The sequence below is a fragment of the Lepisma saccharinum genome, chromosome 8 (assembly GCF_977018435.1).
Source record: "Lepisma saccharinum chromosome 8, izLepSacc3.1, whole genome shotgun sequence".
NCBI classification, from domain to species: domain Eukaryota; kingdom Metazoa; phylum Arthropoda; class Insecta; order Zygentoma; family Lepismatidae; genus Lepisma; species Lepisma saccharinum.
In genome coordinates this window covers 15070823-15359180 of record NC_139236.1, presented here as the reverse complement: position 1 = coordinate 15359180, position 288358 = coordinate 15070823, and the positions used below count along the sequence as shown (strand labels likewise).

At 38.0% G+C, this 288358-nt stretch overlaps 1 protein-coding gene across 1 annotated transcript; it reads left to right on the top strand.

Moving 5' to 3' along the window:
• Positions 1-29115: 29115 nt before the first annotated feature.
• LOC145991674 (uncharacterized) lies at positions 29116-34212 on the top strand. The gene has a single exon (XM_083127737.1). It carries the CDS (start codon positions 29116-29118, stop codon positions 34210-34212), a length of 5097 nt encoding a protein of 1698 aa, XP_082983863.1.
• The last annotated feature ends 254146 nt before the right edge of the window (positions 34213-288358 follow it).

Below are 288358 nucleotides of genomic sequence, written 5' to 3'. Positions count from 1 at the left end.
TATCTGAATTCGTTTCCTCATAAAAAGTGGTGCCATGAGGAAATTATAGATATGATATTATGTGTAAATTGGTTTCTTCAAACTGGTAGCAAATTTTAACATGATCTACCTTGGAGAAGAGGTAGCGTGCTTGATTCTTATGAGGGTGGTCGTAGTTTCGATTCTCCACCTAGGCAGGATTTTTTCCAGGAGTATATCGTTGGGTGTAAAGTTTATCCACCGTGCTAAGAAGTTAACATTGGTCTCTGTATTTCACGAGGTGAAAGGAAATAGTAAGAGAAAGTTGTTTCGATGATAGGAGGAAGCCACGTGGAATGCGCAGAATTAAGTTAGGTAGAGATAATTCTGTAATGGTGGTATCGAATATTGCAAAGTTAGTGGGGAAAGTTTGTTATATCTGATACTCGTACTTTCTGTTCAAAGAAGCCAAACATTTTAGATACAAAGCAGTGAGGAATTAACGATCATTATGAGGTTTTGAATTTTTTTGTTTGTCACTCACTATATAAATACTTATTAGTAGTTTCTTATCGAATCTGCCTTCGTCGCAATAACAATTTATTTATGTTAATTAGCGATTTACTATTAGTTTTAGACGCATGCTAAGATGGTGGTGAGGGAATTGACAACAGTCATTAGGAAGGAACGGACATAAAATTACCAATCTTAGCAATTTGAACTTATTAAACGCTCTCCTTTGTTACAGTACTGCACTACATCACTACTTGACATAACTGTATATCTTTTTTTAGTATATCGAAATCAAATAATCAATATTTTAGGTGCCAGTGAAGAACATATAATACATAACTTAAATAACATTACATTTTGCATCTTGAATACACATATGTGATTTGTGAATTAATCATGATGTGTGTGTTAACACAACATATGAACAATAACTAAAAAGAAAAGTTTTAACTTTAAATCCTGGAAATCCCCAACTTCTAAGGGGAAATATGCGCAGAAGGGACGCCCCTCAAGTGTGTATCGCATTCATTTTTTAAATATTCTAATATCAACAGTATCTGTTGAGCAAACAAAAAAAAAGAAAAAAAGAAAGAGGAGACGTTGGGATTTGAACCTGCGACCTTTCAAGCTTGATTAAAAATAAGGATAACAGCGCCTAACCAACTGCTCTACGTTAACTTAATGACGTTATACCCTTAAAAACATATTGACGTTAAGAAGACTTCCACCTCCCTGTGTTTCAAGCACATTTTTTCGACAAGTCGTGTAAAATATATGTTTTTGAGAACTGTTCGTTATTATGCAAGGTATTGTAAATAAAATGTCGCATAAACTCCTCACAAATTTGCTTCTTTCTGCACAAACTTGATGGCAATTGCCTCCAGGTGGAGTAAAACTCTATTCAGTGTTTCAAACCCCCCAAATTTCAAGTCGAGTAAGCAGAACCGTAAATATCCTTCAAGGTTCTTTTTCCAATTTATTATTTCTGTTTGATTATGTATTATAATAGCGGTTTATAGTTTCTTAGTTCATGGAAAGTGTTAAATTGAAAACCTATCACCGCAGCGTTTATCGTCTAGTGGAAGGACCTACTCAAAGTTGGCTACTCTCACCTGGAGCTGAAGTGCGATGTTGCTAAGTTTACGATTTCGGGACTTAGAATTCTTTCGGGACGGTCAAATAAGTTGTTGCGAAGTGTATGTGTATTTCTCGAAAAATCAAGTATTCATCCTATATTCCAAATGTCATAATTAAAAAGCATTTCAGGCTATGAAAGGCATAATAATTCAACCTTTTAATGAAAATCATCTCTGGCTTGGTCTGTAGAGAAAATAAGTTTCAAACGAAAATTAGCTTTTAACGCGAATTTCTCGAAAAAACAAGATATAAACCTATAGGCGAAATGTAATAATTAAAACACTTTTCAGGCTCTGAAAGGCATAATAATTCAAGATATTAAAGAAAATCAACTCTGGCTTGGTCTGTATAGAAAATGAGTCTAAATTTAGTATTAGCATTAAACGCGAATTTCTCGAAAAATCAAGTTTTGATCCTATAGTCAAAATGTCACTCTTTTCAGGCTCTGAAAAGCATAATAATTCAACATTTTAAAGAAAATTATCTATGGTTTGGTCTGTATAGAAAATGAGTCTCTTCTGAGTATTAGCATTAAACGCGTATTTATCGAAAAGTCAAGTATTCATCCTATAGTCCAAATGTCAAAATTAAAACGCTTCTCAGACTCTGAGAGGCATAATAATTTTACATTTTAAAGAAAATTATCTCTGGCTTGGTCTGTATAGAAAATGAGACTAAAGCGAGTGTTAGCATTGAACGCAAATTTCTCGAAAAATCAACTTTTGATCCTATAGTCGAAATGTTACAATTAAAACGCTTTCCAGGCTCAGAGCCTAATAATTCAACATTTTAATATAAATCATCTCTGGCTTGGTCTGTAGAGAAAATGAGTTTCAAACGAGTACTAGCATTGAACGTGAATTTTTCGAAAAATCAAGTTATTATCCTAGAGTCGAAATGTGAGAATTAAAGAGCTTTTCAGGCTCTGAAAACTTAATAATTTAACATTTTAATGTAAATCATTTCTGGCTTGGTCTGTATGAAAAATGTGTCTCAAGCGAGTGTTAGAATTGAAAGCGAATTTCTCGAAAAATCAAGTTATCATCCTATAGTCGAAATGTCAGTATTAAGACGCTTTTCAGTCTCTAAGAAGCTTATTAATTTAACATTTTATTGTAAATCATCTCTGGCTTGGTCTGTATAGAAATTAAGACTCAAATGAGTATTAGCATTGAAAGCGAATTTCTCAAAAAATCATGTTTTGAACCTATAGTTAAAATGTCAGAATTAAAACACTTTTCAGGCTCTGAGAAACATAATAATTCAACATTTCATAGTAAATCATCTTTGGGTTGGTCTGTAGAGAAAATGTGATTCAAACGAGTTCTTGCATTGAACGTGAATTTCTCGAAAAATCAAGATATATTCCTATAGTCGAAAAGTCAGAATTAAAACGCTTTTCACGCTCTAAGAACTTAATAATTCGTCATTTTAAAGAAAATCAATACTGGCTAGGTCTGTAGAGAAAATGAGTTTCAAACGAAAATTAGCATTTAACGCGAATTTTTCGAAAAATCAAGTTTTGAGACTATAGGAAAAATGTAACAATTAATACGCTTTTCAATCTCTGAAAAGCATCATAATTCAACATTTTAAATAAAATCGTCTCTGGCTTGGTCTATATAGAAAAAGAGTCCCAAGTGACTATTAGCACTGAACGCGAAGTGCTAGAAAAATTAAGTTTTGATCCTATAGTGGAAATGTCAGAACTAAAACGTTTTTCAGGCTCTGGAAGGCTTAATAATTCAACATTTTAATGTAAATCATCTCTGGCTAGGTCTGTAGAGAAAATGAGTCTCAAGTGAGTGTTAGCATTGAACGCAAATTTCTCGAATAATTAACTTTCCTATAGTCGAAATGTTACAATTAAAACGATTTCCAGGATCTGAAAAGCTTAATAATTCAACATTTTAATATATATCATCTCTGGCTTGGTCTGTATAAAAATTGAGTCTCAAACATCTACTAGCTATATACGTGTATTTCTCGAAAAATCAAGTATTCATTCTATAGTCCAAATGTCATAATTAAAAAGCTTTTCAGGCTCTGAAAGGCATAATAATTTAACGTTTTAATGAAAATCCTCTCTGGCTTGGTCTGTAGATAAAATAAGTTTCAACGAAAATTAGCATTATACGCGAATTTCTCGAAAACACAAGATATAAACCTATAGGGGAAATGTAATAATTAAAACGCTTTTCAGGCTCTGAAAAGCTTAATAATTTAACATTTTAAAGACAATCATCTCTCGCTTGGTCTGTATAAAAAATGTGTCTCAAGTGAGTGTTAGCATTGAACGCGAATTTCTCGAAAAATCAAGTTATGATCCTATAGTCGAACTGTCAGAATTAAAACGCTTTTCAGGCTCTGAAAGGCTTAATAATTTAACATTTTAAAGTAAATCATCTCTGGCTTCGTCTGTAGAGAAAATGAGTTTCAAACTAGTACTAGCATTGAACGCGTACTTCTCGAAAAATCAAGTATTCATAATATAGTCGAAATGTGATAATTAAAATTTTTTTTAGGCTCTGAAAAGCATAATAATTCTACATTTTAAAGAAAATCATCTCTAGCTTGGTCTGTATAAAAAATGAGTCTCAAGTGAGTGTTAGCATTGAACGGAAATTTCTCGAAAAATCAAGTTTCGATCCTATAGTCGAAATGTCACAATTAAAGCGCTTTTCAGGCTCTGCAAAGCTTAATAATTTAACATTTTAATGTAAATCATTTCTGGCTTGGTCTGTATAGAAAATGAGTCTCAAACAACTACTAGTTATGTACACTTCGCAACATTTATTTGACCGCCCTGAAAGATTTCAAAGTCCGGAATTCGTAAATTTGGCAGCATAGCGCTTCAGAGCCAACTAAGAGTAGCCAACTTTGCAACATTTCTTCTAGCTGAATGAAAACGCTCGTGATTTTTTGTTTCATTCTTTCACATTCCATAAAGTAAAGACACCATAAAGCAGCAATAAAATATATGAGTAGACAAAAAAATGTTAAGTAGAAATACGAATGTTGAAAATATTTCAAGATTCTTAGTTCTGAATTTGAAATTAGGAAAATGTATGTACATTGTGAAACACTGAACAGGTTCTCATCCACCTAGATGACAACGTTTTCGTTTTTTTACTGTTTTCGTAGGTTCAAATCCCACCCTTTCCTTATTATTTTTTTTCCTTTTTATTTACCGAGTACGAAGTGCTGTAATAACGTAATATAAGATTATATGATATTACTGTAAATACTTATGCGATGCATACTCAGTGGCGACAATTGGGTTTTAAAACTGATGGGGTAATGTGCCAAAACTAGGGGGGGGGGGGCAAGGACAATTTACTTTCCCTTGGAAGATAAGGTTTAGCATAGTGCGGGGGCAACTGCCCCTCCACACTCCATAATCGTCGCCATTGTACATGACTCAAGTAATGCTTCTACTAATGTTTTTAATCTTTCAGTGATTGGTAGGATTTTAGGAAATACTTTTCATTTCATTCAGCTGTTATAAGTTGACACATAATAAGAACTTACATGTCAACTTTCTGCATCCGGAAATTCTTGACATAAATTGCATAAATATCAACGGAAATATACAAGAAACGTAGATAAGCAACTCGTCCAATGCCGTTTACTTCCCGAAAAAGATTTTGCAAAGAAGTAGGTTTGAACCCATGACCTTCCATTCCATAAGCAAACGCTCCCCCTACACCACACGGTTCACGTTATTTTATGCACTCGGTTCGGATTTCACTGTAAACTGTAGGTCCAGTCCCGATTAGCCTTACTGTGCATAAAGTTGACTTAAAACACCAAATCAACCAATTCATATCCTTTCAGAGTGGGCCTTCTATGATACTGTAGTCGGCCAGCATCCGAAAATACAGTTCTGCTTCGCGTTTACCAGAGTGAAATTGCATTTAATATTGTGACTAATTTTACTTGAAAACTACAGATTAAAGAGATAATAGTGTCCAGAAAAAGAACCTCAAAGTAAATCTTCACACAAAGTATTTTAATCCATTGCCAAACATTTCAGTTAAGAATAATATTATGCTTTTCCATTGACCGTATTTTCGATTCATGGTGAATTTACTAAAAGGACCATGTCAAGAAATCTAAATATGTAAGTTTTACTAGTAAATGCATTTAAAATGCACGAAAAACAGGGGAGGAGAAAAATGAACCTCAAAAATAAGTAAAAATGCACCAAAAACTGTTAAAAATAAACTAAAAGCCAAAAAAGGCCTAAAAATGCAACAAAAAAATGTAAAGTAGAAAGTGTTTTCCGGCTCTAACTGAAGGGAAACGGACATGATATCAGGTTTAGCATTGTTTTTAAGGATCAAAAAAAAAGTTGATTTTTCATCAACTTCCGGACCCTAATTAGTAATTATGAACATTGAAAAAGTTGGAGGTAGCTTACTTAAAATTTTCTTGCTGAGGGATCGTATCGTCCCATATCTCCACTTGATAATAAAGAAAAACATCAAGTTCATATTTCGAAAATGACTTGGAGATTTCCACCACAAAAATATGTTTTTCATAGTTTGAAGTTCGTTAGTATTATCTTTCAAGGTTTCCATTGTTTCAATTTCACACATATTTTATATTTCATACGTTCCTCTCTCTTTTCATACAGTCTTTGGAAAAAAGCTGAAGTTTCTTGTCAAACGGGGTCTGGTTCAAATTACTATTTTTCGCTCTCCTGTTCTTTCTTTAAACAAACAACAAAATACTTCGTAACTAAACGATTGCTTGTTCAAAACACACAATTTACAAAACATGACAAAATGCCAATAGAAATGTTCATCGTTTTCCCCTTTCAGCGTTTCTCGATTTTATTTGAATTCGTTTCCTCATGTGTGAATTGGTTTCTTCAAACTGGTAGCAAATTTTAACATGAGCTACCTGGAGAAGAGGTAGCGTGCTTGATTCTTACGAGGGTGGTCGTAGGTTCGATTCTCCACCTAGGCAGGATTTTTTCCAGGAGTATATCGTTGGGTGTAAAGTTTATCCACCGTGCTAAGAAGTTAACATTGGTCTCTGTATTTCACGAGGTGAAAGGAAATAGTAAGAGAAAGTTGTTTCGATGATAGGAGGAAGTCACATGCCACGTGGAATGCGCAGAATTAAGTTAGGTAGAGCTAACTAAGTCTGTAATGGTGGTATCGAATATTGCAAAGTTAGTGGGGAAAGTATGTTATATCTGATACCCGTAATTTCTGTTCAAAGAAGCCAAACATTTTAGATACAAAGCAGTGAGGAATTAACGATCATTATGAGGTTTTGAATTTTTTTGTAGTTTCTTATCGAATCTGCCTTCGTCGGAATAACAATTTATTTATGTTAATTAGCGATTTACTATTAGTTTTAGACGCATTCTAAGATGGTGGTGAGGGAATTGACAACAGTCATTAGGAAGGAACGGACATAAAATTACCAATCTTAGCAATTTGAACTTATTAAACGCTCTCCTTTGTTACAGTACTGCACTACATCACTACTTGACATAACTGTATATCTTTTTTTAGTATATCGAAATCAAATAATCAATATTTTAGTTGTCTGTGAAGAAGAAACAATCCATAACTTAAATAACATTACATTTTGCATCCTGAATACATATATGTGATTTGTGAATTAATCATTATGTGTGTGTTAACACAACATATGAACAATAACTAAAAAGAAAAGTTTTAACTTTAAATCCTGGAAATCTCCAACTTCTAAGGGGAAATATACGCAGAAGGGACGTCCCTCAAGTGTGCATAGGATTCATTTTTTAAATATTCTAATATCAACGGTATCTGTTCAGCAAACAAAAAAAGAAGAAAAAAAGAAAGAGGAGAGGTTGGGATTTGAAGAGTTGGAAAAAGAGTGAAATTGCATTTAATATTGTGACTAATTTTACTTGAAAACTACAGGTTAAAGAGATAATAGTGTCCAGAAAGAGAACCTCAAAGTAAGTCTTCACACAAAGTATTTTAATCCATTGCCAAACATTTCAGTTAAGAATAATATTATGGTTTTCATTGACCGTATTTTCGATTCATGGTGAATTTACTAAAAGGACCATGTCAAGAAATCTAAATATGTAAGTTTTACTAGTAAATGCATTTAAAATGCACGAAGAACAGGGGAGGAGAAAAATAAACTTCAAAAATAAGTAAAAATGCACCAAAAACTGTTAAAAATACTGACAAATAAACTAAAAGCCAAAAAGGCCTAAAAATGCAAAAAAAAATGTAAAATGGAAAGTGTTTTCCGGCTCTAACTGAAGGGAAACGGACATCATATCAGGTTTAGCATTGTTTTTAAGGATCAGAAAACAAGTTGATTTTTCATCAACTTCCGGACCCTAATTAGTATTTATGACCATTGAAAAAGTTGGAGGTATCTTACTTAAAATTTTCTTGCTGATGGATCGTATCGTCCCATATCCCCACTTCATAATAAAAAAAAACATCAAGTTCATATTTCGAAAATGACTTGGAGTTTTCCACCACGAAAATATGTTTTTCATAGTTTGAAGTTCGTTAGTATTATCTTTCAACGTTTCCATTGTTTTAATTTCACACATATTTTATATTTCATCTCTCTTTTCATACAGTCTTTGGAAAAAAGCTGAAGTTTCTTGTCAAACGGAGTCTGGTTCAAATTACTACTTTACGCTCTCCTGTTCTTTCTTTAAACAAACAACAAAATACTTCGTAACTAAACGATTGCTTGTTCAAAACACGGAATTTTTACACAATTTACAAAACATGACAAAATGCCAATAGACATGTTCATCGTTTTTCCCTCTCAGCGTTGCTCGATTTTATCTGAATTCGTTTCCTCATAAAAAGTGGTGCCATGAGGAAATTATAGATATGATATTATGTGTAAATTGGTTTCTTCAAACTGGTAGCAAATTTTAACATGATCTACCTTGGAGAAGAGGTAGCGTGCTTGATTCTTATGAGGGTGGTCGTAGTTTCGATTCTCCACCTAGGCAGGATTTTTTCCAGGAGTATATCGTTGGGTGTAAAGTTTATCCACCGTGCTAAGAAGTTAACATTGGTCTCTGTATTTCACGAGGTGAAAGGAAATAGTAAGAGAAAGTTGTTTCGATGATAGGAGGAAGCCACGTGGAATGCGCAGAATTAAGTTAGGTAGAGATAATTCTGTAATGGTGGTATCGAATATTGCAAAGTTAGTGGGGAAAGTTTGTTATATCTGATACTCGTACTTTCTGTTCAAAGAAGCCAAACATTTTAGATACAAAGCAGTGAGGAATTAACGATCATTATGAGGTTTTGAATTTTTTTGTTTGTCACTCACTATATAAATACTTATTAGTAGTTTCTTATCGAATCTGCCTTCGTCGCAATAACAATTTATTTATGTTAATTAGCGATTTACTATTAGTTTTAGACGCATGCTAAGATGGTGGTGAGGGAATTGACAACAGTCATTAGGAAGGAACGGACATAAAATTACCAATCTTAGCAATTTGAACTTATTAAACGCTCTCCTTTGTTACAGTACTGCACTACATCACTACTTGACATAACTGTATATCTTTTTTTAGTATATCGAAATCAAATAATCAATATTTTAGGTGCCAGTGAAGAACATATAATACATAACTTAAATAACATTACATTTTGCATCTTGAATACACATATGTGATTTGTGAATTAATCATGATGTGTGTGTTAACACAACATATGAACAATAACTAAAAAGAAAAGTTTTAACTTTAAATCCTGGAAATCCCCAACTTCTAAGGGGAAATATGCGCAGAAGGGACGCCCCTCAAGTGTGTATCGCATTCATTTTTTAAATATTCTAATATCAACAGTATCTGTTGAGCAAACAAAAAAAAAGAAAAAAAGAAAGAGGAGACGTTGGGATTTGAACCTGCGACCTTTCAAGCTTGATTAAAAATAAGGATAACAGCGCCTAACCAACTGCTCTACGTTAACTTAATGACGTTATACCCTTAAAAACATATTGACGTTAAGAAGACTTCCACCTCCCTGTGTTTCAAGCACATTTTTTCGACAAGTCGTGTAAAATATATGTTTTTGAGAACTGTTCGTTATTATGCAAGGTATTGTAAATAAAATGTCGCATAAACTCCTCACAAATTTGCTTCTTTCTGCACAAACTTGATGGCAATTGCCTCCAGGTGGAGTAAAACTCTATTCAGTGTTTCAAACCCCCCAAATTTCAAGTCGAGTAAGCAGAACCGTAAATATCCTTCAAGGTTCTTTTTCCAATTTATTATTTCTGTTTGATTATGTATTATAATAGCGGTTTATAGTTTCTTAGTTCATGGAAAGTGTTAAATTGAAAACCTATCACCGCAGCGTTTATCGTCTAGTGGAAGGACCTACTCAAAGTTGGCTACTCTCACCTGGAGCTGAAGTGCGATGTTGCTAAGTTTACGATTTCGGGACTTAGAATTCTTTCGGGACGGTCAAATAAGTTGTTGCGAAGTGTATGTGTATTTCTCGAAAAATCAAGTATTCATCCTATATTCCAAATGTCATAATTAAAAAGCATTTCAGGCTATGAAAGGCATAATAATTCAACCTTTTAATGAAAATCATCTCTGGCTTGGTCTGTAGAGAAAATAAGTTTCAAACGAAAATTAGCTTTTAACGCGAATTTCTCGAAAAAACAAGATATAAACCTATAGGCGAAATGTAATAATTAAAACACTTTTCAGGCTCTGAAAGGCATAATAATTCAAGATATTAAAGAAAATCAACTCTGGCTTGGTCTGTATAGAAAATGAGTCTAAATTTAGTATTAGCATTAAACGCGAATTTCTCGAAAAATCAAGTTTTGATCCTATAGTCAAAATGTCACTCTTTTCAGACTCTGAAAGGCATAATAATTCAAGATTTTAAAGAAAATCACCTCTGGCATGGTCTGTAAAGAAAATTAGTTTCAAGTGAGTATTAGCATTGAACACTAATTTCTCGGAAAACCAAGATTGGATCCTATAGTCTAAATATAATTAAATTAATAATAATTTATTATAAAAATAAAATATATTATTAAAATATAATTATTAATAATTATATAATTAAAACGGTCTTCAAGCTCTGAAAAGCATAATAATACAACATTTTAATGGTAATCATATTGATCTTGATCTGTATAGAAAATAAGTGTCTAGCGAGTATTAACATTTAATGCGAATTTCTCGAAAAATAAAGTATTCATCCTATAGCTGAAATGTCAGAATTAAGACGCTTTTCAGGCTCTGAAAAGCATAATAATTCAACATTTTAAAGAAAATTATCTATGGTTTGGTCTGTATAGAAAATGAGTCTCTTCTGAGTATTAGCATTAAACGCGTATTTATCGAAAAGTCAAGTATTCATCCTATAGTCCAAATGTCAAAATTAAAACGCTTCTCAGACTCTGAGAGGCATAATAATTTTACATTTTAAAGAAAATTATCTCTGGCTTGGTCTGTATAGAAAATGAGACTAAAGCGAGTGTTAGCATTGAACGCAAATTTCTCGAAAAATCAACTTTTGATCCTATAGTCGAAATGTTACAATTAAAACGCTTTCCAGGCTCAGAGCCTAATAATTCAACATTTTAATATAAATCATCTCTGGCTTGGTCTGTAGAGAAAATGAGTTTCAAACGAGTACTAGCATTGAACGTGAATTTTTCGAAAAATCAAGTTATTATCCTAGAGTCGAAATGTGAGAATTAAAGAACTTTTCAGGCTCTGAAAACTTAATAATTTAACATTTTAATGTAAATCATTTCTGGCTTGGTCTGTAAAGAATATGAGTTTCAAACGAAAATTAGCACTGAACGCGAATTTTTCGAAAAATCAAGTTATTATCCTAGAGTCGAAATGTGAGAATTAAAGAGCTTTTCAGGCTCTGTAAACTTAATAATTTAACATTTTAATGTAAATCATTTCTGGCTTGGTCTGTATGAAAAATGTGTCTCAAGCGAGTGTTAGAATTGAAAGCGAATTTCTCGAAAAATCAAGTTATCATCCTATAGTCGAAATGTCAGTATTAAGACGCTTTTCAGTCTCTAAGAAGCTTATTAATTTAACATTTTATTGTAAATCATCTCTGGCTTGGTCTGTATAGAAATTAAGACTCAAATGAGTATTAGCATTGAAAGCGAATTTCTCAAAAAATCATGTTTTGAACCTATAGTTAAAATGTCAGAATTAAAACACTTTTCAGGCTCTGAGAAACATAATAATTCAACATTTCATAGTAAATCATCTTTGGGTTGGTCTGTAGAGAAAATGTGATTCAAACGAGTTCTTGCATTGAACGTGAATTTCTCGAAAAATCAAGATATATTCCTATAGTCGAAAAGTCAGAATTAAAACGCTTTTCACGCTCTAAGAACTTAATAATTCGTCATTTTAAAGAAAATCAATACTGGCTAGGTCTGTAGAGAAAATGAGTTTCAAACGAAAATTAGCATTTAACGCGAATTTTTCGAAAAATCAAGTTTTGAGACTATAGGAAAAATGTAACAATTAATACGCTTTTCAATCTCTGAAAAGCATCATAATTCAACATTTTAAATAAAATCGTCTCTGGCTTGGTCTATATAGAAAAAGAGTCCCAAGTGACTATTAGCACTGAACGCGAAGTGCTAGAAAAATTAAGTTTTGATCCTATAGTGGAAATGTCAGAACTAAAACGTTTTTCAGGCTCTGGAAGGCTTAATAATTCAACATTTTAATGTAAATCATCTCTGGCTAGGTCTGTAGAGAAAATGAGTCTCAAGTGAGTGTTAGCATTGAACGCAAATTTCTCGAATAATTAACTTTCCTATAGTCGAAATGTTACAATTAAAACGATTTCCAGGATCTGAAAAGCTTAATAATTCAACATTTTAATATATATCATCTCTGGCTTGGTCTGTATAAAAATTGAGTCTCAAACATCTACTAGCTATATACGTGTATTTCTCGAAAAATCAAGTATTCATTCTATAGTCCAAATGTCATAATTAAAAAGCTTTTCAGGCTCTGAAAGGCATAATAATTTAACGTTTTAATGAAAATCCTCTCTGGCTTGGTCTGTAGATAAAATAAGTTTCAACGAAAATTAGCATTATACGCGAATTTCTCGAAAACACAAGATATAAACCTATAGGGGAAATGTAATAATTAAAACGCTTTTCAGGCTCTGAAAAGCTTAATAATTTAACATTTTAAAGACAATCATCTCTCGCTTGGTCTGTATAAAAAATGTGTCTCAAGTGAGTGTTAGCATTGAACGCGAATTTCTCGAAAAATCAAGTTATGATCCTATAGTCGAACTGTCAGAATTAAAACGCTTTTCAGGCTCTGAAAGGCTTAATAATTTAACATTTTAAAGTAAATCATCTCTGGCTTCGTCTGTAGAGAAAATGAGTTTCAAACTAGTACTAGCATTGAACGCGTACTTCTCGAAAAATCAAGTATTCATAATATAGTCGAAATGTGATAATTAAAATTTTTTTTAGGCTCTGAAAAGCATAATAATTCTACATTTTAAAGAAAATCATCTCTAGCTTGGTCTGTATAAAAAATGAGTCTCAAATGAGTGTGAGCATTTAACGCGAATTTCTCGAAAAATCAAGTTTTGATCCTATAGTCAAAATGTCACAATTGAAGCACTTTTCAGGCTGTAATAACGTAATATAAGATTATATGATATTACTGTAAAAACTTATGCGATGCATATTCAGAGGCGACAATTGGGTTTTGAAACTGATGGGGTAAAGTGCCAAAACTAAGGGCCGGGGGGGGGGGGGCAAGGACAGTTTACTTTCCCTTGGAAGATAAGGTTTAGCATAGTGCGGGGGCAACTGCCCCTCCACACTCCATAATCGTTGTCACTGTACACGCCGCAACTAATGCTTCTACTAATGTCTTTAATCTTTCAGTGATTGGTAGGATGTTAAGAAATACTTTTCATTTCATTCAGCTGTTATAAGTTAACACATAATAAGAACTTACATGTCAACTTTCTGCATTCGGAAATGCTTGACATAAATTGCATAAATATCAACGGAAATATCCATTCTCGTCCAAAGCCGTTTACTTCCCGAAAAAGATTTTGCAAAGAAGTAGGTTTGAACCCATGACCTTCCATTTCATATGCAAACGCTCCCCCTACAGCACACGGTTCACGTTATTTTATGCACTCGGTTCGGATTTCACTTTAAACTGTAGGTCCAGTCCCGATTAGCCTTAGTGTGCATAAAGTTGACTTAAAACACCAAATCAACCAATTCATATCCTTTCAGAGTGGGCCTTCTATGATACTGTAGTCGGCCAGCATCCGAAAATACAGTTCTTCTTCGCGTATACCAGAGTGAAATTGCATTTAATATTGTGACTAATTTTACTTGAAAACTACAGATTAAAGAGATAATAGTGTCCAGAAAAAGAACCTCAAATTAAATCTTCACACAAAGTATTTTAATCCATTGCCAAACATTTCAGTTAAGAATAATATTATGCTTTTCATTGACCGTATTTTCGATTCATGGTGAATTTACTAAAAGGACCATGTCAAGAAATCTAAATATGTAAGTTTTACTAGTAAATGCATTTAAAATGCACGAAGAACAGGGGAGGAGAAAAATAAACTTCAAAAATAAGTAAAAATGCACCAAAAACTGTTAAAAATACTGACAAATAAACTAAAAGCCAAAAAGGCCTAAAAATGCAAAAAAAAATGTAAAATAGAAAGTGTTTTCCGGCTCTAACTGAAGGGAAACGGACATCATATCAGGTTTAGCATTGTTTTTAAGGATCAGAAAACAAGTTGATTTTTCATCAACTTCCGGACCCTAATTAGTATTTATGACCATTGAAAAAGTTGGAGGTATCTTACTTAAAGTTTTCTTGCTGATGGATCGTATCGTCCCATATCCCCACTTCATAATAAAAAAAAAACATCAAGTTCATATTTCGAAAATGACTTGGAGTTTTCCACCACGAAAATATGTTTTTCATAGTTTGAAGTTCGTTAGTATTATCTTTCAACGTTTCCATTGTTTTAATTTCACACATATTTTATATTTCATCTCTCTTTTCATACAGTCTTTGGAAAAAAGCTGAAGTTTCTTGTCAAACGGGGTCTGGTTCAAATTACTACTTTACGCTCTCCTGTTCTTTCTTTAAACAAACAACAAAATACTTCGTAACTAAACGATTGCTTGTTCAAAACACGGAATTTTTACACAATTTACAAAACATGACAAAATGCCAATAGACATGTTCATCGTTTTTCCCTCTCAGCGTTGCTCGATTTTATCTGAATTCGTTTCCTCATAAAAAGTGCCATGAGGAAATTATAGATATGATATTATGTGTGAATTGGTTTCTTCAAACTGGTAGCAAATTTTAACATGATCTACCTTGGAGAAGAGGTAGCGTGCTTGATTCTTATGAGGGTGGTCGTAGTTTCGATTCTCCACCTAGGCAGGATTTTTTCCAGGAGTATATCGTTGGGTGTAAAGTTTATCCACCGTGCTAAGAAGTTAACATTGGTCTCTGTATTTCACGAGGTGAAAGGAAATAGTAAGAGAAAGTTGTTTCGATGATAGGAGGAAGCCACGTGGAATGCGCAGAATTAAGTTAGGTAGAGATAATTCTGTAATGGTGGTATCGAATATTGCAAAGTTAGTGGGAAAGTTTGTTATATCTGATACTCGTACTTTCTGTTCAAAGAAGCCAAACATTTTAGATACAAAGCAGTGAGGAATTAACGATCATTATGAGGTTTTGAATTTTTTTGTTTGTCACTCACTATATAAATACTTATTAGTAGTTTCTTATCGAATCTGCCTTCGTCGCAATAACAATTTATTTATGTTAATTAGCGATTTACTATTTGTTTTAGACGCATGCTAAGATGGTGGTGAGGGAATTGACAACAGTCATTAGGAAGGAACGGACATAAAATTACCAATCTTAGCAATTTGAACTTATTAAACGCTCTCCTTTGTTACAGTACTGCACTACATCACTACTTGACATAACTGTATATCTTTTTTTAGTATATCGAAATCAAATAATCAATATTTTAGGTGCCAGTGAAGAACATATAATACATAACTTAAATAACATTACATTTTGCATCTTGAATACACATATGTGATTTGTGAATTAATCATGATGTGTGTGTTAACACAACATATGAACAATAACTAAAAAGAAAAGTTTTAACTTTAAATCCTGGAAATCCCCAACTCCTAAGGGGAAATATGCGCAGAAGGGACGCCCCTCAAGTGTGTATCGGATTCATTTTTTAAATATTCTAATATCAACAGTATCTGTTGAGTAAACAAAAAAAAAGAAAAAAAGAAAGAGGAGACGTTGGGATTTGAACCCGCGACCTTTCAATCTTGATGAAAAATAAGGATAACAGCGCCTAACCAACTGCTCTACCTTAACTTAATGACTTGATATCCTTGAAAACATATTGACGTTTATGAAGACTTCCACCTTCCTGTATTTCAAGCACATTTTCTCGACAAGTCGTGTAAAATATATGTTTTTGAGAACTGTTCGATATTATGTAAGGTATTGTAAATAAAACCCGGCTAGGAGTTGCTGATCTCCAACCGGGCGCCTCCCCAGGTGGCGGATAGGGGAATGCTATATAGATATATACTGTATAGTACTGGTATAGCCAGGGCGGACCAAAATCAGCACTGCTGCCTTGCAGTAGCCAGGGGACTGGCAAAGGCTAGGGGAAGAACACCCCAACAGAAAATTACCTGGTCCTCCAGGTTGGGGGTTGGGCGCAGGACCCGGCCCCATAAAACAAAAAATGGTTCAGAAACCAAACACTATGCCTCGGAAAGGAAGATATAAAGGAAATGAACCTGGCAAACTTTTAAAGGACTACGAGATAAGGATTGGAACATGGAATACTCAAACTATGCTACAAGCAGGAAACATGATGGAAATGGCACAAGAAATGATGAAATAGATGTAATGGCATTACAGGAGATAAGGTGGCAGGGAAGTGGAATTATAAGAAAACCAGTGTTTACCATGATATATAGTGGAACCAGAGAAAGAACTGGATTATTTGGAACTGGTTTTATGATTCAGAAAGAAACCAGCAAGAAAATATTGGAGATAGAAACAATAAATGAGAGAATCTGTAGATTGAGAATAAAAGGGAAGTTTAGAAATCTAACTCTGCTGTCAATACATGCACCAACTGAAGAAATCGAAGATAGAGAAAAAGAGATATTTTATGAATTATTAGAAAGTACATATGAGAAAATATCCAAAAATGACCAGATCTTAATTATTAATGATTTTAATGCTAAAATTGGGAAGGAGGAAGCCACATATAAGGCTAGCGGAGAACATACTCTCCACAACATAAGCAATGAAAACGGAGCATATCTAATACAATTTGCTTTAAGAAACAATTTGATAATAAGTAGCACCACTTTCCCTCATAAAAACATTCATTTAGGAACTTGGAAGATTCCAGGAACCCAAGAAGTAAACCAAATTGATCATGTTATCACCAATAAAAGATATAGGTCATCGATAATCGATGTCAGGAGCCTGAGAGGACCTAACATCGATTCGGATCACTACATGGTGATAACATTAAAAATTGTTAAAGTGGACAGAAGAAAAAAAAGAATGTTAGGAAAAAGATGGGACACAGAGAAATTTAAAGATAGAGAGGTGCGTGAAACCTTTAGAGCCACCATTAATGAAAAAATTACTGAGCAAACAGAAGAGATAGAAGAGAGGAATAGTAATGAAGAATGGAAAAATATAAAATCAATAATATTAAAAACAGCTGAAGAGAAAATAGGAGAAAAGAAAAGAGAATATGGAAAACCATGGTTTGATGAAGAATGCGAAGAGGTCATCCAGAAGAAGAATGAAGCAAGAAATAAGAAGTTACAGAGAGAAACTAGAAGCAACTGTGCAAGATACACAGAATTAAGAAGAGCCGCTAGAAGAATATGTACCCAAAAGGAAAGACAATATTTAAAACAAAGATTAGTGGAAGTAGAGGAACTAGATAAAAAAATGAGAGAAGAAAATTCTATCAAGCCATGTTCAGTCTTACAAAAGAATATAAACCAGAAATTGAAGGATGTAAAGATAAAAATGGAGAAATGCTGTATGAAGAAAGTCAGATCAGAAAACCTTGGGCAGAAAGTTTCAAAGAAAAACTGTCAAGAAGAGAAAATGGAATAGAAGCCGGAAATACAGAACGGGAAACAGAAGAAGAGGAAGAAGAAACAATAGAACCACCAACGTTAGATGAAGTAACAAAAGCAATCAGGAAATTAAAAAACAATAAAGCACCAGGAAGTGATAATATGGTAGCCGAAATGATTAAACATGGAGGCGCACAACTATACCAGAAAATACACGAGCTGATTAGTAAAATATGGAGAAAGGAGGAACTACCGGACGAATGGAGACAAGGAACTATATGTGCCATTTATAAGAAAGGAGATAAATATAATTGTAGCAATTATAGAGGAATAACATTGTTAAATGTTGGATATAAAATATTCTCGAGCATATTAAATAAAAGGATACAGGAAATAATTGAACCCATCCTTGGAGAGTATCAAGCAGGATTCCGGGAAAATAAGAGCACTATAGACCAAATATTTGTAATTAGAAAAATATTAGAGAAGCATTATGAACATGGGAGCGAACTACATATGCTATTTGTAGATTTCAAACAGGCCTTTGATAGTTTACAAAGAGAAGAACTAATTAAAGCAATGGAAAGAATTGGTATACCCAAAAAATTAAGACAACTTGTACAGATGACTCTGATGGACACCTCAGCAAGAGTAAAAGTAAAAGGACAACTCAGTGAAGAGTTTACATTTGACAAAGGTGTAAAACAAGGGGACGGATTGTCGACTACACTATTTAATATAGCATTGAATGATGCTATAAAACAGATTGACCAAAGAGGTACCATCTTTAATAAAAGCTCACAAATCTGCGCTTATGCAGATGATATAGCAATCATTGCAAGATCTATGAATAAGTTAATACAAGTATTTAACGACATGGAGAACTATTCTAAGGAAATGGGCCTATAAGTAAATATAAATAAAACAAAATATATGAAAATAGCACGAAATCCAAAAAGAAGAAAAGAAATAGAGATAGGTAATAAGAAGTTCGAGGTAGTACATGAATTCAAATACTTGGGAAATCAAATAAATGAAATAAATAACATAGGAAGATGCGTAGAAGGAAGGATCAGAGCAGGAAATAGAGCATATTATGCAAATAGAAATCTGCTGAAAAGTAAGATAATAACAAGAAAAACAAAAATGAAAATCTACAATACATTAATCAGGCCAGTAGTAACATATGGAGCCGAAACTTGGACGTTGACCAAAGATACAGAAAGAAGGTTAATGGTATTTGAAAGAGCAATATTAAGAAAAATATTTGGACCAACTAGAGAAGAAACAGGATTGAGAATAAAATACAACCACGAACTAGAGGAACTAATAAAACATAAAAATATAGTTCGCTTCATTAAAGCCAGGAGAATCAGCTGGATAAGACATGTATATCGCCTACCAAAAGATGCCAAGACGAGAACAATAATAGAGAGTAAGCTACATTCAACTAAAAGGAAAGGAAGACCTAGAAGCAGATGGAAGGAAGAAGTATGCACGGACCTAAACAAGATAGGAGTAACAAGATGGAAACAGAAATGCCAGGACAGACAGAAATGGAGGGACATAGTGGAGGAGGATATGGCCCGACAGGAGCTGTAGCGCCGGATGGTAAGGTAAGGTATTGTAAATAAAATGTCGCATAAACTCCTTGCAAATTTGCTTCTTTCTTCACAAACTTGATGGCAATTTCCTCCAGGTGTAAAAATACTCTATTCAGTGTTTCAAACCCCAAAAATTTCAAGACGAGTAAGCAGAACCGTAAATATCCTTCAAGGTTATTTTTCCAATATATTGTTTCTGTTTGATTATGTATTATAATAGCGGTTTATAGTTTCTAAGTTCATGGAAAGTGTTAAATTGAAAACCTATCACCGCAGCGTTTCTCGTCTAGTGGAAGGACCTACTCAAAGTTGGCTACTCTCACCTGGAGCTGAAGTGCAATGTTGCTAAGTTTACGAATTCGGGACTTAGAAATCTTTCGGGGCGGTCAAATAAGATGTTGCGAAGTGTTCGTGTATTTCTCGAAAAATCAAGTATTCATCCTATAGTGGAAATGTCAAAATTAAAACGCTTTTCAGACTCTGAAAGGCATAATAATTCAAGATTTTAAAGAAAATCACCTCTGGCATGGTCTGTACAGAAAATAAGTTTCAAACGAAAATTAGCATTTAACTCAAATTTCTTGAAAAATTAAGATATAATCCTATAGTCGAAATGTAAAAATTAAAACGCTTTTCAGGCTCTGAAAAGCATAATAATTCAAAATTTTAAAGAAAATTATCTCTATCTTGGTCTGTATAGAATATGAGTCTCTTCTGAGTATTAGCATTAAACGCGTATTTATCGAAAAGTCAAGTATTCATCCTATAGTCCAAATGTCAAAAATAAAACGCTTTTCAGACTCTCGGAGGCATAATAATTCTACATTTTAAAGAAAATTATCTCTGGCTTGGTCTGTATAGAAAATGAGACTCAAATGAGTATTAGCATTGAACGCGAATTTCTCAAAAAATCATGTTTTGATTCTATAGTTGAAATGTTATAATTAAAACGTTTTTCAGGCTCTGAGAAATATAATAATTCACCATTTTATAGAAAATCATCTCTGGGTTGGTCTGTAGAGAAAATAAGACTCAAGTGAGTATTAGCATTGAACGCGAATTTCTCAAAAAATCATGTTTTGATCCTATAGTTGAAATGTAATAATTAAAACGCTTTTAAGGCTCTGAGAAACATAATAATTCAACATTTTAAAGAAAATCATCTCTGGGTTGCTCTGTAGAGAAAGTGAGTCTGAAACAAGTACTAGCATTAAACGCGTATTTCTCCAAAAATCAAGTTTTGATCCTATATTCGAAAGGTAATAATTAATACTCTTTTCAGTCTGTATTAAAAATGAGTCATAAACATCTACTAGCTATGTACGTGTATTTCTCGAAAAATCAAGTATTCAATCTGTAGTACAAATGTCAATTAAAAAGCTTTTCAGGCTATGAAAGGCATAATAATTCAACGTTTTAATGAAAATCATCTCTGGCTTGGTCTATGGAAAAAAGGTGTTTCAAACGAATATTACCATTGAAAAGAAAATTCTAAAAAAATCAAGTTTCCATACTATACTCCAAATGTCAGAATCAAGACGCTTTTAAGGCTCTGAAAAACATCATAATTCAACATTTTAATGAAAATGATCTCTGGCATGCTATGTAGAGAAAATGAGTTTCAACTGAGTATTAGCTATGACCGTAAATTTCTCGAAAAATCAAGATTTGATCCTATAGTCCAAATGTCATACTCTTCAGGCTCTGAAAAGTATAATAAATCAACATTTTAAAGAAAATCATCTCTGGGCTGGTCTGTACAGAAAAAGAGTCTCAAACGAGTACTAGCTATGACCGTAAATTTCTCGAAAAATCAAGATTTGATCCTATATTCAAAATGTCATACTCTTCAGGCTCTGAAAAGTGTAATAAATCAAAATTTTAAAGAAAATTATCTCTGGCTTGGTATGTAGAGAAAATAAGTTTCAAACGAAAATTAGCTTTTAACGCGAATTTCTCGAAAAATGAAAATGTAATCCTATATTCGAAATATAATAATTAAAACGATATTCAGGCTCTGAAAAGCATAATAATTCAACATTTTAAAGAAAATCATCTTTGGGTTGGTCTGTAGAGAAAATGTGATTCAAACGAGTTCTTGCATTGAACGTGAATTTCTCGAAAAATCAAGATATATTCCTATAGTCGAAAAGTCAGAATTAAAACGCTTTTCACGCTCTAAGAACTTAATAATTCGTCATTTTAAAGAAAATCAATACTGGCTAGGTCTGTAGAGAAAATGAGTTTCAAACGAAAATTAGCATTTAACGCGAATTTTTCGAAAAATCAAGTTTTGAGACTATAGGAAAAATGTAACAATTAATACGCTTTTCAATCTCTGAAAAGCATCATAATTCAACATTTTAAATAAAATCGTCTCTGGCTTGTTCTATATAGAAAAAGAGTCCCAAGTGACTATTAGCACTGAACGCGAAGTGCTAGAAAAATTAAGTTTTGATCCTATAGTGGAAATGTCAGAACTAAAACGTTTTTCAGGCTCTGGAAGGCTTAATAATTTAACATTTTAATGTAAATCATCTCTGGCTAGGTCTGTAGAGAAAATGAGTCTCAAGTGAGTGTTAGCATTGAACGCAAATTTCTCGAATAAATAACTTTTGATCCTATAGTCGAAATGTTACAATTAAAACGCTTTCCAGGATCTGAAAAGCTTAATAATTCAACATTTTAATATATATCATCTCTGGCTTGGTCTGCATAAAAATTGAGTCTCAAACATCTACTAGCTATATACGTGTATTTCTCGAAAAATCAAGTATTCATTCTATAGTCCAAATGTCATAATTAAAAAGCTTTTCAGGCTCTGAAAGGCATAATAATTCAACGTTTTAATGAAAATCCTCTCTGGCTTGGTCTGTAGATAAAATAAGTTTCAACGAAAATTAGCATTATACGCGAATTTCTCGAAAAATCAAGTTTTGAGACTATAGGAAAAATGTAACAATTAATACGCTTTTCAATCTCTGAAAAGCATCATAATTCAACATTTTAAATAAAATCGTCTCTGGCTTGTTCTATATAGAAAAAGAGTCCCAAGTGACTATTAGCACTGAACGCAAAGTGCTAGAAAAATTAAGTTTTGATCCTATAGTGGAAATGTCAGAACTAAAACGTTTTTCAGGCTCTGGAAGGCTTAATAATTCAACATTTTAAAGACAATCATCTCTCGCTTGGTCTGTATAAAAAATGTGTCTCAAGTGAGTGTTAGCATTGAACGCGAATTTCTCGAAAAATCAAGTTATGATCCTATAGTCGAACTGTCAGAATTAAAACGCTTTTCAGGCTCTGAAAGGCTTAATAATTTAACATTTTAAAGTAAATCATCTCTGGCTTCGTCTGTAGAGAAAATGAGTTTCAAACTAGTACTAGCATTGAACGCGTACTTCTCGAAAAATCAAGTATTCATAATATAGTCGAAATGTGATAATTAAAATTTTTTTTAGGCTCTGAAAAGCATAATAATTCTACATTTTAAAGAAAATCATCTCTAGCTTGGTCTGTATAAAAAATGAGTCTCAAATGAGTGTGAGCATTTAACGCGAATTTCTCGAAAAATCAAGTTTTGATCCTATAGTCAAAATGTCACAATTGAAGCACTTTTCAGGCTGTAATAACGTAATATAAGATTATATGATATTACTGTAAAAACTTATGCGATGCATATTCAGAAGTGACAATTGGGTTTTGAAACTGATGGGGTAAAGTGCCAAAACTAAGGGCCGGGGGGGGGGGGGCAAGGACAGTTTACTTTCCCTTGGAAGATAAGGTTTAGCATAGTGCGGGGGCAACTGCCCCTCCACACTCCATAATCGTTGTCACTGTACATGCCGCAACTAATGCTTCTACTAATGTCTTTAATCTTTCAGTGATTGGTAGGATTTTAAGAAATACTTTTCATTTCATTCAGCTGTTATAAGTTAACACATAATAAGAACTTACATGTCAACTTTCTGCATTCTGAAATGCTTGACATAAATTGCATAAATATCAACGGAAATATCCAAGAAACGTAGATAAGCATTCTCGTCCAAAGCCGTTTACTTCCCGAAAAAGATTTTGCAAAGAAGTAGGTTTGAACCCATGACCTTCCATTTCATATGCAAACGCTCCCCCTACAGCACACGGTTCACGTTATTTTATGCACTCGGTTCGGATTTCACTTTAAACTGTAGGTCCAGTCCCGATTAGCCTTAGTGTGCATAAAGTTGACTTAAAACACCAAATCAACCAATTCATATCCTTTCAGAGTGGGCCTTCTATGATACTGTAGTCGGCCAGCATCCGAAAATACAGTTCTTCTTCGCGTATACCAGAGTGAAATTGCATTTAATATTGTGACTAATTTTACTTGAAAACTACAGATTAAAGAGATAATAGTGTCCAGAAAAAGAACCTCAAATTAAATCTTCACACAAAGTATTTTAATCCATTGCCAAACATTTCAGTTAAGAATAATATTATGCTTTTCATTGACCGTATTTTCGATTCATGGTGAATTTACTAAAAGGACCATGTCAAGAAAACTAAATATGTAAGTTTTACTAGTAAATGCATTTAAAATGCACGAAGAACAGGGGAGGAGAAAAATAAACTTCAAAAATAAGTAAAAATGCACCAAAAACTGTTAAAAATACTGACAAATAAACTAAAAGCCAAAAAGGCCTAAAAATGCAAAAAAAAATGTAAAATAGAAAGTGTTTTCCGGCTCTAACTGAAGGGAAACGGACATCATATCAGGTTTAGCATTGTTTTTAAGGATCAGAAAACAAGTTGATTTTTCATCAACTTCCGGACCCTAATTAGTATTTATGACCATTGAAAAAGTTGGAGGTATCTTACTTAAAATTTTCTTGCTGATGGATCGTATCGTCCCATATCCCCACTTCATAATAAAAAAAAAACATCAAGTTCATATTTCGAAAATGACTTGGAGTTTTCCACCACGAAAATATGTTTTTCATAGTTTGAAGTTCGTTAGTATTATCTTTCAACGTTTCCATTGTTTTAATTTCACACATATTTTATATTTCATCTCTCTTTTCATACAGTCTTTGGAAAAAAGCTGAAGTTTCTTGTCAAACGGGGTCTGGTTCAAATTACTACTTTACGCTCTCCTGTTCTTTCTTTAAACAAACAACAAAATACTTCGTAACTAAACGATTGCTTGTTCAAAACACGGAATTTTTACACAATTTACAAAACATGACAAAATGCCAATAGACATGTTCATCGTTTTTCCCTCTCAGCGTTGCTCGATTTTATCTGAATTCGTTTCCTCATAAAAAGTGCCATGTGGAAATTATAGATATGATATTATGTGTGAATTGGTTTCTTCAAACTGGTAGCAAATTTTAACATGATCTACCTTGGAGAAGAGGTAGCGTGCTTGATTCTTATGAGGGTGGTCGTAGTTTCGATTCTCCACCTAGGCAGGATTTTTTCCAGGAGTATATCGTTGGGTGTAAAGTTTATCCACCGTGCTAAGAAGTTAACATTGGTCTCTGTATTTCACGAGGTGAAAGGAAATAGTAAGAGAAAGTTGTTTCGATGATAGGAGGAAGCCACGTGGAATGCGCAGAATTAAGTTAGGTAGAGATAATTCTGTAATGGTGGTATCGAATATTGAAAAGTTAGTGGGAAAGTTTGTTATATCTGATACTCGTACTTTCTGTTCAAAGAAGCCAAACATTTTAGATACAAAGCAGTGAGGAATTAACGATCATTATGAGGTTTTGAATTTTTTTGTTTGTCACTCACTATATAAATACTTATTAGTAGTTTCTTATCGAATCTGCCTTCGTCGCAATAACAATTTATTTATGTTAATTAGCGATTTACTATTTGTTTTAGACGCATGCTAAGATGGTGGTGAGGGAATTGACAACAGTCATTAGGAAGGAACGGACATAAAATTACCAATCTTAGCAATTTGAACTTATTAAACGCTCTCCTTTGTTACAGTACTGCACTACATCACTACTTGACATAACTGTATATCTTTTTTTAGTATATCGAAATCAAATAATCAATATTTTAGGTGCCAGTGAAGAACATATAATACATAACTTAAATAACATTACATTTTGCATCTTGAATACACATATGTGATTTGTGAATTAATCATGATGTGTGTGTTAACATAACATATGAACAATAACTAAAAAGAAAAGTTTTAACTTTAAATCCTGGAAATCCCCAACTCCTAAGGGGAAATATGCGCAGAAGGGACGCCCCTCAAGTGTGTATCGGATTCATTTTTTAAATATTCTAATATCAACAGTATCTGTTGAGTAAACAAAAAAAAAGAAAAAAAGAAAGAGGAGACGTTGGGATTTGAACCCGCGACCTTTCAATCTTGATGAAAAATAAGGATAACAGCGCCTAACCAACTGCTCTACCTTAACTTAATGACTTGATATCCTTGAAAACATATTGACGTTTATGAAGACTTCCACCTTCCTGTATTTCAAGCACATTTTCTCGACAAGTCGTGTAAAATATATGTTTTTGAGAACTGTTCGATATTATGTAAGGTATTGTAAATAAAACCCGGCTAGGAGTTGCTGATCTCCAACCGGGCGCCTCCCCAGGTGGCGGATAGGGGAATGCTATATAGATATATACTGTATAGTACTGGTATAGCCAGGGCGGACCAAAATCAGCACTGCTGCCTTGCAGTAGCCAGGGGACTGGCAAAGGCTAGGGGAAGAACACCCCAACAGAAAATTACCTGGTCCTCCAGGTTGGGGGTTGGGCGCAGGACCCGGCCCCATAAAACAAAAAATGGTTCAGAAACCAAACACTATGCCTCGGAAAGGAAGATATAAAGGAAATGAACCTGGCAAACTTTTAAAGGACTACGAGATAAGGATTGGAACATGGAATACTCAAACTATGCTACAAGCAGGAAACATGATGGAAATGGCACAAGAAATGATGAAATAGATGTAATGGCATTACAGGAGATAAGGTGGCAGGGAAGTGGAATTATAAGAAAACCAGTGTTTACCATGATATATAGTGGAACCAGAGAAAGAACTGGATTATTTGGAACTGGTTTTATGATTCAGAAAGAAACCAGCAAGAAAATATTGGAGATAGAAACAATAAATGAGAGAATCTGTAGATTGAGAATAAAAGGGAAGTTTAGAAATCTAACTCTGCTGTCAATACATGCACCAACTGAAGAAATCGAAGATAGAGAAAAAGAGATATTTTATGAATTATTAGAAAGTACATATGAGAAAATATCCAAAAATGACCAGATCTTAATTATTGGTGATTTTAATGCTAAAATTGGGAAGGAGGAAGCCACATATAAGGCTAGCGGAGAACATACTCTCCACAACATAAGCAATGAAAACGGAGCATATCTAATACAATTTGCTTTAAGAAACAATTTGATAATAAGTAGCACCACTTTCCCTCATAAAAACATTCATTTAGGAACTTGGAAGATTCCAGGAACCCAAGAAGTAAACCAAATTGATCATGTTATCACCAATAAAAGATATAGGTCATCGATAATCGATGTCAGGAGCCTGAGAGGACCTAACATCGATTCGGATCACTACATGGTGATAACATTAAAAATTGTTAAAGTGGACAGAAGAAAAAAAAAGAATGTTAGGAAAAAGATGGGACACAGAGAAATTTAAAGATAGAGAGGTGCGTGAAACCTTTAGAGCCACCATTAATGAAAAAATTACTGAGCAAACAGAAGAGATAGAAGAGAGGAATAGTAATGAAGAATGGAAAAATATAAAATCAATAATATTAAAAACAGCTGAAGAGAAAATAGGAGAAAAGAAAAGAGAATATGGAAAACCATGGTTTGATGAAGAATGCGAAGAGGTCATCCAGAAGAAGAATGAAGCAAGAAATAAGAAGTTACAGAGAGAAACTAGAAGCAACTGTGCAAGATACACAGAATTAAGAAGAGCCGCTAAAAGAATATGTACCCAAAAGGAAAGACAATATTTAAAACAAAGATTAGTGGAAGTAGAGGAACTAGATAAAAAAATGAGAGAAGAAAATTCTATCAAGCCATGTTCAGTCTTACAAAAGAATATAAACCAGAAATTGAAGGATGTAAAGATAAAAATGGAGAAATGCTGTATGAAGAAAGTCAGATCAGAAAACCTTGGGCAGAAAGTTTCAAAGAAAAACTGTCAAGAAGAGAAAATGGAATAGAAGCCGGAAATACAGAACGGGAAACAGAAGAAGAGGAAGAAGAAACAATAGAACCACCAACGTTAGATGAAGTAACAAAAGCAATCAGGAAATTAAAAAACAATAAAGCACCAGGAAGTGATAATATGGTAGCCGAAATGATTAAACATGGAGGCGCACAACTATACCAGAAAATACACGAGCTGATTAGTAAAATATGGAGAAAGGAGGAACTACCGGACGAATGGAGACAAGGAACTATATGTGCCATTTATAAGAAAGGAGATAAATATAATTGTAGCAATTATAGAGGAATAACATTGTTAAATGTTGGATATAAAATATTCTCGAGCATATTAAATAAAAGGATACAGGAAATAATTGAACCCATCCTTGGAGAGTATCAAGCAGGATTCCGGGAAAATAAGAGCACTATAGACCAAATATTTGTAATTAGAAAAATATTAGAGAAGCATTATGAACATGGGAGCGAACTACATATGCTATTTGTAGATTTCAAACAGGCCTTTGATAGTTTACAAAGAGAAGAACTAATTAAAGCAATGGAAAGAATTGGTATACCCAAAAAATTAAGACAACTTGTACAGATGACTCTGATGGACACCTCAGCAAGAGTAAAAGTAAAAGGACAACTCAGTGAAGAGTTTACATTTGACAAAGGTGTAAAACAAGGGGACGGATTGTCGACTACACTATTTAATATAGCATTGAATGATGCTATAAAACAGATTGACCAAAGAGGTACCATCTTTAATAAAAGCTCACAAATCTGCGCTTATGCAGATGATATAGCAATCATTGCAAGATCTATGAATAAGTTAATACAAGTATTTAACGACATGGAGAACTATTCTAAGGAAATGGGCCTATAAGTAAATATAAATAAAACAAAATATATGAAAATAGCACGAAATCCAAAAAGAAGAAAAGAAATAGAGATAGGTAATAAGAAGTTCGAGGTAGTACATGAATTCAAATACTTGTGTTCCGTACCTTGTGCTTTTGGAGCCAAGATGGCCGCCACGTTATTCTCTGAACACTAGTGCTTACTGAAAGTGAGAGTGTGAATAGTCTGTGAAGTGAGAAGCGACGCTGTACCAGAGATGTATTGCAGGTTGGCTGCAATTAATGTAGATTTTGCAACGAATACATCAGTTTGATGTAATGGAGTGTTTCATTTATGTGTATTGGTCTACCTACAGCACCAGTACCTTCCTGGAAATGCTACAACAAGCGGCCGAAACAAGGAAAGAGTCTTCTTGTTGGATGACGGGCGCGAACATGGTCCTCCTTGTGCCGGATGTTGCCTGCGATCAGCATTCGTTGTGTTGTGTTGAACTTTTGTGCTAGCGTGCATTCGTGAACTGTGAATAAATACATTGACATACTGTTTGCTACGTGTAACCAATTTCAGTGCACCTTTTGTAGTGCCAGGAAGTGTTTCGTGCGTGCATTGTAGTTTGGACAACAACAATCCGTGCGCGACTCAATAAACATGGAAGCCATATCGGCAGCAAAGACTGTGCTCAAGCGAGAAGTTACTCGCCTTGAGAATAAAGTGAACGCGGGTTTACTGGACGATGTGACAATCGCGTTATCGGTAAACAAAGCCAAACAATTAACGGACGATTGTAAACAGTTATTATTAGACCTGGCTAGTGCGTGTGATGATGCAACTTTTGAGAGTTATGACTGTGAAATCGGTTGTATTCAAGACCGTTTGGATGCAACCATGTGCAGGCTTTGTTCGTTGCAGCAGCAACAGACTCAAGCTACGGTGACGTCATCGACAGAAGCACGAACAAGTGAAGTGCGTCTCCCGAAGCTCACGCTGCCTGTGTTCACGGGACAATTACAAGAGTGGCTTTCTTTCCGTGATTTGTTTATCTCGTCGGTGGACAAAAACAAACAGTTATCCTGTGCGCAAAAGCTACAATATTTGAAAGCTTCGTTAAAGGGGCAACCTGCATTGCTTATCCAGTCCATGTCGGTGACTGATGATAACTATGCAGAGGCGTGGAACATTCTAAATTCGCGTTATCAAAACAAACGGGAAATTGTTATGGACACAATCAAGCGTTTAGTCGCGCAACCCAAAGTGCAACGTGAAAATGCAGCAGCCTTACGTAGCCTGCTAGACACAACTACTGAGTGTGTTCGCGTGTTGAAAGTGATGGACATTCCCATAGAACATTGGGATCCTATCCTAGTATTTCATGTGACAGAAAAAATGGACAGTGATACTAGACAACAATGGGAACTTTCATTAAAGACAACCGAGTTGCCTACGTTTCAGGAGTTGAGTGACTTTCTTGATCAGCGTTCTCGTGCATTATCAGCTTCAAATCTCAGTGCTCAGAGATTGAAGCAGTCTACTCACAATAGCTCCCAGTTCAAGGGTGTGTATCATGCAGTGTCGGATGATACCTGTGAAAAATGTAAACTGCATCATGCGCTATACAAGTGCAAAGACTTCAAAAGCCTTTCAGTGATGGACAGAATGAGATTTGTTAGAGAAAAGGGTTTGTGTTATAATTGCATTCAAAGTCATCATAGGGCATCGGTATGTGACTCAGGGGCGTGCCGCGTTTGCAATAAAAAGCATCATACATTGTTACACTACTATAAGCAGAGTGACTCTAGTGAAACAACAACTTCCCCCCAAGAAGTTTCTTCTCATGTGGCTGGAGAAGGAGACAAGGGACTAAAGCCAGTGTTGCTATCCACCGCAGTTGTTTATGTGCAGGGAAGAGATGGTGTTTTTCAACCAGTTCGTGCGCTCCTAGACTGTGCCTCCGAGACTTCTTTTGTGACCTCACGCTGTGTGCAAACGTTAGGTTTACATCAGCATAAGGCAGACATCACTGTGAATGGAATTACAGCAACAGGCGTAGGTGTAGGCAGTGCAGTAGTGGATCTACAATTCCAACCCAGTAGCAGAAGGAAAACATTCACCACAAGGGCAATCGTACTTCCTAAAATAACAGGAAACATTCCCAGGGAACCTTTACCAGACTTCAGGAAGTGGACACATATTCAAGGACTGAAGTTGGCAGATCCAAGGTTTTATGTGATGGAACCGGTGGACATTTTACTTGGAGCAGATTTGTTTCCTTTTCTTATGCAAAGTGGCAAACGTGTTGGGCCAAAGGGAACACCTACTGCACTACGTACTGTTCTTGGTTGGATTCTTTGTGGCAGTGTGGACTTTCCCAAGGTAAGGGCAGTAGCATCATTTCATGCATCTTGTAGTCTTGATAGTGCACTTCGCCAGTTCTGGGAGGTAGAGGAGGTCCCAAGGCAAATGCATCTGACATTAGAGGAGATACAATGTGAAGAGCACTTTTCGGTGACTCATGTTCGAGAAAACAATAAGTTCTGTGTGAGCCTTCCATTCAAGGAAGACAGTCCTCCCTTAGGATACTCTCGTGAAACAGCTGTGGCGAGATTACAGCAAATGGAACGGAAGTTTGCAAGGTCTCCTGTTTTTCATCAGAAGTACTCAGAATTCATGCATGAATATTTAGACTTGGGACATATGGAGCCTGTTCCTGCAAGTGAAGTGAAAAAGAAGCCATGTGATAGTTTCTATTTACCGCATCATGCTGTAATCAATCCAAATTCCACCAGTACACCTCTTCGTGTAGTTTTTGATGCCAGTTCAGTGACTTCAACAGGGATTAGTCTCAACGATAAGCTTCAAGTTGGGCCAAAATTGCAAGGTGATATCTTTCCATTGTTACTCAGGTTCAGGAAACATCAAATTCCTTTGTGTGCAGACATTTCCAAAATGTATAGACAAATATTGATCCATCCATCAGATACAGACTTTCAGCGAATAGTGTGGCGCGACAATCCTAAAGAATTGATCAGGGACTATAGGCTACTCACGGTGACGTATGGGACATCCAGTGCACCTTATCTTGCAACAAAGTGTCTTCAGCAGTTAGCTATTGATGAAATGAATGCATTTCCATTAGCAGCCCCAGTGTTATTAAATGATTTTTATGTTGACGATTTGGTATCTGGTGCCAGCAATGTGGAAGCAGCTATCGAATTGCAGTCACAATTGATACAGTTACTAGCAAAGGGTGGTTTTGAGTTACGTAAATGGTCCTCTAGTGAGCCACAAGTGTTGACAGCAGTACCTGTAGAGTTGAGAGAAACTAATGTGCCTTTAGATATTCATTGCAGTGAACTTGTGAAAACGTTAGGTCTAAGGTGGCATCCTGGTGCTGACCACTTCACTTTCCTTGTGACTTTACCACCAAAACGTCACACATTGACGAAAAGACTATTGTTATCTGACATTGCAAAATTGTTTGATCCTCTTGGTTTCTTATCCCCAACAGTCATACAAGCAAAAATACTTATTCAAGAATTGTGGAAAGAAAAGTTGGGCTGGGATGAGGCATTATCCGTGGAAACATGCGAACTGTGGCTACATTTTTGTAGTGAACTTCCTGTACTGCAACAATTACAAGTCAAACGTGCTATTGTATCTGCATATGCTATTGCTTGTCAATTAGTGGGTTTCTGTGATGCATCACAACAAGCATACTGTGCGGTAGTGTACCTTCGCTCAGTTTATGTCGATGGTCATGTTGAAGTGAGGTTGGTAGGAGCAAAGACTAAGGTGGCTCCAATCAAGCAAATGTCTCTACCAAGGCTAGAACTATCAGCGGCAGTTTTATTGACACGATTGCTCGTAGTAATCTCCAATGCACTATCCTACAAATTGGAAGATGCATGTGTGTGGACTGATTCTACCATTGTGCTTGCTTGGTTATCCTCAACACCAAGCAGGTGGAAAACATTTGTAGCAAATCGAGTGGCAGAAGTGCAGGAGAGTCTTCGTCGTGAACAATGGTCTCACATCATGGGAAAATCAAATCCTGCAGATATTGCTACAAGAGGTATCACTGCTTCAGCCTTAGCTCAGTGTGAGTTATGGTGGGCGGGACCAGAGTTCTTACGAGCAACTTCATTGGCAACGTTTGATCATCATGAGACAAGCAACAAAATTTTGGAAGAAGTTACAAAAGAAGAGAAGAAGTTTGCCATTACAGTTATGTACATTACAGTAGAAGAAGATCTGATCAGCAGATATTCAAGCTTTTCTAAAATGCAGAGAATAATGGCATGGATCCAACGATTTGTGTTCAATGCTCGTCAGTCAGTGAATCAGAGAAGGCAAGGAGCATTGACAACTAAAGAGCTTGTGACAGCAACGACCTCTCTTGTAAAACAAGCTCAGAGAAGTGAATTCTCAGCAGAATTACATTGTTTACAAGCTAAAATTCCTCTGCCAACAAAAAGCAGGTTATTGTGTTTGGCTCCCTTTCTTGATCAGGCAGGTGTCATTCGTGTTGGAGGGAGGCTACACAAAGCAAGAATAACAGTGGACCATAAACATCCAATGTTGCTACCTGCAAAGCACAAATTGACTCACTTATTAATTAAAAATGAACATTTACTTAATCTTCATGCTGGTCCCCAGTTAGTGTTGTCCTCATTGCAACGAACATTCTGGATACTGAGAGGCCGAGATACAGTGCGTAACATTGTGAAGAAATGTGTAACTTGTCATCGCTTTTGTACACAAGCTGGGGAACAATTAATGGGTAGCTTACCAGAATCTAGAATCAATCCTTCTCGTCCATTTATAAACTGTGGTGTGGATTATGCAGGGCCCATACTGTTGAAGGAAATGGTTGGACGCTCTCGTAAGCAGTATAAGGGTTATATTGCCTTATTTGTTTGTTTCGCAACGAAAGCAGTTCATTTAGAAATCGTGAGCAGTGGTACTACAGAGACGTTTTTGGCTGCACTTCGGAGATTTGTATCTCGTCGTGGAAAACCCAGTAATATTTACAGTGATTGTGGAACAACGTTTGTTGGTGCTAATAGAGAGTTAAAGCAATTCATGAGATTGGCAAAACAACCAAAGCACAATGAAACTATTTCAAGTGCTCTAAGCAGCTTAGGCATCCAGTGGCATTTTAATGTTCCTCGTAATCCTCATGCAGGAGGCTTGTGGGAGAGTGGTGTCAAATCAGTTAAATACCACCTCAAAAGAGTTGTGGGGAATGCCCTACTTACCTTTGAGGAATTGTATACAGTTTTAACACAAATAGAAGCATGTTTGAATTCCAGACCGTTAACTGCTCTATCCAGTGATCCCAATGACATGCAGGCACTTACTCCAGGCCATTTCTTAATAGGAAATGCATTGATAGCTACTCCAGATAGGGACTTTGCTACAATAAAAATGAACAGACTGTCGAAGTGGCAGCTCGTGCAAAGGCTGACACAGCATTTCTGGCGCAGATGGTGTAGGGATTATCTTTCTCAGTTACAACAACGTCCTAAGTGGAGAAGGGAGCAACGGAATCTACAGGTCGATGACTTGGTTGTGGTCAGAGATGATCAACTTGCACCTCAACAGTGGAAACTTGGCAGAGTAATCAACGTTCATCCAGGTGAAGATGGATTGGTTAGAGCAGCAACAGTGAGAACCAGTGAAGGAACCTACAAGAGGCCAGCAGTGAAGCTGTCTCTTTTACCAGTGAGTGAAGTTGAACACCAATAAGAAAGAACTTAAACTTTCAAATTTATGCATAAAAGGCAATCATTAGTTTGTTCAATTTCTTTTTAATTTTGTGTTGTCATTTTCAGTAGGAAATTTTGGGAAAATTGTATTCAATTTACATTTGTTCATCAAAACTGTGTTCTATGTATGTACTTTGTAAAGTGTTGAAATTAATAATTTCAAGGTGGGCGGTATGTTCCGTACCTTGTGCTTTTGGAGCCAAGATGGCCGCCACGTTATTCTCTGAACACTAGTGCTTACTGAAAGTGAGAGTGTGAATAGTCTGTGAAGTGAGAAGCGACGCTGTACCAGAGATGTATTGCAGGTTGGCTGCAATTAATGTAGATTTTGCAACGAATACATCAGTTTGATGTAATGGAGTGTTTCATTTATGTGTATTGGTCTACCTACAGCACCAGTACCTTCCTGGAAATGCTACAACAAGCGGCCGAAACAAGGAAAGAGTCTTCTTGTTGGATGACGGGCGCGAACAACTTGGGAAATCAAATAAATGAAATAAATAACATAGGAAGATGCGTAGAAGGAAGGATCAGAGCAGGAAACAGAGCATATTATGCAAATAGAAATCTGCTGAAAAGTAAGATAATAACAAGAAAAACAAAAATGAAAATCTACAATACATTAATCAGGCCAGTAGTAACATATGGAGCCGAAACTTGGACGTTGACCAAAGATACAGAAAGAAGGTTAATGGTATTTGAAAGAGCAATATTAAGAAAAATATTTGGACCAACTAGAGAAGAAACAGGATTGAGAATAAAATACAACCACGAACTAGAGGAACTAATAAAACATAAAAATATAGTTCGCTTCATTAAAGCCAGGAGAATCAGCTGGATAAGACATGTATATCTTCTACCAAAAGATGCCAAGACGAGAACAATAATAGAGAGTAAGCTACATTCAACTAAAAGGAAAGGAAGACCTAGAAGCAGATGGAAGGAAGAAGTATGCACGGACCTAAACAAGATAGGAGTAACAAGATGGAAACAGAAATGCCAGGACAGACAGAAATGGAGGGACATAGTGGAGGAGGATATGGCCCGACAGGAGCTGTAGCGCCGGATGGTAAGGTAAGGTATTGTAAATAAAATGTCGCATAAACTCCTTGCAAATTTGCTTCTTTCTTCACAAACTTGATGGCAATTTCCTCCAGGTGTAAAAATACTCTATTCAGTGTTTCAAACCCCAAAAATTTCAAGACGAGTAAGCAGAACCGTAAATATCCTTCAAGGTTATTTTTCCAATATATTGTTTCTGTTTGATTATGTATTATAATAGCGGTTTATAGTTTCTAAGTTCATGGAAAGTGTTAAATTGAAAACCTATCACCGCAGCGTTTCTCGTCTAGTGGAAGGACCTACTCAAAGTTGGCTACTCTCACCTGGAGCTGAAGTGCAATGTTGCTAAGTTTACGAATTCGGGACTTAGAAATCTTTCGGGGCGGTCAAATAAGATGTTGCGAAGTGTTCGTGTATTTCTCGAAAAATCAAGTATTCATCCTATAGTGGAAATGTCAAAATTAAAACGCTTTTCAGACTCTGAAAGGCATAATAATTCAAGATTTTAAAGAAAATCACCTCTGGCATGGTCTGTACAGAAAATAAGTTTCAAACGAAAATTAGCATTTAACTCAAATTTCTTGAAAAATTAAGATATAATCCTATAGTCGAAATGTAAAAATTAAAACGCTTTTCAGGCTCTGAAAAGCATAATAATTCAAAATTTTAAAGAAAATTATCTCTATCTTGGTCTGTATAGAATATGAGTCTCTTCTGAGTATTAGCATTAAACGCGTATTTATCGAAAAGTCAAGTATTCATCCTATAGTCCAAATGTCAAAAATAAAACGCTTTTCAGACTCTCGGAGGCATAATAATTCTACATTTTAAAGAAAATTATCTCTGGCTTGGTCTGTATAGAAAATGAGACTCAAATGAGTATTAGCATTGAAAGCGAATTTCTCAAAAAATCATGTTTTGATTCTATAGTTGAAATGTTATAATTAAAACGTTTTTCAGGCTCTGAGAAATATAATAATTCACCATTTTATAGAAAATCATCTCTGGGTTGGTCTGTAGAGAAAATAAGACTCAAGTGAGTATTAGCATTGAACGCGAATTTCTCAAAAAATCATGTTTTGATCCTATAGTTGAAATGTAATAATTAAAACGCTTTTAAGGCTCTGAGAAACATAATAATTCAACATTTTAAAGAAAATCATCTCTGGGTTGCTCTGTAGAGAAAGTGAGTCTGAAACAAGTACTAGCATTAAACGCGTATTTCTCCAAAAATCAAGTTTTGATCCTATATTCGAAAGGTAATAATTAATACTCTTTTCAGTCTGTATTAAAAATGAGTCATAAACATCTACTAGCTATGTACGTGTATTTCTCGAAAAATCAAGTATTCAATCTGTAGTACAAATGTCAATTAAAAAGCTTTTCAGGCTATGAAAGGCATAATAATTCAACGTTTTAATGAAAATCATCTCTGGCTTGGTCTATGGAAAAAAGGTGTTTCAAACGAATATTACCATTGAAAAGAAAATTCTAAAAAAATCAAGTTTCCATACTATACTCCAAATGTCAGAATCAAGACGCTTTTAAGGCTCTGAAAAACATCATAATTCAACATTTTAATGAAAATGATCTCTGGCATGCTATGTAGAGAAAATGAGTTTCAACTGAGTATTAGCTATGACCGTAAATTTTTCGAAAAATCAAGATTTGATCCTATAGTCCAAATGTCATACTCTTCAGGCTCTGAAAAGTATAATAAATCAACATTTTAAAGAAAATCATCTCTGGGCTGGTCTGTACAGAAAAAGACTCTCAAACGAGTACTAGCTATGACCGTAAATTTCTCGAAAAATCAAGATTTGATCCTATAGTCCAAATGTCATACTCTTCAGTCTCTGAAAAGTGTAATAAATCAAAATTTTAAAGAAAATTATCTCTGGCTTGGTATGTAGAGAAAATAAGTTTCAAACGAAAATTAGCTTTTAACGCGAATTTCTCGAAAAATGAAGATGTAATCCTATATTCGAAATATAATAATTAAAACGATATTCAGGCTCTGAAAAGCATAATAATTCAACATTTTAAAGAAAATCATCTCTGGCTGGGTCTGTATAGAAAATGAGTGTAAATTGAGTATAAGCATTAAACGCGAATTTCTCGAAAAATCAAGTTATTATCCTATAGTCGAAATGTCAGAATTAATGAGCTTTTCAGACTCTCAAAAGCATAATAATTCAACACTTTAAAGGAAATCATCTCTAGTTTGGTCTGTATAAAAAATGTGTCTCAAATTGAACGCGAATTTCTCAAAAATTCAAGTTATTATCCTATAGTCGAAATGTCAGTATTAAAACGCTTTTAGAATCTAAGAAGCTTATTAATTTAACATTTTATTGTAAATCATCTCTGGCTTGGTCTGTAGAGAAAGTGAGTTTCAAACGAGTACTGGCATTGAACGTGAATTTCTCGAAAAATAAAGTATTGATCATATAGTTGAAATGTCAGAATTAAAACGTTTTTAGACTCTGAAAGGCATAATAATTCAAGATTTTAAAGAAAATCACCTATGGCTTGGTCTGTACAGAGAATAAGTTTCAAACGAAAATTAGCATTTAACTCGAATTTCTCGAACAATCAAGATATAATCCTATAGTCGAAATGTAAAAATTAAAACGTTTTTCAGGCACTGAAAAGCATAATAATTCAACATTTTAAAGAAAATCATCTCTGGCTTGGTCTGTATAGAAAATGAGTGTCTTCAGAGTATTAGCATTAAACGCGTATTTATCGAAAAGTCAAGTATTCATCCTATAGTCCAAAGGTCAAAATTAAAACGCTTTTCCGACTCTGGGAGGCATAATAATTCTTCATTTTAAAGAAAATGATCTCTGGCTTGGTCTGTATAGAAAATGAGACTCAAATGAGTATTAGCATTAAACGCGAATTTCTCAAAAAATCATGTATTGAACCTATAGTTAAAATGTCAGAATTTTCAGGCTCTGAGAAACATAATAATTCAAAATTTCATAGTAAATCATCTTTGGGTTGGTCTGTAGAGAAAATGTGATTCAAACGTGAATTTCTCGAGAAATCGATATAATCCTATAGTCGAAAGGTCAGAATTGAAAAGCTTTTCAGGCTCTAAAAAGCTTAATAATTCGTAATTTTAATGAAAATTCATACTGGCTAGGTCTGTAGAGAAAAAGGGTTTCAAGCGAAAATTAGCATTTAACGCGAATTATTCGAAAAATCAAGTTTTGAGACTATAACCGAAATGTAATAATTAATACGCTTTTCAATCTCTGAAAAGCATCATAATTCAACATTTTAAATAAAATCGTCTCTGGCTTGGTCTGTATAGAAGAAGAGTCGCAAATGAGTATTAGCGCTGAACGCGAAGTGCTCGAAAAATTAAGTTTTGATCCTATAGTCGAAATGTCAGAATTTTAACGTTTTTACGGCTCTGGAAGGTTTCATAATTCAACATTTTAATGTAAATCATCTGTGGCTAAGCTGTTGAGAAAATGAGTCTCAAGTGAGTGTTAGCATTGAACGCAAATTTCTCGAAAAATCAAATTTGATCCTATAGTCGAAATTTCACAATTAAAACGCTTTCCAGGCTCTGAAAAGCTTAACAATTCAACATTTTAATGTAAATCATCTCTGGCTTGGTCTGTATAAAAATTGAGTCTCAAACATCTACTAGCTATGTGCGTGTATTACTCGAAAAATCAAGTTTTAATTCTATAGTCCAAATGTCATAATTAAAAAGCTTTTCAGGCTCTGAAAGGCATAATAATTCAACGTTTTAATGAAAATCATCTCTGGCTTGGTCTGTAGAGAAAATAAGTTTCAAACGAAAATTAGCATTTAACGCAAATTTCTCGAAAAAACAAGATATAAACTTATAGAAGAAATGTAATAATTAAAACGCTTTTCAGGCTCTGAAATGCTTAATAATTTAACATTTTAAAGAAAATGATCTCTGGCTTGGTCTGTATAGAAAATGAGTGTAAATTGAGTATAAGCATTTAAAGCGTATTTCTCGAAAAATCGAGGTTTGATACTATAGCCAAAATGTCAGAATTAAAACGGTTTTCAGGCTCTGAAACATTAATAATTTAACATTTTAATGTAAATAATCTCTGGCTTGGTCTGTAAAGAAAATGAGTTACAAATGAGTATTAGCATTGAACGCGAATTTCTCAAAAATCATGTTTTGATCCTATACATAAAATGTCAGATTTAAAACGATTTTCAGGCATAACAAGCTTAATAATTCAACATTTTAATGAAAATCATCTATGTTTGTAGAGAAAAAGAGTCTCAAACGAATACTAGCATTGAACGCGTATTTCTCGAAAAATCAAGTATTCATCCTATTGTCGAAATGTGATAATTAAAAGGCTTCTTAGGTTCTGAAAAGCATAAGAATTGAACATTTTAATGAAAATCATTTCTGGCTTGGGCTGTATAAAAAATGAGTTTCAAACGTAAATTAGCATTGATCGCGAATTTCTCGAAAAATCAAGTTTTGATCCTATAGTCGAAATGTCATAATTAAAGCGCTTTTCAGGCTCTGAAAAGATTAATAATTCAACATTTTAATGTAAATCATCTCTGGCATGGTCTGTATAAAAAATGAGTCTCAAACAACTACTAGTTATGTACACTTCGCAACATTTATTTGACCGCCCTGAAAAATTTGAAAGTCCGGAATTCGTAAATTTGGCAGCATAGCGCTTCAGAGCCAAATAACAACAACCAACTTTGCAACAATCCTTCTTCCTGAATGAAAACGCTCGTGATTTTTTGTTTCATTCTTTCACATTCCATAAAGTAAAGATACCCTAAAGCAGCTATAAAATATATGAGTAGACAAAAAAATGTTAAGTAGAAATACGAATGTTGAAAATATTTCAAGATTCTTAGTTTTGAATTTGAAAATAGGAATATGTATGTACATTGTGAAACACTGAACAGGTTCTCATCCACCTGGAAAGAATTGCGGTCACATTTGAATGCAAGAAGGCAAATTTATGATGATTTTATGCGAAATGTTTAGTAAAGATACCTTGCACAACACCAAACGATTCTTCGAAGTGTGTCTTTTCCATTGTTTCTTGACGAAAAATGGTTCGAAACTCCGGCACAATGTTGCTTCAACTGAGATTAACGTGTTTTACTGAGCTTTCTGCAAACAAAACACCTACAGTAGTTGGTTAGATGACAACATTTTCGTTCTTTTACTGTTTTCTTAGGTTCAAATCCCATCCTTTCGTTATTATTTTTTCCTTTTTATTTACCGAGTACGAAGTGCTGTAATAACGTAATATAAGATTATATGATATTACTGTTAATACTTATGCGATGCATACTCAGTGGCGACAATTGGGTTTCAAAACTGATGGGGTAAGGTGACAGAACTAGGGGGGGGGGGCAACGACAGTTTACTTTCCTTGGAAGATTAGGTTTAGCATAGTGCTCCACACTCCATAATCGTCGCAACTGTACATGCCTCAAGTAATGCTTCTACTAACGTTTTTAATGTTTCAGTGATTGGTAGGATTTTAGGAAATACTTTTCATTTCATTCAGCTGTTATAAGTTAACACATAATAAGAACTTACATGTCAACTTTCTGCATCCGGAAATGCTTGACATAAATTGCATAAATATCAACGGAAATATCCAAGAAACGTAGATAAGCATTCTCGTCCAAAGCCGTTTACTTCCCGAAAAAGGTTTTGCAAAGATGTAGGTTTGAACCCATGACCTTCCATTCCATAAGCAAAAGCTACACCACACGGTTCACGTTATTTTATGCACTCGGTTCGGAGTTCACTTTAAACTGTAAGTCCAGTCCCGATTAGCCTTACAGTGCATAAAGTTGACTTAAAACACCAAATCAACCAATTCATATCCTTTCAGAGTGGGATTCTATGATACTGTAGTCGGCCAGCATCCGGAAATACGGTTCTGCTTCGCGTATACCAGAGTGAAATTGCATTTAATATTGTGACTAATTATACTTGAAAACTACAGATTAAAGAGATAATAGTGTCCAGAAAAAGAACCTCAAAGTAAATCTTCACTCAAAGTATTTTAATCCATTGCCAAACATTTCAGTTGAGAATAATATTATGCTTTTCCATTGACCGTATTTTCGATTCATGGTGAATTTACTAAAAGGACCATGTCAAGAAATCTAAATATGTAAGTTTTACTAGTAAACGCATTTAAAATGCACGAAAAACAGGGGAGGAGCAAAATAAAACTCAAAAATAAGTAAAAATGCACCAAAAACTATTAAAAATTAACTAAAAAGCCAAAAAAAGGCCTAAAAATGAAAAAAATGTAAAATAGAAAGTGTTTTCCGGCTCTAACTGAAGGGAAGCGGACATGATATCAGTTTGAATTTCTCTTGGACCGAGGTGTTACAAAACTTTTTTCGAGGTGTACAAAACTGTACAAAACCTGTACATTATTTTAAGCCCATTTTAAGAACAGATCGCTCATTGTTGCACTCCGAGTTGACGCTGGAGTGCAACTTTTGAAGTTTGAGTTTGTCTTTTACCGAGGCGTTACAAATCTTTTTAGGGGGAGTATAAAACTGTACATAACTTGTAGAAAACTTTGGTATTGTGAAATTGAATTTTCGTGATTGTTGCACTCTAAGTTGACGGAGCTTGACTTTACAACATGTTCTCTTCCGCTTTTACACTTGACACTTTGTTAGTAGGAGGGATATTGACGGTTGGAATCAATATCCTTCTTCCTCAGTTATTCTTGTGGCTACCGGAATGTAGTGTCAGTTCCTTACATTGTTACGTGTATGATAATGCTGTTGTGTGGCGAAATACATAGTGCAAGTGACTGTGGAAACAACTTTAGGTGATGTTATATTATTAAGAATAATTTTAAATCGTATGTGTTGATGTTACAAATATTGTAAATGTTGCTAATACAGAACAACATACAGTTAGTGGAAATGAAGTCTACCATGGTAATATAACTGTTAATAATGATGATAATAGTAATAATAATAATTAATAATAATAATAATAATGATAATATCAGCAGGGTCCGAAACAAAGGATAGACTAGGGAGACAAATTTTATTCCCCTCCTGTAGAAACTTTAAAAAGATGGTAAGACTTTTTACCTTAAACCATCTTGACTTGTTCTTGTTATTTGTTAGTTTTCAGTGTAAAATGGCCTTATAAGTGCTGTATCTGAAACTTTGAATAAATAAATAAATAGTCTTGTTTTCATATTAAAACAATACAAGAGCTGACCAAGGCAGTTTTATTGTAAACTACAACCTTAGTGACAATGAAGTTCGACCAGTCACAAATATAGGAGTGCGTTGTGAAAGAAGGAGAACACATGCATATGCTGAACATATTTTATTCAGCAGGCTACATGGAACAAAGGAAAACATAAATTTCCGCTGCAACGCAGCAACGTATGGTGTCCACACAAAATAAAACATTTTCGTCCATCTACACGTGACATTGAAGTTCGACCACTGTTAGAGGGGATCCTGTTTACCATGGTGTGACGCCGCCCCGTCGGCGAATAACTGTGGCAATGCGTCGGGGCATGCTGCGGACGAGTTGTTCAAGGTATTCCACATCGATGCGGTGCCATTCCTCCTGCAGGCAGGCGATAAGAGCAGCCACTGTCGTGGGTCCCCTCTGTTGCACACGTCGCTTAAGAACACGCCACACATTCTCAATGGGGGAGAGGTCGGGACTCGATGGTGGCCATGGCAGAGTTCGCACGTGATAGCGAGTCAACCATTCTCTTGTCAGCCGCGCTGTATGAGGCCTGGCATTGTCGTGTTGAAAGATGAGACGCCGCCTGTGGAACAGGTGCCTTCGCACTGTGGGAAGATGCCGCTCCAGTATGCGTGTATAGGCGTGTGCATTCACAATGCCCTCACAGACGTGTAGTGGGCCAACCCCAGATGCCGTCATGCATCCCCATACCATCAGTGACGAAGGTTGCTGTACCCGACGTGCATAAGATTTTGCTTCATTCTGTTCCTCCTTCCGACAAATGACTGTTTTCCGTATTTTCCCGTACACAACATTGAAAATGGATTCGTCCGTCCACAAAACCCTGTTCCACTGCCGAAATGTCCATCCCCGGTACATTCGTGCCCACCGTAGTCGATTGCCTTTGTTCAACATGGAAAGGAAGGGTTTACGTTTCGCCTTGTACACTCGGTAACCGCATCGCTGTAGGTAACGGCGAATGGTTCTGGTTGACACTTCAATGTGAAAGCGTCCTCGAGTCCACAGTCGTAATTCGGCCACAGAAACATGATTGTTGGTCTGGATATAGCGCCTAAATATCCATAGGTCACGCACGCTCAGCAGGCGTTTTCGACCGGGGGCCTTACCTGGCTCTGTAGTACCCGTATTTTGGTGGTGTTTGATGATGCAGTGGACGGTTGACTTGGGTACGTTCAGTTGGCGCCCTATTTCCCGTTCACTGAGTCCATCCCGTTGCAACTCCACCACTCTTCTCCTCACGGTGTTGTCAATAGGTTTGCCCCTGGCCATGGTGATGATGCACTGCGGTTCCTCGGTGCACAGCACGCGCTTATATACGGCGGACTCCCTTATCGTGTCCGTGACGTCATGCTTCCGTCGAATGCGCCACTATCTGGAATTTCCCGTATGGGTCTTGTGCCTGGTCGAAGTTCAATGTCAATGTTCCCCGTTTTCGTTCTTTACGTGACCTTGGGTGCAACATGCTGGGATCACGATTCTTGCCTGCTCACACGCTTCCTCTTACACACATGCGTCACTTCTGCGGGTCACTCATTCCACCGCCTATGTCTCTGTGCATTTAATCACGTATTCCTTTCTGGTCGAACTTCATTGTCACCAAGGTTGTAAGAACACTTTACACATTAGGTCTTTACGTTTATGTGGATCTTCTTCAGACGGAGAACAAAAATACTCTGTGAAAGAACTACTTCGTTTAGTGTACGTGGAGCTTGGTCAACACTGCAGTGTTTTTTTATAAAGAAAATATTTCGTGAAGTCATCAAATAACAGATAATGGAACGTGTCCAAAATAATGGATTGTTTGAATTGTTGCTTTAAGTCCACTTTATGCGCAGAAGGGTCAATCGGAATTGGACACAGTTTAAAGCGAGATCAGAACCACTGTGTGCCTCGGTATTGGTTGCAAGGCGACGAAGTTACCACTACACCATCGGGGAGGTCTGACTAAAAGGAAGGTTCCACAAAGAAGAGAGCAGCTATGCTGCAAGTATTAACAGGAAATACTGTTATAAGAGATAAATGAAGACTAAAATTGGTAAACGCTGTAAGTGCCACAAGAATTGAAACACCGTTTTCCACGTTAAACTGTGAAATGTGCCATACTTTATAATGTGGTAAACGTGAAATGTGGCTGGTAGCCCTCTAATAGTTCAAAGGTACTCTCAGCAACATACAAAATACAAAATCAAGAGATCTCATGTTCTTTTTTAACATTCTACTTGCCGGTGGCCGCGGTGGCTCAGTTGGTAACGCGTCTGACTACCATGCTCAAGGTCCCGGGTCCGATCCCGGGAACTTTTCTAACGTTGAAAGCGGCTCCGGCGCCCACCCAGTTACATGGGTAACTGTGGGGTAAAGGCGGTCAGGGGCGTGATGCTGATCATGATCACGAAGATGATTTATCTTCCGAATTTCCTGATCAAGTTCTATGTGCTTAAATCTGAAATCAAGTGCTTTAGGAAAGTTTCTTCTCCTTGATAGCTCTACACTAGCTTCCAGTGTTCTCTGTATCCTGTACCGCCTTCTGTTTTGGGGAAGGAATAAGTAAGTATTTGTATTTTCTTCTTTTGAATACATAAATGTCAAAGAAAGATATGTTGTAATATGTGAAAATTCAGAGTTAGAGCATCGATTTGTATAGTTATTACTGTAAGTGTAGCCACAACGAGCCATTCTAAGTAATTGCGTAAATTTCCTGGAAGAAGCTGACTGTACTTGAGGGACCCAAGTTTATTTCTTTCGGACGCGTACTTTACGATTTTGTTACGCCATTGCTTCAAATATTTAATATTACAAGAACATTAAGACGTAACAACAAAATGAGATTCACAGTTATTATTATCATCTAAGTCCTAAAATTCAAAGTTAACTGGTACAATTTATGTGCAACAAAGTCAAAATTGCTAATTAAAAAAAGTCAAAATTGCTAATTTTAAAAAAAGTCAAATTAGCTGTATCAGTTGATTTCACCAAACATTTCACATTTATTGTGCAAATGACTATCGTTTTAAGATTTGCTGATGTTGAAACCGATTGTGTAGAAGAGCTTGTAGGTAGATACATTGAGCCCCTAGACAGGATTGTGGTTTAGCGCACTCCCTTCCCCCCGCTCTATCAAGCACTGACATTGTATGTGCGTCCTTCCACATTTTCTACTTAAGCCATGGTTTGTGACATTTACATCCTACAAACTTCGAAATGAGGAAACAAAGAACGACTCATTAAATAATATATAGGTTATATTTCAAGATTCTTACTTTATATTTCTGATTTTTTAAAAAAAGTTTAGCACATTTAAGGATATTTCAGTTATCTTACTTCCTAAAGAACATCTTAAAAACGTACTATTACTACTACTTTGGTTAATGAAAATTCCAGCAGCGTGTTAATGTAGCTCTGCCAAGTGTAAATTTCTCTGTCGCGTACTATTAAATATAATTTTCGTCAGAAATTAATTATTATTGTAGGCTATTATATAAATATGATAATTTGATGACGTTTCCTTGATGACTGTGTATCGATTTACATTGATATTTCAAACTTAAAGAACGATGGGGCCTTGCATTCAAATCTCGCCCAGGACCTCGCGATATGTTGCTAAGCCACTGCACCTAAGATTTTGTAACTTCTCAAATTAGTGTCATTATTATGTCAAACCAACTACCGTATTTTCTAAATTTGTTTCGATGGTCTTGAAATAGGTTTGTGTGTCTTGTTCATTTTATGTCACCTTTCTGGTCTTGAAATCGTAAATCTTCTCTCGGTTTCATTTTTACGTTGCTTGTTTGTTGAAATGTGTAAATAGCATTGCCTGTTATTTGCACCCGTGTGAAAATACAAGCTAACAATTATATTTTGTATCGTATTACTATCAATGCGGTCTGAGAACAAGATAACTAGCAACAACATGAGCGAACGACGATTTGTTGAAAGAGATGACAATATTCAAAAACCTTTTATAATGCAAATTCTGATTTCATGTTCCATTTTATGGACCATCGAGCCTTAGTGTTCAGGAAGGGGGGGTCTTGAGCAACTAATTCGGATATTGAATTGGCAAAATTACACTAGAGAGAAAATCTGTTTGTTTGATTGATTCATTTATTTAGTCAATTTATGTCCAATAAGGCTAATTGGGACTGGAGCTATAGTTTAAAGTAGGATCCGAACCATCATGTGCTTCCATCGGGTATCGAACCTGGTACCCTTTGATAACAAGGCGACGACACTACTACTGCGCCATAGGGGAGCACCCCCAAAAAAGTATAATGTAGAACAACCACCAGTCACAAAGTATTTACGATGGCACTTTTTGCGAAACTTGGTTCGTACTCCTGTACAGGTGTCAGCAGTGGCAGCAATTAGGGGCGGGGCCGAGGGAGTGCAGTTGCCCCCCCCTTTTTGCTACTTTTGCACCACGCTAACCTCATGTACCAAGGGAAATTAAATTATCCTTGCCCCCCCCCGTACATTTGCACTTTGGCCCTCTAGTTTTGGAACCCAATCGCCGCCACTGGGTGTGAGCGATACAAATGTTTTCTAACAAGGAATAAATGTCTGCAATTTCAAATTGATAAAAGTTATGAACATTTTAAGTGCTCCTAGGATGGTTTAGAATCTAAAAGTTGGCAACGGTGACTGCGTGACTCATGTATCTGGAGACGGTGCAAAACCGGAATGAGGGTTCGCTGAAGATAAGCAAGCTTCGTCTTGCAAGGCCTTCCAGTTACCTGTGGGCTTTCGATGCTTGACGGGTCAAAACCCAGGTATATAGTTTTACTCGCCCGCCCGACCAGCCAGGCGGGCCTAGTAAGCGATTCTGGCCGTTGTGCAGCCCTCTGCAAGCGACGCATAGCTTCAGGGATTTGGCCTTGACCGCGCAGTCCCAGACATCCTTTGTTGTCTGGTTCAATCCCTCCCCTGCCCTACGGCGTTGCATACCTTGCTCCTATTCTTGCGTTCTAGTTGACCTTGGAAAAACCGGTTCTGATTCGTCAATCTTGTTCTTTCTTTGTTCTGGCGTTCTGACGTCATTTAACCTTGGCTGCACATACCTGCGCGCAGTTCACAGTCTGGCATCAGACTCAGCTCACACGTTATACATAGTTCGTCTCCGCTCAGTATCTTACATGCTATTTATTATTATTCTTTAGTGCACTATAATTATTACCTTTACATATTGTGGGTTCGAGTACCGGGACCATCCTAAATCATAATTGGACCTTTACTATTACGCAACAGTGTTGAATAAACCGTAAATTCTTATTTTCAATACTATAAACATTAATTATTAACATTTTATACATTACATACTTTACAATAGTTAACACAAATACCATACGCATAGCGTTTATTTCCGCTCATTACCGTCTATATACATATTTTTCTTAAAATAAATAATTATATATTCATAAAAGTTATAAATATGCAGATGCATAAATGTAAAGTATTCTAATGATATGTAAATTTATTCAAATTAGTTCTTAATTATATGCAAATGATTAACACCCGTGCACTAATTGTCCTTAGCGTAGATTACAACTACTCTCAAATACCAACACATAACAGACGATTGAAGGCACACATGGTGATTTGGCAGGCAAAAGTTAGCAGTGTTGCCAGATTAGAAGAAAAGCGGATTTCAGTGATGTATACAAAATGAATGTATTCGCTATGAATATACAAAATGGCTGTTCCCTAGTGTAATACGACCTAAATGTTCTACTTTCCTAAAACGTTTGTGTATTAGCACAACATCATTTGATCTACAGGAAAACCAACGGGTTCGATAGAAAAAGTTCTACATCAACTAATCTTTATAATGATAATCATTTTCTCAATACTTGCGGAATCCTTCGTACAATAAGAAATATAGCAAAGTACTAATCTAATTTGACATATTTAAAATAGTAATTTTGACTTTGTTACATATTAATTGTACCAGTTCATTTTGAATTTATTCACTTAGATAGTAATTGTGAATCTCATTTTGTTGTATTCGTTTGAAATGTTCTTGTAGTAATAAAAAATTGATGTATTGATTCAAACGGTCAAATTGTAACGTTTAACTAGAATTTAAGGCCACAAAAATATGATTTATTATTTTTCCTACAAAAATGAACCTATTATTTCGTTGTGAGGGCGATGCAACGCGAGGCCCTGGTAAGTGTGTTGGCTCGAGGAAGGCAAGAGGAAGGAAAGGGGGTGCCTTACTCAGCATTAGAAATAAATCTTGCCGGAAGATAATTAAGTGGTTTGTAAGCTTTGTAGCTTCTCGTGCTGGGAATCAAAGTTTCAAAATGGTCGATTTTCATTCCAGGATAGCCGCGGATTGCGACTCCAAGGTGCTTCTGAACTTCAAGATCTACAGCGACGAGCTGTCATACCACCTGATCACCACTGCCGCCAATGTGCTGGGTAACTTCCGTTTTCTGTAGAGGGTGTTCAGAAAATAAGTAAAAATTTTCGTGTTTCAGCCAACTTAGGAATTTCATTATTTTTTATTATATATATTGATGCGTTCACTGGTTTCAGTTACTAAACCTACGGGGATCGTTACTGTGAACGCTTTAGGGGTCAGATGGTAGAGCTAGGTTACGTTTATGGTCCCCATACAATCTCACTGACAGGCTTCTGGCAGGGAGTGGAATGATGTCAAGGGATGTAGACGACGTACATCTTACCTCTCGGCCAAGCGGTTGAGTGTGGACGTCAGGCGACAGAGCACGGAGTCCTGAGTTCGACGGCCCACGGTCTTCTTGCCCGTGGCTGGCGACGAAGCACACGTTGGTCTTGGAGTATCGGCCCTAGGAAAGGCGCCGGGACGATGGTCTGTCCGACGGCTACAAGTTGTAAGCCGTGGTGCTGAAGATAGTCAACTCGCGTAATGTACTGCCGTTGCCTTAGGCGAAAGCTTCGTCTCGGTTTCCCGAGCCGGCCTGAGACCTGGAAGGTGTCGAGGTCTTTGCCTGGGTTTCTTCTGAAGGTCTGAGACTTGACTGAGCCGACTGAGCCTCACTGAGCCCTCTGAGAGTCGAATTCAGGTGCTTAGGTCTTTTAAGCTGCTGGCAAATACTTCCTAGCTGCTTGGACAGCACTTCCGTATTTGCCAGCCGATGGCGGGCTTGAACCCGGTAGTATCGAAGAATGCCGTGTCTCCTGACGTCATGTGTTTTCGCTATTTGTGGAATGCTATGTTGTGTTGTAAATTGTCGCTTGACCGAGCACTGATGTCTGGCGAGAGATTTTACCTTTTTTACAGAGTCTCCCTTGAATCGTTCCACAATATATATATTGCCGGATGAATACCAGACCCAATGTTAAGCATTGATGTTGCCGTTGTAAAATGACGTGTACAGGGTGTTGCATACGATGAGCTACGACGACGGTTTCAGGGAGAATTTTGGAAGACTCGACATACAAAAAATCCACATGCGGACGGTTGAATAAGTTCCATGTTCACTTACACGAAATGATGCTTCATCGCTGAATAGCACTTTGCTGATTAAATCATACAGTAAGTCTCCACAGAATACAACAAATCAGTACACAACGGCCTGGTAAGTCCTCTTGGTGTAACATCTGCAAATGATACGCACGCATCTTCAAGGTAAATTTCAGCACTTTGAACACTGTTGATTTTGGAATGCCCAATTGGCGCAGAAGAGAACCTACAGATTTAGGACTCCGTTGAACTTGATTCGCGTACAGCTTCAACGTCAGCCTCGCTCGTGGAAGGCCGACCTTGTCGAGACTCGACTGCAACTGTACTTGTTCGTTACAACTTATTCAACGGTCCCCATATGGATGTATTTGTAGTCTTCCGAAAATTCTGCTGAAACCATCCCACCGCATTATACGATAACCCTGTAGACGCCTTATTACACCGGCAACACGTTCAGCAATCGTCAACATTGTGACTGGTAATCACTCAGCAAAGATAGAAGAAACAATGAAAGTCCCAAGTTGACTGAAACAGGAAATTAGTAACGTTTTGTACACCGTGTAGATTGCTAATTCTATGTTTTCTTCCTTCTACAAAGTGTTTAAAACTCTATTACCAGACTCGGATTTCTCCGCTTTCCACTTCACGACATACGCCAATGTGGATTTGTGTTGCTCATTCTCAGTTTTTGTCTTTCCCATAGAACACTATTAAATTGTATATAATTCTTCCATTAGCTTATTTTTTAAAAAATACATCCATTTACAAAATTTGAATATCTCAATTTTAACGTAGTCATCGGGATATAAATAAGAAGTGCTAGTTCCGAAGACACTCGGTCCCCTAGACCGTGTTACTGATGTTGCTTAACTCTAGGACCATGACCGCTTGCTGTTGAAGTTTGCGTATTGCTATGGATTTACATAACACACATAACGCAATGTAAGGAACAGCTTTTCTCAGGACGTACGAATTTCATTTCATTGAGTATGACTGTATCATTTTCTCCTTCTATCTCTATGTCGGAATGTGTCTCCCACATATGGCGATTTATGTTTCCAGCAAACACACACACAGATTATGACGAAAAGTTGACATAATATCCACTGTGAAAAGCAAATTGTGATGACAAAAATAATCGTATGGATTCTGTAATATTGTTTATTATTACGAGTTGGAGGATACGTTCATTTCGTTTGCCTGGTCGTTAACAGATGCCCTCAGCGTGTAGTCTCCGAACTAAAAGAGCACAGTGGTTCCCGTGATCAATAGATGTCTCGAGTTGGAAACAGATTATGCTGCAGGCAAAGTGGACGAAACTGGTTTGGTGTTGGTAGTTGTGAAATGGACGCTTGAAGTTGCAAGCGATGTGTGCCCGCCAGGTTTCGAGGCTTTGTGTGGGTTTTGGTATCGTTTGGTCGACGATAAGTGATTTTGATCAGACGGATATCTTTGCGGGATGTATCTACAGCGGTGTGTCCATCATGAAGGTCCGATTCACCAAGTTTTGGGACATTATGTTGTGCCAAGGATTCCGATCGCCATGATACCCTGCAGTAAAAAGGCAGTGAGAGCTCGCCTGTGTGTTCACTGAAACCTGGATTCGCATTTGCAAGGTCGACTGAAGCGATCCGGGAATGGTCACAGTAGGTTGTACACTGTCAATAGTGAAATAATTCAGATTTTAACGTGAATTTTTGTGCAGTTTGGCCGAAGTCAACACACAAAGATTCCGATAAAGCATGCGTTTTTTTTTTTTTTTCAAAATGGGCGACTCCGCCATCTTCGAAAAATGAGTATTTGATGTGATATATTCTAGTTAAATAGACTTTCGAGTGTCATAAGGTGCACGTAATCGAGATTAAGAAGCAAGATATATCCAGATTAGTTCCAAGGAGATATAATTAGGTATTCAGAGAAGAAATAATTAAAACACTTATTGTAAAGAATAATACATGTACATCGGGTAACGTCAGGTGACGCTATTCCATTAGCATAGTTAATTGCTATCTGCTACATGTACACGAATTTGACGTCTGGATATTTGTTGTCAAAGATTTGACATCCAACCAAATCATTATTTTTGCCATTAATGCAAAACTGATTATTAAATGTATAATTCCCTACAACTAATCAATCACTGTCACGATTCTTGATGTGACAAAATATGTGTAAATAGCTTTGTTCATGGTGTATCAGTTGGGTTGGAATAATTTGACAAGCTTATGTTGTGGTACGCTACAGTGCAAAACTGTTTGAATGAAATGTAACTTGAATTATATGACACTAAATTTTGATCATAGAGTCAATACGGTGCACCGTTAAGTCCTTGATTTTATTTGCAAAGAGCAATTGCATTCTACGCAAACTACTTGTCATAACCTTAATTGTGACCTCATGTGACAATTATCAGTATATCATACACTCAGTTGCCAAATAACTTGAGTACATGTCAAGATGTTCACACATGTTAGTATTTGCTGTGTTTAAAATTTGACTTTCATGCTCCAGTAGAATTTCACTTATTTAGGGGTTTATAATAAAACGTAATTTGTATACCTGAGTACATAACTTCAATAATTTAACCTTTCATCACCCAGGTGTTTGCATCTATTGTTGGTTGTGTACTAATTTGTGAATTCTCTTCCACCGGGGGGGTTCTCATGCGTGTTATGAGGGTTAATAGCCATTGGTGAATATAAACGTGGATGTATCACCGTTTGCATAACCTTAAAGGGGCAAGGGGGTGAAATTTCTAGTTCAAACCGTTTTGGGAATTTTCTCTGTATAATTCTTAAGTTTTATAAAGGTGTTTTTTGACATAAGGGAGAAAAATGAGATTGAAATTTGTCCTGCATCAGCAATGGACTGAACTGCAGCGTCCCTATGATGAGACATTCCATTGGTGCACTAAAGGATATATATACTTACTGTTCAGGGACAGATGTTATTCCACTTGATAATTGGCTTCATTTTGTGTTGTTATTGCTAATGTATACGTTACTGTTTCCACATTTTATTTATTTATTAAGAAAATTTCAGATACAGCACAGGTGGCCATTTTACACTGAAATTGTCAACAATGAGAAAGCAATAGTTATAATAAGCATAAGAATAAAAAAAATTTAAAAAAAATAAAAAAAATAAAAAATAATTAAGAGTAACAAAACAACATAAAAGTGAATAGCAAATGAACAAAAAATAAGTAAAAGATGGCACTATGTGATATTAATTACAGGCATTTCTTCTGATGGAAGACCGAAAGGCAAACTCGGAGGAAAATATATCAATATTTGAGGGGAGATCATTATATTGTGCTGCAAGTCTGTAAAAGAGAGATCTTTTTTGAATTTCTAGTCTAGGTTTTTTTGTATAAAATAATCTTGTGTTGCGTGTTGTGCGCATAGGTACTCGAAAGTGGAATTCCTCAAGAAGTGTGTTGCAGCGCATTTTGCCATTCACAATTTTATATAAATAACTGAAATCATTCTGCAAACGTCGCTGATAAGCAGTTTCTAAGTTTAGAAAAGACAGGAGATGCAGAGATGAAAAATTTCGTAATGAGGGAACCCTGTGACGGACTATAGCTAGGAAGAAGTGAAAGACTGAATCGATTCTGGAGAGGTGAGTGGGACATGCCATGGACCAGACGGGAGAGCAGTATTCTATTATTGGGGAGATGAATGATTTGAAGTACAAGGTGAGGGCTGAGATGTCACTAATTTCAGTGAAACGGTAGAGTAAACCTAAGAGACGCATGGTCTTTTTTGTGGTGAATAAAATATGTTCCTCAAATGTGAGCTTTTGGTCGAAAACAATGCCTAGGTCTTTGTGAGAGGATACTGCTTTGATGTTATTGCCAGAGATGGAGTAAGATGACTTTAACAGATTCTTCTTGAGTGAGATAGTGAGAGTAGTACACTTGTCAGGATGTAATGTAAGGTCCCATGTCAGGCACCAGGAAGTAAATGTTGCTATGTCATTCTGAAGAAGATGAGTATCGTCGGAACTGGAGATTTCTCTGAAAATTTTACAGTCATCTGCGAATAGAAGGTAATTGCTAGAGGGAACTGTGAGATGGTCGGCAAGGTCATCGACGAATAATATGAACAAGAGAGGTCCTAGAACACTACCCTGTGGAACTCCAGAGAGGACAGGAAGAAAGTTAGAAACAGTTCCTGGAAGAACGACACGTTGTTGGCGATCGCTAAGGTAATCTGTGAGAAGGGTTAGAAATTTGCCATGAATGTTGAATCTATTGCATAATTTGTGAATCCGAAGACGATGACTAACAGTATCAAAGGCTTTGGCCAGATCAAAGTATATTACATTTAATTGTGAATTATTTGAAATGCATTTCATAGCATGTGAGAGTAAAACAGACAGGTTTGTAAGACAGGAGCTACCAGGAAGAAAACCATGTTGCTTAGAGCTTAAGTACGGAGAAACAAATTTGTACAGCCTGTCTTTGATTACTTTTTCACAGATGATGGACAGAGGAGAGAGTAAGGAGATTGGTCTGTAAGATGAAACAAAATTTTTGTTACCACGTTTGTGAATCGGTGTGATGTTAGCTTGTTTCCAAGCGTGAGGAAAGATGCCTTCCGAAAAACATCTGTTCAAGAGAATGGAAAGGGGATAGCACAGGGATTGCACAGTTTTCCTGAGGAACATGCTGTTGATATTGTCCGGTCTTAGGGCACAGTGAGCTGAAAGAGACGACAATAGATTCTTCACCTCATCGGGTGTAGTGACAAGAATTGTTAGAGAGGAGGAACAGACTGGTCTTACGTTTGGCAACATGCACGGGAAGACGGAGGGCAGAAGTTACCATGAAAATAAGCGTTGAAGAGTTCTGCCCTTCGGTCGCCTATCGCACTTTCACTATCATGTGTAATTTCAGCTGGAATCCTACTGTTATTTTTCCTCGAGTTTATTAGATTAAAAAAGTTTTTTGGGGTTTTCCGGGATTGTTGCAGTGATATTGTTTATATGTTCCTTATATTTTTTTCGAAGGAGATACTTTGAGTGTCGTCGCAGAGCAGCAAAGGTATTGTGAATGTGTTCACTCGGGAAGCTCTTCCAAAGTTGCCATGCTCGTGTCTTGTTGGCCAGTACATCCCGCACTTCGGAGTGGAACCAACACGGAAATCTACGAGAAAATATTTTCCCTGTAGGCACGTGGTCCGTCACTGCTGCTTGAATGACACCTGTAAATAGGTCAGCTGCCTCGTAAACGGTCCCGTCTTCCAAAAAGCCCCAGGGGAAGGAGTCGAGGGAAAGTCTTATCTCCTCCCACGGCGCTCGGTTCCACAGGAAGTGTTTGTTCTGGATGGAGGAGCGATGACCTCTTCTAAGGGGTGGGGGGGATGAGAATAGAAACATCCAAACTGTCTTGGTCGGAGGTCAGGAGGTTCTTACCTGGCGTGATACCAATATCGTTTAGGGTGGACAGAACATAATCCAGGTTGCTGTCCTTCCTGGTGTTGAACAAATTATGTTGTTTCAGGTTTAAACCACAAATGAAAGTTTCAATAAAGCATGCGTCGTTCGTACATTTTGCTGTTCCATTCACAAGGTCTTGCCAGTCAATATAAAGATTGAAGTCGCCGAAAAGCGTAACGTCTCCCAGGGCAACTGCCGCAAGTAAAGAATCTCGACATTCTTCGAGGAGGAACAAAGGACTGTTTTTATGTGGCCTATAGTAAGAACCAAGGAGAAGATTCTTGGCACCGGTCACTGCAGCTTCCACCCACAGTATTTCACAGTTCCTTTTTAAGTCATGGCGTACTTTGCTTGGCCATTTTGAGTTAACACAGATCATAACGCCCCCACCACTAGTCGCACGATTGTTCCGATATATGGTGAAATGGCTTGCGAATGGCAGCTCACTGTCACAAACTTTTTTTGTCAACCACGTTTCAGTAAAAATTAGGCAGTCATATGCCATGAGTTCACACGCAAAAGTTGCACAGTTGCCAAGCTTATTCTTAATGCTCTGTGTATTTTGGTAATACACAGAGAAATTTGCCACCGTTTTCACAGGCCCCGGATTCACATGTATGTCCCCGCAGATCAAGGCCATGCACAGGAGGTGAAAGTACCGGACCGGGGTCCCCTTACCTGCCGAGCGTTGTTCCCTGCTGCTGGGCAAAGCCATGGCGGAGACACTCACACGTGTCGCCGCGAGTGCCGAAAAAAAAAATCTCCTCTGAGCACATCTCCACCGCAATAGTTCATCAGAATCCTTTGACACAGCGGAAGGGATGCTACTCTAAAGCCACGAGTACACTATGATTAAACACAGGCCGAGAAAAACCACTGAAAACTCTTGTCTTGTCCCCCGCGTTGCAACTTTCGAATAAATTAAGCGACAGAAAAGTATTTGGAATAATAATTATAGTCTAAGTCATAAGCGTTAAAATGATATAAGATTTAATGTATTTAATCAAAGAATCGCCATAAGATGTGTCTACAAATAGAGGAATTCGTACCCACGATCTTGATCAGTGTCCAACGGGTAAGTTCCTAATGATTGACGAATTGTTACACTTTTTGATAAAAGCAAGAGACTTGTTAGTATAATTGTTATGCCATTTAAGGTAGTTTCAGTCGAGGAGCCAATTGCTATGTTCGATCTAATACCTCCAATATTCAAAAGAGTCCGCCGTTTTAAGATACTTTTGGTTTTTATATATCACGGGAACGGTGACACCTATCAATGTCTAGTTTTCTCATAGGTGCTCCACATTGTATAAACATTCATACAAAATCAATAAATCTATTTTTTAAAAATAAACGAATCATTTTTATGGAATTTTGTGAGAATGACTGCGTGTTGAAAGTTATGTTGATGGTTATCTTCTTACATTTTCAGTCATATAAAGTAGAGCTCATTCCAGAATCTCGAAATGAGGTCTCAAGCAATAACATTTTATATAATTGTCATTTGCCCAGTAACTTTATAAATATAAAAATAGTATTTTAAGTATTCAGTTCATCTAAATTTTAAATTGAAACTTCTAACAAACATTACCCATGTTACAATGGTATATAATACTATCGATTGGTTCTAGAATATGTTTAAGATTGCTAACAAGTAGCGGCGATTGGGTGCCGAACCTTGGGGGTTGGGGAGAAACAGCAGTTCATTTTCTTATTAGACAAAACTTTGCATTAAGAGGGCATAGTGCGATGCAAAAAAGTGGCAAAAGTTGGGGGTAATTGCTCCAAGTCCCCCTCATTGCGGCCGTTGCTTCTAAATCAAAGTTATTCTCATAAAATATTATAAGTAATGATTTTTTTCTCAAACATTCCCGACATTCGTCGTTTTTCCACCTTCATTTTTTGGCTACCACAGGGGTTTTCACAACACGCTCACATCTCGTTCCCACGAACGTGGCTAAAAATATGGAAACAGTAACGTATAAATTAGCAATAACAGCACAAAGTGAAGCCAATTATCAAGTTGAATATCATCTGTCCCTGAACAGTAAGTATATATATCCTTTAGCGCAACACAAATGAAAAGTCTCATCATAGGGAAGCTGCAGTTCAGTTCATTGCTGATGTAGGACACATTTCAATCTCATTTTTGTCCCTTATATAAAAAAAATCGATAAAACTTTCTTAGTACGAAGATGAAGGATGGTAGCTAAAAATACTCAAAGATGAGAAAAATCGATTTGGGGGGTTTGAGCTGTTCAAACTTGAAATTTGAACATTTGATTACAATCTTGTGGAATGCCATGCGAACTTCTCTCCCTAGACGTCATTTTGATCTCGATGCGTTACCGATGCGCTAAACAAATTTTAAACTTTTCATTCAATATTTGCGGAGGTATCCTTGCACTGAACTCGAGTGGGAAATGTGTTAAAATTAGTATATCCTGAATTACCACAAATATAAATAGCACTTTACACTGCTATTACAAATGTTACAATGCTAATACAAGGAAAGCAATTCAAAATTAAAGTAAAAGTTCAACTACATGAATATCCAACGACATTTACAATATTGGAGTGATTGAATATATAAAAATTGTTGTTTGAACGAAAGGTAAAGGCGTGGGGTGGTGGTTAGTGTTCTCGACTGGACATCTAAAGGTCCCAGGTTCGAGTCTCCTTACGAGGTGTTCTTTTTTTTAATTCTCCTTTTATTAAACAAGAGCAGAACAATGTAGCCACTTTACACTGCTATTACAAATAATGTTACAGAAAGTAAGTTCCGTTTGGTAATAAAATTAAATTGTGTACAGATACAGAAAAGTTATTTATTGCACAAAATTCTACAACTCTTAAACTACTTTTCCACATAACTGCCGAAATTTTGCAGGCATTTGTCATAGCGTGGCACAAGTTTTTGTATACCTTCTTCATAGAAATTTGCCGCCTGTGTCTTCAACCAGTTGGAAACAGTTTCTTTCAGCTCATCGTCATTGTTGAAGTGTTGACCGCCAAGGAAAGACTTGAGATGTAAGAACAGATGAAAGTCGCTAGGAGCGAGGTCAGGGCTGTACGGAGGATGGTCAAACACGTCCCAGCCAAATCCCTGTAGGAGGTTTTTCGTCACATTTGCAGTGTGTGGTCGTGCGTTGTCGTGAAGAAAAACAACACCTTTTGACAGCAATCCTCGGCGCTTATTCTGTATTGCGCGGCGCAATTTCCGAAGTGTCTCGCAATAAGCATCTGCTGTGATTGTTTGACCACGCGGTAAGAAATCAATGAGTAAGATGCCTTTCCAGTCCCAGAACACTGTGCACATAATTTTTCGAGGTGTCAAGATTTGCTTCGGCTTAACCTTTGCTGGGGATGAAGTGTGCCTCCATTCCACTCATTGCATTTGGTCCGTAAACATCGCAAATTTGCCGATAAATTTCACTTGGTTTCACTTTCCTCGCATTCAGAAAACGAATCACAGATCTGATTTCACAAGCGGCGGGATTTTCAATCAACACCGACATTGTAAAGAAGCACAACAAAGCGTACGTGACTGACAGCGATCTCCAAATGGCTCACGTTTCTTCTCCTTGATACAGAGCGTCTACCGCGCATGTGCGGAACTGCGATCACAGCGCTGCAGCGGAGATAAATTGAAACGGAACTTATTTTCTGGACGTGCCTTGTATTAGCATTGTAACATTATTTGTAATAGCAGTGTAAAGTGGCTACATTGTTCTGCATCTGGAATTTACTAAAAATAAATTAAACAAATAAATGAATTGACACATGTTCAAAGGGATATGTTCACGTATAAGATCCTGAATTATGATACTCTAACGATAATTGTGTACTGCTTCAAAGACATTGACCAATATTAATGAATTAACTATTTATATTTGTGGTAATTCAGGATATACTAATTTTAACACATTTCCCACTCGAGTTCAGTGCAAGGATACCTCCGAAAATATCGAATTAAAAGTTTTCATCATGTGCAATTCTCCATTAAATATTTGCGCCAATTCCTACTACCTTTGTTTTCTTTGTTACAAACAAGTAATCTTTGCACATTACATGGAGGAGAGTTGCATCTACATTTCACATTGGTCACCTCCTCCTAGCTACTTCCAAGTAGGAAATATGGTAGGGTAGTGGTTACCGTTTACGATTGTCGACCTGTTGGTCGTAGGTTCAAACCCCTCCGGTGGCAGAATGTTTTCGTAAGTTTTAGAAACATCCCATTGTGTTCATTGTCCACGCAGTGTGAAACGGAATGATTCTGTTTGGAATTAACGAGGGGGGAGGAAAAATGTTAAATAACAAAACATTCATTTCAACGAACTGAGAAGTGGAGAAAAATCGGATAATTCTTATAAATATGATAATTACATTCATGTTTTTAGTGGTATAATCGCAGGTAAAATCAAAGATCTTACGTGAAAGATTTTATCTTGCTCTGAACTCAGCCAAAAGGTATTTCGCACCGCAATACATTTAAAAATATTATTGAATATCGACAATTTGATCAATGCATCAATTCTTGACGCCGAGACGATATTTTCTAAAAATACCTCTTCTCTCCTCTCCGTCTCCTTCTTGCCTCCCCTTATTCTGATCTTCTTATACGTCGTATAGCTTTCCCTCCTGTTCTCGCCTCTTGTCTCAATCCCAATCTTCTCCACTCCTCTTATCTCAACTCCCCTCTTCTCGTCTCATCCTCTCCTCTCAAACCTCCTCTTCTCCTCTCCTCTCATCTCCTTTCCCTCCTCTCTTCTCCTCTTTGCTCCATTTTCCTCATCTCCCTTCGCATCTTTTCGCTTTCTCCTCATTACTTCTCCTATCCAGATCTGTTTTATCTTTTCTTCCCTCCTTTACTTTTCCTCTTCCCCTTTCGCTCTCTCCTTTCTCCTCTCATTTTTGTCCCTTTTCGTTTCCTCTCTCCTCTTTTCCTTTGTGTAGACTCATCAGCGATGAAATACTAGAAAATCGATTTTCTTTCTTTCAGAAAGTATTTCTTATTTGCGACAAATGTAATACGGATATTTATTTAGAGTTTTATACAATAATACTTTATTTTATTCCTTTCGCGTATTTCATAAATATCTATTGTGCATATGGCAACCCTCAAATTGAGCCTAACTCTACACGCAACCTACTAACGCGTTGCGTAAATTGGGTTGCCTAGTTTAAAATGTCGTTGTCCTAAAACTTTTGAGAGACACTGTACAAGAATTCAGTCATACCTTTTTGCTGGTTAAAGATACATAAAAAAAAACCTTCACCATTGCATTTCTTGGAAATTCTATCCTGATTTGATATATCATATCACCCACTTCTCATTTTAAATTCAGAAGCTGAATTCAAGATGGCGGACATCAAGATGGCCGCCGACCGTGCAGGTGGCGTCAATGTGGTTCCCCCTTGGCCTGGCAACAATTGTTCATCACCATTTCCACATTCCGAGGGTGTTAAGTGACTTTTTGAGCCACCCTGTATATATATATTTATTTTCCTTAAAGCTTCAGATAAACTGCTCGCCATTAAAAATGCAACACCCAGAAGGAATAATGGGAATCGGACGAAATGTGGACAGTGTGTAGAGGAGAGGTGCAGAAGGAAATGATTAGGTGATCAAGGCCGTCATGCGTCATGTGCGCCTGCCACGCCATCTGGTAAGTGGTACCTGTAGCAGGTCAGATAGGTGCAGAAGAGCAGTGAAAGTGCATGGTCGTGAGTGTAGTGTGTTAAAATCGGTCAGCAATGCCACGTCGTCGAATACGGCAGCGATTCCAGCAGGTTTCCCAGTTCGATCTCGGCCGAATTGTTGCATACCGTGAATGCGGATTATCCTACCGTGAGATCGGTGCCCTTGTAGGACGGAATGCATCCACAGTGATCCGTGTATGGAACCAGTGGGTCCAGGAAGGCACTGTAGAGCGACGTAGAGGTTCACAACGTCCGCGTCGGATGACGGAACGAGAGGACAGACGTCTGATACGCATGGCCCTTACAGAGAGAACGGACACGTAAACGAGGATTGCACATGAAGTACGGGATGTTTTACAACGTCCAGTGTCCCCACGAACCGTGCTTCGTCGTTTGGCGAACCGGGAAATTTTTTTTCCCGGCACCCACTGTTGCGGATTCCTCTGACGCTAGAGCATAGGCGTTTGCGTCTGAGATGGTACCAAGACCGTCGTGCATGGATGGCGGAGTGGAATGCTGTAGTGTTCTCTGATGAATCCCGCTTCTGTATACAACATCATGATGGACGTACACGCGTGTGGCGGCACCGTGGCACTAGGCTTCATGACGCCTGCATCATCACACAGGACCTTCATTGGGTATCATGGTATGTGGTGCCATCGCCATAGGTGTTCGTTCGCGTCTCGTACGCATTCAAGGGACTTTGAACAGCCAACGGTACATCACACAGGTTCTCACCCCTGTTGCTGTCCCATTGATCCATGCACTACATAATGCCACTTTTCAACAGGATAACGCCCGCCCCCATGTTGCAAGGAATATCCTCGCATTTATGGAAGCTAACCACGTGCCCCTGCTTCCTTGGCCAGCACGTTCGCCGGATATGTCGCCAATTGAACATGTCTGGTCTATGGTGGGTCGCCGGCTGGCCCAACTCAGGTTTCCGGAACGTAATTTTGAAGACCTCTGGCACCGTGTGGAAGCCGTTTGGGACGCCATACCGCAAGCAGAAATCGATAGACTCCTTCTGTCCATGCCTCGCCGTGTTGCAGCAGTTATTGCCGCCCGTGGAGGCTGTACACGCTACTAGCTTCTTTGGGTTATGCAACCATGTTCTACGTGTCACATGTCACACCACCGAGCTCTAACAGTAATCATTTTCTTATCTTATTATGAATTACATATTTGCCAAGTTTCGTGTTTCTATCTCATTTCCTTCTGGGTGTTGCAATTTTAATGGCGAGCAGTGTACAGTGGTGGAAAAAAGTTCTTCCCCATAAGACTTTAATGGCAGTAAATAATGCCTGAAGGGTAGGCAACACACATTGTACCATTAGGTGATCGGGTGATTCTGTCTGTCTCAAGAGCAACTCGTCTTTCATGCAAAAGCCAACAGGCACAGGAAATGTAGGAAAGTCACGTGACTTGTCAGGTGGAATGTTGTTCGTCAGAAAATCGCCTTTTCTCAAGCCAGGTCGCAGAACCGACAAGAGCTACACGTTATATCTCCGAAAATGATTCCCCTAAAAACGTTGAACGAAACGCTAAAATAATTCTTGCCTTAATTACTGTATGTGCTGCAGTAGCACAGTCGTTAGGGCGTTTTATTACCATGCGAGAGATCTGGGTTCGATCCCCCACGGGGGATAATCGGGATTTTGTCCACCTGTTCAAGCTGCTTCGGTGGCAACCCAGAGTCGTATAAAGTGGGTACCTGGAGGAAACTCTGGGGAAAGGGGGGGGGGGGTAAGGCGGCCAGGGGCGTGGTGCTGATCACATCATTCCCACCTTCGGCCTGATGAAGAAAGCGTGGGGCCCCAACTCCACACCCCCTATACGCCTTCATGGCTTGGTGCAAAGCACAAGGTAGCACTTTGCTTTTTAATTTACTATACATCCCGTTTTTGTCGGAACAGAACTTCCCAATCCCTACGTGGGCTTTCTTCCAAGTTCCGTAGGGATGTGAATAGGCTCCAATATTTCTTGACACAATTCATACATGTTTTATTTCCTTATAAGAACAACAGCCGATATATTTTGTGTGCGTGTGTGTAAGGGGGGGTATAATCCAAACATGTGAGGTGATCCTTTTCCCACTACTCACTCCATTCTCGGAAATAAATCTCAATTCCACACACTGAAAATGCAGCACTTTCTACATCTTAGCATGCAAATATCTACATAGTAGCAAAGTAATGTGTGGAAAGAGAAAAATTAACAATTTGTAACGGCACTCTGGAAATGTTTTAGTTTATTTTTTTTTTTTCAATTTGAACTGACATTCATAACATTCATTAACAATCCCAATATTGACAAAAGAATAGCTTAGTCGTTCTGCTACTTTCAATTCTTCATTATCGTAGTCACCGTAACTCTCTCTCTCTCTCTTCCTTCCCGATGGCGCTGTAGTAGAGGAGTCGCCTTGTAATCAAGGAGTCCCCGGTTCGATACCCGGTGGAGACACAGTGGTTAGGATCCCACTTTAAACTGTAGATGCAGTCTCGATTAGCCTTTGTGTGCATAAAGTGGACTTAAAATACCAAATGTAAATAAAAATCAAAATCACCGTAACTCTCTACAAAGCCAGAGGATCCATTTTTGAAACCTGTTGAGGCTTAGATGTAGCATTGCATTCGTATCATTACCCATCATCTTCATCGTCGCGATTATCGCAAGAGGTAAAAATGCGACACAAAATAACCAAACAGAAGCTTGGAATCAATCTGAATATTGGTTACCTTGGATACGTGGTAGAATTGTTTTAAATATCACTTCCTGTGATGTAATAGGGTTTTTGATTAGAGACCATTTGTATAATACATATCGTTGTTGCGAACAATAAGTAGTTTCACGTTCACCACACTCTTCGGTTGTTTAGAAATCGTAAGGAAGAAGGATCTCTAAATTTCCGCTTTCACATGTCAATGAAACTTTAAAATACGTTCAGCGTAGGTCACAAAAGAGATTTACATATTGTTTTGATATCTTTTAAACACCACGAAATCTAATTCCAATAGAATATGATACTACTCCTTACGTTCCTGTAAATGTTCACCATTAGTCTGGCGAAAAAAAGTAACGAAGAATTCCGTGTTTCCTTGAGGAAAGATAAGGCGTCTGCTTGTAGGAAGCAAGCACCAACTGCTTCGATCATTGACCTTCACTGCCAGAGTGACTCACAGCTGGCCTGCGCTCGTTCCAGTGTGCGTATAAAATAGGTATTTTATTTCGTTCGTTCTAATCCACAGTTATATCAAGCTAACATTCTAATATTTTCGTAAAATATGTAGTAAACAAGTTGTATACATTATGGTCTTCCAGAGTGTTGTTGCCTTCCGCTATTTACACGCGGGAGATGGAGGTGTTGTAAACATTTCTGAACCCAAAGGTCGAGCACGAAGGAAAAGTTGTGTAAGCATTGGAGGTAATAACAAGGTAATAGAAGTTGAAGGAAATGCTGGAATAAATTACATCAGAAAGAGTACAAACAGTTCTCATCACACATAGGGCTATCAGATCACTCGCCAGCGGAAAGTAGGACAAAATGTCTCAAAATGTTGAACACGATCGTATTTGCAGTAAATATAATAGGTTACTAGGACATCTTAGCATATAACGAGAATATGACACATCTTCAGCTGAAAAATTAATGTTGAAGTGAACGGTTGAGTTCAAAATTCCTCAACTGCTAATTAATAGCACGGCTGTATGTGATTTCAACTTGTGTATGTAAGACAGAACGTTCTTCGTCGAGTGGGGCCAGGAAGAGAAAACAATCCACGAATTCGGGAAGGAAAAAATTCACAATTTCGTAAACAAAGTCTGGAAGTTCTTGTTTATTAATATGTAAAAAACTACTATACACTGAAAAAAAAAACAGAATTGTGTGCCTTATTTCTCCAATAAGTAGAATAATTACTTGTTACTTCGAACAAATTACCGACACTTATATCGATAGAACTTCACAAAGTAAGCATTTTTATACATATATGCGGACTTTTCCGGATCTAGAAAATCGTGAAGTAATTTCTGAGCTTTTCCGAACATCCAGTAGCAACCATGCACACTCTTTGATTTAAGCATACTTCTCCAAGGAACCACGTTATCTTAGACTCCCCTCAGTTTTTCTGTTTCTCCATCTAATTTGAAGTTACGTGATGCCCAAAATACGTATAAGACATTTTAGATTTCTTTCAAATTCCTTCCGGAGGCCAGACACAACTATAAAATGTAGGACACGTCCGGAAATAAGAATCATTCTTATAAATCTTTTTATTTTCTTATTTAGCGTCGTTTTTCTTTCACCTCTTGCTAATCGCGACGACGAGGATGAGTGATATGATGAAATTGATGAAGGGGCACTCACAAAGAACACCCATACGCACGACGGGATTCGAACCCAGGACATCAGACATCGTAGCACACTGTGCTAACCACTCTGTCACGGACGGAATTCTTATAGCCCTAATCGGTCCTCAAGCATTTTTCCTATCTTTAACTACACACGAAACATAAAGAACAATCTAAATAAACAGGTGCCAGTTCACACTCTAACCGTAAAAAAACATATGCATGTGAAAATGCAAAATAATATTTATTTTTAGGTAGTTGTGATTTATTATTGTATATTAAAGAAATATATTAGTGATAAAATGACGGAAGTAGAGGAACATCTCGAATGAAACACTCATGCCTCATGGATATTTGTATTTCTTGCCGAACAAGGTTCCGAGTTCGAGTTCCGACCAAAATGGGTTCATTGTGTATGTTCATTCTTGTCTTTAATGTAATCATAAATCGTCGTCATGAATAATTTAACGTCAGAGGAAGAAAACTGAGGTAATTACTAATAAAAACAATAACAAAACAAATTTGATCTTAAAGCCCTGGCTTTGAGCTACATCTTCCATCACGTGGATCATAGGCGTGAGCCCAGGGGGCCAGGGGGAGGGCAAATGCCCCCCTAATCATGGACGTCTGAAGATTTTTTCCACGAAGAGACAAGCAAGGTATTTTTCCATGTGGCATATTACCCCGATAATAGTGTTGCATTATTGCATTAATGCATCCTCATTATAATAATTAATGTAACTTATTATGACTGAAATCAAATTATACATGTGAAAACGTACTTTTTGGTTGACATTCGTTTTCTAAGGGAAAGATGTGGCAATACTTGCCCCCCTTCCAGACATCTATGCCCCTATATTATTATATTTTCACCTAGAAATTTAGGATAGATGAATCCTATTGCCGTTATTAAACTATATTATACTCTTAAAGAAAATTAAGTATTTTCAAGCTGACGAAAGTTCAAAGCAACTACTGGGGAAGGGGGTGCAGTGGCGAGACCACAGCCCCCCACAACCTTGAACGGAAATCAATTTTAGGGGCAAACATGGAAATAAAGGAAAGCAAGAGTAGCAGAATCTAAGAGTAGCAGGACAACAGGATACTCACGATGGATTTTGTTTTCACGTCTTTCTTGCATTATTTCTTCCAGACTGCCAAGAACACCTCCGGGGGGGGGGGGGGAGGGACAGAGCTGCAATTGCCCTCTTGATTTCAAATTTTATACAAATATAAATACCTTTTGTAAAATGTTCTTGCTCGCTTCGCTCGCAATGTCTGCTTTTCTTGCAGTCTAGTCAAGTTCAGAGCCGTAGCTAGGAGTCGACGGGAGTTAACCCTGGACGCCAAACGATCTAAATGAAAAAAATTGTAAAAGATAATAATATGGCGCTCCATGATTTTTTTCCCCAGATTAAATCGACATTGTTTTCATTTTGCAAAAATTTGGATCTGAAAATTTATTGGTCGCTTCGCTCGCAATTTGTTTTCTGTAATGCATTTTAAATTACCGAGGAGAGAAGTTCTGATGCTAAAAGATTTTCTCTTAAGTGCATGAACAATTGTTTGGAGGAAAAGGAACGCGCAGATTTGAGAGACAGTTTATATGATTTTTACTGTTGGTATATAAGTATATGTTGTGTGTGTGTGTGTGTGTGTGTTGTATATATATATATATATATATATATATATATATATATATATATTTATATGTGTGTGTGTGGGGCAATAAAATTTAAGCAAGTGAGATGAAATTACGTTATTCTTTTCCGGCCTGAACTATCATAAAGGCTATCCCCCCCTCCCTTAATCAGAGGGTCTGAGCACGCCTATGACGGGGACTGACACTTTACGTAGGTGTAGACACGCTTCGTACAATTTGATGATATCGCGATTACGTAATGGATGTGCAGCCACTTAACTGAACCCCCCAAAATTCGATTTCGATTTTTTTTCGATTTAGTTTATTTTACTTCGCGTTTTGTGCCTCTTGGCTAATTTGCGAAGATGGGGATGAGTGATGAAATGATGAAATTGATGAATGGACATTCACAAACAACCAAGCCCGACCGGGATTCGAACCCGGGACCCTTGGCGTCGCAGCGCGATGTGCTATAACCACTCGGCCACAGGGTCGGGCCCCCCAAAATTCACTTTTTATTACTAAATTCTAAATTAGCATAATATCACATAGTTTACCTATTCATAATATGCGCCGCTTTGGTGCACTTTGTGGATTGTGCATTAATCAACATCAGGTTAATCGCGGCAGGCAAAGTGGAGGGAAAATGACAATGAAACACAACGAGGGGGCCCTTGGTTCCCAATTAATGAAACTTTGTCTACATGCAACTGAGTCGCTGCGTGAAATCGCTGAAAATGTCGTTTATTAATTTCTTAATTTTGCTTATTTTATATTGCTTTTCTAGCACTTGGCGTCAACAAAGGCGATGAGGATGATTAATGAAGTTATGAAATGGATGATAGGACATGATGATCCATGTCTTACACAAAATTCTAAGTTGGGACTAATGAATATCGATTCGTCTTATCATTTGTCAAGTAGTTGTTTTTAACTCCAATCTTTTTCAAGGACTTCTGGGTTGACAGAATGTGTGTTGCGCGATGATGATTCGACGAAAAACACCATTTCAGTGAACTTTCTTGACAATGACTCTAATATCAGTAAAGAGAACATTTTCTTACGAATAGCTGTTGTTAAGAAACCAATTCCTGAAACTTTTTCTGCTGGTCTCACGGCACCCAGCTGTTGTTTGTTATGGCTGGGCCTGGGGGTATGACTCACGCTGCTGTCAATACTCAATCATTCCCGAGAATCCAGGTCCGCCAGGCACACCCAAGCGACAATTTTGTTATTTGGGTTGCATAGACAACAGGCTTTAAGATGTTACGATATCGTAGGTCTCGTGGCCCAAGAACTACTTTCCATGACTGTACAATACTGAATGACCATTTTACACAGAAACAGTAACGGCAGGAAAATAAAAATAAGAACAAAATAGAGTACAAGATGTCACTGAAAACAAATCAAAATTATACATACATCGTTAACAATTGTCTAAAACTTTGTTCTGGCAAGAATATGTCCACATTTGCAAACCAAAACTAACCAACTCTCTAGCCTTCTTAAACCCGAAGGTTCATGGCTGCAGCAACACAGGCCTTCCATCTGTCCCTATGCTGAGCAAGATCTATATACTCTTTTCCATCCCTACTGATTTCCTTTAGGTCCATCTCAACGTTATCCCTTCCTACAGGTCTCTTACCATCAGGTTTCCCAACAAGAATCCTGTAAACTCTTCTTTCCTCTCCTATTCGTGGCGCACCTAAAGCTTCTTGATTAAATCATTCTAATAATATCTGGACATGAATACAAATTATGTAGTTCTAAATTATGTAACCATATATACTCCCCTATCTCTGTAACCCTTTTAGGTCCAAATATTTTCCTAAGGATCTTATTTTCAAATACTCTTAATTTATGTTCCTCTTTCAATGTATGGGACCAGGTGTTGCATCCATATAATAATAAAGGCAAAATTACTGTTTTGTATATTTTAACTTTTAGTTTCATAGATATTAAACGAGAAGACAAAAGTTTATGAAGAGAAAAGTAACATGCATTTCCCAAATTAAGCCTACTTTTTATTTCCTCTTTAATATCATTTTCATTTGTAAGTATTATCCCCTAAGTACTTGATTTTGGAAACTGGTTCAAACGAGTTGTTATCAATAATTAGATTTTGATTATTAGCTAACATATCTTTTCGGCCTGTAAGCATATATTTAGTTTTCTCTTTGCTAACTTCCAAACCTATCTCTTTAGCTGCTTTGAAAAATATTTTAGCATTATTCTTAACTGAATTTATATAATCCCCTAATAAGTCTACATCATCTGCATATGCTAACAACTGAGTCACACCTTATAATTTTAGTCCTTCGTTAGTTTATTTTACCTTCCTAACAGCATATTCTAAGGCAAACATTAAGAGCAATGGTGATAATGCATCTCCTTGTTTTAACCCATCATGAATTGTAAATTTCACAGACACATTAATACCCACACGAATTTTACTTTCTGTTTCACTGGAGCATACTTTTATCATATTGACAAGCTTCTTAGGTATTCCAAACTCGACTAATATATTATATAATGTATCTCGTTTGACTGAATCATATGCTTTCTTGAAATCAATGAATAGCTGATGGACAATTTGATTGTATTCCAACTTTTTCTCAAGTTTCTGTGTGATGTGAAAAATTTGATCTGTAGTTGATCTGTTACGTTTAAATCCACATTGATAATCACCTACAAATTCATTAGCATATGGGGTTAGTCTTGTTAAATGAATGTTAGATAATATTTTATATGTTGTTGAGAGTAGAAAAATTCCATGGTAATTATTGCAGTTCATTTTATCATCTTTTTTAAACACAGGAACAATTATGGATTAATTCCACTGTTGAGGGATTTCTTCTTTATTCCATATTAAACAAACTAATTTATGAATTTGACATATTAACGAATTTCCACCTTATTTAATTAACTGAGCTGGTATTAAATCAATGCCAGGTGCTTTGTTATTCTTTAGCCTTTTAATAGCATCAGTCAAGTTAGGTTCTGGAACTAAAGGTTCTGCTGTGTGAACTTCATTTACTTCTGATTTATCTCCTACATGAACATTTAAAAGGTCATTAAAGTAGTTCTTCCATCTATTTAAAATATCACTTGGATCAGCCAAAAAATCACCGTCTTTATCTTTTATGAAGTTTACTTTATGTTGCCACCTCTTTCTAAATACATATACACCTTTATATAAATCTTTGATATTTTTGTTTTTGCTGTTTGTTTCAATTTCAGAAATTTTGCTTTTTAAGTAATCTCTTCTCTTACTTCTAAACGTACCATTAACTTCTCGTTTTATTCTATTATAATTGCTTAGATATGTATCATCAGAGTAATTTAACCACCTAAATCTAGCCTGATTTCTTATTTCTATTAGATTATGACATTCGTTACCAAAGCATGGCTTACTTTTTCTTGGCTTATGGTATCCTATACTTTCTTTAGCTGCTGATTCTATTGCATTATGTATGTGCTCCCAATTTTTATTTACGTCTGTTTCATTTATATTTTCGTCATCATTTAAATCCTGCAAAACATCAAATCTATTTGACAGTTTAATTTGGTAATCTTTCTTAATTCTTTCATCAGCATTTTTTTCTGTATTAAATTTTAGAACTTTTAGATTTTGTTGCTTATGATTTATCACTGCGTGTCTTTCTCTTACTTTAGCAATTACTAAATAATGGTCACTGGCACAGTCAGCACCTCTATGTGTACGAACATCAATTATACTAGTATGCCTTCTCTTATCAATGAGAATATGATCTGTCTGGTTATGAGTTTTACCATCTGGTGAAGACCAGGTACTTTTCACAATTAACTTTTTTGAGGTTGGAAATGTAATTAATCTTATACCATTATCATTACTTAATTCATGAAGACTTTCTTTACCAATAGTGGGTTTAAATGTCTCTTCGTTTAAATGTCTCTTCCTTACCAATCTATGCATTACAGTCACCTAACAGAATTTTCATATCATACTGGGAAAATGTGTCAAAGACCTGTTCTAACTCTGCATAAAGATCATATTTGGTATTATCATATTTATCTTCCGTTGGTGCATGTATGTTTATTAAAAGAATTCTACACCAAATACCCTGTAAAACTGTATACGAAATCCTATCATTAATAAATTCTACTGTTTTAAGAGCAGATATAATTCTATTATTTATGAAGAAGTCTGTTCCAAAATTATGATTTTCAGTACCACCATAGAAAAAAGTATAATCTTTAGTTTTACAATTCCCTTATCCTGGCTACCTAACTTCCTGGACAGCTACTACATCCAATTTATACTTAACTATCTCATTAGCTGTGCACTGGAATGCCCCAGGTCGGTAAGGGCTCAGAACATTCCAGGTGCCTAATTTAATATCCTTATTTTTTATTTTTTTATTTGAGAAATCCTGAATACAGAGAGAATCCATTTTATATCAGGATATCAACAGAGAGAAAAATAGAAGTTAACAAATGAGAAGCACGCACACGTATGTAACAAGAATAATAAATAATAATATTAATAATAATAAAAAAACATTAACTAGGGTATAACAAATATTAATTTCTCTTCAGCTGCTTGATACACGCATTCCTGAAAAAGCCTGCTTAGATAGATGGAAGCCTGGAGAATCATTAGTGTATTGTACCTTGTTTGTGGCCTATACAGAAATGACCTTTTACAGGGATAACTTTGAGGCTTTTGTGTAAAATAAGTTGTTGCATTTGCTGTTGGTACGTGGGATCCGGATGTGAAGATGTGGCAAGAGTTCATTAGTGAAAAGTTGTCCATTCATGATTTTGAAAAGAAATGTTAGATCTGAAACTTGACGGCGATGGGAAGGATCGTGAATTTGAAGAGTTCATAGAATTTCATGTTTGGAAAAGTTCACAAGGGCTGGACATCTATGTTTGACTATTCTGATAAAGAAATTTACTACTTTGTTTGTTCTCTTTATATTGCTATCACAGGCCATTGACCAAATACAAGAGCCATATTCAAGAATAGGTACGACGCACGTTGTAAAGTAGGTTGGTTTTGAGGGCAGAAACATGTGTGATATCTGTAAATCTATAAATTAGCCCAAGGGTTTTCATGGCTCTCGAAGTTATGTAATCTATATGGTAGCTGAAAGTGAGTTTGCTGTCAAAAAAGACTCCAAGAACTTTGTGCTGTTGTACGAACGGGATGATTTTGTTGCATAATCTATTGGATGGTGCTGTAAAATTGGATTTGAGGGTAAACCTCATAAAAACTGATTTTTCGGGATTTATTTTCAGATTCCAGTCTTGACACCAGCGTTCAATGTGTGCGAGATTGTCTTGCATGGAACATGTGTCTTCAACTGAAGCGATGTTTGTAAATAACTTACAGTCATCAGCATACAATAAAATTGAGCATTCTGGAGAAATATATTCATGTATATCGTCCATGAAAAGAGTGAAACACAGGGACCCTAGAGAACTTCCTTGAGGCACACCGGAAACTACAGGGAGCCATGACGAAGAGCAACCAGAGTTAATAACCTTTTGCTTTCTATTGTGCAAGTAAGATGAGAGTAATTCAAGAAGAGGTCCGTGAATGTTGAATATGATTGAAAGTTTATGGATGAGTTGTATATGAGGGACAGAGTCAAAGGCTTTAGAAATATCTAAGTAAACGACATCAATGTCTTGATTGGCACTCAGGCAGTTAACCGCGTTGGTGAGCAAACAAGCAAGGTTTGTGTCACATGAAGCATGAGGAAGAAAATCGTGTAGAGTGGGAGAGAGGAACGGAGTAACATGCGCAAGGATACGATTGGAAATGATTTTTTCGGCTAGTAGTGCAAGTGCAGGAAGTAAGGAAATTGGACGATAAGAAGAAACGTGAGTTTTGTTTCCGTGTTTCAGTATAGGGACTATATTTGCTTGTTTCCATGCAAGATGAAATACACCCGCGGAAAAACATTTGTTAAAGATTATGCTGATTGGTTTGGATAGAATACGGGCTAATCGTTGCAGAAATATGCCAGGGATATCATTAGGAGCGTTAGCTTTAGAACATGAAAGAGATTTTTAATAATTCGTGGACTTCATTGCAGTTAGTTGAGATTTGAGAGAGTGTGTAAGGAGTGATGGGCTTGACTTGAGGCAATGCAGTAGCTGTATTATTTGTAAAGTTGCTGTGAAAATACGATTTAAAAAGTGATGTGGGCTCCTTCTTTGTAGCAGACTTACCGTCCCAGGAGACTTCAACGGGAATACGGTCGTGTTGTCGGCGTCAGTTAATTAGCGTCCAGAACATTTTGGGTGTTTTAGCAGCACTTTCCGTCACAGTTTGAATGTAATTACGAGGGGCGATCAGGTTGCTCTGACCCTAACATAGAAAGAGCTGCAATAGGGTTTCATTTTATTTTTATTTTTCAACATACTCCCCTGCAACTCCAATGCACTTCTCCCATCGGTGCTCCAACGAGTGGATACCTTGCAAAAAAAAATCTTCCGACTGGTCCTCCAACCATGAGTCTACAACCCTTATCAGCTCAGAATCATCAGAAAATTTTTGCCCACGAATGTCATTCTTCAAATGTTTGAACAAATGGAAATCACTGGGGGCCAAATCTGGGGAATAGGGTGGGTGGGGCAGCAATTCGAACGATGCATCTGCGATAGCGGCACTCGCAATGCGTGAGGTGTGGACAGGTGCATTTTCCTGGTGAAGGAGCACACCACGGATCAACATCCTACGCCACTTTTTCTTGATGGAATCGCGTAATTTCTTGATTAGGTTACTGTAGTATGTGCCAGTGATGGTTTGGCCTCTTTGTAGGTAGTCCACAAGAAGGACACCCTTGCAGTCCCAGAACACTGAGGCACCACCTTCTTGGCTAACGTTTGCACCTTGAACTTCTTCGTTGGTGGAGAATGTGTGTGTTTCCACTCCATGCTTTGTGATTTTGTTTCTGGGTCGAAGTGATGGACCCATGTTTCATCCATAGTTACAAATCGGGCAAGGAAATCGTCTATATCAGCACGAAACTTGTCAAGAAGTTCTTGACTGATGAGCACTCGGGTACGCTTCTGATCTGGGGTGAGGTTTCGAGGGACCCATCTTGCAGCATTTTTTTTTTCATTTGCAATTCCTGGGTAATTATGTTTTGCACAGTGCCATATGACAGGCCACACATCTCAGCAACATGACGGATAGTGACTCGACGATCCTTCAGCACGACATCGTGGACTTTGTTAATGTTTTCGGTCGTCATGACAGTTTTTGGTGCTCCACCTGCATGTTCATCCTCACACGACTCTCTCCCACAATTAAACTCACGACACCATCTCTTCACCATACTGTATGAAGGAGCAGTGTCCCCTAATGTATCCACCAAGTCCTCATGAATTTTGGATACCGTCCACTTCTTCTTCACAAAATATTTGATCACCGCTCTCACCTCAGTTTTCTCCATTCTGGCACATTGACACAACTTCACTCAGTTAAACCCCCGTAAAAAGAAAACTGTACGTTACTTAGACTTGCAATTCAGATTGAAAGCATATAAACAATAACAAAATAAAAAATCAATCGTGACGTCATTCCTTCTATGTTAGGGTCGGAGCAACCTGATCGCCCCTCGTATTACAGTCTCTTTGCATTAAGTTTTTGCTATGTTTTCTTAATTGAGTAAAAGTGTTCCGTGTATGAAAGTTTGGGACTTGTATCCACAGGATCCACGCATTCTTGTTGTTCTTCAGCATAAGTTTCGTCTCTTTACTATACCACGATGGGAATCGGGATGTTTTTGTATTCCTTAGGGACACGTGATCTTTAATTATGGCTTGCACACAGTCCACGAGGAAATCCACTGCTTCTTCCGCTAAAAGGGGGTCCATCATTGTCCACGGTACAAGGCTGGTGACAAGAGAAAGCTGCTACCAGTTGACTCTTTTCCAGTTGTTGACTGGTCTGGAGGAGGGGGAGGGCCTGGGAGCTTTTCCACAGACTTGGATTTTGGCATGGACGGGGGTGTGGTCCGAGGCGATGAATTGCTCACCAGACTTGGCCTTGACCTTTGTGTATGAAGACAGCAACAGGTCGAGAGTTTCTGTGCGTCTTGTGGGGAAGTCTACAAATTGATGAAGTCCAATCGCTTTGATATAATGATAAAAAACCACCTGTCATCATTGTCTGTGCAGAGGCCAGAGTTCGACGATGACCATTTTATGTGAAGGTTGAAATCGCCCTTAAGAATAATATCAGTTTCCTTCATAGCATTCAGCACAGAATCTAATAATGCTGACAAGGTTGCAGTGCCAGATTTTGGGGGTCTATAAAAGCAGCCGATTTTAGCCAAGCAATTCGTTACTCGAATTTTTACCTTCCCTGCATCAACACTTGCTAATAGTTTTTGTGAGCCTATATTTACCTGAGTCCATATTAATTCACATGACGTCTCCAGATTCAGACGTCTGATGCAGGGTCATTTGTTGTTTAGTAGTAACATTACTTCTTCTCCATGTGAACCTCTATCGTTGCGGAATACCTGAAAGTCCTTCAGAGGTATTTCACTATCGCCGATCGTTTCATTAAACCACACTTCACTGAAACCAATCACGTCGTATTCGTGAAATTCACTACAGAACATTTCCAGAGTCGATAGCTTTTTGGTTAGACTTTGCACTTTTTGGTAGTATATACGGAAACCACATTCTTTACGGGAAACCACCTGGGGACCGGGGATGACATGAATGTCCCCTGCCAGCAGGAGGGAAAAGGCTACAACCAAGAGACAGTGCTGGGTCGAGCCACGCGGCTGGCGGGAAGCGTTGTTCTTGCGGCTTCCAGAAGCTGTCGACACGAGACTTCGATCCGAGCTCATGGCCGAGAAAGAAAATTGCCTGTAACTAAGCGACCAGTCCTCCACACACTTGCAGTTATCCAGCATTTCTCCTCTTGCAATACTTCGAGTCCACATCACAAGTAAGACAAGCACAACAGCACTCAAGCAAACGGAAAACAGTTGAAATTTCGGAGCACTAAATGCGCGTTCTAAGTAATGTAGATCTTATCCTTAGTCCTGGGACCTCCCAAAGTAGTCCCCACCCGGAGATGCGAACGTGGGACTATTTTACCTCCGGAATATTTTACCTTGGGAACATCCATGGCCTCATACTGATGTTTCGTGACATGTCTTTTTCCAGTGTAGAGTTTTCAGCTCTACGCCTAACCCCTCAATATGAATGGAGGACCGCACCTGTCGTGGATCTAGCGGGAAGATCACATAGTAGTCCACCAACCGTACCCCACTTCTAACAATTGTGGGACGCTCATAGAGCCATGACAATGTCCACATTTGGAGGCAAGTTATTATATGTGCAAGAAAGGCTGTAGAAAAGAGACTGCTGTAGAAGGGAGAGTCTCGTGGTGGTATTGTGAAATAGCTTAACGTTGCTGGTTGGTCGTGTGGGGACGCGTAGATAAAATTTGTTGAGCAGAAATTCGCATTTAATTTTACCATTCATGATTTTGTGCAAAAATTTAATGTCTGCTAATTCTCGACGAGTGTGTGGTGGTTGGATATTGAAGACAGACATACTATCTAATTTGTGGAGGTGCCTCAGAGAAGGTATTCTGTGGGTAGACAGAATCAATAAGGGAAAGATTTTTTTTTGGAAGCCATGGTCCAGATAGGAGAGCAGTATTCAAGAATGGAGAGATAAGGAATTTGTAAAATATGCTGATGGATGATTTGTTTTGGATTTCAGTGAATCTGTACAGAAGAATGAGAAGACCCATTGCTCTTTTAGTAGTGTTCGTAATGTGCTCATTAAAGTTTAGTTTATCGTCGATGATAACCCCGAGATATTTTTGAGAGGAATTGTTTTCAAGATAATAAGCAGAATCGAGTTTGTTCCTCTTTAGGGAAATGGTGAGGCAGGACCATTTCTTAGGATTCAATTGAAGTTTCCACTGGCGACACCACACAAGTAGTTCTGTAAGCGCTTGCTGTAAGATTAAAGTATCGTTTTCTGATGAGATTTCTGTGAAGAGTTTACAGTCATCGGCAAACAGAAGTATATTTATAGGGGGAGAGGACAGTCTGTCAGGGAGATCATCCATGTAAAGAAGAAACAAAAGTGGGCGTAAGACACTCCCTTGGGAAACTCCAGACAAAACAGGAAGAAAGCTGGGAGAGGTGCTAGGAAGAATAACACGCTGTTCACGTGCACTCAGATAGTCTTGTAGTAAGGATAGAAATTTCCCATGGATGTTAAATCTGGATTGTAATTTATGAAGGAGATTATGATTTATTTTATCGAAGGCTTTTGAAATGTCCAAATATATAACGTCATGCTGGGAATTATTTGAGATAAACTGAGTAACACGTAAAAGTAATACCGATAGATTGGTCAAGCAAGAGCTGCCTGGAATGAAACCATGCTGAGCATAAGGGATGTAAAGTTTAGCAACCTGTCTTTAATTATTTTCTCACAGACAATGGAGAGAGGTGACAAAAAAGAAATTCTCTACGAATTTGTGGAATTTTTGTCTCCAGATTTGTAGATAGGTACAATATTGGCACGTTTGAACAAGTCGGGAAATACACCTGTAGAAAAACACTTATTAAGTAAGAGGCACAGAGGGTGAGCCAAGGAGTCGGCAGTTTTACGAAGAAAAATTGTCGGGATTCCATCTGGGGCTAAGGAGCGGCGCAAAGGCAAAGAGGAGAGGAGAGATTTTACTTCTTCAGGGGAGGTTTTAATCGAATAGAGAGTGTGTGAACTGACAGACTTTACTATAGGAAGAGGTTCAGAAATTGTCTCTGAGGAGAAATTTTCATGAAAAAACTCATTAAAAAGTTGCGCTCTCTCATCTCCTACAGCGGTAGTAGAATTATGCACAATTTCCATCGGCGCACACGGGTTCTGCTTTCTTGAATTAACTAACGAAAATAACTTCTTTGCATCAGTCATACACTCTGACGGTAAGTTATTTACATAATCAATATACTTATTTTTGAGTAGGTTTTTTGAGTGCCTCCGCTTTTCACAAAATGTTTTGTAAGTGTGTTCATTGGGTTACTGTTTCCACAAGCTCCGAGCCTGTTTCTTGTTTTTCAAAATAACAATTATTTCACTATCAAACCAAACCGGGTATTTCGCAGAGCCCGCTTTCTTGGTGGGAACAAAGTCATTTATTGCAGCATGCAGAACTTCCACAAACACCTCCAAGGCGTCATTGATGTCTTCCTGTTCCAGCAGAAACCAGGAGTAGACAACCAGTGCTCTGCAAATTTCTTTCCAGGGGGATTTTTGCCACAGGCGGCGCAGTCCGTTCTGGGGTTGGCGATTTTTTACCTTATCAGTTGACGGGAGGTGCACAGCGACATCGAGAGAGGCATGATCTGAGGGTAGCAAGTTCCTTTGTAGAGTTATCTCAATTTCACATAGTGTTGCCAGCACATAGTCCAAATTTCTTTCGCCTCGTGTTTTGTGCGTGTTATGTTGCTTCTACCCAATGCCGTGTATGAAAGTGTCGATAAACCATTTGTCATTTGAGCAATTAGCACTTCCGGTGGTTGGATTTTCCCAGTCAATTGAAAGATTAAAGTCACCACCGAACAGGACATTTCACAATTCATGGCTGCCAACACCGAATCCTTGCAAGCTTCAAGGATATGCAAGGCAGAGTTTTTGTGCGGGCGGTAGTAAGCACCAAGAAGAATTTTTTTGCCTTTCTGAATATTAAGTTCCACCCAAATTATTTCACAGGCTCGACTCAGATCACTTCGTAGTTTACAGTTCCATTTCGTGTTTAAACTTATTGGCCGCGGTGGCTCAGTCGGTAACGCGTCTGACTACCATGCTCAAGGTCCCGGGTTCGATCCCCGGTCGGTTCAAATCCGGGAACTTTTCTAACGGTGGAAGCGGCCCCGGCGCCCACCCAGCGTCGAATAACATGGGTACCTGGGGGAAACCCTGGGGGGTAAAGGCGGTTAGGGGCGTGATGCTGATCACATCACCCCCACTCACGACCGGATCAAGAAAGTGTGGGGCGTTACCCCCACACCCCCTATACGCCTTCATGGCGTGGTGCTATGCACAGGGGAACACTTTACCTTTTTTTTTTACTTATAACACCATTAAGCCTTGTTTCCATGATTATGAAAAACTAAATATGCTGACCAAGGCAAGGCAAGGCAAGGAAGTTTGAAGACCTGAAAGAAAACGGATATGAGGAGATTTGTGGAACAGGAGAAGAACAAACTATAAAAGAAAGTGTCATAAAAGACTGTAGGGGGAGAAGATTCAAGAAATGCATAAAGGAGACAGGAAGACTACCATTTTGAAAGGCTTTCCAAAGATTCACAAAGAGGAGATAAAGTTAAGACCAGTATTGAACTGCAGTAACAATATTTTGGAACCCTTGGAAAAGAAATTAAAGAAAGTTATTGAAGTGTTAGTAACACAGCAAGAAAGCAGAGCAGTTAAGAACAGTGAACAAGTAGTAGACCTCATAAAAGGACTTAAGTTGAATGAGATGAAGACGACAATGTTTAGCTAAGACGTGAAAAGTATGTTCCCGAGCATCAAGAGGGGACACGATTTAGACATAATTAAAAAGAGAATGGGACAAGAAATTATAGGAGAATGGGATAGTGAAAGGGTAGTGAAGGCGCTGGAAACCATTTGGAATAACGGTTACAGTATAATGGGAGATAAACTAATGTTAATGAGTGAAGGACTAAATATAGGTTCTAGCCTAAGCCCAGCATTGGCTGAATTGGTTATGAATGAATAGGAAAAGAAAGTGATAGAAAAAGGAGGTGACAAAATAATTCTGTCTTGCACATATATGGACGATTGTTTTGGCATATGGAAGGGAACGAAGAGGCAGCTCGACATTTTTGCCAAAGAAAGACAAGATGAAGAAAGAGGGATATTATTGGAACTTGAAATAGAAGAAGAAGACAAGTTAAGGTACCTAGATATATTGATGAAAAGGAAGAGAGGACAAGAAATTGAAACCGCTTGGCATCAGAAGAAGTGTGCAGCAGGGGTATTCTGCCACAAAAGAAGTGATGTAAGTGAGGTGACAAAAATAAATTTTATAAAGAATATGGAGGACAGAATAGAGAAAATATGCATGAAAGAATGTGAAAAAGAAGGCACAATAAATATCCTATGGAAACAGCTGGAAAAGAATGGCTATGAGAAGCAGGATAGACTGGACATAAACAGAAGAAGGAAGAAAACGGGCAGGGGAGCATTGGAAGAGAAAGAAAAAGAGGAAGAGAAAGAAAAAGAGAGATGGTTTGGAATAAGGAGTATGGGGAAGACCACAGAAAAGATATGCAAAGTGCTTAGGAAAGTGGGAATTAAAACTTACAGGAAGGGAGGGAGAAGCATCTTAGGAATAGCGAAGAATGCAAGCAAGAAAGAGGAAAATAGAGAAGAGGAAGGGATTATCTAAGAAGTGAAATGTAAAGAATATCATAGTGTGTACATAGGAGAAACGAAAAAAGGCTGAAATACAGGTTGAAACAACATAGGGATGATGTATGACTTAAGAGAGAGAGAAATGCAATATTTAAACACACGAGAGAAACAGGACATGACATAGAGTGAGATGAGGCTAAGCAAATAGGAAGGGAGAAGAGAATGCTAGTTAGAAAATGGAAGGAAGCCAAGGAAATCGAGAAGAAAGGTGAAGAAGACACAATGAACTGGAATGGGGGACTAAAGTTAAACAAAGAATGGAAGAAGGTGTTAGAAAGAGTGGAAAGGACAAGAGAGAAAGAGGACTGGAGAAGGGAGAAATATGAAGGAAAAAGAGCGTGAGATAAAAAGTCCAACCACATTCTATGTGGAAGTAATTATGTTTAGCCTTTTAGGTGAAAGTACAGTTGGCAAGTGAAAGCCACCTGCTAGAAACTTCCAAACAACTTTCTAATAGTCTGGAGGGAGTAATGTTTGTGTATATGTAATGCCCTGTGTTTGTATCTTGTTACTTTTGTACTTGATACATAGTCTGAAGAAGACCTTGCTAGAAGGTTGAAACGTTACGTTTAGTTTATGTTTTTAATAAAATAAATTAGTTAATTAGTTAGTTAGTTAGTTAATAAAATAAATTACTGCCTAGGTCAGCATATTTAGTTTTTCGTGTTTAAACAAATCATGACACCACCCCCACGTTGATTTAGACGGCCATTTTTAAAAATATTAAAGTGCTTGGCGAAAGAAAGTTCAGCGTCACTCACAGTATCTTTCAGCCAGGTCTCGGTAAAAACTAAATAGTAATATAGTATTAAATCTCTGAGGTTTGTTTCTATGCTTTGTATATTCTGATAATATACAGAGAAGGTTTCATTTTGATTTGAGGGTCCAGGGTTCAGGTGGATGTCGCCGCACATGAGCGCCAGGCAGAGCAGGTGAAAGTGTCGGGCGGCGGTTTTCTTAACTCGTGGTTGCTCCCCTTGGGTCTGTGACCGCGACAAGGCTGAGGAGAGTCCAGGTACACATCGAGCTGCAGGAAATAAAAAGCTCCTATTTGCTAGGTCCCATCCATCAAACTTACAGTCAATACTCATCACTGCACACTAGGAAGCTGTTCTCCACAAATACGACGTTGAAGCACACAAATGTAACAAAACACCAGAAGAACAATGACACCGTTTGCGGAGAGGAAAAACATGCTCCGAGTACCATCCCCCATCTTGCCTGTTAGGTAAATAAATATAAATGGTAAATATATATATATATATATATAACGGTGGAAGCGGCCCCGGCGCCAACCCAGCGTCGAATAACATGGGTACCTGGGGGAAACCCTGGGGGGTAAAGGCGGTCAGGGGCGTGATGCTGATCACATCACCCCCACTCACGACCGGATCAAGAAAGTGTGGGGCGTTACCCCCACACCCCCTATACGCCTTCATGGCGTGGTGCTAAGCACAGGGGAACACTTTACTTTAAATATATATATATATATATATATATATATATATATATATATATATATATATATATATATATATATATATATAGTTCACTGTTCTCTCTCTCTATATATATACTTTCGACTTCCCTTTTCTTTCTATTTCTCGTTTCACAAATGAAGAATGCATATCTACTAACCTGTAACGAAGTTAAACAATTATCTCTGCAGGCGTGCCCCTGGACGCAGCCCTCGAGCTGTTCGGCGAGTATTTCCTCACCTATACAAGCAACCATGGCTACTGTGAGATGCTGGAGGGGCTGGGGGACTCCTTTCTTAGCTTCATAGAGAACATCGACTACCTCCACTGGTACGTATTCTTCCGACTCACAAATAATAAACGCAACAGAGATGTGAAGGAGCTTATACAAAATTCAAATTTAATTCCAGGAAAGCTGAAGAATGTCGATATGTGGGTTGACAGATTTGCAAAGAACCAATTGTTGCACTTATGGTGTAAGAGCTCGGTTTAATTGAAACCAACTTGATATTAACTATGAGAAAGAACTATTGACAACACTTAACCTCTGATTAACAAAGCAACGGTTCTAACATTTGCCACTATGAAGGTCTGCTAAGTGTTAATTTAACCCGCTCAAAATGAACTGGATTGATCAAGTACACCAAACAAAGTTTTAATGTGTTGTTATATTAGAAATCATTCAAGCTAAAAATATCAAATATCCCTGAAAGACAGCTGCGATGTTGAACATGGAGTATCTAGTCAACAAATTTAGCAAATTTCACACATACACGTACTTGTATTACAAGACAAGAAATGTAATTTTCGTGGGAACCCTTTACCGTACCATTATTAAATTCTGCATACAAATTGTTAATTGATGTCTGCAAGACATACAATTATTTTTTTAACTAATAACGGGTGATTTTGAGATTTTCAAAAAGCTTTTCTTGAGTTTCTGAAAAATTAAAAATTTCAAGTAACTCAGTCATGTTGCATTTCAAATTAAAGCTCATAAGAAACAGAAGAGAATAACACCAATTTGAGCTCTCTAGGCCAAATAGTTTATAAACAGCCGTTTAAAGATTTGAAAATGATTTTAAATTTGTGATTTTTGCTTTCTTGAAAGTCGTTTACTCAAAACCTATGAGCTCAAATAATCTGAAATTTGTATTTTTTGTCAACTTTATTGGTACTACCACTGAACTAAAGATTATCAATTTCTGAGATGTCAAGGTTCAGACCATTGGTTGAACCCATACGTTATTTTCGGCCAGGTTTTGGGTTCCTCAATGCCTTTAATTTCTTTCAAAATGTCGGCATGTATTATTGGAGGAAGGGAAACAAATGAGTAATTACGCAAAATTGAAAAGTTTAGAAGCTAATGTTAGATGTGTACATGTTCTAATATTATACAAATACTCAAAATATTATTTTATATCTCTTTAATAAGAAACTGGGTAAGTACTGTTAGTCTTAAGATAGTTAGATATTTTACATAAATTTATTCAATAGCGACACAATTTTGTATCTATTTTTATAAATAAATGAGAACTAATTATTTTCAGTCTTTCTCCAACAATTTCCTTCTTGCCTCTGTAAAAAATTATTTCCCATATATTTTGAAAAAATTAATTCAAGTCTCACTCACTCACCATAGTTTTCAGGACTAAAATAATATTTTTGTAAGTTCCCTAGTAACATCCGTCCCATTTCCATGATTAACAACAAACATTGCAAACACGACAGTGTTACATCTCTAAACAGTTATTAAAACATCCATGGATGAATGGCGCTTTTTTTGTATTTTGAGTACTTAGTTGCATATACGTAACTGTTTATGCAGTCTTCGCACTGAATCGTCTTGTGCAGATGTCACTACCTACCTAATAGGGTGTGGGATCACCTTTAGCTGAGCGAAGTGCAGCAACTCAATGTACCAAGGACACTACCAGTCGGCGGAAAATATCCTGAACAGATATTCACGCAGTTTCGATAGCCGCCCATAATTGAGTGGTTGTTGCACATTCTTGTGCACTAATGAATGTTTCGATCAAATTCCAATTGTGTTCCACGGGGTTCATATATTGCGATCTAGGTGGTCAAATCAATCGTTACATTTTCCAGAATACTACTGAAAATAATCGCGAACAATCGTGTACCTGTCACATGGCGCATTGTCATCCTCGAAATTTTATTGTTGTTAGAGTTGATTAAGTTCATGAAGGCTTCAGATGGTCACCAAGCAGCTGAACATAGGATTCGCCGTCAAAGACTCATTAAATTTGACCAGAGGATCGAAAATATTGCATCTAAACACGCCCCACATCATTATGAAGGCACCAACTTGCACAGTTCCTTGATGCCAACTTGGGTTCATGGATTAATGGGGTCTGCGCCACACCTGAACCCAACCATCAGCTCGTACCAACTGCAATCACGACCAAGCTAAGTTTTTCCAGTCATCTAGAGTAACAATGTGTGCATGAGCTCAATTGAGGCGCTGCTTCCGATGGCGCAATGTTATAGATATTTTCAGTTCTTACGTCGGGCGCTCTAGAAGCCGGCAAGGGAAGTGGGGAGCGAGGAATTCGCAGCAGACCAACCAGACTACAGCAGTGGCGTCGAGAGATACGATGTAGCGAAATATGTACTACATGCACCTCGCTCTACACCTCGTTTCTTACTGCGCTGGATTGATCGCTTCCCGCTCCCCACTTCCCTTGCCAGCTTCTACAGCGCCCGCCGTAAGAACTGGAAATACCTATAGTAAATACAATCTAGTCTGTCTTCTACTGTCAATCCCGTGAACGCAAACTTTCGCTGAACTTAATCCACAGACAGGTCTCTCCTAGCTATCTCATTGACTTTTGACGTGATCTCACTCAGTGTCGCTTGTCTGCTAGCAAAGGAAAGTTGATCGAGGAATTTTGAATGCACGAACAACTTCAAAAATGGAATGTCCTATATCCAACTATCATTCCGCTTACAAGCCCTGATAATTCTCGCCGTGTAGCTATAAACACGTTAGAAGACATATCACAAGACTCACAGACCTACATCTACAAATTCGGATAACTCTCTGCCTATTTATACACCTGTTACGCGATATACGGCACGTGAATATTTGCATACTGATATCCCGTGACTTTTGGCACTTGAGTGTCTATTGGATAGGCTAACCGGGATCGGACTTAGATAGAGTTTAGAGTATCATCAAAAGCAATGTTTAATGTGTTACTCTTCTGGTCAGCGGCGTATTTCGAACAACATTCTTGCAAATAAATATTGATGCTAAAAGCCTAATCCATTACATACAGAACGAACAATAGGCTAGCAAATTTTAGTGGACAATTTGTATGATATGTGAATTTGCAGCAATGACATTAGTCTGTACTAATAAGGTATTGTTATTTCAAATTTCATTAATATGATTACTATTATTATTAACTGTATTACCAATAAAAACACATTAGAAAACATAAGTTGCATTTTATAAATATCAGGATTGAGAGCTTTCCTATTACAAGTTCTACCACATGAGCGCCAACAATATAGATTCACAAATATTTACATGCAGTATATTTCACTATACGTGGCATCATAAATTCAGAAATACCAAACCCACATACAACTCTGTTTTTACGACGCAAATAGCAGTTTAACTTGTTACATACCCAGAGGCTGGCAGGGTCTAGGTTCTGGCGACTGCTTGTATCGGTTAAAAAAAAGGGTCTTTACAGGTGTTAAGCATTACAATGTTTATGTTTCAGTTGTTGAGAACATTACAGTTGATATTTTCAGTAAATTGGGTGATTGGGTGTTAAGACTCGAGGGGGCAAGAAATCAAAACCGAGGGGCGGGGCAAAACAATTTTCTCTCACTTGGTAGACAAGTTCAGCATTAAGTGAGGAGTAAAAAGTCTGGACAGCTTCCCCTACACCCCCCCCAAAAAAATTGCCGCCACTAATTTGAGTTTATGAACAAAATTTACTAACAAATACTGCTTTTGTAAATATCAGAAATTCCTAGCCAGAGTAGCTCTAAGCTAATTTTCCTTATTAAGTGATGTTCTGAATGCTGATTGGTGAATGGTAACAGGTACCTGACGTCGACGGCCTACCCTGGAGTGATGAACCCCTTCTTCTCCTGCACGTACGACGAGAACAAGCAGCCGCTCCTCAACTACTTCTCGCACCGCCCGGGACTCCATCCAGTGGCCACGGGTGAGTACCTTTTAAAGCTTCAGGGCAATTACGATAAGATAGGATAATTGGGATTGGAAGCCCAGCTTAAAATAGTATTCGGACCAATGAAATATGTTCTCACTTGGAATTTGCCCTGATATAGTCAAGGTTACATGGAAACAAATTGTCCTTCGCTATTTCCAGTGCCGGATCTACAAATCTTGACCCCCCCCCCCGCAAAATATTACCGAAGGCCTCCCTCTACCCACTTACCTCACACACACATATAGTGTGTGTGTGTGTAATTCTTGACTTCATGTTGACAAAGTCACATACAAGGGCCTACAGGGTGATTCAAAATTCCTTTAACACCCTGTACAAAACGTAAAGGTGTTAGGCTGGGTACAAGTGATCATGATAGAAACACGTTAGGCTTAGGAGAACCACATTCGTGTGTTCCAAGCGGACATCCCTTATATTGGTGGCAGCCATATTGAATTCAACTTAATTTCTTTAAATGAGAAGGGGGTGATGTGTAGGCCCAGATATCTTCAGAGTTGGAAGGCGGGGGGCAAAGCTCAGTAAATGGGGCAAGTTGGGACCTAATGCACTTGAGTTAACATTTGAATGATTGATTGATTGATTGAGTTGGTGTTTTAAGTCCACTTTATACACAGTAAAGCTAATTGGGACTGGACCTACAGTTTAAATTTGGAATCGAACCACTATGTGCCTCAAATGGGTATCGAACCCGGGACCCTTTGATTACTAGTATAAGGCGACGACGCTACCACTGCGCCACCTGGGAGGCTAGTTAACATTTGAAAAATTGTAATTCAAATTACTATCTTTGACAACAAAACATATATATCAGGGTACATCCAACTTTATTAGTTGGACAAAAAATTCACTGTACTACTGTGATTATGTAATTATACAACATAATACTTTACATGTAACATTTGAGTGAGAATTTCATTATCATATTCGCTGTATAATAATTATTCCTTCAATCCTTTATAGGAGTTTATCTTCACACATATTTACATAAAAAAGGAAGGCCCAAGATGAAATTTTCATCCAGGCGACGTCGAGTTTTGACACCCCCCGCCTCAACTTTCTACCCTGATCCCACTAGTTTCCACCTTCGGTCAATAAAAACATGACCGTGTTGTATATTTACGGTTTTAACGACGATTAAAAATAGCCTTGTTATTTCAATGCCTTAATGTCAAAGAACGCGTATATTGTAGATTGATATATAAAAAACAGTAGTCTCTTAGTTTAAATTGCTACCTGATTTTGCAATATACATTTGTCATTGAGAAGTAACTTCAATTAATTTTTTCTCAATACAAATCCAACTCTTTATAATATAAATATCGACATTTATGTAATCAGAAATAAGGATTTGGCCCTACTAAATCGACTAATTGGTGGCATCGAGGCCGGTGTCCTGGCAATCGCTTGGGTCGCTTGACCCTTAAGCAGCCTACACACACACACACACACACACACATACACACACACACGTATAGTTTTTATCGTTGGTTAAGTATTGGTATAAATATGTAACAGTGCAGCTTTCAGTCACATCAATACACTATGAACCAGTGTTTAGAAGTAACTAGTTACATGGAACAGTTACTTTTTTTGAGAAAATGTAACTGTAACTAGTTTATCTGTGACTGTAACTGAGTTGCTTTTTACGATAGAAGTAACGTTTTAACAGTTAATTTTAAAGTAACTTTTACAGTTACTTTGTGACACTTAAATTCCTATGAAAGTGTCGTAAATTATTGACGATTTAGGACTTAAAGTGAGCCGGAATTCAGTTTCTGCTGCGATAAAAAAGCCCATTCTCTCATATATTAATTTTTGCAAACAATACAATAGATGAAGAGCAAAAGAGACAGTTGTGCTAAATTTGTGCCCTGTCGGTTGGAAGTTGCCAGAAATTTCAAGGCGACACGTTTATCGATGTTTCATCTTTCGTTTGGTAGACCTGAATTCCAAAACGATATACATATCTCGGAAGAGGGGTGGATTTCCCAGAAGCGTGAAAATAAGCTTCTAGGAGGAGAATTCCTTCCTATTACTGAGTTTGCCAGTGTCAGTTGTGTGTTGTGAAGTGTCTCTTGTTTCTGTAGTTTGTTCCTCTGTCACCTTATAACTTTCCCCTTTTGTAAGCAGCACTTGATAGTTTTTTCTTTGCTATAATATCGGATTAAAATGAAAAGGGACGTACTGAAATATTTCAGTGTTTTTACGAAAGAATTCAACGGTACTGGTATTATCAATGAAACTGAAAAGACGAGAGCTAGCAAGTGCGCATATGAATGGAAAACAATTGTTTCGAGGTGATTTCATTTATCCAGGGGTATATGCTTATATGCAGGGCCGGTTTTCTTTGTTATTAGCGATAAACGCCAAATTTAACGGATGGAGATGCAGCAAGTAGTATATCCATGATTTATCACAAATGTGACTAATTTTTGGCTGTAATTCTGTCGCGAATTTTCGCGAAAATTGACCGTTTCTGCGAACATTTTCATTTTTACGATCAGATCGAAAAAATGGCATTGTTTTACAAATTTATTTTTAAGAAATATATTCCATTTGAAGATGTTGGCTGCAACAGATATGAGAAGAGGTATGAAGGAGCAACTGTTGTCACTTGTTGAATATTGATGTTTCATGAATGAAAATAAATGAGAGACAGATTATTTTGTACACTCTACTTTTTCTAAAATAGAATTATATCTGAGTAAGGCTGATTTTCAGAAGGTGAAATTTATTATTTACTATTTTTAAGATTATTTTCTCATAACTGTTGCAAATATTTTGCCTTGTACGTATATTTACGTACGTACATTGATTTAGTAACATTATGTATAAGTGCATGGCATTAAAAATTGACACGAAATTTTCACGAAATTACTGCCATATTTTTAACTATAAACACGATATTTTATATATGTTTCACGAAAGTTTTGAAAAATTAACACCAAAGAAATCCGGCCCTGCTTTTATGCCAGGGCTTCCGAGTTCTACTTCGGTTCGGACATGGATGTTTGTATTAGTCCCAATGAGAATGAAGAAAACCGAGAATATTGAAATATGTGAATATTAGAAAAATGTTAATATCGGGAGATACTAGCGCATAGGGGTATTCCTTAAAAAAAGTCGTTATGGTTCCTGACTACCATGCGAGAGACCCAAGTTCGATCCTCGGTGGGTGAGAACCTAGATTATTTTCTACCTTTTGAATCGGCTCCGGCGCCCACCCATCGTCATATAAAGTGGGTGGGTACCTGGAAGAAAATCTGGGGGGGGGGGGGGCAAAGGTGGCCAGCGACGTGGTGCTGATCACATCGCCCCCAACATCGGCCTTGATCAAGAAAGTGTTGGGCCCTAACTCCACACCCACATACGCCTTCATGGCGTTCCGCAAGGCACAGGAGCGCACTTTATTCAGATAAAGTGTAATAAGATAAGATCATTATTAATTATAATAATTAAAATAAGTGTAGTAATACATATAAATACACGAAGACATATTATGTACCAGTAACATGCGTAAACTGCATGAAAGTCTTGAAAAAATATTTTATTACAATTAATGGTCGATTCGTGTAATTTGGTTGCAAGAAAATATTAAGTAGAAAGTATCTGTAAAAATAAGTTACAGTTACTTTTGAAGTACAGGTAACTGAGTTACTTTTGCGAATGAGTAACTGTAACTGTTGCTTTTTAAGCAAGTAACTGTAATTGTAACTAGTTACCTTTTTAAAAGTAACTTACCGAACACTGCTATGACCTAGCACACACATGTTTACAGGTACGTACATGTAAAAAATATTAATCCTGATTATACAATATATATATATATATATATATATATATATATATATTGAAAACAGAATATTTTCAACTTTTCCTTGACTTTTCCGAAGGGAATCAAAGATGCATATTTTGCAATGGACTGGCTCATTCAAGAGAATGAAGACTACAGTATTCCCATGCTTCTTCCACTATTCTCGAACATATTCATTCATAATATATCATACGTTTTCCATAATTCATTGTCGGTTTGAAAAAGGAAATAGTGAAATAGTAAACGTAACATTTTTGATTCTACCCATTTCAGAGCAGAATCTTACGTAATTTCCCACCTGTTGTGTGCGAAGTTTCTGTGAACAAAAGTTTTGAAAGTTTTATAATATGTTGAAAGTTATACATTGGGCCCCCTATAGGGGTGGCCAAACGAGAAGTGAAAGGGCTAGGGCCCCCCTGGCCTCCCGGTATCGGCGTCCGTGGTGATGTGATATACTGTATGTACGAGATGACATTAATTTCTCACACCTGGGAAATGATACATTTGTTACAATCATGCAGTCATAACTCTTTCCTGATTAAAGATAATTTGAAGATGTGTTCACCACTGCATATCGTGTGAAATGCTAGCCTGATTTGATCTAAGGTTGGAATTTTTCCGACTTTATATCGCATATAGCGGCTCCATGGCCTGCCCAACCTCAAATCATATGGTACCCGGTGCGGTTGGGGGGGGGGGGGTGAAGGCGGCCGGAGAGTGGTGCTGATCACATCACCTCCAAGATGTCGGACATCGGAAATATGTTGGGCCCTACCCCCGCATACACTAAATGTGCCTTATTGGCACGGTGCTATATGAACAGGGAACTTTAACTTTACCTGCATATATTGTATTCGTTTCTGTACCCCTGAGTAACTACGTTTATTTTTTACATATGCGAAACCTCTACTATGTCAATGGCTGAGGGTCCCCCTCCACTGCAGGGTTTTTCGGTTTGTAGATCCGGTACTGGCTGTTTCCCTTTACTTACATTTTACTTCCTATGCATTACACTGCGTGGTATCGTACATGTGGCATTAAAGAAGGTAGCCTCAGTCTCTTTGGATGTTTGGTTTCAACTTTACGGAGTTTAACCACGTAAAACAAAGAGAACATCAAATTTGAGAACATGTGAAACTGCCTCCATGTCGAGCTACGAAGACAGATATTCCACATTCGAACCCTTGCCAGGGATGGCTGAATCATTGTGTTATTCCCATGACAAATTTATCATTCATCTTTATCGTTGCGATTAATCCAAGAGGTAGAATAAACGACGTAAAAACAAAAACAAATAATAGAGAATTTTTGAAGTTAACTGTACCTCTTGGCTACAATACTTCTAAACAATAAAGGAACCCTGAAAAACAATTATTTCACAATGACAAATATTACATAAAAACTGTTCAGATTCCTAATAAAGAGAATAATTGCTACAAAACACAATGACGGTACCACGAAAATCTCCTTCCACGTTCGAAGTAGAACATGTTCCTGCTGTGCGTTTGTAAACAGCAACTAATCGGTGTATTAAATTGTGTATATGCTGTTCTGTTGTTCTCACGATTGATAAATTCACGCCTTTATTTTGAACCTTAATTACGTCATGTGTACAAAATAGCAAATTATTCACTTCATCTCCTTATTATGCTTGAAGCGGCCTTCTTTCAACCAGAGGCGCAATCACGAATTTTTGTCTGGGGAGGGGGGGCAAGTACCAGGATAAACATACTAATAATATTAATAATAATAATAATGACACTATTATTATTGCTAGGGATTGTAGTAGTAGTAGTAGTAGTAGTATTAGCATCAAAAACGTCATTATCCTCATAAATTACTGAAAGATGTGGTAGACGTTGGTGCTAAACATTAATTGTGCACGTATTCAAAGTTTATTCAATACATTTAAAAAACACATACTATTTAAAACCATCACATTATAAAAAAGAATGATACTGCGAGCGAAATGAGCAAGAAAATTTTTAGATCTAATTTTTGCAATTGAAAACAATATTGATTTAATAGGACGCAAATAATTTCACTGGACGCCATGGCATTTTTTGTTTTACAACTTTTTTCATTTAGATCACTCTGTTCAAATGTTCAAATTTCAAGTTTGAACAGCTCAAAACACCCGAAATCAATTTTTCTCATTTTTGGATATTTTTAACTACCATCCTTTCTCTTCATACTGAGAAAGTTTTATCGGGGTGATTTTTGATATAAGGGAGAAAAATGAAGTTGAAATTTGTCCTGCACCAGCAATGAACTCAGCTGCAGCGTCCCTATGATTAGACTTTTCATTTCTGTAGCATTAAAGGATATATATATATATATACACTTACTGTTCAGGAACAGATTACATTCCACTTGATAATTGCCTTCATTTTGTGCTGTTATTGCTAATTTATACGTTACAGTTTCCATATTTTTAGCCGCGTTCGTGGATACGAGATGTGAGCGTGTTGTGAAAACTTCTGTTTTAACCTAAGAAATGAGGGGGGAAAAAACAACGAATGTCGGGAAAAATTCCGTAAAAGATGGATTTTGGTAAGTTGATAGACCACTACTAGAAGTACAAAATCTCAAAAGTTTCCGCCCTTTTCCCCTGTGCTTCCCCTTAAGGATCGGATTCACAGACTCTTAGCTACATTTATTTATTTATGCTGGTATTATCCTGCTGAAAAACCGCTGACGAGCCTTAGTACAGCAGTACCTATACATGTATTGTAATATTTATAAAAGTTACAAATTCATAGCACAAAATTGGATAATAAAAATGTAAATTTAAAAGAGAAATACTAAATACATTAAAAGGTACAATGAATACATTAAAATACGATTGATCTTTATTATCCATGAAAATCATTATAATTACTCACTGTAGAATTTAGAAAATCGTTATATTTATAATCTTTACATGTTTTCAATAACAAACCTTTTGTTCGCACTAGATATGGCATAGCTCGTATAGATATTTTGGATAAAAGCGTTGGGACATAGTAGTAACCTTCTAAGTTTTTTAACAAATTTTTGATTATTTCTGTTTCTTCTTGATGAAAGGTATATTCAAGTTGTCAGAACTATAAAATAATTGAAACAATTTAAATCTAAAATATAAATAGGAAAGACATTTCTTTTTTATGTTCTCAATCATGTAATTTTTTCCAACACCACAGGAAAAATTACATGTCACAAAACTGATTCTAGAATGGGTCTGACGAATGCCATGTACAGAAATAAAAGAAGGTGGAAGTTGTTCAGACCTTGCCATTTGTTTATGACGAAACCTGTCAATTTTCTACTTGTTGACACCATATGATTAAGATACACCTTAAAGCTAAGTTTATTGTCAAAAATAACTCCAAGATCCTTAACAACTTCTACAAGACTTAGATTCACATTATCTATGTTATAATTGTAGCAGGAATATTGTCTCTTGCGTGAGGATGTCATAGCGACTGACTTGGACAAGTTACTAGAGACTTGATTACCATCTAACCACTTCTTAATTGAATTTATATCCGTTTGAAGTTTATAATGGTCGTTTACATCATTAATCTCTGCATACAGCTTGAAGTCATCAGCATAAAAAAGACATTTCGAATACTTTACAACATCGTCTATATAATTTAGAAATAAAATAAACAAAAGGGGGCCCAGTGGAGACCCTTGAGGTACACCTTTGTCAATAAAACCAGGTTTAGTAAAAGCATTTTGAAACCTGACTTTAAATAATCTGTGCCTGGGTTATTGTTCTATATCTAAGAAGTTATTTTCTATTAAACGTTTGATCCTCATTAGATGAACTGAAGAAAAGTTAATGTATCGTTGTTCAATAATGTGAATGGTTTCCACGTTATGTAAGAAATCAACTTTTTAAAAAAGGCAATTCTTCCTGTACTTTTAGAAGTTTCTCCATTGTAACTTTCGAATAAATTCAGCGATAGAAAATTGTTTGGAATAAAATTTATAGCCTAATTTATAAGCGTTAAACTAATATAAGTTTAATGTATTTAACCAAAGAAACGCCATAAGATGTGTCTCCAAATAGAGGACTTCGTACCCACCATCTTGATCACTGTCCATCGGCTAAGTCCCTAATGATTGACGAATTGTTATACTTTTTGATAAAAGCAAGACACTTGGTAGTTTAATTGTTATGCCATTTAAGGGATTTTCAGTCGAGGAACCAATCGCTATGTGCGTGCTAATGCCTCCCATGTTGAAAAAGTCCGCCGTATTAGAGATACTTTGGTTTGATATATCTCTGGAACGGTGAGACCTATCAATGCCTGGTTTTACCAGAAGTGCTCCAAATACTATAGACTTTCACACTAAATCAATAAATCTATTTGTTTTAAAAATAAACGATTTTTTTGTGAAAAAACAATTTTTTAAAGCATTTTATGAGAATAACTACGAGCTAGAAGTTATGTTGATGGTTATCTTCTTACATTTTCAGTCATATAAATTAGAGCTCATTCCAACATCTCGAAATGAGGTCTCAAGCAATAAAATTTTATTTAACTTTATAAATATAAAAATAGTATTTTAAGTATTCAGTTCATCTAAAATTTAAATTAAAACTTCTAACAAACATTCCTCAATATTACAATATATATAATACTATTGCTTGATTCGGGAATATTTTTAAGATTGCTAACTAGTAGCGGCGATTGGGTGCCGAACCTTGCGGGATGGGGGAAAGGGCAATTAATTTTCTTATTAGAAAGATTTTGCATTAACACACCATAGAGCGAGGCAAAAGAGTGACAAAAAGTTTGGTAATTGCCCTAAGTCCTCCCAATCGCCGCCATTGCTTCTACCTCACAGTAATTCTCATAAAATATTGTAAGTAATGATTTTTTTTTTCTGAAACATTCCCGACATTCGTCGTTTTCCCCCTTCATTTTTTTGACTAACACAGATATTTTTACAAGACACACACATCTCGTCCCCATGAACACAGCTAAAAATATGGAAACAGTAACGTATAAATTAGCAATAACAGCACAAAAGGAAGCCAATTATCAAGTGGAATGTAATCTCTCCCTGAACAGTAAGTACGAGACACATATGAAAAGTCTCATCATAGGGACGCTGCAGCTGAGTTCATTGCTGGTGCAGGACAAATTTCAACTTCAATTACTCCCTTATATCAAAAAAGACCTCGATAAAACTTTTTCAGTATGAAGATGAAGGACGGTAGTTCAAAATATCCAAAAATGAGAAAAATCGATTTGGTGGTGTTTTGAGCACTTTAAACTTGAAGTTTGAACATTTGAACAGAGTGTTCAGATTTGACGAAGTTTGAACATTTGAACAGAGTGTTCAGATTTGACGAAGTTTGAACATTTGAACAGAGTGTTCAAATTTTGCGAAGTTCGAACATTTGATCATCTCAAAATATGCAACCGTCTTTCCTCTTTGCAATGAGCTGAAGAACGCTTCTGTATCTTCATTCGTTCCCGAGATATACTTAATTGAAAAGAGCATGTTGCTCCAAAATGACATTTTGAACAACCCTCATATATTCGTAATAATCATATTTCACCAAATCCTTTCACAGGTATCGGTTTTGGAGCAAAGCAAAGCTGTGTACCAAATATCATCAAAATCGTTGACTATGAGGGTCAACTTCTGCCTGATTTGACATGGAATTCGCAGATACAATATGGTCACCCTCTATTCATATTTAAAGGTTTTCCTTAAACGTTGAGGTACTCTACAATACTCATGCGTGTGTTTGTGTGTGTGTTTATGCATATATGTTCCTAAGCTGTCACCGTCGCCACGTTTACTTCTCATACTAGGCACAGCACAGAGATGTGACGACATGAATGAATGTTTCACGAAAACAAAGTTCCATCCTGATTTTATATATTAACAGGTGAACTGTTAAATTGCACTACTAGATTATTATCAATTTTACGGGAACTTCAAACAATGAAGACCAAATTGTTTTGAAACTTTTTGTTCTCATTGTACCCTTTAGTTGTAACTAAACGTCCAATGTACTCCCGACTATCGTTTTTCTGAATAGTGAGATTTGGGGGATTTTTTCCGCTGCCTGATTGGTTGTGCCTATTCGATATGTTTGAGCTATGTACCTGCAATAGAGCAAAATGGCATTTGGGCTGTATGTGGAAAGATGGTAAGCAAATAAACATTAGAATCCTACGTTTTTAATTTTATTGATTTTTTTGTTTTATTGGATGGTACTACGTTTTCAATCTTTATGATTAGTTAGAAGTATAAAAATGCGAAACACATGCATGCTAGGAAATATGTAGAAAACAATAATTTTCATATATTTCATCCACAATTATTGAAGAAAGTAAAGATCAAACATATGTTTGTAAGCTAACTGTCAAGCATAATTGTGGAGTTTTTATTGTAAATACTCATAGTTTCGAGTGAGAAGGATATGCCTGCATCGACTGACAGAGGGTTTTTTATGTCTGGTTGTGCACTTGAAATTTACAAGCGGAGATTCGGCTCCAAATTTAGTCTATTATAGATTTCAAACATGTATTTTGTTTCAAGAAATATGAGACAAAGATGAGAGTGTCAGTGACAAAGTCAGCCTTATTTTCCTGTTGAGTGTTTTGGCTACGAAGTTTGAAAGAATAAAGTCTGCTCTACACACCTGCAGGAAAAATGTCGCGTCTGTATTCTCGATATTTCTCTCCCGCACTGATCGCCTACACCCTTCAAGTTGTTAATGTACCCCTGGAGGTACACGTGCCACAGTTCGAGAACCACTGAGATAGACAATTTCTACTCTCAGAAATACTGACGTGTTTCTTACGAGAATTGAATTAGGTGTATATTAACAACAATGTCTTTCAGGACTGATGCGTGCCGCTGCGAAGCAACTCTTCAACCTGGACGCCCGCTTCGAGTTGGTCCACTCGGCAGACGAGCAGATGACGGAAGCGCTGGTCATCCACCACCGACAGTTCCGGTAATGACCATTCTTGTTACAGGAAGCGTAATGAGAGAAGATAAATTCCTTACACTTTCTTCTAAATTAGAAAGCAATCATAAATAATTGTACAGTCTGCATCACCAATCTTCCTTGAACCTATCAAGAACCCATCTATCAGATTTTATGTTTGATAATTCCTCAGCTGTGCTTCGTGACTTGCACACCAATAAAAATCTCTAATAATTGTAATTGATAATTCGAGAAGAAAGGTAAAAAAAGAGCTTCTTAACTTGTAAATTTATCTTCAAATACAAAATAACAGAAGTTGAAAGACCAAACAAACAGAAAAAGCTTGTGTTTACAGAATAATACAAAACTATCTCAGAATACCAGTATGAATATCTCCATTTGATAATGGAAAGCTATAAGGTATACTTTTCGTATGGATGGATTAATGTTAAAGGTAAATAACAGCTTACAATCTGATTTAGATAATTGTGAATATATATATATATATATATATATATATATATATATATATATATATATATATATATATATATATATATATATTATGTGTGCGTGTGTGTGTGCATGTGTGTGTATGGATGTATGTATAAAAGGTGAGCGTCGAATGAAACGTAAACACTAGCAAAGTAAGTAACAATTTGAATTTAGTTGAAGCCGATGTCATGATCATCCTCAACCGGTTCATCATTGTGAAAATGACCACAATGTTTATGATAGCTTCTGCTTCATTGAAAGAGGTCTGCGAGAATGAAAAAAAAGAAGACTGAACTCTCGTCACTCAAACGTTTTTTTCTTGTTTTTTTTCCTGTGTTGTGTCTACCTAAAGATATAAATAAATATTTGTGATCATATATTGTGAGGTATCATTACAATTTCGGAATTGGTTGATGCGCCGTTCTGCTCTGTTATTCGCCACTTTCATCTGTGATATACAGGGTGTCCGAAAAGTCTTTCACTGATTCCAAACTTTATTCATATCCGCGATACGTAAGGCAGAGATTTGAAAGTGATGCCAAAATGTTGGACAACAAACCAAATTTTTTTGTTGCGGGTTTCAGTAACGTGGCTGTAGTGCAGCAGTGTCAGTGCCCAGGAAACCGGAAATGTTCACATATCATGTAAAAGCGTGCATGAAACATTCACCTTTGGGCTATCTCTGGTAGACTCTAGCACCTCATGAGGGGACTCCGAACCCCAGATACGCACAAAATACTGTCTCACTGCTTCTACCTTGTCAGCTGAGGTTGATTGATGGTCGGCCTCTTCTTGGTAAGTCAGCAACAGATCCTGCGGTCTTCAACTTGTCATACCACGACTTAATGCTCTTGCCATCGGGCGGCATCTTTACATACGTTGTTTAAAAGTTCCTCTGCACTGGTATTGGTGACCGGGTCTCGTGATACCAGAGGACACACTGAGCTTTTCCATCATTTGTGAATATTTCCGGTTTCGTGAGCACTGACACTGCTGCACTACAGCCACGTTACTGAAAACTGCAACAAGAAACTTGGTTAGTTTTCCAACATGTTGGCACCACTTTCACATCTCTATCTTACATACAGCAGATATGAATAAAGTTTGTAATCAAAGAAATACTTTTCGGACTCCCTGTATTATGACTTCGGTCATTTGCCAAAACACCATTCGCCCATTGCTTCCGATGTTGATCTATTAAGAAGATGTCAGGTTTTATTTTTGGTTCAGTCATCAAATCATCAGGGAATTTAGAGGTAATTTCTGTCACGAGTTTATCAAACTACAGAGTACCACTTCATCTATGATCCACCAATAGTAATAAGTAGGGACGTTAAATTTATGTTTAATCGATTACACTGAAAAGTTGATAGCACAATAAAGTTTTTGACATATACCTGGGTAGGCTAAAGAGGCAATTTTGTGGTGTTTAGGAAACGCGAATTATGCTTCTTCTTATAAGGCGCTACAGCTCTTTATGGGCTTTGGCCTGCTCAATTACATCCTTCCATTCTTCTCTACTCAACACACATTTCTTCCAGTTCTGTGTCTTCAGTTTTCTTATGTCATTTCTGACATCGTCTATCCATCTGGTTTTGGGCCTTCCTTGTGATCTTGTAGCAATAGGTCTCCAATTGTAAATTTGTTTCACAATTCTTTCTTCGGGCATTCTTTCAATATGACCCAACCAGCTCAATCTTTGTGTTTTGATAAATCTTCTTATATTCTTACTCTTTATTAATGTTTCAAGCTCTTCGTTTATTTTTATTCGCCATATATTATTAGATTGTCTCGTTGGGCCATATATTTTCCTTAATATCTTTCTTTCAAATATCATTAGTTTTCGAATTATATCTTCATTCAGCACCCAGGTTTCACAGCCATATGTAACCACAGGTCTTATTATGGATTTATACAGCTTTAATTTTATTGTTCTGGAAACTAGTTTTGATTGGAATATCCTCTTATTCGCATAAAATGTTCTATTTCCAGCTGCAATCCTTTCTTTAATTTCTTCTTCGATTTCATTCTTTCCATTTACTATTGACCCGAGATATTTAAATGACTGTACCTGCTCTATGTGCATTGTATCTATATCCTCTTTTTGTTGTTGGCTTTTTCTTCTTGTACATCTCATATACTTTGTCTTTTTTTTCGTTCACTATTAGTCCATATTTCATTGCCTGTTGCTTTAGTTTCACTAGTGAGTCCACCATTGATTGCTTAGTTCTTGTAGTAATTACTATATCGTCTGCATATGCACAGATCTGTCTTAATCTTGTTGAAATGTTTCCTCTGATTTCCAACTTCTGAATCATTTCATCCATGACTATGCTAAATAAAGTTGCTGATAATGGGTCTCCTTGTTTTACTCCTCTATTTATTGCAAATTTCTGACTAAAATCATTGTTTCCTTTTACTACTGCTGTAGTGTTTTGTAATGTCAACTTTATTAATCTTATTAGTTTGTTTGGGACATTAATTTTCTTTAGACATGTAGGAATTATATTTCTATTTACTGAGTCAAATGCTTGCATAAAATCTATAAATATGTTATGCAATTCAATATTATATTCATAACATTTTTCATATATTTGTCGCAGTATGAATATATTTTCAACTGTAGATCTATTTGGTCTAAATCCCATTTGATATTCACCCAATTTGTTTTCTGTAATTTCAGAGATTCTATTTTGTAGAAGAATTGCAAAGATTTTGTATGCGACATTCAGAAGCGTAATTGGTCTGTAGTTATTACACTGCAACCTGTCTCTTTTTTTAAAGATTGGGCAAATGATACCATGTAGCCATTCTTGTGGCATTTCCTCTTTGTTCCATATGTTGAGTATCAAATTATAAATTTTATTCCTTATCATATATCCTCCGTGTCTTATCAGTTCTGCTGTGATATTATCTGAACCAGGTGACTTATTCATTTTTAAGGATTTTATGATTTTATTTACCTCCTCATATGTTGGTATTGGAATTTCAGTATCATTTTCCAATTTTTCGGGTATTTCATCTTCAGACGGTAAGTGTTCCCAATTTAATAATTCCTGAAAGTACTCTTTCCAACGGAGTAATACTTTTTCTTTCTCAGATATTACTTCTCCAGATGCATCTTTACATAATGAAGTTGCATGAGTGTAGTTCCTTACATGAGATGTCACAGCCTTAAAAAAAATTCTTGAATCCTTTCTTCTATGGTATTCCTCAATCTCTTTGATTCTATCATTTATCCATTCTTTTTTCTTCTTTCTGCATACATTGTTGGCAATTCTCCTTTTATTCTCATATTCTTCACAATTTGCCCTTGTGCGTCTCTGTAAACATCTTTGTCGTGCAGCATTTTTCTGATTTATATACCATATAAATATATACCTGGGTAGGCTAAAGAGGCAATTTTGTGGTGTTTAGGAAACGCGAATTATGCTATTTTTCAAATAAATGCCGAATTTTGCACTTTAACGTGGAAAACACTGTTTTTGTTGAAACCTGAAGGGATATGTGTTCTGTTGTCTCTAGCCTCGCTGGTAAAAATTTGATTCAAAGAAGATTTTCACGCATCATTTTATTTCAGTTTGGCGGTTTAGTTTTTATATTCATTGACCGATGAGATGAAATAGTTTTCCAAATGCAAGAAATTTCTTACAAAGGTTCTTCTTAAATTTACATATTTTTTGTCCCTGAAACTAAACTTTGTCTCACTTTTTCAGAACTAAAGCAATGTGAAAATCTTAAGCATAAAAGAAATAGTAAAATTCATGTAAAAATAACACCTATTTCAAATTAATAACAGGGAGTTTTGCTCTAAAACGCGAAAAAAACTACCGAATTCCAATAACAAATAACATCGAAATTTAGGGAAAAGCGAAACGAAACCTTCACGTCCCTGGTAATAGGTAAATACTGTAAATTCTGCACAGTCGATCTTTATTAAAAGCAAGACTAAGAAGGCTATGATACAGAAATTGATTTCATTCGTGACCATTTTGTCTGAAATCACCTGAATCGGTTATCGCCCACCTGATAGAACAAAGGTGCAGCAAAAAGACATACACTGTTTTTTGAACAACTTGGTAAAAGGCTTCTCTGTTTCTTTACTCCTAGATGATCTGTAGGCAACCTAGAAATATTAATAAACTAAGTCGAGATTTCGCCCACAAGAAGTTGGTAAAGTACAAGTACATGGATAAATGCAATCAAAAACTTCGTTATTGTCCCATGCTTGACACTGGAAAACTGAAGGTACGCTCAGTGATGGAGTAGGTGCTCCCTGCGTTCTTAGAATTTGTATTGATACAAGTTTAGGTGCTCCAAAAATGTGTCAAAAGAATAGAATAAAATCGTCTTTATTGAGGGAGTGTGTTTCGAAATTGCGGGACGCCCTTGTCAAATACATATTACAATTGACACTTTACACTTTCTGAAAATCACTGATCCAATAGAAAAAAATAAAACTTAATTATTTATACATATAATCTAAACAATAACTATACTGAAGATACAGAGTTAAATCTAAAACCACAATTAGAATACTATTGCTAATGAGTTAAAACAAAAACTAAGACCGATACCTCATTCCTGTTCATTGCAAAAAACAGACAATAGATTTTTCTTTAAGTTTATTTTGTGTGCTACATGACGGAGCTTTCCTGAGAACAGTGGCAGGAAAGTTAATTCCGTTCTATTATTACGGTGACTATGAAGGAAATTCCATAGAGTGTTGTTCTGTGTACAGAAATTGTGAATATAGTTTTCTGACAAAGGTTATTTTGTTTTCCTTTATTTGTGCACGGGACAATTTAATGATATAAATATTTAGGTTCCTTATTGTTCAGAATCCTGTACAATAAAGACAATGCCAAAAAATATTATTCTATTTTTCACTTTTAACCAATGTAGGTCCTGTAAATACCGTATCAATCCCTAAGATTATATGTTTATTTTATAAAAAGCCTCTCTGAATAGAATGGATAGGCATCGTTACTACGTATACGAGGAAGTAACGGGTGTCCGAGAAGTGTTTGTATGAAAACATAAATTAACTGTATCCGCTATATGCAACATAGACATGAAAAAATAGTACCAAAATGTTCGGAAACTATTCGAGTTTTTTTTGTTTCAGATTTCTGTACCGTTGCAGTAGTGTAGCAGTACCAGTGTCCAGCAAACTGGAAATGTACACAAATCAGAAAAAGGCTGAGTGTGTCCTGTGGTTTCACGAGAGCAGGTCACAAAAAACAGTGCAGAGACAGTTTCAAACATCGTGCGTATCTGGGGTAAAGAGCACCCTCATGAGGTGAGGAAGTCGACCATGGGCAACCCGAAGGTGAACGTTTGGTGCGCGCTGCTGCATGACAGAATAATCGAACCATTATTTTTCTGTGAGGACACCGTAACATCTGGAGTGTATCTCGACATGTTGCAATTGTTTGCTGTTCCTCAATTGCTAGAATACCACCCAGATGTTATCTTTCAACAAGACGGTGCACCGCCACATTGGAGTCTGGAGGTTCGTTCCTACCTTGAACAGACATTTCCTGGAAAATGGATTGGTCGAGATGGACCGACGGCGTGGCCTGAACGATCTCCAGACATAACCCCTTTAGATTTATTCTATGGAGTTATGTGAAAGACAATGTCTACAGAACTCCTGCATCCGATCTTGCAACTCTGCAACAACGGATAACCCAAGTCATCACATCAATCCCTCCTTTGATGTTGGCTAATGCATGGCGAAAAGTTGAATTTGGACTAGATGTACTCCGTGCTACCAAGGGTGCTCACGGGGAGATTTATTGATTTCTTTCCTATTGCCAATAAAACTTGAATAGTTTCCGAACATTTTGGTACCATTTTTTCATGTCTATGTTGCATATAACGGATACAGTTAATTTTTGTTTTCATACAAAGACTTCTCGGACACCCGGTATGTTCTTTTCTTTTGACATTTAGTATAAATTTTATGAAACTGTATTCACGTTTCTGTTGCTTGGTCCATTTTTCACAGGGTCCACATGATCTCCCTGGACATTCCGCCGGCGGTGCAGCAAACAGAAGCTCTCTCCGAGTCTTCGAGCAGCAAGGAGAGCGAAAGGAGGGCGGCATCTTCAAATGAACCACTCTGCCCTATCCCAGCCTACCTGTTCTGCGAGATGCACCCGTACCACATCATTTTCGACAAGTGAGTTGAAACTTCAGTAACAGAGTCCTTACGCAGGGCTCCATTACGTCATAATAGAGTAAACCTAAACTCAAGAATCATCAAATTATCTCTAAGTCGTATAATAATTATGCATTGGAATAAATGTGTGCATTCATCACGTACATTACTATAGCTGTCGTATATCTTACTGCCACGTCGCACCTCACACCACATGACATCACACCACAATTGATGCACTCGAAATACTATGCTACTGACTTCCTAAAAGTGGTTACCTTACTCTACCTTGAGTGTTTATCTAGGGAAACACAACAATGGGTGCAACGGAACTTTAAATTGAGTGTTAATGACATGCTTGGTGTTGCTTGACAGCCAAATAGAGTAAAAACACCAAATATGTCGCACAACGCTTTACACAAAGTATGACTATTTATTTGCACTGTTTGACTACTCTTTGTGATACTTCGAACCACAATTATTACATTGCATGTATGCGTATGTGTAAATCGACAGTGGTCCTATGATGTCAACACCACGTTAAAAGATCACATATTAATTGTTGCAATCAACACCATTTTAACACCACAGAGGGTAACTTTGACCAAAACGTGCTGTACGTGCATCTCCTCGCACCACTGCCTGTGTCGATTTAACATAAGTTTTATTATTATTGTTATTATTATAATTATTATTATTATTGCAGTTTGTGTTTGCGTGTGTGTGCAACATCCGCAGCAGCCCAGTCGGAAGACACGGGTACGATTCCCTGGTGGGTGATTCCAGCTGGGAAGTTTTTCCAACTACGTATGTCCCTGCATGAAGCCTCTGGAGTTCACCCAGGCTGAAATAAATGGGTACCTGGGGCAACTATCAGGGGTAAAGGCGGCCAGATAGTGGTGTTGATAACATAATCTTGACAAAATTGCCAAGATTGTAAATATGCACATACCCGCACATTCCTTCACGGCATCTTGAATTGGACAGGGGGTAGGTAGTTTTACCTATCAGGCAGAATAAGAGTACATAAATATCTACATAAATACATGCAATGAATCAGTAGGTGCTTCAGCAGCATTCAGTCGTTTATATTATGCTTGTGAGTCGACAATCACTTTGTTGGTTGCTAGACTTCGCCGTTGTAAGAACGTTGTAATTTATATATATTATAATATTTATAATGCAACTTATGATCCTAGGGAGGGGCAATTCGGGCACTCGCCCGAGGCATCGATCTCCAGGGAGCCACGTACCAGATTAAATAATTGTTCATGAAAAATTAAATGATTTGTACTGCTTATTACGAGCATATTTTACGATGATGCTTCCAATGAAGCAACAATTCTGATTTCTCCTCACTTCATGGATTGTTTTCACAGATATAAAAGGGCCAAAATTTAATCAGACGATATTCTAAACAAAGTACTACATAAAATTCGTTCAAATATTTCAATCGAAATTGTTAATATGCACTGTTCCTTTAATTTTGAAACTAAAGCATGAAGGGAAATTTTTCTCGAACAATGTAAATTCACTGCAGCATCAAAATTTAATGAAAGCAAAGAAAGGAGAATTATGACAGAGAATGTTATTTGATATGAACAAGAATTGTCACTTTGATAGGGAATATAATAGTTCGATGCTGAAAACACCCACGTTTGTTTATAAATATAATGACCATTGCAACAGTGAGGCATTGGAAATGAAATTGCTTGTTTAGGACTTTTATCAGCCCCTATAATACTTGGTTTTAACCTTCAATATGTTATCCTTATTGCTCCTAGGTAATAATATACAGGGTATCTGAAAAGTAATAGCGCAAACTGACACACGTGAAAGTACACGTTTTTTTTTTTTTTTTTTTTAAGTGTCAGTAAACATGGGTCATTTTCGAGATAATCACGAATGTGTGATTACAATCCGCAACTGACTTCATTGTTTGTAAACGTCGTCTAGTTGGTAAAATACCAATAATACAGTATGAAAAATCAGGAGATCTCATTGCTTTTAGTGAACATTCTACTTACTATTACAAGGAATACAGCACTACTTTAGTATGTTCTACGTTACAATTACTGTACAGTCATGGAAAAAAGTTCTTCCCCATAAGGCTTTAATAGGAGCAAGTAATGCAGGAGGGTAGGCAACACATATTGCACCCTTCGATGATCGGGTGATTTTGCCTGTCTTAACACCGAGAAATGTGTTCCACGCGAAGGTCAACATGACAGGAAAGCAAAGAGGGTCACGTGACTATTGGTTACGTGGAGTGTTGTGCTTCTCCACGTCCCCAGTTCTTGATCCACATTGCAGAAAAAGTAGAGCTGCATGCAATATATGAAAATAGGTTGTTTTCAACTACACGCTTAATTATGATTTTCCCAATTGTAAATCTATCAGACGTGTCTCCCGATTTAGTCGGGACAGTCTTTTACTTTGAATTCCTGTTTGTCATAGGCGTAACTTGACGGGAGCAGAAAGGCCATTTGTAAACCCCCCCCCCAAAAAATCAGGTTTCTTAAAGCTGCTAAAACAGGAATTAAATACTATGATTTGACGCGTCCAAAAAAAGTATTATATTGAAAGATTTTTCCCAAATACGTAGATAGAAATTTAATACTTTGAAAGTGTCTCAGATTTGTTTATTGTCACAACTTAGTGTGGCACAGGTCCACGACAAAAGTGGAATTTCGTAACAGAAATATGAACCCACTCCTTTTATTTCGTAGCCGATTTCATCTTGAAACTGAAATTAAGAATATTAGTTAATAATGTCATTGGTAAACAATAAAAAAATGTGTTAGACCCAATTCTTTAATACCTTATCATAATCTTTATCGCAAGTTGAAATTTTGTTGTAAGTCCACTGTATGCAAAAAAAAAAAAGGTAAAGTTCTCACCTGTGCTTGGCGCTACGCCATGAAGGCGTATAGGGGGTATGGGGGTAACGCCCCACACTTTCTTGATTCGTTCGTGAGTGGGGGTGATGTGATCAGCATCACGCCCCTGACCGCCTTTACCACCAGGGTTTCCCCCAGGTACCCATGTCATTCGACGCTGGGTGGGCGCTGGGGCCGCTTCCAACGTTAGAAAAGTTCCCGGGCTTGAACCGGCCGGGAATCGAACCCGGGACCTACAGCATGGTAGTCAGACGCGTTACGGACTGAGTCACCGGCACAGATAGACTAATCTGAAGTGCATACAGTTTAAAGTGGGATCCGAACCACTATGTGCGATCACCTGGTATCGTACCCCAGACCCCTTGATTACAAGGCCTTACCACTACGCCATCAGTGAGGCGCACACAATCTTTGTATTTTGACCTTTTTAAACCTATATGTATCATATAAGAGGTTGTTTAACGTTGCTATGCCTCTATGGATTATATTTAGCCAGTATTCGAGCACATAGCGTCAGGTTTCATAGAATATAAGCTTCTCTTCCATGTTTATGGTTTCCTGTCTGCAGTAGAAAAACTGGCAGGTTCCCATAGCTTTTCTTTCAATAGTCTTCCAATGGTTGCATATCATATCACTCAAATTTGATTCATTCGTTTCGAACACAATCCCCGATGGCGCAGTGGGATCGTGGGCGCCTTGTAATTAAGGGATCCCGGGTTCGATACTCGGTGGAGGAACATAGTGGTTCGGATCCCCCTTTAAATTATAGGTCCATTCACGATTAGCCTAACAGGACATAAAGTGGACTTAAGACACCAAATCAAGCAACTAACACAATCCCGTTATTGTCCAGATTATCGAATCCAGAACCTTCGTCGCGAATAACATAAGCAGGAAGACAACGTGAAATAACCGAACAGAAACAGAACCTAAAACCTACATCGGATAGATTGGATTAAGTCGACGATACAGCACGGGTTCTGAAATGAAAAAGAATACGAAAGTTGAAGGACCTCTATACGCACCCACTTTTCCTCCACTCAATGGGGAAGATATCCTTCTAGCTGAGAAGCCTTTACGTAGGAGTGCCCTGAGGGAACTTCAAGGCCACGACGATAAAGTGCAATGACGGGACCAAAACATACGGCAGATAGCTGTGTTCCTCCTTATTTCGTACGCCATTGATAACTGTAACACGTGACCTCGTCTTTGGTAGAGCAGAAGCCTGCTTGCTTGCCACCACCCTTTAGTTCAGTGACCTTCGCCCGTAGTCAGCAAGAGTGAATGACTCACCATATACTTGTCTGTGAGGCTACACAAGAATATATATTTCGTTAGTGGCTGTAAGTATTGTTTCATCTGCAGTTATATCAGTTACCATTTCAATAGTTTCCTTCCCAATGGTTACTTTAGTGATAAACATGTAAATTAGTTCTCGAGAGTGAACGTTTTATCTATTTGAACGGGGGATTTTTATACAGCTGCATGTATTATTTTTTCCTGAAACAAGAAGAAATTCGAAGACGCAAAAAGAGTTGTATAAGAGTAGTTAACAAAAGGAAAAAAAGCAGAAGAAATCGAAAATGTAAATGCTGAAATAAATTATGGTAGAGATCGAGTGAATAACATTTTGTCATGGGGCCTCCTCGATGGCGTAGTGATAACGTCGTCGCCTTGTAATCAGTGGATCCCGGGTTTGATACACGGTGGATGCACATAGTGGTTAGTATCCCACTTTAAACTGAAGATCGAGTCCAGATTAGCATATCTGTGCACCAAACCAAAACTAAGAAAGAAATTGTCACAGTGTAAGAAAAATTCATGTTCAACCACATACGAAACACAAGGGAATAATATATTGCAGTTTGGAGTTCACATCTGTAGCATCTAACCAGCACAATTATGAATCGCAACATATCGTATCAGATCCATTTTTATTATACATGTATGATAATATAAAAGAAGTAGAGGAAAGAGAAAACCAAGCGAAACACGGACGCCTTCTCCAGAATTTCAAATCTCGTTACATAAGGTTCTGGGTTGGAGTCCCGAACAGGCATGACTTTCTTGTTCTTGCCCTTTTATCTGCTTCATTTCATCATAATTCATCGTTATGGTTTACCTGCAGGGGAAGAATACTGGCAATAATTGCCAATACAAAGCCAATGACAAACAGAACAACTCGATTACGGAGGTGCCAAGAAGAAACGAGACTTGACAGTTTCTCCGTCTCTCGGTTTGTCGAATTGAAAATTGCTCTCCCGTTCTCGGTCTCGATTAGTTAAATATAGAAATCGAAAATGTATGTGAATGAATATACATGTATTTTATATATTCCGATTTTGTAGGAGATTTCGTGAGAGATGAAATAAGTACTCTTCCATCGTATTTATTTTTATAATTTTTATTCCCTGTTCGATGATCGCGACGATAAGGACGAGGGAACATTACATGAAATTGATGACGAAATAGTCAAACACCCCCGACAAGGACGGTACTCAAACCCGGGAACTTTGGCGACGATATCGAATGTCAATCACTTAATGAGCTTGACCACCGAGCCTGCTTAATGTTGTTTCTGTCAGGTAATTCGTAATAATATCCCACATTCACTATCATTTGCTTCATAATTTATCTTATTGTTGTGATTAACCTGAATTCAAAGAATTAGTTGAAAGGCAAAAATGCAAGATTGAATGTCTCTGATGTGCCGAATAATATGACGTGGTATTATGATATGAATTTATTAATCATATAATATGCCTATTCATTCCATTGATTGATCCCAATTGAGCACACAAAATATGCTATAATGTCCACTCCATGGAGGAGTGGTTAGCACAACGCGCTACGATGCCATGGGTCCCTGGTTAGAATCTCGACTTGGGCGTGGGTGTCCTTGGTAAGTGTCCTTTCATCAATTTCATCATAGCATCACTCATCTTCATCGTCGCTATTTGCCAAAAGTGAAAGAATAGCAAATCTAAATAACAAACATCCAATCAAATCGAACATCTCTACCGATTTAATTCTATACGGTACCGAATTCCCACTTTATTACTGCATCTTAAGTCATTTTAGAGCATCTCAATTGTTTTCCGATTCGAAAACATTTGGAATGTTGTTTTGTGCAGTTGATTGTGCATTGTTTCGTTGTTTGGATTGTTTAATTAACGTCGCATTAATTAGTTTTAGACCAATCGTGACGGGGGAAGCAAGAGCACAAAGAAAGCAAAAAAGACAAGGAAGAGACCACTGCTTTCTTTAAAGATAGCATCCCGTGAATACAACTCAAGTGACTGCAGAATATTATGAATAAAATTTATTTCGCTTTTTCCTTTTATTTCTGTTTCAGTTATTTTACTTCGCTTTTCTTCTACCACTCGCGTTACTCGTGTCGGTGAGGAAGAATTATAAACTCGTGAAATGGACGATGGTACAAAAAAATATATGCCTCTCCCACGGTTCGAAACTGTCAGTACAAAATATTGTCTTATTTTTAAAATTTACGGGCAAATATGGTTTGTTACGTAGCAATTTTCGCTTATCTCTTTCTCAAGGGGTTCCATTGCCTCTCTGATGTCGTAATGGTAACGTCTTCGCCATGTAATGAAAGGCTTCCGAATTCAATACCAAATAGAGAGGCATTTGGTTCGGATCCCATTTTAATCTGTAGGTCCAGTGCATGAACTGGACTAAAACAATTAACGTGTGGCATGTGGTCTGTGATGAGAACCATCATTTCAGCGAACCTCTTGACAATGACTCTAATATCACTTGAAAGAATAGTATTTCTTTACGAGTAGGTCTTGTCAAGAAACCAGTTCCTGAAATTTTCTTCTGGAGGCATCGTAGCACCCAGCTGTTTGTTGTGGCTGGGGCACGAGTCATGTGACTCATGCTATCAAAGCTCAATCCTTCCCGAGAACTCAGAATCACCAGGCAAACTTAAGCGAATATTTTGTTATTTGGGTTGCATAAACAACAGGCTTTAAGACGTTACGAAATTCTGCGTCCCGTGGCCCAGGTATTTTTTTCTAAGACTGTACACTCGTACCTGTTAGAGGAGGTGTTCAAAGTGTCGTCCTTCCATCTGGATGCAATACTGTACGCGATTCCGCATTGAGTTTCGAATTCTTTCGAACACCCCCGGATCATTTCGAAATGGATCACAAGCATGTACAATTCTCTGTTCCACTCTGTTCCAGTTCTTCAACCGTGTCAACGGGAGTGTTGTACAGTGTAAATATTTAGTAAGGCCTCATTGAGGCCTCACCTTTTACAAGAAAACAAAGACAAAACCGATATTGAATTGGAAACACTGCAGCGTCAATGCCGAAACTCTATCCAAGATAAGGAAGACCTGCACACCTGTCAGTCGTGAACACCACACAGAAGAGCAATGTTAACCATGAGTCATCAAGGAATTAGCACAGCGTTTCGGCCTCGGAAGAAATATTTGTTGTCCATTTTGAGCTCTCAAGAAATCAGGTTCTGATCTGGCGATTTATTTCCTTTATGAATGAAAATAGGTTGTATATTTTTTTTCGTTTCTTTTCTCTCTTTTGTCATTAGCTCTAAAGCAAATATGAAAGTAAAAAGTGGTAACTTTGCTATTTTTACGACCATATTATATCCCTCCTGTTTACTTTCAACAATAAGGACGAATGTTGGAGTGACCAGAAAAAATGAACGAACACAATAATCTCTTAAATATTACCCAAGCTTCGAAAATAGATGCCTGCCACAGTGGCAGAGTGGTTATCACATCGCGCTACGATACCAGGTGCCCCGCGTTCGAATCCTGGCCTGGGCATGGATTTGTGAGTGTCCATTCATCAATTTCATCATATCGTCACTCATCCCCATATTTGATTAAGTTTGTGTTTGAAGTCAATTTTATGCACAGTAAGGCTAATCGGGACTGGACCTACAGTTTAAAGTGGGATCCGAACCACTATGTGCCTCCACCGGGTATCGAATCCGGGAACACTAGATCACAAGGCGACGATGCTACCACTGCGCCATCGGGGAGGCCTCCCCCATATTTGCAACTTAGCCAAAAGTGGCACAAGAAGCGAAGTAAAATAAAGCAAATCAATCAATCGAACATAGGGTCTCCGGTTTCATAAAGCAGTATGCAAAGCACTCGGTCATGAAGACCCTCAAAATTGAAATAATAAGTGAAACAAAAAACCTGATATTATAGTATTTTAAGAGTTTAGGCAGATTAACAATTCTCGTCAAGCTACAACGATTTCACCTGTATTGTGTGATATATGGTTCTGCCCTTATATAATTGAACGTTCTCTTGCGATAATAGTTACACATTTCCGTCTTGCAACACACAACCTCGACTCGACATCGTTCCTTGAAAGCGAACTAAGAACTGTTAATATGGGTGACGTCAGAGTTACAATATTTTAAATTTCTTAACAATTAATTGCAATTTACTCTTGACCATTTTTTTGCCTACATAAAAACTTCCACACAGTTAAGATCGTTTAAGCATACTTTAAGGAAAATAATAATTCACATGACTATAGTGATGCATTACATCGGTGAAACATTAATTTTCGATCAGGAAGAAATATTGAAAAACGCAGGGACACAATGACCAATTTATTTATTTATTTTACTTCGCTTTACCCCCACACCCCCTATACGCCTTCATGGCGTGGTGCTGTGCACAGGGGAACACTTTACTTTACTTTTTTCTTTTTTTTCGCTTTTCTTCCACTTTTGAGTAATCACATGGATAAGGATGAAAGGTGTGTTAAGATGAAATTTGTGAAAGGCAATCACAAACGTAGGACACAGCCCAAACTCCACATACCATTATACTGGCCTTGCGTCTAGACGCCAGATCATCGTTAGTCTGCAAAATACACTCCATGGTCACAATGACGTAAGCATTCGTAGAATAAATTTGTATATCATTCTCCCCCCTCCCCCCAAGAAACGTGAGCTAAACTATTGCGCATTCTGTGACATGTTCATTACTTCTCAGGAACCACTCGCGGCCTTCAACTAGTTTATCCTGAAAGAAAGCTGCGGGTTAGGATGTTAACAGATACTTCAGGGACAATATCCAAAGAATACTGTCACATACGCAAAATATTTCTATTTTCTAATTTCTACTACAACCCTGGCGAAAAAAAGGTGGCTGAACCGTGATGCTGATCGTATCCCCTCCAAAATGGCCGAGCTCGAGAATATGCGGTGCCCTACTACCACATCCCCTAAATGTGCCTTCATGGCACGTTGCTATACGCACGAGGAACTTTACCTAACCTTTACTACTACTAACTACTCATGCCAGGAATTTTGGTATTTTTTATACTTTTTTTATTTGCCCATTGCTAACCTGGTTCATTCCCAACCATAACAGCAATTAGTCGATGCAATAAAAATACGCCAAACTTAAAAAGAAACAGGTGTCGGCGTGCGCGCGCGCACACACACACCCACGCACACAGAGGGAGGGGGAACACAATAATCTGCCACAAACTGCCCAGATCCAACAGAAAGCTTTCCGGAAACAAGTTTACGAGCGCATAGGGTAGTGATGGCCTTGTCTGCAACTGCCTTCCCCCACTTTCTTATCCAATACAGGAGTAATGAAGTGTTTCCAACTACCTTCCAATCTAACTAAGAGAAGGGAGACCTTTTTTAACGTTCGCCAGTGTACACTACGCTTTTGAGGTGACCCCAGACACAAAAATTCAAAGTATTTACATCCGGTGACCTTGGAGGCCACGGTACAGGCCCGCCTCAACCTATCCATCTTTGATGATATCTGCGTGTTCGATGTCATCTTACAGCAGCAGCAAAATGTACCGGTGCTCCATCATACATGTACGTATCACATAATTCGCAATTTTCTCGAAAACGGCTCTTTTGCAGACCCATGTTTACTGAGACTCTTTTGATTCTATTATCGTGTACTTTCACCTGTGTCAGTTTGCGCTATTATTTATGAGACATCCTGTATAAAATCATTGTTTTTTATATCTGTGAATACACCTGTACTTCAGATTCAGAATCAATAATTTCATTTTTCAATCCTATGATAAATGTTGATGAAATATTAAATATTGTATCTACCAGCCCATCTAGGACTGGCACTGCTTCTGAGAACCAGCACCAAGATTTAACCTGAAATGACACACGACATGGGCCGGTTGAGTACGAACCAAGCTAGTGTAGCTCTATTATTATTATTATTATTATTATTATTATTATTATTATTATTATTATTATTATTATTAATAATATTATTATTCAAAAAACGTGACACTCCAAAGCCCTCATTGGATTGGATGGTTTTGAAGCAAAATTTATCGTTTGTCACTTCGCGTGACATCTGCCTGACGGAGATGGACTATTTTTTTCTATTTCCTGTTTAGTTACGTTTCGACTATATTCTGATATTAGGTTAACTGATAATGAGATCTTAGCAAGGATTGTATAATACATGATGGCGCAGAACGCTACACCAACCTACTACGGAAGCCGGTGGCTGCATGCTTTCCTCTTAATACATTTAGAAAAAAATATTTGGTTATCGCATAATTGTGAATATTTTTACCGCTTGATATTTTTACAAATTTCATTAAGGTTGGGTTAAATATTGTAATTTTGTCATTATTTTTATGAATATGAAAACGCAATCCATATAACCTACTTTTGTCATGTAAATGTATAAGGAGGAAGTTATAATGGAAAACTATTATAATTGTTGTTTAGATACATTAATTAATAAGGTCAACGAACCAATTCTTCAATCACATTTGCAAGTTTGTATCAAAATGGTTTCTATTCCTTGCATTCTTGTTATTTAGTGGCGCTTTTCTGCCACGATGAGGGTGAGTGATATTTAAATGAAAGGGATGAAGGAACACTCACTATAATATACCCATGGCCAGGTTGCTATTCGAAACAAGGAACTTCCGTGGCGATACCGAAAGTCGAGTACTTAACACACGAGGCCAACCATATCAGTTTGTAGGATATCAGTTATGATAAATTAAATTTATGATCATACCTACCACTGACCGTTAGAATAACAATGTCATGTTTAAACTCTGCCATGTTCCTCAGAAACCTGTTGGTGCAGCAAGTGGGCCCCCGCCTGCGCAAGTTCTGCCCCGTGCTGACGAGGGAAGGCGCCGTGCTGTCGGCTGTGTTCGACCTGGTGTGGCCAGAGATCCCCCTCACCTACGAGAACATCGTACGCTTCCAGAACCTCGTATTCCAGATCAAGGTCAAGGACGGGCTGGACTCCATTGACCTGAGCCTCAAAGGTAACTGTCACTGTCAAACTAGGTTGTGGCATAAAAGTCCCCGAAGAGTATGGGCATTCTATAAACAATACTACGGTAATTAACTCTGATACATTTACTATTAATTTTTCCGCGAAAGTTTTTTTCAGCGATCGATTTCGCCACTAGTCTGGTGGCTTCATCAGGCGTGAACTGTCTTGCTGCGGCCGGAGTGGTTCCTTCTTCTTCCGCTTGTATTTGTGGCGGCGCTAGTTGATGCAGCACAAACTTTGAGGTCACTCTGCACGGCAAATAATAATAATAATAATAATAATTCTGGATGAACTTCTTCCAAAGGGCCATCAACCTCACCTCAGAACCCGAAGACCTGCAAACTGTATTTGAGCAAATCATCTCCCTTGGCATCAGCAATGGGTACAGCCGACAGGAACTCCTCCAACTCCTGGACACTACCAAGGCAAGAAATATGAACCAGCCACACTCCCAGCAAGAAAAGACGGAAGGAAAATGGATCGGCCTCCCCCGACATCCTGACCTAACCAAAAAAATCCAAAAAGTTCTTTCCAAACACAGTTTCAAGATAGCAGACCAGCCTCCTCTTTCCATAGCCTCCCACCTAACCCATTTCAAACGTTATTACACCGACCCCAATGCTAGAATTGGCGTCTACATGGTCACCTGCGCATGGGGAGGCAAATATGTAGGGATGCCAAAGCGCCGGCTTGATGAAAGGCTCAAGGAGCATGATGCTGACCACAGACTTGGGAGGAGAAGAACATGCCTTTCTTGCAACCTCATAGACGAAAACCATAGCATAGGTTCTTCTAAAATAATCATGCAAGCAAAATCCACACTAGAAAGGTGTTCAAAAGAAATTACGCAATAGTGACCATGCCCGCCGACCTAAACACTAATACCGGGGCCCTCAATAAATCCTGGCTTCCCACCATCAGGAGTATGCACACCCGCCCAACCAGCTCTTCTCCAACAACTAGCTCCCACCCAATCTGCTCCTCCCTCCCTTGCAACAAGCGCCCACCCAACCTGCCCCTCCCCCTGCGACAAGAAACCAAGAACAGACACCAAGCGTTATCAAAAAAGGCCCGCCTGCGCACACGAGCAAACACCGACCCGCGAAAGCAGACGACAAGATCTGGAACCGCCTTGTACAGCGCCAAAACCCCGGGGTGCGGCAACGGAAGGAACCTCTACACCTGCAGGAGAACGACGAAAAGTGAAAGTACTGCATCAACTAGCGCCGCCACAAACACAAGCGGAAGAAGAAGGAACCACGCCGGCCGCAGCAAGACAGTTCCGCCTGAAGAAGCCCCAGACGAGTGGCGAAATCGATCACTGAAAAAAACTTTCGCCGAGAAATGAATAGTGAGTGTATCAGAGTTAATTACCTATCTCCGCGTAACCGCCAAACTGATATCTATAGATGCAATGTCAATACTACGGTGTTTGAGACAGGGTGGAAGGTGGACATCAGACAGACATCATAAATATCCAAACCATCGATTGGATGTTTAGGAGATATCCAGAGAAGGAAAGCACTCTGAATGACTTTTTGATGTTTTGAGCTTCGGTGCACGTTGTTACAGGACTATTGGTGGATATTTTTTTTGTATCCCTAATTGATTTTTTGATTGATTGATTTGGTGTTTTAAGTCCACTTTGTGCACAGCAAAGCTAATCGGGACTGGACCAACAAGTTAAAGTGAGATCCGAACCACTATGTGCCTTCACCGAGTATCGAACCCGTAACCCCTCAATTACAAGGCGTATCCCTGATTGAATTGACACATACTAATCCCGGATCTGAGTCCTGCATTGTGAATTTCCTATGGATGTATCTTGGAGATTTGTGCTCCATGATCTCTCTTTATCAAATATTTTTATTTACAATAATGGAAATAACAGTCCGTGTTCGATACCCGGTGGAGGCACATAGTGGTTCGTATCCCACTTTAAACTGTACGTCCAGTCCCGATTAGCCTTACTGTGCATAAAGTGAACTTAAAACAACAAATCAACCAACAAACCCAATAATGGAAAGACATATGCATAACTGAGTTGAATTTACTAATTCTGCTTATATATTGTTATATTTCCTTATTTTGCATAGTAGGTTTTTCTGTTACTCTTTCCTAATGGTGATGATGCAAATGGATTACAATTGGATGAAATTTGATGATTTCTTCCGATTTTCTTTTTCAAAATTTATTCTTATTTTTCATTATTGTAACTGCAAATGGCATTAGTTTGACAAATAATTACCAAATATTAACCCCATTGTGTCTAATTACCAAAAAATAATGTTCCAATAATGTAACAGCGGAAAGGAATCGGTATGTCTTTTTTAATGACATAAATTATAAAATATTTTTTGTTATCAACATAATACTTCCTTGTAATACAGTAGTGGCATTAATTCTGGACACTTTTAAGATTTATGATGAAAATCACATTCAAGTTTTGATTTTAATTGAAATTTACGTTTTTATTGAAGTCAAATTTTCAGGAAATAGACAAACATGTCTTTATGTTCAATGTTTCAAAGAGTGAGCACACTAAATATAATAATAATTATACAGAAAATGTAACTAATTGTTCTTAGCATAACAACATCTGTAAAATATTCATTCAGTAAAAAGTAAATTTTGGCACACTCATTACGGTTATTGTAACTGGGTTGTGTTAATATTTTGTGGGATATCCTTTCGATTTGATAACTGCCTCGATTCTTCGTGGCATCGAGTCCCCCAAACATTTGAGATCTTCCGGTATTATCACTCTAAACCATGATTGGACGATGGCCTCTAACAGCTCCCTCTTGTTGCTGGGATTCCGACGTGCCACCAAAACTTTAAGCCTTGACCACAAGTTCTCAATCGGGTTGAGGTCGGGACTGTTCCCGGGCCAAGGCAAAACAGTAATACCATGGTCCCTGAACCATCGCTGATTGATTCCAGCATTGTGACACCTCGCGCCATCCTGCTGAAAGATGCACCGCTGAACGTTACCCCCAAACAAATCACGAATAGTGGGCAGCAATTTTACCTGTAAGACCTGTTCTTGGTATTTTTTGGCATTAATGTTGCCTTCTAACACTGCTAGGTGCCCGACACCATGCCTTGCCATGCTTCCCCACACCATGACACTGATAGGATGCTTCGTAGTGGCGGTGGTGCACTCAGGTATCATGTCTTCACTTTTTCGGTGACTCACATACCTGATACCATCACTTCCAAAGATGCTGATCTTGCTTTCATCGCTCCAAATTACTTTACCCCAATCTTCTTGTGTCCACTCCCTGTGTGCTAACGCCCATTGCACACGCTTTTTCCTCTGTTTTGGTTGAGATAAGGCTTCTTTCTTGCGACCCTCGCTCGTAAACCATTTTCAGAAAGTTTTTGTCTGACTGTTCGGTCAGAAACTACTACTCCAGAAGTTCTCAAAATGGCATTAACATCTTTTGCTGTACGCCGGCGATCTTGTAGAGAAAGTCTGCAGATTCTACGACAGTCTTGAGCAGTTAATTTTGGTTTCCTGCCACTTCTTGGAGCAATTTATGTGTTCCCAGTTGCTTCATACCGCTTGCAAACCTTTCTAACGCCTGACTTTGTAGCACCACCACCCAACCTTTTTGCTATTTCTTCATAAGAATAACCTTCATTACGAAGTGTCACTGCCTTACTCCTTTTACTTGGTGACCAATCAGCTCGTTTTATTGTGTTAGGAGCCATTATTTGCAATTTCAGTATCACTTTTCAACTCGCTCCACTACATAGAGTACTTAACGATGTTCTCTTCACAGAAGTCAGCTGCAAAGTGTTGTAAAGAATGAAAACAAAGAGTTCAGTTGGTTGAAAATACCAATAACAATACTAATAAATATACCAATAATCAAACAACAATGCTGCAGTAAGGTGCGAACGATTCTTGAGGTCAGCGAACGATGTACAACAATGATGCTCAAAGTTGATGTAATACACAAGAATCGCACACAAGCGTTCTGTTGGATGAAAATAACAATAACAATAATAATCAGGCTACAATAATGCACCAGATGCATTATTGAAGTTACTGAATGATGTAATTTAAATTATTTAATTTTTCTATACAGGATATAGTTTTACATTCGAGTTATTCTAAAAAAAAATAACATTTTACAAAAAGTGTCCAGAATGAATGCCACTACTGTACATATGATGTTTAAAAATATAAACGGTTAATTTGCAAATTAATTTAGAATATTCTTCTAGTAGTTTGCTTGAATTTAAAAAAGTAATTACAATTTTCATTTACGATTTACTTGCTAAATATTCTACTTTCAATGGAAAACCAAAAATAATTTTCATGTAATACAACATGAAATTTCACACAATTTTTCACACTGTTCTTTTTACAACACGCACATCTAGTTTGCTTTTGTTGATGACCGATCAAGTGTCCGTAGCCGTCATACCGAATATCATCAATAATCCTTTTGTTCACAACACTTACAGGCCGATGAGGTCGACCTATAGGATTTATTCCAGAATATTTCATTAGGTAAGTATATGCGATTTTTCTGATGAAGCACAACAAATCAAGAGATACTTATTTCCCTTTGCCTGTTAATCTGTACAATTGTCATACATTGTTAACATTAGCATTTACTGGAAATGCGAACAATTTCCAATACCATTTTTCATTCGTGTATTGTTTCTGAGTCCAGAAATATTTTCGTGAAGCCTATCTACTCCACACATACACGTGTTGTAATTAATGATGGCTGCTGTTGGTCAATATCAATAAGTATTTTTCTCACTTCTCTATAACTTATTAACTGAGCCAATTGTATTAACCCGTGTGGAAGCAATTGTAACCACGTGGTTGTAAAAGCATCTGATTATAATAATACCATTATTTTAGTCAGTTGTGTGGTCCTAGTATCTTCTCTGCTGCTTTCAACATATTTTACATCCATTAGTGTTGCACCACATGCTCTGATACTTCTGATTGTCACAGTAGCATTATGGCTCAACAAAGAAAGATACCTGAAATAATTATCAAAGTACACATTATAACTATCTGTCTGAGGTAACTTTGAAATCAAATCCCAGCTCCCATAGGCACCGAACTTTAGAAAACCTATCTCCTTCCACCAATGCATTGTTTTCACACGTGTAAATACATTATATATTCAAACCTGTTGCAAGACATTACAAAAGATATGCTAGTATTATGGCAGTATGGATTCCTCCAAGTGCATTCTATACCTAGAAATAGTAACATATCCACTAATTAGGAGTATACCTCAAAACATCTCATTTCTTCTTTTGTAACATTATGTCTCATCTCATTTGTTTAGTGAAACAATCAAATTAGAGTAGTTAACAATCAACTCAATAACATCATCATCAAAAAACAAGTCAAACAAGTCTACAGGTGAATAGTCTGATGACAGAAAATCTGGCAGGGTCCATTATTTCTCCTTGGAAATAGGAATGTCTGACTTTGACCAGTTTCTTGGTCTTGTGGATATTGTCTTGTGTTTCTTCTAGGTTCTGCACAATTGTCAATGCTCCCTTCATTTGATCCCAAGTTTATTTTTGCAACCTCACATAGTGGACAACACTTTCCTGACTGTAGCTTCAACATGGAACATCAGCTGATTACCTGATAGGGTATTGACATCAGAGTCCTCTTCACCCCCGCTGTCTTCATCTGACTGAAGGTAATTTTCCAGTGGTGTTATGATAAGGGCTGCATCTGGAAGTATTTCTTGTTTGTCGAGATCAGCCAAATAGTTCTCAATCTCATTAAAGTAACGCTAAGAAAGGAAATTAAATATATGAACTTTCTCAACACAAATGTCAAAACACATGCATGAAGATATAACCTCCACTTCGATACACATTCAGTTGAATTGACGAATTTAGACACAGGAAATATAACTGCATTCTCTGCCATAGATTCATAAAGATTAGACGTGGTGTGAGGGTGGTGGTCTGACTTTATGGGTGTGCACTTCAGACTCGTGTCCAGCAAAAGTTTTATCAACCCTCTCAAATACTCGCACTCGTTCTTGCGTATAATGATGATGCTAAATGTATTGGCTCTGAAATACTTCAGTAAATTTTCCGTCTTTCACGAGAAGAGCAATGCTATTGGGTATACAGCGATAACCTGACAAAATCACTATAAACATAGAAATAACAATCTACAATATTTAATATTATTGTCGATTTGCAAAATATTTAGTAAACATTTTCTCCTTCGCTCCATTGATAATAGTGAACAAGAGTAATAACATTTGTATACATCAAACAAGCAGGGCTGGGCGATTAACGGGGCGCCGACCTCGTAGAGGCGCCAAACCGAGGATCCTCCTTGAATAGAGGCAAATTCTAACCGTCGCTATGTTTTTCTTTGTTTGAATTTATTTATTAGGTCCACTTTATGCACAGAAAAGCAAATAGGGACGACCTACAGTTTAAAGTGGGATCCGAACCACTATGTACCTCAACCGTGTCCGTGGCTATTTGTTTTAAAAAAGTTGGTTTTATTGTTGACAAGAATTAATTGAGGTTACTGCTGAATAACTTAATATTTATATTGCAAAATCATGTAGCAATTTATCTAAGAGATTTTTGTAGGTATTAAATGAACACATACCTACAATAAATGTGCTCTTCAACAGTATTAAAGTATTTTTTTTAAAAAAAAATGGCTATTATTTTTCGTCATTAAAACCGTAAATATAAATCATGGTTATGATTTATATTGGAGGAAGGTGGAAAGTAGGTGGCGCCAAAATGCCATCTCGCCCGGGTGAAAATTTTATCTTGAGCCACTCCTGCAAACAAGGTAGCAGATCCAAAGACCACATGCTGAAAATAAGTGTAAAAGTAATCTATCTAGCAGTTGTTTACCCTTGGTTGTCTACTTCTAATGACCGACAGAAGCAAGCGAAATCAAGATAATAATAAATATTAAAGAAAATAACAGTGCTCACTCAGTCCACTCCAAACTGCCCTCTTCGTACTTCAAACTTTTTATTTCCCTTTCGCTGTATCCATATTATTACTGCAGTCGCTGCACGCTTTCTAGCTAACTTCCCTCCAAAATTCAACAACGTTAAATATTACGTCTCTGCTTTCGCTATGTACAGTTTTCATTTAATTATGAAAGTAAACAGTTTCCACTGAAAAGTGAACAAGCTTTTGACAGTGCAACAATTTTGCAAGGCACGAGCATGCACTTATGGAAACAGTTGACTGATCCACGTTCCCCCTGCGAGGGTTGATAATTCGACTACAGCGCCACAAGAACAATTTATTTTGACCAAGCTGCACCAAGACAATGCAAGACATTGTTTAAAGCACGCGTTTCGCTTTCAGTTGCCTTCCCCTTTCCGTTCTCTATTCTTTCTTGCCCCTGTCATGCTCGGAACAGTGTGGACAAAGATACCATAGAAATTACCTTTTCCCAAAAAAATCCCTCGATTTACGACAATGTGTGGGTTGCCTCGAATGGGACGGGATTGAAACACTTCTGTATCGTGAACACAATGCTAGCAGTGTGCGTGAAGCCCCGCTGCAAACGAGCACACGGCGACTTGTGTTCCGAGTGAACGTATCTCAGCAGCAGGCACTGGTAATGCAAAGCCGATGGGGCTATGGGGCGCCGGAACGTTTAATATTTTGAAGGAGACGGTGTTCAGTGAATAAGTATAATAAAAGTTTATTGCATTGCAGATTTATTTGGGTGTTCACGTGTGAATAGGCAGAAGTCACTACTGGTTTCATTGCATACACACACACACACACACACATACGTGTAAACGTGGTCTTATAAGGCCCGAGTGAGTGTACATATGTTGTTGGAACCACTATAATTTGATAAATTAGCATAATCAAATTCATTTTAAAATGTCGAGACCATGCATGTGATTACAATGGTTTTTGAAAAATATCATGTATGCAGTTTTCCTGACGAAAAAATGGTTACTATTCTTGTTGGAACCTGGTACCAATATCACCTGTCTAATTTACGTGTTGTAATTTTAATACAATTGCATCCGTTGTGGGTACCAATCAATATTGCAAAACTCGTCCAACCAATCACAATTCTTGTAGGTCACATGATTTCTTCCTGTGTGTAAGCAGCTATGTGCCATACCGAATTGGGCAATAGTTGTGAAATGCGCTTTACGGCGACAATTGAGAGCGCGTAGCTTGCACGTATCTGTCTCGGCGCAGAGCATTCGGAAGGGGGAGGGGGAAAAGAAGAGTTCCTTTCGCGGCGGAGTTAGGAAGGGATTAACTGTTGTGCAGTCAGTGCCGTACTTAAGTAGTTTTTGCCCCACTGTGGAATTGAGAAAATAATCACATTTACCCTAATCGCTGAATCTTAATTTTTACTTTGCATACTTTTTTGTGTTGTTTGAAGATTTCAGAAATCAAAGCAGGCTTGTGCGGCCTATCATGCCGCAACTGTGTGAAACGAAGCTCTTTATTGGAACGCTACCAAGCGATACGCAATAGGTAACAAGCGACAAGAGATACGTATCGCTTGGAATTGAACCCTCAGTAATCAATTCAACCTTTCACATTGATGCGACAGGGCAAGCTGCACATGTCGCTTGCGCGTCGATGCATTAGGTTTTTCGAGCATGAGCGGTGAATTTCTTGCTTTAGATTGAAGTCTGTGACTGTCATCTTTTTATAACATTCACAATTAAGTTGTATTAATGATAAAAATCTTTGATAAGAAGAAAGACATTTCATTATCACTGTTACTGTTCTAATTATGTATTATGGGATATAGTGTAATATATATCAATTCGTAAGTAGATTTCAGTATTTTTCTTTCTTAAAACAAATAATATATTGGTACTAGTTGCTAATACAATCCCCTCCTGGGGTGAAGAAAATATAGACATCATACTTTGGTGGCTTAAAAAGATACAAGATCTTAAATATACACATCGAACAGTTACATAACTTTAAAACATTCAACATTCAAAACAACATTTAATACTATAACAAATCTTTCAAAGAATGACAATCAATTCAAAACTACGTTGTTACCCTTGCGCACCTATTTGTTAACATTCAACAACAGCTCGTGTTTCTTCTCCAATGAACAGTGGAAGGGTTTGATATTTTGTAAATTGTGTCTACACTTTATCTGTTGTCCATCTAAAGACACCAAGTTCACGAAATTGTTCTTCACTTCCTCCACCAAAAATGGCCCCACATATAAGTCATAAAATTTATGGATAGTTTTGTTCAAGGCAGAACTTCTTGCATGATTCCTAACCATAACCAAATCACCTTGAACAATTGTAGGGGTTTCTGCATTTGAATGTGTCTTCTTTCTAGATTTTGAACGTTTAGTTGTTTCAATTAACTGAATATATTTAGCTGTCCAAGACAATTCCTTCATCTCTTCTGGCCAGTCAATAACAGAAGTTATTTTATCCCGAACTTCCTCGTGTAGAAAAATTTCAGCCGGAGTGAAACCAACAACCTCGTTATATGAGTAATTTAGTAATTTTATAACATTTGTTAAAACTTTGAACCAAGATCTGTGGTTGGTTTTACAAAAGAGTCTAAGCAAACGAATGATCTCTTTATTATATATCTCAATTGGATTCGCATGAGGCGAATATGGTGAAGTGAGAATATGCTTTACACCAATTGACTTCAAAAAATGTTCCCATTCATTGGATTTAAATTGTGATCCATTATCCGTTAACATAACTGTACACATAGGATAATGATGGAAATATCCTAAGTTAATTCTGTTGATAATTTCTCGAGTTGTTGCCTTCCTGAGAGGATATGCCATAATATATTTGCTGGTCAATTCTACAATAGTCAGAATATGTTGATATCCTTGAGATAATGGCAATGGACCAATCAAGTCTAAAGATAAGAACTGATGTAATTTGAAAGAAATCACGTGAAGCTCCTCTTTGTTAATATGTTGTGTCTTTTGTTTCGTCCTTGCACATTCTACACAATCACTTAAATATGACTTGACACTTCCTCTCATCTTAGGCCAGAAGTAGAATTTAGAACACTTCTTATAAAGCTTAGAAAACCCAAAATGGCCAGCCAAATCATGTTGTTCATACAAAACTTTCTTGACAGCTGCTTGAGGTACAAAAACTCTCCAATGATTCGAGTTGGTAGATCTATAAAACAATATATTTTTATGTAGTTTAAATATTCCCTTAATTTCGAAATGCTCATCACCCTTGCCTAACATAGAAATTATACGTTGACATAATTCATCGTTTTGTTGTACTTTCATCCAATACAAAAAGTATTCTTCTTCAAGTAAATCAATATCTGTGCAGTTTACATGTAAAGTGGAAGGAAACAAATTGTTTTGTGACTTAATTGGATATCTACTTAACGCGTCCGCGGCCGTATTTGCAGAACCACTAACATGCTGAATTGTATAATCATAATTTTGCAATTTCAAAGCCCATCTATTAAGCCTTGGATTTTACGATCTTGCTGAATTTAACCAAGAAAGTGATTGATGGTCACAGTGTATTACAAATGGTCTGCCCAATAGATATATTGAAAATTTTTCCACGGAAAAAAGGATGGCAAGACATTCTATTTCATGCACAGAATACGTTAATTCTGAACCTCGCAAAACTCTGCTCGCATACTGGATAATCAAAGTTTCACCATCGTCAGAATATTGCCATAAGACTCCACCAATTCCTATTTTACTGCCATCAGTATTTACATGGAAAGTGTTGTTCAAGTTAGGTTGAGCTAACATCTCCGGAGACAAAGCCAATTCCTTCAGACGTTTAAATGCCTGGAGATGTGCTTCATTCCATTCCCATTTCTTATTCGTTTTAAGTAAATCGTATAAAGGAGCAGCAATCATTGCAAACTTATCCACAAATTTTCTCCTCCAATTTACCATTCCTAAAAATTTTCTTAAAGCTTTTCTATTTGTTGGAGTAGGATATTCAGTTATTGCTAGATTTCTTTCTGGATCTACAGCGATGGTTTCACCTTATACTATGTGACCAAGAAACTTCACTTCAGTTTTACAAAATGTGCACTTCGATAATTTGATGGACATATTTACTTCTTTCAAAGTTTTCAACACGTAGTCCAAATGTTTTAAATGACTTTGCAGTGATGATGAAAATATAAGAATATCATCCACATACACTATAAGAAATGAACTAGTATCATTGCCAAACACTTTATGCATTCTGTCGACAAAAACACTAACAGCACTCTTAATACCAAAAGGCAAAAAATGAAATTCCATTAAAATACCACGATATGAGAAAGATGTGAACTTATAAGATCTAGGTGTCAGTGGTATTTGAAAATATCCACAAGTTAGGTCAATCGTCGAAAAGAATTTTGCGCCTCTCAATCTAGGCAAAAGTTCAGATATAGGTTCAACCTGTGTCATGGGTGAAATTACATGTTCATTCAGCTTCCTAAAATCAACAACAGGACGCCACAATCCACCTGCCTTTGGAACTATGTGGAGAGGGTTCCGGTATGGAGAAGTACTTTCATGAATTACCCCCCACGTTTTCCATTTCTTTAATTCTTTCTCCATATCATCTCGCCTAGCGAATGGAATAGGGTACGTAGATGCCACTATAGGTTCATTCGTATCTAGCTGTATGTCATAAGATTCCACCTTGGCTGCCTTTGGTTTGTCCGAAAACACATCTTGATACTTCAGTAATAAATTAAATAAATTATCAGCAACTCCAGCTTCACAATATTCGTTGCCATAAACTTTCTTATGGATATCTTCTTCAGAAGCTAGATAAGCAGAATCATTAACATGAGAAGATTCAAATGTCAAAGTTTTACAAGATTCAATTACGGAATTTAGCGAGCAAGTATTATTTGTGGAACTTGGAACAAAAGGAGCTGATATTTCCTTACCACTTGAATGAATTAGTTCAACAGTAGACATACGATAATTAATTATAGCCTTGTACTGCCACAAAAATGGTGCTCCCAAGATCAAATCGGCATGTAATTGTTTAACTACATATAAACCCACGTGGAAAAAATCATCTCCTAACTGCATAATGACATATTTAAAACCTACAACTTTTATACGTTGCTCACCAGCGAAACAAGCCAACTGAATTCCTTCTATTGGTTCCAGCTTTATACTTGGTAATAAAGAACTTAGAGTGATCCAAACCTTGTAATCCAACAAATTACATTGACTACCAGTGTCAATTAAACAATTAAGAAACAAGTCACAAATTCTTCTCTGTATTTCTGGTGCTTCAAGTAAAGGTGTAGGAGTTCCTTTATCTGTAACAGTCCACTCAGGCTCTGAATCAAACCACTCCAGCAAAAATACAACAGGTAAAACATCTTCTTTATCAACGCCTAAATATTTAACTCTATTAAAGTCACCGAGACAAGACTTAACATGCAAAAGGTAAGGATCATAATTACAAGTAAGCTCCATATGGTCATCCTTCGGCAGGGCGAATTGGAGCGCATTTCCCCGCCTTAGTTGTTTAATGTTCTCGTAGGGCTCCCACTAGTAAAATTAGTTACTGAGGAACATTCTTGATTTAAACGAATGTCATTGCAATTCATTCCATTTCGGAAATTTCCATTGTTCCTTGCTGAAATCTCTGAGTTAGTGTTAATGGAGTCACCTCGCAATTCTGTATTGGTCGGACTTTGAAATCTTCTATTTCTGTTGTATCTAAGTGCATCTGTATTATTGCCATTACTAGCGTTCCTTTGAGTGTTTGTTCTTCGATTGTTATTATGAAAGTACAAACTTCGATCGTTACCTTGTCGCCTATAGCTCTCTTGGTTAGCTCCAGATTGCCTATAGTTGTTTCTGGGATTCCTAGCAGCTGGTTGGCCCATAAGTCTCTCTGAAGCTACTGTTTGGGTAGATGAATCACTGCATGACTTATTTTCCATAGACACTTGCCTTACAAAATGCCTAGATTTCTCGAACTTATTCGAGTTGTACTCCCCACTTATATAATCACCAGGTAGTGACAAAGATTTGGTTTTATCACTAGAATATAAGTCTATTGTCCTGAGTTTTTGTGTTAATTGTTTAAGGTTGGAAATTTCGTGACAACCCACATTCTTAGAAACTGTTTCTGGCAATTGCTTCAGAATTACTCTTATTATCTCAGCTTGTTTAGGCTTTTCTACAAGGTTGCAATAAGATGAATATACCTTCAATGCGTAGGCTTCTAATGATAAACCAGAAGATGTGTTGTATTTACGAGAACGCAAAACTGCCAGTTGGCTTTCTAACAAATCATTCGAAGCAAATTGTTCAAGAAACTTGCACACAAAATCATCATATGATGAGAAATTCCGTCTTTCACTATTGAACCAATACGCTGCAGTATTGTAGAAACATTTGTGAATAACTTGCAGGCGATATTCAGAAGATACACCAATCAAATTTAACATTGTTGTCAGCTGGTCTATAAACTCCCTAGCTGATTGTTTCGAGACGTCACCTCCAAAACGTGGTAACTGGCTTAGCTCATTTACACGAATAACTTTACCCGGGCATTCTCCAAATGGGTTTCCTGCAGAAATATTTGTATTACATTCTGCACGCGCAGGTTTACAAAACTGGTTTGATTCAAAATTTGGAGACTTAGAATCCCTAAAAGCAATGTTAATTGGATCATTCAAAGTGTTATTTCTGGGGATGTAATTTTGATTACAAAACATCGGACTCATTCAAGTTGTAGCATTTGTATTACCAGCCACAGTTTAATATATTGGCTTCTCACATGAAGGTGTATGCTGAAAATACATTTGTGAAATTGGATTATTTGAATAAGCTTTCGTTGTACAACATTGAGTTTCATTATGAAAACTGGCATTCAGAGAACTTCCATAACCATAATGGTTAGTAGAACAAGGTTCATTATAATACACTCTATATGTATTCTCTGAAAGTGCGAAGTCCCTATTGGCCAACGGATGTGTAGTGAAATGAGCAGGTGATTCGTCACGTGATGGAGGATCCCACAAATAAGATGTATTGGAAAGCCTATAGGTAAAATCAGTTCCTAAAGAAGTAGCGTTCTGACCTGATTTACGTTTAGTAATTACAGGTACATCAATATCAGATGAATCATAACCGGAAGAACCAACACCACGTTTGTCACTTCGAGCACTAGCCCGAAATGTTAACATTTCGTGATCTTCGATTTGAATTTGCATTATTTGTTTGACAAGCCACATGCTCAGTTTGTTTACTATTTCCATCCTCTTCGCTCAGTTCTCGTCTTTCATTCAAAGTTTCGTTAGCAACACTGTTGCTGATGGCATTGCCTTGCTCCAAAGAAATAACCCTATCTCTAAGGTCATTTACCAAGGTTTCAGAGCTACATGTAGCAGTCTGAACTACCTTCATTCTATCTAATTCCGCATTTAATGTTTCAAACCTAACCTCATGTTGAGTAAATTTCTCCATAATTTCCTCATTGCAGACTTCCAACCTTGCCAACTTTCCGTCATGACTCTTCATTTGTTCTTGAATACCTGAAACTTCGACATGCATTGTACTAATACCTTCATCCAATTTACACCTCAACTCACTGCTAACATTTTGACAAGTTTGGGCAACATCTTGTAACGAATGTTCAATATGATCAAGTCGGCCGTTAAACCTAACATTATGCTGCTGTAATTAATTTCGAATGGCTTGAAACTTCTCTTCCAGATTTTCATTATTTTGTTGCAAATCCTTTTGCAATTCCCTTTGTAACATTTCATTATTTTGTTGCATATCCTTTTGCAACTCCTTTTGCAACATTTCATTATTTTGTTGCAACTCCTTTTGCAACATTTCATTATTTTGTTGAAATTCACAGCGAATGTTCTGTTGCAATCTTTCTTGAAGATTTTCAATATTTTGTTGCAAACTTTGGGTAACCGTAACTTGAAATGCAGCAATAATCTTGTCCAAGTTTGGATTCACTGTACTTGTATAAGATTTTAACAAAAATGGATCAAAATCTGGTTTACAAGATTTGCAGAAATAGCTTTCATTAGAAGAGCTAAATATTACCCAGTGCATTACAGTCAAACCTCTGCACTCCAAATGTTCCCATTTATTGCAGCTATTGCACTTCACAAGACGGGAATCTGCTTCTATGTTACTGCAAGAAATAATATTCTTCATTGGGTCAGCATTTTCTTCAATAGTTTCATTTTCCCTGAAACTATCGACGACATCGGATCTTAAGAAAACTCCCGTTCTTAAGTTGTAAGAATGTTGCTTCCGATCCATTATTTAAAGTAATCAGAAGATAACTTCCACACTATATATTCACGAATCCTGGCTGAAGGTCGCCATAATTGTTGCTGTTCGTTTTGTATTAGCAACTAGTACCAATATATTATTTGTTTTAAGAAAGAAAAATACTCAAATCTACTTACGAATTGATATATATTACACTATATCCCATAATACATAATTAGAACAGTAACAGTGATAATGAAATGTCTTTCTTCTTATCAAAGATTTTTATCATTAATACAACTTAATTGTGAATGTTATAAAAAGATGACAGTCACAAGTCGCCATTGTTCGTGGGTGTCCGGAAGGGGGGCAAGAGGGACCGTGAAAATGAAAATGAAAGTCAACCACAAATTATATATTTCACACATATAATTTCATTTCAGCCACAATAATAAGTGTTTATTAATGCACGAACATGATAAATTCAAATGTAAGCAATGTTTTTTGAGGGAACATTGGGGAAAATGTGGCTTATTTGCCCCCCTGGAAAAAAATACCTTCCTTGCCCCTCCCTGGAGAAAAAACCCTGCTGACGTCCATGCCAGTGTTGCCTGTCGGTTGTCGCCTGCCACTTGTCGCTTTGATCTGAAGTCTCCTTGAAGGGGTCAGGTTAAGAATTCTGACGGAGGCGACAAGCGACAGTGTGCTTCCACATCGACAAGAGACACGGGTCCCTTTTGTCTTGTAGACTAAAACATTCACCGCCCGTGCACGACAACAAGTAGGGGCGTCACGATGCACAACATTGATAAAATAGCAAGTTTGAGTGACACAATAAAGCGACATGCAATATTTCCAGCTTACCGTGCTGTATCAGTTCGAAACGTAGCATTGATTACCGAGGCTTGTCGCTTGTCGCGTTACGCTTCGGTCTGGAATTTGCCTAAACGGCAGGCGACTGGCGACATGGAAATTTTATATCAAAGCGACAAGCGACAGTAGAAAATTCAATATAAGGCAAAACATTCACCGCACATGCGAGAACAAAAGTACGAAGCGACATGATGCACAGTATTAACAAAACTGGCCAATCAGAGCGACACGCAAGCTACAAGCGAACATCCTGCATCTTGTCGTGTCGCTTCTGTTCGAAAGGTTCAATTCATTACTGCTGGTTCGCTTCCAAGGGACACGTGTTGGTTGTCGCTTTCGTGTGAAATCTCCCTTACAATGAAAAAAATCTGCAAACGACAGACGACAAGTGACAGGCGACAAGCGACACGGAGAATTCACACCGAAGCTGCAAGCGGCAAGCGACACTACCACAGTTAGTTTAAATTCAAACATTCACCACGCATGAGCTAACAAGAGCACGGTATTGAGAAAACTGCCTAATCAGAGAGACACATGCAAGTTGTCCTGTCGCTTTCTGAATGCTGGTTTGCAAGTTAAGCGTGTCACGTGCCGCTCGCCTCTGAAAGCTACACCAAGCCATTGTTTTATTCAATTGTCATCAGGGAAGGAAGATAATGCTTATACAAATACAGTCTCCGCAGATCATTTTCGAAGCCACTCATTATATTTGAAACTCTATTTTCTGTGCACACTCAGCGTGCACTATAATCTACTGAAGCGGCCCTAGCGAATTATTCTCTGGAACTAGGATCTCACTTTCTTCATCGTTGTGAAGGGTCACTCGCAATAGAATCGTTACGATTTTATCTCTCTGGTTGAGAACAGAATTTGGAGACTATAGTCGACAAAAATTTTATTTCTTTTGGAGTTATTAGATTGGGGGAGGGGGGTGGTGCTTCAGATGGCTGTTCCATGTAGACTGTACATTTGAACAAAACGAGCAAAGAAAAAGTAACTTATTTAATTTTTTTGTAAAATGAATTAACATTAAGTGTTAATTTACCAGAAGTCCAGTACAGTAAAACTATCCAAGTATATAATGGTGTGAGTCTTAATCGACATTTTAATTAAACCTTTCTTCACAAACTGATTCAAAATTGAATAGGGCAGTGGTTCCCAAAGTGTACTCCGCGGCGCCCCGGGGTGCGATATTTTCACTGAAATGCCACTTACTTGTTAGTCTACAGGTGGTTTTAGATATGATTGTTTCAAACATTTGCTTATTTAGTCCTTTTTACATAAACAATGTTTCTGAATTTGAAATATGTGCTTATTTTTTAACCTAACAAGCAACCTAACAACACTAACTTAGCGTTGCAAGCTTTAGATAGGCCTATGCCTACATTCTGACTTGGGCGCCGCGGAAAAATTTTAAAACTACAAAGTTTGGGAACCCCTGAGATAGGGCATAATTGTAATAATGAATGATTGACGTATAAACTTGATGTGAAGCGTACAGAAATGTTTGTTTCGCGAATGGAGCGAACAATAAAACGTTTTATAAATCTCATTCATTGCAGCCACCCATTCACAGTAACTGTTCATCACCTGACCTCTACTTTCACGTCACCACCCAAGAAGTCTGCTGGTGTTTCTTTGCGTCCTAGCACAAGCATTTCGTTTTCGCGCCTTTTTTACCGGACGCCCGGTCCTTTCGTACTTCGGTAGTTCTTCTCGCAGGCCTCCCCGATGGCCATGTAGACCTCCGTGGCGGACTGGTTAGCACGGCGCGCTACGACGCCAGGGGTTCCGGGTTCGAGTCCCGGGTAAGGCACGGGTATTTGTGTTTGTCCAAATAAGAAAAACTGAAAATTGAGAATAACCGAGAAATGAAAATCTTGAGAATATAGTGAAAAACGGGGGATACTTCCGGTTAGAGTTATTCCGTTAAATAAAATGGCGTAGTGGTTGCTTCGTCGCCTTGTAATCAAGGGGTCCTTGGTTCGATACTCGGTGGAAGCATTTCGTGGTTTGGATTCCACCTTAAACTGTAGGTCCAGTCCCGATTAGCCTTACTGTGCATAAAGCGGACTTAAAACACCAACTCAAACAAACGAGTTCCACTTGCACCAAAAGCAAGCATACAGTCAAGAAGTTTAAATATCGTATGTCTTCATGTCGTTACCCAGTCTCAAACGCAGGATAAAAAAAAACACGATTAAGAAAAAGAAATGGACCAATGTTCTCGAGGCCGAGTTGGGAGAAGTATATTATTGGTAAATAATCATATTGTAGTCACTGACACTTCTGTGTTGTAGCAACACTATTGACTTTCAATGAAATCATTACTACCCAGAAGTGTCCGTGACTGTACAACCCTAAACTGATGTTGCGTCACATTTTTTTTGAATGTCGAGTAAAAAACTCTGATAACATGTCGCAATAAAACAAGTGGCTTCACCAAACTGAGGTAGAGGCGAACACACCATTATTCTGCATGTTATCTCAAGAGTCCGATATTAGCAACAGAGGGAGACATTTCTTAGTCACAAGAAATGTTTTCAATTCACTACTTATAAAATGTATATGGTGTCGTCTTGGCAGAACGAACTGACCTGACTACAAAAGCACAAGAAGCTAACTGTCTCGATTATTGCGATCATACGGTCTAGTTTTATTATTGTGGCCGCTGACGCCAAAGTGTCTGGAATCGTCTCAAGGAGACCTTCAGTGAGCACACAGTCAACGAATTCGGTTTCTAATGAACTGACACTTATATACTTTTATATATATATATATATATATATATATATATATATATATATATATATATATATATATATATATATATATATATAAGACAAGACCAGGAACGTGACAGGGGATAGAGGGTTGGGACAAGATATACTTTGTTACATTTGGACCAAATTGTCTGTTTTTACCATGTATTTAGTAACAATTGATTTGCTCGCTCCGCACTCTAAACATTTGTTTCTATGACCCAAAACTCAAGGTTATGCTTATTACTTTAAAATTGGCACTCAGTTTTCCTAGAAATATATTTACTAAACATTTCTTGCTCACTCCGGCACGCACTGCGAACTGTTCTTAATAGTCACATCCATCTCATTCTTATTTAGAAAGAACAGGAGACTTAAATGGATTTTGTCAGTTTCAAGAAGATTCTGCTCACTTGCTCACTCCTCTCCCAATGTCCCATTTAGAACTTTGTTTTGCTTTGCTCGAAATACATATTGCTTTATGACGCTGATGCACACTTCTCCTTCTTTAAAAATATATTACTTACGTATTAATAAAAATCTCCTAAGATGAGATACAAATGACGTCAAATTCTATTCTCGTCCCGACCATATGAAACTATCCAATTATGATTCATGTTTCATTACTGTGTAAATATTAAAACAAAAAGTAAAGTAATTTTAACGTCAAAAAACGAAATTGTTACGTAATACTAAAACTACTAATAATGATGCACTTAACTGAGAAATGTTTATTTTCTATAGTATATGCCTTGCTTTCTCTAGAAATTCGAACAAATAGGCACATAATGTCTGAAAGTGACTTTGGCCCAACGTGGATACATTTCTGAGGACGGACTTGAACTTGTTTTCAAGTTGCAATCAACATTCTACATCTTCCCTTCTTTTCAGTTCTTGCGCATACTGTGTGCTAACGGGAACTCAAATTTCGAACAAATTATAAAAAACATGAATAAGATAAAGCTTGTGTGGAATCAAGTAACAATGGATTAGGAAAGGCAGAACTGGTCTTCGGTTGGCACCGGGTGTAGATGCTATTAAAAAATTGTTAATTTGACTTCACGTAATGGAAGTTTTCAGTTTTTCAATGTAACGCAGCTGCTCTGCATAGCCATGGAGAGGAACACTCTATAGTCCAACAGCCTTTTGAAGACCAGAGCCTATCAAATGGGTTCTTCGTTGTGCGCATTGAGTCCCATCGACGCTGTTATCAGACTTCCTCAATAGGAGCCAGATCGTTCATTTAAAAAATTGAAGGGAAAGTGCTCCCCTGTGCAATGCACCACGCCATGAAGGCGTGTAGAGATTGTGAGGTTAGGGCCTCACACTATCTTGATCACGGCCGAAGGGGGTTGATGTGATCAGCACCACGCCCCTTGCCGCCTTTAACCCTCACAATTTCCTCCAGGTACCCACTTTATACGACGCTGGGTGGACGCCAGAGCTGCTTGAACAGGTGTAAAATTTTCCGGTTCTCCCCCGCCTGGAGAACCTTATTAAGTCATTGAATTATATTAAGTGTGTTGCGTCATCACCCAAATTTTGGAGCTCTCATCTAGGTTTCAAACCCGGGACGGCAGATAATACGCGGGAGACTTTTTCATGGTAAGAGCATGATAATTACAATAGAATGAGAACCCAGGAGCTAGATATTCTGGCGCCCTAGTAGGAGGGTGACCATAATACTTTGACCCCAAAACGGGACATCCCAAGGAGATCAGTAGACCTCCTCCCCTCCTGAAAAATCAGTTAGGCCAAATTATAAAATTATTGTTATAATTAAAGTATCATTATTATTATTTTATTCTTTGAAATATGATCTCTCGTTGTCAAAAGTTATTATTTATTATAATCTCGGTGTGACTCACACAGTATCTCTGGTTCCTTCTGATCAACCTTTGATGTTAGCCCTACGCTGAAGTTGAGGAGTGCCAGAAGTATGTATCAGAACAATCAATCTTCTCGAGAGCGGCTTTATTTTTTACCAACCGTTTGTAAATCATCTCGAAAACCTTACACCCACACATCTGTTGCGAAATTTGCCATTTGAGTTTGTGGTTTGTGTCTTGTCCCATGTCAATATTGAAACTGCATGTACGCTTCTTGGGCATGCTTATGCACTGCTCTACAAATAACGGAACACACGCAAAACAATAGGTACAACTTTTTTTTAGCATGAAATGTCTCAACTTTATACTTGGTTTTCAAGCTAACCCCTAGACTTTTATAAAACGGGACAAATAGTGTTTTTAAATAATATCGAAGGGACGACCGGGACACGCCTCTCAAACGGGACTGTCCTCTCAAAACGGGACGTACGGTCACCCTATATAAATAACAACATAACTAAGGACCTAATGAGTGAACTGTTATAAGGCACTCCAATATTAACGTTTCCACTTCCATGTAATACACCTGAGAAACTACGTTCTTAAAGGACATTGATGCTAAGTCCATAGTCAGTACATATTCTGCGAGGTTGTCAGTTATTCTGCGATTTGTCCATTACCTACCGATGCTCCTCCACAGCCAGTTCTTAATGTTGCTTTAAGACGCGCCCGAGGTGACGTCTTCCGCGAAAAATTAAATAAAACTATAGTACGTAGCTATTATTTTCTTCTTCTGTAACTGAATCATCATGTTATCGTATTTACGGCTAGAACAGAAGGAGGAGGGGGTGTTCCTTGGTTCGCTAAACCACTCGCTCACCCCTTGTAACTTGATATGATCGAACAGTGACGTGATGAAGAACGGTGGCCAATATTCTACCCTATAACACACCGACTGTGCTGCAGCGTTTCTGTACGGAAAGATAACTCGGCCTTTCATGTACAATTTTCTAAAACTTTGAGTGAAGTTACGAGCTAGGCACATTGTAGCTCTGTTTGTATACTCTGTCCCTAGAGTAACTCGAGAGTGCTGGACCAATTAACACGTGAGAGGGAACAGGGGGAATGGGAGAAAAAGCGATTTTCAATTCGTCTTTGAAATCTTCAGTGATACTTATTCAAAAGGTAAAAGGTAAATATAACCTATGTGCAATGAATCATGACATGAAGGTATAGGGGTTAGAGCTGGCGCTCTCCCATGGTGGAAAGACCGCAAGGTGAATGCAACACGGTCCTGAAAACTCGCCCTTCTGTCGTATGACGTCATCTGAGATAGAGTGCATCACACATAAATTTGCCGTTGCGTAGAAACGAATTTTCGTTTCGTCTCCCTCTCTCTTAGCATCACGTGTTCTACCCTGCTCAAAAACCTTCGCTATTGTTGCCATATTGTCATTCCATTCCTGGACACACTCGCGCAAACATCATTGAAAACAATTGAATAGCGCTCCAGCTCGCGGTTCCCACCGTTCGGCAGGGACGGTAATGTGGCAATATAGCACGGCGTAGTGGTTGCTTCTTTTATGCAGTGCATGTTCATTGGCTAGCTAGTAACTAGTGTTGCCAACTGTAATAATGAAGCACTATTTCTGTCACGGAAGTATTATTTAATAATTAGGCTATCTGATTTCCATCAACCTAGCGTGCAGCATTCTTCTGTGCTTTTTATTGGGTCATATGTAGATCTCGGTGGTCGAGCGTGTTGAGTGGTATACTGGTAACCTACATAGCGAGGGATTCGGGTTCGATTCCCTGTGCGTGGTGTAAGGTGTGACTTTCGTGAAGGGTAGAAATTCCACGTGCCAATGGCCTGGACCGCATTCTACAGAATTACGAGGCTCTGGAGCACAGACACACAGGCAGCATAATCCTCTGCTTTGTGTTGACATGTTTGCCCGGCGGACCACAGCAGTTCTAGTATTTGTCTCGATTGTAATTACTGGCGTAGGCAGAAGAGGGGGAGGCTTGAAGGGACTAGAACCACTCCGAAATTTTGAGAAAAATCAAGCAGGTAAAGTGGCGGTGAGTTTTGTTGGATTGGAAGCACCATACTTTTATTTTATACTAAGTATTTGACCGGTTTGACGTTGTGTGCGTGTATTGCGTGTGTGTATGTAAAAGTGTGTGTTTGCTAATGAACGTTAAATTCCATAATGCCTCCAGTTCTGTCGAAGTTGAAATCAAAAACCTTGCATAGAAAAGCTCGGGAAATTCTAAGCAACGTGCACGAGTTCATGAAGGAGGAAGCCAGTCATGGTGTCAGAATCCCAATAACTTTAATAAATACTTACTTTTACATATTTAAGGAAAATATACTTAATTTTACATATTTCAACAGGTTTAATTCACAAATTGTTCATATTTCATAATTTTGGAATTATTCAAAATAAATAAATTATGTGGCTCCAACATCATTTCAACTCTGGCTCCGGCACGTGTTCTTGTAGAAATTGCATAGAGGAGGCTGTCATTTTTGCTGCTTAATGCGATACATATTGTTTTCTGTGTTAAAATTGCCATGCTTTGATGGGTGACCAAGTTCATAGCAGGGCCGGCGGAAGGGGAGGGCGAACCGTCCCATCGCCCAGAGCGGCAAAATTTGAAGAGAAGAAAAAAATAAGCCTATTGAAAACTGTGATCGAGCGAGATATTCTTTTGCGCTGAATAGTATTGAAATAGCATAAGAAGTCTCATTATTTATTTTATATTTTGATGTTTTAGTTAGGAATATTCGGTAGGTATGCCTAGGCCCTTCATGGGCTGTTGCGCAACGGATTATTATATATTATATTATTAGTTAGGAATATATTGATTTTCAATTTTCCGTTGCTGCGTAATGACCGGGGGGGGGGGGGTCGAAATAGAGCGGCAGCTGCCGCCACCTCCCAGGGAGGCAAAATGACTAGCGCCGGCCCTGGTTCATAACAAAAGAAAAAGCCGCGCAGCTTATCGTCTAGTGGCAGTATATGTACTTGTTATTGTTGTGGAAGCCGGCATCCTTTGTAAATATACAACAAAGGCAACCGACTGTCGCCGATATCAGAGAGGAAATAATAATACTGCTTGAGGAGGAGTGTTATGGTGCAATTGTAGCGGTTTAACACTTTGGCATGTTATTATCTGCCGTTGCAGTTCCATACCAGTGTATACGGGTTTTGGGAGTGAAAAGTTAGAACGCCACCAGTGCATTAATGCAATGAAAAATAATATATATATATTTTTTATTTTGTTTGAAATCACTCAAATAAGGAATCGTATGAAGGAGTCTTCTTTGCAGCATTTTTGGTAATTTTACTTATGTGTTGGTTCATATTTTGCGAATTTTTAGTCCATATGTATGTAGCTACATACAAAGCCACTTGTTAGTACATATTAATCCTAGTCCTGGTTTAATGCATGACGTTTAAAACTCAACGTTAGATAGACCTGAATTCTCTAATTTTATTGTTGTACGTAACAGCTGTGCATCGGCGCACTGCAGCGATTTTTCTATCTGCTCCATTAGCAACACTGCTTCTTTAGTTGTTTCGCGAATCGCACGGCAGAAATATCTGCGCTGGACTCTACACAGGTGGGTCTGTTCCCGTGTATGAAGGAAAGAAGTAAAGTTTGTTTAACAAAACAACAGTATTTCATGAACTTTAGAATATTTTGAGGGAATATTTAAGAAAGTATACATCTTCTGAAGTAAAAAATAAACCACTAAAATATTTTTTGTATAGCATGATTTCTATCAGTTAGTCGTTAAACTTCCACCTTGCAGTGAAAAGTATTATTTAATAATTAGGCTATCTGATTTCCATCAACCTAGCGTGCAGCATTCTTCTGTGCTCGAGCGTGTTGAGCGTGTGCTCTCGGTGGTCGAGCGTGTTGAGTGATGTACTGGTAACCTACATAGCGAGGGATTCGGGTTCGATTCCCTGTGCGTGGTGTAAGGTGTGACTTTCGTGAAGGGTAGAAATTCCACGTGCCAATGGCCTGGACCGCATTCTACAGAATTACGAGGCTCTGGAGCACAGACACACAGGCAGCATAATCCTCTGCTTTGTGTTGACATGTTTGCCCGGCGGACCACAGCAGTTCTAGTATTTGTCTCGATTGTAATTACTGGCGTAGGCAGAAGAGGGGGAGGCTTGAAGGGACTAGAACCACTCCGAAATTTTGAGAAAAATCAACATTTTCAAATAAAGCAGTGAGAACTCGGTTGGAAACCAAAGTGAGTGCTAAATGCAATGGCCAATGTGCTGACGTGTCCATAATTTAAATAAATCAATCAAGTATGTTCAAGTTCTGGCCTGGACATGAGTGTACCTTTGTAACTGTAACTCATAATTCACCTTTGTCGTCGCCAATAGTGGCTGAAAACATATGTAAATTAAAGAATGTAAACACAAACACGCTGTTGCAATTCTGACCACCTCTCTTACATTGAAGCAATTTTTTAATCTTTTTCTCCAGGCCAGTGCTTCTCAACACCGCTGTTATGTACTACATGGTTAGTAGAGGTAGAATGAGAATGAAATACCGGCAATTTCATTTTTAGTGTTTAGAAGAAAGTTACAAAATTCAGAAATAAATTATAATATTTAGAACTAATTTGTAACATTTAAAACTAAATCAACTCTTTCGGTTTATCAATAATTTGTGTCTTATAAATATATGAATATTAATTTATGAATAATGAATAAAATAGGCAAACAAAAAGGTTGATTTAGTTCTAAATATTATAATTCAGTTCTAAATATTGTAACTTAGTTCTAAACACTAAGAAAAAATCTGTCGGTACCTCACTCTACGTCTACTCTGGTTTTCTGGGGTAACACATACAAACACATGCATAAGGAGGGAGGAAAACCCGTTTGTGCCTTATTTACTAAAGTTGCCTCTACGTTCAATAGGCTCTAGGTTTAGCCCCCCACCTTAAATGAAACCACAGGCTTGCTGCTGTACAAGGGTCACTATTTATATTTTGAGCCTTGGCAACACTGATTGAAGTTAGGCGCGATTTGACGTTTGCACGGAATCGTCTGGCATTATTGACCATAACGTACTTCAAATGTTTTGTCAATAGCTTCATTTGTGTTGTTTATGTTGCCTTGGAGATTGCGCGACAACAATAAAATGGAATTAACTCCTGAACATTTTCGTGCGATGATTTTTTACGATTTTCGACGTGGATTATCAAGACAAGAGTGCATCGATCAACTTACTTCCACATTTGGCGATGAAGCCCCATCCTTTGCCACTGTGAAACGCTGGTATAACGAATTTAATCGTGGCCGCCATTCGCTCACCGACGAGATTCGCGAAGGTCGTCCAATATCAGTTGTTGTTCAAGAAAACATTGATGCTGTGCAAAACCTAATACTGCAAGATCGTCATGTGACACACTGTGAGATTGAGGCAACCATAGGCATTAGTTCCACCAGCATATATAAAATATTACATGATCATTTAGCTGTGAGAAAGGTATGTTCTTGTTGGATCCCACACAATTTGACAAAAACTCAAAAAGACGCTTGCGTCAATTGGTTCAAACAAATGCTCAATAAATACAATCGTGGTGCTTCAAAAGAAGTATATAAGATTGTAACAGGTGATGAATCATGGATATATGCATATGAGCCGGAACGTAAACAGCAGTCGACTGTATGGGTGTTTCAAGATGAACCCAATCCAACAAATGTTGTTCGCGCTCGAAGCACATCGAAACAAATGGTGGCCTGTTTTTTTCGGGAAAACTGGTCATGTGGCAACTGTGCCTTTAGAGGAACGTAGAACGGTCAACTCTGAATGGTACACAACAATTTGTTTGCCAGAGGTCTTCGGTCAAATACGGAAACAAACAAACACCGTCGGATCATTCTTCATCAAGAAAATGCCAGCTGTCACACATCTCATCTAACAACCGACTTTATGAACAGTCAAAAAATCGAATTGATGGGTCATCGGCCGTACAGTCCCGATTTGGCACCCAATGACTTCCTCTTGTTCCCGAATGTCAAGAATAAATTGCGTGGACAACGATTTTCGTCGGCGGAAGACGCCGTTGATGCGTTCAAAAACCATATTATGGAGGAGTCTCAAGAAGATTGGAAAAACTGCTTTGACAAATGGTTCGAACGAATGCAAAAGTGTATTGACCATAAAGCAGAATACTTCGAAAAACAATAAAGCAGTTTTCAATGCCAAATTCCTGTTTTTTCATTGTTAGGCTCAAAATATAAATAGTGACCCTTGTACCACTTTTTTCAAATTCGTAAGACAAAAATATTAGGAATTATCACTGCTTTCTGTAGCTTCAAATTATTTGCGGGGTGGAATGAAATTATTAAATTGGAATGCACTAGAGAGGTTGAAAGTGAAAAATAATTTTGCATGTGAAACAGTGTGAGTTGCGTAAGAAATTGCAAGATATATAGCCTAGTCATTAATAATGTAAAACATTTTAAACGCTGATTTATAAAATTAGCAGGTAGATCTGCACATAAACATTTTTAATATATCAAATAAGCAATATTTGATCAAAATTAGAGTTATGAGACTGGAAACGGAATGAAGAGACAATCATTGAATTCAATATTTTGGAAAATTTTACCTTCCGTCTTTTAAACTTTCTATGAAATTTTTCTTCGTAGTAGCAATTTTCTTCTGAGTACAGGCTATAATGAGCAAGATACTTTGAATGAACTAACAATAACGGCCAAAAAGTTTAAAATACATTCTCCTCAGTCGATTTGATTATTGAGACAACTGTTATTTTCCGAGGTAAAATTAGTTTAAGTTTTCCATGAACTTTAAATTTTCAATCGAATTTTTCCAGTTTCTGAAATCTCTAACACCATATTTGAGGCTGATTTAGGACTCCTATTTACATACTCCCACACAGAGTGAGAGAGGGAGCTGATATGCACTGCATTGTGCCTTCAGGTCGGCAGTTACGGCGAGATTTTCAACATATCAAGCAACAACTGTCACCATTGAATCTAGACTTGCAACTAATTATTTTGCTCACACTTTTTCATTTGTTCCCTTGTTTAATGAAATCAATAAATACTGTTTAATATTTACTTATGCATAGCAAGCGAAAGTTCATGTCATCTTACACAATGTTATGATTCTTAATTTAGAGCCAGTATATTTTCCTAAGTTTCTATATTCTTTCCGTAAAGTGAAACGGAAGTTGCCTTGTAAATTAGGGGTCCCAGGTTCGACGGGTTCGATAACAGGTGGAGGCACATAGTTGTTGGGATACCACTTTAAACTGTAGGGCGAGTCTCGATTGGCTTTACTGTGCATAAAACAGACTTTAAAACACCAAATAAATCAATATACTGTAAAATCAATAAATGTAAATCATATTCTTAGTTCTTAAATTCTTATTTATATTTTATTGCTCGAACAAATTAACATTGCTCAAACAATTACATTACATTTACATGTAAATGTAACGTAATCGTCTATTTCGAGTGTTATTGTCGATTTGTAGTACCTGAAAAGTTTCAAAAGATGAACAGAATAGTGTGTTAACTAACAGCTACGATCCTAGCTGTAGTTCAATACCAATTCAGGATAACAAAACTGTTGGAAAACAAACTTTGTATCGAAACTTTCCAGGATGTATCCATGCTCTTAAGCCGCGTTTACACCGGGGTTGCTTACACATGTTACCAGCAAATGTCGTTAACATTTCGAAAAACGCTTGTGAATTTCTTATCAACATCTCAACAGATTTCCCGTGTTGGAAACAGAAATGTAGTTATCCACTAGAAGTCGGTACAGATCAAAGGGCACTTCCCCTACAATTAGCTCCTGTCCGCAGTGAAGGTCTCACCCAGAATCTTCTGTCTTCTCTGTTTTGACAAAATGACACATGCTGCCACAGAGAGTACAACGTCCTCCACGGTCGGCATCTTGCAGCCAAAATGTTAACAAAAGTTATTAACAAAAGTAAAGTGAAAGTACCAACATTTTGACAAAATCTGTTGTTAACCGTGTTGGTAACAAAAAGTTCATAACGTTTGCAGGTAACATTCGGTGTAAACGCGGCTTTATCCATCCCGTCCCCCTTTCTCCGTAACGGTTGCCATGTGTCAGACACTCTTTATTCCTCGAACCCCTACACATGTAGATCTTCTGTGGCTAAAATTTATACACGCACGTTGCATAACTGCACTGTCGTGTTTTTTGAGAAAAGAATTGTTGTAGAAAGGACGTTAAAATTCCCGTGATGAGAGTATTGATGGAGGCAGAAACTGTAGTTGAACCTGAGACGCTTTGTTATAGTTAGGCCTAGTGGCCGTAGCGGTTAAGATGTTGGGTGATTTGTTAATTACAAAGAAAAAATGTTTTTCGTACTTTTGTAAAGCGCCGACATCACGCTTTTTTTTACTAGAAAATGTCTGTGTTCCTTGTAACTATTATTTTCTATTCAAACTTACGTATTTATGGAGGAAAAAACTGTGCATGATGACTAATTGACTAATACAGAGCTCATCCTCATATTCGCGATTAGTCAAAAGTGACAGAAAAGAAAAGTGAACTACACCAAAAAATCAATAATGTACAATTACCATCCTTTTCTCCGTTCTTATTTAGTTAACGAAACGATACACAGTCTCAAGGTCATGTTTCATGATGCCGGGGAAAAGATAATCAGCTTCTGAAATGTCACTTAAACACGTGGGTAATAGAATTCAAAACTATACGCTCTCCTATCCCTTCCCCTCACACACATATGCAAGCGCAGACTAATTTATTTGGGAGTGTTAAGGGGTGTTTCAGTAGCCTATCTGGACAATGTTACCTTAATTGTCATACGTTCATTTCCCCCTTTCACAGAAACCATTTTACCTTATGGTTTATGGGTATGCATTATCACCTTAGCACAGGTTTTGCTATTATTGTGACGGTATTTATACTATTTATATGTGCCGCCACTGAAAATCGAGTCCGAGACATCTTGATTACGGTGACTGCTATATCAGTTTTGCACCCCCCCCCCTCCCTGAGGAACTGAATAATGAGGCCATATATAAAAACAGTAGCGTAATTTCTCGTGCAGTTTGTAGTACGCTAAATATTTACACATAAAGAAATCTAATTAGAATTCAGTAACACAATTGTTATGCAAGAAAAACTGCATGATATGTCGAATAAATTGAATAAGAAGAATATAGTCGAAATTATCTTGTACTTCGCCAAAATGTGTGTCTTGGAGTCTGACCCTGAACTGCATTTATCAGACTAACGAGTCTCTGGTGCCTGGGTTGTGTCGTCCATATAGGTTTGTGATTGTCACTTCATCAATCTGATCGTATTTCCATCCACCCTCATCTTCGCAATTACCGGCAATGAATATTTGAAAGAAACGCTGATCCAGAAACTGTCTGTTTTCATTTCTTCAGCTTTGGTTTCAAGTTTGGTCCTGAAAATTGGTTAACTCGGATTTGCGACCAGCCAAAGGGCCTTTTTCCTCTGGCCCATTTCTTTCAAGAACTATAATAAATAGTCGGGCTGTTTGCTTTGCTTTGTACCCAGTGTAAACTCACTTTTCTCGGGGGCCACATATCTTCGCTTACCTACGAACCTTTGAATCCTTTATAAAATCTGTTTACAATTTTAAATCTCCTCTCCTTGCCTTCTTTCGTTTATATTTGAATTAAACTTTCAATTTTACTTCCAGGTTATTAGTTCTTACTAGTGTTGGGCAATATATAGTCACAATATTTTAGAACATATATCGTGTCAGCGATATATCGTCACGGCATTTGGCGATATAACATTTACCTCCCCCAAATAAATCAAGATTACATTCTGATCTACCAGCAGCCTCTTACGGTTAACAACATTTTACTGTAGTATGCAATTTTAGACTAAATATTTGGTCAAAATTGCCTGTTTTACCCTCAATTTTGCAAAAAAAATATTTCTTGCTTGCTTCGATTGTAATATAAACACGTCACATTATTTTGAAAGAATTTACGACCTATTCAATTAAAATGTTTCCTATATAGCTATTTCTATTTTGGTTATTTTACGTCACCGATTATTTTCGTGGATGAATCCAGACAATGATGTGGAATGATAAAATGTTGAAGGTAGAATTACGATGTCCATGACTCCATATTATCGAGTCTATTCTTTAGATTAGCTATACTTTGTATAACAAGTATTAATGCAATGTTTCAAACCAGAATTTTGGTAATGGTTTGAGACCCTCAACATTGGCCCATGTACGCAATTGGATCTCCGACGCTGTTTTTTCTTGCTTGTGGGCTAGGGGACGTCAAGGAAGGGGAGGGAGTGGGTGACGCCGTTTTTGGCTGATTCCAGGGTTGTCGCTTGAAAGTACGGAAAGGGGGGAGAATATGCCATTCCTGTTTTCTCTTTGTTGGTACTATTTGAGGGCAATTGACCTGAAAGCGAATGATTGTCTACAGTCGGATTAAACATTATGGAGACTCGAGTTTGAGCACCAATCAAAAAATGAACCAGTAGAGCTACGTATTTAAATTTCGTCACGATTGGACCACAAGTTTTTTAATTACAGAATCTCAAAGAGAGCGTAGTTTGAAAAACACCAAAAAACGGCATTTTATTTGGTTCTCACGAGGATAAGAAATTGAAGGCATAATTGAAAAAAAAAGTTATTATAGCTTAACTCACAATTCAATAAGTTAACTGGTTAATTTTTAATTCGAGAGCAAACTCGAGTAGCCATAATTTTTAATTGGACGGTAGTTTGGCGGAATCTTTCTTTATTGTTTCATTTATGACGCAGTGTTTGTGCAAGAGATCGTGATGATTAGATATAATGAGATATCGCTGTTCGGGAACAGCACATGTTAACGGCTTGTAAACCGATCGCTAGTTCTCTCTCCCCTTAGCACATTTTAAGTCTAAGCACCTTTCAACTCATTCAGCAAAGTGCCACGATATTTTAATTTGATATATAAATAGCAGATATTAACATACTAATTAGTTTCATAATTTAAATGAATAATAGAAATATGGGCACACATAACACGTACGCAAAATTGAAAAGTATTTAATAAATTGTGTTTCAAATCGGAGAAACTTGAATTCAATTTATCATCATAATTATTTTCTTTCTTTCACTTTCCGATCTCGGAATGTAGTCTTGTGAGGCTTGGGCCCCCTTTTCTCGCAGTGCGGTGTGTGCGAAGTCACCTATACCACTAACACTGCGTATATTTTTCGGGCGAAGAGAGACAGCATAGAATTGTTGCAGTAATCAGGTCATCTTATCATATTATGCCCTATAACTCCACACTCCCGTGATAGTTAGTCATGGCGCAATGCACAGGGAACAGCTGTACTTTACTGCATGGACAGATCCCTAGCTTCCCCCTTCCCTGCATTGAGTGAGCTGCTGCTATGCCACTGGTCACCGCTGAAACCTACTTTGTTCTTTGTTATGTCTTATATTTAGTTCAGTTACAAGCCCACGAAATGATTCCCTGTTCGAAAGGGACGTGGGGGGGGGGAGGGGTTATGGACTGTTAGGTTAATTTGTGCAGTTATGGACAGTACGAAGCTTTGTCGTCTGCCAGGCCAGTGTTTTTTAGAAGTCATTTGTATTTGATATTTATTCTTTATTTTACGTCGCTTTTCTTCCATTTTTGACAATTCACGACGATGAATCCTGATTATGTTAAATGGATGAAGAGACACTCACAAAACAGCCTCGTCCAGGCTGACGGGACTCGAACCCGGAGTGTACGATCACCCAACGCACTCAACAACAGAGTCGAACTTTTATAAATGGGGGAATTCATATTTTCGCACCATATTTCTCAGGAAATTACGTTACGACTATGCGTCAATCAGTTACTGAAAATATGAATATATGTTAATAATAAGTTGAGATAGGATTATTTGTGTGTAAAATATTTGTGTTCGACGTAAGAAAGTGAAGAAAAAAAGCTGTACAGTTTGATCGGGTGAGCAGGCTCTTTCGTTGCAGCTGTACGGGATTAAGGGATTAGCTAGCTAACGATAAGTAGGTCAGTGGTACAAACATGGTTCGAACGTCGATCTCTCCTTCTCAGTACGAAGCAGCCGAAATAGGCTGGAATAAAATACTTGAGTGCTGCGGCAATGAACTTTCTTATGAGGGAGCAATAGAATGTAGTTTTTTTTAAAAAAAAGTGGTACCATAAATCTTGCGCGGGAATGAGCGAAGAAGAATTTACGAAATTTGAGTTGCATATAGAAGAAATGTTTTCTTGCAAGATATGCTGCGCACTGTCAGAAAAGGAAAATGTAAAGGAAGGAAAACTAACAGTGCACAGGGTGTTCAAAAATTAACTGACGAAAATAAAGAGAGCGTTAGCGTCACGACACTTTTGTTATTTATGAAGCAGAGTAGAGAAGAGGATATGCAAGATCAGCTTAAATTTAGAGAAGAGGATAAGCGAAAGCAGCTTAAATTTAGAGAAGAGGATAGGCAAGAATAGAATAAAAAATTTGACATGTTGTATCAGAATTTGGAGGAAAGTAAACGAACCATGAAAGAAATGAGCGTCCGGCTGGAAGATAAATTGGATAAGTTAGAAATTAAAGTATATTAATTGAAAGAGTAATGTAGTTTAATGTAGAAAGATTTATCCAATGTTCCATTTGTAACATTTTGACTATCTACTCCGTCCGCAGTCAACCACCGGTCACAGGTTTTCTTGTACTGCATTTGACATATTTAACTCAATGTAGTTCGGCGAAAAAAAAAAGAAGCAAGCACTTCTTATCGCTATCTTGCAGGAGGGAGAGGGACAGAGCAGAAACGTTTTTAATCCTCTTAGCTTCTTACAGAAGGCCTGATTTTCCTGCATTTACTTGGCGCAGTGGTAGCGTGGTCCCGAATTCGATACCGGATGGAGGCACACAGTACTTCGGGTTTTAACTTTAGGTTCAGTCCCGAGTTGCCTTATTGTGCATAAAGTGGACTTAAAGCACCAAATCAATCACTCCTGCATTTACTTGAAAGGCAATAACGTATCGGCAGCAAAGGAAGTGAATTATCCGATGTATCATTAGACGTCGAACTCCACCTAAAAGAAGTAGATATAATGATTTTGATTTTGATGTTAGAGCTTGAGCAAGATGAGAAATTCACTGGCGCTGTTGCAAAATTGTCAACTGTAAGGGAGCGGCCAGAGCCTGCTTGACGCAATGAGCTCTTTACCATGTAATCCTGCCTCTGCGTTGCCAAAATGTTCAGCATTTTTCAACAGATGGTCGTCACCTTTATTCAGTATTAAAAAGTATAATCATGAAGCTTACGCATCGAAAGTAGAGATGTGATATTTATCGTTGTTGAAGCCTTTTGTCGACGAAACATTGATGGAAACTGGCGACGTATCGATACTCGGGTGAAGGCTATACGGAAGGGAGGAAAAAAACAATTGACTGTCAGTAACAGACATATTTTGGATCCATCGCAAAACATTACTTAAGGTGCCTTCAATGTAAAACACACGTAATTGTGAACTGAAATGCAAAACTTTTACTGCTACTAAGTTTCCTCAGTGTATGTATGTTGTTTGTGTGTGATTTGATTTTGTTATTTTGCATTGCTTTACTATCACTTTTGGCTAATCGCAACGATGAAGATGAGTGATGATAGGATGAAATTACGAAATTGATGCAGGAACACTCACTCACAAAGAAAACAGATGTCGTTACCATTGGCGTCGTAAACTCTCCTAACCACTCCGTACGGAGGTCGGCATATCTGTGTCACGGACGACGAAACGACGACGGGATCGCCAACTGTCACGAACGCAATGGCAGTGCCAATTGCCACGGGCGACGTGCCACCACCCTAGTCGGACGTAAAGTTGTATGTCCAAATATACTGTAGACAAATGAGGCACAGGCGGAGAAAAACGTACAACCACTGATCGGTCGCACGGCAGCTGCTAAACTGGACGCGACGAACGTCTCGACGCTACTGTCAACTCAACCTCTTTCACAGCGAGCGCGGCTCTGCTCGTCTTACCTACCTGCGAGACTTACTACGGCCGTTACGCGCGCTTATTCACGCATGAGGGTTGACCTTAGCTTAATGTAAGACGCAATTCATCTGCGTAACATATATATGTATGTTCATATAACTATAACTGTGTGTTATTTCACTCTCCACTATAGATAGCCTTTCAGTAACACACACACAGAGAGCTGCAAATTATGGTAATCCTAGCCTGCCTCAATCTTCCAAATACCTTATGTTCTAATTTCACCTCGGCTAAAACTCAGACGGCTAAATGGGATACTCTGACCCTTCTCAGGTACGGGCTTGGTGAATAAAGCATTGAGAACTTTAAGGGTGTTGTTGGTGAATCATAAAATAAATGAACGACTCTTCTCAAATTTTAAGATTGGCAACTGCATCTTCTGGGAGGTTACTTTGACCTTTCTTTTCATTCATTTTTATCCAGGAGATGGTTTATTTCCAATACATACGAAAGCTTACATTACACTCAAGTTACAATTTACAGTCCATGAATATCCTTAAATTTAAAAGAAATACAGAATCCCCTGTTCGTTAGTATTCGATTCGATGAATCCAGGATTCTAATTTGCTGCATGTCTCCATGGGGAAAATCGAAATATGTATATGTGCAGGGAATAGTTACGTGTGTATGTGTGTCGCTAGGAGGAAGCCGTACCAGGGAAGAGAACCCTGTCGTTTTTGCAACCGTAGACGAAGCTTACGGCCTACCATTCAGTAGCAGACAAAAACTTTCGTACGTGCCCCTTCCTACAGTATTGCGACCAAAATGTGTCACGAGTATCGATGTTAATACGGGCAGGATTTAAGCAGAATAGAATCTACGGGCTCCACTGAGTACTTGGGATTGAGAAACGTTAGTAGGTAGAGCTTGCATCAAGATACACGCCAATGATGACATTTTTCATTGAAAAACGAGACATATTGCATTACATGTCTAGTTTTGCTTCCTTGCCCAAATAAGTCTACGTTGAATAAATTTTGAAGAAGGCCAAAATAAAGTTCGGAGATCTGAAATTCTATCATTTATCCGTAAGAATGAGAATATATGGGTCAACAGTGACAAATACATGTCCAATAGGCAGGCGTCATTAACCTCAAAGGATTTCGGCCGATCCTAACCTGTCGTCCCATAACATTATAAATTTCGAAGTATAAATTGTGCTTGGCGAAATACAGGTATCTTTTTTCCCAAGTGTCATTAGATGTTCATATCGTAGAGCCGACGCTGATGGAATGCGTGCAAACTAAGCTCCGCATTTACTTATATACCTTTCCAATCGATGCTCACTTGTTAAGCATTACGTAATTTGCACAGCGCAACTTGCGACATTTCCAAAAACTAAATACTCATCAATGTCTATATTCACAATCTCAATATCAAAGTTGAACTAATTTCCACGTTGCAGCAAAACCAAATAAAATTGTATAAGGGGAACGATTCATCTCTGTTAATAAGGACTAAACTCTAATCATTCCCCGTTGCAACTTGAACCTTATTGAATACATTAAACTTAAAAGAACAGATTCGATCTTCCCATTGTTGCTAAACGAAATCTATGTCAATCTAAATCATAAACATTTTTCTGCCGTGAAAGAACACAGATTTACATATCCAATATTAAAGATTCGGTCAGAAAATTAACATATAGATTATTACATTAGGCTGCGTTTACACTTATTGTTACAATAAAGAAAATATTAGTGGATTATATAAGTCTAGTAATAATCTTTCTATTTATCAAAAATTATGAAATATTAAATATCAAATAATAAGAACTAACTAATATAAAATAACCCAGAATAATTAACGGCACATGGATATGAGCCGTGAGGTTCATATCATCTGTGGATCTTTTTTACGTATAGTTTCAAGTCCACTTTTATGCACAGATAGGCTAAACGGGACTGGACCTACAGTTTTAAAATGAAATCCGAACCACTATGTCCCTTTACCGGATATCGAACATGGTGTACACCTATAGAGAGGAAAGTAGAATTGTAAAGGTAGAGTTTTGCAAAATAATGTGCAGATGAAACTTTCCATAAGTCACTTACGACAGATGTTTAAATATAAAATTCAGCTGGAAATGATGGACCAATAACTGGTTCATAATATTTCTACATTTGCGCACTTTTAATTTCAATTTGTCAAGTTTTGGGCTGGGTATGCAGTTTTGGTTTTGATGTATCCACGGGATTTTCGTCCTTTGCTCCGCCTGTCTGTCACAAATACAAGTATTATACATTCATTGGACAAACCATTCGTTATATTTATACTATGCACGTTCTCTCCAATTTCAAACTCCCTCAACCTTTGGCTCAGGGTGGTTAACAATTTGAAATAAGACATTCTTACTTTTGTTTGTTTGATTGTCCTTGTAAATACAAGATTTAAAAAAATATTTGTAAAATAATAATAAATTTAAAAAAAACTGGGAACGAAATGTTCGATCACAGGCCAGTTTCATAAGTAAAGCGTCAAAGAAAGGCAAACGCTGTGTGTTAGCTATTGACATTGTTTTGATTCATAGTTCTTTACTTTGCTATCTCATGGTTGTTAACTTTAGCGAAAGGGAAAACTATTTCACTTTGCCAAAGAGCAATTCATAAATAATCTCTAATAATAATCGTAATGTTATATCGCATGACTAATTATTTTGTTAGACCTTGCTTGTAGCCTGGAGCGAAAATTAGATACCGGTCAAAATAATTCTTACGCCCTACTCTGGCAGCCCGATGAGTGGAAGAAGGGGAACTACTTGACGATTACTACAGCAGATAACACTCACTTGTGCAAGCAATAAAAGAACTCTGCCGTTGAAATATCGAACTGGGCCATTTGTACAGTCACTGGCACTTCTAGGTTGTAATTATCCAACTGAAAGTCAATGAAATCGTTAAAACCCAGAACTGTTAGTGACTTGTCATGATGCAACAAAAGACAAGTACAAATGCATGCTTTTCTGGGATTCGAACCCTGAAACGTTACCTTTGCGTTCTACACGTAAACAAAGACGGACTAGAAGTAAAATTTAGATCTAGCATTTTTGTTTTTCAGACTGTCCAGTATTTGACGAAGAGAAACATTCCTGTTTTAATTTTTTATTGAAGTTTGTTATGAGGAGAGCGTATAAGCAGCAGATCTTTGGCCTACGACTAATGCTAATTCCGTGTTAAAGAAAGGAACATGCTAGTATTAAATTCTGTGAAGTTAGGTATTTTTTCGTGTTAGTGTAGTATTTTTTTTGTCCCTAAGTAACTTGGAGTTATGAATTATAATTTGGCTGTTATGTCTGTAGGGCCTCCCCGATGGTGTAGGAGGAACGTCCTTGCCTTGTAATCAAGGGTCCTGTGTTCGATGGAGACACATAGTGTTATGATTTAACTTTAAATTGTAGGTCCACACTGACTAGCCTATTTATATATAAAGTGGGTTTGAAATAAAGCTCAAGTCAATTTAACTCACCTGATTCATCTAACCTATTAAGCACAAAACATTAACAACATTTAGGACAGCTGTATTATTCGTAAATCCTCGTAACTTCTTTTTCTCTTACATTTTACAATGATTTTACACTTCTTCTTACAATCCAGTAATATAGTATTTTATCCAGTGCTGACATTTTTCTGTACATATATTAATAGTGGACAAAGAACGCTGTCACTTTATAATCAAGCTTTGTAAGCAAGGGGTCAGGGATTGGATGTCAGGTGGAGGCACATAGTTCGGATCCCATCCAGTCCCGATTAGTTTATCTGTTCAAAAAGCGGACTTGCAACAAATCTTTAGCTCTTTACCTGAATATCCAGGAGCAGTAAGTTGTTGATCTGAAATAATTCTACACGTGTTTATGTAGTTTATTTATTTGTATTAACATCATTAGAATTAAATGCAAAATTAACATTAAAAGTTTTCCTTCTAAATGCTTTGAATTCAAAGCTTTATTCTTCCATAGCATTTGAGCTTCAGAGGGAAGCAGGCATGAGAAGAACGCTTGGCACCTCGAAGTCTGGACAAGACTCCGCGAAGATTAGGGATCAACAAACGAAAATAACAATTATACCAACACAAAATTAGATTTATTGAATTACTTTAATTTTGTTACTTCCAGTTTCCAAATGCAGCAGTAGGCAAGTTGTCGAGTGTAACAGCTTCAATGACGTGAGTGTTTATTTAATGACGAGTAGATAAACGGGGATCAATATTTTTTTTCTGTAGAATGAAATACTACGAAGTCAACGGTTGTGAACTCGATTTACTTGTCGCCCGGCGTCCACTGTTTGAATTCTGACTGGACTTGGATATGAGTGTCACTTCATCAACTTCATCCTCATCGTCGCGATTAGCCAAAAGTGGCAGAATAGTGATGTTAAATAATAAAAGTCAATAAAAAGTCGAATCAGGTCTTACGAGCTGAGCGTTTCTGTGTGTTGGGTTATTCATCAATTGAATACATGTATCAATCAACTCCTTCCTTAAGAGGCAGAACTACAAAGTAATCATCTAGGATCTTTCAAAAGTTCAATACCCTTTTCAGGATAAGAAAACCGTTCTAAATCATACTTTGTATGGAAAGCGCAGCAGTAGCAATCCTTCTCAAAGGCGTGCGTACAGAGGGTAAGGGGGGGACAGTATCCCTTCCCTTCCACATAGAAAATTAGGGTAGATAAATATTATTACCGTTATTAAACAATATTATTCTCTCTAAAAAATAAGCTAATTTCAAGCCGACGAAAGTTCTAAGGAACTACGCCGAGTTTATTTCCTACGTAATTCACTTCGTTCTCCAGCAAATTACTTGTTATTAAGACTCACCCATTTCATTCGTTAGCCTAGTTGTGATACACCTATGTGGTCGCAGAATAAATTGGTCAAACATTGGAAATGAATAAATTATGTATAGTTGTTTTCAATCTGCTGTATTAATTCATGTTTATATGTAAATTAGTGTCAACCACAGATAAGGAAAATATAGAGATGGAAAAGGAGAGCCTTTGTGCCACGGAAGGCGGAATTATTCTAATAGGGTGATTTTCGGTGGGTCCGGACACACAATATATACGTTTCCAATCAATACAATAAAACAGAGAGATGGAATGAACTTTTCCCATCTTCGATTGAAGTTTCATCAATGGTTTTGCTTCCTTAATAAGGGGATCTGTGCACGCCCATGATCCTTCTGAGAAGCGGAAAGAGAAGAAAATTATTTTGTAGGTTAGTAACAATCCATTTTACATGTAACGTTTAGAGGTATACTATACAATTACTATATCGGCTCGTGTCTCGTCTTGTCTCGTCTCGTTAAAGTAATGCAGGATATCATACCAACAAAAGTTAAACGTGAGAGACATCACAAAATATTATTCCCGAAACTGGGTTAAACCTTGAAACCTTTTGTTCCCTGTACAGTGAGAATAAATAAGGTTCGTTAGTCATAAGGACATTAATATTTAAAATACATTTTGCTTATTACCGATAGCTTGGTAGTTTATCAAATCTGCCTTGCGATTTTTCTGGCTTCCATCAGAAGTGACAAGCGGCACGGGACTCCTTCACAGTGCAAAAGCAAGCATTCACAGCTCATGAACGAACAACAGTACCAGGCAACACAATACACTATATTCAGGTAACAGACCAGTCCGAGCGATACGAAAAGAGAAGCAGCACATGCAGCTTGCCATTTCGCTTAGATTCGAAAGATTACACGCAACAGGGATCTTTCAGACCGAAGTAGCAAGCGACAGGTTAACGAATACACCTAGGTATATGCTACAAATCAGTTCTTTACTTTCAATTGATTACATCCATTCAGAGGATCCAGGCACAGGTTATTGGAGATAATATTATACCACAATACCATACACATTAAAACGACAAATAAATAATATAAGCTGTCCCATATGATGAGAACTATGAAATCTGATTAATTTGCATTCCTCCTGAAATTGAATGTAACCGTTTGACATATATGAAGTATGGAGCAAAAGAGGCCTAATTAAGTTAAAACGTCTGACCTTACTTGTAAAGAAACGTTAGCCTTTTTGCTTTTGTGGCGAATTTGTGAAGTTTATTATTTCCTCTTTCTACTCCGAGGATAATACGGTCAAACTGCCCATCTTTAAAAGTATGAATTCTCTTGAGAGCAGAAAACTCTCACCTGGTGATGTTTTAGCTGGTATAGTGCGCAATTTAATTTAGCTGAACGGAAAACGTCCTTAAAAGCGTTGTCTAAATTTTCTTTTATCATATATACTGCCAATTTACATGGCGATTTATCCTAGACTGTTGCAGTTCAAAAAAATACAGTCAGTTCATTCCTAAGGGCTTGTGAATCAAAAATATTTGGTTGGATAAACTGTACTTGCAAGTCAGCAATCAGATTTTCAGGAAAATTGTTTCTTTCTGAATATGATTAGCATTTTGTTAAATTTTAAAGTTCATAGAGCAAGTTTGTCAACGATGAGAACCGCCTAGTTGCACGACAGCCTCAGTGATGGATTTAAGTGAGTGACATTTATGATGTAGCATTAGGCCCATTCCTGAAATAGGCCCAGATGAAAACAGACGAGAATTTTCCGAAAGCTGAACAGTTTTATTTTGCTATATGTATTAACCTGAAAATATATCTTAGAATGAAATTTGTAACCTCAATTTCGGACGCCTAGACACAGCGTTACTTACTTGTATTATACAGTTACTATTATTCCTTGCGCTGTGACGTAACTATAACGTCGTTGTGTTTATTGTTCACCGAAGAATTCAAGTTAATGCTATCAATTTTACGTTAAACAGTTTACTTAGTAATTTAGCTGCGTTTTTTTTTTGCAATTCTTGGCGATTGTTGCTACTTTATTATTGGCAATGACTTAAGAGATCAGCCGAACCATGACGAATATTATGGGGATGTCATGGATGCGCTAGTCCCAGCGCGTCAGATTTCACCTGGGCCGCCGGAATGGTTGCGGCAGGTAACAGCATTGCACTCAAAAGGAAGCGTAGAGGGCCACACATTCGGGATAGATTAGTTCGTATGAACTTTCCAGCCTGATCATTACCAGTGCGTAGTTAGAGATCTGTTAGTTCATTTGAACTCTCGAGCCTAAATATTGCCTATTTTTGTGGGAGTGGGAAAAGGTATATTATTCATTTGCTTTGACTCATCTTACCCAACAGGTCGCTAGTTGCCGGGGATTGTCCCGAGTTGATAGCTTCATGGAGATGAGGCCTGCTCGAAAAGGTTTCGGTAGCGTAGAGGGCATGGGTTCTCCTTTCGATGCGCTAAACTTTGCGAATCCCTTGTCTATTTCTAGCCGTTTTAATCTGCCATTGACAAATATGGGAATATTCTTACTCCTTTTTTTGGGTTCTTCTCTAAAATATTTAATATGGAGTATGTATATTATTTTTCTTTCTCATCGCCACATCTCCCGATGATCGGACGCCTCGACTTTGATATACCGTTTATATTTGAGGGTGCACCGGTAATGCTGTCAACTTGTTATCAAAGGTCCCGAATTCATGCCCTGTGGAGGCATATATTTGTTTGCATTCCGTCCAACACCCTATTAGTTTTGGACGGCATCTCTTCATTAACGGGACTTAAAACAACTCTAATTATTTACATCCGTATTCAGAAAACGTCACCCACCATTCACTTACTCTGTACGTATTTATGTGCGGAATTTACTTGCAATTATAAGTTTTCCTTTAGTGCGCCGCCCTGCGTAACGAAGTGGATAGCACAGTGCGTTAGGACGCCACGAGCTCTTAGTTCGATTCCCGACCTGGGAATTGGAGTTCTTTTTTAGAGTATCTTCTTCAATTTCATCACTCATTCTTATCTTCGCGATTAGCCAGAAGTAGCAGAAAAGCGAAGTAAAATAAACCCAAGCAATCAGTGAATCAATCTTTTTAAAGGTCTCTAATCAGTGAATCAATCTTTTTAAAGGTCTCTAATCAGTTAGTTCTCAACCTTTTTCAGTCAGGGACCCACCTTGAAGAATATTATACTTCACGGGACACACAAGTATGGGCGCCGGCAGAATTACTTGAAGGGGTGCGCACCAAGTTTATAATCGTATTTTTGCAAACATCGAGTAGTTTAAGAAGCCCTCTTTTACGCTTGCTTAAACAAATTTCACATACTTCATTCTAGAAGAGTACCATAAATATATAATTTAAAAGGTTGAAATTGAGAGATGCCGGTAAGAAGCAATGGGAGGGTGCGAATGACAGAAATGTATAGCTTACACTAAGTACAACACGGGTTAAAATATTGAAATAATATATATTAGTATTTTAAACTTAATAGTTTTGTAAGACAGTAAATACATTCTCAAGTCCGACTTCGCCACCCACCAAACACCCTCTCCGGTTCCAGCTGTGAGTCGCGCCCCATAGGTTGAGAAACGATGCGATCCAATGCCTTATTCCCCCTAGCATTTGAGTCGGACAGAAACAAGTTTGGGAACAATGCTTCTGCAAGCTGTGTCAGTGCATGACGCCTCGAAGTCTGGAGAAGAGTCGGCGAAGAGTAGGAATCAAGGAAGGAAAAAGATAACGTTTGCTTCCACAAATTAAACTTGCAATAGCATAATTTTACTTGCATTCTCTTTTGCAGCTGCAGCAGTATGCAAGTTGTCCATCACTATGTTTATAACTATGCCATATGCAATACAAAACTTGAGGATTGAATGAAAATCGCTAAGGTGACCGAGGACAACGGCAGAATATAAAATAACACTGCGTACTTCGCGACAACATAAAGGGGATAAGGAATATAAAACCTTTCGCCTTACAGAAAGCAAGTTCAAGAGAAGTACAATCTATAAACGATCTTTCTATATCGTATCTTCGTATGGTTTTTATGGGTATGTCCAATGATATTTTGTCCCCAAAATACACACCCTTCTGTCTCCCTATTTTTCCTGGTGTTTTTTTCTGGTACAATGGAAATATTCCGGGACGGTTTCCTTAACTTCATATTTACCATGGACCCTGCAGTACGTGCTCAAGACAGTCGATCCAAATATTCTTTGCGATTCACTGAAAGATAGTGAATTAAATATATCTAATCAAACCTATCATTATAAGCAATTTTATTTACATACGTACATTCACTCAAGTTCCAACCAGCCACGTTGACATCATTATAAAACTTCACTTGCAACCTACCACGGTTAAGTGGTGAGGTTAACAGCCTGCAGAGCCAGAGGTATGCGGGTTCAACGCTGGTTAGGCATAGACGATTCATTGTGTTTGTGCGATTATCATGCCATTACTTCATCATTCTACTGTGAAGAGCAACATAAAATAACCAAAATGGGACTCAGAGATAGAAGAAAGTCTCTCCATTAAGCGTAAAACAGCCCCTCCAATGTAAATTTAGTCATGGACGGATTAACTGGGAAATGGGATACTTTCGCCCGAAACGTCTCAAAATGATATTAAATATTGGGTGGCCGAGTGGCATTAAGAAAGTATCAGTAATAAGAAAGTATCAGTCCTTTGTCCACCATAATAAATAAATAATTTTTAATTAATCAAATGTGGAATATTAATTTCAACAAGTTAAGAGAAAGGAGAGTAAGCGTTACTATGACACTCTAAGGCATATATAAAATACTCTTTCTTCGTTTTATCCTACATTGCTTCTCAAATATTCCTTCTCGATGTTGTATGGTGGTGTATGCAGAGCGGCCAGTTCGACTGCAAGATATATATATATATATATATATATATATATATATATATATATATATATATATATATATATATATTGCTGTAGTAAGGGCGTTTAAATTCCTGTAATGAGAGTATTGATCGAGGCAAACACTGTAGTTGAGCCTGTGACATTTTGTAAGTTAAGCCTAATGGCGGCAAGCGACTAAAAAGTTGGGAGTTGTGTTAATCAAGGAGGAAAAAAAGTTGCTCCTACTTTTTTAAAGCGCACACATCGCGCTCTTTTACCAGCAGATATCTGCGTTTCTTATCTTTTCTATTCAAACTCGTGTAGTTGTGGAAGAAGTGTTTCCTTTAAATAACAGTGCGTGATGACTAATTCGACTAAAATAAAACTAGAGTTCATCTTCATCTTCGCGATTTGCCAAAAGTGGAAGAAAAGTGAAGTAAAATCAAATCAATTAATCAATTAGTAGTGTGTCGTTACCAGTCGAGCATCCTTTTCTCCGTCGTTATTTAGATAACGATACGATACGCAGTCTCAGTCATGCATTATGATGCCGGGGAATACATATTCAGCTTCTGGAAATGTCACTTATACATTTGGTTTATGAATTTTTCAAATATACGCTCTCCTTTCTCTCTCCTCCCCCTACACATGTGCATGTGCAGACTAATTCATATGAGAGTGCCTAAAGGGGTGTTTCAGTTGACTATGTGGACAATGTTAGCCTATTTGTCACAAGTTAATTTTCCCCTTTCACGGAAACCATAAGGTGTGTGAAGATGAAATTTTAACTTATGGTGTATGAGTATGCGTTTTCACATTAGCACACGTTTTCTTATTATTGTGAAGATATTTACGTTATTTACACATAAATAAATCTAATTAGAATTCGGTAACGCAACTGATATGCAAGAAAAACTGTATGTCATGTCTAGTAAATGGAATAATTAATAATGAGAATATTGATCTAATGTTGTAAGATCGAAAAGTTTGTACTTCGCTAAAACACGGGACGTTAGTGATTTTTTTTGCCACAGCCAGTTCCTGACGCGCGCTTCTTCTCTGAAGAGGCAATGGAAACTGTTTGAGGAAATCTAATAAAACAGGGGAAAGTCAAAATTCTACTACAAATAACTAAGTTGGTACTTTCTTCAGCATTCCTTGGCACTTTCTATTTCTTTTCAACTGATAGCTGCACTGAGTTCACGATTATCACCAGACAATTATTTATTACTACCCACACAGATTGATTTGATGGCACCCAACAAATGTCAAACATTTCGCTAATTTCCATCATTGTTGTTTCTACTGCTTGACCACCCTAGAACAGATTATTTTATTTTTTTCTGTTTTGTTGAACATAAAATAAAGTGCATCCATAAAATATTTAGGGTGCAATGGCTATCTTTCTTAAAAACATCTTGAAGAGCAAGCTAGAAATTATGACTCAAACAGTGAATGACTGTCATGCCTTTCAAAGTACACGTTCAGAGGGGAAAATTTTCTTCCCACGGTTGGGAATGAATAAATGTATAAATGTAGAGCAGGGCATGGGAAAAAATGAAGGGGGGAAATTCCCCGGTTCCCCCCTTCATTCGAATACTGCTTCATCCATCCGATCCTATTATCATTCACCTTCATCTTCGTGATTAGCCAAAAGTAGAAGAAATGCGACGTTAAAAAAAATCAAATCAATCGGACTCTACTTCAAACCCTGTTTTCTCTAACGTAGACTGTTGCACCACTACAAACATCGCACTGATTACGTAGATCATTTTGCAAACTATTGGGGGTATTGTTAGCATTGTATTATTATTGTATTGTCAAAATAGTTTGCTTGACACTCGTTAAGTATTCAAGGATTTCCTCTTATCACTGGTGAATCCCGAACGAAGGGTCATCTTTCTAGGCGGATTCCAGCTTTGGCTGCAAGATCCGACCATTAAAATTCAAATTTCGAGACAGCAGGGGAGACATTATTTTCATTATTATAATGGTTCTTTCTACATTCTCAATTTTTTGAGGACGCATTTGGAGATGTTTATGCACCACTGGCAACCACCGTGCGCACTCCTATTGCCTCACATATCAATTTCAATTTGCTTCGTATGTACAAGATGTTGTTTGAAAGTGTGTTAATATCGGGTGTTTTATAGACAAAAAAAGTATATATATATATATATATATATATATATATATATATACATATACAGGGGGTGATTGGTAATTAGATGTATTCCCTGAAAGGGGTTAAAGTAGAGACAATTTGCAATAAATTTGACCGAAAATCGATCGGGGGATCGAGCTGGGCAGTCATCATGCTGATAAATCATGTCACGTCTTGTAGCTAGAGGCACATCCTCCAACAACATTGCCATCCCGTTCCGCAAGAAATGTTCATAAGTGATGCCATTTAAGATTTGGGGCAGGAAAAATGGCTCGATGAAATGATTGTTGATTACGCCCATCCATACTTCTGCCTGGGCGTGCGACAGTGGCTGGATGAAAAGTACCCAAAGAAATGGATTGGCCGAGGCGGACCGATTCCCTGGCCGGCTCGATCCCCCGATTTGTAGCCTTGCGACTTTTACATTTGGAGCCACATGACAAGGCACCGGTTAACTCGCAAGAAGAGATCAGGGAGAGGATCTTAACAGCTGGTCAACACGTCAAGGCCACCATCACATCACGAGTTAAGGGAACAAATGTCCGTAAAAACTTACGTGCCTGCATTCGTAACGGAGGTGCCCACTTTGAGCAAGACGTGTAATGTTCTTTAATAGTATTGTTCATTGATTCCATACACATGAAGATGAATGAAGTATTATTTCTTGTACACAAATGTAAATGTTAGCAACATTTGTACCTTGCTGGATAGCAGATGTCACAAGGAAGTAATTTCAGTAATTTGTACGCTTCGTGTCATACCATTTTTGTTATTAATACGTTGCCAAGTAAACTAAGAGTGCATTTTTTTATCATCACTTGTAAGTTTAGACCCACCCGGTACTTACATGTGATTGTTATTTGGAAAAAACGTTTTTTTAAACGAACCACTTATTTGTTAGCTATCAGAAAACGCTTAAATAAGTTCCCTACAATTATCGGTTTTTTCTCAATTCATCTTTTTATGTGGAAAATTGTCATTTTTAGAAAAAACAATAGAAACTCGATTATCTCGAAAACTACTAATTTTCGGACGGGGTATCATATGGTCAAATTTATTGCAAATTGTCTCTACTTTAACCCCTTTCAGGGAATACATCTAATTACCAGTCACCCTGTATATTGGTTACTGGGACTCCCTGTTGGCGTAGTAGTAAACGTCGTCGCCTTGTAATCAAGGAGTCCCGTGTTCGATAACCAGTTGAGACATAAAATGGTTCGGATCCCAGTTTAAACTGTACGTCTAGTACCGATTAACCATACTGTATGTAAAGTGGACTTAAAACACGAACTCGATCAATCTATCAATTTGTTTACTGAAAGGTGCTATTCGGAAACGAGCAAAGCGTTTTCGTTACTTAAGAAAAATTATCCAACTTTAACCAACAAAATTATAATCGAAACGTTGTTTTATATATCTCGGCTATGACTGCCTGGAAAAGTTAAAGGACGTCATGATTGTTAAATGTCGGTCAACTCATTATATTAGCACAATAAATTCTGGGTTCGAATTCCTACGTCAGTTTCATCTGTCTTACGTGGCAAATAAATAATCAATTAGAGCCAGAAATATATAAAGAGACAGTAAACATATCATTTTGGGGGAAGGGGTACTGACTGCATTTACGCACAGCATCGGCAGTATTAAAAAAAGGTCGGTAATTGCTTTGGTAATATATCAAAAGGTAAATAAAAGCAAACGTTGTTATTCGCTTTGTTGATTTCTGGTTAAATATTTTTTTTTACTATATATTTCATTGTTGATAATTTTATCGGAAGAAAAAATTCTTACACTCTACAGAAGAGAAATCATGTATTAATTTCTGAATAATGGTCACCATTTTATATCATATGCATATCATTAACATTATTCTGTTGAGCCTTGCACGTATCCTGCAGCGAAATAGGACACCTGCCAAAATACTTCATCGCAACCAAAGCAGTGGCTCAAAGCCCACGACAGTAGAAATGCATGTTCCAACGAATGTCAGTGGCTCAACCGTTATCTGTTTCACGGCGCCCGGAGTTGTCTCGCTGAGAGCTCGAGTTTCGGTTTCGCTTGTAAGTGAGTGAACACTTATACACACAAGCAACAGTGGCGTGTGCATGGGGGCAATTAGTTTTGAATGCAGTACTCCTAATATGGTTCAAGTTCGCTGAATTATTTATTAATTTCAACTGCAAATAAAGATGGCGAAAAAGTGTGAATGTTTTCTGCTATTGCAATTGTCCCCAATGGCGTAGTGGTAACGGTATCACATTTAATGGTGCGGTTCGGCGTTTGATCACCATTAGAACCTCAGCGGCTGTTTCCATTGGATGATATTCAGCCAACAACTTCCCCGACAATTGTTTGCGCGAAATCACACCCATTGCAATGATTACGGCAAACGTTTCGGAGCGTGTTGTAAATACTTTATAGGCATTGCACCTTCAGTGATTGTGGCAGTGATTGAAGGTGCAAATATAACGATTATATTCTAAATGTAGTCCTGCATTTTGTTTAGTCTCTTAACAATGACAAGACTATCTATTAGACTAGATACAACGATGTGTAGAGCCTCCCACATCCCTCAATCGCAGATAATTTGGAGGTGCTGTGATGTGAACAAGAAAAAGCACTCGTGAAATAATTCGTTCCCTATTTATTAATGATGATAATTTTGCAATTATTTGCAACAAAATAAGAAATTATTCATTAAAAATTGCTTCTTGAATTCAATGTTAAAAAGTATGAATATCTATTCATGTCACTGATTGGGAATGATCTACCAAAAGCGCGGATGAATGACTAGCATGTGAGTCAATATGTGAAAACAACCGTCTCCTCGAATTAATAGCACGGAGTTAGTGTAGAAACTAGAGCCCCTGGTAGCAGCAAATTTTTCATTTATCCTTTAGGAAAGTTCAAGTTGCTGCTTCTCATATAGTACATGTATGCGAAATATTGAGGACAGAGTGCTGAAAACAATTCTCCCCTCTTTCTTTGTTGCTACTAGCATTTCTAGTTTTAGATGAGAGTATTTACGTTTTGAATGAGTTTCCCCTCTTCCCTTGAAGCAACAATGCGGCAAATTCAGCAGTCTTTCAACAACCACCCCTTCGCCCTCTGTGATGTCCCCAACTTAAAATATATATTAGCTTCAAGTACATTAACTTGACATTTGTGTGAAAATGTAAAACAATTTACCAATTGATTTTAGGCGAGTTTAACCACAAATATTTAATTTTCGATAGTTATAACTACGAAAGTCAGTTAACAAAGCAACACCTTTAATGCACAATCATGCAATTATAATTTATTTTATTTTAACGGTTATCCCATTTTTCATATGTCCCAGGTCATTAACACTGTGTTAACATACATATCTGTAAGTTGGACGGCAGAAATACAACAACTTGAAGTATGGGGGCATACATAATATTCACCTTGAAACCACATCAAGTTGAGGTATTGATACCGATATGGTTGAATGCTCGGCGGAGACCTGAAGGCGCCAATGCAAGTCTTATTCATCTTGCCACTTTTATCGTGTGAGTCTCGAGAATCACTCCCGCAAGCACAAAGTATTTCAGGTCGGCTCTGTGGCTGAATTGTTAGCGTAGCGTGCAACAAAACTGGGTGTCTTAGGTTCGCATCCTGGAAAACCTGGACATGAAATTATTTTTGTTCCAACAATCTGTTTCATAAGTCATCCTAACCTTCATGTTATATGGGATATCTGCGAGAGGAATCCTCAATTTGAGGAAGACACAGCCATTTGCTGCTGTTATATAGAGATTAATTCGACTAATATTACTTCTCGCTTTTGTCTCTTTTGGTCAATCGCTAAGATTAGGATGGAATTGATGTGAGGGCAATAACAAGAATGTATGGGCAGTACGCAACAAAGAGACTGAATCTGAGTCTAGACGCGAAAGCACCGATTGTCTGCAAAATGTAGCCCATCCAGAGCGGGATATATAGAATTTGGATTATCCTTCATTTTGGACACTGTAGACATTTTTATTAATAATTTGTTCTCATGGTACTTCATTTTCACTAACTGCATCATGCTCTGTACTAATAACACTTCTAAAGTTCAAAACATTGATACATCTGATTAAAAATTACTCATTAAACTTCGTTTTCCTTTGAAAGAGCCACTTTCAATATATATTTCGCCAGACAACACTAATACCGCGCACGCACTAAAGGAAAACGAACCAACACTACATTATGGTAGCCACACTGCACGCGAACCGGTAAACAATGATGTTCATTTTGGTCGCCAATATCCCCCCAATTGACTTTTACTTGTTGGCATTCAAAATGTTTACATTAGTTTTTTCGAGGAACAATTACTTATATTCGAACAATAGAGTTGTACATACTGTTTGTATGATCCAGGTGACATTTGAAAATAGGCCATGGTGAAAGAACTTATTTAATTGCTAGATAGTCCTTCGTTAACGAAATAAGCAAGTAAAAAGGATTTGGCATGTTTCAATTTGTCATGGTTTTCACTTCTGCCCCTTCAGCATCTCATTTTTGTCTGGCCCTAATTTATAGCCTAGGATAGCATAATGGCAAGCCCCCTTCCTCCCTGAGTCCAGGACGTGGAAGAGAGGTTGACATTTAGGCTCTTGCAGGAAAGCCATGCATTACACGCCGCTCCTGTTATCGTTATTTAAGGAACCCTCTCCATTTTATTTGCGGGCAGTATTCCCCACGCTTTCAGTGCCGTACTCACAAATCCAGTAAAGGGATGTGAACATAAGGGGGTTATAAAGGAGTCCCGGGTTTGAATTCCGGTGGAAGCACAAGTGGTTCGGATTCCACTTTAAACTGTAGGTCCAGTCCCGATTAGCCTTACTGTGCATAAAGTGGACTTCAAACAACAAATCAAATCAAATCATAAGGGGGTTATCAGATATTTCTTACCACTCCTAGATCATGCCATATTTTCCTAAACTTGATTTTTATTTTATTTTAAGAAAAGTTGAGCAAAAATAAGACTACCTAGCTCTAAAACTCCTTTTAAATACGCCACTGTTCTTAACTTTACAGCTGACATATCATAACACCCATCTGTCACCCAGTAACAGAATTCACCTCCGATTAGCGTGAAACACAATAATAGCATGTTTTGTTAATATTTTCTCGCCAATCTTATATAAAATTAATCATCTCCATAACAGATACGATGAAAAAACTCCGTGGCGAAACGGCCTGTTAAGTGGTTTCCTTACAAGTTGACACGTGGTCAGCACATCGAATCCCTTTGCCGCTGTTATCTTTATCCTCTATTTCACGTAGCTCCCCAATTGCCTTCAAGAAACCGAAATGTTCGGTAATGGAACCTGTGATCACGCTAAATTGAGTTCTAAGTCTACTTTATGCAAAGATGGGCTAATCGGTGCTGACCTATAATTAAAAGTGGTATGCGAACCACAACGTGCACAAGTCCAACAGTAAGGGAGCGGTCGGAGCGTGGGTGACGCAAGCAGCTCTTTACAATGTAATCCTGGCACTGCGTTGTCAAAATGTTCAGCATTCTTGAACAGATGGTCCTCGCCTTTATTCAGTGCTAAGCATTTGTATCATCATGAACCTTAGACATCGAAAGTAGAGATGTAATATTTTTCTTTTTTGAAGCTTTTGACAACGTAGCACTGAAGGAAACTGGCAACAAGGCGGTACTCTTCTAAAAGCGATGTGGAGAGGAGAAAACAAATGACTGTCAGGGACGAATCTACATATTTTTGGCCTATCGCAAAGTATTATTTAAGTTGCCTTGAATGTAAAACAAACACACTTGTGAAAGGAAATGACAAAACATTTCCTCCTGTTCAGTTTCTTCTATTTATGTATGTTGTTTGCGTTTGATTTTGTTATTTAGCATCGATTGCTACAACTTTGGCTAATCGCGACGATGAGGATGAGTGATGATAAGATGAAATTAGGAAATTGATGCAGAAACACTTACAAAGCACACCCACGTCCAGGGGGAGATGCGAACCGTAACCATTGGCTTCGTAAAATCTGTGCTAAGCAGTCCGTGCGGAGATCGGAATATCTCTGGAGTTTTTTAATGTATAGTTTTAAGTTCACTTTTTTGCACAGATCGGTTAAATGGGACAGGACCTATAGTTTTAAAATGACACCCGAACCACTATGTGACTCCACCGGATATCTAACATGGTATACCTCTGTAGGGGGAAGTAGAATTGGAGAGGTAGTGTTTGGCAAAATCATGTGCAGATGAAACTTTCGATAAGTCACTTGTGAGAGATGTTTAGGAATACAATTCAGCTGGGAATGATGGACCAATATCTGTTGCATAATATTTCTACATTTGCTCGCTTTTACTTTTAATTTGTCGAGATTTGGGTTGGGTATGCAGTGGTTGTTAGGCAACTACATCACGTTTGATGGTTCCCAATGTAAATAGTAATTTCGTTCTATTCACGGGATTTTCGCCCCTTGCTCCGCCTGTCTGTCACAATTATTAATCATTCATTGGACAAACCATTCGTTAAATTAATATTACGCACGTTCTCTCCAAGAACCAAGTACTAAAGTTAACTGTTGCATTTCGAAGTCCCTCCCACCCTTCGTTTCACGCTACGGGGTTAAGATTTTCAAATAAGACGTCCTTATGTTTCTTTCTTTGATTTTCCTTGTAGATACAAGATTTAAAGAAGAATAATATAATATATAATAACGAAATAGGATCACAGGTCTGTTTTCTAACTAAATCTTCAAAGAAAAGAAAACGCTGTTATTAATTTCGTTGATTCATAGTTCATTCTTTGCTATCTTCTTTATGTTAATTTTAGCGAAAGAGAGAACTATTTCACTAATTAATCTTTAATAATAATAATAATAATAATAATCGCCATGTTATATCACATGAGGTATAATTTTGTTACACATTGCTTGCAGCCAGCAGCGAAAATTACATACCAGTCAAAATAATTGAAAGCACTGCTGTCGCAGCCTGGCAGGTGGAACAAGGGAGTGTAGATTACTGAAGCAGATAACATCCACTCCTGCAAGCAGCAGAAGAGCTCTGAAGTTGAATTATATCAAGCTGAGGCATTTGTACATCTTACCATGATGCAAGAAAGGACAAGTGCAAAAACATGCTTTTCTGGGTTTCAAACACTAAAACTTTAACCTTTCGCGCTACACGTAAACAAAGACTGACTGCAAATAGAGAAACGCTAGTTTTTTTTTAAAAAAAATTTAGTTGATATTTGTTATGAGGGAAAGGGTATATGCAGTAGATCTTTGGAAACACTCATATAGTTTGAGGGTAATGATAATTCCGTGTTAAAGTATTATATTCTGTGAAGTAAGGTATTTTTTGTGGGGGTTAGTGTAGTTTTTTTTGTCACCAAGTAACTTGGAGTTCTAAATTATAATTTGACTGGTACAGTCCGGCCAAGGGAAACGGAACTAGCTGGAAAGTACGATTCCAAACGCGAGAGGGGAAGCAGGTAGAACACCACCCTGTGGCTCTTGCCTGCTATAGTAAAGCACAAGCAAAAAAACCTGCGCAGACCCGCAACGCCTGTGCACCGTACTCCTGCGAGGAGGGGAGGGGAGAGTGGACCAGGCTTCCTTATGGCACGAGCTGAACGAAAGAAGGGAAAGCTACGCTGGGACTTTTCGTCCAAGGTTTTTTTCCTTGTGGTCGCTCTGTATGGTTCGCTTGCTGTGTTTATTACTGCTTTCTGTGTTGTGTTTGTGATGTCTCTTACAATTCGTAACAAACCGTTTCGAAGTGGAACAAAGAAAACAAAGACGTATTGGTCCCTGTTGCACATTCTACAAAACACCCTTGATATAATACACAATGCCACAAACCATTCAGTTACTACATTTTCTTTACTGTATTTATAATAGTTTGCATAATAATAATACTGTTGAATACTATTCTGATTACTGCTGTGTACATTTGTGCTAATTATACGATTTACTAAGGATACCAATTAAATTGAATGACCGAAAATAAAGTTCCATGTTTACAAACAAGTATATCTATTAATGTGACGTAATGAATACTTTCCTGATATGTTCCGTTTGCTTATATAGTATATGGATGGTTATTTTTTTTTCATTCTGTACCCTTACATAATTCGTAAACATCTATACGTATTTTGGCGGCGATGTTACTACGTTTGAAACTTCATTGTTTTTTCAACAGCTGACGATTTTCACGAAACCCGCTTCCTGAACAAAGTACCCCTATTTTGTCAATGAACACTTTCGTCCATGGTCTCAGTTATGGTAGCCAGACAGTATGTCTGTAGGGCCACCCCGATGGTGGCAATCTCGGTGCCTTGTAAGCAAGGGGTCCTGTGTTCGATGGAGGCACGTAGTGTTATAATTCAACATTAAACTCTAGGTCCACCATGACTAACCTATTTGTACATAAAGTGGATTTATAATAAAACCTCAAATCAATTTAACTGATTCTTCTAAGCTTTTAGGCCCAAAACATTAACAAAATATAGGATATATATATATTATTCGTAACTTCTTTTCGCTCTTAAATTTTACAGTGATTTTATACTTCTTTTTTTAAATCCTGCAATATTGTATATTTCCCAGTGTTGAAATTTTTCTATACATATATTAATGCTGGACTAAGAACGCCTCAATTTCCAATCAAGCTTTGTAATCAAGGGGTCCGGTAGAGATAGTAGAGACACATATTGGTTCGGATCCCATTCAGTCCCGATTAGTCTATCTGTTCACAAATCAGACTTGCAACAACCCATTATCTCTTTACCTTAATATCCAGGAACAGTAACTTGTCGATCTGAATTCTAATTTGCTAATTCTACACATGTTTATATAGTTTACGGTATTCTTTTGTATAAAAATCGTTAGAATTAAATGCAAAATTTACTTTAGTTTTCCTTCAAAACGCTTTGAATTCAAAGCTTTATTCTTCCACAGCATTTGAACTTCATTGAAAAACAAGCCTGGGAAAAACGCCGCGGGCTGTTTCCATTGCATGGTGCCTCGAAATCTGGACACGAGTCCGCGAGGAGTAACGATCGACAAGCGAAAATAACAATTATACCAATACAAAATTAGATTGTAGCAGTATATATTGACTTGAATTTTGTTACTTCCAGTTTGTAAATGCAGCAGTAGTCACGTTGTCATTGTGCACATATTTTTATTGAAAGAAAAGCTATAAGAAAACCGAGGACAATGTCAGAATGTCAAAGAACACGGCACACAGTAGTGGCAAGAGAGAGAGGAGAAGGTATACGTCGCGAAAATTGGTTGCTATTGCTAAGACCCTTCATTCATTTCTGACATTCATTTGCATCCTCGCAATTAGCCAGAAGTGGTAGAAATGCGACGTCAAGTAAACTAAATAAACTAACAATAAGTATAAAACAATTGCACAAAACATGCATGACGCTTCGAAAGATGGATTTTTGAATTTAGTAATTCTCTCTCAACAGTGGCGTAGCAACATATAGCGAAGCCCTGGATGAGATTAGAATGCGAGGCCCCCATCCAATGGCGGAAATTAAAGGGAAGTGGGGGTGAGCAGTCGCTCCCCTCTTTCTTCACTTTTGCCCCAGAACTGTGCTAAACCTTATCTGCCAAGGGAAACTAAACTGTCCTTGTAATTTTTGTTTTATAATCATTGATGCGTGTTTACAAGACATTCCAATTTAGTCGGAATTTCAAATCCCTGTCCCAATTTCTTTCAAACTTAAGTCGTAATTTGACTAAATGCTTCGAGGTTTTATTTTGGAGGGCGTTAACCCCCATTTAGACATGTTCTTAATTTTAATAATGATTTCTAATTATTAATAATAATTAATTAATAATTAATAATGATTTCTTCCCGATACTTTGGACCTTAACATTGCAACTCTACAATTCTACAACTAGGAAAGATAATAGCAGGCAAATTGTTCACCACCATTTTAATTCTGTCATTACTCTACATCCTGTGTTCTTCTAAGGGGTCATTGATTCTTTTGATGCGAAGCTTATGTTGACTGCGTTTCTATTTCAACCCATTATCATGACACTGTGGAAAACAGACTGAATGAAAATACAATGGAGATGGACATATTGCTTTTACCGTTGGATGTACACTTAGCACTGTATCTACGACTAGAACTAGCTCGTACAATAATACTACCGTAACATTAGTGGTCACATCCAGCACTCCCAACAGCATTTTGCCGATCAGGGTCGACCACCTTGACGTACTGGTTAGCACAGCGCGCTACGACTCCGTGGATTCTGGGTTCGAATCCAGGTTTGGGCATGGACGATCTTTGTGAGTGTTCCTTGATCATTTTCATCATATCATCACTCATCCTCATCATCGCGATCAGCCAAAAGTGTCAGAAAATCGACGTAAAATAACCTAACTCAACAAATCCAATAGCATTTCGGATCTTCTCTTTTGTTCCACATTTTCGGATCTGTCTCCAACTTCCTCAAAAAATCCTAGGTACAGGCCTGTTCTAGGAAGGAATGAAACAACACGAGCATTTAAATGCCTCACGCTTGCTTCCTGACAGTTGGAAGTTTTTGTTGTTAACTCATTATAATCTGGAGTTCAAGGTCAAGAAAAAGAAGAGAATACAAGACAGAGGGCTTTTTATTAATGAAAGAATAAATGGGAACAAATGTCTAAGCAAGTTATCGTGAATTTTTTCTAACTGTTTCACATGAGAAATACGACGATCATTTTTTACTTCTTTCGTGCCCCTTAGACTTAAGACCTGCCTGCCTGTATGTTATGCCTCTGATTTGACGTATTCATTCAAATTATAACGTTTAACTAGAATTTAAAACCAGATAAATACAGAATGTTTTAATATTACTGCCCACAAAAAATAGCATTTTCCATGTCCCCCCCACTTCTATTTATAACATTTTTCGTATCAAGCTCCTTTAAGCGCGAAGTCCCGCGCGGTCGCGCACTTCTTCCACCCCTTGCTACACCCCTGCCTCTCAATGACTTGGATTGCCTCGAAAGTGAATATTCTTTACGTTGCTAAACTAACATTTTCCCCCTAGGATAGTGAAATGATCCACATTAATGAAGCGACTGAAGAATGTGACGTATATTTACGTTAATTTTAAGCGTTTTTCTACGTCGTAGGTTAATCGTTAATGAGCATTAATGGTGGAATCAGAATGAACACGATGATACCGTATATTCAATCCACACCCAGGATTCAAAAGTAGAGCTTCTGGCTTCGTAGCCACTTCTTCATGGAGGCTGGAAGGTAGCCTAAGTAATGAATACATTTGATTAAATGATTTTTAGCGTAGCTTTTTTCATTTTTGGCTAATCCAAACGACGAGGATCAGTAATAATATGATGAAATTGATGAAGGGCACCGTCAAGGGAACACCCTGTGCCATGTTCCTCCACCGCGTGTCGAACCCGCGACCCATAGATTACATCAGAGCGTGGTGTTGATTATTCATGTATCCTTCACTACGGCAGAGATCGAGAATGTGTGGAGCCATATTATTTGCTCGAATGGTGTCACGGCAGACTTCCATACACAGGGGAGAACTTTACCTTTTGTAGCAGTCGCCACATATATTTTGATGGCATAAAATCTTCGCTGTCCCTTCAAGTACATTTGCTTCTGTAACTTTGTAAATATTGTTATATAAAGACCACACTGAATACGCTATCTTTCACTAAACCTGAATATTTTGTGACCATTTACTTAATTGCAATATAATTATAAAGTGCAATCAAATACACGACTATAAATTATCAGGTTTAGAAACGGGAAGAGTGTTTATGTCGTTTACATTTTATTTTGCCATTTTGAAAGTAATGTTTACTACAGTGGATTTAATATTTTCGTTAAGATCATAGAAGGCAAATATGTTGTTTCCAGGCATTATTTATATATATAAAAAATTAAATCGATGTCTTCAACTCGAGCTTTTTTCCTCAAAGTTTTCTGGTGGGGAACATTATCAAATGTACATGGCATTGTTCTCTCGGTTGTTTTATGCATAAGATGGCGCAATGGTAGCGTCGTTGCCTTGTAATCTAGGGGTTCCGGGTTCGATAACCGGTGGAAGCTCATAGTGGTTCGGATCCCACTTTAAACTGTAGGTCCAGTCCCGATTAGCCTTACTGTGCATAAAGTGGACTTAAAACACCAAATCAATCAATCAATTATGTATAAGAAAACGCATTATACGCATATAATAATGTGAATATCTTTGCGTAAGTATTTGTATGTTATCTTTTTACATTTGAACTTTGAAGAAACACACGCAAACCAAAGTGACGAGCATTACACAGTTTCTACTTTGCGAAAATAACACAATGGAGAGATCAAGCGTAAGATACCGTGACAACAGACACAGGGGGAAAATGCGCGGTGAACTTACTCCAAGCAGGGAAGCGATTGTGTTGCCCCTGCGACGTTGTCGGTTAGTGACTTTCCCCTCTCTTCTAGTCGCACGTTAAACAGAGCGAGCGAGTACAGAAGACATCAATTACGTGTAGCGTGCAACGTCGCAAAAAGACATCCACAGCTCTCTGTCCACGGTTTCGGCGTGGCGGCGGAGGCGAGAGTGAAAACTTCGCTTCACTTATCAGTGTTGCCAAACACGACTGTTAAAAAAGAACTGCATTGAAATTAAATGTAGTTAAGGATTGCAATCAAGCCGTTAACTTTGAGAAGTATAAACGTTTGTCTTCATGTTCTACGAATAGGGATCCTACGTTCGAATACCGTACGAGTCTTGGGAATATACCAGACCGAAGCGAGAAGCGACACGTATCACTTGGAAAGAAACACTCAATAAAATATGCTTATATTTTTATGCTGCACGGGTTGCTTGTTACTTCAGTGAGAAACCCCTCGTTGCTCGTCGCTTCGTCCCAATGGAACTTTCGTACCGAAGTGATAAATGGCTTTGGAAACAAAAATTCTTAAATAAATAAAACTTTCGAACAAATATGATACGACAAACTACACGTGCCACTTGCATGTTTCACGCAGTGGGGACGTTATCGTGTTGCTTCGGTCTGGTGGTCATGCCTACGCATTGAATGCTTTCTTGCAGAGATATTTTAAGCCGAAACGACAGGCAACAAGTAGAAAACGACGGCTGCAAGTGACACTGAAGTTCATACCGAAGTGACAAGCGAAAAGAAAGACAAGCCACTTCAGTCTTCAAGTAAGCATTCAATGTGAAAGCCCGAACACCAGACCTAGGCGACCCAATTCAGGATATTGAGAAACGGAAGCAACAGGCGAGCCGTGCTTCTTCGTTTCGAAATGTTGCATCATTGTTTCTAAGCGAAACGTGTCGCCTGTCGGCTTCCGCTTCTGAAAGTCATGAATGTCATGCAGCATGTCTCCTTGGTCTGTTTGCGCATTTGAGAAAAACGCTTGCTTGTAGACAGATGTATCGTGTCACTTGTCACTTCGATATGAACACCCCCTCCCTTTTGCCGGATCGCTTGTCGCTTTGGTCAGAAATCTCCATTCTTATCCTCATCATGGCCGAAAGGAGACAAGTAACAAGTTTTTACTGATAACATCTGATATCTCTACTCTTTGTTCCCTGTTAATGGAATAAAATGAGCTTTACAAATGGATTTGTCTCTATTTACCAGTATTATAGTAAAACCCAACTAATAATTTGTTATAGGCACATAAAGAAGGGTCACATTTGGAGGAATAAATTCTATTGTAGCATTTTCTTTGATTGCAGGATTAAAGCCGACCCCCTTGGTGGAGTGGTTATCTCATCGCGCTACGACACCACGGTTCCCGAGTTCGAATCCCGGTCTGGGCATGGATGTTGTGGTAGTCGATTCATCAATTACATGATATCATCACTCATCCCCATCTTCGCAAATTAGCCAACAGTGGTACAAAAACCGAAGTAAAATAAAACAAATCAATTACAATTACACTTGGAGGGTTAGAAGATAATAGAAAAACAGATCTGGTTCCAAAGTTTTAAATTGGCAAAATTGACAGCTCGGAAGCAACAAGACGGCCAGGCTAGAGGGGAACTCTGTCGGCCGCCGCACGTACCTTTCCTTGCCCCTCAACCCCCTGCGATGTTCGGTACCAATACATGCGAAATAGATCCAAGATTTTACACACCCACACTTCCTGGTCCCAAGAGATGCGATTAAACACCACACTTTTACACAGACGTGAAGCTTCCAGAGCTGGCAGAGTGTAACACACACGTTAACACACAAATCGAACAAATAGGGACTTTTTGGCACCTTCGAAATATTTCGCGTACATGTCGCAAGGGGGCTCAGGAGCCTCGAAATGGCATTTTCTTTGTTGGGACCGGCAAAAAGTCCCAACAATTTTTTTGGTCCCATTAAGAAAGGTGTTTAAACATACGCCGGTCCCAACAAGAATATATCTGCGTACTCACACACACACACACACACACACACACACACACACACACACACACATACGTGTAAACGTGGTCTTATAAGGCCCGAGTGAGTGTACATATGTTGTTGGAACCACTATAATTTGATAAATTAGCATAATCAAATTCATTTTAAAATGTCGAGACCATGCATGTAATTACAAATACCACCGTGGTTTTTGAAAATTATCATTTATGCAGTTTTCCTGACGAAAAAATGGTTACTATTCTTGTTGGAACCTGGTACCAATATCACCTGTCTGATTTACGTGTTGTAATTTTTAATACAATTGCATCCGTTGTGGGTACCGATCAATATTGCACAAACCGTCCAACCAATCACAATTCTTGTAGGTCACATGATTTCTTCCTGTGTGTAAGCAGCTACGTGCCATACCGAATTTGGCAATAGTTGTGAAATGCGCTTTACGGCGTCAATTGAGAGGGCGTAGCTTGCGCGTCTCTGTCTCGGCACAGAGCATTAGGAAGGGGAGGGGGGGAAAGAGTTCCTCTCGCGGGAAGGGCGCAGTTGAGGAAGGGCGCAGTCAGACTGCTGCGCAGTCAGTGGCGTACTGAAGGAGTTTTTGCCTCACTGTGGAATTGAGATAATAATCACATTTACCCTAATCGCTTACTCTTAATTTTTACTTTGCATACTTTTTTGTGTTGTTTGAAGATTTCAGAAATCAAAGCAGTCTTGTGCGGCCTATCATGCGGCAACGGTGTGAAACGAAGCTCTTTATTGGAACGCTACCAAGCGAAACACAATAGGTAACAAGCGACAAAAGATACGTATCGCTTGGAATTGAACCCTCAGTAATCAATTCGACGTTTCGCATTGATGCGACAGGGCAAGCTGCACATGTCGCTTGCGGGTCGATGCATTAGGTTTTTCGAGCATGAGCGGTGAATTTCTTGCTTTAGATTGAAGTCGCCAGTGTTCGTGGGTGTCCGGAAGGGGGCAAGGGGGGCCGTGCCCCCCCCTGGAAAATGAAAGTCAAACAAATTATATATTCCACACATATAATTTCATTTAAGCCACAATAATAAGTGTTTATTAATGCACGAAAATGATAAATTCAAATGTAAGCAATGTTTTTTGAGGGAACATTGGAGAAAATGTGGCTTATTTGCCCTCTGGAAAAAAATACCTTCCTTGCCCCTCCCTCGAAAAAAAAACCTGCTGACGTCCATGCCAGTGTTGCCTGTCGGTTGTCGCCTGCCACTTGTCGCTTCGATCTGAAGTCTCCTTGAAGGGGTCAGGGAAGAATTCTGACGGAGGCGACAAGCGACAGTTTGCTTCCACATCGACAAGAGACACGGGTCCCTTTTGTCTTGTAGACTAAAACATTCACCGCCCGTGCACGACAACAAGTGGAGGCGTCACGATGCACAACATTGATAAAATAGCCAGTTTGAGTGACACAACCAAGCGACATGCAATATTTGCAGCTTACCGTGCTGTATCAGTTCGAAACGTTTCATTGATTACCGAGGCTTGTCGCTTGTCGCGTTACGCTTTGGTCTGGAATCTGCTTAAACGGCATAAACGGCAGGCGACTAGCGACATGGAGATTTTATACCAAAGCGACAAGCGACATTAGACCATTCAATATAATGCAAAACATTCACCACGCATGCGCGAAGCGACATGATGCACGGTATCAACAAAACTGGCCAATCAGAGCGACACGGAAGCTACAAGAGACACCTGCATCTTGTCGTGTCGCTTCTGTTCGAAAGGTTCAATTCATTACTGCTGGTTCGCTTCCAAGGGACACGTGTTGGTTGTCGCTTTCGTGTGTAATCTCCCTTACAAAGCATAAAAGCAGCAGACGACAGACGACAAGTGAGGCGACAAGCGACATTATCACAGTTAGTTTAAATTCAAGCATTCACCGCGCATGAGCTAACAAGAGCAGGAGGTGACAGGATGCACGGTATTGAGAAAACTGCCTAATCAGAGCGACACTTGCAGCGTTTGCAAGTTAAGCGTGTCACGTGCCGCTCCCCTCTGAAAGCTACACCAAGCTATTGTTTTATTGAATTCTCCTCAGGAAAGGAAGAGAATGCTTATACAAATACAGTCTCCGCAGAACATTTGCGAAGCTACTCATTATATTTGAAACTCTATTTTCTGTGCACACTGAGTGTGCACTATAATCTACTGAAGCGACCATAACAAATTATTTGCTGGAACTAGGAGCTCACTTGCTTCATTGTTGTGAAGGGTCACTCGCAATAGAATTGTTACGGTTTTATCTCTCTGCTTGAGAACAGAAGTCCAGTACAATAAAACTATCCAAGTATATAATGGTGTGAGTCTTAATGGACATTTTAATTGAACCTTTCTTCACAAACTGATTCAATATTGAATAGGGCAGTGGTTCCCAAAGTGTGCTCCGCGGCGCCCCGGGGTGCGATATTTTCACTGAAATGCCACTGATCCCCTGAAATAGGGCGTAATTGTAATAATGAATGATTGACGTATAAACTTGATGTGAAGCGTACAGAAATGTTTGTTTCGCGAGTGGAGCGGATAAGAAAATGTTTTATAAATCTCATTTCTTGCAATCACCCAGTAACTGTTGATCACCTGACTTCTACTTCCACGTCACCCATGAAGTCTGCTGGCGTTTCTTTGCATCCTAGCACCTGGACCACAAGCATTTCGTTTTCGCGCCTTTTTTACCGGACGCCCGGTCCTTTCTTACTTCGGTAGTTCTTCTCGCAGTCAAGTAGGAGGGGTACGAATTTGAATTTGAATTTGATTTTAAAATTGTGGGAGCGTCAGCACTTAGGCTATTTTGCTCCCGTCACATTATACGGGGGCCAGCCCCTTATCATTACAAAGAACAACTCTAACGTTGCATATTTAAAAATCTTAAAATGTTCTGACTTCTGTTAAAAGCTGAGGCTATAAACGGGCACTCAGCACACATAAGGACAACAGGACAATACAAACAAAATTATACTGGCCATGGGGCCAGTCGCCAGAGCCTCGTTAGTCTTCGTCCAGGGTGTACTAACGTGGAAGTGAGGTTGACATTTGGGTGTACTACGTGGAAGGTCACCACCCCTTACACCCCAGGAGGGGTACGAGTTCCACCTAAGGCCTCCCCGATCGCCCTGTCGACCTCCTTGGCGGAGTAGTTAGCGCGGCGCGCTACGACGCCAGGAGTTCCGGGTTCGAGTACCGGGTAAGGCATGGGTATTTCTGTTTGTCCAAATGATAAAAGCTGAAATTGAGAATAACCGAGAAATGAAAATCTTTGAATATATAGCGAAAAAACGGGGGATACTTCCGGTTAGGGGTATTCCTTAAAAAAATGGCGTAGTGGTTGCTTCGTCGCCTTGTAATCAAGGGGTCCCGGTTTCGATACCCGGTGGGGGCATTTCGTGGTTTGGATTCCACTTTAACCTGTAGGTCCAGTCCCGATTAGCCTTACTGTGTATAAAGTGGACTTAAAACACCAACTCAAACAAACGAGTTCCACCTGCACCAAAAGCAAGCATACAGTCAAGAAGTTTAAATATCGTATGTCTTCATGTCGATAAGAAATAACCCTTTTTACCACCTTGCTACCTCGATATCACAAACACTTAACCATTTCAAGACGCAACCACGATTAAGAAAGAGAAATGAACCAACGTTCTCGAGGCAGAGTTGGGAGAAGTATATTATTGGTAAATAATAATATCGTACAGTCACGGACACTTCTGTGTTGTATCAACATTATTGACTTTCAATGGGAACATTACTACCCAGACTTCACAACCCTAAACTGATGTTACGTTACATTTTCTTGCAATGTCGGCTGAAATAACTCTCATAACATGACGCAATAAAACAAGTGGCTACACCAAAGTGAGATAGAGGCGAACACACTATTATTCTGCACTGTTATCTCAAGAATCCGATATTAGCAACAGAGGGAGACATTTCTTAGTCACAAGAAATGTTTTCAATTAACTACTTATAAAAAGTAGATGGTGTCGTCTTGGCAGAACAAACTGACTCGACTACAAAAGCACAAGAAGCTAACTGTCTCGATTATTGCGATCATACGGTCTAGTTTTATTATTGTGTGTAGTTTTACCAATTAACCTTGAAAGAAACAGTTTGGTTCGACGTACACACGGAACATTTCCAACCAATGGCAGCACAAAACATGTCGCTACTAATACACAGCGACGTAGTGCAACAAGCCTAGGAGCACTAAATGAACAATCTCTATTTTATGGTGGTATTTTAAGACTTTAGATTTCAATGTCGTTGGAAAGGTGTAGAGTGCTTAACACAAAAAATACTAATAAATAATATGAATGGGAAACATGCAAGGGTAAAGTAAAGTGCATTACAGCGTTGCATGGATGTAGTTGTAAGGGGCCACATATTATATTTCACTTAATGTCCCACTATTTTGGAACATTTCTTGATTTAGGGCAATTATTTGGAAAATATTGACCGTCGACGAAGCTGCTATGGCTGCAGTCATCTGTAGAAGACAGAAAATTTTAGTCCGGATACGAGTGCATCAGCTTAATCTATGGCGTAAACTCGTTCTGACTTTTGTAATTGTTATTCGGCCCAGATTTGAAAGCACCACTGATGCAAGGCCTCTTGGTGAGTGAGCGTGTCATCCGTTTCTTTTCCTACCTCCTAATTTATGATGGCGGGCCTCACGCAAAAAGTGCATAATTTTAAAGAGTGAGAAGTTTCATGAACGTTTACTATACCGTAGCTGAGAAATGCTGATTACAATGACAGACATATATTAATGTTGCAACAAAGTTATCATTCAGAAATTACATCTTGTAATTTGGATATATAGAAAAGTATTACAAGAAAGTTTGAACATTGTATTTTTGACTTCATTAGAACGTGATGAAAAATGTAGGAACAGTTTTATTAGATTCTCGTGTTTACAGTCAAAAATACAATTAACACCTGCTATTTAAAATATTCTGGCACACTATGTACTGGGCCTCCCCGATGGCGCAGTGGTAGCGTCGTCGCCTTGCAATCAAGGGGTCCAGGGTTCGATACCCGGTGAAGGCACAAGTGGCTCGGATCCCACTTTAAACTGTAGGTCCAGTCCCGATTAGCCTTATTGTGCATAAAGTGGACTTGGAGTTGTTGAAAGGTTCCCAATATAGCTATTTCGTTCTTTGATTATTGGGCTGCTTTAAATAGAATTCCTGAAGGCAACGAGAGTAAGTGAAATATCCATTTGATAATTAGACTGCAACAATCACTACCAGAGTTGTCTGTTTCCATTCGAATCGTGCCGCGTCAAAAGCAAGTTCCGAGCGACCCAGCTGGCCGCTGGCGCCAAATTGTCTGGAATCGTCTCATGCAGACAGACCTTCAGTGAGCACACAGGCAATGAATTAGGTTTCTGGTGAAGTGCCACTTATACAAGACCAGGAACGTGACCGGGGATGGAGGGTTGGGACAAGATATACTTTATTAAATTTGGACCAAGTTGTCTGTTTTTACCATGTATTTAGTAACAATTGTTTTGCTCGCTCTGGACTCTAATTGTTTCTATGGCCCGCAACTCGAGGTTATGGTTTTTACTTTAAAGTTAGCACTCAGTTTTCCAAGAAATCTATTTACTAAACATTTCTTGCTCACTCCGACACGCACTGCGAACCGTTCTTAATAGTCCCATCCATCTCATTCTTATTTAGAAAGAACAGGAGACTTAAATGGATTTTGTCAGTTTCAAGAAAATCCTGCTCACTTGCTCACTCCTCTCCAAATGTCCCATTTAGAATTTTGTTTTGCTTTTCTCGAAATACATATTGCTTTATGACGCTCATGCACACTTCCCTTGTTTAAAAAATATTTCTTAGGTATTAATAAAAATTTCCTAATATGAGATACAAATAACGTCATATTCTATTCTCGACCCGACCATAAACTATCCAATTATGATTCATGTTTCATTTCTGTGTAAATATTAAAACAAAAGGTAAAGTAATTTTATCGTCAAACAACGAAATTGTTATGTAATACTAATACTACTAATAACGATGCACTTAACTGAGAAATGTTTATTTTCTATAGTATATGCCTTGCTTTCTCTAGAAATTCGAACAAATAGGCACATAATGTATGAAAGTGACTTTGGCCCAACATGGATACATTTCTGCGGACGGCCTTGACCAAGTTTTCAAGTTAGTGTTGTAATGATTCAATTTCAGTATTGCAATCAACATTCTACATCTTCCCTTCTTCTCAGTTCTCGCGCATACTGTGTGCTCACGGGAACTCAAATTTCAAACAAATTCTAATAAGCATGAACAAGATAAAGCTTGTGTGGAATCAAGTAACAATGGATTAGAAAAGGCAGAACTGTGGTCTTCGATTGGCACCGGGTGTAGAGGCTATTAAAAAAATGTTAATTTGACTTCACGTAGTGGAAGTTTTCAGTTTTTCAATGTAACGCAGCTGCTCTGCATAGCCATGGAAAGGTACACTCTAGAGTCCAACAGCCATTTGAAGACCAGAGCCTATCAAATGGGTTCTTCGTTGAGCGCATTGAGTCCCATCGACGCTGTTATCAGACTTTCTCAATAGGAGCCTGATCGTCCTTATTTAAAAAAAAAAAGTGAAGGGAAAGTGCTCCCCTGTGCAATGCACCACTCCATGAAGGCGTATAGGGGATGTGAGGTTAGGGCCTCACACTTTCTTGGTCACGGTCGAAGGTGGGGGTGATGTCATCAGCACCACACCCCTTGCCGCCTTTACCCCCAGACTTTCCTCCAGGTACCCACTTTATACGACGCTGGGTGGACGCCAGAGCTGCTTGAACAGGTGGAAAAATTTTCGGTTCTCCCCCGCCTGGAGAACCTTATTAAGTCTTTGAATTATATTAATTGTGTTGCGTCATCACCCAAATTTTGGAGCTCTCATCTAAGTTCGAACCCGGGACCGCAGATAATACGCGGGAGACATTTTCATGGTAAGAGTATGATAATTACGATAGAATGAGAACCCAGGAGCTAGATATTTTGGCGCCCTAGTAGTAGGGTGATCATAATATTTTGACCCCAAAACGGGACATCCCAAGGAGATCAGTTTACCTCCTCCCCTCCTGAAAAATCAGTTAGGCCTAATTATATTTTTTTGTTATAATTAAAGTATTATTATTATTATTATTTTATTATTTGAAATATGATCTCTCGTTGTCAAAAGGTATTATTTATTATAATCTCGGTGTGACTTATACAGTATTTCTGGTTCCTTCTGATCAACCTTTGATGTTAGCCCTACGCAGAAGTTGGGGAGTGCCAGAAGTATGTATCAGAACAATCAATCTTCTTGAGAGCGGCTTTATTTTTCACCAACCGTTTGTAAATCTCCTCAAAAACCTTACCCCACACATCTGACGCGTGATTTCCCACTTCAGTTTGTGGTTTGTCCCAAGTTCATATTGAAACTGCATATACGTTTCTTGGGCATACTTATGCACTCTCTACAAATAACGGAACACACGCAAAACAATACAACTTTTTTTTAGCATGAAATGTCTCTAAACTTTGTACTTGGTTTTCAAGCTAACCCCTAGGCTTTTCTAAAACGGTACAAATAGTGTTTTTAAATAATATCGAAGGGACGACCGGGACACGCTTCTCAAACGGGACTGTCTCTTTCAAAACGGGACGTACGGTGACGCTATATAAATGACAACATAACTAAGGACCTAATGAGTGAACTGTTAGAAGGCACTCCAATATCAACGTTTCCACTTCCACGTAATACACCTCAGAAACTACGTTCTTGAAGGACATTGATGATAAGTCCATTGTCAGTACACATTCTGCAAGGTTGTCAGTTATTCTGCGATTTGTCCATTAAGTAGCGATGCTCCTATACAGCCGGTTCTTACTGTTTCTTTTAGACGCGCCTGAGCTGACGTCTTCCGCGAAAAATTAAATAAAACTATAGTAGCTATTATTTTCTTCTTCTGTAACTGAATCATCACGTTATAGTATTTACGGCTAGAACAGAAGGGGGAGGGCGTGTTCCTTGGCACGCTAAATCACTCGGTCGCTCCTTCTGAATTCCAGAGATTTCGAACCATCAACATGAGCATGTAATTTGATATGATCGAACAGTGGCGTGAAGAAGAACGGTGGCCAATATTCTACCCTATAACACATCGACTGTGCTGCAGCGTTTCTATATGGAAAGACTCGCGCACTTTTGGCGTGTCCTTTGGCCACGTCTTGTACGATCGCATGCTTGACCTTCGGCCACGTTGTGGGCGCAATCATGTTATAGATGGGGATCCTCAATGATCTTAATGATTTTGAAGATGCGTGCATGTTGTATTGGATGAAGGGAAACAAGTGTATAAGTTCGCTTTTGTGTGTATGTGCTCTAATATTTTACAAATATTTAACACATATTATTGTCTAGTTTCATTATAATAAACTGGGTACATATGGTCCGTTTCAAAATATTTAGATATTTCATATAAACGAATTAAATAGCGACATGTCTCGTGCGCTCGCCGACGTGGCTCGCTTATTTGAAAAGTTTTGAACATAACGTTATGTGTGTTCGGCCTCTTGTTTACTTTCTTAATAATAAGCTGTGTAAGTAGAAAGCGTTTCAAGTTAGTTAGTTGGATGTTTTCTGTAAACGGATTCAATAGGGACACTAAATTGGAAAAGCAATATTTACGTATTGTGTCATTTTCACAATTTAAAACGTAATTAAAAAATAATTGTTTTCCGTCATTCCCTCGAATTCCACCTCTCCTGTGTAATAAATTATGAGGCTCATATTTTGAAATTCGAACAGTCTAGCATAATTCACTTAGTAGTTTCTGGGATGAAAATAAAGTTCCCTAGCAACGTCTGTTGCCATGGTCAACAACAAGCAAGTTAAGCTCTGAAGAATTGTTTGTCATTATACCTCCAAACATTTAGTTAAAGCAAACACGATGTAGATATTATCGCATTGAGTATACCAATATTTAATTGTATCTGGACTGAAACATCTTATGTAGATGTCAACCTTGTTTGAAGCTCCTTCTCAAAACCAAGAGTGTGTGCGATCTGTGAGAAATAATGTAGCTTCACAATAAAGACTTGAATCAAACAAGACAGTTAGTTGTATGTTTTGTATAAACGAATTCAATAGCGACACTAAATCGGAAAAGCAATATTTTACGTATCTTGTCATTTTCACATTTTTGAACGTAAATGAAAAATAATTGTTTTCCGTCATTCCCTTTGAATTCCTACCTCTGTAATAAATTCTGACGCTCATATTTTGAAATTCGAAAATTTGGCATAATTCACTTACAGTAGTTTCCGGGGTGTAAATAAACTTTCTTTAAGTTCCCTAGTATCCATTTTTAAGATAACATACTAATTATATACTGCACAAACCTTGAAACCTAACTTACGGTGAAGGTAATTGTAGTTATATCTAACATACTATCCATCTATATACTTCTAATAAACTTGCTATCCATCAATGTTCATTTGTTTTCTCAACAATAAAATTAATGAAACATATGTTATATTCTTTTGACAGATACAGCCCATAATGTTCTATGGTATATTGTTAGAATCTCTTTTTGTGCACAAGAATCATTTTTAAACAACATGAGCCACAATCTTAGTTTTCATCTGGTAGTCAATTCCCTTTCATAAAATTTATTTTCCGTAAGGTATGGACAGTTGATACGAGTCATATTTTACGTTACGTTACTACTTGAAAAATATGACATTAAGGTAACATTTTCAACGTCTGCTTCCAAGTTCAATTACAAGCATGGCTAGCACAACAGTATTGCATGTCTAAACAATTCATTAAAATAACCATGATTTACTAATTAAGTAAGTTATTCATGACTGTTTATGTTTTATCTGGACAAAATCTTCTTATGTCACTCTTGTCTGATGCATGTTTTCTAACTAGGAATTTAATCATATGTGATGGCCATTATCTCGAGGGTAATAAAAAAGTTTTGGAAGGCACTAAAAACTCTCAACTAAGCACCGAAAGTTACAAAGTGCAAGTCATTTTAATTGTTATTATTTTCTTGGGCAACATGTGTCGCCTCAGTCGAGTATGACCGTGTACATTTTTAATCTAGCATTGCAACATCTGCGCTTGCATTAACCAGTGCGATTCCTAAAAAATCGAAACATATGCAGGAGATTTGTTGTTATTTTAGATATCAAGATTAACTATTTTCAAATTTAGTTTGCAATTAGAAAAATATTTAAAGAAGGTATGTGAATTTCAAATTTAATTATTGTGTGGGAAAATTGGCGGATTTCTAGCTCCTGGACGGAAAAAACAGACGTTGCTAGGGAGTATGAAACAGGCATTTTCAACCTTTGAAAAAGGCTAAGTTGAGCGTCTCATGCTCTCGCCGACGTGGATCGCTTATTTGAAAAGTATTCAACGTAATGTTATGTGTGTTTGGGCTCTAATATGGTACACATATTGTCTATTTTCTTAATAATAAACTAAGTAAGTAATAACCGTTTCAAGCTTAGTTAGTTGGATGTTTTGTATAAACGAATTCAATAGCGACACTAAATCGGAATAGCAATATTTTACGTCTCTTGTCATTTTCGCATTTTTAAACGTAATCGAATTCCTCCCTCTCCTCAGTAATAAATTCTGACGCTCATATTTTGAAATTCGAAAAGTCTAGCATAATTCACTTACACTAGTTATCGAGGTTAAAATAAACTTTCATTAAGTTCCCTAGCAACGTCCGTTTCCATGGTCAACAACATGCACGGCAAGCTCTAAAGAATTGCTTGTCATTATACCTCTAAACATTTAGTTGAAACGAGCACGATGTAGATATTCTCGCATTGAGTATACCAATATACATATACGTAATTGTATCTGGACTGAATCTTCTTCTTATGTAGATGTCATCCTTGTTTGAGGCACCTTTTCAAAACCAGGAGTTCATTCATCTGTGTGTGATCTGTGAGAAATATAATGTTAAGAATTAAAGGAAACAATGTGAGCAAAAAGAAAAGCCATGGAAACGGTTGCTAAGGACATGAAAAAAGGGCATTTTCACCCTTAAGAAAGGGCCAAATGAGCGATTTTTTTAAATTTTCTCGGCTTTTTGGGACAATTTCATGTGGGGTCGTAATCGGGTATTTTTTGCCTCCGGGGTTTCCTTCATGGAGAACATTTATGTCAGTGAGTGGTGGGTTGAGTTGAGTTGGTGTTTTAAGTCCACTTTATGCACAGTAAGGCTAATCGGGACTGGACCTACAGTTTAAAGTGGGATCCGAACCACTTGTGCCTCCACCGGGTATCGAACCCGGGACCCCTTGATTACAAGGCGACGACGCAATCACTGCGCCATTGGGGAGGCCAGTGAGTGGTGGGATTGGGGCTATATATACATATATATACATATACAGGATGACTGGTAATTAGATGTATTCCCTGAAAGGGGTTAAAGTAGAGACAATTTGCAATAAATTTGACCATATGATACCCCATCCGAAAATTAGTAGTTTTCTTCAATTTTGTATTCTTTTTCTCCATGTAGATGCTTCTCAACACCGATATCTGGTTAGTAAAGGTAGAATGAGAATGAGAGAACGAGAGGCTTTGGCAGCAAATCGCTTCTCCCATCTGGAGAAAGACCAAACTGTTAAAATTCAAATTTGGAGGCAGTACGGGAGATATAATTTTCATTATTGTAGTGGTTGTTTCTACACATTTTATTTTTTGAGGACACATTCCAGGGTGGTCAGGCACCATTGGCGCCCCCCGTGCGCAAGACTATGCCCTCACATATCAATTTTCATATGCTTCATCTGTAGAAGAAAGTATTGACGGTAACCAAAATTAACGATGTTGTTTGAAAGTGTGTTAATTATTTACACTGTTACTCTTCCTTGTACTCGTATTGTGTTTCGTTTGTTGACTGGGACCTCCCCGTTGGTGTAGTGTTAACGTCGTCACCTTGTAATCAAGGGGTCCCGGGTTCGATAGCCGACGAAGGCATAGGAATATAGTGTTTCGGGTTCCACTTTAAACTGTAGGTCTAGTCCCGATTAGCCATACTGTGCATAAAGTGTACTTAAAACACAAAGTCAATCAATGAATCGTTTGTTTACTGAACGGTGCTATTCGAATATGAGCAAAGCGCTTTCGTTACTTACGAAAAATGCTTCTACTTTAACAGAATTATAATCGAAACGTTTTATATCTTTCAGCTATAATTGCTTGGAAAAGTTAAAGGACGTTAGGATTGTACCTACGTCAGTTTCGTCTCTCTAATGAGGCAAATAGGAAATAATTTGGAAATATCCTCTGCAGCGGCCGAACGAAAGCAAGTCTCTGCGCAATCAGTCAATATGGAGGACTGACTAACGAACGCGTGCGAGGGAACGGGATTGTGGTAAAGGTGAACAGCGACCACCCTTTCCAGCACTGATTCGCTCCGCTTACTCACTCTTGCTCCATGGATACCCGGGACAGAGTATAGAGAGAATTGGAAGAGACAGCAAACGTGCCATTTTGGTGGCAGAAGTACTCGCTGCATCTACGCACAGTATCGGCAGTTTTTAAAAAAAACAGTGGCATCTATTTGCCTTGGTAATACATCAAAAGGTAAAGAAAAAGCAAATGCTGTTCTTCACTTTGTTGATGTCTGGTTAAGTATTTTCCTATCTCGTTGTTGTTAACTTTATCGAAAGAGAATTTTTTTTTTACTCTGCAAAAGATAAATCGTAATTTTGTTACGCCTTGCATGTATCCTGCAGCTAGATATGGACAACAGTAAAAACGCAACAAAACCAGTGTAACAAAGGCCTTTGGCAACGTGTGTAGAAATGAACGTTCCTTTCAACGAAACTCGCACTACTCGACCGCTATCTGTTACTGGCGCCTAAGCGTCTGGACTCTGGGAGTTGTTTCGCCCAGACATGTGTGCTGGATCTACTGTGAGAGCTCGATTTTCAGGTTCACTTCCAAGTGAACAAGAGTAATGTATACACCCAAGCATCAGTGGTGTGTACATGGGGATAGTTATAGTTGGGAACGCAATACTCCCGATTGATTCAAGTTCGCTGCACAATTAACGTGAACTGCAAAGAAAGATGGGGAAATAGTATTACTGCTGTCCGCTATCGCAAGTCACGTAGTGGTAACGGTATCACATGTAACGATGCGGCGTTCGAGCCTCGGTGGTTCAGTTTCCACTGGATGATATCACACCCACCGTCATGGCCACGATTTCGGCAAACGTTTCGGGGTGTGATTTTAACACACTTGATAGGCATTGCGCCTACAGTATCTGTGGCAGTGACTGAAGGTACGCACATAACGATTACATTCTAAATGCAGTTCTTCTTCATTTTGTTTTAGTCTCGTAAAAATTACCAGACTATCTATCAGACTATCAAAAATGATGTGTAAGGCCTCACACACTCTTCGATCACGGCCAATTTCCTGCCGCCTTTACACACCAGAGTTTTACCTCTAGTTACCCACCATTTATTTGAGGCTGGATGAGCTCCAGTCGCTTTACGCGGGGACAACGACGGAAATATTTCGACCTTAGATCATTCAAGGGACTCCCGTGTGGCAGCCAGGCGCCCTACTGACTAGATTACATTATATTGTGTATAACCAGCCCCTCACCCCCCCCCGCCCCTAATTAAAATTATATAGCTTACCCGGGGGGGAATTCCAGGCCAACCACCTCTTGTTTATCAAATTCCCAACTGTGGACATTTGTATTTAAAAAATGAAAATAAATTAAAATACGTTGCAATGATGCCTACCAATCTTTCTGAATTAACTTTGCTCATACAATGATGAAGGTAACGTACATAGAAGGAACATTCACGCTGTAGGCCTATCAGTATGTTCCGCCATAAAACTTGTGCCTGTAACAGTGTACAATTGGTTGGTAATTAAAGTAATTAATGTAGTTATTATAATTACTTGAGAACAGCACATACGAAAACAAGAAATAGCATTGATTCATCATTAACATGTAATTTTGAGGTCTAGTGAATGATGAAATGTGTGCAATAATTGGCACATGATGGTCATTTTGCAATTATTATATTTGTTATATAAGTGCATCTATATGAACAACAAAAGAAGAAATGATTCATTAAAAAAAGTTTCATGAATTTTAATGTTAAAAAGGAAACAAATGTCTGGGCCTCTGAGACCCCCTCAGGTAAGTTAATTTCTTGTACGCCAGGGGAAGCTAGGGATAAGAAAAACCAAACTTCTTCCAGTCTTAGCTGCAGTTCTTTTGTAAAACAATGGTTTCACGCTTGCAATTGTGTCTTATATGGTATTGCTGCAAGGGTTCTTCGCTTTGGTCAGATTCCCATTCATTCAACCTTTCCTGTTCTGTATTTTACTCCTGAGCTAGAATACAATTCAAATGTAGTCGAAAAAGGTATAGCTAATGTAATTTGTACCTTTTTCATCTTCGATTCCTACAGATCATAAAATTCTAAAGTCGTGACTTCAATAACACAATTCATTTTTGTCGGAATAACAGTTTTCAGTAAGCTATAAAAATGACTACAAATTGACCGTGCTTCAACTCTAGATATTAAAGAACCAAGTTAAATCATTTGAGCAAGTAAAAATACAAAATACGTATGTTGAAAGGATATACGTATTGTAGAACAAAGTGAAAACTATAAAAAACCAGTGAAATTGAAATAAATAATCTACATTATTCAAGTAAGCATAAAGGAAAGGAAAAGTAACGCACAATTCTTGCAGTAATGATAAAATATTACTAATTGCGACAGCTTAACCGTGAAACGATTGCCCCGCCATCGATATAGAGACACACGGGAACGAGTCATACAATTCGACAAAGTCTGCTAGGCCTCTATTTTGACGTGAACCAAGCCTCATACGTTCTTTTTAAAAAACATTGTTTCAATGTGCGCGAGCTATACCTCCGCAGTTGTATTCATTTGGAATGACGTACTAAAAGCGCGGATTTTCATGAAAGGCTAGCATGTGAGTCAATGTGTGAAGAACCCCGTCTCCTCGGATTAAAAGCGCGGAATTAGAGTAGAAAGAACCCAGAGCCCCCTGGTAGCAGCAGATTTTTTGGCGGATGGAGTGGGGGAGGGTTGCACGTAATTTTTCCTTTATCCTGTAGGAAAGTTCAAATCCGTGAGGACAGCGACAGAGTGCTGAAAACAACTTTTCCCACCCTCTTTTTTATTGTTACTAGCGTTTTGGATAAGATTGATTGATTGATTTTTTGTTTCAAGTCCACTTTATGCACAGGAAGGCTAATCGGGTTTTGGATAAAAGTATTTACATTTTGAACGCATAGTTTCCCTTCCCTTGTAGGAATAATGCGGTGAATTCAGCAGTCCTACAACAGCCACCCATCCGCCCTCTGTGATGTCTCAAATTGAAAATATATAATACCTTCAAGTACATTAACTTGCCATTTGAATAAAAGTAAAACATTTTACCAGTAGTCTTTAGGTGAGCCTACGTACAATGATTTAATTTTCCATAATCGGGACTGGGCCTACAGTTTAAATTGGGATCCGAACCACTAGTGCCTCCACCGGGTATCGAACCCGGGACCCCTTGATTATACAGAAACACAATGAACGGAAGTATGGGAATAAATAATATTCACCAATGAAACCGCAAAATCAAGTTAAGGTTTTGCAACTGACGTGGTGAATGCTCCGTGCAGACTTGAAGACGCCAATGCAACAGTCTCTTTTCATCTTCCCAGTTACTATAAAACCTGGACATGAAGTTGTGTTTGTTCCAACAGTCTGTTTCATCATTCATCCTAGCCTTCATATTATATGCGACATTTGCATGAAGACACAACATTTGCTGCTGTTATCTACTTATTGATTTGATTAGTTTACATCTCGCTTCTGTCTCTTTTGGTCACTCGCGAAGATTAGGGTGAAATTGAAGCCAGACAATGACGAACACGCATGGGCGGTTAGCAACACACAGACTGAGTGTGAGGCTAGACGCCAAAGCCCCGTTTGTCTGCAAAATGCACACTCTGTACTAATAGCACTTGTATAGTTTATAATATCGATACATCTGATTAAAAATATTCATTAAACTTCGTTGTCCTTTAAAACTGCCACTTTTAATATGGTTCGCCATATAACACAAATACCGCAAACGCACTAAAGGAAAACGGTAGCAACACTGGACGCGAACCAAGAAACAAGGATGTTGATTTCAGCCTTCAATATCTCTCTACTTGACTTTTAATTGTTGTCATTCAAAACGTTTACATTCGTTTATTTCGAGGAACAATTGTTTATATTCGAGCAATAAAATTGTACATATTGTTTGTATCACGTGACCTTTGAAAATATGGTTAGAACTTATGGTAAGAACTTATTTAAGCGCTAGATACTCCTTCGTTCATGAAATAAGCAAGTAAAAGGATTTGACATGTTCTATTTTGCTATTATAACAACGTTAAGAAATTTTAATAGTACATGGTCTTCTTCACTTCTGCTCCTTCAGCTTCTTATTTTTGTTCGTTCCTAGATATCCTAGTACTAACCCCCGCCCCCCTTCCTTGAGTCCATCTTGTCATACGTAAAAGAGACGTTGACATTTTGGCGCTTGAAGGAAAGTCATCACTTACACCCCGCTCCTGTTTGTGGGCAATATTCCCACCCTTTCAGTGGCGTGCCTATAAATGTAGTAAAGTGATGTGAGCATAAGGAGGATATGAGTTATTTCTTACCACTCCTGGATCATGCAATTTTTTCCTAAATTTGACGTTTTCTTAAAAGGAAAGTTGCTCTAAAACCCCTTGTACGAGTAGATAGGCAGCTGTTTCATAACTTTGCAGCTGGCCTATCTTAACACCCGTGATTCACCCAGTGACAGAATTTGGCTCTGTTTAACGTGAAACACAATACAAGCTGACGTAGTGGTTAGGATAACAGACTGATTCTTTAATATTTCCCGCTCATCTTATAAATTAATCATCTATATAACAGTCACGATGAATAAACTACGTGGCGAAACTTGAGTTCTAAGTTTACTTTATGCAAAGATGGGCTAATCAGGACTGGACCTACAGTTTAAAGTTGTATCCGAACCACTGTGTGTCTCCCCCGGGTATCGAACCCGGATCTCCTTGGTTACAGGCCGAAGAAATTACCACAACTACATAGGGCAGACCCTATATGTTAGGCACTAACCGTTCGACTGCTTCAAAGCACTTTGAAAATCGTGGGTTTAGTACGGAAATAATATTGATAAAGCAAACACAGTTGCAGTAATCTTTGCAGTAATGAATTACCAGTAAATCTTTTGAACAAACCAAAGAAAAGTTTCGCAAAGATACTCCGTAACATCGTCTTTCAGCCCTGAAAGATGGGTCAAACGTTCCTTTTGTAGCATTTTGACTATCTATTCCTTCCGCAGTCAACCCCCAGACACAGGTCTTCTTGTACTGCATGTGCAATGTAGTTTGGCGAAAGGAAAAAAAAAAGCACGCACTTCTTATCGCTTTCTTGCAGGAAGGGAGAGGGACAGAGCAGAAACGTTTTTCATCCTCTTAGCTTCTTAGTTCTTACACAAGGCATGATTTTTCCTGCATTTACTTGGGTCTCCCCGATGGCGCAGTGGCGTCGTCGCCTTGTAGTGATGAGGTCCTGGGTTCGATACCCGGTAGAGGCACACAGTGGTTTGGATCCCACTTTAAACTGTAGGCCCAGTCCCGATTAGCATAAAGTGCTATTAAAACACCAAATCAATCAATCCTGCATTTACTTGAAAGGTGAAAACGTATCAGCATCAAAGGACGGAATTAGCCGAAGTATGATTGAAAGTCGAACTTAACCTAAGAAAAATAGAGAGAATGAATTTGATGTTTAAGCTTGACCAAGATGAGAAAAATCCACTGGCCCTGTTATTTAATTTTCAACAGTAAGGGAGCGGTCGGAGAGTGGTGACGCAATGAGCTCTTTACCATGTCATCTTGCCCCTGCGTTGCCAAAATGTTCAGCATTCTTCAACAGATGGTCGTCACCTTTATTCAGTGCTAAGCATTATCATTATGAACGTCACACATCGAGATGTCGAGATGTAATATTTATCGTTGTTGAAGCTTTTGATAACGAAGGAGTGAAGGAAAGTGGCAACATGGCGGTAGTCGGGTAAATGCGGAAGAGAGAGGAGAAAAGAAATGACTGCCAGTGACGGATCTACATATTTTGGGCCCATGGCAAACATCACTTAAGGTCCCTTCAATGTAAAATACACAAGTATGTGAAAGGAAATGTCAAAACCTTTGTTGCTATTCCGTTTTTTCAATGTATGTACATATTGTTCGTGCGTGCGGGCCCCTGGAAAAAATTGATTTTGTTATTTAGCGACGCTTTTCTACAGAGTGTGTCTAATCGCGACGATGAGGATGAGTGATGATAGGATAAAATTACGGAATGGATGCAGCAACACTCACAAAGAACAGCCATGCCCAGGCAGAGATGCTAACCCGTTACCACTGGCGTCGTAAACTCTGTGCTAAGCACTTCGTACGGAGGTCGGTATATCTCTGGATTTTTTACTGATAGTTTTAAGTCCATTTTTATGCACAGGTAGGCTAAATGGGACTGGACCTAAAGTTTTAAAATGAGATCCGAACCACTATGTGCCTCCACCGGGTATCGAACAAGGTATACCTCTGAAGAGGAAGGTAGAATTGGAAAGGTAGAGTTTTGCAAAATCATGGACAGATGAAACTTTTGATAAGTCACTTATGAGAGATGTCTAAAGATAAAACTCAGCTGGGAATGATGGACCAATAACTGTTTCATAATACATTTCATTCTACATTTGCTCGTTATTACTTTTAATTTGTCAAGCTTTGGGCTGGGTATGCAGTAGTGTTTAGGTAAGCAAATCAGGTTTGATGGTTCCCAATGTAAATAGTAATTTCGTTCTATCCACGGAATTTTCGTCCCTTGCTCCGCCTGTTTGTTACAATTATTACTCATTCATTGAACAAACCATTCGTAATATTAATACTATGCAGGTTCTCTCCAAGAACCAAGTACGAAGGTTAACTTTTGCATTCCGAACTCCGTCTCCCTGTGTCTCGGGGGATTAACAATTTTAAATAAGGTATTCTTACTTTTCTTTGAGTGTCGTTGTAAATACAAGATTTAGAAAAATAATAAAAATTATAATATTACATTTAGAAAAACTAGGAATGAAACGTTCGATCACAGGTGAGTTTCCTAAGTAAACTGTCACAGAAAAACCAACGCTGTTATTCATTTTGTTAATTCATAGTTCATAACTTTGCTATCCCGTTGTTGTTAGTTATTGCGAAAGAGAAAAGTATTTCACTCTGCAAAAGGGCAATCATAATTAGTCTCTAGTAATAATCGTCATGTTATATGTGGCATGAGGTATCATTTTGTTACACCTTGCTTGTAGCCCGCAGCGAAAATTAGATACCAGTCAAAATAATTCTTACGCACTACTCTCGCAGCCAAACAACTGGGACAAGGGGAACGACTCTAGATTACGGCAGCAGATAACACCCACTTGCGCAAGCAGTAGAAGCACTTTGCCATTGAAATATCGAATTGGGACATTTGTACAGTCACTGACACTACTGGTTTGTAATTGTCCAATTGAAAGTCAATGAAATCGTTACAAAACAGAACTGTTCGTGACTGTACAGCTTGTCATGATGCAAGAGAGGACAAGTACAAAGCATGCTTTTCTGGGATTCGAAACCTGAAACGTTACCCTTGCGTGCTGCACGTAAATAAAGACGGACTGGAAGTAAAATTTAGATCTGACATTTTTGTTAATCAGGTTCACCAGAATATGACGAAGAGAAACACTCTTGTTTTAATTTTTAGTTGAAGTATGTTGTGAAGGAGAGAGAATAAGCAACATATCTTTGGTCTTTGGAAACACTCATGTAGTTCTGCAGGTCATGCTAATTTCGTGTTAAAGAAAGGAACATACTAGTATTACATTTTCGGATTAGTGTAGTATTTTTTTTTATTTGTCCCTAAGTAACTTGGAGTTTTCGATTATAATTTGGCTGGTGTGTCTGTAGAGGCCCTCCCCGATGGTGTAGTGGCAACTTCGTTGTCTTGTAATCAAGATGTCCTGTGTTCGATGGAGACACAGTGTTATGATTCAACTTTAAACTGTAGGCCCACCGTGACTAGCCTATTTCTACACAAAGTGGATTTATAATAAAAGCTCAAGTCAATTTAAATCACCTGGTTCGTGTAACCTATTATGCACAAAAGATCAACAAAACATAGGACATCTCTATTATTCAGAAATCCTGGTAACGACGAATTGTCCATCGCCAGTGGCGGCAAGGGGGCACTTCCTCCCATTCTTTGCAACTTTTATGCTAAACCTTATATACGAAGGAAAAGTAAACTGTCCTTGCCACCTTCCCCCCCCCCCCCCCGTTTTGGCACCTTCCCCCTCGTTTTGGCACCTTGCACCGCAGTTTTGGCACCTTGCACAGCATAAGCAGAGACCATTGCCCGCTTCGAACTAACATAATTTACTCCTAAAAACAACATAGGATGTACAATAGAATGAAAATGTAATGAAAATAGCGTTGGGCAAATTTCCTACCATTATCTTTGCCGTTGACTGTGCCTTGGAAGTGTCAATCCCAGAATAAAATGCGTAGGACATCCAGTTATGAATTTTAGATACCAGTTTTCGGTGTATCGAAATACAGGTCACATCGAAGGTGCAGAACATATTTGTTTGATGCCAATACTTGGGGGTCTGCTATATTCATATTTCCAGCAGCCCTAATAAGTATCACGTTTCTTACGAGTTGTATTTATTTTGCAATCAGACAACGTCCTGCATTTCTGCACTTCTGTGGGTCCAGTTCCGATTAGCTTATCTATGCATAAAGTGGCCTTAAAATACAAACTCAAAACTAAAAATATATGGGGGGTGAACGTGCGTTCGTTTTTTTTTTACCAAATTGGGAATCAACGTAAAAGGGATAAGCTTTATGAAAATAATGCAACTTTAGACAAATTAAGTATTACTTCTATTTATACTAAGTAATTTTATGGCACTTTTCTTTGTATTGGGTTAACCGTGACGATCTTATATACTTCTAAACTGTGAATCATTTTAATGTTTTTACTAATATATTATTTTAAGTGTACCCTTCTCTCACTGACATTCGCCAGAATGCACAGACAAACTGCTATACAATACGAAGGGGGACAGGGGCGTGACTTTTCGTAATAGACAAACGACGAGTGAATTTTCCATTTCGGCTAATTATAACACACGTAATACGTAACGTCGTTAACTTGTAATGAAAGGGTTCGATACTCGGTCGAGGCGTAGCCCGCTCCCACTTTAAACTGTGGCCCAATCCAAATTAGCCGTTCTGTGGTATTTAAAAAGTGGAATTAAAACAAATTCAACAAGAACCACCACACAATACTGTTTTTTACTGATTGTTGAAAATTTTCCCGTTTTTCTTACTTGATTTGGTTATGCATAGTTCAGGGCACGGTCTCTCATAATGCACCACCTCCAACATTTCGGTAGAAGTTCTTCAACTGAATTAAAAAAAATCCCTAATCGAGTACTTACCTGCACAACTGCAAATCGGTGGTTCGTCTGGTTTGTCATCCATGGCGGTCATTTTCAATATAGATCTTTCACTCAAGATAGCAGAAGCACGACACAAAATAACAGAATAACACAGGACGATGGCCACAGTAAAGAAAACACGTGTCCGCAGCTCCCACGCTACGCTTCCAAATAGCACCCTCTTCCTCGCCCTATTTGCAGTGTTACGTACTCTCTATATTTCGGAGTTACTGATCACATGCCGGATATGGCCAAGTATTGGTTGGTGATTTTACTTATAATAATATACCATACGACCATTGATCATTGACTAACTTTATATGGTAATTTGTTGATTACTGAAAAGTTTGACACATGAATAATCGTACCGAGTTAGCTGGTTCCACGGATGCATGTAAAATTCTGGAAATTAGAACATTTTTGGGCAGCGTAGACGAGTTCTTTCCAACACCCTTGCCAAGGACAAACGCGGGCCTGGAATCGCTTGCTTTCGACTTTTTATTTAGCGTGAAGGGGGACGGACAGTGACCATGTAAGTACTGCATAAAGCATGACGTCCACCGAGACGCGGAGAAACTCAGCAAATGAACAGGACAGACCCGTTTCCGGCGGCTCAGTGGGCGATAATCTGTAACATAACCTGCCAAAAATTTCGTGCTTCGATTTTGCGCGTTTCCCTGTAGTGGGCTTTACACCATTTGATTTAATATCGTGCCACAGTAACCATCAACCATGGAATCACTTCTTGGTGAAGAAGAGCAATTACATTAACATATTATTATTAATAATATTAAATAGAATAGGATTATGCACAGTGGCGGCGATTATGGGGGCGTGGGGGTAGTTGCCTCCCCTCAAATTTTGACACTTTTCCCCCCGCAACTGCGTCCTCTAACGAAATTTCCTGACACTCCACTCATCTCCACTTCAAAAGCAATGAAATAAAGAAATAAGTAAGTTAAGAATGGATGACCACAATTAAAGGCAAACCAAAAGAGTGATGATGTGATCATCCTTGAAATAATTTCATTTCGATCAGTCAAGTATGAGTTTTTGAACATTTAACAACGTTTTAGATGAAAATCTTTTTATTACATGAATGCGTGCGTTTCGTTGGTTTTCTTCCTACCGCGCCCATTTGCCATTGCCTTCTCTGCAACGTAAAGGTTGTGGGACTTTCGAGATTCGAACCCGATGCCACGTGGTCAACAGTCTGTCATGCTTTGTCCAGATGTCGGCTCATTTTGCCCCGTCGGTAAAACTAAAAAAGGAACTCCCTCTCCTATCAGGAGAAAGAAAACCTCGCGAAGTGACACCCCGGAGACATGATGTGAGGTGATGCTCATTACTAGGGCTAAAAGGGGCTAAAACATCACCCTAGTTGTTGCAATCAATGGTAGAATTGTGATCCAGTCCCGTGTCTTCATCTTTGCTTATGGGCGCGAGAAATCCCTCCCTTCCTTTCCCTCCTCCAGCCTGAGAATTCTCATTTCAAGTGCTGGAGAGTAAACTTATACCTTGAAAGTGTCAGTTTCAGAATATCACGAGTATAGAGTGAGTTTTAGATACCCTGGTTCAATATCTCGAACTACCGGTTCCATCGAAGATGCAGAAAGTACCGGAAAATAACGAAGGTACCGTTTCGATATATCGATATTTCGTTGTTGCCAATACCTGAGATTCCGGTATTTTCAAGTAACGGTAAATCAATAACTCCACCATCTTTAAAAAGTATCACGTTTCTTATCATTCATATTTATTTTCTAATCACACACTTATACATATGTACACATGTGGAGGCTGTGTGCCTGTGCAGTGCTTCTTTCGGAAGAAAGTATTCAGGTACTGTTTTTAAATTCGTAAGCAACACAAAACGAAAATTCAAAGTTAATAAACAACTATTCATGCTCGGTTATTTACAGCGCGTTCAATTTAAAATTGTACCGCACTCCGCCCATTTACGATTACCTAACGCAATGCATTTCTTTGTTTGTAATGGTAACACTACGGCTGCATAGTCACGTAGCTTGGTGTGGAACGAAGAGGCAAGGAAATGGAAAAGAAAATTGATACTTACTCTCATGATGCTTTTCCGGTGGGTTCAATTTTAACTTGAACGCACTGTATATTTTACGTGAATTTTCTTCCTGTTTTGTTAATTGTTTTGTTAGGTACTCCAAAGCAATAATGTTGTATATTCACACGCCAACCTGCTATTATCCTTCACATTTATATGTTTTTACTTTATCAGTGACTCATTGGCAATTGCCATATTGCATAGTCGAACATCTAAGGAAAAGAAGGGCGAAAGAAAATATTATCGCACTGCGCCTCGGTTCCATTTAGGGGCGAAACTGTTGCACATTACTCTATCGCTTCTGAACTGAATCTCCTGTCTGCCCCAAAGGAACGATTGATTGATTGATTGAATTGCTTTACTTTACTTCGCTTCTTGTGCCACTTTTGGCTAATTTGCGAAGATGAGGATGAGTGATGATATGATGAAATTGATGAATAGACACTCACAAACATCGATGCCCAGGCCAAGATACGAACCCGGGACCCCTAGCGTCGTAGCGCGATGTGCTAACCACTCTGCCTTCTGGGGCCGGCCCAAAGGAACGAGTAGAAGTGGTTAGTTATCTAAATAGCTTATATAAGTTTGTTGGACGAATAAACTGGTCGCTGAAGATAATGGACATTGCTTTGCGTTGATTAAAAAGAGTCTCAAAATATTTTATCATATATACTTGCTTCAAATTAGCAATCTCGTTACATAATTTTCTACAAGCTTAAATATGTTGGCTAAAGAAGAGTAGTTGGATAGCCTCAGGCTGAATTATTTTAAAGAAAATACGAATTGATCTAAAGTTATTTAAAGTATTTTCTGATAATTTTATAAATGTAATTAATAGTTCTGCTGTACACTCAGCGGCGAAAGAAACAGTAGGCAAATTGTCCACCACCATTTTCATTCAGTCTGTATTACACAATGTGATGATACTGAATTGAAATAATGACGTTAATATGCAGAGAACAATGCCTGCTTCGAACCAGTAGAGTGTCATACCTTAAAACAACACAGGATGTAGAATGAAAAGTAATGAAAATAGCAATGGACAATTTGCCTACCATTTCTTTGCCGTTGACTGTACAAAGTAAAAAGAAAACACTCTTTGGTGGGTTCCTTTATTTTCTTCCACAGTGGGCTTTCAGAACACCACAAGCGATAGCTAATGCTGTGCAACTTGCTTCTTGACCTCCCTTGCTGGAAGCGTCAGCGGAGTAAAGAATGGCGCCAGGAAGTCTCATACCCCGGTCGGAAAAACTACAGACGGAAAATTGCGTTTGCATTAGCTGCTAGTCACTACGTACTTCGTTTTTGCCATCGTTGGTAATATCTGTCTATCATCCACTTAACAAGGATATAACTGGAGTCAATACATGCGAACTACAAAGCAGAACGGATGAGTGGGGGGGGGGTTAATGTTGTTTCATCGTTTAATATAGAATACGTGTCATAGCAAAACTTTGGTCAAACCACATTCATCTGTGGTTTAACTTTGTTTTGAGTCCACGTTTTGCATGACAGGCTAATTGGGAAGGACCTACAGTTTAAAGTGGGATTCGAGCCTCTGATCAATCTACCGCAAGCAGGCATGAAAGTTCGATTTCGGAATCCATCCATTACAAAGCGACAGCGTTGGGCATGAAACATTCAGGGAGGCCCTTATCTTTGAAACGGAAGGCAGAATATGGGTGTAACATCATCATATTGACTCTTCGTCGTCGCCTTGTAATCAAGGGGTGCCGGGTTCGATGCCCGGTGGAGGCACATAGTGGTTCGGATCCCACTTTAAACTGTAGATCCAGTTCCGATTAGCCTTACTGTGCATAAAGTGGACTTAAAACACCAAATAAATCAATCAATACTGACTCTTCTTCTTCTTTTTGCTTCGTGTACATGGTGTGAAATCACTGTTTGAGGGGGGAAAGATCTTAATCTACACGCACGTGCGCGCTAATATGTATACGTAATTAAGTACAACATTACTAATTACTAAATCACTAAATATTTAAAAATAACATTATTAAATACATTTAAAGGATTTTTTTTACATTTATAAATATCAGATTTGCATCAAGAAGCAAACTGATTTCTTTACTAAGTGGTTAAAAATGTCAATTAATTTCAAAATTGTTGAAATTGTTTTATTATAGAAGAGCTGAAAGATTGATTGATTAAATTGGTTTATTTTACTTCGCTTTTCTGCCACTTTTGGCTAATCGCGAAGATGGAAATGGCTGATGTACAATGAAACCGATGAAGGGACACTCACAAATACCCATGCCCAGGCCGGGATTCGAACCCGGGATCTCAGGCGTCGTAGCACGCTATGCTAACCACTTCGGCACGGATGTCGGCGTAACACTTGAAACATTGTGTTTAGTTTTTCTAGTAATATAAATCAATTAGGTTCCATTTTTATATTTATTGTCCTTTCTTGTTTCACTTTAATTGTGAATAAATACGTTGCTATTGCTGTAGATCTGTTAATGATCTTTTGAAGGAGAGATTGTTGGGGAATACCCCCGTTGCAACTTGCCCTTGGACCTCTCCGCTCCTAATAGTTCTCATGCACTATCATCCGCTGAGAGGACATCGTCTCGAGGGATATTGAGGAATCTAGTGTTACGGTGAAAAACCTTCCTTCGTTTGACTTCAGGTGACAAGAAAATCGCAAGAAATTAAGTATAAAGAACAGATTGAATTGTTTGTGACATTTTGTAAGATGGTACATGTAAGATGTACATGGTAAGATGTCACTTACTATGATTTACACCCGTGTCCTTCATTTATTGAATTTATTTTGCCTCTAATATTAGTTATAAGTTCAGTTACTCAGGGCTGGACCTCAAGTTAACTTCTCAGCCCGGACCTTGGGGTGCACGAGTTTGGGGTGGCAAAAAGCCTTATCTTATTTAAATCTTATTTTCGTCAACATTCGTGAATTGTAGTGATAGTGAGTTGCATGTTATTGAGTAGGAAAGCAAGCAGAGAACAGCAATTTCAGTAAATCAGGCTGTGATTCCGCCCTTTGGAAAATTATTTCTCACTTATTGCAGACGATTATTTGACCAGAACCTTTCATAACTTGCAGGAAACATCCCGTTTCTTCCGTTCTGCACGCCCTCTCATATCCGTGTCGTCGTTAACCAGACGGTACAAATTAGTTACTTTCGCCTCGTACTAATCCACACAATCCACAATACTTTCACAAAAAGAAAAAAAATACTTGGAACGGTGGACATATTATAACCTGAGCAATGCATTGGTTTGGTTTAGAGTACGAGGTCGTTGTATTATGAAGTTCATCTAATTTTGTGTGGTGTCTCCAGTGTCACATGTTGGTACAATGCTGAGGATTTCGGTTTTTTCCTTAGTTGACTTATATTCAATGACAGCTTAAGGAAAGCTAAGCACTTGTTTATCGCAGAAGAAAATTGTTATAACAATATAAAATGTGACAAATCCACAACAAAGTTATATGCAAGGTAATTTCGTACTTTGTAAGTCACGCGTATATAACCTATACTGAATTAATGAATAAATACTGCATTTAAATTTCTTTGAATATTGCTCATGTATTAGGGGAGTCTACAGACTCCACCCCCACCCCCGGTACGCTCTCAGACAAAAAAAGTTAGATTAAAAAGTAAAGTTGTTGCGTGGAAATATGGCCATTCTATTCAATTGCTATTGCCTTCGGTTTGTAGACCGATTGATTATAAAAAAAAAATGTTTTCTAAACTTTTTTTCGAAGAGCTTGCATTTTCTGCAGCTTGCGTTTGCAACGTTGCAACCAGGAGACAGGACAACCTTACTGTCAAGCTGGCGACTTTTTTTCTCTATCGGTATCTAAGGTTGCCAGACCTTCATCTTTTATGCTTAACTTCGCTGCTTTTAAATAACGTTATTTTTTCAACATTAAAGCATAAAGTTGGTTTAGACAGTTTAAATTGAGAATATTTCTGTTATACGTTTCGTGAAGCAATGCTGAGAGAACACGGGAGTGAGCGTTCTTAGTTCTCTGTCTTCCCACACGACCTGCATGTGTATCTGAGGCAGTGGCAACCATGCCCACTAAATCCCTCGCCCTCGCAGACAAGAGATGAGGGGAAACCACTCTGTGTTGTTTTTAGATGTTATCTGTAGAAGCACTTCCCAGGTTTCTGTCGCTCTTTCTGTGTGACTTGCGATAAATGCAGAATTCCTGTGTTGTGCGCACAATCGAAGGCAAATGTAATAATAGACAAATTGCTCATCATTATGTTAATTAAGTCTGTGTTCCTCAATTAGATTTTCAAGGATCGGAATCGTCATACAGCTTCTTAAAAAAAGCCCTGTCTGGGAAAGTAAATAATGGAGAAAAACTATTGATATCTTGCCTGCTATAATTTTAGCCGTTGACTGTATACAGCAAAAGGACGTTTTGCTGTGGTCTTGGAAAACGATAGCGTCGTCGCCTTGTAATGAAGGGGTCGCGTCACGGGTTTGATACCGGTGGGGACACGTGGTACAGTGTTTCGGATTCCACTTTAGACTGTAGGTTCAGTCTCGAATAGCCTTTCTGTGCAAAATGTGGCAATTGAATTTTTCGAAAAGGAGCACACATTTCAAATCTTGGTCGTCTAATACACAAATGTTTGTGCTCACAGTTGCCATGCATCGCCAATGTGAACATTAAACTAAGGGTTCCAGTGTATTTCTATTTTACGCCCATTTTCTACCTATCTGGTTAATCGCGACGATGAGGATAAATGACGAACCGATGAAATGGTGATGGAACACAAAATGATACATCCATACCTGACCAGGTACGTAGGAACCTGAGGCTTCACAGCGTGTTACGTCGTTTACTCCGCAACGGAAACCGACTAAAGGTTTCAGATGTCAAATGACAGAATGTAGATATCAACATCAACGGTCCAAGGTTGAACCCCTTGAGTTTATTTCTGCTTTCTTTCTTCCTTTTTTTTAGTTTTTGATTTTAAGGCCACTTTATTCACATAAAGCATACACCCCTTGTTTGGGAATGAATGTTTTATTTTTGTGTAGTGTATCGTGCAGTGGGTAACACTGTTGCCTTGTAATCAAGGGGTTCCAGGTTCTATTCCCTGCGGAGGCACATTGTGGAGTCCGATCTTTGCAAGAGGTTGACTTAAAACAAATTTTTAAATATTTTTTTGTCATTTTTGTCTTCATCATTCGTTCTCATCGTCGCAATCAATCAAAATTGTCAGAGAGGAGACGTAAAATTAGGAAAGTTCTAATACGACAAAGACGCTTTTCTGATGTCTTGGCCGATAGTCAACAATTTATTAGAAGAATAATTCAATCTAGAGTTTGGTATCCAATGCAAATTACGCTAACCAAAGCACTTAACGAAAAGTTCTTTCAGTAGGGGGAAAAGGAAAAAGAGAATGTATGAAATTGATGTAATCTTAGATGTTATTGTTTCAGAATGTATACAACCAGTATACAGTACTTACAAAAATGTGTACATTTTTACTATTTTATAGCTTGTCGCCACTGTGTTGCATGTTGCGCGGAAATCTCAAATCATTATTATCTTTTCTGGAAGTCGCACATATTTTTCGCTCATAAGTCTTATTGACCGATATAAATAATTTGTAAACACATGTTATAAGTTATCGTGAGAATTTGTTTTTAATCACTTTCTGCATTTCTAAGTAAAAATTCTTTAATCTTGAATTCTGAGAATTCTTGAGATGCTCAAAATTAATAACTTCTGCATTTGTTTTCTCATATTCCTACAAAACAGCTACTTAAGTTGACCGGACAAGGTTTTCAGTCAACTCAGTCGTGAAACAAACTGGAGGCAGGGGTGTCCGGAGGGAGGGTGTTGGGACACGATGCTTGATGGGAATTATTGGAAGGGAAAACAATAATTGAGCTTTGATAATATAATACCAAAACGTTTAAACATATGTTTATACAATTTCTACGATTTCTACCTAACTTCACACAAAAATGTGTATATATGCATGTGGGGTTGATTTGAATTGTTAATAAAGTGCACTTTATGCACAGATAGGCTAATCGGAACTGGACCTACAGTTTATAGTGGGATCCGAACCACTGTACTATGTGCCAGGACCTCTTGGCAAAGCGACAACGTTGCCACTACGCCATCGGAGAGGCCCCAGGTGCGTGTGTGTAGTGTTGGAGCAGAGGATTACTTGCAAAATCAAACTAACAAATAACCAAGAGTACGGTTCGATACGCTAAAAGAAAGTTCAAAATTTGTTTTGACATAAAGTGTCCTTACATTCCCTTCGACAATCTCTTAATTTCAACTTCGGCAATGGAGATTTGAAAGATGCGTGGATCCAGAAACTGCCTGTTTTCTTTTCTTCAGCTTTGGTTTCAAGTTTGGTCCTGAAAAATGGTTAACTCGGATTTGCGACCAGCCAAAGGGATGGCCTGATTTCTCCGGCCCATTTCTTTCAAGAACTTTTAAGAAATAGTCGGGCTGTGTGCTTTGCTTTATATCCAGTGTAAACTCACTTTTCTCGGTGGCCACATATCTTCACTTACCTACGAACATTTGAATCATTTATTAAATCTGTTTGTAATTTTAAATTTCCTCTCCTTGCCTTCTTTCGTTTATTTTAGAATTAAACTTGCAATTTAACTTCCAGGTTATTAGTTCTTACTAGTGTTGCACAATATATCGTCAATAAATTTTAGAACATCTATCGTGTCAGCGATATAACGTCACGATATTTGGCGATATTTATCATGAAGACGATATATCGTCGGGGCAGGTCCCCGTGGAGGACTGGTTAGCACATCGCGCTACGACATTAGGGGTACCGGACAAGGTACGGAGAATGCAATACGTATATGTATGTTAATGAGTTTCCTTGTATTATACAAAGTTAAAGTACCTACACATGTGATTGCAAGTACGTTTACTTCCACGCCTACGCGCATTTGCGTATTATTAATGTAAGAAATGGTCGAACAGTTAACAATGTTTCCCAGTTTTCTTTGTTCAACAAATGTAAAAAAAAAATCATGCTAAAACGCTTTTGCAAGTCAGTTGAAATACAGATGTCTGAAAAATATGTGCAATCAAACCATGGCCAGTATTAATGGAAGGACTATTATGCCTACTCATTTTATACAGGCACACTTTGTGCTTGGGGGAAGTGAGTGGTCAGACGAGGCACTTTCTGCCTCTCTTAAATAAATCAAGATTAAATTCTGAGCTCCCAGCAGCCACTTACGGTTAACAACTTTTTACTTTAGTAGAAATTTTAGACTAAATATTTGTTCAAAATTGCCGGTTTTCCCCTCAATTTTGCAAAAAAAATTTCTTGCTTGCTTCGATTGTAATATAAACGTTTCTACACGCCACATTATTTTGAAAGAATTTGCGACCTATTTAATTAAAATGTTTCCTATATAGCTATTTCTATTTTGGTTATTTTACGTCACCGATCTATTTCGTGGATGAATCCAGACAATGATGTGGAATGATAAAATGTTGAAGGTAGAATTACGATGTCCATGACACCATATTATCGAGTCTATTCTTTAGATTTAGCTATACTATGTATAACAAGTATTAATGCAATCTTTCAAACCAGAATTTTCGTAATAGTTTGAGACCCTCAACATTGGCCCATGTACGCAATTGGATCTCCGACGCTGTTTTTTCTTGCTTGTGGGCTAGGGGACTTCAAGGAAGGGGAGGGAGTGGGTGACGCCGTTTTTGGCTGATTCCAGGGTTGTCGCTTGAAAGTACGGAAAGGGGGGAGACTATGCCATTCCTGTTTTCTCTGTGTTGGTACTATTTGAGGGCAATTGACCTGAAAGGGAATGATTGTCTACAGTCGGATTAAACATTATGGAAACTCGAGTTTGAGCTCCAATCAAAACATTAACCAGTAGAGCTACGTATTTAAATTTCGTCACGATTGGACCACAAGTTTTTTTAATTACAGAATCTCAAAGAGAGTGTAGTTTGGAAAACACCAAAAAAGCGGCATTTTATTTGGTTCTCACGAGGATAAGAAATTGAAGGCATAATTGAAAAAAATAGTTATTATAGCTTAATTCACAATGCAATAACTTAACTGGCTAATTTTTAATTCGAGAGCAAACCCGAGTAGCCATAATTTTGAATTGGACGGTAGTTCGGCGGAATCTTTCTTTATTGTTTCATTTATGACGCAGTGTTTGTGCAAGAGATCGTGATGATTAGATATAATGAGATATCGCTGTTCGGGAACAGCACATGTTAACGGCTTGTAAAGCAATCAATCGCCTGTTCTCTGTCCCCTTAGCACATTTTAAGTCTTAGCGCCTTTTCAACTCATTCAGCAAAGTGTCATGATGTTTTAACTTGATATATAAATAGCAGATATTAACATACTAATTAGTTTAATAATTTAAATGAATAATAGAAATATGGGTACACATAACACGTACGCAAAATTAAAAAGTATTTAATAAATTGTGTTTCAAATCGGAGAAACTTGAATTCAATTTATCATCATAATTATTTTCTTTCTTTCACTTTCCGATCTCGGAATGTAGTCTTGAGGCTTGGGCCCCCTTCTCTCGCAGTGCGGTGTGTGCGAAGTCACCTATACCACTAACACTGCGTATATTTTTCGGGCGAAGAGAGACAGCATAGAATTGATGCAGTAATCAGGTCATCTTATCATATTATGCCCTATAACTCCACAGTCCACACTCCCGTGATATTCAGTCATGGCGCAATGCACAGGGAACAGCTGTACTTTACTGCATAGACAGGTCCCTAGCTTCCCCCTTCCCTGCATTGAGGGAGCTGCTGCTATGCCACTGGTCACCTCTGAAACCTACTTTGTTCTTTTTTATGTCTTATATTTTGTTCAGTTATAAGCCCACGAAATGATTCCCTGTTAAAAAGGGACGTGGAGGGGGGGGGGGAGTTATGGACTGTTAGGTTAATTTGTGCAGTTATGGACAGTACGAAGCTTTGTCGTTGGCCAGGCCACTGTTTTTTAGAAGTAATTTGTATTTGATATTTATTATTTATTTTACGTCTCTTTTCTTCCATTTTTGGCAATTCACGACGATGAATCTTGATTATGTTAAATGGATGAAGAGAGACTCGCAAAACAGCCTCGTCCAGGCTGACGGGACTCGAACCCGGAGTGTACGATCACCCAACGCACTCAACAACAGAGTCGAACTTTTATAAATGGGGGAATTAATCTTTTCGCACCATATTTCTCAGGAAATTACGTTACGACTATGCGTCAATCAGTGAGTGAAAATATGAATATATGTTAATAATAAGTTGAGATAGGATTATTTGTGTGTAAAATATTTGTGTTGACGTAAGAAAGTGAAGAGAAAAAGCTGTATAGTTTGATCGGGTGAACAGGCTCTTTCGTTGCAGCTGTAAGGGATTAAGGGATTAGCGAGCAACCGATAAGTAGGTCAGTGGTACAAACATTGTTCGAACGTCGATCTCTCCTTCTCAGGACGAAGCAGCTGAAATAGGCTGGAATAAAATACTTGAGTGATGCGGCAATGAACTTTCTTATGAGGGAGCAATAGAATGTAGTTGTTTTTTTTATGTGGTACCATATAGGCAAAATTAGAATAAAAAATTTGACATGTTGTATCATAATGTGGAGGAAAGTAAACGAACCATGAAAGAAATGAGCGTCCGGCTGGAAGATAAATTGGATAAGTTAGAAATTAAAGTATATTAATTGAAAGAGTAATGTAGTTTAATGTAGAAAGATAGGTCCAATGTTCCATTTGTAACATTTTGACTATCTACTCCGTCCGCAGTCAACCACCGGTCACAGGTCTTCTTGTACTGCATTTGACATGTTTAACTCAATGTAGTTCGGCGAAAAGAAAAAAAAGAAGCAAGCACTTCTTATCGCTATCTTGCAGGAGGGCGAGGGACAGAGCAGAAACGTTTTTTAATCCTCTTAGCTTCTTACGGAAGGCCTGATTTTCCTGCATTTACTTGGGCCTCTCCGATGGCGCAGTGGTAGCGTGGTCGCCTTGTAATCAAGGGGCCCCGAGTTCGATACCGGATGGAGACACACAGTATTTCGGGTTTAAACTTTAGGTCCAGTCCCGATTTGCTTTACTGTGCATAAAGAGGACTTAAAACACCAAATCAATCAATCCTGCATTTACTTGAAAGGCAAAAACGTATCAGCAGCAAAGGAAGTGAATTATCCGATGTATGATTAGACGTCGAACTCCACCTAAAAGAAGTAGATATAATGATTTTGATTTTGATGTTAGAGCTTGAGCAAGATGAGAAATTCACTGGCGCTGTTGCAAAATTGTCAACTGTAAGGGAGTTGCCAGAGCCTGCTTGACGCAATGAGCTCTTTACCATGTAGTCCTGCCTCTGCGTTGCCAAAATGTTCAGCATTTTTCAACGGATGGTCGTCACCTTTATTCAGTACTAAACAGTATAATCATGAAGCTTACGCATCGAAAGTAGAGATGTGATATTTATCGTTGTTGAAGCCTTTGTCGACGAAACATTGATGGAAACTGGCGACGTCTCGATACTCGGGTGAAGGCTATACGGAAGGGAGGAAAAAAACAATTGACTGTCAGTAACAGACATATTTTGGATCCATCGCAAAACATTACTTAATGTGCCTTCAATGTAAAACACACGTAATTGTGAACTGAAATGCAAAACTTTTACTGCTACTAAGTTTCTTCACTGTATGTATGTTGTTTGTGTGTGATTTGATTTTGTTATTTTGCATCGCTTTGCTATCACTTTTGGCTAATCGCAACGATGAAGATGAGTGATGATACGATGAAATTACAAAATTGATGCAGGAACACTCACAAAGAAAACATATGTCGTTATCATTGGCGTCGTAAACTCTCCTAACCACTCCGTACGGAGGTCGGCATATCTGTGGATCTTTTTTACGTAAGTTTTTAAGTCCACTTTTATGCACAGATAGGCTGAATGGTCCTGGACCTACAGTTTTAAAATTAAATCCGAACCACTATGTCCCTTTACCGGATATCGAACATGGTATATACCTATCGAGAGGAAAGTAGAATTGTAAAGGTAGAGTTTTGCAAAATAATGTGCAGATGAAACTTTCCATAAGTCACTTACGACAGATGTTTAAATATACAATTCAGCTGGAAATGGTGGACCAATAACTGGTTCATAATATTTCTACATTTGCGCACTTTTAATTTCAATTTGTCAAGTTTTGGGCTGGGTATGCAGTTCTGGTTTTGTTGTATCCACGGGATTTTCGTCCTTTGCTCCGCCTGTCTGTCACAATTACAAGTATTATACATTCGTTGGACAAACCATTCGTTATATTAATACTATGCACGTTCTCTCCAATAACCAAGTACGAAAGTTAACTTTTGCATTTCAAACCCCGTCAACCTTTTGGCTCAGGGCGGTTAACAATTTGAAATAAGACATTCTTACTTTTGTTTGTTTGCTTGTCCTTGTAAATACAAGATTTAAAAAAATATTTGTAAAATAATAATAAATTTAAAAAAAAACTGGGAACGAAATGTTTCGATCACAGGCCAGTTTCATAAGTAAAGCGTCAAAGAAAGGCAAACGCTGTCTGGTAGCTATTGTCTTTTGTTTTGATTCATAGTTCTTTACTTTGCTATCTCATTGTTGTTAACTTTAGCGAAAGGGAAAACTATTTCACTTTGCAAAAGAGCAATTCATAAATAATCTCTAATAATAGTCGTCATGTTATATCGCATGACTAATTATTTTGTTAGACCTTGCTTGTAGCCTGGAGCGAAAATTAGATACCGGTCAAAATAATTCTTACGCACTACTCTGGCAGCCCGATGAGTGGAAGAAGGGGAACGACTTGACGATTACTGCAGCAGATAACACTCACTTGTGCAAGCAGTAGAAGAACTCTGCCGTTGAAACCATTTGTACAGTCACTGGCTCTTCTGGATTGTAATTATCCAACTGAAAGTCAATGAAATCGTTACAACCCAGAACTGTTAGTGACTTGTCATGATGCAACAAAAGACAAGTACAAAGGCATGCTTTTCTAGGATTCGAACCCTGAAACGTTGCCCTTGCGTTCTACACGTAAACAAAGACGGACTAGAAGTAAAATCTAGATCTAGCATTTTTGTTTTTCAGACTGTCCAGTATTTGACGAAGAGAAACATTCCTGTTTTAATTTTTTATTGAAGTTTGTTATGAGGAGAGCGTATAAGCAGCAGATCTTTGGCTGCGACTAATGCTAATTCCGTGTTAAAGAAAGGAACATGCTAGTATTAAATTCTGTGAAGTTAGGTATTTTTTTCGTGTTAGTGTAGTATTTTTTTTTGTCCCTAAGTAACTTGGAGTTATGAATTATAATTTGGCTGTTATATCTGTAGGGCCTCCCCGATGGTGTAGGAGGAACGTCCTTGCCTTGTAATCAAGGGTCCTGTGTTCGATGGACACACATTGTGTTATGATTTAACTTTAAATTGTAGGTCCACAATGACTAGCCTATTTATATATAAAGTGGGTTTGAAATAAAGCTCAAGTCAATTTAACTCACCTGATTCATCTAACCTATCAATCACAAAACATTAACAACATTTAGGACTGCTGTATTATTCGTAAATCCTCGTAACTTCTTCTTCTCTTAAATTTTACAATTATTTTACACTTCTTCTTACAATCCAGTAATATAGTATTTTTCCCAGTGCTGACATTTTTCTGTACATATATTAATAGTGGACTAAGAACGCTGCCACTATATAATCAAGCTTTGTAAGCAAGTGGTTCCTAATTGGATGTCAGGTGGAGGCACATAGTCCGGATCCCATCCAATCCCGATTAGTTTATCTGTTTAAAAAGCGGACTTGCAACAAATCTTTAGCTCTTTACCTGAGCAGTAAGTTGTTGATCTGAAATAATTCTACACACATTTATGTAGTTTATTTATTTGTATTAACATCATTAGAATTAAATGCAAAATTAACATTAAAAGTTTTCCTTCTAAATGCTTTGAATTCAAAGCTTTATTCTTCCATAGCATTTGAGCTTCAGAGGGAAGCAGGCGTGAGAAGAACGCTTGGCACCTCGAAGTCTGGACAAGACTCCCCGAAGATTAGGGATGAACAAGCGAAAATAACTAACAATTATACCAACACAAAATTAGATTTATTCAATTACTTTAATTTTGTTACTTCCAGTTTCCAAATGCAGCAGTAGGCAAGTTGTCCATCATTGTGAATATTATGCACATTGTTGTATGCAACAAAAAACGAGGATTGAAAGGAAAGCTCTAAGAAAACCGAACACAATATCAGAATGTCAAATAACAGGCACACAGTAGTGATAAGAGAGATGGGAGAAGATAATGTAACGCAACGTGCACACGTCGCGAAAATTGGCTGCTAAGGCCTAAGAGCCTTAAACTTGCCCTCCTAACCTAACAACGTAGGCAGTATTAGAATTATAATTGTAAAAAATATATACCTGCTAGTTACTTAGGAGTGTTAAGTTTGATGCAGTAAGCAAATTTTATCATCACTTGATCCCGAGCGGCGTTCACCGACAAGAAAACATAGACCGGCTCTATTTAGTGCCCACATCAGTGAATTTCGAGTTCAAATTTTGTCATTGTTGACGTGCATTTTGTCTATTTCGTATTTTTTTTTTAAAAAAAACCGACACTGTATAAAATCTCAGGAGCTTAGAGACCACCATCGCGGGGGCGGCTGCTAGGCCACTGTCATAAAGGAAAGAAATCGCTATCTTCAACTCAAGGTTTTTTTCTTCCCCAAAGTTTCCTGGTGGGGACCATTACCAAAGGTACATTCATTGTTCTCTCTGTTGTCTTGTATATAGGAAAATGTATTATACGCATAGACGAGTATCAATGCTAATATCCCTGCGTAAATATTTGTATGTTGTTTCTTTATATTTTTACTTTGAATGCACACATTTAAACAGAAAGTTCGGCAAAAGACAACGAGTTTTGGGCGCGGCCTTGCCAGATGGATCTGGAATACTGTGACCAAGGATTATAGAGTATTATAGAAAGAACATTCCGATACACAGCGGTCTCTCATTGGCCAGGAGCAGCTAGAAGCTCTGACGTGAACAAGAGGCGTGCGAGTCTTAATCGTACATATCTTGGTTCTATCAACCATTTACAGTAGGGTATTAAGCAAAAAGCAAGGAATAAGACCTAGGCAATAATATGAAGAAGTTTACGGCACGTAATAACAATAAATTGCGTTATACAAATCAAGCAAAAATAATCATGACTATCATCAAGTATCAAATATCAAAAAGTAATCACGCTACATTGAAATCTAAAGTTGCTTGTGGGAAAATAAATGCAATTTTACGTATGAAATATTTCGCTACGCCACCAACACTTATTATCCTTCATATCTTCAAATTTCCACAGATGTTCGTTATTTATAATGGCGTGTTCATAATAATTTATATATGTCTAGTATATGTAGGATGCAGCTGTTGATATTTGACGTCGCTTTCTAAAAATGAATGATGAAATGATAAATTTGATGGGACCGTAGGCAAGATGAGTGTGGACACTCTGTTCAAATCAACATTTCCCACGTAATTCACTGTCCACAAACTATGGGAAAACTGCAGAAATATTCTACCTGAAGTGATTTGTGTTTAGAAAACCGTAACTCAGATATATTTTATTTTTGAAAAATTGAAATATGTCTTCTAGACATTGTAAAAGGATAGAATCTAATGTCGTGGGAAAACGTAATCCATCAATAAAAGATTAACTTCCTCCTCCCTTTGTGGATGAATTACAAAGTAACTCGTGCCAGCTCGATGGCCAATGTTGTCAAGTGCGTTAAGTGTTTGATTTTGGATCCCGTCATTAAAGTTCGCGAGTTCGAGTCACTCGTGGGCATGGATATTCTTTGTGACTGCCCTTTCATCAATTTCATGTGATCATCACTCATCGCCGCGATTAACCAAAAGTGGTTAATCGCTTGTCGCCTGTTACGTGTCGTTTGTCGCTTCAGTGTGAAATTTCCCTTACAAAGCGAGAAGCTGGACAGGCGACAAGCGATATGGAGAATTCACACAGAAGCTGTAAGCGACAAGCGACACCATGGACGGTATTGAGAAAACGGGCCAGTTTGAGCGACACACAAGCTTCAAGCGGCACGTGCGGTTTGTTCTGTCGCTTCTGTTGGAAAGGTTCACTTGATTACTGGGGGTTCGTTTCCAAGCGACTCGTGTCGCTTGTCGTCTGTCGTTTGTCACAAGGTGTGAAAACGCTGTTGTTTGGTGTAGTCACTTCAGGCCACTGGCGTACGCACAAGGGGGGGGGGGGTAAATGGGCTACAGCCCCCTATATTTTTATAAAATAAACAAATTAAAGCAGAAAAGTCGGGAACCCCCCATTAAAGTAATCCCCGATAACCATTGTTGTCTTTCAATAACTTTTAAAACGAAGGTTTAAAATCGTATTTGGAGCTCATATCTGATAAGAAAAAGGGACATTATATTGATTGATTGATTGATTTAGTTTATTTTACTTCGCGTTTTGTGCCTCTTGGCTAATTTGCGAAGATGGGGATGAGTGATGAAATGATGAAATTGATGAATGGACATTCACAAACAACCAAGCCCGACCAGGATTCGAACCCGGGACCCTTGGCGTCGCAGCGAAGGGACATTATAGAAATTAACTTACAGCGATGTAGCTTATTCTATGATCCAAGAAAGATATAATCTCTGAACCAGCGTTCACATTCAGCTGTAGATATTGGAACAATTTTGATATAATTCACATAAACTTTGAGTGACGTGGCAATGTGTTGTGGAGTTTCTTTGTAGGTGCGAAGATTTTTAACTATTGACGCACACATCCTTTCGCTTACAAAGTTTGCCTGACATCTCACACACCTTCACAATTATCTAAATACCATGTATGTGCATTTTATGGGACTGTATGCGAAAATATACCTGAGTCTTCAAACCGGCTATTCATATTATTCACGAAAGAAGAAAATGCTTTGGAACATGGTTATCCTTAACTCCGAAACTATCGTCCTTCAAGGTGAATCAATTGTTTTCGATGCTTAAAGTGTAGCCATGTCTAAATATCTAAGAAACTGAACTGACGAGACGGAACTGAACGCTTCCAGATAATCACGAACCGGAAGCCGTTCCGGTCGGCTACGGTCCATTTCGAGCCCTGACCTCACCTTATGCTTCGTCTGTGTTTGTAAAATAACAATCTACGTGTAAATATTTTGTGCCAAACTTCCTTTGTTTTCGTTTTTGTAATCGGTGTAAAATGGGCGCACAGTACTGTAGGTACTAGGTAAATAAACAAATAATGTGGTGTCCTGAACTGCTTTATTTGGGTTAAAGGTATTTTACCAGTATTGTATGAAAGACGGAATTGTCCATTTCCATGAGGAAACTGTGCGCAAGGGCAGGAAACAATAAACTGAGAAAAGAAGAGCGCGTCCAACAGCAAGGCGCCTTGAATTCCAGAGGTTAGGTTACGATGAACAGAAATGTATAGCTTACACTACGTACAACACGGGTTAAAATATTGAAATAATATATATTAGTATTTTAAACAATAGTTTTGTAAGACAGTAAATAAATTCTCAAGTCCGACTTCGCCACCCACCAAACACCCCCTCGGGTCCCAGCTGTGAGTCGCGCCCCATAGGTTGAGAAACGATGCGATCCAATGCCTTATTCCCCTTAGCATTTGAGTCGGACAGAAACAAGTTTGGGAAGAATGCTTCTGCAAGCTGTGTCAGTGCATGGCTCCTGGGTCGGCGAAGAGTAGGAATCAAGGAAGGAGAAAGATAACGTTTGCTTCCACAAATTAAACTTGCAGTCAGTGGCGTGCCCAAGGGGGTGGGGGATTAGTGGCGGTTATAACCCCCCGTTTGGCCCAGCATTCCTAAAAGAAAAATGTCAAAGGTAGGAAAATATGACAAAATGAGGGCATACTGCCAAGACAAAGTATACGTAACCCCTCCTTTTGTAAACTCCTGGGCACGCCACTGCTTGTAGTAGCATACTTTTATTTGCATTCTCTTATTTTAAGTTTGCAGGCAAGTTGTCCTTCACTATGTTTATAACTATGCCATATGCAATACAAAATTTAAGGATTGAAAGAAAATCGCTAAGGAGACCTAGGACAACGGCAGAATATAAAATTGCACGGCGTACTTCGGCGATAACATAAAGGGGATAAGTTCTATACAACCTCTCACTTCACTGAAAGCAATAAACGATCTTTCAAACCCATATATTTTATCTTCATATGTTTTTATGGGTATCACTGTAGTTGAGCCTGTGACATTTTGTAAGCTAAGCCTAATGGCGGCAAGCGACTAAAAAGTTGGGAGTTGTGTTAATCACGGAGGAAAAAAAGTTTCTCGTACATTTTTAAAGCGCACACATCGCGCTCTTTTACTAGCAGATATCTGCATTTCTTATCGCTTTTATTTTCTATTTAAACTCATGTAGTTGTGGAAGAAGGGTTTCCTTTAAATAACAGTGCGTGATGACTAATTCGACTAAAATATCGGGATAAAACTAGAGTTCAACTTCATCTTCGCGATTTGCCAAAAGTGGAAGAAAAGTGAAGTAAAATCAAATCAATTAATCAATTAGTAGTGTGTCATTACCGGTCGAGCATCCTTTTCTCCGTCGTTATTTAGATAACGATACGATACGCAGTCTCATTCATGCATCATAATGCCGGGGAATACATATTCAGCTTCTGGAAATGTCACTTATACATTTGGTTAATGAATTTTTCAAATATACGCTCTCCTTTCTCTCTCCTCCCCTACACATGCGCACGTGCAGACTAATTCATATGGGAGTGCCTAAAGGGGTGTTTTAGTTGACTATCTGGACAATGTTAGCCTATTTGTCACAAGTTAATTTTCTCCTTTCACAGAAACCATAAGGTGTGTGAAGATGAAATTTTAACTTATGGTTTATGAGTATGCGTTTTCACATGAGCACACGTTTTCTTATTTTTGTGAAGATATTTACGTTATTTACACATAAATAAATCTAATTAGAATTCAGTAACGCAACTGATATGCAAGAAAAACTATATGCCATGTATAGTAAATGGAATAATAATAAAGAGAATATTGATCTATTTTACCTACTTTGTGATGAATACTATAAATGTTGTGAGGTTGAAAAGTTTGTACTTCGCTAAAACACGGGACGTTAGAGATTTTATTACCACAGCCAGTTCCTGACGTGCACTTCTTCTCTGAAGAGGCAATGGAAACTGTTTGAGGAAATCTAATAAAACAGGGGAAAGTCAAAATTGTACTACAAATAACTAAGTTGGTACTTTCTTCAGCATTCCTTGGCACTTTCTATTTCTTTTCAACCGATAGCTGCACTGAGTTCACTATTCGAAGAGAAATGTACAAGAACCAGATAATTATTTATTATTACCCACACAGATTGATTTGATGGCACCCAACAAATGTCAAACATTTCGCTAATTTCCATCATTGTTGTTTCTACTGCTTGACCACTCTAGAACAGATCCTATTATTTTTTTCTGAAAATAAAATAAAGTGCATCCATAAAATATTTAGGGTACAATGACTATCTTTCTTAAAAACATCTTGAAGAGCAAGCTCGAAATTATGACTCAAACAGTGTCATTCCATTCAAAGTACACGTTCAGAGGGGGACATTTTCTTCCCATGGTTGGGAATGAAAATATAAATGTAGAGCAGAGCATGGGAAAAATAGAGGGGGGAAATTCCCCGGTTCACCCCTTCATTCGAATACTGCTTCATCCATCCGATCCTATTATCATTCACCTTCATCTTCGTGATTAGCCAAAAGTAGAAGAAATGCGACGTCAAAAAAATCAAATCAATCGGACTCTACTTCAAACCCTGTTTTCTCTAACGTAGACTGTTGCACCACTACAAACATCGCACTGATTACGTAGATCATTTTGCAAACTATTGTGGGTATTGTTAGCATTGTATTATTATTGTTTTGTCAAAATAGTTTGCTTGACACTCGTTAAGCAATCAAGGATTTCCTCTTATCACTGGTGAATCCCGAACGAAGGGTCATCTTTCTAGGCGGATTCCAGCTTTGGCTGCAAGTCGTTTCACTCTTCTGTCTTTAACTTTAGAAAGATCCGACCATTAAAATTCAAATCTCGAGACAGCAGAGGAGACATTATTTTCATTGTTATAATGGTACTTTCTACATTCTTAATTTTTTGAGGACGCATTTTGAGGTGTTCATGCACCACTGGCAACCACCGTGCGCACTCCTATGCCCTCACATATCAATTTTAATTTGCTTCATATGTACAAGACGTTGTTTGAAAGTGTGTTAATATCGGGTGTTTCATAGACGAAAAAGTATATATATATATATATATATATATATATATATATATATATATAGAGGTTACTGGGACTCCCTGTTGGCGTAGTAGTAAACGTCGTCGCCTTGTAATCAAGGAGTCCCGTGTTCGATAACCAGTTGAGACATAAAATGGTTCGTATCCCAGTTTAAACTGTACGTCTAGTCCCGATTAACCATACTGTATGTAAAATGGACTTAAAACACGAACTCGATCAATCTATCAATTTGTTTACTGAAAGGTGCTATTCGGAAATGAGCAAAGCGTTTTCGTTACTTAAAAAAAATATATCCAACTTTAACCAACAAAATTATAATCGAAACGTTGCTTTATATATATCTCGGCTATGACTGCCTGGAAAAGTTAAAGGACGCCACGATTGTTAAATGTCCGTCAACTCATTATATTAGCACAATAAATTCTGGGTTCGAATTCCTATGTCAGTTTCATCTGTCTATGTGGCAAATAAATAATCAATTAGAACCAGAGATATACGTATATAAAGAGACAGTAAACATATCATTTTGGGGGGAGGGGTACTGACTGCATTTACGCACAGCATCGGCAGTATTAAAAACAAGGTCGGTAATTGCTTTGATAATATATCAAAAGGTAAATAAAAGCAAACGTTGTTATTCACTTTGTTGATTTCTGGTTAAATATTTTTTTTACTATTTCTTTATCGGAAGAAAAAATTCTTACACTCTACAGAAGAGAAATCATGTATTAATTTCCGAATAATAGTAACCATTTTATATCATATGCATATCATTAACATTATTCTGTTAAGGCTTGCATGTATCCTGCAGCGAAATAGGACACCTGCCAAAATACTTCATCGCAACCAAAGCAGTGACTCAAAGGCCAAGACAGTAGAAATGCATGTTCCAACGAACGTCAGTGGCTTAACCGTTATCTGTTTCACGGCGCCTGGAGTTGTCCCGCTGAGAGCTCGAGTTTCGGTTTCGGTTGTAAGTGAGTGAACACTTATATACACAAGCAACAGTGGCGTGTGAATGGGGGCAATTAGTTGGGAATACAGTACTCCCAATATGATTCAAGTTCGCTGTATTATTAACTTCAACTGCAAATAAAGATGGCGAAAAAGTGTGAATGTTTTCTGCTATCGCAATTGTCCCCAATGGCGTAGTGGTAACGGTATCACATTTAATGGTGCGGTTAGTCGTTTGATCACCATTAGAACCTCAGCGGCTGTTTCCATTGGATGATATTCAGCCAACAACTTCCCCGAAAATTGTTTGCGCGAAATCACACCCATTGCAATGATTACGGCAAACGTTTCGGAGCGTGTTGCAAACACTTTATAGGCATTGCACCTTCAGTGATTGTGGCAGTGATTGAAGGTGCAAATATAACGATTATATTCTAAATGTAGTCCTGCATTTTGTTTAGTCTCTCAACAATGACAAGACTATCTATTAGACTAGATAAAACGATGTGTAGGGCCTCCCACATTCCTCAATCGCGGCTAATTTGGAGGTGCTGTGATGTGAACAAGAAAAAGCATTGATTCAATATTAACATATTATTTTGAGGTTTAGAGAATGATAAAATATGACGTGTGTAACACTCGTGAAATAATTCGTTCCCTACTTATTAATGATGATAATTTTGCAATTATTTGCAACAAAAGAAGAAATTATTCATTAAAAAATTGCTTCTTGAATTTTAATGTTAAAAAGTATCAATATCTATTCATGTTACTGATTGGGAATGATCTACCAAAAGCGCGGATTTTCATAAATGACTAGCATGTGAGTCAATATGGGAAAACAACCGTCTCCTCGAATTAATAGCACGGAGTTAGTGTAGAAACTAGAGCCCCTGGTAGCAGCAGATTTTTCATTTATCCTTTATTAAAGTTCAAGTTGCTGCTTCTCATATAGTACATGCATGCGAAATATTGAGGACAGAGTGCTGAAAACAATTCTCCCCTCTTTCTTTGTTGCTACTAGCATTTCTAGTTTTAGATGAGTTTCCCCCCTTCCCTTGAAGCAACAATGCGGCGAATTCAGCAGTCTTTCAACAACCACCCCTTCGCCCTCTGTGATGTGCCCAACTTAAAATATATATTAGCTTCAAGTACATTAACTTGACATGACATTTGTGTGAAAATGTAAAACAATTTACCAATTGATTTTAGGCGAGTTTAACCACAAATATTTAATTTTCGATAGTTATAACTGCGAAAGTCAGTTAACAAAGCAACACCTTAAATCCACAATCATGCAATTATAATTTATTTTATTTTAACGGTTATCCCATTTTTTATATGTCCCTGGTCATTAACACTGTGTTACACATACATATCTGTAACAGAAATACAACAACTTGAAGTATGGGGGCATACATACTATTCACCTTGAAACCACATCAAGTTGAGGTATTGATACCGATATGGTTGAATGCTCGGCGGAGACCTGAAGGCGCCAATGCAAGTCTTATTCATCTTGCCACTTTTATCGTGTGCGTCTCGAGAATCACTCCTGCAAGCACAAAGTATTTCAGGTCGGCTCTGTGGCTGAATGGTTAGCGTAGCGTGCAACAAAACTCGGTGTCCTAGGTTCGCATCCTGGAAAACCTGGACATGAAATTATTTTTGTTCCAACAATCTGTTTCATCATTCATCCTAACCTTCATGTTATATGGGATATCTGCGAGAGGAATCCTCAATTTGAGGAAGACACCGCCATTTGCTGGTGTTTTATAGAGATTAATTCGACTAATATTACTTCTCGCTTTTGTCTCTTTTGGTCAATCGCTAAGATTAGGATGGAATTGATGCGAGGGCAATAACAAGAATGTATGGGCAGTACGCAACAAACAGACTGAATCTGAGTCTAGACGCGAAAGCACTGATTGTCTGCAAAATGTAGCCCATCCAGAGCGGGATATATAGAATTTGGACTATCCTTTATTTTGGGCACTGTAGACATTTTTATTAATAATTTGTTCTCATGGTACTTAATTTTCACTAACTGCATCATGCTCTGTACTAATAACACTTGTAAAGTTCAAAACATTGATACATCTGATTAAAAATTACTCATTAAACTTCGTTTTCCTTTGAAACAGCCACTTTCAATATATATTTCGCCAGACAACACTAATACCGCACACGCACTAAAGGAAAACGAATCAACACTACCTTATGGTAGCCACACTGCACGCGAACCGGTAAATCGGTAAACAATGATGTTGATTTTGGTCGCCAATATCCCCCCAATTGACTTTTATTTGTTGGCATTCAAAATGTTTACATTAGTTTTTTTCGAGGAACAATTACTTATATTCGAACAATAGAGTTGTACATACTCTTTGTATGATCTAGGTGACGTTTGAAAATAGGCCATGGTGAAAGAACTTATTTAATTGCTAGATAGTCCTTCGTTAACGAAATAAGCAAGTAAAAGGATTTGGCATGTTTCAATTTGCCATGGTTTTCACTTCTGCCCCTTCAGCATCTCATTTTTGTCTGGCCCTAGGTTATAGCCTAGTATAGCCTAATAGCAACCCCCCTTCCTCCCTGAGTCCAGGACGTGGAAGAGAGGTTGACATTTAGGCTCTTGCAGGAAAGCCATGCATTACACCCCGCTTCTGTTATCGTTATTTAAGGAACCCTCTCCATTTTATTTGCGGGCAGTATTCCCCACGCTTTCAGTGACGTACTCACAAATGCAGTAAAGGGATGTGAACATAAGGTGGTTATAAAGGAGTCCCGGGTTCGAATCCCGGTGGAAGCACATGTGGTTCGGATTCCACTTTAAACTGTAGGTCCAGTCCCGATTAGCCTTACTGTGCATAAAGTGGACTTCAAACAACAAATCAAATCAAATCAAATCATAAGGGGTTATCAGATATTTCTTACCACTCCTAGATCATGCCATATTTTCCTAAATTTTATTTTTATTTTATTTTAAGGAAAGTTGAGCAAAAATAAGACTACCTAGTTCTAAAACTCCTTCTAAATACGCCACTGTTCTTAACTTTACAGCTGACATATCATAACACCCATCTATCACCCAGTAACAGAATTCACCTCCGATTAGCGTGAAACACAATAATAGCATGTTTTGTTAATATTTTCTCGCCAATCTTATATAAAATTAATCATCTCCATAACAGCTACGATGAAAAAACTCCGTGGCGAAACTGCCATGAATAACAAAGGCCTCTTAAGTGGTTTCCTTATAAGTTGACACGTGGTCAGCACATCGAATCCCTTTGCCCCTGTTATCTTTATCCTCTATTTCACGTAGCTCCCAAATTGCCTTCAAGAAACCGAAATGTTCGGTAATGGAATTGAGTTCTAAGTCTATTTTATGCAAAGATGGGCTAATCGGTGCTGACCTATAATTAAAAGTGGTATGCGAACCACAACGTGTCCAACAGTAAGGGAGCGGTCGGAGCGTGGGTGACGCAAGCAGCTCTTTACAATGTCATGCTACCCCTGCGTTGTCAAAATGTTAAGCATTCTTGAACAGATGGTCGTCGCCTTTATTCAGTGCTAAGCATTTGTATCATCATGAACCTTAGACATCGAAAGAAGAGATGTAATATTTTTCTTTTTTGAAGCTTTTGACAACGTAGCTATGAAGGAAACTGGCAACAAGGCGGTACTCGGCTAAAAGCGATGTGGAGAGGAGAAAACAAATGACTGTCAGTGACGAATCTACATATTTTTGGCCCATCGCAAAGCATTATTTAAGTTGCCTTGAATGTAAAACAAACACACTTGTGAAAGGAAATGATAAAACATTTCCTCCTGTTCAGTTTCTTCTATTTATGTATGTTGTTTGCGTATGTCTGCAAAGATTTGATTTTGTTATTTAGCATCGCTTTTATACCACTTTGGCTAATCGCGACGATGAGGATGAGTGATGATAGGATGAAATTAGGAAATTGATGCAGAAACACTTACAAAGTACACCCACGTCCAGGGGGAGATGCGAACCGTAACCATTGGCTTCATAAACACTGTGCTAAGCAGTCCGTGCGGAGATCGGAGTTTTTTAAATGTATAGTTTTAAGTTCACTTTTTTGCACAGATCGGTTAAATGGGACAGGACCTATAGTTTTAAAATGATATCTAACATGGTATACCTCTGTAGAGGGAGGTAGAATTGGAGAGGTACTGTTTGGCAAAATCATGTGCAGATGAAACTTTCGATAAGTCACTTGTGACAGATGTTTAAGGATACAATTCAGCTGGGAATGATGGACCAATATCTATTGCATAATATTTCTACATTTGCTCGCTGTTACTTTTAATTTGTCGAGATTTGGGTTGGGTATGCAGCGGTTGTTAGGTAACTAAATCACGTTTGATGGTTCCCAATGTAAATAGTACTTTCGTTCTATCCACGGGATTTTCGTCCCTGTCGCAATTATTAATCATTCATTGAACAAACCATTCGTTAAGTTAATATTACGCACGTTCTCTCCAAGAACCAAGTACTAAAGTTAACTGTTGCATTTCGAAGTCCCTCCCGCTTTTCGTTTCACGCTACGGGGTTAAGAATTTCAAATAAGACGTCCTTATGTTTCTTTGTTTGATTTTCCTTGTAGATACAAGATTTAAAGAAGAATAATATAATATATAATAACGAAATATTGGATCACAGGTCTGTTTCCTAACTAAATCGTCAAAGAAAAGCAAACGCTGTTATTAATTTCGTTGATTCATAGTTCATTCTTTGCTATCTTCTTTATGTTAATTTTAGCGAAAGAGAAAACTATTTCACTAATTAATCTTTAATAATAATAATAATAATAATAATAATAATAATCGCCATGTTATAACACATGAGGTATAATTTTGTTACACATTGCTTGCAGCCAGCAGCGAAAATTACATACCAGTCAAAATAATTGAAAGCACTACTACTCTCGCAGCCTGGCAGGTGGAACACGGGAGTGTAGATTACTGAAGCAGATAACATCCACTCCTGCAAGCAGCAGAAGAGCTCTGAAGTTGAATTATATCGAGCTGAGGCATTTGTACATCTTATCATGATGCAAGAAAGGACAAGTGCAAAAACATGCTTTTCTGGGTTTCAAACACTAAAACTTTAACCTTTCGCGCTACACGTAAACAAAGACGGACTGCAAATAGAGAAACGCTCGGTTTTTTTTTTAATTTTTAGTTGATCTTTGTTATGAGGGAAAGGGTATATGCAGCAGATCTTTGGAAACACTCATATAGTTTGCAGGTAATGATAATTCCGTGTTAAAGTATTATATTCTGTGAAGTAAGGTATTTTTTGGGGGATCAGTGTAGTATTTTTTTTGTCACCAAGTAACTTGAAGTTCTAAATTATAATTTGACTGGTACAGTCCGGCCAAGGGAAACGAAACTAGCTGGAAAGTACGATTCCAAACGCGAGAAGGGAAGCAGGTAGAACACCACCCTGTGGCTCTTGCTTGCTATAGTAAAACCACAGACAAAAAAACCTGCTCAGACCAGCAAAGCCTGTGCACCGTACTCCTGCGAGGAGAGGAGGGGGAGAGTGGACCAGGCTTCCTTATGGCACGAGCTGAACGCTGGGACATTTCGTCCATGGTTTTTTTCCTTGTGGTCGCTCTGTATGGTCCGCTTGCTGTGTTTATTACTGCTTTCTGTGTTGTGTTTGTGATGTCTCTTACAATTCGTAACAAACCGTTTCAAAGTGGAACAAAGAAAACAAAGACGTATTGGTCCCTGTTGCACATTCTACAAAACACCCTTGATATAATACACAATGCCACAAACCAATCAGTTACTACATGTTCTTTACTGTATTTATAATAGTTTGCATAATAATACTGTTGATACTATTCTGATTACTGCTGTGTACATTTGTGCTAATTATACGATTTAATAAGGATACCAATTTAATTGAATGACCGAAAATGAAGTTCCATGTTTACAAACAAGTTTATCTACTAATGTGACGTAATGAATACTTTCCTGATATGTTCCGTTTGCTTATATAGTATATGGATGGTTATTTCTTTCATTCTGTACCCTTACATAATTCGTAAACATCTATACGTATTTTGGCGGCGATGTTACTACGTTTGAAACTTCATTGTTTTTTCAACAGCTGACGATTTTCACGAAACCGGCTTCCTGAACAAAGTGCCCCTATTTTGCCAATGAACACTTCCAGTTGACGTATGCGCACTTTCGTCCATGGTCTCACTAAGGTAGCCAGACAGTATGTCTGTAGGGCCACCCCGATGGTGGCAATCTCGGTGCCTTGTAAGCAAGGGGTCCTGTGTTCGATGGAGACACGTAGTGTTATAATTCAACATTAAACTCTAGGTCCACCATGACTAACCTATTTGTACATAAAGTGGATTTATAATAAAACCTTAAATCAATTTAACTGATTCTTCTAAGCTTTTAGGCCCAAAACATTAACAAAATATAGGATATATATTATTCGTAACTCCTTTTCGCTCTTAAATTTTACAGTGATTTTATACTTCTTTTTTTTAAATCCTGCAATATTGTATATTTCCCACTATTGAAATTTTTCTATACATATATTAATGCTGGACTAAGAACGCCTCAATTTCCAATCAAGCTTTGTAATCAAGGGGTCCCGGATTCGATGTCTAGTAGACACACATATTGGTTCGGATCCCATTCAGTCCCGATTAGTCTATCTGTTCACAATTCAGACTTGCAACAATCCATTATCTCTTTACCTTAATATCCAGGAACAGTAACTTGTCGATCTGAATTCTAATTTGCTAATTCTTCACATGTTTACCAACACGAGTCTGCGAGGAGTAGCGATCGACAAGCGAAAATAACAATTATACCAATACAAAATTAGATTATAGCAGTATACATTGACTTGCATTTTGTTACTTCCAGTTTGCAAATGCAGCAGTAGTCACGTTGTCATTGTGCACATATTTTGATTGAAAGAAAAGCTATAAGAAAACCGAGGACAATGTCAGAATGTCAAAGAACACGGCACACAGTAGTGGCAAGAGAGAGGGGTGAAGGTACACGTCGCGAAAATTGGTTGCTATTGCTAAGACCTTTCTTTCATTTCTGACATTCACTTGCAACCTCGCAATTAGCCAGAAGTGGTAGAAATGCGACGTCAAATAAACTAAGTAAACTAACAATAAGTATAAAACAATTGCAAAAAACATGCATGACGCTTCGAAATATGGATTTTTGAATTTAGTAATCGTCTCTCAACAGTGGCGTAGCAACATATAGCGAAGCCCTGGATGAGATTAGAATGCGAGGCCCCCATCCAATGGTGGAAATTAAATGGAAGTGAGGGTGAGCAGTCGCTCCCCTCTTTTTTCAGAACTGTGCTAAACCTTATCTGCCAAGGGAAACTAAACTGACCTTGTAATTTTTGTTTTCTAATCATTGATGCGTGTTTACAAGACATTCCAGTTTAGTCGGAACAGTTTATTCTTTCTTTCAAATCCCTGTCCCAATTTCTTTCAAACTCAAGTCGTAATTTGACTAAATGTTTCGAGGTTTTATTTTGGAGGCGTTAACCCCCATTTAGACATGTTCTTCATTTTAATAATGATTGCTAATTATTAATAATAATTAATTAATAATTATTTCTTCCCGATACTTTGGACCTTAACATTGCAACTCTACAATTCTACAATTAGGAAAGATAATAATAGGCAAATTGTTCACCACCATTTTAATTCTCTAATTACTCTTTAGTGTTGCCCATGGGACGAGACGGGACAGGCTTTTAAAAATTCGAGACGAGACGAGCTTGACCATGTGTCTCGTGGGCAACACTACTCTACATCCTGTGTTCTTCTAAGGGGTCATTGATTCTTTTGATGCGAAGCTTATGTTGACTGCGTTTCTATTTCAACCCAATATCATGACACTGTGGAAAACAGACTGAATGAAAATACAGTGGAGATGGACATATTGCTTTTACCGTTGGGTGTACACTTAGCACTATTCGAGCTACGAGCTAGCACTAGCTCGTACAATAATACTACCGAAACATTGGTGGTCACATCCAGTACTCCCAACAGCATTTCACCGACCAGGGTCGACCACCTGGTTAGCACAACGCGCTACGACGCTGTGGGTTCCGGGTTCGAATCCAGGGTTGGGCATGGACGTTCTTTGTGAGTGTTCCGTGATCAATTTTCATCATATCATCACTCATCCTCATCATCGCGATCAGCCAAAAGTGTCAGAAAATCGACGTAAAATAACCTAACTCAACAAATCCAATAGCATTTCGGATCTTCTCTTTTGTTCCACATTTTCGGATCTGTCTCCAACCTCCTCAAAAAAAATCTGGGTACGAGCCTGTTCTAGGAAGGAAGGAAACAACGCAAGAGTTTAAATGTCTCGCGCTTGCTTCGTGCCAGTTAGAGGTGTTTGTTGTTAACTTATTAAAATCGGGAGTGCAAGGTCAAGAGATTGAAGAGAATACAAGACAAAGGAAGTTCTATTCAATGAAAGAATAAATGTGTAAAAATGTCTAAGCAAGTTTTCGTAAATTTTTCCTAACTGTTTCACATGAGAAATACGACGATCATTTTTTACTTCTTTCGTGCCCCTTAGACTTAAGACCTGCCTGCCTGTATGTTATGCCTCTGATTGGACGTATTCATTCAAATTATAACGTTTAACTAGAATTTAAAACCAGATAAATACAGAATGTTTTAATATTACTGCCCACAAAAAAATAGCATTTTCCATGACCCCCCCCCCCCACTTCTATTTATAACATTTTTCATATCAAGCTCCTTTAAGCGCGAAGTCCCGTGCGGTCGCGCACTTCTTCCACCCCTTGCTACACCCCTGCCTCTCAATGCCTTGGATTGTCTCGAAAGTGAATATTCTTTACGTTGCTAAACTAACATTTTCCCCCTAGGATAGTGAAATGATCCACATTAATGAAGCGACTGAAGAATGCGACGTATGTTTACGTTAATTTTAAGCGTTTTTCTACGTCGTAGGTTAATCGTTAATGAGCATTAATGGTGGAATCCAAATGAACACGATGATATATTCATTCCTCACCCAGGATTCAAAAGTAGGGCTTCTGGCTTCGTAGCCACTTCTTCATGGAGGCTGGAAGGTAAGTAATGAATACATTTGATTAGATGATTTTTAGCGTCGCTTTTTTCATTTTTGGCTAATCCAAACGACGAGGATGAGTAATAATATGATGAAATTGATGAAGGGCACCGTCAAGGGAACACCATGCCATGTTCCTCCACCGCGTGTCGAACCCGCGACCCCTAGATACATCAGAGCGTGGTATGTATCATTCATGTATCCTTCACTACGGCAGAGATCGAGAATGTGTGGAGCCATATCATTTGCTCGAATGGTGTCACGGCAGACTGCCATACACAGGGGAGAACTTTACCTTTTGTAGCAGTCGCCACAGATATTTTGATGGCATAAAATCTTCGCTGTCCCTTCAAGTACAGTTGCTTCTGTAACTTTGTAAATATTGTTATATAAAGACCACACTGAGGGAAGGAATACGCTATCTTTCACTAAACCTGAATACTGTGTGACCATTTACTTCATTGCATTATTAATTATAAAATTCAATCAAATACACGGCTATAAATTATCAGGTTTAGAAACGGGAAGAGTATTTATGTCGTTTACATTTTATTTTGCCATCTAGAAAGTAATGTTTACTACAGTGGATTTAATATTTTCGTTAAGGTCATAGAAGGCAAATATGTTGTTTTCAGGCATTATATAAAAAATTAAATCGATGTCTTCAACTCGAGCTTTTTCCCTCAAAGTTTTCTGGTGGGGAACATTATCAAATGTACATGTCATTGTTCTCTCGGTTGTTTTATGCATAAGATGGCGCAGTGGTAGCGTCGTTGCCTTGTAATCAAGGGATCCCGGGTTCGATAACCGGTGGAAGCTCATAGTGGTTCGGATCCCACTTTAAACTGTAGGTCCAGTCCCGATTAGCCTTATTGTGCATAAAGTGGACTTAAAACACCAAATCAATCAATCAATTATGTATAAGCGAATATCTCTGCGTAAGCATTTGTATGTTATCTTTTTACATTTGAACTATGAAGAAACACACGCAAACCGAAGTGACGAGCAGGACACAGTTCCTACTTTGTGAAAATAACGCAATGGAGAGATCAAGCGTAAGATACCGTGACAACAGACACAGGGGGAAAATGCGCGGTAAACTTACTACAAGCAAGGAAGCGATTGTTTTGCCCCTGCGACGTTGTCGGGTGAAGACTTTCCCCTCTCGTTTAGTCGCACGTTAAACAGAGCGAGCGAGTACAGAAGACGTCAAATACGTGTAGCATGCAACGTCGCAAAAAGACATCGCAGCTCTCTGTCCACGGTTTCGGCGCGGCTGCAGAGGCGAGAGTGAAAACTTCGCTTCACTTATCAGTGTTGCCAAACACGACTGTTAAAAAAAGAACTGCATTGAAATTAAATGTAGTTAAGGATTGCAATCAAGCCGTTAACTTTGAGAAGTATAAACGTTTGTCTTCGTGTTCTACGAATAGGGATCCTATGTTCGAATACCGTACGAGTCTTGGGATGCTTTCAGACCGAAGCGAGAAGCGACACGTGTCACTTGGAAACAAACATTCAATAATATATGCTATGCTGCACGGGTAGTGTTACTTCAGTGAGAAACCCCTCGTTGCTCGTCGCTTCGTCCCAATGGAACTTTCGTACCGAAGCGATAAATGGCTTTGGAAACAAAAATTCTTAAATAAATAAAACTTTCTAACAAATGTGATATGACAAACTACACGTGCCACTTGCATGTTTCACGCACTGGGGACGTTATGGTGTTACTTCGGTCTGGTGGTCATGCCTACGCATTGAATGCTTTCTTGCAGAGAGATTTTAAACCGAAACGACAGGCAACAAGTAGCAAACGACGGCTGCAAATGACACTGAAGTTCATACCGAAGTGACAAGCGAAAAGAAAGACAAGCCACTTCAGTCTTCAAGTAAGCATTCACTGTTAAAGCCCGAACACCAGACCTAGGCGACCCAATTCAGGATATTGACAAACGGAAGTAACAGGCGAGACTTGCGTCTTCGTTTCGAAACGTGTCGCTTCTCGGCTTCCGCTTCTGAAAGTCATGGATGTCATGCAGCGTGTCGCCTTGGTCTGTTAGAGCATTTGAGAAAAACGCTTGCTTGTAGACAGAGGTATCGTGTCACTTGTCACTTCGATATGAACCCCCCCCCCCCCTTTTGCTGGTTCGCTTGTCGCCTTGGTCAGAAATCTCCATTCTTATCCTCATCATGGCCGAAAGGAGACAAGTAACGAGTTTCTACTGATAGCATCGTTTCCTGGTAATGGAAGAAAATGAGCTTTACAAATGGATTTCTGTTTACCAGTATTATAGTAAAACCCAACTAATAATTTCTTATAGGCACATATAGAACGGTCACATTTGGAGGAATAAATTCTATTGTAGCATTTTGTTTGATTGCAGGATTAAAGCCGACCCCCGTGGTGGAGTGGTTAACACATCGCGCTACGACACCAGGGTTCCCGAGTTCGAATCCCGGTCTGGGCATGGATGTTGTGGGAGTCGATTCATCAATTTCATGATATCATCACTCATCCCCATCTTGGCAAATTAGCCAACAGTGGTACAAAAAGCGAAGTAAAACAAAACAAATCAATTACAATTACACTTGGAGGGTTAGAAGATAATAGAAAAACAGATCTGGTTCCAAAGTTTTAAGTTGGCAACATTGACAGCTCGGAAGCAACAAGACGGCCAGGCGAGAGGGGAACCCCGTCGGCATTTGCACGTACCTTTCCTCGCCTCTCATCCCCCTGGGATGTTCGGTACCAATACATGCGAAATAGATCCAAGATTTTACACACCCACACTTCACGGTACCAAGGGATGCGATTAAACACCACAGTTTTACACAGCCTTGAAGGTACCAGCTTTCACCAGCAGGTGGCAGAGTGTAACACAGCGACATAAACACTAATCCAACAAATATGAACTTTTTGGTACCTTCGAAATACTTCGCGTACAGGTCGCAAGGGCTCTCAGGAGTCTCGAAATGCCTTTTCCTTATTGGGACCGGCAAAAAGTCCCAACATTTTTTTTGGTCCCATTAAGAAAGGTGTTTAAAGATACGCCGGTCCTAAGAAGAATATATTTGCGTACCCACACACACACACACACACACACACACACACATACGTGTAAACGTGGTCTTATAAGGCCCGAGTGAGTGTACATATGTTGTTGGAACCACTATAATTTGATAAACTAGCATAATCAAATTCATTTTAAAATGTCGAGACCATGCATGTGATTACAAATACCACCGTGGTTTTTGAAAATTATCATGTATGCAGTTTTCCTGACGAAAAAATGGTTACTATTTTTGTTGGAACCTGGTACCAATATCACCTGTCTGATTTACGTGTTGTAATTTTTAATACAATTGCATCCGTTGTGGGTACCGATCAATATTGCACAAACCGTCCAACCAATCACAATTCTTGTAGGTCACATGATTTCTTCCTGTGTGTAAGCAGCTACGTGCCATACCGAATTGGGCAATAGTTGTGAAATGCGCTTTACGGCGTCAATTGAGAGGGCGTAGCTTGCGCGTCTCTGTCTCGGCACAGAGCATTAGGAAGGGGAGGGGGGGGGGAAAGAGTTCCTCTCGCGGGAAGGGCGCAGTTGAGGAAGGGTGCAGTCAGACTCGTACTGAAGGAGTTTTTGCCTCACTGTGGAATTGAGATAATAATCACATTTACCCTAATCGCTTACTCTTAATTTTTACTTTGCATACTTTTTTGTGTTGTTTGAAGATTTCAGAAATCAAAGCAGACTTGTGCGGCCTATCATGCCGCAACGGTGTGAACTTTATTGGCACGCTACCAAGCGAAACGCAATAGGTAACAAGCGACAGTAGATGGGAAAATACTTTAGACCAAACAATAGACCCTTTAATTGACATTAATGGTTTTTTTATTCATTTTCGAGGGGTGACGCTATTGTTATTTAATCAACCGCCACGTGTCGGCACGTGTCGGGGGTGGAGGAGGAGATGAGTCATCGATGACTCATGCACACGTGTGAGTTTGAAATTAATGGTTTTCCATTAGTGCACAAAAGACACTATTATGTATTCCGTTTTCGGGCTAAGCTAACTTTTTGTTGTATATTATATATGCGTTTCTGCCGGATATGAGTCATGGGTGCTTTATACAGACGTGGGAACTTGGAATTAATGGTTTTTCCATTAATGTACAAAAGACATTTTCGGCCATTTTGGCGTCGGTGGTGAGTCATATTAGCTATAATTAAGGATCCGGATTTACCCGTATTCAATCGGTGCCGACGCGTTCGAACGGAGGTAAAAGATATTATAACACATGTTCGCTTTAAAGGCGAAGAAATTGAACAATGTATCCTATATGAAAACGAAGTATGCAGGCAGAATCCATGTTATTAATATTAACCTGTTCCGCAAGAACCTGTTATGAGTTTGCATTCTTCGCCACCCCATTCAGCGTGCGATCATGGATGCACGAGGGGAGAATCGCCTCTATTGTTACGGCCCCCATCGCTTGGTCTTCTTCCGGAGTTGAATGGAAGCCTGGTCCCGCCAATTCTTTTACACGCATGTATTGATTTTCTTTGAGGTTCCAATTCTATTTGGTGGAAGTAATCTACGCGATGATTTCTTTCGCCTTTCGTAACATTGCAAAGACTATTTAACCTAAGGCGTAACAAATTTGACTGAACTAGGAACATTCAGTTCCAGTATCTACAGGTTAAAGTGGATGCGATCCACTATTTGCCCTTATTTCGGGGTTGCGAACCACGGACCATTTGATTATTGCCTTGTAAACATCAGGATTCACGTAAAATTGACCAGATGTTTTTACTGTTAGGGACAATATTTCGCATTTTTTGTGTATTTTTACTCAGAAAACGCTATTTGAACGATTCAAGCAAGAGTTCGCATGGCAATTTAGGCACACAAACTGTGTTTCTTCAACTTTAGCTGAAATTTAGGTTTATTTTTTACTCTAATATCACAATTTCATCTATTCAGGCAACATTTTTTATTAAATTTTGGACTCACAAAGTCATTTTTCAACTTTTAACTTGTTATTTTAAAAGTTTATTTCCACTTCTTACTCTAATATCACAATTTATTCTATTCAGCCAACATTTTTTATTAAATTTTGGACTCACAAAGTCATTTTTCAACTTTTAACTTGTTATTTTAAAAGTTTATTTCCACTTCTTACTCTAATATCACAATTTATTCTATTCAGACAACATTTTTTATTAAATTTTGGACTCACAAAGACATTTTTCAACTTTTAACTTGTTATTTTAAAAGTTTATTTCCATTTTTTACTCTAATATCACAATTTCATCTATTCTGGCAGGAGTGTTTATTGCACTTTAGACTTGCAAAGATAATTTTTTCAACTTCTTTTATTAATTTTTCTATTTATTGCCTTTTGTATCTTATATTTTTAATTCTTAACTTTGAGTTTTGTTCTTTATTTAAAAAATTTCTCTAATCACTAAGGAAGAAGTACGTTTAAGTAAAACTGTACCCACAAATTTTATTATTACTATTATTATTATTAGTATTATTATTATTATTGTTGTTGTTTTTGTTTTGATGTAGTTGTTGAATCTTGTTGTTGTTAGGGTTTATTGACTTCCACTACGCTATTTTTGGTTTGCTTCGTAGGAAAGTTTGTTTATTTTAGAGTTTCCTCGGTATTTTCTTACTGTTAGGGTAGGTAAAGTTTCCTAAATATATGAGTAGGGTTCCATATATTCTTGTTCTTGCATGTTTTTCATATGATGTGATCACCACAACTCTCCAAGTGCTTTTACTGCATGTTTCCATTTTTATTGAGGCTTAGTGATTCCTAGAGCCACTTTATGCATGAGAGAAAGCTTGAAAATTTCGATCTCAGATAATCGCCAACCTTATGTCAGAGTATTTTCGAGTATATTTTAGAGTTATTATGGGCCACTAGAATATCACGGCTTGCTTATCTTTTAAGTATGTTGCGCAGTTATTGTATTTTTGCTTTTGCTTTCTAGATAAACTGTATGAAATGTTTAATATTTGTACTTTTTTTGCACTTATAAGAGGCCAAACTTTTACTGTAACTAAAATTATTATGTCTCTAAGCACTGAAACCCCTTTACCAAGAGTACTATAACTGAATGTTTATTAATATTGTTTCTTTCTCCCCTTAAATATAACTACTTAACAATATAATGACAAATCACAGGACAAGACGATGTTAGCAGATGACTACGTGGCTCTTAAGTCCACCGGCCAAACTTTTCTTACCATGCTATTTACCCTTATAGTCTTTTATTCTGGGTACGTTTCAAGTACTATTGACTTTTGGAGTGTTTGATTAACACCAGGGGTTATTTGTAGCTGTTATGCTGTATTATTTGAGGCTTCTTTTTTATTCTACAATCACTATATGTCCCTGAGAACTAAATTCCACTGACTGAAGCTTAAAGCTTAGGCTCTACAGCATGTTGAATGGTTAAGCACTGGTCAATATGAATTTTACAGAGGCTAGTAGGAGGCATAGGAACACACGCCAGAGCCTTATTAGCGTGCAAGAAGCACTTTCAGGGAGTACTACGAGGAAACGAAGTTGATTTTTTGAGTGCTTTACCAGTTACTCAGCCAATATTTGCTATTTCAAGTAACTACAGGTACCAAAATATTTTACAGCCCAACACTAACTAGACTTCAATTTATACTTTATTAGGTGCTAAATGTAGCAAGAACACTGATTGTACATACTTTTGAGAATCCAACTATTTCAGGATTTTTTCTATGTAAGCATATTTTTATTGATTACTAACTTTAACAGACCAATCAGGAAGACGCCAAAATTCACTAAACTTAGTACTATAGTGTAGGTGATTGCATGAAAAGTAGAAATTATAACAACCACAAGATTTCGCTTCTTTTGCTTTTGTGACTAATCGTGACGCTGAGGATGAATGGATGGCCAAAAATCTTAAGGACTGGATGTATTTTACCACTACAGACGCCTATGTAGAAACACTAGAGTACTGTTAGCTTTCAAAATTGAGGTTATACTGTACTGTTTCTTAAATATTTCGTATTTGGCACGCTTAACAAGTTACATTTATATCCATTTCAGGACAAATATTGCTAAAACTCTCAAATTAATGTGTACAAGTTGATATTTCTGCTATCAGAGGAATTAACAACCCTATTTTACAAACAAAGGGTATTGTTTACACTTTATTTACTTCAATCTGAGACTAATATTTTACAGTAATTGAATCATTCAGCCCTAGTCAATATTTTACTGCATCAGAAAGTTTGTTATTAATCTAATAAGTATGCTATTTTGTGCTATTCTAACGCAAACGTTGTTTAATTCACTGGTTATAATGTAAACGTTTGCACATTTTCCGATATATTCATTACCTTCAAACCAAACAATTGTACTTATTTAGCGCATTTCATTTATATTTCTTGTAATTAACTTATGTTTCTTATAATTAACAAACTAAACTAATTACTTTGGCATGTTAAAAACCTTATCTTTTACTATTTCCTATTCTATCAGGTTCTATATTGCTGTTTGTATCAATTTATGTAAGACCACACTCTGGTAAATGCACATATATTCTCTTTTATACACTCGCAGGCACGCTACACACACCCACACCCACCCACACACACACACACACACACACACACACACACACACATTTACACACTTATACGAACATACATCTGACGTTTTTCAATATTTTGCTATGAAGTTTGCATCCACGCTATTCAAACAAGGGCAGGCAATGTAGTATTTATGAGTATTAGTAATCCCAAAGTGGTGTTTTTGGTTTCCAAGTTCAGATGAGAGTCTGCTATGTGCCTTTTGCAGGGGATTGCATGTGAAGTGTATGCATATTGAGCATTATTGAGTGTGTATGCTTCCAAGTTTTGCTGTTATTTTCCTATAATTCTGCGAGACTGTAGAGAGTTCTCCCTTTTCAAGCAGTTTTCTTTCATTGATTGGATACTTTTTGGGAACTTAGCAGTTTTTTTATGTTATGAAGCAGATTGTTGTAGAATATTTTGCATGGTCTTTTGTGATATTGAGTGGCTGCTGTAACGGTAGTAAGTATCTTTTCTTCTTGTGTTGATGTTCTCGTGTAGGTTTCCTATTTTCGGTCAAGTTGCAGTAGGGAACTTAGCAGTTTTTATGTTATGAAGCAGATTGTTGTAGAATATTTTGCATGGTCTTTTGTGATATTGAGTGGGTGCTGTAATGGTAGTAAGTATCTTTCCTTTTTGTGTTGATGTTCTTGTGTAGGTTTCCTATTTTCGGTCAAGTTGCAGTACTTAGAATAATTGCTATTGTCTTCTTGATCTACGAAGCTCCTTTGAATAATCATTTGCATGTGACCCTAAACTCCACGCTGTACTTTGTTCTGGGAGCTATCTTTTGAAGCCTTGGCATTCTGCTAGTACAGTATTATTATCGTAGAGGTAAATTAGTTCGTGAAAATATGTATTTTTCTGATTAACTATAGTCGCTTAGTTGTTCTAGCAGGTATAAGTAGTTACTGCTGATGTTGTTAATTTTCTATTAGCAGGGGCTATGTATGATGTAGCGTATTTGTGGTGGCTGTCCCTTTTATTCCTATGTTGTTGAGTTTCTCCATAAGCATGTCCTGTTTTACTCTATTCTATGCCTTGTTGCTGCTAGATATCTGAGGTATGTTGCTGGTTCATATCTGAGTTAGCTTGTTTGACTATCTATTATTTTTGCTATGGCTGTGGCTATTGATGTCCCTTTCTGAATTCCATGTTGGTTTCTGTTTATCCTTGTTGCTACTTGTTATCTGAGTTAGGTTGTTTGACATCAGCACTATCCTTTTTTAACTTTATCGTTGATTGCTTTTTTTGTTTATTTCCTTATTTGTTTTTATTTGTTTACTGAATCTATTTGTTTTGTGTCTTGTAATATTATTTACTATAGTAACAAAATTATTTTTAAAAATTGATATTTATCAACATACTTGTATATTTCTTGTTCAGTATTTGTCAAAGTTTAATTTATTTTGTCCGCTATCTTTAGCAAGTAACACTATTTTGAAATTTAATATATAAATTCATGAAAATTTACTGTAATTTTATATCAACTAACATATTTATTTTAACAACAATAACAAAATTGTATAAAAGTTCAAATAGCAGAAGAATTGTATTTTTAAATTATTAACTTTGAAAAAATTGTACTTTTAAATTATTAACTTTGAAAAAATTGTACTTTTAAAACATTAACTTTGAAAAAATTGTACTTTTACACCAGAAATAATCAAATATATGGGAAAGAAGGAGAAGTTCTGTTGCTCAGAATAATAAATGTGGGATGGAAGGAAAATAATTTTGTTAGTTGATATAAAATTACAGTAAATTTTCATGAATTTATATATTAAATTTCAAAATAGTGTTACTTGCTAAAGATAGCGGACAAAATAAATTAAACTTTGACAAATACTGAACAAGAAATATACAAGTATGTTGATAAATATCAATTTTTAAAAATAATTTTGTTACTATAGTAAATAATATTACAAGACACAAAACAAATAGATTCAGTAAACAAATAAAAACAAATAAGGAAATAAACAAAAAAAGCAATCAACGATAAAGTTAAAAAAGGATAGTGCTGATGTCAAACAACCTAACTCAGATAACAAGTAGCAACAAGGATAAACAGAAACCAACATGGAATTCAGAAAGGGACATCAATAGCCACAGCCATAGCAAAAATAATAGATAGTCAAACAAGCTAACTCAGATATGAACCAGCAACATACCTCAGATATCTAGCAGCAACAAGGCATAGAATAGAGTAAAACAGGACATGCTTATGGAGAAACTCAACAACATAGGAATAAAAGGGACAGCCACCACAAATACGCTACATCATACATAGCCCCTGCTAATAGAAAATTAACAACATCAGCAGTAACTACTTATACCTGCTAGAACAACTAAGCGACTATAGTTAATCAGAAAAATACATATTTTCACGAACTAATTTACCTCTACGATAATAATACTGTACTAGCAGAATGCCAAGGCTTCAAAAGATAGCTCCCAGAACAAAGTACAGCGTGGAGTTTAGGGTCACATGCAAATGATTATTCAAAGGAGCTTCGTAGATCAAGAAGACAATAGCAATTATTCTAAGTACTGCAACTTGACCGAAAATAGGAAACCTACACAAGAACATCAACACAAAAAGGAAAGATACTTACTACCATTACAGCACCCACTCAATATCACAAAAGACCATGCAAAATATTCTACAACAATCTGCTTCATAACATAAAAACTGCTAAGTTCCCTACTGCAACTTGACCGAAAATAGGAAACCTACACGAGAACATCAACACAAGAAGAAAAGATACTTACTACCGTTACAGCAGCCACTCAATATCACAAAAGACCATGCAAAATATTCTACAACAATCTGCTTCATAACATAAAAAAACTGCTAAGTTCCCAAAAAGTATCCAATCAATGAAAGAAAACTGCTTGAAAAGGGAGAACTCTCTACAGTCTCGCAGAATTATAGGAAAATAACAGCAAAACTTGGAAGCATACACACTCAATAATGCTCAATATGCATACACTTCACATGCAATCCCCTGCAAAAGGCACATAGCAGACTCTCATCTGAACTTGGAAACCAAAAACACCACTTTGGGATTACTAATACTCATAAATACTACATTGCCTGCCCTTGTTTGAATAGCGTGGATGCAAACTTCATAGCAAAATATTGAAAAACGTCAGATGTATGTTCGTATAAGTGTGTAAATGTGTGTGTGTGTGTGTGTGTGTGTGTGTGTGTGTGTGTGGGTGTGGGTGTGTGTAGCGTGCCTGCGAGTGTATAAAAGAGAATATATGTGCATTTACCAGAGTGTGGTCTTACATAAATTGATACAAACAGCAATATAGAACCTGATAGAATAGGAAATAGTAAAAGATAAGGTTTTTAACATGCCAAAGTAATTAGTTTAGTTTGTTAATTATAAGAAACATAAGTTAATTACAAGAAATATAAATGAAATGCGCTAAATAAGTACAATTGTTTGGTTTGAAGGTAATGAATATATCGGAAAATGTGCAAACGTTTACATTATAACCAGTGAATTAAACAACGTTTGCGTTAGAATAGCACAAAATAGCATACTTATTAGATTAATAACAAACTTTCTGATGCAGTAAAATATTGACTAGGGCTGAATGATTCAATTACTGTAAAATATTAGTCTCAGATTGAAGTAAATAAAGTGTAAACAATACCCTTTGTTTGTAAAATAGGGTTGTTAATTCCTCTGATAGCAGAAATATCAACTTGTACACATTAATTTGAGAGTTTTAGCAATATTTGTCCTGAAATGGATATAAATGTAACTTGTTAAGCGTGCCAAATACGAAATATTTAAGAAACAGTACAGTATAACCTCAATTTTGAAAGCTAACAGTACTCTAGTGTTTCTACATAGGCGTCTGTAGTGGTAAAATACATCCAGTCCTTAAGATTTTTGGCCATCCATTCATCCTCAGCGTCACGATTAGTCACAAAAGCAAAAGAAGCGAAATCTTGTGGTTGTTATAATTTCTACTTTTCATGCAATCACCTACACTATAGTACTAAGTTTAGTGAATTTTGGCGTCTTCCTGATTGGTCTGTTAAAGTTAGTAATCAATAAAAATATGCTTACATAGAAAAAATCCTGAAATAGTTGGATTCTCAAAAGTATGTACAATCAGTGTTCTTGCTACATTTAGCACCTAATAAAGTATAAATTGAAGTCTAGTTAGTGTTGGGCTGTAAAATATTTTGGTACCTGTAGTTACTTGAAATAGCAAATATTGGCTGAGTAACTGGTAAAGCACTCAAAAAATCAACTTCGTTTCCTCGTAGTACTCCCTGAAAGTGCTTCTTGCACGCTAATAAGGCTCTGGCGTGTGTTCCTATGCCTCCTACTAGCCTCTCTAAAATTCATATTGACCAGTGCTTAACCATTCAACATGCTGTAGAGCCTAAGCTTTAAGCTTCAGTCAGTGGAATTTAGTTCTCAGGGACATATAGTGATTGTAGAATAAAAAAGAAGCCTCAAATAATACAGCATAACAGCTACAAATAACCCCTGGTGTTAATCAAACACTCCAAAAGTCAATAGTACTTGAAACGTACCCAGAATAAAAGACTATAAGGGTAAATAGCATGGTAAGAAAAGTTTGGCCGGTGGACTTAAGAGCCACGTAGTCATCTGCTAACATCGTCTTGTCCTGTGATTTGTCATTATATTGTTAAGTAGTTATATTTAAGGGGAGAAAGAAACAATATTAATAAACATTCAGTTATAGTACTCTTGGTAAAGGGGTTTCAGTGCTTAGAGACATAATAATTTTAGTTACAGTAAAAGTTTGGCCTCTTATAAGTGCAAAAAAAGTACAAATATTAAACATTTCATACAGTTTATCTAGAAAGCAAAAGCAAAAATACAATAACTGCGCAACATACTTAAAAGATAAGCAAGCCGTGATATTCTAGTGGCCCATAATAACTCTAAAATATACTCGAAAATACTCTGACATAAGGTTGGCGATTATCTGAGATCGAAATTTTCAAGCTTTCTCTCATGCATAAAGTGGCTCTAGGAATCACTAAGCCTCAATAAAAATGGAAACATGCAGTAAAAGCACTTGGAGAGTTGTGGTGATCACATCATATGAAAAACATGCAAGAACAAGAATATATGGAACCCTACTCATATATTTAGGAAACTTTACCTACCCTAACAGTAAGAAAATACCGAGGAAACTCTAAAATAAACAAACTTTCCTACGAAGCAAACCAAAAATAGCGTAGTGGAAGTCAATAAACCCTAACAACAACAAGATTCAACAACTACATCAAAACAAAAACAACAACAATAATAATAATAATACTAATAATAATAATAGTAATAATAAAATTTGTGGGTACAGTTTTACTTAAACGTACTTCTTCCTTAGTGATTAGAGAAATTTTTTAAATAAAGAACAAAACTCAAAGTTAAGAATTAAAAATATAAGATACAAAAGGCAATAAATAGAAAAATTAATAAAAGAAGTTGAAAAAATTATCTTTGCAAGTCTAAAGTGCAATAAACACTCCTGCCAGAATAGATGAAATTGTGATATTAGAGTAAAAAATGGAAATAAACTTTTAAAATAACAAGTTAAAAGTTGAAAAATGTCTTTGTGAGTCCAAAATTTAATAAAAAATGTTGTCTGAATAGAATAAATTGTGATATTAGAGTAAGAAGTGGAAATAAACTTTTAAAATAACAAGTTAAAAGTTGAAAAATGACTTTGTGAGTCCAAAATTTAATAAAAAATGTTGGCTGAATAGAATAAATTGTGATATTAGAGTAAGAAGTGGAAATAAACTTTTAAAATAACAAGTTAAAAGTTGAAAAATGACTTTGTGAGTCCAAAATTTAATAAAAAATGTTGCCTGAATAGATGAAATTGTGATATTAGAGTAAAAAATAAACCTAAATTTCAGCTAAAGTTGAAGAAACACAGTTTGTGTGCCTAAATTGCCATGCGAACTCTTGCTTGAATCGTTCAAATAGCGTTTTCTGAGTAAAAATACACAAAAAATGCGAAATATTGTCCCTAACAGTAAAAACATCTGGTCAATTTTACGTGAATCCTGATGTTTACAAGGCAATAATCAAATGGTCCGTGGTTCGCAACCCCGAAATAAGGGCAAATAGTGGATCGCATCCACTTTAACCTGTAGATACTGGAACTGAATGTTCCTAGTTCAGTCAAATTTGTTACGCCTTAGGTTAAATAGTCTTTGCAATGTTACGAAAGGCGAAAGAAATCATCGCGTAGATTACTTCCACCAAATAGAATTGGAACCTCAAAGAAAATCAATACATGCGTGTAAAAGAATTGGCGGGACCAGGCTTCCATTCAACTCCGGAAGAAGACCAAGCGATGGGGGCCGTAACAATAGAGGCGATTCTCCCCTCGTGCATCCATGATCGCACGCTGAATGGGGTGGCGAAGAATGCAAACTCATAACAGGTTCTTGCGGAACAGGTTAATATTAATAACATGGATTCTGCCTGCATACTTCGTTTTCATATAGGATACATTGTTCAATTTCTTCGCCTTTAAAGCGAACATGTGTTATAATATCTTTTACCTCCGTTCGAACGCGTCGGCACCGATTGAATACGGGTAAATCCGGATCCTTAATTATAGCTAATATGACTCACCACCGACGCCAAAATGGCCGAAAATGTCTTTTGTACATTAATGGAAAAACCATTAATTCCAAGTTCCCACGTCTGTATAAAGCACCCATGACTCATATCCGGCAGAAACGCATATATAATATACAACAAAAAGTTAGCTTAGCCCGAAAACGGAATACATAATAGTGTCTTTTGTGCACTAATGGAAAACCATTAATTTCAAACTCACACGTGTGCATGAGTCATCGATGACTCATCTCCTCCTCCACCCCCGACACGTGCCGACACGTGGCGGTTGATTAAATAACAATAGCGTCACCCCTCGAAAATGAATAAAAAAACCATTAATGTCAATTAAAGGGTCTATTGTTTGGTCTAAAGTATTTTCCCATCTACTAGCGACAAGAGATACGTATCTTGGAAGTGAACCCTCAGTAATCAATTCGACCTTTCGCATCGATGCGACAGGGAAAGCTGCACATGTCGCTTTCCGCTCAATGCATTAGGTTTTTCGCTCATTAGCGGTGAATTTCTTGCTTTAGATTGAAGTCGCCAGTGTTCATGGGCGCCCGGAAGGGGGGCAAGGGGGGGGGGGGGGGCGTGCCCCCCCTGGAAAATGAAAATCAACCAAAATTTATATATTTCACACATATAATTTCATTTCAGCCACAATAATATGTGTTAATGCACGAACATGATAAATTCAAATTTAAGCAATCTTTTTTTAGAGAGCATTGGGGAAAATGTGGCTTAGTTGCCCCCTTGAAAAAAATACCTTCCTTGCCCCTCCCTGGAAAAAATCCTGCTGACGTTCATGCCAGTGTTGCCTGTCGATTGTCGTCTGCCACTTGTCGCTTCGATCTGAAGTCTCCTTGAAGGGGGTCAGGGGAAGAATTCTGACGGAGGCGACAAGCGACAGTGTGCTTCCACATCGTTAAGAGACACGGGTCCCTTTTGTCTTGTAGACTAAAACATTCACCGCCCGTGCACGACAACAAGTGGAGGCGTCATGGTGCACAACATTGACAAAGTAGCCAGTTTGAGTGACACAACCAAGCGACATGCAATATTTGCAGCTTACCTTGCTTTATCAGTTCAAAACGTTGCATTGATTACCGAGGCTTGTCGCTTGTCGCTTTACGCTTCGGTCTGGAATCTGCTTAAACGGCATAAACGGCAGGCGACTGGCGACATGGAGATTTTATATCAAAGCGACAAGCGACATTAGACCATTTAATATAAGGCAAAACATTCACCGCGCATGAGCGAACAAAAGTACGAAGCGACATGATGCACGGTATTAACAAAACTGGCCAATCAGAGCGACACGCAAGCTACAAGCGACACCTGCATCCTGTCGTGTCGCTTCTGTTAGAAAGGTTCAATTCATTACTGCTGGTTCGCTTCCAAGGGACACGTGTTGGTTCGTGTGTAATCTCCCTTACAAAGCATAAAAGCTGCAAACGACAGACGACAAGTGAGACGACAAGCGACACGGAGAATTCACACAAAAGCTGCAAGCGGGAAGCGACACTAGCACAGTTAGTTTAAATTCAAACATTCACCGCGCATGAGCTAACAAGAGCACGAGGTGACAGGATGCACGCTATTGAGAAAACTGCCTAATCAGACCGACACGTGGAGCTTGTCCTGTCGCTTTGATACGAAAGGTTGCATTTATTTCTGAATGCTGGTTTGCAAGTGAAGCGTGTCATGAGCAGCTTCTCTCTGAAAGCTACACCAAGCCATTGTTTTATTGAATTCTCCTCATTAAAGGAAGAGAATGCTTATACAAATATAGTCTCCGTAGATCATTTACGAAGCCACTCGTTGTATTTGAAACTCTATTTTCTGTGCACACTCAGCGTGCACTTTAATCTACTGAAGCGGCCTTAACAAATTATTCGCTGGAACTAGGATCTTACTTTCCTCATCGTTGTGAAGGGTCACTCGCAATAGAATTGTTACGATTTTATCTCTCTGGGTGAGAACAGAATTTGGAGACTATAGTCCACAAAAAATTTACTTCTTCTGTTGGAGTTATTAGATTGGGGGCGGAGGGTGGTGCTTCAGATAGCTGTTCCATGTAGACTGTACATTTGAACAAAAGGAGCAAAGGAAAAGTAACTTATTTAATTTCTTTGTAAAATGAATTAAGTGTTAATTTACCAGAAGTCCAGTACAGTAAAACTATCCAAGTATATAATGGTGTGAGTCTTAATCGACATTTTAATTAAACCTTTCGTCGCAAACTGATTCAAAATTGAATAGAGCAGTGGTTCCCAAAGTGTGCTCCGCGGCGCCCCGGGGTGTGATATTTTCACTGAAATGCCACTTACTTGTTACTCTACAGATGGTTTTAGATATGATTGTTTCATACATTTGCTTATTTAGTCCTTTTTACGTAAACAATGTTTCTGAATTTGAAATATGTGCTTAATTTTTAACTTAAGGCAAGCAACCTAACAACACTAACTTAGCGTTGCAAGTTTTAGATAGGCCTATGCCTACATTCTGACTTGGGCGCCGCGGAAAAAATTTGAAACTACAAAGTTTGGGATCCCCTGAAATGGAGTATAATTTTAATAATGAATGATTGACGTATAAACTTGATTTGAAGCGTACAGAAATGTTTGTTTCGCGAATGGAGCGGACAAGAAAATGTTTTATAAATCTCATTCCTTGCAACCACCCATTCACAGTAACTGTTGATTACCTGACCTCTACTTCCACGTCACCCATGAAGTTTGCTGGTGTTTCTTTGCGTCCTAGCACAAGCATTTCGTTTTCGCGCCTTTTTTACCGGACGCCCGGTCCTTTCTTACTTCGGTAGTTCTTCTCGCAGTCAAGTAGGAGGGGTACGAGTTCCACCTAAGGTCTCCCTGTCGGCCCTGTCGACCTCCTTGGCGGAGTGGTTAGCACAGCGCGCTACGACGCCAGGGGTTCCGGGTTCAAGTCCCGGGTAAGGCACGGGTATTTGTGTTTGTCCAAATGAGAAAAACTGAAAATTGAGAATAACCGAGAAATGAAAATCTTGAGATTATAATGAAAAAAGGGGGATACTTCTGGTTAGGGGTATTCCTTTAAAAAAAGGGCGTCGTGGTTCCTTCGTCGCCTTGTAATCAAGGGGTCCCAGGTTCGATACCTGGTGGAGGCACTTCGTGGTTTGGATTCCACTTTAAACTGTAGGTCCAGTCCCGATTAGCCTTACTGTGCATATAGCGGACTTAAAACACCAACTCAAACAAACGAGTTCCACCTGCACCAAAAGCAAGCATACAGTCAAGAAGTTTAAATATCGTACGTCTTCAGGATAAAAAATAACCCTTTTTACCACCTTGCTACCTCCATATCACAAACACGTCACCCTTGCAATACGCAACCACGATTAAGAAAGAGAAAAGAACCAACGTTCTCGAGGCCGAGTTGGGAGAAGTATATTATGGTAAATAATCATATCGTACAGTCACGGACACTTCTTTGTTGTAGCAACACTATTAACTTTCAAGGGAATCATTACTACCCAGAAGTGTCCGTGACAGCACAACCCTAATCTGATGCTGCGTTACATTTTTTGGTATGTCGACTAAAAAACTCTCATAACATGTCGCAATAAAACAAGTGGCTTCACCAAAGTGAGGTAGAGACGAACACACCATTATTCTGCACTGTTATCTCAAGAGTCCGATATTAGCAACATAGGGAGACATTTCTTAGTCACAAGAAATGCTTTCAATTAATTACTTATAAAAAGTAGACGGTGTCGTCTTGGCAGAACATACTGACTCAAATACAAAAGCACAAGAAGCTAACTGTCTCCATTATATACGGTCTAGTTTTATTATTGTGTGTAGTTTTACCAACTAACCTTGAAAGAGACAGTTTGGATCGACGTACACACGGAACATTTTCAACCAATGGCAGCAAAAAACATGTCGCTAGTAATACATAGCGACGTAGTGCCACAAACCTACCAGCATACAATGAACAATCTCTATTTTATAGTGGTATTTTAAGACTTTTAATTTTAATGTCGTTGGAAAGGTGTAGAGTTCTTAATACAAAAAATACTAATAAATAATATGAATGTGAAACATGCAAGGGTAAAGTAAAGTGCATTACAGGTTTGCATGGATGTAGTTGTAAGGAGCCACATATTATATCACTCTTAATGTCCCAATATTTTGGAACATTTCTTGATTTAGGGCAATTATTTGGAAAATATTGACCGTCGACGAAGCTGCTATGGCTGCAGTCATCTGTAGAAGACACAGAAAATCTCAGTCCGGATACGAGTGCATCAGCTCAATCTATGGCGTAAACTCGTTCTGACTCTTGTAATTGTTATTCGGTCCAGATTTGAAAGCACCACTGATGCAAGGCCTCTTGTTGAGTGAGCGTGTCATCCGTTTCTTTTCCTCCCTCCTAATTTATGATGGCGGGCCTCAAGCAAAAAGTGCATAATTTTAAAGAGTTGGAAGTTGCATGAACGTTTACTACACCCTATCTGAGAAATGATGACTACAATGACAGAAATATATTAATGTTGCAACAAAGTTATCATTGAGAAATTACAACATCTTGTAACTTGGATATCTAGAAAAGTATTACAAGAAAGTTTGAACATTGTATTTTGACTTCATTAAAACGTGATGAAAATGTAGGAACATTTTTATTAGATTCTCGTGTTTACAGTCAAAAATACAATTAATACCTGCTATTTAAAATATTCTGGCACAATACCGTCTCCCCGATGGTTCAGTGGTAGCGTCGTCGCCTTGTAATCAAGGGGTCTTAAGAAATCTTGTTAATAATAAGTTGATAGGATTATTTGTGTGTAAAATATTTGTGTTTCACATAAGAAAGTGGAAAAAAAAACTGTACTGTTTGATCGGGGGAGCAGACTTTTCCGTTGCAGCTATAAGGGATTAAGGGATTAGCGAGCTAGCGATAAGTAGGTCAGTGGTACAAACATGGTTCGAACGTCGATCTCTCCTTCTCAGGACGAAACAGCCGAAATAGGCTGGAATAAAATACTTGAATGCTGCTGCAAATAACTTTGTTATGAGGGGACAATAGAATGTAGTTTTTGTAAAAAGTTGTACCATAAATCTTGCGCGAGAATGAGCGAAGAAGAATTTACGAAATTTGAGTTGCATAGAAGAATGTTTGATATGATCCATCTTTTTATGTGACGTCATCAGTAGAAAATGTGTCACTAATATATTTATTTTGTGAAAGAAAACGTAACTTCCTTGTTATTCTATGTAATATTGCGCCTTATTAGTAATGTATAACTTTTATTTAATGTTTATTGTGTTTTATGCTTTGTTATAAGTAGTTTAATGTATCTTCATGTTTGCAAGAGTGCACTCTACGAATTTGTATTTCTAAAGATGTATAGATGTCAGTTTTGTTGATAGTATCCTTTTGTAGATAGTGAATGATTCATCTGTACTTTAATCTGTGTTCTCGAAAATAGTATAAAAGCGAGGATATCGCGTAAGAAATATCACACTTTCGCCACGGATCGTCGAAGCTTTTAAACTTAAAAAGAACTTCTTGGTGTTGTGCATACATCCTGGTATGGTAGTTCGGGGCGCAAGCTAGGCCTATGTGAACATAGGTACGCCGATAGCCATGCATTGATGATATGCACAATACTGCAACCATTCTACGTAAAATAATAAAGTTAGCCTAAAGATTAATTTGGAAATAAAAGGCTAAAGAGCAAATATTGGCTCGGTTATCATTGCATATCTCTTGGTGTGGTAGTTCGGGGCGCAAGCTAGGTCTATGTAATCATAGGCTTGCCGATAGCCACGCATTGAGTTTTATGCGTTTTAATTGAGTCAATTCATCGACAAAGCGAAATCCTCGCCCTCGTCTCAAGTATAGTTGCATTATAATTGCAATAAATAAAGAATAAAACTTTTCAGTTTATACATACGGCAGTAATGTGGTTTTATTTCTCTGTGCTGTGAATATTGTCTTTGCCTAACACTATCCCTGTACCTGAGAGGAGTCTGTGTACTTCACCGAGTCTCATCGTTCACCGCTGAGTATTATTAAGTTAATATTAATAGTATAATAATACGACGCGTACATACATAAGTTAGTTTTAGAACGTGTCAAGTGGCAGCTCAACGTGTTGGCTCGATTTTGTAGTGTACAAGGGCAAGACAATTATTTAAAGTTGAGATAATTGTGCAAGAGCACTGAACTTTCATATTTATAGAAAAGCACAGAACTACTTCGTTCGAAATGGAAAGAAAACATTTGCGTAGCGCAAATAAAAATCTTGCTTCAAATTCAGAGCTTAATGTTCCCGATTGTTGTCGGAACATTGATAAAGATAAAACCACATTTGTGTGCAAGAAATGTACAAAGCTTCTACATTATGAATGTTGTGGCTTAGATGTTCGATCTGAAAGCCACGAAGCTACCGATTTCGTTTGTAAAGACTGTGAATCATTGTCTACAACTATTACATCTGATCCATTAAATATGTTTGAAGCTTTAAAAACCATGATTGAAGGAATTAGCAAGCAGCAAGTTGAAAGTATGGAAACATTACAGGCTGATATTAGCAAACAGTCTGAAGCACTGAAAGCTGATATCTGTAAACAGTCTGAAACCTTACAGGCTGATATTAAACAACAAGCTGATTCCATTACCAGTTTGAAAGCTGATATGTGTAAACAGTCTGAAACCTTACAGGCTGATATTAAACAACAAGCTGATTCCATTACCAGTTTGAAAGCTGATATGTGTAAACAGTCTGAAACCTTACAGGCTGATATTAAACAACAAGCTGATTCCATTACCAGTTTGTAAGCTGATATGTGTAAACAGTCTGAAACCTTACAGGCTGATATTAAACAACAAGCTGATTCCATTACCAGTTTGAAAGCTGATATGTGCAAACAGTCTGAAACCTTACAGGCAGATATTAAACAACAAGCTGATTCCATTACCAGCTTGAAAGCTGATATCTGTAGACAATCTGACATATTAAAAGAAGATATCCTCAGACAATGTGCGTTGCTAAAGGATGATATCGGTAAGCAGCACGATGAATCTATAAAAGTATTAAGAGCTGAAATAGGCGAGATGGCCTGTGAGATTCAACAACTGAAGTCTGAGAATGAGGAAACTAGGGCGCGATTCTCTGAAGAAATCCGGCAGGCTAGAGAGATAGACTTTGATGACTTCCGGCGTAGCTTGGCAGCCGATGTAAATAAAGCCACGGAAAGTGTTCGCATCGATGTAGAGGATATAAATTCGAGATTCACTGCGGAGTGCAATAGGATTATTGAAAAACAGCTGACAATGGAACAGATATTGACCGAGGCCGAGATTGACTAAATACGATTCCGATCTGAGGTTCAAGAAGATATTGGTCAGATTTCCGTTGTTGTATCTCAGAGAAGCAAGGTTGTTGAGGAAATAAAGACTCAAGTAGAACAGCTTGCGAATCAGTTAGAGACCATGCACGTCACCCGGCAAACAAACAGAAACTGGATCTCGAACAGCTGGTCATCCGTCTGCAGTTGCTGAGAGTGCAGCGTTACCAACCATGAACATTGAACTAAATGAAGCGATGGACAGAGCCGGTGGAGAGAGAACTAGGGAAGACAAACAAGTTTGTCGCCCACGAGTTACTGCTGGTTCAAGGGCTAATGAAGTGGCGTCTGCTGTTCCACCTACCTTTAGTCTTTCGGGCGATGACCGAGGTTACAGAGAGCGTGAATCTCGCAGAGCACGGTATCGTCATTATGAAGAAGGGACAAAGAGGAAACGTCTAGAAATAAAGAAAGATCGCAGTTCCTCCTCTTCCAGCACCAGCTCTGACTCTCAGTATCAAGCAAAAATCAGGAAGCGAACACGAAGGCATGGAAATTCAAGGAGCGGGCCAGATGAGTCGCCGCCAACAACTCAGCGATCAGCAATGACTGGAACTCCAAGGATGGCAGACCTTAATTCCTTGTCGAAGTTCAAGGGAGACCTGGAAGCCCAAAATGCTGAGCAATACTTAAAAGAACTTAATATCAATTTTGATTTAATGCAGATTCCATACGAATACCGATTGGAAATTATTCCTCGGCTTTTCAAGGGCCAGGCTGAGCATTGGTTTCGAACAAACCAGTTAGAGTTCAAGTCCTATTCTGATTTCTGCCGTCGTTTTCGCAAACAATATGCTTCAGAAGAGGCCAAAGAGAGGCAGCTGACAGCAGTGAGATCTCGCCGATACTTAAAGCAGTCCGGTATGAGCATGGAGGAATATGCCTGGTCTATTTACTCAGCCTACCGCAATCTGTCTACCCGTTACATAGAACCTGAGATTGTGAATTTAATCATCTCCCAGCTTCCATATAGAGCTCGCAGTCTGAGTCTAGCTAATTCTCCTCAAACTGTACGCCAGCTAGCCGACTTTCTGAAAAGGTTCGAGGTGCTTGAGGAACAAGACAGTTGGAAGCCTTCGTGGAATAGGGAAGGTGCTGGCCAGGGAAATGTTCCTAGACAAAATAGAATTGGAAACCAAAACCCCCGGGTCAGACAAGTTACGCAGAACCATAGAAATGGTTATTCCAATTACAATAGGCGGCGTAATCCTCCTAGAAGGGAAGGCAGGAACAACTATGCACGTGGACCGCGTCGTTCCAGATCTGATCCAGAAGACCATTCCCGTGACTCTTCACGTAACGCCTCTGAACCCAGTAATTTCAGAGCGACGGCGCCTCCGTTTGAACCTTCTGCTTCACGTTTGACGAACGAGCAACGTCAAAGCGTCGACATAACAAGAGACTTTTGTTGGGCACCCTCGACTAGTGCTAATCCGAGTGGTATGCAGCCGGATTTAGCCAGTCGCCCAACGTGAATTCTTCGTTCCCGATCATGGTTGGGCTAAAATCTTGGACTTCTCTGGGAACAGATGACAGCGTTATAAATAGTGAAGACAATCATCTTTTTGTTGTGCTGACCCTCAATGAAGGAGAACAAAGTTTAGATAGAGCACTACAACAGGCAGTTAGAAAGGAAAATTTGCCCGGGGCTCCGTTAATTAAAGCAACTGTAACAGGCGTCGATTTTATTTGTGTTCTGGACACTGGCAGCGAATGTAATCTCATGAGCTACACCATTTGGAAGAAGATTAAAGAGAAGCTGCCGTCATTGCAGTTACAACCATGTCCAGATGTTAGGCTGACTGATTTCACTGGGAGAAACAAAACTAGAGTTGTGGGATGTAGACAAGTATATCTAGAGATTGCTGGAAGAAATTTATTGGAGGACATGTTTGTCTTGAAAGGTCTCGAAGCTGACTTTATTTTGGGCTACCCATTCCTCAGGAAATATGAAGCAGGAATTGACCTACAGCGCGAGAAGTTATCCCTCACCGTAGACGGAGTTCCGGTAGAGCAGGACCTCGTGAATAATGGATCTTCGAGAGGGACGTATGTAAGAAAAGTCCGTGAAGATTCCCATGTCGATCAGTGGACGGCTAGTCCTGACGACATTCTTCAGAAGGTCAATGCGAATGAGATTTTATGCGAAAGGGGTAGAAGCCAATTGAAAGAAGTCTTATTGAAGCATAGAGATGTATTTTCCGAGAGACCAGGTACTATTAAAAACTTCCAGTGTGAGATTGAACTCACCACCACAGAACCAGTGTATCGATCTCCATATCCCATACCTATAGCAAAAAGGAAACTCCTGGAGGAAGAATTAGAAAAGTGGAGACAATGGGGTGTTATAATGCCTTGTAATTCCCCTTACTTGAACCCTTTAATTGTAGTCGACAAGCCTGACGGTACAGTACGCCCTTGCATTGACTTCAGAAATATGAATAAAGTTGTACATGTTCCACGGAATTCAGTAGAGCCCATTTCGGATGCCTTACAAAAATTTAAAGGTGCTCGTTATTTTACAAATCTGGATCTGGCTTCTGGGTATTTGCAGATCCCTGTAAAAACTGACTGCCAACCATGTACTGCCTTCTCCTATAAAGGACGTCAGTGGATGTTTGCTCGAATGCCTTTTGGTATCTCTAGTGCTGTGTCAATTTTCATAGCTGCCATGCATGCTGTATTTGGTCCTGAAACCGAAGAGTATCTAACTCAATATATGGATGACTTGCTGATTTTCGACAAAGAACTCTCCAAGCATCTCGAACATCTGGACGAAGTGTTGCAGCGACTCCAAGAAGTGGGGATGACTGTAAAGCTGCGAAAGTGTGAATTTGTCAAAAAGGAAATTACCTACTTGGGTCACATTGTTTCTGGAGATGCTATTAAAATCCAACCAGACAAAAATTCAGCCGTTAAGTTATTTCCTAAACCTAAAACTAGAAAGGATGTTCGGAAATTTCTTGGCCTCGCCAACTGGAGGCGGAAGTTCATTGAAAATTTTGCAGCAAAATCTGAACCGCTCACCAAGCTGTTAGGTAAAAATCAACGTTGGATTTGGGGAGACGAGGAAGAACAAAGTTTCCAGCTACTGAAGAATGAACTTGTAAGAGATGCTGAATTGGCACAGCCTGATTTTGAAAAGGATTTCTGTATCCAATGTGATGCTTCTGGGAAAGGATTGAGTAGTATTCTTTTCCAGATGGATGGTGAAGAGAGAAAAGTCATTCAGTATGCAAGCCGAAAACTGAAGGAGAACGAACGCCATTACTCCATCCATGAGTTAGAATGTTTGGCCATAATCTTTGGAGTTGAGAAGTATGCTGTTTATTTGAAAGGTAGGCCCTTCACTATCTACAGTGATCATAAAGGGTTGGTATATTTACAAGACGCCCGTAACTGGAACAGTCGTTTGACTCGCTGGTCTCTAAAACTCCAACAGTACCAGTATAAAATAGTATACGTCTCTGGTCGCCAAAACGATCTGGCAGATATTTTATCTCGGTATCCTGCTGATGATATACCCCAAATTCATCCTGAAAATAGCCAGCAGACATTCAGAATAAACTACCTGTGGGCCGAAAGAGGAGAAATAGATGACATCGACAAGTGGAGAGAGGCACAATCTGAAGATGAATTCTGCAAAAATTTACTCCAATCTCTAAATTCTCAGGAACCTAACCTCAGATTGCATCGTTCCTATCGCATTCAGGAAGGGATTTTATTTAAGAAAGGATCGGATAATCAGTCCCTTTGGAAACTGTGTGTTCCGGTGGTAATGAAGCAACCTCTCTTGAAAGTAATTCATGATGAAGCTGGACATTTTGGAGTATCCAAGACATTGAAGCGACTTGCGGTACGATACTTCTGGAAAGGCATGAAGGATGACGTGATACAGTACATCCGAGATTGTGAAATTTGTGCCCAGAGTAAACCAGTCAAATTGGGGATACTCAAGGAGGCCCTTCATATCAGTCCCAAGCAACCTCATGAGATGCTTTCTCTGGACTTGATTGGGAAGCTTCCTCGTTCTAATGGATACCAGTACATCTTGAGCCTTATTGATGTGGGTACATGTTTTGTCTCCGCATATGCTTTACGGACTGCCAGCACCACAGAAATTATAAATACGCTTCAGAGAGGATATTTTGCTCACTATCCAAACGTTACGTTTACCCTGAGCGACAGAGGAGCTCAGTTTACCTCTAAGCAGTGGAAAGAATTTACCAAAAGCCGTGGTATCCATCATGTTTGCACAACAGCTTACAATCCAAAGGGGAACATGGTAGAACGAGCAAATCAAGAGATAGTAAGATTACTTCGTTTATTTTGTTATCGAGAACATCAGACTTGGTCGCGATACATATCAAAAGTTGTTTGGTTAATTAATTATTCTATTTCCGAAACTACTGGATATTCGCCTGCTGAACTATTCTTCAATCATCCTATACCCAGAGAGATCCTAACACATTTCAATTGGCCCGAACGGGAAGAAGCCCAACCTGATTGGAAGTTAAAATTGTTCTTAGCCCAAGTCAGGGAGAAGAAGAAGCTGTCGAAGGATTTAAAATAGAAGGGAAACGCCAAGACAGTGACATTTGGAGACTTCGTGATGGTTAAAAACCATTCCTTAAGCTCCTCACTAGATAGGACCATTCAAAAGTTATTTATGTTGTGGATTGGACCTTATATAGTGGACAAAGTGGAAAATAATGTTGTGACATTGCTCATTCCAAGGACTAAAGAATTATATGATAAGGTTAACTTGGATAACCTAAAACTAGTGCGTTTTTCGGAGGATAAAAAGAAAGACTTTGTACTTTAAAACTAAGTTTCCTCCAGGTAGATAACTTCCTTCCTGAAACTTAGTTTTCGAAAGGAAGGGGCAGATGATATGATCCATCTTTTTATGTGACGTCATCAGTAGAAAATGTGTCACTAATATATTTATTTTGTGAAAGAAAACGTAACTTCCTTGTTATTCTATGTAATATTGCGCCTTATTAGTAATGTATAACTTTTATTTAATGTTTATTGTGTTTTATGCTTTGTTATAAGTAGTTTAATGTATCTTCATGTTTGCAAGAGTGCACTCTACGAATTTGTATTTCTAAAGATGTATAGATGTCAGTTTTGTTGATAGTATCCTTTTGTAGATAGTGAATGATTCATCTGTACTTTAATCTGTGTTCTCGAAAATAGTATAAAAGCGAGGATATCGCGTAAGAAATATCACACTTTCGCCACGGATCGTCGAAGCTTTTAAACTTAAAAAGAACTTCTTGGTGTTGTGCATACATCCTGGTATGGTAGTTCGGGGCGCAAGCTAGGCCTATGTGAACATAGGTACGCCGATAGCCATGCATTGATGATATGCACAATACTGCAACCATTCTACGTTAAATAATAAAGTTAGCCTAAGGATTAATTTGGAAATAAAAGGCTAAAGAGCAAATATTGGCTCAGTTATCATTGCATATCTCTTGGTGTGGTAGTTCGGGGCGCAAGCTAGGTCTATGTGATCATAGGCTTGCCGATAGCCACGCATTGAGTTTTATGCGTTTTAATTGAGTCAATTCATCGACAAAGCGAAATCCTCGCCCTCGTCTCAAGTATAGTTGCATTATAATTGCAATAAATAAAGAATAAAACTTTTCAGTTTATACATACGGCAGTAATGTGGTTTTATTTCTCTGTGCTGTGAATATTGTCTTTGCCTAACACTATCCCTGTACCTGAGAGGAGTCTGTGTACTTCACCGAGTCTCATCGTTCACCGCTGAGTATTATTAAGTTAATATTAATAGTATAATAATACGACGCGTACATACATAAGTTAGTTTTAGAACGTGTCATGTTTTTCTTCCAAGATATGCTACACGCTGTCAGAAAAGGAAAAGTAAAAGTGCACAGGGTGTTCAAAAATTAACTGACGAGAATAAAGAGAGCGTTAGCCTCGCGACACTTTTATTATTTATGAAGCAGAGTAGAGAAGACGATAGGCAAGAGCAGCTTAAATTTAGAGAAGAGGATAGCTTTGGCTGCAAGTCGTCTCACTCTTCTGGCTTTAACTTTAGAAAGATCTGACCATTAAAATTTCGAGACAGCAGGGGAGACATAGTTTTCATTATTATTATAATGGTTGATTCTACATTCTTAATTTTTTGTGGACGCATTTGGAGGTGTTCATGCACCACTGGCAACCCCCGTGCTCACTCCTATGCCCTCACATATCACTTTTAATTTGCTTCATATGTACAAGATGTTGTTTGAAAGTGTGTTAATATCGGGTGTCTAATAGAGCAAAGAAAATAAATTTTACACTGTTACTCTTCTTTGTACTCATAATATATATATATATATAGGTTACTGGTACTCCCTTTTGGCGTAGTGGTAACGTCGTCGCCTTGTAATCAAGGGGTCCCGGGGGGTTCGATAAAACGTTTAGTCAGAAAACGGTTCGGATTCCAGTTTAAACTGTAGGTCTAGTCCCGATTAACTAATCTGTAAGTAAAGTGGACTTAAACACGAACTCGATCATTCTATCAATTTGTTTATTGAAAGGTTCTATTCGGAAAAGAAACAAAGCGTTTTCGTTACTTACGAAAAATTATCCAACTTTAACCAACAGAATTATAATCGAGACGTTGTTTTATATATCTCGGTTATGACTGCCTGGAAAAGTTAAAGTACGTAATGATTGTTAAACGTCGGTCGACTCATTTTCTTAGCACAATAAATTCGGCTTCGAATTCCTATGTCGATTTCATCTGTCGTATGTGGCAAATAAGTAATTAATTAGAACCACACACATATATATATATATATATATATATATATATATATATATATATATATAAAGAGACAATAAACATATCATTTTGGGGGCGGCGGTAGCTACAGACTGCATTTACGCACAGTATCGGCAGTATTAAAAAACAAAGATTGGTAATTGCTTTGGTAATATATCAAGAGGTTGATTTCTGGTTAAATATTTTTTTACTATTTCGGTGTTGTTAACTTTATCGGAAGAGAAAACTCTTGCACTCCGCAGAAGAGAAATCATGTATTAATTTCCGAATCATAATCACCATTTTATATCATATGCATATCATTAACATTCTTCTGTTAAGCCTTGCATGTATCCTGCAGCGAACGACGGAAACCTGTCAAAATACTTCATCGCAACCAAAGCAGTGGGACATAGGCCACGACTGTAGAAATGCATGTTCCAACGAACGTCTATTTCAGGCGCCAAACAGTCGGGAGTTGTCTCGCTGAGAGCTCGAGTTTCGGTTTCGCTTGTAAGTGAGTGAACACTTATATACACAAGCAACAGTGGCGTGTGCATGGGGGCAATTAGTTGGGAATACAGTACTCCTAATATGCTTCAAGTTCGCTGTAAAATTAACTTCAACTTCAAATAAAGATGGCGAAATGGTGTAAATGTTGTCTGCTATCGTAATTGTCCCCAATGACGTAGTGGTTACGATATCACATATAATGATTTGGTCCGGCGTTCGATCACCATTAGAGCCTCAGCGGCTGTTTCCATTGGATGATATTCAGCCAACAACGTCCCCCACAATTATGTACGCGAAATCACACCCATTGCAATGATTCCGACAAACGTTTCGGAGCGTGTTGTAAACACTCTTGAAGGTGCAAATATAACGATTATATTCTAAATGTAGTCATGCATTTTGTTTAGTCTCTTAACAGTGGGGCGTTACCCCCACACCCCCTATACGCCTTCATGGCGTAGTGCTAAGCACTTTACCTTTCTTTTACCTCTTAACAATGACCATACTATCTATCAGACTAGATAAAACGATGTGTAGGGCTTCACACACCCTTCAATCGCGGCTAATTTGGAGGTGATGGTAATGTGATGTGAACAAGAAAAAGCATTGATTCAATATTAACATATTATTTTGAGGTTTAGAGAATGATAAAATGTGTGTAAAACTCGTGTAATTGGTTCTCTTTTTTTCAATGATGATAATTTTGCAATTATTATAATTATTACATAACTGCACCTAATATAAACTACAAAGGAAGAAATTATTCATTAGAAAATAGTTTCTTGAATTTTAATGTTAAAAAATATCAATATCTATTCATGTCACTGATTAGGAATGACCTACTAAGAGCACAGACTGTCATGAATGACTAGCATGTGAGTCAACATGTGAAAACACCGTTACGAGTAGAACCCAGTACACAGAGCCCTTGGTAGCAGCAGATTTTTCATTTATCCTTTAGAAAAGTTCAAGTTGCTGCTTCTCATGTACTAGTACATGCATGCTACATATTGAGGACAAAGAGATGAAAACAATTCTCCCCTCTTCCTTTGTTGCTACTAGCGTTTTAGGTGAGAATATTTACGTTTTGAACGCAGAGTTTCCCTCTCCCCTTGTATGAATAATGCGGCGAATTCAGCAGTCTTTCAACAACCATCCCTCCACCCTCTGTGATGTCTCATACTTACACTATATATAACCTTCAAGTACATTAACTTGACATTTGTGTGAAAATGTAAAACATTTTACCAATATATTTTAGGTAGCCTTACTGTGCATAAAGTGAACATAAAACACCAAATCAACCAACAACCAATATATTTTAGGCGAACCTAACTACAAATATATAATTTTCGATAGTTATAACTGCGAAAGTCAGCTAAAGCAACACATTTAATCCACCATCATGCAAATATCATTTATTTTATTTTAACGGTTATCCCAACGTTAGCATTTTTCACATGTCCTTTTGTAAGCAAGGGGTTCTGTGTTCGATGGAGGCATATAGTGTTATGATTCAACTTTAAACTGTAGGTGTCCACTATGACTAACCTATTTGTACATAAAGTAGATTTGAAATAAAACCTCAAGTCAATTACCTGATTCTTCTAAGTTTATAGGACCAAAACATTACTCGGAACGAATTATTCGGAAATCCTCGTAACTACTTATCGTTCTTAAATTTTACAGTGATTTTATAATTGTTTTTTACAATCCTGTAATATTGTATATTTCCCAGTGTTGAAATCTTTCTATACATATATAAATGGTGGACTAAGAACGATGTCACTTTCTAATCAAGGTTTTTATTAAGGGCAAGGTCCGTGAAGACTTTCTCCTACCCCGCTTGAAGAGGTCTGTCCATAACAGCCCCTTTTCCGCGAGGGGTGGGGGTCGTAAACTTCTGGCGTCACCTCGGAAGGAAGCTTCTCCTCTGCCTTGACAAATTCATTTCAAACAACGACGAGGTGTCAATATTTTCCAATAGTTACAGCAAAATATTTAACTCATTATATCTTTTATTTTATTTCTGGGGTATGAAATGGACGCAGACATTTATCTAGAAATATATTCCGGGAAGGGTTCATGAACGTTGGTCAATTGTATCACATATAATAGTATAATATGTATCACACAAAAATATCTTGGTATTACAATATCTGCTAATAACACTATGTTAAAAGACAAAGAATAGACGGATGTGCGTAAAGGGTTGACTTTCATAAAATAGGAATAATAATTATTATTATGTAATAATTATGGATGATTTGTGAATAGAGGCAGGGAGCTGTGGTGATTAAGTCGGTAGGGCGTCTGACTGCTACGAGACCCGAGATTGTTATTTTTATTGATTTATTGATATTGATTGAAATGCTTTATTTTACTTCGCTTTTTGGGCAATTTTTGGCTAACTTGCGATAATAATAATATATAATTATTATTATTACCGAAATGTATTTTTTTTCCTAAATTTTCGGACCAACCACCGACAAGAATAAAATTTAGTTCAAGATCTTTCTCCTTCCTCCTTACCTATTGTTTATAAGGTGTAACAAAGAATTTACTTTCGTGTATTATGTCGCAGCAGGAACTGAGTTCCTTCAACAGAGTTCCGGAGCGTTCCGGCTCACTGGTCATACTGTAATCAAGTATTTTGCTTTTTAAATTTAAGTAGCTACTTCGCAAGTTTTCCGGGGGAGCTTGACCCCAGAACCCACCCTCTAAATACGACGTTGCATACAAAAATTCCAACAACAATTGCATACATATAGGTCTGTATACTAATTCAAAACATTCGTGCCTCCAATGCGCTTCCATGTGAAAAGACTGGCGAAGGAAGGCAAGTGCTTTCGCGATGACGTCACAGAATTCTCGACCGCAGGGGTTGTTAGAAAAGCCCAGTTATGACGGGACCTTCTCAGACGGGGAGGAAGAATGATTCTACGGACCTTGATTAAGGGCTCCTGGATTCGATGTCCGGTGGAGGCACATATTGTTTCGGATCCCAGTCAGTCTGTTCACAAAGTAGACTTGCAACAACCCATTATCTCTTTACCTTAATATCCAGGAACAGTAACTTGATTGATTGATTGATTTGGTGTTTTAAGTCCACTGTATGCACAGTAAGGCTAATCGGGACTGGACCTACAGTTTAAAGTGGGATTCGAACCACTTGTACCTCCACCGGGTATCGAACCCGTGACCCCTTGATTACAAGGCGACGACGCTACCACTTCGCCATCGGGGAGGCTAGGAACAGTAACTTGTCGATCTGAACTAAGTCACTAATTCTACACATGTTTACATAGTTTATTTATTTGTATTAACATCGTTAGAATTAAATGCAAAATTTACTTCAGTTTTCCTCCAAAACGCTTTCAATTCCAATCTTTATTCTTGTATACCATCTGAACTTCATACAAAAACATGTCAGAATTTGAAGGAACACGGCACACAGTAATGGCAAGAGAGAGGGGAGAAGGTAATGTAATGCGACGGTCACACGTCGCGAAATTTGTTTGCTATTGCTAAGACCCTTAAATCTGTGATTGTCCCTTCATTTATTTCTGGCATTCATTTGCATCCTCGCAATTAGCCAGAAGTGGTAGAAATGCGACGTCAAATGAGCTAAATCAACTAACAATAAGTATATTAATAAGTGCACAATCCATGTATGACGCTTCGAAAGGTGGAATTTTGAATTTAGTAATCCTCTCTCAGTTGCGTAGCAATATGCGAAGCCCTGGACGAGATTAGAAGGCGAGGCCCGCATCCAGTGGCGGAAATTAAGGGGAAGTGGGGGCGAGCAGCCGCTTCCCCCTTTTTTTCCACCTTTGCGAGAGCACTATGCTAAACCTTATCTACCAAGGGAAAGTAAACTGTCCATGTATTTTTTGTTTTATAATCATTGATGCGTGTTTACAATACATTCCAATTTAGTCGCGACAGTCCATTTCTTCTAATCCCTGTCCCAATATCTTTCAAACTTAAGTCGTTTCGAAAATGTTTATTTTTTTTGGGGGGGGGTAACTCACATTTTGACATGTTCTTCATTTTAATAATGATTGCTAATACGTATAATTTAATTAATATATGTATTATTTTCTAAACATAGAATTATCATGGCTGTTCAATGGTGCTGGTACAAGAACGTTTCTAAAATAATGAAAACATTTTTAGTTTGCGGAACACAGTACTATTCAACTTCTGAGAATTGAATGCAAACAATAAGCACCAACATTAGTCTGTAAGCGATAGTGTTGCTGAATGCTGATTGTCGGATAGGGGGCAGAGGGCTTATCGGTGAGTTGATTTTTTCCCGATACTTTGGACCATAACATTGCAACTCTACAATTCTATAGCTAGGAAAGATAATAGTAGGCAAATTATTCACCACCATTTTCATTCTCTCTTTACCCTACATCTTGTGTTCTTCTAAGGGGTCATTGATTCTTTTGATGTGAAGCTTATGTTGACATCTGCGTTTCTATTTCAACCCATTATCATGACACTGTGGAAAACAGACTGAATGAAAATTCAAAGGAGATGGACATATTGCTTTAACCGTTGGGTGTACACTTAGCAATGTATCTACGAGCTAGCACTAGCTCGTACAATAATACTACCGAAACATTGGTGGTCACATCCAGTACTCCCAACAGAATTGCGCCGACCAGGGTCGACCACCTTGACGGAGTGGTTAGCGCAGCGCGCTACGAAGCCGTGGGTTCCGGGTTCGAATCCAGGGTTGGCCTTGGATGTTCTTTGTGAGTGTTCCTTGATAAATTTCATCATATCGTTACTCATCCTCATCATCGCGATAAGCCAAAGTGTCAGAGAATCAACGTAAAATAACCTAACTCAACAAATCCAACAGCAATTCTGATCTTCCCTTTTGTTCCACATTTTCGGATCTGTCTCCAACCTCCTCAAAAATATCCTGGGTACGGGCCTGTTCTAGGAAGCAATAAAACAACGCGAGCATTTAAATGCCTCACACTTGCTTCGTGGCAGTTGGAGGCGTTTGTTGTTAACATATTATAATCGGGAGTGAAAGATAAAGAGAAAGAAGAGAATACAAGACAACGGGCTTTTTATTAATGAAAGAATAAATGGGAACAAATGTCTAAGCAAGTTATCGTGAATTGTTGCTAACTGTTTCACGTGAGAAAAACGACGATCATTTTTTACTTATTCCTGCCTGCCTGTATGTTATGCCCCTGATTTGACGTATTCATTCAAATTATAACGTTTAACTAGAATTTAAAACCAGATGAATACAGAATAGTTTAATATTATTGCCCACATGTTTTTTTCCCCCACTTCTATTTATAACATTTTCCGTATGAAGCTAATGCGACTCGAGACACCTTTAGGCGCGAGGCCCCGTGCGGTTGCGCATTTCTCGCACCCCTTGCTTCACCACTGCCTCTCAATGCCTTGGATTGCCCCGAAAGTGAATATTCTTTACGTTGCTAAACTAACATTTTTTTCCCTAGGATAGAGAAATGATCTACATTAATGAAGCAACAGAAGAAAGTAACGTATATTTACGTTTATTTTAAGCGTATTTCTACGTCGTAGGTTAATCGTTAATGCGCATTAATGGTGGAATCAGAACGAACACGATGACATATTCATTCCTTACCCAGGATTCAAAAGTAGGGCTTTAGCTTCGTAGCCACTTCTTCATGGAGGCCGGAAGGTAAAAAATGAATACATTTTATTAGATTATTTTTAGCGTGGCTTTTTTCATTTTTGGCTAATCCAAACGACGTGGACGAGTAATAATATGATGAAATTCACCGTAAAAAAAAACACCCATGAGCAGGCCGGGATTCGAACCGAAACCACGTACCGTCGTAACGCACTGTCCTAACATTTCCTCCACGAAGGTCAGCTGCAATATAGTCGAATCTACTGAATACGTTCGTTTTGAGGAGACTTCCCTTTATAATGCTTCACCAGAGCGTGGTTTTTGATTCATTGATTGATTTGGAATTTTAAGTCCACTTTATGCACAGTAAGGCTAATCGGGACTGGACCTACAGTTAAGTGGGATCCGAATCACTGTACCATGTGCCTCCACCGCGTGTCGAACCCGGGACCCCTAGATTACATCAGAGCGTGGTGTTGATCATTCATGTCTCCTTCAATACGGCAGAGATCGAGAATGTGTGGAGCCATATCATTTGCTCGAATGGTGTCACGACACGGTGCCATACACAGGGGGAACTTTACTTTTTTTGTAGCAGTCGCCACATATATTTTGATGGCATAAAATCTACCTAACGCTTCGCTGTCCCTTCAAGTACATTTGCTTCTGTAACTTTGTAAATATTGTTTTATAAAGACCACACTGAGGGAAGGAATGCTCTATCTTCCATTAAACCTAAATACTGTGCGACCATTTACTTCATTGCATTATTAATTATAAAGTGCATTCTAATACACGGCTATAAATTATCAGGTTTAGAAACGGGAAGAGTATATATGTAGTTTATATTTTATTTTGCCATCTAGCAAGTAGTGTTTACTACAGTGGAATTAATATTTTCATTAATATCATAGAAGGCAAGTACATGTTGTTTACAGGCATTATTTATCAAAAAGGAATGAAATCGATGTCTTCAACTCGAGGTTTTTCTCCTTCCTCAAAGTTTCTGTTGGGGACCATTATCAAATGTACATTTCATTGTTCTCTCGGTTGTTTTATGTATATGAAAATGCATTATACGCATATGATAATTCGAATATCTCTGCGTAAGTTTTTGTATGTTATACATATGTTATATATTTGAACTTTGAACACACACGCACACAAACCGAAGTAAGGAGCAGGACACATGGATATTGTGAAACTTACGCAATGGAGAGATCAAGCGTAAGATACCGTGACAACAGACACAGGGGGCGAGCGATTACAGAAGACGTCCAATACGTGTAGCAACGTTGCAAGAAGACATCCAGGGTTTTGCCGTGGCTGCAGGCCGAGAGTAAAAACTTCGCTTCACTTATCAGTGTTGCCAAACACGACTGTTAAAAAAATAACTACATTGAAATTGAATGTAGTTAAGGATTGCGATCAAGCAGTTAACTTTGAGAAGTATAAATACTTGGTTCCGTGTTCTACGACTAGGGATCCTGTGTTCGAATCCCGTACGAGTCTTGCGGAGCTTCCCGACCGAAGCGAGAAGCGACATTTGTCACTTGGAAAAACATTCAATAACAAATGCAACTTTTCGAACCGACATGACAACGTGCACGTCTCCCGTCGCGTCGTTGTTTTCGGGTGGCATCTGCTGGTAGCGCAGCTGCAGTAAATGTTCGACGGGTTCGATACCCGGTGGAGGCACATAGTTGTTCAGATACCACTTTAAACTGTAGTTCGAGTCCCGATTAGCTTTACTGTGCATAAAAGAGACTTTAAAACACCAACTCAATCAATGTACTTTATAATCAATAAATGTAAATCATATTCTTAGTTCTTAAATTCTTATTTACATTTTATTGCTCGAACAAATTAACATTGCTCAAACAATTTCATTACATTTACATGTAAATGTAACGTAATCGTCTATTTCGACTGTTAATGTCGATTTGTAGTACCTGAAAAGTTTCAAATGATGAACAAAATAGTATATTAACTAAATGCTACGATCCTAGCTGTAGTTCAATACCAATTCAGGATAACAAAACTATTGGAAAACAAATTTTGTATCGAAACTTTCCAGGATTTATCCATGCTATAAAGCCGCGTTTACACCGGGGTTGCTCACACACGTCACCAACAAATTTTGGTAATATTTCGAAAAAACGCTTCTGAATTTCTTATCAACATCTCACGTTAGCAACAGATTTCCCTTGTTGGAAACAGAAATGTTATCCACTAGAAGTCGGTAAAGATCAAAGGACACTTCCGTTACAATTACTTCCTGCCCGCAGTGAAGATCTCATCCAGAATCTTCTGTCTTCTCTGTTGGGTCAAAATGACTCATGTTGCCACAGAGAGTAATCAACTTCCTCCACAGTCGGCATCTTGCAGCCAAAATGTTAACAAAAGTTATTAACAAAAATAAAGTGAAAGTAGTGTTATGGCAACCAACATTTGTTGGCAATATCTGTTCTTAACCGTGTTGGTAACAAAATGTTGATAACAGTTGTAGGTAACATTCGGTGTAAACGCGGCTTTATCCGTCCCGTACCGCTTTCTCCGCAACGGTTGCCATTTGGCAGACACTCTTTATCTCCACATGTCGCTTCTGTGGCTGGAATTTATACACGCACGTTGCATAACTGCACTGTCGTGGTTTTTGAGAAAAGAATTGCTGTAGAAATGACGTTTAAATTCCCGTGATGAGATTATCGATCGAGGCAGAAACTGTAGTTGAATCTGTGACGCTTTGTTATATGTAGTTAGGCCTAGTGGCCGTAGACGTTAAAATGTTGTGTGATTTGTTAATTACCAAGAAAAAATGTTGCTAGTACTTTTGTAAAGCGCGCAGATCACGCTTTTTTTACTAGCAAATGTCTGTGTTCCTTGTAACTATTTTTATTCTACTCAAACTTATGTAGTTGTGGAGGAAGCGTTTACTTTAAAAAAAACTGTGCACGGTGACTAATTGCGACTAAAATATAGGGAGAAAACCAGAGCTCATCCTCATCTTCGCGATTAGTCAAAAGTGGCAGAAAAGAAAAGTGAAGTACACCAAAACAATCAATAATTTCCAATTTCCATCCGTTTCTCGGTCTTGATTTAGTTAACGATACGATACGGAGTCTCAAGGTCATGTTTCATGATGCTGAGGAACAGATATTCAGCTTTTGAAATGTCACTTAAAGACGTAAGTAATGGAATTCTAAACTATACGCTCTCCTCTCCCTACCCATCACACACATATGCATGCATGGGAGTGTTAAGGGGTGTTTCAGTTGCCTATCTGGACAGTGTTAGCTTAATTGTCATGAGTTCATTTCCCCCCTTTCACAGAAACCATTAGGTATATGAAGATAAATATTTGACCTTATTGTTTATGGGTGTGCATTATCACCTTAGCACAGCTTTTCCTATTATTGTGAGTTGTGACGGTATTTACACTATTTATATGTGCCGCCACTGAAAATCGAATCAGAGACATCTTCATTACAGGCCGATAACGTTACTATACGGAAAGCGTTAATACACACCAGCAAAACGGTGACTGCTATATCAGTTTTGCAACCCCCCCCCCCGAAAAACAGATTAAGGAGGCCCTATATAAATCGAGTAGAGCAATTTCTCGTGCAGTATGTAGTACGCTATATATTTACACAGAAAAAATCTAATTAGAATTCAGTAACACAATTGTTATGCAAGAAAAACTGCATGCTATGTCGAACAAATTGAATAATAATAAGAAGAATATAGTTAAAATTATTTTGTACTTCGCCAAAATGTGTGTCTTGGAGTCTGACCTTGAACTGTATTTAGCAGACTAACGAGGCTCTGGTGCCTGGGTTGTGTCGTCCATGTAGGTTTGTGATTGCTACTTCATCAATCTGATCGTATTACCATTCACCCTCATCTTCGCAATTACCCAAAAGTAGTGGAAATGCGATGTTAAATAAATCAAATCAATCGAAGTCTACTTTGAAACCTCTCAAGTATAATGTTTCTCGTCTAGAAACATCGTACAGATTACGTAGATCATTTTGGAAACTATTGTGGGTATTGTTACCATTGTATTTTATTGTATTAGTCAACATCATTTGTTTGAAACTCGACAAGCATTCAAGTATTTCCTCTTATCTCTTGTGAATCCCGAACGAAAGGTCATCTCTCCGGATGGTTTTCCAGCTTTGGCTGCAAGTCTCTTCAACCTACCGGCTCTAACTCTACTGATTGATTGATTGAATTTGGTAAGTATTTTATTAAGTCCACTTTCTGCACAGTAAAGCTAATTGGGACTGAACCTGCAGTTTAAAGTGGGATCCGAACCACTATGTGCCTCCACTGGGTATCGAACAGCGGGGAGGCCCCAGTTGTAACTCGAGAACGACCCAACTGTTAACATTCAAATTTGGAGGCAGCGCAGGAGACATTATTTTCATTATTGTAATGGTTGTTTATACATATTTTTTTTTGAGGACATATGAGAGGGCACTCAGGCCCCACTGGCACCCCCCGTACGCACCACCATGCCTTGACATAACAATTTTCATTTGCTTCATGTGTGCAAGGAAATATTGACGATAACCAAAACTAGGGATGGTGTTTGAAGGTGTGATGATATCGGGTGTTTAGTAGGTAGAACAAGAGGAAGTAAATTTTACACTGTTACACTTCTTTGTACTCGTATTGTGTTTGTTTGTTTACTGGGACCTCCCTGTTGGCGTAGTGGTAACGTCGTCGCATTGTAATCAAGGGGTCCCTGCTTCGATAGCCGGTGGAGGCACTTAGTGGTTCGGATTTCACTTTACACTGTAGGTCTAGTCCTGATTACCCACACTGTGCATAAAGTACACTTAAAACACAAAGTCAATCAATGAATCCTTTGTTTACTGAAAGGTGCTATTCTGATATGAGCAAAGCGCTTTCGTTACTTACGAAAAATTCTCCTACTTCAACAGAATTGTAATCTAAACTTTCTTTTATATATCGCAGCTATGACTGCGACTCATAATCACAGCTCCAAAAATTCTGGGTTCGAATTCGCATATCAGTTTCATCTGCCTAAGGAGGCCAATAAGTAAATAGTTAGAAATAGAGAGCGTTGGAAGAGACAGTAAACATACCATTTTGGGGGCAGTGTTACTGACTGCATTTACGCACAGTATCGGCAGTATTTAAAAACAAAGACAGCTAATTCCTTTGGTAATACATCAAAAGGTAAAGAAAAGTAAATGCTGTATTCATTTTGTTGATTTCTGATTAAATACTTTGCTATCTTGCCGTTGTTAATTTTATCCAAAGAGAGATAATAATCCATGTTATATCACACGAGGTAATACTAGCATTAACATTATTTTATTACCCCTTGCAACAACCCTGCAGCGAAATACAGACAACTGTTAAAATACTTCATCGCAACCAAAGCAGTGGAACAAAGCCACGACTGTAGAAATGCAGGTTCCAACCGAACCTCAGTTGCTAAACCGTTCTCTGTCCCTGGCGCAAAACCGTCTGGAGTTGCATCGCCACTTGTGTGCTAGAGAGCTCGAGTTACGGTTTCGCTTCTAAGTGAACAAGCCCAAGCAACACGTTCTTGCCGCCTTTAACCCCCCCCCCCAAAGTTTAACCCTAGGCACCCGTTTGTTTGAGGCTGGGTGAGCTCCAGAGCCGTTTTATGCATGGACATGGCCGAAAAAAAATTGACCTTAGATCATCCACGGGACTACCGTGGGAGCCAGGATCCCTACTGTATTGTGTATAAGCTACTTAGTTTCACTACAGCCCCTTCCCCCGCGCTCTTAATTAAAATGATTTATTGTTAGCAATAGCTTATCCGTGATGGGCAGGGGGGAGGGAGAGACTCCAAACCCACCACCTCTTTTTATCAAATTTTGAACTGTTGATATTTGTATAAAAAAATTGAAAATAAACTAAAGTCAATTACAATGTTCGCTACCAATATTTCTCAATTGCCTTCGTTCATAAAATGATGAAGGTAACGTACATACGAGGAAAATTTAGGTTGAGGGCCTATCAGCCCTAATACAGATGTATGTTCCACCAAGGTACTTGTGTACCTTGTAACAGTGTACAATTGGTTGGTAATTATGGTAATTAATGTAATTATTATAACAACTATAGAACTGCTCATATGTAAACAAAATAATCATTGATTCAACATTAACATGTTATTTTCAGGTTTAGTGAATGATAAAATTTGTGTGTGACACTCGTGCAATATTATATAACTGCAGCTATATGAACAACAAAGGAAGAAATGATTCATTTTAAAAAATTGTTTCTTGAATTTTAATGTTAAAGAAGAAGAAAATGTGTGGGCCTCTGAGGCCTCCCTTATGTAAGTAGTCTGTCTACGTTTATTGTACGCCAGGGATAAGCTAGGGATAATATAAAACTTCTTCTAGTCTTAACTGCAGTTATTTTGTTAAACAATGGTTTCATGCATGCAATCATGTCTTATACGTATAATATTTCTGCAAGGGTTCTTTGGTCAGATTCTCATTCATTCAACATTTTGGCTGCCACCTATCCTCTTCTGTCTTTTCCTCTTGAGCCAGAATAGGTACAATTCAATTGTAGCCGATAAAAGGTAAAGCTAATGTAATTTGAGACCCTTTCCTGTTCAATTCCTACAGACCTTAAGATTGTAAAGTCGTGACTTAAATAACACAATTCATTTTTGTTGGAAGAACAGGTTTAAGTAAGGTATAAAAATAGTACAAATTGGTCGTGTTTCAAGTCTAGATATTAGAGAAACAAGTTACATCTTTTGAACAGGTTAAAATACAATATACGTATGTTAAAAATAAGAATAAAAACTATAAAAGCCAGTGAAATTGAAATAAATAATCGAGATTTCACAAGTAAGCATAAAGGAAAGGAAAGCTAACGCACAATTCTTGCAGTAATTATAAAATATTACTAATTGCGAGAGCTTAACCGTGAAACGATTGCCCGCCATCGATATGGAGACAGATGGGGACGAGGAATACAATTCGACAAAGATTGCTAGGCCTCTATTTTGATGTGAACCAAGTTTCGTTGTTTTAATAATAGACATGCAGAGTTTAGACTATGTACGTACATCACGGGTTAAATTTGAATTATTAAAGCAATATATCTTAGTAATTTAAATATAAGAGTTTTATGTATATATATAGTTATAATTGCGGCAGCCAGTTACCAAAGCAACACCCTTAATCCACGATCCTTGAATTATCATTTCTTTTATTTTATCGGATATCTCATTGTTGGCATTTTTCACATATCCCTGCGCATTAACACTATGTTATTGATGCAAATCTATAAGTTGTACGGCAGAAACACAACATACTATTCACCTTGAAACCATGAAATCAAGTTGAGGTATTGTAACTGATATGGTTGAATGCTCTGCGCAGACTTCAAGGCGCCAATGCAACAGTCCTTTTTTATCTTCCCAGTTGTATCGTGTAAGTGTCGGAAATCACTCTCCCAATTACAAAGTATTTCAGTTCGGCTCTGTGGCTGAAATGTTAGCATGACGCGCTACAAAACTCGGTGTCCTAGGTTCGCATCCTGGATAGAAGTTGTGTTTGTTCCGAAAGTCTTTTTCATCGTTCATTCTAACCTTCATATTATATGAGAGACTTGCCACAGGAATCCTCAATTTGAGAAAGGTACAGCCATTTGCTGCTGTTTTATACTGCCGCTGTAACTCGGTCGGCAGGGCGTCTGACTACCAGGCGAGGGAGAACCGGGATTTTTTTGCACCTGTTCAAGCGGCCTTGGCGCCCACCCAGCGTCTTACAAAGTGGGTATCTGGAGGAAACTCTGGGGGCGGCCAGGGCTTCGGCTGTGACCAAGAAAGTGTGGGGCCCAACTCCACACCCCGTATATGCCCTCATGGCGTGGTACAAAGCACAGGGGAGGATTTTACTTTTTTTTCCTACGGATTGATTTGATTTATTTTACTTCTCCCTTCTGTCTCTTTTACCCAATCGCGAAAATTAGGTTGTAATTGATGCGCGGGCAATAACAAATACGTATGGACAGTGCGCAATACAGACTGACTGTAGTCCAGGCAGAGTGGGATTTATAAAATTTGGGCTCCTGGACTATCCCTTGTTTTAGGCACTGTCGATATTATCATTGTTATTATGATTATTATTATTATTATTATTATTATTATTATTATTATTATTATTATTATTATTATTATTATTATTATTATTAACCGTTTTGTTTTCATGGTACTTCACTTCCACTAATTGCATGCTCTATATTAATAACACTTGTAAACTTTAAAATATACACACGTCTGATTATAAATTATTCAGTAAATTTCAGTTTCTTTTAAAATTGCCACTTTCAATATGCATTTCACCATACCAGACTAATACTGCACAAACACTAAAGGAACAGAAACCAACATTACATTACGGTAGCCACACTGGACGCGAATTAACCAAGAAACAAGGATGTTAATTTGGACCGTTAGTATCCCTCCACTTTACTTGACTTTTAATTATTGGCATTTAAAATGTTTACATTCGTTTTTACGAGGAAAAATTGTTTATATTCGAGCATAAAAATTGTACATATTGTTTATATGACTTGACCTTTGAAAATAGGATCATCATGCAAGAACTTATTTAAACGCTAGAAACTCCTTCCTTCTACCTTCATTCATTAAATAAGCAGGTAAAAGGATCTGACATGTTCTAATTTGCTATTATCACAACATTAAGAAAATGTAATAGTCGATGGTCTTTTTAACTTCTGCGCATTCAGGGTCTCATTTTTGTACGGCCCTAGGATATAGCAGAAGATGGCTTAGTGCCAACCCCCCCCCCCCTCACCCTTCCTGAGTACAGGATGTAATACGTGGAGAGAGGTTGGCATTTTGGTGCTTACAGGAGAATCATCCCTTACACCCCGCTTCTGTTATCGCCAAATATGGAAACCTCTCCACTTGTGGGCTGTATTCACCAGCTTTCAGTGGCGTGTACATAAATGTAGTAAAGAAATGTGAGCATAAGGGAGTTATGAGTTATTTTTACCACTCCTAGATCCTGAATTATTTTCCTATGTTTTACGTGTTTTGAAAGGAAAGTTGATCAAAAATAAGACTATGTCCCTCTAAACCTACTTCTAGATACGCCACTGTTACATAACTTCGCAGCTTGCACATCATAATACTGGTCTATCACCCGGTAACAGAATTTAACCCCGTTTAGCGTGAACATAATACAAGCCGATGTAGTGGTTACTATAACAGCCTGTTTTGTTAATATTTACCAGCTCAATTTATATATTAATTATCTTCGTAACAGTTACGATGAACTAACTCCGTGGCAAAAGGTTCCTTCAATAACAACGGCCCGTTAATAGACTTCCTCATTGGTTGACACGTGGTCAGTACATCGAATCGCATTGCCGCTGTTATCTGGTTTTCTCGACCGGAACCTGCTAGTCCACGTAGCTCCCCAATTGCCTTCAAGAAACCGAAATGTTATGTGATTGCGCTAACTTGAGTTCTAAATATACTTTATGCAAAGATAGGCTAATCAGGATTGACCTACAGTTATCCGAACCACTCTCCCGTGTATCGAACCCGGATCTCCTTGATTACAGGCCGACGACGTTACTACTACTAAATCGGGGATGCCCTATATGTTAGGCCCTTACCATTCGACTGTTTCGAAGCTCCGATCATAACATGACGGAAATAAAAACGATAAAGCAAACACAGCCACAGTAATCTTTGCAGTAAAGAATCACCCGTAAATACTTTGAACAAGCCAAAGAAAAGTTTCGCAAAGATACTTCGTAACCTCGTCTTTGAGCTCTGAAAGATGGGCCAAACATTCATTTTGTAACATTTTACTGCCTATTCCGTCCTCAGTCAACCACCGAGCCCAGGTCTTGTAATGTGTTTGACATGGTTAACTGAATGGATTTGGGTGAAGACAACGAAGGACGTAATTCTTATTGCTTTCTTACAGAGAGTGGGAGGGACGAACGAACACGTTTTTAATGCTCTTAGCTTCTCACACAAGGCGTGCTTTCCTGCATTTACTTGAAAGGCGAAAACGTATAAGCAGCCAAGGAAGTGAATAACTCGTATATTCGCCCAAGTTTGATTTGATTTCGAAATCCACCCAAGAAAAGTAGCTTCACCAAGATAAGAACAATCCACTGGCGCTGTTGCATAATTTTCAACAGTAAGGGAGCAATCAACAGTTTACCATGGAATTCTTCTCCTGCTTTGCCAAAATGTTCAGCACGGTCATCATCTTTATTCAGTGCTGAGCATTTGTATCATCACGAACCTCACACATCGAAAGTAGAGATGTAATATTTATCGTTGTTAAACCTTTTGACAGTGAAGCACTGAAGGAAACTGGCAACACTGCAGTACTCGGGTGAAAGGGAAAGAAATAAAGATACACACGCGTTAAAGGAAATGTTGCTGCTATTCAGTTTCTTCAATGTATGGATGTTGGTTGTGTGTTCGCGGTCTTGGAAAGATTTGATTTTGTTATTTAGCGTCGCTTTCCTACCACTTTTGGCTAATCGCGACGACGAGGATGAGTGATGACAGGGTGAAATTTGTAACATTTGTAATATTTGTAACATTTAATTACATCGATGAAACTTTTATTTCTGTTATTTATTTTTCTAAATAAGCATTCAAACCAGAGACCTAAACGAATACGTACATGTGGGCATGTTAGAGATTTATCCTATAAAAAAATATTCTTCCTAATAAAGGAGTTAGTTAACACGAACAGTTTTCTTTCTCTTCGTCGGATACGGTGCACAGTTCACCTTTCCCTTCAACGGTTTCTCATGAGTAGACCTGTCTTAAGAAACTGCAAATGGCTAAATATTGATTCGAAGTATGGAATTAATTAATAATAAAATCCTAGGTAGGTCACCCCGTGATAGTCAGACACCATACCACGTTCATTATTGCACTTCAGAAATTGCATTGTAATATTAATTGTCAGAAAGGTGTGGAATATTTATTGATGATATGAATGTGAATCATGTAAAGGTAAAATAAAATTTATTAAATCGTTGCACGAATATAGCTGTAAGGGGCTACACTTTCTATCTCACTTAATGTCCACTATTTTGGACAATTACTTGATTTAGGAATATTTGAAAAATACTGGCCAACGACGAAGCTTCTATGCTTGCAGTCGTTTGTAGAAACCACAGAAAATCTCAGTCCGGATACGAGTGCATCAGCTTAAACTACGGCGTAAACTTGATCTGACTTTTGTAATTGTTACTCGGCCCAGATTTGAAAGCACCACTGATGCAAGGCCTCTTGTTGAGTGAGCGTGTCATCCGTTTCTGTTCCTCAAATCCTAACTTATGGTGGCGGGATCTCACCTCACGTAAAGGTGTATCATTTTAAAGAGTGGGAAGTTGCATGAACGATTACTATACCGTAGCTAAGAAATGCTGATTACAATGACAGAAGTATATTAATGTTGCAACAAAGTTATCGTTGAGAAATCACATCTTGTAACTTGGATATCTAGAAAAGTATTACTAGAAAGTTTGAACAGTGTAATTTTTGACTTATTGAAACGTGATGAAAAATGTGGGAAGATTTTTATTAGATTCTTGTGTTTACAGTCAAAAATACAATTACACCTGTTATTGTAAAATATTTTGGCTGCGAATATGGGAGTTGTTGAAAGGTTCCCAATATAGCTATTTCGTTCTTTGATTTATTTGGCTGCTTTAAATAAAATTCGTGAAGGCAACGAGAGCAAGTGAAATATTCATTCGAGAATTAGACTGCAACAATCACTAGCAGAGTTGTCTGTTTCCATTCGAATCGTGCCCGCGACAAAAACAAGTTCCGAGCGACCCAGCTGTCAGCTGGCGCCAAAGTGTCGGGAATCGTCTCAAGCAGAACTTCAGTGAGCACACAGGCAATGAATTCGGTTTCTAACTGACACGTATACATACAAGACAAGGGACGTGACCGGGGATGGAGGATTGGGACAAAATATACTTTGTTCAATTTGGACCAAATTGTCTGTTTTTTACCATATATTTAGTAACAATTGATTTGCTCGCTCACACTCTAAACATTTGTTTCTATGACCCGAAACTCAAGATTATGCTTATTACTTCAAAATTGCTATTACAAAATTGTTAATTTGACTTCACGTAATGGATTTTCAGTTTTCAATATAACGCAGGTGCTCTGCATAGCCATGGAGTCCAACAGCCTTCTTAAAGACAAAAGCCTATCAACGTGTTCTTCGTTGAGCGCATTGAGTCCCACCGCCGCTGTTATCAGACTTTCTCAATAGGAGCCAGATCGTCCTTATTAAGTTTTCCTAACTATATTCTCATTCTTTTGAGTCATCACCCAAATTTTGGAGCTATGACCAGAGTTCGAACCCGGGACCGCGGATAATACGTGGGAGACCTTTTCATGGTAAGAGCATGATAATTACAATGGAATGAGAACCCAGGAGCTAGATATTTTGGCGCCCTAGTAGTAGGGTGACCATAATATTTTGGCCCAAAAACGGGACATCCCAAGGAGATCAGTTTACCTCCTCCCCTCCTGAAAAATCAGTTAGGCCTAATTATAAAATTATTGTTATAATTATACTATCGTTATTATTATTTGAAATATGAACTGTCGTTTTTATAATCTCGGTGTCACTTACACGGTATTTCTGGTTCCTTCTGATCAACCTTTCATGTTAGCCCTACGCTAAAGTTGAGGCGTGCAAGAAGTATTTATCAGAACAATCAATCTTCTTGAGAGGAGCTATATTTTTCATCAACCGTTTATAAATCTCCTTGAAAACCTTACCCCACACATCTGACGCGAGATTAGCCATTTGAGTTTTTGGTTTGTGTCTTGTACCAAGTCCCTATTGAAACTGCATGTACGCTTCTTGGGCATGCTTATGCACTGCTCTACAAATAACGGAACACACGCAAAACAATACAAACTTTTTTAGCATGAAATGTCTCAACTTTATACTTGGTTTTCAACCTAACACCTAGACTTTTATAAAACGGGACAAATAGTGTTTTAAATAATATCGAAGGGACGACCGGGACACGCCTCTCAAACGGGACTGTCCCGGTCAAAACGGGACGTACGGTCACCCTATATAAATGACAACATCAATAAGGACCTAATGAGTGAACTGTTGAAATGAAGAGCGTGTCAAACAGCTCGGTGTATTGAAATCGAGAGGTTAGGGTACGATGAAATGTTGCACGCAGAATGAAGCAACAACTGTCTACAATTTATCACAACCGAAACTTAGTCTTGACGGTTATTTATATCTCGAGGGTAGCAGCTTTGATGACGTCAGTGTTCTTATAATGACGAGTAGATGAATGGTTACTACGAAGTCAAAGCTTGTGAACTCGATTTACTTGTCGCCCGGCGTCCAATGTTCCGAATTCTGGACTGGGCATGGATGCGAGTGTCACTTCATCAACTTCATCCTCATCGTCGCGATTAGTCAAAGGTGACCGAAAAGTGAAGTAAAATAATAAAAATGAATAAAAGTTGAGTCAGGTCTAACGACCTGAGCGTTTCTGTGTGTGTTGAATCCATGTATCATTGAACTCCTCCTTTAAGAGGCAGATCTTCAAAGTAATCACCTAGGATTTTTCAAACGTTCAATACCTGTTCAGGATAAGAAGACCGTTCCAAATCATACTTCGGATGGAAAGTCACAGCAGTAACAATCCTTCTCATAGGCGTGCGCACGGAGGGCAAGAGAGACATTACAGTATGTGTGTATTGTCCATCATGAGAAAAAATCACATAAGCACAAGAAGACCAATACAATTCACTAAAAAAAATATTTAAAAAAAACAATTTCGAGGTTGGTCGACACGTGAACGTCAAGTTAACATAGACAATGTGTTTGCAGGATAACGGCACAGCACCGAATGACGATAGGAAATGCTCCACCCCAGTGGCGGCGATTGGGTTCCAAAACCGCGGGGTCAAAGACAATATTTCCCTTTGAAGATAAGGTTTAGCACAGTGCAAGGACAAAAGTGACGATGAACGAGGGGCAAGTACCCTCCTTGCCCCCCTAATCGCCACCACTGCTCCACCATGTTATGACCCCCCTCCGGCCCGTGACAAAACAAAAGACTTTCGAATTTTACAACAGATATATAAGCACATAAATTTCAATGTTAGAGCAACGCTAACAAGTAGACCAACGCCGGGTTGACAAACATGAAGCAATTTTTAATGTTTTGGTTGCTCCGTCACTCGGCCCTTGCATACGCGGACTATGCATTCGGTGATTTATTTACGTACGAAATTTAATATTTTGAAACTTGTTTCGTTCTTGTTAAGTCGGCCCCCGTGGTGGAGTGATTAGCACATCGCGCTACGACACCAGGGGCCCCGGGTTCAATCCCGGCCTTGGTCTGGATGTTTGTGAGTGTCCATTCTACAATTTCATGATATCATCACTCATCCCCATCTTCACAAATTAGCAAAAAGTGGCACAAGAAGCGAATTAAAATAAAGTAAATAAATCAATCAATCGTTCCCTATAATTCGACATTAATTTCAGCAATATCAATTTCCAACGATGTGGTTTGTCCTGCAATTATCAGGCAAGTTATATTCACGAAATCTATTGTTTCTAGATGTTACAGTCACCTAATGCTTCCAAATTAGTTTGTGTGAGATAATTTCTCCCCCAATTTATGTTATTAAAGCTTTTACATTCCTGTGATTTGGCATAAGTAAATGGACAAACTTAAAAAAGAAAACTACGACAAAAAGTCACATTTTAAAATTAATATACGATAGGTAAAATGGCTTTTTCTAGCCTCGTTGCAACACTGTATGGCATAACCAAATAATTTTCATTGTGAACTCTAATAATGTCTTCAGCAATGTATGAACTTTGTTCGGCAACACATAACGAAGTGTTTTTCGCAAGGTTTTTTTAGTAAGGCCGTATAAACAGCATTTGTATAAATTTTCAGAAGAATGATAAAAGGCATCTGTCTGTACTATATGTCATTCGGTTTTCTCTAAATTTGCACTGCAAGACCTCCAGGGACTTCACCTGCACCCTGACGCTGACTCTAACTGACTAATCTTGAAACGAGCAAAGGGGCAATGTGTTATCAAGCCGTTTATATTGATGGTGCACTGGTAATGCTGTCAACTTTTTATCAAGGGTCACGAATTCATGTCATGTGGAGGCTCATATTTGCTTGGATTCCGTTCAAACCCGATTAGGTTTGAACGAATTCTCTTCATTCTCGGGACTTAAATCAACTCTTTAATTATTTCCATCAGTATTCAGAAAACGCCACCCACCATTCACTTACTCTGTACGCATTTCTGTGCGGAATTTACTTCCAATTCCAAGTTTTCCTTTAGGGCACCGCCCTGCGTAACGAAGTGGGTAGCACGCCACGAGTTCTTAGTTCGATTCCCGACCTGGGAATTGGGGTTCTTTGAGAGAGTCTCTTCTTCAATTTCATCACTCATTCTTTTCTTCGCGATTAGCCAGAAGTAGCAGAAAAGCGAAGTAAAATAAACTCAATCAATCAGTGAATCGAATCAAACTTTTCAAGGGCCTCTAATCAGGTAGTTCTCAACCTTTTTCAGTACGGGACCCCCCTGAAGAATATTACTCTTCACGGGACCCACAAGTATGGGTGCCGGCAGAATTACTTGAAGGGGTGTGCACCCAGTTTATAATAGTACGTGTTTTTGCTAACATCGAGTAATTTACGAAGCCCTCTTTTACGCTTGCTTAAACAAATTTCTCATACTTCATTCTAGAAAAGTGCCATACATATATAATTTTAAAAGCTGAAATTGAGAGATGCCGGTGAAAAGCAATGGTAGGGTGCGCATAACAGAAATGTAAAGCTTAGACTACGGACAACACGGGTTGAATTTAAAATATTGAAACAAATATATACTAGTATTTTAAATGTAATAGTTTTGTAAGACAGTAAGTAAATTCTCAAGCTCGACTTCGCGACCCACCAAACACCCTCTCGGGACCCTTCTGTGGGTCGCGCCCCATAGGTTGAGAAACGATACGATCCAATGCTTTATTCCCCCTAGCACTTGAGTCGGACAGAAACAAGTTTGGGAAGAATGCTTCTGCAAGCTGTGTCAGTGGATGGCGCTTCGAAGTCTGTAGAAGGGTCGGCGAAAGGTAGGAATGAAGGAAGGAAAAAGATAACGTTTGCTTCCGCAAATTAAACTTGCAATAGCATAATTTTACTTGCATTCTCTTATTTTAAGCAGCAGCTGAAGCAGCAGGCAAGTTGTCCATCACTATGTTTATAACTATGTCATATGCATTACAACATTTGAGGATTGAAAGAAAATCGCTAAGGAGACCGAGGGCAACGGTAGCATATAAAATAACGTACTTTGCGACAACAAAGGGGATAAGGTGTATACAACCTCTCACCTCACAGAAAGCAACTTCAAGAGAACTACAATCAATAAACGATATTTCAAACCCATATATTTTATCTTCGTATGGTTTTTATGGGTATATCCAATGATATTTTGTCCCTAAAATACACACCCTTCTGTCTCCCTATTTTTCCTGTTGTATTTTCTGGTACAATGGAAATATTACGGGACGGTTTCCTTAACTTCATATTTACCATGGACCCTGCAGTACGTGCTCAAGACACTCGATCCAAATAATCTTTGCGATTAACTGAAAGTAAGCGAATGAAATATATCTAATCAAACCTATCATTATAAACAATTTTATTGGCATACGTACATTCACTAAAGTTCCAACCAACCACGGTTAAGTGGTGAGATTAACAGCCTCCAGAGCCAGAGGTAAGCGGGTTCAACGCTGGTTAGGCATAGACGATTCATTGTTTTTGTGCGATTTTAATGCCATTACTTCATCTTTCTACGGTGAAAAGCAACGTAAAATATCCAAAATGGGACACAAAAATAGAAGAAACTCTCCCCATTAAGCGTAAAATAGCCCATGCAGTTTAAATTTAGTCATGGGCGGATTAACTGGGAAATGAGATACTCTCGCCCGAAACGTCTCAAAATATTATTATAAATTGGATGGCCGAGTAACATTAATAAAGTATCCGCCCTTGTACCTCCATCGGAGTAGAGGTCGGTGATCCTCTATGACTAGGGAACAACATTCTTCTATATAGTTCACTTTGTTCACAGATAGGTTGATCGAGACTGGATCACGAGGAGAGGGGAATGCTGCCATTCCTACAATATCTTGTTATCAAATTTGTAACTGTAAATAAATATTTTAATGAAAAATGAAAATAAATTACACTGTTCTCTAGGGATGTTCCCTACCAATGATTCTAATTTCTTTTGTTCATAAAATGATTTAATGTAACGTGTATGGAAGGGAAATTCACTTAGTAGGCCTAGCAGTAAGGCACAGTTCTTGCTGTAATAATAAAATATTACTAATTGCCAGAGCTTAACCGTGATCGATTGCGTCGCCATCTATGTGGCAACAGATGGGGACGAGTAACACAATTCGACAAGACGTAAATTTTGACGTGAACCAAGTTTCAGCACCGTTCAACGTGAAAGCTTTATGGGTTATTTTCAATGAACACCGTTTCAAAGTACGCGAGCTATATTCCCGCATTTCTATTCGCAATGTCACTGATTGGGAATGACATTCTAAGAACGTGGATTTTCATGAATTATTAGGTGAGTGAGTGTGTGAAGAAACGCGTCTCCTCTGACTAAAAGCGCAAAGTTAGAGTACAGACCCGTGGTAGCAGCGTGCCAAAGATTTATTGGCGGTAGGAGGAGAGGGGGTTGCACGTAATATTTAATATATCCCATAGGAAACTTCAAGTCCGTGCTTCTTATGTACATGGATACAATACGATATCCCCACCCTTTCCCTTGCAGGAATAATGCGGCGAATTCAGCAGTCCTTCAAAAACCGCCCCTTCGCACTCTGTGATGTCTCAAACTGAAAATACTAATATCTAGGTATATTACCTTTAATAAATGGTTCTCAACCTTTTTCAGTTCGGGACCCACCTTGAAGGATATTACACTTCACGGGACACACAAGTATGGGCGCCGGCAAAATTAGTTGAAGGGGTGTGCACCCAGTTTAAAATCATACTTTTGCTAACATCGAGTACTTTAAGAAGCCCTCTTTTACATTTCCGTAATGAAATTACGTATACTTCCTTCAAGAGAAGTAAATATGTGATTTAAAAGACTAATTTACTCTAGTCTAACTAAACACGCATGATGAAATTGAGAGATGCCGGCAAAAAGCGATGGTAGAGCGCAAATAATAGACATGAAGAGCTTAGACTTCGTACAACAAGAGTTGAATTTAAATTGTTAAACAATGTATCTTAGTAATTAAAATGTAATAAGTGTTTGAGACACAAAAAATAAATTTTCGAGCCCGACTACGCGACACACCAAACGCCTTCTCGGGACCCTGCAGTGGGTCGCGCTCCATACGTTGAGAAACGACGCGTTTAAATACATTATTAGCCATTGGTATGAAGATATTTTACCAAGAGTTTTACTTAACTACAAAGATTTAAATTTCCATACTTGTAATTGTGACAGTCAGTTAACAAACAACACCCTTAATCCACCACAATGCAATTATCATTTCTATTATTTTAACGGTTATCCCAACGTTAGCATTTTTCACATGTCCCTGCGCATTAACACTATGTTACACACGCATATCTCTAAGTTGGAGGACAGAAACAGACAGAATGACCGGAAGTATGGGCTTGCTTACGATTCACCCTGAAACCACAAAATCAAGTTGAGTGATTGATACTGATATGGTTGAATGCTCTGCCCAGACTTGAAGGCGCCAATGCAACAGTCTCTTTTTATCTTCCCAGTTGTATCGTTTACGTGTCGGGAATCACTCGCCAAATACAAAGTATTTCAGTTCGGCTCTGTTTTTTATTTTTATTTTGATTTGATTTAGTTTATTTTACTTCGCGTTTTGTTGCCTCTTGGCTAATTTACGAAGATGGGGATGAGTGATGAAATAATGAAATTGATGAATGGACATTCACAAACAACCAAGCCCGACCGGGGTTCGAACCCGGGACCCTTAGTTCGGCTCTGTGGCTGAATGGTTAGCGTAACGTGCAAAAAAACTTGGTGTCCTAGTTTCGCATCCTGGATAGAACCTGGACATGAAATTGTGTGTGTTCCAACAAACTGTTTCATTATTCATCCTAACCTTCATATTATATGCGAGACTTGCCATATGAATCCTCAATTTGGGAAAGGCACATCCATTTGCTGCTCTTTTCTTCTGATTGATTTGATTTATTTTATTTCTTCCTTCTGTCTCATTTGGCCAATCGCGAAGATTAAGATGAAATTAATGCAAGGGCAATGACAAATACGCATGGGCAGTGAGGAACAGACAGACTGACCGTGAGTCTAGAAGCCAAAGCCCCGTTTGTTGTCCAGGCAGAGCGGGATTGATAACATTTGGTCTCGTTGACTATTCCTTGTTTTGGGCAGTATCGACATTATCAATATCATTATTATTATTAAGAGTTTTCTTATCATGAAACTTCACTTCCACTAATTGCATGATCTGTATTAATAGCACTTGTAATCTTTAAGATATAGACATCTGATTAAAAATTATTCTGTAAATTTAGTTTCTTTTAAAAAAAAAACGCGACTTGCAAAATGCATTTCACCATACCACACAAATACCGCACACGCACTAAAGGGAAATAAATGAAAACTACTGGTAAAATTCTAGCCAATTTTGATATGTCGCACGACCTCCTTCCCATTTAAATTTCTGGAGTTCAATTCAAGATGGCGGACATCAGGATGGCTGCCGACCATGCGGGTGACGTCAATGTGGTTCCTCCTTGGCCAGTCAACGATTGGTCATTGCCATTTTCACGTTCCATGCCGCAGTGGCCTTGTACTGGGGGTGTTAAGTGACTTATTGAGCCATAACTTTGTGGTATTGTTAACTCTGCAACAATTAAAGTTAGGTGAAAACAAATGTCACAGTTGTTTTCCTGGTGAAATTCTAGCCTATTTTGATATGTCGCATGACCCTCTTCCAATTTTAATTTCTGGAGTTGAATTCAAGATGGCGGACATAAATATGGCTGCCGACCATGCGTGAGACGTCAATGTGGTTCCCCCTTGGCCAGGCAACGTTTGGTCATCGCCATTTTCACGTTCCATGTCGCAGTGGCCTTATACCGGGGGTGTTAAGTGACTTATTGAGCCACCCTGTATGTGTATTTATACATATAAATTTAAATATAAAAATCCACGGTCGGTTTTATTTATTTTTTTGCTTTTGACGTCAGTCCACAATAAAACTTCAACTTAGATTCTATTTTGTATAACCTTACTTGGTGCCTCTGGTTATTTGTTGAGATAATACATTCAACTTAAGGAATCGTATTAATAATAAGTTGAGATAGGATTATTTGTGTGTAAAATATTTGTGCCCTACGTAAGAAAGTGACAAAGAACTGTACTGTTTGATCGGGTGAGCAAACTTTTTCGTTGCAGCTGTACGGGATTAAGGGATTAGCGAGCTAGCGACAAGTAGGTCAGTGGTACAAACATGGTTCGAACGTCGATCTCGCCGTCTCAGGACGAAGCAGCCGAAATAGGCTGGAATAAAACACTTGAATGCTGGGGCAATAGAATGTAGTTTTGTAAAATGTGGTACCATAAATCTTGAGCGAGAATGAGCGAAGAAGAATTTGCGAAATTTGAGTTGCATTTAGGAGATATTTTCTTGCACGATATGCTGCGCAGTGTCAGAAAGGAAAATATCAAGGATGGAAAAGTGAAAGTGCACAGGGTGTTCAAAAATTAACTGACGAAAATGAAAAGAGCATTAGCCTCACGACACTTTCCTTATTTACGAAACAGTGTATAGAAGAGGATAGGGAAGAGCAGCTTAAATATAGGGAAGAGGATATCTTTGGCTGCAAGTCGTTTCACTCTTCATCCTTTAGAAAGGTCCGACCATTAAAATTCAAATTTCAAGACAGTAGGGGATACATTATTTTCATTATTGTAATGGTTGTTTTTACATTCTTAATTTTTTGAGGACGCATTTGGAGGTGTTCATGCACCACTGGCAACCCCCGTGCGCACTACTATGCCCTCACATATCAATTTTAATTTGCTTCATATGTACAAGCTGTTTTTTGAAGGTGTGTTAATATCGGTTGTTTTATAGACCAAAAGAAAGTAAATTGTACACTGTTACTCTTCTGTTTACTTATATAGGCTATATACACTCTCTCTCCATTATTAGAGTTTATCCACCCTTGTGGCACTCTTTCTCATCCTATTACTGTGTTTATATATATATATATATATATATATATATATATATATATATATATATATATATATATATTGGTTACTGGAACTCCTTGTTGGCGTAGTGGTAACGTCGCCGCCTTGTAATCAAAGGCTCCTGGGTTCGAATAACCAGTTGAGGCATAACATGGTTAGGTTTCCAGTTTAAACTGTAGGTCTAGTCCGGTCCATACTGTATGTAAAGTGGACTTAAAACACGAACTCGATCAATCTATAATTTATTTTTACTGAAAGGTGCTATTCGGAAACGAGCAAAGCGTTTTCGTTACTTACGAAAAATTATCCAACTTTAACCAACAGAATTATAATCGAAACGTTGTTTTATATATCTCGGCTATGACTGCCTGGAAAAGTTAAAGGATGTAACGATTGTTAAATGTCGGTTGACTCATTATGTTAGCACAATAAATTCTGGGTTCGAATTCCTATGTCAATTTCATCTGTATTACGTGGCAATAAATAATTCATTAGAGCCAGAGATATATAAAGAGACAGTAACATATCATTTTGGGGGAAGGAGTACTGACTGCATTTACGTACAGTATCGGACAGTATTAAAAAAAAAGTCGGTAATTGCTTTGGTAATATATCAAAAGGTTGATTTCTGGTTAAATATTTTTATTATTATTTCGTTGTTGTTAATTTTATCGGAAGAAAAAATTCTTACGCTCTGCAGAAGATAAATCATGTATTAATTTCGGAATAATAATTAATCACCATTATATATCATATGCATATCATTAACATTCTTCTGTTAAGCCTTGCATGTATCCTGCAGCGAACGACGGAAACCTGTCAAAATACTTCATCGCAACCAAAGCAGTGGGACAAAGGCCACGACTGTTCCAACGATCCAACGAACGTCTGTTTCAGGCGCCAAAGCGTCTGGATTTGTGTCGCTGAGAGCTCGAGTTTCGGTTTCGCTTGTAAGTGAGTGAACACTTATATACACAAGCAACAGTGGCGTGTGCATAGGGGCAATTGTTTGAGAATACAGTACTCCCCATATGGTTCAAGCTCGCTGTACATTGGATGATATTCAGCCAACAACTTCCCCCACAATTGTTAGCGCGAAATCACACCCATTGAAATGATTCCGGCAAACGTTTCGGAGCATGTTGTAAACACACTTTATACGCATTGCTCCTACAGTGCCTGTGGCAGTGATTAAAGGTGCAAATATAACGATTATATTCTAAATGTAGTCCTGCATTTTGTTTAGTCTCTTAACAATGACCAGACTATCTATCAGAATATATAAAACGATGTGTAGGGCCTCACTCAACCTTCAATCGCCGCTAATTTGGAGGTGATTTGATGTGAACAAGAAAAAGCATAGATTCAATATTAACATATTACTTTGAGGTTTAGAAAATGATAAAATATGTGTGTAACACTGGTGCAATTATTGGTTCCCTTTTAATTAATGATCGGAAGAAAAAATTCTTACGCTCTGCAGAAGATAAATCATGTATTAATTTCGGAATAATAATTAATCACCATTATATATCATATGCATATCATTAACATTCTTCTGTTAAGCCTTGCATGTATCCTGCAGCGAACTGTTCCAACGATCCAACGAACGTCTGTTTCAGGCGCCAAAGCGTCTGGATTTGTGTCGCTGAGAGCTCGAGTTTCGGTTTCGCTTGTAAGTGAGTGAACACTTATATACACAAGCAACAGTGGCGTGTGCATAGGGGCAATTGTTTGAGAATACAGTACTCCCCATATGGTTCAAGCTCGCTGTACATTGGATGATATTCAGCCAACAACTTCCCCCACAATTGTTAGCGCGAAATCACACCCATTGAAATGATTCCGGCAAACGTTTCGGAGCATGTTGTAAACACACTTTATACGCATTGCTCCTACAGTGCCTGTGGCAGTGATTAAAGGTGCAAATATAACGATTATATTCTAAATGTAGTCCTGCATTTTGTTTAGTCTCTTAACAATGACCAGACTATCTATCAGAATATATAAAACGATGTGTAGGGCCTCACTCAACCTTCAATCGCCGCTAATTTGGAGGTGATTTGATGTGAACAAGAAAAAGCATAGATTCAATATTAACATATTACTTTGAGGTTTAGAAAATGATAAAATATGTGTGTAACACTGGTGCAATAATTGGTTCCCTTTTAATTAATGATTATAATTTTGCAATTATTATAATTATTATATAACTGCACTTATATAAACAACAAAGGAAGAAATGATTCATTAGAAAATAGTTTCTTGAATTTTAAGGTTAAAAAATATCAATATCTATTCATGTCACTGCCTGGGAATGACCTACTAAAAGCGCGGATTTTCATGAAAGACTAGCATGCGAGTCAATATGTGAAGAAAATCGTCTCCTCGAATTAATAGCGCGGAGTTAGAGTAGAACCCAGAGAATCCTGGTAGCAGCAGATTTTCCATTTATCCTTTAGGAAAGTTCAATTTGCTGCTTCTCATGTAGTATATGCATGTGAAATGAGTGCTGAAAACCTTTCTCCCCTACTTCTCTGTCGTTACTAGCGTTTTACATGAGCGTATTTACGTTTTGAACGTAGTTTCCCCCTTTCGCTGTAAGTAGGGTTGCGAGATTTCTAAAATAAAAAAAACGGGACATATAGACATGGATATAGTTAAATTTATTTTTATAACATTTTGAACATTACAAAATCAATTGCAATTTAGAGCGGGCGTGTTTCGGCCGTCTCTATCGCAAAGATAACAATGAGTCGAAGTGGTTGGTAGATGAGAGAAAATAAATACAGACGCGCACAAATATTCTCGTAGGGCCTAACGTTAGTGCCTCTACTACTCAACCTTACAAGATATAGGTAAATGAATGTCACCATTAAAGAGAGTACTTTATATTGGTTACCGAAGATACCGAAAAAGTCGGTTCTCAGTATATCGATATTTAGAGGCCATATTTTCGAGTACAGATAACGGATCCCGTCTATCGATGGTTTCAGCAACCGGCCTCCGTGGCGGAGTGGCTAGCACAGCG

Bases quoted from the DNA above. Each gene is read 5' to 3' on its own strand.
- LOC145991674 (XM_083127737.1), top strand. From the start codon at position 29,116: ATGGAAGCCATATCGGCAGCAAAGACTGTGCTCAAGCGAGAAGTTACT.